Raw genomic sequence first — 288,358 nt, 5'->3', positions numbered from 1 at the left:
CTTGAAGGTGTGGAGGGACATGAATGGCTAAGGTGTCAGGCCATTCGTGTTCGTGGCGGGGGTGGAGGTCCTCGAAGTCGGTGGAAATGGTAAATCGTGGTTCAATGGGGTGGGGATCTTGAGAGGTCCTGGACACCCCATGAGAGAATTTAACAAGGCGCGGTACGGTTATTCCGCGTGAGGTGGATTTATGGACCCCTGGCATGGGGGTGGGTTCGGTGGACCAGGATTGGTTGTTATCTATCCCTGAGCTGGTGCTTTACGGCTGGGGGTAAGACTCATCCTGGGCTGAACATTGTGGAGTTTTTGGGATACTGAGTTTTTTATAACTTTGGGGCTTCGAGGACCGCCCCTCCTATTCTGGGTTGTCATAAAAGTTCTGTTATCTTTTATTTAATAAAATGGCTGCTGTGGCCAATTAAATCCAACATATGTCTCCGTCTGCTGTTTTGAGTACGTTAGAAGTTTATTCTTTAGATTGTTAAGAGATCTGTTTAAGGGGGTTGGGGTAATTTTTTCCAGGTCACGGAACTCACGTATACCCTATGTCATTATTATAGCAGTGTTAGGTGCCACAGGAGGGATTGTCTACTTTACATACAGCCCAGGTAAATACGCTGGACGTCCCCCGACGTCATAGGAGGAGCTTATAAAGTATCAGTACTTTGATGCTAATCTGAGCAGACGACAGAGCGGATTGGACAACTACTCACATAAAGCTATAGTCAGAGAATCCTGCGCTACAGGTTTCTGCTCCAGATATCTCCATACTCAGAATATCTTTAATGTTTGCCCCTGGGCGGTCACAAGCCACTATAATATGCTGCATACAAGAGGTATCCTACCGTCACAGTTACATTAATGTTCCTATGTGGCGGGTGTAGTTTATGGTACTATAAGGCGGTATTATAAAAATCTGCAGTGAAATCAGGCCCCATTGTCTGTAATACGGGTCCCTCGCAGACCCAACGAAAGATTCGCAGAGAAGACCAGACTATTTTACAGCTTGGGACAGATATTAAAGGTCTGGTTTAGAATTACTAGGCATCTTTGTGATGTAGTAAGTGTAGGTTACACATTTCAGTGACTATATTACGGCCTCAGACCCTATGGTGAGTTAAGTTCAGCAAAGCTTTTGGGTTTTATGCGCCGAGGCACAAAGCAGATTAAAAGGTAACCACAAAGAGGTTTACAATTCGAAAAATATGGCTGCTTTCACTCTAAAACAGCGCCACCCCCATCTACAGGCTGTGTGTGGTATTGCAGATCGGCACCAACAAAGCATCGGCTGTCCATTATCGGGTGTCTACTTACTGCAATTCCGTGATAATGCACTAAATAAATGGGAACTGATTAAAAAACTTTTTTTTTTAAAGTATATTAAAAAAAAGGGCCTAAAAGTTTGAATTGCTCCCGTTTTACCCATCTAAAAATAAAGACAAAAAAATACTATATTCATTATTTCCGCCTCTGTATAAGTACAATCTAACAATATATAAAAAATTAATTAACCCCTATGGTCAACACTCCAGAATTGCTATATTTTGACCCCCAAAATACAATATAAAAGGGATAATAACATCAAATGTAGCCCAAAAACGGTAGCAATAAAACCGTAAACTCAACATGCAAAAAAAAAAACAAGCCCTCACACAGTTCCATCAGCAGAAACATTGGAAAAAAAGTTAGAGGCCTCAAAATAGTGATTTTACAAGTTTAGTGTCGCCGACATCAAACGGACCTGGAGAATGATTTCGCCAAGTGACTTTTACCGTACAATGAATGCCGTTAAAACAAAATCGAAAAAGAAAACAATGGCGAATTTGAGGTTTTTTTTCACCATTTTACCCCACTTCAATTATTTTTTGCCATTTTTTGGCACATTCTATAGTAAAATGAACGGAGTCATTCAAAACGACAACTTGTTGGCTATGGGGGAAGGAAAATAAAGGCTCTTGGAAGACTGAAGGAAAAAACAAAAACCCAAAAGTGGAAATTGGCAGTGCCGTAAAGGGGTGAATGGTCACACTATGGTGATCAAATCGTTTACATGCGCATGTCCCACGCTCTAATACCCATGCACAGGCTGGGTGACGATTCGCAGCTCTCGTCGCTTACCGAGCCACATTCATCAGAACTGACTGACAGTAAAGCCGTCTGCACTGCGCAAAGCAACGAATCTGAGCACAGCTTTTATTTACCAGAGAAACCAATCAGACAGAGCTCAGCCCTCATTTTACCCAAGTGTCCAATCAGAGCTCTGCTTTCATTTTACCACATCTTCCTTTTACCCAATCACAGCTCAGCTTTCCTTTTACCTCAGCTATGTTCGAAATGACCGAGTCAGTCGTCGTTTTCCTGTCAGCTTGGCGGAGGGCACGCGGTCGTGTTCGAGTTCAATATGGTGTATTGTGATAGTGGAGGCTGAAGTACACACAGGATTAATCACAGAAACACATGACTGTTAGGCCATGTTCAAACGCTCAGTATTTTACCTCAGTATTTGGGCGTACCTACCCACTCCTGATGAAAAGATAGCGGGACAAATCAGGCGGCGCTGCGCATGCAGTGCATGGCGGAAAATGTTTTGCCACACCCATTTACTATTTCTTTCTTCCGTGGCAGGAGGAGGTGGCAGTGAGAGACATTCAGCAGACGCCCGAGACTGCAGGGCGTAGACCCAAATCCGGGACTGTATCTAGGACAGTTGGGACAAGAGATGAGACTGAGGATCGATTCACGGGACTCCGATCCAGCGTCCAGATCAGTGGTACCTGGCAGCTGGACGGGAGGCCTGTGAATCTAACCTTCCGATGTCCCCGGCGCGGCTTTTGATCAGCCAGGGTTGGTGCGACATCATCTGTGCGTCCTGCTCATCTCTAGTTGGGACCTGTGGATTTATTTTTTGCTCATTCATTCACAGTCGAAGGCGCCAGAACTTTCTCATCTTTATGGAGCTTCACTATATGACAATCGGGCTTTTTGGTCTTTGTAAGGCCGTGTTCACACGCTGTATAAAATACTCTATTTTAGATTTTCTGCAGGATACGCTCCAAACTACACAATAACGATATTCTGTTTATTGCATTTTTATTTAAGCCTTTTCTCCCTTATTTGATGCGTTTTTTGGTGCAGATTTGAAGCCCGTATTTTATTTTTTGTATTTTTATACGATTAGAAAAAAAAAATTTGATTCTGCACCAACACCGCACAGTTCAGCCGCATCAGGGGGGCCAGCTTTCATTAAAATCACATCTACCTTTCTTGGACAATTAAACACAGTAGATTTCAGTGCAAAAAAAAAAAATCTGCAGGAAAACGCAGCATTTACCGTACATGTGATCATAGACTTAATGTCCAAGGAGAGTGGATGTGATTTCATTCAACTGCACCACCTGTAGTCTAAGGCTATGTGCACACGTTGCGGATTAGTGTGCGGATTTTTCCATACCGTTTTTGATAAATCTGCAGGTAAAACGCACTGCGTTTTTCCTGCGGATTTACCGCAAAATTCCAAAGTTTTTTTTGTGCAGATTTCACCTGCGGATTCCGATTATGGAGCAGGTGTAAAATACTGCGGAATCCGCACAAAGAATCGACATGCTGTGGAAAACACAATGCTGCGTTTCCACACGGTATTTTCTACAGCATGTGCACTGCGGATTTTGTTTGTTTCCATAGGTTCACATGGTACTGTAAACTCACGGAAAACAGCTGTGAATCCGCAGCGTTCAATCCGCTGCCAAATCTGCTACGTGTGCACATACCCTAAAGACACGGCTGAACTGTGCGGTTTTGGTGCTTTTTGTTCTTCTCCACAAGCTACTATGTGGAGACAAAAATACAACAGCATTTTTTTTTTTTTTATTTTTTTTTTTTATGCAAGTGAAGAATCAAAGCTTTTCTGTAGTATTTAAAAAGAAAGTAAAACATTATAAATGCAGATTCACATCTGCATCAAAAACGCATCAGATAAGGAGTAAAAGGCATAAAAGAATTGTAGCAAACACTCAGAAGTAGTGTTGAGCATTCCGATACTTGCGGTATCGGAATTCCGATACTGAGATCCGATACTTTTGTGGTATCAGGTATCGGATCAATAGGGATGTGTAAAATAAAGAATTAAAATAAAAAATATTGATATGCTCACCTCTCCAGCGGCCCCTGGACATCACGCTGGTAACCGGCCGGCTTATTTGTTTAAAATGAGCGCCTTTAGGACCTGAGAATGACGTCGCGGCTTCTGATTGGTCGCGTGGCGGTCACATGGGCGGCACGTGACCAATCAGAAGCCGCGACGTCATTCGCAGGTCCTAAAGGCGCTCATTTTAAACAAAGAAGCCGGCCGGTTACCAGCGTGATGTCCAGGGGCCGCCGGAGAGGTGAGCATATCAATATTTTTTATTTTAATTCTTTATTTTACACCTCACTATGGATCCCAGGGCCTGAAGGAGAGTTTCCTCTCCTTCAGACCCTGGGAACCATCAGGATACATTCCGATACTTGATGTCCCATTGACTTGTATTGATATCGGATATCGGTATCGGCGATATTCGATATTTTTCGGGTATCGGCCGATACCGATACTTTCAAGTATTGGACGGTATCGCTCAACACTACTCAGAAGATGTTATGGTGTTCTGTGGTGCAGACGCGAGCAGATAAAAAGAAAAAAAAAAAACCCACAAAACTAGTGTTGAGCGACTTTTACTTTTTCAAAAGTCGGGTCGAGTGAAATCGGCCGATCCTATAAAAAAGTCGGGGTCGGCCGAAACTCGAAACCCAATGCAGTGCATTGGGTTCCCAGGGTCTGAAGGAGAGGAAACTCTCCTTCAGGCCCTGCGATCCATATTTAAGTGTAAAATAAAGAATTAAAATAAAAAATATTGCTATACTTGCCCTCGGACGCGCCCTGGTACTAACCGGGAACCTTCCTTCCTTCGAATCAGCGCTTGCAGGACCTTGCGGTGACGTCACGGCTTCTGATTGGTCACGCGACCAATCAGAAGCCGTGATGTCACCGCAAGGTCCTGCAAGCGCTGATTCTTAGGAAGGAAGGCTGCCGGAAAATGATAATTACTTACGGGTAATTTGATTTTCCGGAACCATGACAGCGCCGCACGTGAGAGATGGCATCCGCCCCCAGGAACAGGAAACCTGTACCAGAGATATAAGAATGGGGCGGCCCCTCTCTCCTCAGTTTGTTTGCAGAGTATGGAAGATGACCGCTTTGTTAGTACACAGTTATGTATCATATTTACATTTGTATAGCCATTTCGTTAGCTCTTGTGTACACACATGCTTTGCATATATACATTTATCCATATACAATAAGTTTTTTTTTTTTTTTTTTTTGTGAATCACACAACCATCACCAAGATAGGGCGGGAATTAATGCGGCGCTGTCATGGTTCCGGAAAATCAAATTACCCGTAAGTAATTATCATTTTTCCCTTCACCATGACAGCGCCGCACGTGAGAGGAAAAAATAGAAGATTCCTAGGGTGGGACGACAGCAGACAACACCTTTCTCCCAAAAGACAAGTCTGATTGACCTAAGTCTAACCTATAATGTCGGAAGAAGGTAGAGGGTGATGACCATACTGCCGCTTTACAAATCTGTTCTATCGAGGCGTTAGCCCTTTCCGCCCAAGAAGTGGCTATAGCACGCGTGGAGTGAGCCGTAACACCCTGTGGGGGAACTTGACCAGAAAAAGAATACGAAAGTGAAATAGCCGTACGCAACCACCGTGCAATAGTTGCCTTTGAGGTCTTTTTTCCCCTGTTTGTCCCCTGATAGGTGACAAAAAGGGCCGATGACTGACGCCAGGAATTTGTGGCCTCTAAGTATTGAAGGAGGCAGCGTCTGACATCGAGACAATGGAAGGTCTTCTCTCCCTGGGATTTTGGTTGGGAACAAAAAGAGGGCAGAATAATTTCCTGGTCTCTATGAAATTTAGAATTGACCTTCGGAAGAAAGGCAGGGTCGGTTTTAATAACTACTTTGTCATCATGGAAAGTAGTGTAAGGAGGGTTCACCGACATAGCTTGTAACTCACAAGTACGGCGGGCAGACGTTAAGGCAACTAGGAGAACCGTTTTTAGAGTCAAGGATTTTATTGATATAGAATCCAGAGGTTCAAAGGGGGAAACGGTAAGAGCCTTTAAAACTAAATTCAAATCCCAGGGAGCTATCTTAGGTATTAATTTTGAGGATCTGGAAGTAAAGGAGGCTCGAATGAACCTATAGATCCAAGGGTGGTCAGCAAGTTTTTGATCGAACAGTGCACCAAGGGCAGAGACCTGCACCTTTAAGGTGTTAGTAGACAGACCTTTTTCCAACCCTTTTTGGAGAAATTCAAGAATTTCTTTTACTGGGACCTGTTGACCAGAGTCAGACAACTGTCGTCCCGAAAAATCTAGGAATTTTTGCCAGATTTTTTGGTATTTGTCTGAGGTGACCTTTTTCCTGCTAGCAAGCAATGTGGTCACCAAAGGGCTTCAGAATCCTTTTGCTAACAGAAGTCCCCTTTCAAGTTCCAGGCGGTGAGATGCAATCTGTGAACTTGGGGATGTTGAACTGGCCCTTGGTATAGGAGATCCGGAGCATCCGGAAAGATCCACGGGTCCGAGATAGACATGCGCCTGAGCCACGTGAACCACGCTCTCTTCGGCCAAAAGGGAGCTATGAGGATCACTCGTGCTTTGTCCTCCCGAATTTTCCTGAGGACTGCTGGGATTAATGGTATTGGGGGGAATGCGTATGCTAGATGGAAGTTCCACCGATACAGGAACGCGTCTACCCCCTCCGGGTGCTCTCTTGGGTTCAGAGAATAGAACCTCTTCACCTTCCGATTTTGTTTTGTGGCGAACAGGTCTACGTCTGGAACGCCCCAGCTGGCACATATTTTCCCAAATACTTGCTGGTTCAGGGACCACTCCCCCTGATGTAACGTGTGACGGCTTAAGTAGTCGGCTACTTGATTCTCTGATCCTTTCAAGTATGTTCCGGTTAGCGAAAGAAGGTTGTTTTCGGCCCATATAAAAAGTTCTTTGGCCTCTGCCATAAGGGATGTTGATCTTGTGCCCCCTTGGCGGTTTATATAAGCTATTGTTGTGTTGTTGTCGGATAACACTACCACATGTCTTCCCAGAATCCTTTCCCCTATATGAAGAAGTGCTAGTCTCACCGCAGACAATTCTTTTAGATTGGAGGACGCTGTTGTCATTGGGCTTCCCCATTGACCCTGTAGGACCTGATCTCCCAAATGTGCCCCCCAACCCCACGGACTCGCATCGGTAGTAATGACTACTGGATCTCGTACTGACCATGGCACTGCGTTGGTTAGATTTTCTGTTTTCAGCCACCACTCTAGTGAGTTTTGAACTTCTGGTGACAGAAGAATCTTCCGATTCAGATTGTATGGATTTTTTTCTTGTTCGGCTAGTATCTGCCATTGTAACTCCCGTGTGTGGCTTTGTGCCCATCGCGTTGCTGGAATCGTTGCCGTTAGGACCCCTAGGAGTGACATTGCGTTTCTCAGAGAGATAGTCTGTTGTAATTGGAATGACTCTACCCTCTGTTGGATAGATTGAACTTTCCTCTGTGGGAGGACACACTCCTGCTTGACTGAATCTAACACCATTCCGAGGAATTCTTGGGTTTGAGTTGGGACAAGCCTTGATTTTTTCAGGTTTATCATCCATCCTAAATTGGTCAGTACCTCCAGCACCCTTGCGGCCGCACTTTTGAAACTTTCTTTGTTTTTTGCTATTATCAAAAAATCGTCCAAATAGGGTACCAACATTATGTCTTCTTTCCTGACGAAAGATGCTACTTCGGAAATAATTTTTGTGAATATACGGGGCGCAATGGCTACCCCAAAAGGAAGACATTGATATTGTAGATGGACGGGGGTTTTTCCCAGATTTACCACCAATCTTAGGTATTGTTGGTGTTGGACGGCGATTGGCACATGGTAGTAAGCGTCTGTAAGATCGATCACCACCATGTAACAGTTTGGGTCGAGTACTTTTACTGCGGTCTTTAAAGTCTCCATCTTGAACTTGTCTATTTGAATGTAATGGTTTAGGGCTTTTAGGTTGAATATTACCCTCAGCGAGCCGTCTGGTTTTGGTGTTAGAAATAAAGTGCTGTAGAACCCTTTCCCTATCTCTTGATGGGGTACTTCTACTAACACTTCTTTTTGCATGAGGAGATAAATTTCTCTTTCTAATATGGCCTGATTTTTTCCCCCCACCTGGGTCATTTTTACACAATTTGGTGGGAGGTTGGAGAATTTGAACTTTAGACCTTCTGACAACAAATTTGTTATCCAATGAGAAGCCGGCAGTGCTGCCCAGTGATGGACAAACCGCCGGCGTCTTCCCCCCACCGGAATGCTGGCGTCACTGATTTTTGGGATCAGGCTTGGGGGGAGGTTTGTTGAAAAGGAATCCCCTTTCCTTTCGCTCTCTCCAGGGTCTGCCTCGACTAGACCTGTCATCTGATCGGCCGCGGGTCCCTCTATATCCACCACGAAAGGACGAACGAGAGGTATCCCATCGGCGCCTGGGAAAGGAAGGGGGTGGAAACCGCTTCTTTTTGTCCGACGCTTTCTCAAGGATCTCGTCTAGAGATTTGCCAAAAAGGTATTGCCCTTCACAGGGTACTCCGCAGAGTTTGACCTTTGATTGGAAGTCAGCTGTCCAATTTTTCAGCCATAATGTTCTCCTTCCTGAATTCGATAAGGCACACACGCGTGCGGCACTTCTAACTGAATCTATCGAGGCGTCTGCTAGGAATCTTGCGGCGCCTTGCAGAGAGGGCAATGCTTCCAGAAGCCTCTCTCTTGGGCATTTGTTTTTGATTTGGTCACTTAACTCCTCTAACCACTTGACCATAGCACGTGCCGTGCAAGTGGCAGCAACCCCGGGTTTAAATGACCATGTCGCTGCTTCCCAAGCCGACTTTAGAAAAGCATCTGCTTTTTTGTCGAGGGGGTCCCTTAGGGCTCCCATGTCTTCAAATGGTAACGCAACCCCCTTAGAAGTGCTGGCGATGGCTGCATCTAACTTAGGCGCCTTATCCCACTTCTCACAGACCTCCTCATCAAAGGGGTATTTGCGTTTTAATGCCTGAGGGACAGACATCTTTTTATTAGGCTTTTTCCACTCACGTTTTATTAATTTAATTATGTTATCATGGAAGGGGAAAAACTTTCGCTTCTTCTCCTCCAAGTTGCTAAACATGGTGTCTTGGATTGTCCGTGGTTCTCTAGGGGTCTCTACTCCCATAGTCGTTCTGACAAGTTTGAGCAGCTTTCCAATGTCCTCCGACTGAAAGCATGGGCGGCCATACTCCTCATCTGAGGAGTCTAAATCTGAGGCATCAGAGGGGGTTAAGGCTCCCGGCTCATCCCCTGAATCTACATCCGACCCTTGTTCACTTGTTGGGGGAGGGGGGGTCTCCTTTGTGTGATGTCTCAACTGTTCTTTAACTGTAGATTTAACTTCCTCCCGTATGATTGTTTTAATGTTTTGTAATAGGGAAGAAGATTCCTCCGCAACTGTTCTGTCAATACAGGGCTGGCAGATCTTTTTGTTGTATAGCCTAGGGAGTTTTTCTTTACATAGTGGACAGACCCTATTCTTTTGCTTGGAGGTGGCTTTCCCTTCCTACAAAACACAGTGTACAGGTATCAGTGTGTGCGTAGCTTGCCTTACAAAGGCACTCACCCCTCCAGGACCCTGGGTACCCCTGCAGCTTGAGTGTCTTCCGACATTTTAGGCGCAGGCATCAGCAGCTCCGGATCTACCGCTGGTTCGGTCATCTCCGTCTGAAGAGCAGGACCAGCGACTCCTCTTTGCTGCCGTATTTTATAGAGGAGCGGTGTGCGCGCCACTGGATCAGCTTCCGCCCGGAAGTGTCCAGCACACCGGCTCCCTCGGCGTGTGACGTCACTTCCTGCGACCGGAAGGCGTCATCCCTCACTTCGGCGCCAGCGTCAGTGAGGGACACGCCCCCGCAACCCCGGACCGGCCTCTTGCACAGAGCGGTCGCCGGGAGTCCAGCGAGGAAAGGGATGGCGCGGACCCAGCAGCCCGACACCGGACAGCACCGCACGCGATGCCGCCGACTACGGCTGGCTTCCCCGCGGACCTCGGCCTCCGGACCGGACTCATCAGAGGGGGTATCCCTCCGGAGGTAGGAGCTCTGCGACAGGCGTCCACCTGCAGGAACAGGAAACCAAACTGAGGAGAGAGGGGCCGCCCCATTCTTATATCTCTGCTACAGGTTTCCTGTTCCTGGGGGCGGATGCCATCTCTCACGTGCGGCGCTGTCATGGTGAAGGGAAAAGAAGCAGGGCGCGTCTGAGGGTGAGTATATTCCTATTAGGTATATACTCATCCTCGGACGCGCCCTGCTTCTTTCCGGCAGCCTTCCTTCCTAAGAATCAGCGCTTGCAGGACCTTGCGGTGACATCATGGCTTCTGATTGGTCGCGCGAGCGGTCACATGGGCGGTCGCGCGACCAATCACAAGCCGCGACGTCACCGCAAGGTCCTGGAAGCGCTGATTCGAAGGAAGGAAGGTTCCCGGTTAGTACCAGGGCGCGTCCGAGGGTGAGTATAGCGATATTTTTTATTTTTATTCTTTATTTTACACTTAAATATGAATTCCGATACCAATTCCTGATATCTTAAACATATCGGGAAATCGGTATCGGAATTCCGATTCCAGATTCAGAAGATCGCCGACTTCATGGCCGACCCCACACAGGGGTCGGGTTTCATGAAACCCAACTTTGCCAAAAGTCGGCGACTTCTGAAAATTGCCGACCCGTTTCGCTCAACCCTACACAAAACCATTGAAGAAAGAAAAAAAAAAAAAAAATACATGTGGAAATATTCTGAGACAAGTTTGATTTTGATCCATGCATCGGATCAAAGTCAAAGAAAGTCTATGGGTCTGGGGAAAAACCGTTCACAAACTGACAGAATGGAGAAGGTGGTGGAACCTTTTCATTTCTGCCCATATCTGAAAAAAAAGCAAAAAAAGGTCTGTCCGATCTGAAAAAAAAAACAACAATTTTGATTATTCGGATGTGGAGACATCGGTCATGTGAACCTATCCTTACATGACCTATCCTGGATTTGATACAGTTGAAAGAGGACGCATCAGCTAATGCTTCCTCCTCCATCATTCTTCCTCTGTGCCTGACGTCTTAGCACAGCGCTGAGATGTACAGTGCTTCAGAATTTTCTTTGCCAAAATCGGAGCATTGAGGGGAAATAGTAGGAGGGGCGAGTATTTTTTGTTTTTTTTCTCATGCTTACATTGTGGTGGCCATAATACTATAAGGACTATGGAGAGCGCATTATACTGCACGGAGGACTACGGAAAGCACATTAGTCTATATGGGGGACTATGGGGAGCGCATTACACTTCATGTGGTCTATGGGGATGGCATTATTCTATATGGAGGACTATGGCAAGCGCAATAGTCTACATGGAGGGCTATCGGCAGCGCATTACACTACATGGGGAGCGCATTAAACTATATGGAGGACTATGGGGTGCAATATACAATATGGAGGACTATTGGGCCCATTATACTATATGAAGGCTAATAATATTTGGAGTGCTATGTGTGGGGGGGGGGGGCATTCTAATGTTTAGAGAGCTATGTGGAAGCCTTTACACTTTATGGAGAGTAATGTGGGGGCCATTATTCTGTGTGCAAGTAATTATACAGTGTGAAGGTTTGTATGGGGGTTCATCAATTTCCGAGGCCCCTGACAGTCCAAAAAAAAAAAACCTAGTGATAAAATGGAGGTTTCTTCACCCATGGCGGCAGTTAATAAGGGGCGGCTTCAGTAAAGTGGGCACGATCATAAACGAAACTTGATGCAAATTGTTCCGCGTCCTGGATCCTTGTCTTTGAAAGGTGAACAGCGGTTATTCTAATGAGACAACCCCATTTGATAAAGACTTTTTCACCCCCCACAAAATATATAGCAAAACGTATTTTTACTTGGGATTCTCTAAAAATTAAACGTCTTGGTACAAGTGGTCAGGGATATTAAAAAGGTACAAGGCGAAGGTATGGGCACAGATTAGGGGAGGATTATATAGGCATATACAGTTCCAAGACTCCACAATTCTGTAGCCATCCGCCACATCAACCATTTGTGCTCATTAAAAAGGTAAAAATTACATGAAGCCAATAGTCAATTTTTGGATAATATTTAATTCTGTGATTCTCACAAAGCAATAAGTGTGCAGACAGAAGTAAGAGGACCTAATACTTTTTACATTTGTTCAAGATAAAGAACAATAAAAATAAGAGGAAAAAAAAAAAAAAAAAAAAGTATCATTTGTTACATTTTAATTCACAATTAAAAGAAGAAAAAAAAAACAACAAAAAACTAAAAAGTAAATGGAATGTTGAAAGTTACCGGCTACAATTTCAGTTAAAAAAAAAAAAAAAAAAGCTCAGGTGATAACGGGTCAGGAATATTCTGGTAGGATCCATGCGGAACTTTGGTAAACTGGTCACAGGCTGAGATACATTATAGATATATACAAGAGGACAATACTTATTCAAGCACAACCACTACAGAACTCTATAGCAGGCAGCGTTATTTCAGATGACTTCCTCTTCCTCCCCCCCCCCAAAAAAAAAAAACAAAAAAACAAGTCCAGCGGCCAACATATCATTAGTCAGAGAGAATACTTTGGATTTCGTGAAGAGGTGCTTTCACGTCCCGTCTTCCATATTGGCCATATGCTCTTTGGTCATTAGTTTCTTTAAAATTTTCCAACAGGAGAAGAAATCGTGGAATTTAACATTCAATTCGAACCCAGTAGAACATGGTACCAAGCAGCACAAAGAACTAAAGAAATTGGAAGAATTAAAATATTAATATAATGTATATCCACAAATAAAAAAAGTCATAGAATGAGAATAGGAAAAATAGGAAATAAAAGGACTAGTGAGAGAAGCACTGTGGCACTTGCTCAGGGGCGTTAACTACAAAGGTACCACCCCTGAGGAGCTGATAGATCAGAAAGTGCATATAAGACATCAACGTTTAAGATTACTACAAAAAAAAAAAAAAAAATATGGGTTCAACCAAGATGGTCAATATACTTACTGTCCAGCACAGAATGGCGAATCCGAACCATGCTACACCCCAAGCGTGACGCCACAGTGGTCCAGCAATTTGATCATAACAGCCCTGTATTTAAGAAAATCAAACATGTACATTAGATAAAGGTTCTTGCTTGACAACTCATTAACACAGACTACGCTAGAGATGCACTAGGGCTAGATCCAGGTTTATGCAGATGCTTTGGCGAGAGCCCAAGCCCATTTTTACCATCTGCTTTACAAGAAGAGTGCATATTTAACCATATTGTAACAGAGCCACCACAAGTCCAAGTTTGCATGGTCAGGCAGTCCAGCCTAGGACTGGCATTAACCAAAATCTGGGCCAATGCTATACGACAGGGCTTGGGGCTCATATGGGCATCTGGGCAAATATACTTTCTCACATCAAGGATATAGTAGTAATGTGACCGAGCAGGACCCGGCTAGCTTCACATGCACAATGATGTTTCAATGAAGGCCTCGCCAAGAGAAGTTGCTTACGTTTGTATACAAATATCCATTGACTCCAAGTCTGCAGAGCTGAAGATTAGTTGGTTGTCCATTAAAGTCCATGACGCAGCACTGCCGAGGCCAAGGATAGGCGGCATCACTGTTGAAAGTGTGGAATGCCGAAGTGTAATCCTGCCAGTCTTGAGGACCGTTGACACCACAACATTTTTTCTACAAAAAATAAAAAAAAAAAATTTACTACTACTACTACATTAGTGTATTTTGAACGTTGTACCGACGGTGACTACATAACCATATACTGCTCACGAGGAGGAGTGAGGACATGATACGGTTCTAAAGATGTCAAATTCCACGATAGAGATCTAACAAAAGGATTGAGCATGTTGACATTCTACATGTTTGACCCATCAAGGAAAGAATCAGAACACCCCCCATACAGACCAGGTGGTCTTCACATAATGTGTATGTATCACCCAATGCTGTTCTACGGTGGGGCCATAAAAGTACAATAAACACAAAGTACCAATAACATCAGCTGGTTCCAGGTGTTCGTCACTCCGTTAGCTTTGATCTGTTCATCGTTGTTGTTACTGGGATTTTGGTTCTGGTAATATTCCAACATTTGCTTCAGGAATAAATTAGGAGTGAACTAAAAAGATAAAAACAAAAAAGTATTACAAAGGCAGAACATATCGTTTCTTCAATGCCCTTCGTTTGTTTTGCTATTTTTTTGGACTTGTTTAGTATGTGGATTTCAATGAGATTTGTGTAATACTTTTTTACCCCTGTGGGGGCGCTGCAGGTGGAGTAAACAGTTGCTTACAGGCTTTTCAGCAGGACTCGCTGTGACCATCTTCATGTCAGGGGACACTTAATGGGGACAACCAGGTGTAAAAGTGGACAACCCTTTTAAATGGTATTTTGATCAATGTGCAACATATGAATTAGGACAATCATTTGTAACAATGGCATCGTTTATGGAAATATCGATGTTACCGGTAAAGCTCCTGGATGAGGAGTGTTACTACATTGGCAGCTCCCTAATGAAGCACTGGGGGCGGCTTTACTGATCAAAAGGATCAGAATAGGGGGTTCAGTTTTGTTTTTTTTCTTTGGAGAGAGTATAGGCACCACGTTGATTGTTTCGCCCAACCATACGACCGTTGCGGTGATACCCGTCAGTCACCTGTAAATACTTACAAAATCTCTTTGCGTTGCTGCAACGATGGCAGATGCAACTTCAAAGCAGTAAACGATGAACATCAGGATTAAATACTGAAAAACAAAAAAATTTATAACTGAACCACGCCATGCACTAAGAGTGGAACAAAGGGCATCTTCTTCAGTGATCCCACCACCCATCCTCTCTGCCCACAGTGTCTCATATCCAAGTCAGTGACCTTTTAACTATGTAGATAAGAACTAGGAGGAAGTTTTGTGTTTTTTTTTTTCCAAAAATTAGCTTGAGGCGTTGAAAATACTGAGTCTTGTTGCATTCACCGATTTGAGAAATATTGACATAGCTCGTTTCTGACATCACCAAGGTGGAACTTGACCCATGTTGCTGTTAAGGGCGTTGGCTCCGAGCGCTCGATGGTTCTCAAAAGTCTCCATATCTCCTGCCTACACAGCGACCCCTCCAGTTATTCTTGGCAGGTCAAGTGAACAGAAGGGAAGATGCCACCAACCTTAATGGGACTTCTTGTAGAAGACAACCCGAAACCATCCCAGTCAAGCATAGTCAGTATGCAAAATAGACCAATACTGACCCTTTCATAATACCCATCTATTTAATAAGACAATGACTACTAAAGGTCAGCAGCGGCATCGAACGTTCTTGAGAATCATGAAGGACAAAGTGGCCAGAATCCAAAACGATCAAACCTTTTGAGAATTATTTTTGGACATCAGCCTGTGCGTTCTTCTGTGCGTAAGAGAACGTCATTAAATTAATTTGCATCATTAAAGGACCAGGGACAACTCACCGCCATTAACATCCTCCGATTTGATTTCATGATGCCAACTATACCCAAGATGGAGAGCAAGAAAAAGCAGAAACCAGTGAATATGCCAATCCATGCCGCTGCAAAGATGTCATCATTGTTGGTGGCTTCTAGAAGGGGGTAGAGGCGACTCTGGTCTGACACAAAGAAGATGCACTCCGCCGTCAGGGCAAGACCAGCCAGCTGGGAGGGAAACAGAAAAAGCCACAAGTTCTAATGGTCGCCTGGAAAAGTACTGGGTAATAGGTCACAGCCATCAAACAGCATCCATGACATTTTTTCTGAAGGTGCCCGGCCCAGCTGGAGAAGATTTAGAAGTTCTTGATTATGGTAAACTAAAATATCACATGGAATGCCAGTCAGCTGCTGCTAAAGCCAACAGGAGCTTGTCTTGCAATATAAGATATGACAGAGTAAAGGTTAGGGCACTAGGTGTTAAAAAAGTCATCTAGTGATACTCAGGTCTTCAATTTAAGGCCAAATTGTCCCTCGGCCGATCACCAACCTTTAGTTTTAAATTTTAAAGTTTTCGTAAAAATAATTGGGATGGAGAAACCCCTAAAGGCTCATTGAGATGTCTGTGCAAATCGTTCAAAGATCGGATCAATGGTCACGGGCGTCTGAATGAGCCCTTAAGAAAAAGGACCAATATCTACTGTATAGGATCACTTCTATCGCTATCTTTCTTGGTCTTCCTCTAGTCCAGCTGGGATAAGCGTTCCTCAGTCCACGGGAAGGAAAGTGTCAGAAACATTTCTACTTACACCAATGACCACATTGCCGAGTATCAGAATCACTTGGAAACAACGAACTCCGGAATCTCCCTTCATTTTGTCAAGAGTGGACAATCTATAAAAGAGGAAACAATCAAGCGTTAAATTTTCAGAGTAAACTATTAGATACATTGTTCACAGTGTATAAAAGGCGATATCAGCTCAATAGACCTGTAGGAGGACGGCGTGGAGGCCGACCATCGAGCATCATGACTTGTCCAAAAGCTCATTGGCGACTACAGATTATTATTATTTATATGGCCCCATTAATTCCACAGTGCTGTACATTAGACAGGGTTACATCAGAATACAGATATCACAGCAAACAAACTAACAATGACAGACTGGTACAGAGGGAAGAGGACCCTGCCCTTGCGGGCTTACGTTCTACAGGACGGTGGGGAAGGAGACAGGAGCTCCGATGGTGTTGAGGTGGCCGTGTGGTCATTAGGGGTTGTAAGCTTTCTTGAAAAGGTGGGTTTTCTGGTTTCTTTAGAAGGATCCCCAGAATTCCAGAGGATGGGGGATATTCGGGAGAAGTCTTGGAGGCGGTCGGGTGAGGAGCGAATAAGTGTGAAGGAGAGGAGGAGGTCTTGGGAGGACCGGGGATAACGTGAGGGAAGATATCGGGAGATTAGTTTGGAAATATACGGAGGAGAAAGGTTGTGGATGGCTTTGTAGGTCAGTATTAGTAATTTAAACTTGGGAAATTGGGAGCCATTGAAGGGATTTGCAAAGAGGGGAAGCAGAGGAGTGTAGCGAGGAGAGAGATTAATTAGTCGGGCAGCAGAATGAAGGACAGACTGGAGGGGTGCGAGAGTGTTAGAAGGTAGGCCACAGAGGAGGGTGTTGCAGTAGTCGAGGCGGGAGATGATGAGAGCGTGCACAAGCATTTTAGTAGACTGAGGGTTGAGGAAAGGACAGATTTTGGAAAGGTTTTTGAGCTGGAGGCGACAGGAGGTGGAAAGAGCTTGGATGTGCGGTTTGAAGGACAGGGCAGAGTCAAGGGTTACTCCGAGGCACCGGATTTCCAGTACGGGGGAAAGTGTGAATTCATTTATTGTGAATTAATTTATTGTGATAGGTCAGGTAGGGAAGATCTGCGAGATGGAGGAAAGATGATGAGTTCAGATTTGTCCACATTGAGTTTGAGGAAGCGAGAGGAGAAGGAGGAGGATATGGCTGATACACTCCGGGATTCTGGACAGCAGAGAGGTGACATCTGGGTCAGAGAGGTAGATCTGAGTGTCATGATGATCTAGGTCATGTCTTCATTATGGACAACAGTCCGAAGATCCATAGAATGAAAGGATGGCGTCTCCCCAAGTGGCTATGCCCAAGACAGTCAGCCATCCTTCCACGCGGAAGATACACTATTAGCACCCGAGTATGCTCAGATAACACCTCATCCCAGCACTACTAATTTCCATTCAGCTAATTGTGTTGGGACTATAACCAGATGGTCCTAAAGTCATTACGGCTTCCAACAATAACCAGTCCTTACATTTACAAACGCCACCTGCAAATTTACTTTTTTTTTTTTCCTTCTTACCCTTCTCTTTATTTTTCTTGCTGACATATTGGGGGTAATATACTTTATTACCCAAAGTCAGGGTCTCTAATCAGTTACTAGAATTTTAAAGACTATGTAAGTTTTTTTTTCTTCGTTTAGGAGAGTAATCAAGAGGAGAAGTTTGGAAACATTTCATCACCTCCTCTTTTTTTATACGAATAGGTTTTGTCAAGGTTGGGGCACATTTAACACTGGATAGAATTTTTAGAAAAAGACATTTCCTGACCGGTCTCTTCTTTCGTGGACTCCAGGTCAGTACAAAAGCAAAACGATCAATAAAAAAAATAAAATACATTTATATTATATTAGGCTTCTGAGTCTTGTTTCCGAGAATACAACTAAAAAAAAAAAAAAAAGTCTCTTTATGCAAGAAAAACAAAAACAAGTTTTCCTTCTCCCGTGACCCTACATTAGTGGCTGTCCCGGCCTCACCGCATTCCTACACGTCACCCGTCACATGCTCCTCACTAGGGTCCCGTATACTTACCGTGACCCCACATAACCGGCACATTCAGAAAGTCACCCATCTATAGTCAGGTATTCAGGTGGGACCGCTGCCCTTTCAGCCAAATACCACATTCCTACACAAAAATGTACAATTCCTCAAATTCAGCCCTTACCCCACCTACAGGGAGAACACGAGGACTGAGAACCAGTATGGAAGCGTAGAGAAGACTGGGGCAAAAATGTGGCTTATAATGCACTGAAGCTCTGACTAGCGCCTCCCTTGCCCACAGGTTGTGTCTGGTATTGCAGATTAGCCAAAGCGGCGCTTTTTTTTTTTTTTTTTTTTGCATTAAAGCGAATGGAAAAATATCAATAAAACATTATCCGATCTGGGCTTAGCATTGATAACCCTTGTATCCCATCATCTAGGTGTACGCTCCTAGTGGGCACCACATCCGGCTTCTCCCAGATCCGGACTGTCCAAATTAATCCATGTACAGCCATATTACGAGGCCGGTAATGGGAAGCGATTCCTGCATCCATCTATCCCATAAAAAAAAAAAAATAATAAATAAAAAAAATCCTTATTCGCTTTATTTGTCTTGTATTAGTGGCTGATTTTTTGGTGCCAACTTCTTCAAAACACCGAACGCGGTTCATGAAGCTGGCACAATGTCCTCAACACTTTTTGCGACATTTTAATGAAAATAAAAAAAGTGTTTTTTGCAAAATAATGCAAATATTGAGCCAAAATATACCAGGTGAACAGGGGGGGGAGGGGGGGGGGGGGGGAGGACAAACTTTTTTGTTGTTGTTTTTGTTTTTTTTAAAGTCTCAATTGAATCAATCAGGAAAAACATCTGGAGTAAACAAAGTGGGGAAAAAAAAAACAAAAAAAAAAAGCAGCGAGAACATAAAATTGACTTAAAGAAGGATGCACATAGATTAATGAACTGTGTAAAAAAAAAAAAAAATATTCAAACAAGACGGGCACAAAAGCCATGGTAAACCTGTTCCACTGAAAAAAAAAAGGGCCAAAATGTGGGAAAAAGGTCAGCAAATTAAGAAAAAGATGCAGAGACGACTGTCACTTTGCGGTTTAGTTTATTCAGATTTTTTTTTTTAATTATTTTATATTTATGCAGATGCCTCATTTCTTCCCCCCCCCCCCATTGTATAAATGTTCTGCAACTTTCCAGTAGTAAAAAAAATAATAATAATAATAATAATAATAATAATAATAATAATAATAATAATAATAATATAGGAGCCACATATATCGATGCAAAACATTGTTCCTGTTCACTGAAAGCAAGCAGAGTCTGAACACGTGTCCTGACGTTATATTTCTCACAGAGGAGGGTTTGTCACATTTGCATCCCGTTTAGACAATCTTCTGTGAGGTTATTACACCAGCAGCGCCAATCACTCTCCTCTCATGAGGGTTTGTTACAATGTATCAGGGCAGGAGGTTCACATTCATTACATGGAAGCATGGACCAAGGAAATGGTGAGAAACTAACAAAATAGAATACAACAAAAGTAACCTTTCAATAAAACTGTGCGGATATTTTGGGGGTCTTCCAGAGATATTTTAGTAAGTGCTTTGTTAAGGAACCTGTGTAACCATAGCCACCCAGGATCCAATCAAAAAGCTACATTCATAGAAAGCAATCGTTAAAATGGGGTAAGTAAAATATCAAAACAAACAAACACAGAAAGTTATAATAAATAATGGGCTGATCACTGCTGCCTCTCCCCGCTGCAGGACGTACAATATGGGGCGGGGGAGATTTCTATATTTTCCTAAGACGTAGAAGGGGCCGCACCTAGATGCCCTATAGCAAGAACAGAAATAACCGCAGCGACGGCCGCCGATCATCCTTCACATTCTTACCGCCGTCGTACGGGCAACTGAACAACACGCCATAGAGAAAAGGCCGATCTACCCTTAAAGGAGACCACAACCCAATAGTCACACTTAGGCCCTGGCACTTAAGGGGGTCACCAAACCCTCATCTGCCACATACGAGAGCACCAGTATATAAAATAATAACACGTGGCATTGGGGCCTGTTACAGATTGTGCATCTGGACCCAGGATCTTCACATTCTGGCTCTGGGGCCAATGTGACCCATTTTCTATGTAAAGAGCGCACAGAACCAAATACTGTCAGGTAGCCCTTATTTAAAGGGCCAGTACACCTAAAAAGGGACAAGATTAGGGTAAGCAGGGAGTCATCATGAGAGCGAGCAGCGAGTATCAGTCACAGACAATAAACCTTCAACTCGTTTCCATTTACTGTGTATTTCAACGCGCTCTATTGTTCCCTGGTATCAACAACTTCAGGTACGTTTTCACAGTGCCGGGAACATTGTACACATTTTCAGCAGACAAAAGCCCGCTTTCTTGGCTGTAAAAATATATATATATATATATTTTTTTTTTTTTTTGTTGGATGCGAATTACGTGTGTGATGCGTCCACAGCAAATGTGTAACAGTTTTAGTTACCAAAAATGCTGCAAGAACCCAGCAAAGTTTTTTTTCCTGTGTTTTTTGTATCATTGCTTCCTATGGGTGAAAAAGTCAGAAAAAGAGAAAACACACAAGTCTGCGGGAAATTTTGGAAACCTCATAGCTTTTGCTGCTTCTGTAAAATGCAAGTTCTTTTTTTGCAGAAAAACAAAAAAAACAAACACTGTGTGAACATAGCCTTATATCCACACGTCACGGCATCAGGGGCTCCCCTTACAATGCTGCGACCCCCTGACTGCAGGGTTGGGAGCCCCTTTAATTAAAAGATAAAAGAAAAACTGCAAAAATCTACAACAGCAATATGTAGCAGAGCTGAATTTGTCACTTTACAGAGACGCTTTGTGGTTTAGTTTGATACAATGTGGAGGTTGGATAAATTTACTTACAGATAAAAGCACAAAAAAAAATGTCACCGCGTTTTCGATACAAAGTTGCAAACTCAGCTCATCCATGCACAAGGCAGAAAAACTAGGATATGTATATATATATATATCTGACATGTGAATTTAAGAGATATCAGAGGCGATCATGCAGAATAATAACGAGCTGTCGATTAACACAAATGTAGCAGAGCTGGATAGGAATTATTACAGGTCCCAGAGGTGGAATAATCCGATATTGCGCCACTTGTGAGATCCACCGAGAGCGCAATGTGCTGAATAACCTCATCACTACTAACTATGCCCAGATGTAGCTGAGCTGAGTTTGTGATTTCACTCCATAAAGGATCTCAGAGCCAAGATATAGATCTATACACAATACTATGAGGTGCACTGAACAAACTCCGCTCTGCTACATGCATGCTGATGTAGCAGAGCTGAATTTATCAAAGATTTTTTTTTTTCACATTATTAAACTTAATCCTGCAACTCTAGAAAACAAAAATGAAAATGACAAACTCAGCTCTGCTCCATCAATAGATACAATGAGATGAGGCTTTAGACTCACCAGCGCCTGTGCAGCTCCTCACACCTGTCCTGCAGCTCCTCACCAATGGCTCACACACCTGTTCTCCTCCTTCTCTCTTTAAGCCCTCTCTCTTGGAGCGCTGGGATTGGTGGCAGGGTGTCATGTGACCCCCCAGTACCTGGCTGAGCAGGTTGCAGCAGAGGCATGTCAGCTATTCCACTATTATGCAGGAATGTCACATTAAACCTCACACATTGCTGGAGAGGCGAGCGATGATTCATGGGGGGGAACCCAAAAATGTGTGATTCAGCCGTGTCCTGATCTGTGGCTACAAATTGCATATCACTCATCATTATATATCATCGCCATAAGATACGCATTATATACTGAGTGCTGGGACTTGTGGTTCCCCAACAGAAGGAAACATAATACAATTTGTGATGGATTCCACCAATCTGCAAAACTAGCGTACGGCAATAGTGTAACATGCAGCTGGTCAGCCCCAGCGTAAAATCTCTACCAGGGCCCATAACTGGGTGCGACTGCGACCCCCGCGTCCACTACAGCATCGCTGCCGGTCCTGGAACCCAATGCAAGTCCCCAACATGGCCGCTCTGCCAGTAATGGGGCTCCGACTCCCCAACAGGTGCCCATGCCTCTTTATTCTACTGTTAGTGGTCCTTGGTGTAAGACCCCCACTGATCACACAATCCCCTCCAAAAAAAAGTCTACATGCCCAGACCTCCTGCTACCGAACGCAGAACAGTGATGTTCACAGCGAGACTTTATGTCCCATAATTAATCAATTGTGAACTTGCAAAAAATTAAAAAAACAGTTAAAAACTTTATCTCACAATTCTTTTCATTTCTATTCAGTCTGACGCATCCATAAGGCCACAGGAATGCCGACATTTTCAGTGCGTTCAACAGTTCACACAAAATACATGTTATATTATAATGATAACTAGATGGTGGCCGGATTCTAACGCATCGGGTATTCTAGAATATGTATGTATGTATGTATATAGCAGCCACATAGTATATAGCAGAGGCCATGTAGTATATAGCAGACAAATACTACGTGGCCTGTGCTATATACTATGTGGCTGCTATATACAAACATATTGTAGAATACCCGATGCGTTAATACAGGCCACGCAATATACAACAGTGACCACGCAGTATATAACACAGCCACGTACTATATAACACAGCCCACGCAGTATATAGCAGCCACGCAGTATATAACACAGGCGACGTAGTATATAACACAGGCCATGCAGTATATAGCACAGGCCACGTAGTATATAACACAGGCCACGCATTATATAACACAGGCGACTTAGTATATAACAGAGGCCACGCAGTATATAACACAGGCGACGTAGTATATAACACAGCCTACATACTATATAACACAGGCCACGCAGTATATAGCAGCCACACAGTATATAACACAGTCGACGTAATATATAACAAAGGCCACGCAGTATATAACACAGGGCACGTAATATATAGCACAGCCCACGCAGTATATAGCAGCACGTAGTATATAACACTGCCCACGCAGTATATAGCAGCCACGTAGTATATAACAAAGCCCACGCAGTATATAGCAGCCACGAAGTATATAACACTGCCCACGCTGTGTATAACAGTGGCCACGTAATGTCTAGCACAGCCCACGGAGTATATCACACAGCCCACATAGTATATAACACTGCCTATGTAGTATATAGCAGCCACACTGTATATAACACAGCCCATAGTTATATACTCACCCGCCGGGATCCAGCGAAGCTCCGGCGATACGCGCGCAGCTGCCGCCATCTTACGTTCCCAGGATGCATTGCGAAATTACCCAAATGACTTAGCGGTCTCGTGAGACCGCTAAGTCTTCTGGGTAATTTCGCAATGCATCGCCGGGAACGGAAGATGGCGGCAGGTGCGAGCGGCTCGGCGGACTACGGAGGGTGAGTATAGCAGGTTTTTTGTTTTTTTTTATTATTTTTAACATTACATTTTTTTACTATTGAGGCCGCATAGGCAGCATCAATAGTAAAAAGTTGGGGACACACAGGGTTAATAGCAGCGGTTACGGAGTGCGTTACCCGCGGTATAACACGTTCCGTTACCGCCGGCATTAACCCTGTGTGAGCGGTGACCGAAGGGGAGTATGCGGGCGCCGGGCAGTGACTGCGGGGAGTAAGGAGCGGCCATTTTCTTCCGGACTGTGCTCGTCGCTGATTGGTCGTGGCTGTTTTGCCGCGACCAATCAGCGACTTGGATTTCCCTGACAGACAGAGGCCGCGACCAATGAATATCTGCGACAGAAAGACAGACAGAAAGACGGAAGTGACCCTTAGACAATTATATAGTAGATAATAATTTTATTTCTATAGCGCCAACATATTCCGCAGCACTTTACATTAGAGGGGACTTGTACATACAATACACATTACAGAATAACAATAAACACAAACAACAGATACCGAGGGGGAGTGAGGGTCCGGCTGCTCACAAGCTTTAATCTATGAGGAAATAGAGGAGACACGAGAGGTGGATGGTAACAATTCCTTGTATTACTCGGTCCGGCCATCAATGTAATAAATAGGGTGTTCACATAACTCTGCATGAACCGGTCACAGGCCAGTGTATATACGGCACAGAGGGCTATTACGTGCAAGGGGGACATGTGAACAGATGATACGAGGGTCCTGGTTTTGAAGAAAAAATTTTATGTGGAAAACAAGGTACGAGTAGTGTGGTAGAGAGAGACAAGGTCGGAGATGTAGGGTGGAGCTGAGCCATGGAACGCTTTGTGTGTGAAACTGATGAGTTTATATTGAACTCTATATTGGATGGGTAACAAGCGCAATGACTGGCACAAGGTGGAGGCACTGGTGTAATGGTTGGTGAGGAATATGATCCTGGCAGCTGCATTCAGGACAGATTGGAGCGGGGAGAGTTTGGTAAGAGGGAGGCCGATTAGTAGAGAGTTACAATAGTCCAGACGAGAATGAATAAGCACGACAGTAAAATGTTCTACAGTCAAAGGTAAGAAAAGGTCAAATTCTAGAAATGTTTTTGAGGTCTAAGTAACATGAGTAGGCGAGATATCAGATGGGGGGGGGTGAAAGAAAGATCTAAATCAAGTATGACCCCAAGGCAACTTCGGAGTAATGGAGGAACCACACACGGAAATGACAATGTCTGGTATAGGTCAGTTAGTGGAGACAGGAAACACAAGGAGGTCAGTTTTTGACAAGTTCAGTTTCAGATAGAAGAAGGACATGATGCTAGAGACAGCGGACAATCCCTGGTGTTTTGTAATAATGCAGGCGTGATATCAGGAGAAAAGGTGTATAATTGGTGTCATTGGTATAAAGATGGTACTGGAAACCGAATCTACTGATTGTTCAATAAGGGCGGTATACAAAGAGAAGAGGAGGAGGCCTAGATTGATCCTTGAGGGACCTCTATGTACAAGAATATAACTGCTATAACACTGCCCCTATGTACAAGAATATAACTACTATAATACTGCTCCTAAGTACAAGAATATAACTACTATAATACTGCCCCTATGTACAAGAATATAACTACTATAATACTGCCCCTATGTACAAGAATATAACTACTATAATACTGCTCCTATGTACAAGAATATAACTACTATAATACTGCTCCTATGTACAAGAATATAACTACTATAATACTGCCCCTATGTACAAGAATATAACTACTATAATACTGCCCCCTATGTACAAGAATATAACTACTATAATACTGCCCCTATGTACAAGAATATAACTACTATAATACTGCCCCTATGTACAAGAATATAACTACTATAATACTGCTCCTATGTACAAGAATATAACTACTATAATACTGCTCCTATGTACAAGAATATAACTACTATAATACTGCCCCCTATGTACAAGAATATAACTGCTATAACACTGCCCCTATGTACAAGAATATAACTACTATAATACTGCCCCTATGTACAAGAATATAACTACTATAATACTGCCCCCTATGTACAAGAATATAACTGCTATAACACTGCCTCTATGTACAAGAATATAACTACTATAATACTGCCCCCTATGTACAAGAATATAACTACTATAATACTGCTCCTATGTACAAGATTATAACTACTATAATACTGCTCCTATGTACAAGAATATAACTACTATAATACTGCCCCCTATGTACAAGAATATAACTGCTATAACACTGCCCCTATGTACAAGAATATAACTACTATAATACTGCTCCTATGTACAAGAATATAACTACTATAATACTGCTCCTAAGTACAAGAATATAACTACTATAATACTGCCCCTATGTACAAGAATATAACTACTATAATACTGCCCCTATGTACAAGAATATAACTACTATAATACTGCTCCTATGTACAAGAATATAACTACTATAATACTGCCCCTATGCACAAGAATATAACTACTATAATACTGCCCCTATGTACAAGAATATAACTACTATAATACTGCTCCTATGTACAAGAATATAACTACTATAATACTGCTCCTTTGTACAGGAATATAACTACTATAATACTGCCCCTATTTTACAAGAATATAACTGCTATAATACTGCCCCTATGTACAAGAATATAAGTATTATAATACTGCCCCCTATGTACAAGAATATAACTACTATAATACTGCTCCTATGTACAAGAATATAACTACTATAATACTGCCCCTATGTATAAGAATATAACTACTATAATACTGCCCCCTATGTACAAGAATATAACTACTATAATACTGCCCCTATGTACAAGAATATAACTACTATAATACTGCCCCCTATGTACAAGAATATAACTACTATAATACTGCCCCTATGTACAAGAATATAACTACTATAATACTGCCCCCTATGTACAAGAATATAACTACTATAATACTGCCCCTATGTACAAGAATATAACTACTATAATACTGCCCCCTATGTACAAGAATATAACTACTATAATACTGCTCCTTTGTACAGGAATATAACTACTATAATACTGCCCCTATTTTACAAGAATATAACTGCTATAATACTGCCCCTATGTACAAGAATATAAGTATTATAATACTGCCCCCTATGCACAAGAATATAACTACTATAATACTGCTCCCTATGTACAAGAATATAACTACTATAATACTGCCCCTATGTATAAGAATATAACTACTATAATACTGCCCCCTATGTACAAGAATATAACTACTATAATACTGCCCCTATGTACAAGAATATAACTACTATAATACTGCCCCCTATGTACAAGAATATAACTACTATAATACTGCCCCTATGTATAAGAATATAACTACTATAATACTGCCCCCTATGTACAAGAATATAACTACTATAATACTGCCCCTATGTACAAGAATATAACTACTATAATACTGCTCCTATGTACAAGAATATAACTACTATAATACTGCCCCTATGCACAAGAATATAACTACTATAATACTGCCCCTATGTACAAGAATATAACTACTATAATACTGCTCCTATGTACAAGAATATAACTACTATAATACTGCTCCTTTGTACAGGAATATAACTACTATAATACTGCCCCTATTTTACAAGAATATAACTGCTATAATACTGCCCCTATGTACAAGAATATAAGTATTATAATACTGCCCCCTATGTACAAGAATATAACTACTATAATACTGCCCCCTATGCACAAGAATATAACTACTATAATACTGCCCCCTATGTACAAGAATATAACTACTATAATACTGCCCCTATGTATAAGAATATAACTACTATAATACTGCCCCCTATGTACAAGAATATAACTACTATAATACTGCCCCTATGTACAAGAATATAACTACTATAATACTGCCCCTATGTACAAGAATATAACTACTATAAGACTGCCCCCTATGTACAAGAATATATCTACTATAATACTGCCCCTATGTAAAAAAAAAATACTGTAACTACTATAATACTAGTCCGTACTCATATAGACATTTATCTTTTGATCAGGAGAATTTATGGGCTTTATATAAAATAGATGTATTTTTGAAAAACAAATGTCAAGGTAGTCAAAAAGTTACAAAGCTCTACTATTACAACAAGTAGTGGAGTTTAGTTACGAGATGGCAGCATTACTCATGTGTCCTGGATGTGAGCCAGAACAATAAAATAATCTCAATCCAATTACTTTGCTCTAATTCCTGACAGTACAGAATAATATGTTCATAGAGATTATAGAGCAGCGCTGATTACCGGGAATTCATTAGCCGTTATATAAAGAGCTGTAAAATCTTTATGGGGCGATGACAGCCACATCTGTCTGGCTGACAGCAGAGCTGACAATCTATATTCCCCTTTAAATGGTTTAAATGGGAATTATGGGAAAAGCCAACATATTGGCCATCTTGGAGCTTCTGATTGGCTGAGAAGTGTAATTGAGGGTCGGAACTTGACAAACATGTTCCTTATTTTAACCATCCTGGTTGGAATCACATGGATTCTTTAGCATAGCTTCCTAAGGTCAGGGTCAAATGAGCCACCATTATGAAGTTGGGTATTGTCTTCCAGATCAATAGGGTTTGGTTTTTGTTTCTTGCTTCCGACCATTTCCATACTCCTTGGTTGAGAGGAGTCCTGCCTGGAGCATGTGAGTAGCCACTTCTGGCCTCACCCATATGGGACCCAATACTGGTGCTCGGTTTGCCTCTATGGTGCCTGCCTTGTTCATGTGGGTTCTTGGGTCAAACACCATATTGGTTCCAAAGTTATGGTCACAAGTGACAAAGTGTCGATGCACAAAAGATTAGTTCCGAGTGGACACTTGGTAGAAGCCCGAGAAGTAAAAGGGTGATGAGCTGGGAGTGGTTGTGGGGGTTTCTGTAAAACCGGCTTGGTGTGTTCTCCGGAGAATGTGTCCCTGATAATGTGAGGAATGAAGACTTTCCGCATTTCAGGTTGGAGAACTTTGTGGACAAAGAAATGTATTTATCACTGAAAACGAGGACGATAAAAAAGAACAAGGAGCCTCTCGAATATTCATCATCTGAGGTGACCTGATGGATCCTCAGCACAAGTCTCCTCCTGCATCTATAGAGGGGTGGTCTCTTATTAAAGTGCCGGGCAATAGAAGCCGTGTCCATTTACCATGGGGGTCTTGTTACTGCGGAATATGGAGGCACGTTTATGTAAGACAGTGGCATTTTGCTTTTGACCTAGAAGGAACGCATTTTTTTTTTTGCCCACAATGAATAGATTTTAATTCCTTTCTCCTAATTTAAGAAATGTTTGAAAATTGGAGACTGATTTGATGATTGGGCCTGAGTATGTGAGTCCAGTATATATTGAGCAGATGAAAGTTACAGAAGTCACCAGGTTGATTCCACAGCCGGGTTGGCACTGATTACTCGAGGACGAATGGTCCCTAAATGGTTCACGATGACCATCAGCGTTGGGCCTCAGCCAGACATTCATTGTTCTTGAGCGAGTGTTGTCCATGGTTTTCATGGATGACAGTATATAGGACCATTCACACGAGTGGTCAGCACAAAACTGCCGATAGATGTCTGATTTTGATCCAAGTGTTGGGTCAAAATCGACAATCCAACTCTATGGCTCCGTGAAAAATTTGGACCACACTCGGATGGCATCACGGACTGTCAGAAAGGAGAAGATGAAGAAACTTTTTTGGGGGGGCAAGAAGGTTCCTGGACTAGAAGTCAATCTCATTTCTTAATCTTGAAACCTCCAGTGATCAGCAATGATAGCTACAGGAATGCGACAGCAAGTATATCATTTTTCTGCAGTGCCTCCGCAGGATAGAAGAGGAATTACACCCATCAATGTACTGTTCGTGTAATTCTTGGACATGTCGGATCCTCCAAAGCGAGAAACACTCTTAGCTTTCAAACAATATTTTTGTTGGTGCGAGCGTCCCGTCCTCATTACAGTCCATTCCACATCAGCATCTGGGGATAAGTAATCTGCAGGATAAATAATGCTGTTATCACTCTGGTCATGTTTTATTAGTCCACAGTTATGTATTTCATGCCAGACTGATGATGAGGAGCCGGAATCCTTCCAAGAAATGAGTCATGAGAGGTTTCCGTGTGTACTTGGCACTCAGCTCCGATGTATTACAAGCCTGCGCCAGGGGGCGATGCTCCATCTCCTAGTAAAAAGATAAGTATCGCCCTATTTTCAGACACTTGTTCCTCCCAACGTTTTATTGGGATGACCCAGCTTTTCAGTATGTCTTTTTCGTGGTATAAACTATTTTATCTGTTGCTTCATCATCATCAACAGTTGTCCGATAACGGCTTCCCAACGTGACCATTTGTGACCATGGCCAGGTCTTCTCTTCTCCTTATTGGGTTGCCAACCAATAGTCCTTAATTAGTAATTTAATGTAGTAATAGAGGAAACCCAAGAAGAAGATACAGACACTTTGCAGTTGCTGACCTTGGTGGGATTTGAACCCAAGACCACAGTACTAAAAGGCAAAAGTGCTAACCACTGAGCCAACGTGCTGCATATTGTGTTTTATCGCATCCTAGAGCTGGATTCACAGCTATACATCTCAATAATGCTGTATATATTATTCCATGCTGCTGCTTTTTACTAAGTGTTTTATATCATGCAGAAGCAGTATTCACAGCTACACTGCTCAGTTCTTCTTTATAATATCAACCATATTGCTATTTTTAGTAAGTATTTTATCTCACCCAAGAGCTGGATTCAAATCTACATTGCTCAATACTGTTGTATAATGTTCTCCGTTCTGCTACTTTCTAGCATGTCTTGTATTTCATCCCAGAGCTGTATTCACAGCCACAATGTTTAATACCGTTGTATACTGTCCTCTGTGCTGCTGCATTCTAGTAAGTGTTTTATATCACCCCAAAGCTGGAATTACAGCTATTCTGCTCAGTACTGCAGTATACGGTCTTCCATATTGCTGTTGCTTCTGAACATGGGCTGTATAGAGACAGGAGAGCAGGAGTCCCTCATGGATGCTGCATTGAGAGTGGACATTTTGGGCCTGCGTTACGACAGTATCACAGGTCATAACTGTCAATCAAGAAGAATTTATCACACAACATCCTTTAAGGAGCGCACCGATCTCCAGCTTCTCAATTTCTTGCTTGCCGCCGCGAACAAACCTTTGAATATGAAAAACTGGGTAAAGTGAGGAGTTAAAGAATTTGGGAATATTAAAACAAAAAACAACTAAAATGCAGTAACCAGAGTCAATCAGCTGCTGTTAAAGTTGGTTGCTGCAATTCTTAAAGTACAAATTATGTTACCATACTTTGTTTCTATGTTCTATGTAAATAAATGTAATTCTTACTTTGTTTTTTTGGCTTTAGCTATTACAGTATTCATTGTATGGTTTCTTTTTTTTCTCCCTGTGTTGATGTTTTTATTGATAACATCTTGGGGTACATATCACATTTTGATTGCTATTTATTGCATTTTCAGGGCGGTAGAATGTCTAACACAAGTATCCATTACAAAATGTACACAGATCATACAGCACACCGAGGTAGGAATCCCATCTTTCTGCCCTCCGTTCATCCCCACCAAATAAGAGGTATAACGCTCGTAACTTAAGTGCAGATGAAGTAATCCATAACTTGTCAGATGGCACAACACTTTATTAACATAGTCATGTAGCACGTCTTTTAACAAGTTGTGGATTAATACATCTGTACAAAATCGGAAACAAAAACAGTTCATGAATACAGAACCAATATCAGTAAAGGAATATAGCTACAGAACCAATACCAGTACAGGAATATAGCACCAGAACCAATATCAGTACAGGAATATAGCACCAGAACCAATATCAGTACAGGAATATAGCACCATAACCAATATCAGTATTTGAATACAGCACCAGAACCATCATCAGTACATGAGTACATGACCAGAACCACCATCAATACATGAATCCAAAAAAGAAAATTTGCCGCAAAATCCAGTGTTGCAGACCCAGTTGAAGTTTGTGCTGGCGTCAGCGGGCCCTTCACCCATACGGGCATAGCCACGACCTTTGCTACCATGGTCATTACACACCTGTGTCTGTCTATTTATACAGTAAAAATGGAGGCAGCACCACTTTGTAAAGGTGCAAAAAGTTCTATTTAATAGCGACGTTTCCGTTCTATCTGAGAACCTCTCTTGAGAAAGAATTATTGTGTCCATTAATAAAGACTTTCTTTAAATTTTTATTTATCTTCCTCAAACGAATCTATCATCTCTTTATCCATCATATATGTCCCAAATGTATCTATCTGTCGCATGTAAAGCCCTGAATCCTGTTTATGTGCAATCTGCATAATTCTGATCATTAGATTAAATCTTGCGGGTATTCGGCTTATTATTATCTGCAGCAGGAGCGGATCCCAGCAGATAACACAGGTAAAGAGGGGGGGCTGTATGGGGCGCAGCTAAAATGAAGCCCCCACATGACTGCGTTGCCATGGGGAGCAGTGCAGTATTTTTTGAAAAATTAAACAAGGGGGTCCCGGGATTGGTAGGATAGGAATGGGGCGGGGGTTTTGTGGGAAGGGGAGGCGGGGGCTTTGAAAAAGTGCGGGAAGGGGGATCAGTTGGTCAGAGACAGGCGAAGTGAGTGGACCTGCTACCACAGCGTTACTCACCATGGCCACGATCCAGGAGGGCCGGATGGCTTGAGGAGCAGCTCACCGGGCTGCTAGGGGACCGCGGGAGCTAGGGCAGCAGGACCAGGAGGATGAGGCCGCCCGGGAGGCTGTCCCCCGACGTGACACCGCGTGGCAGGCGCAGGCCACGGAGCCCCTCCGGGGACTGTGCGGGGGGTGTGGGACGTGGCGCAGCCTCCTTGCCCACCCCCCCTCCGGCAGGAATCCACCAGGCAGCCCTGCCGGCGCGAGGCGACGAGGTGCTGGGAGAGCGGTGCACAGGAAGTCTGGAGCCGGACACCAGCGCTGCACAGGAAGTCAGGGCCGCACTTCCGGTGCAGCCTAGCAGTGGGCCCGGGGGCTCTGCAGCGCCGGTTCTCCAGCTTATACCCGCCGGGGAGCAGCTCCAGCGGCGGCGGCATCAGCGACGGGGCGAGAGGGGAGCCCAGCGGCGGCGGCATCATCCAGGAGCCAGACAGGACAGCGGCGGGTGCACCGGTATCACAGACGCCCGGTGCACCTGGCTTGGGGAAAGGTCGGCAGAGCAGGATGTCGGGCAGGCCGGTGGCAGCGTTGCGGCAGGGAGCGGGTCGCAGCGGCTGCAGCACACAGAGGACCCACAGAGGCTGCCAGATCCAGATCCAGCAGGAGGTCGAGGGACCGGTCGCCTTCGCCAGTTTCGGTCCCCCCTGGTGACGTGGAGGCCAGGGGCGCGGTCCTGGGGCAGATGAGTGTCAGCGACGACTCTGGGAGCGAGCATCGTGATGAAAGGGAGTGGCAGGATTCAGGAAGCATGGCTGGTGGGGACACAGCACCTGCGCAGCCCCGTGAGTATATGTCCAGTCTTTCTCCGATGCCGGGTGTTTCGGGGTTAGTTGAGCGGGGTGGGGGTGGTGGTGAGGTTCCGGGCGTTAGAGAGCTTTTGGCGGGTATGTCGCAGATTCTGAGGAGATTGGATGGTGGGGTTGTGGATAGTGTGGGAGCGTCGCCCACAGGGGCTTGGGTGCCAGTTGCTGGTTGTGGAGTAGGGGGTCCGAGCAAGATTGCGAGTTCTGGTAGCGGGCCGCCGTCTTCAGTGGCGGGGGTGTCGGTGTCGGTGCAAACGGAAACAGGGAAGGGCGATACGGCGAAGTTAGACGATAGGGCAAAAGGCGAGGTCTATGTGTGTTTTGAGGGCCCGCTGGGGGCCCATTTGAAGAAAGAGGTGAAGGAGAAGATTTGGAAGGACGAATACGTAGAGATTTTCTCTCTCCTTCCTTTAGAAAAATTTAATTTGGATAAAGGAAAGAAGGACGATAGCAAAAAGGAGGAGGAAGAAAAGAGGCGTTGGCGCCTTATTCCTCAGACGTTCGTTAACTGGCAGCAGGCCTTTGCCATTCTGGCGAGTGTTATAGGGGAGAAAGCCCCAGAGAATTGCTCGGGCCTGTTCTGTTATTTTGATGCCATTGGGGAAGCACATCGTACCTATGGGGGCCAGGCCTGGCTGCGATACGATGAACAGTTCAGGCAGCGGAAAGCGGTGAGGCCCGAGATAAAATGGGATCAAAAGGACATTGGATTGTGGTTGAAGGTGATGGCTCCAGTGCGATATGGGCAGTCCTTTCAAGGGGGTGAGGGGGGGGTAGCAGTCAGCAGTCAGGACAAGGTGGAGGAGGACAGGGGTCACAGGGGGCAAAGGAAAGAACGGGGACATGCTGGCAGTTTAATGACGGCCAGTGTAAGTATGGCGCCACCTGTAAGTTTAAACATGTGTGCTCCCATTGCAACGGGGCTTCACACGGGGCTGCTAAGTGTTTCAAAATATCACGGTGTAAGCCATCAGTGGGTGGCGGTCAAGTGGGTGACTCCAAAGATGGCCCCCTATCTAAATAGATACCAGGATTATCAAAAGGCGGAGGTTATTAGGGATGGTTTTCTTGGGGGGTTTAAGATCCCTCACCCGACGCATATTGTCCCCTTTTCTACAAAAAACTTGAGATCGGCTAGTTTGCATTCGGAGGTTGTTTCGGCTAAGTTGGCAAAAGAGGTCAAATTGGGAAGAATGGTGGGGCCGTTTAGTTCGTTGCCCATGGCTGGTGTAATTGTTTCTCCGCTTGGGGTGGTGCCCAAGAAGGAGCCGAACAAGTTCCGGCTAATTCAGCACCTGTCATATCCCAAGGGATCCTCGGTTAATGATGGGATTGCGGAGGAGTTGTGCTCCGTTGTTTGCATGTCGTTCGATGCAGCTGTCCAGTGGGTGCGAAGGTACGGGCCTGGGGCCTTGTTGGCAAAGACAGACATCGAGTCGGCTTTTAGGCTTTTGCTGGTGCACCCGCAGAGCATTCCTTTGTTAGGTTGTTGGTGGGAGGGTGGTTTTTACTTGGATAGGTGTTTGCCTATGGGATGTTCGATTTCTTGTTCATTGTTTGAGACTTTCAGTACCTTTTTGGAATTGGTAGTTAGAGATGTTTCGGCAGTTCCTTCGGTCATTCATTACTTGGATGACTTTTTGTTTGTTGGTCCACCGGATTCTGCGGTGTGTGGCCATCTACTTGCTACCATGGAATGGGTGGCCGGACAGTTTGGTGTTCCTTTGGCACAGGATAAAACGGAGGGCTCCTGCAAGGTTTTGAGTTTTCTAGGGATTCTCATTGATTCCGAAAAAATGGAGTGTAGGTTGCCGGACGATAAGTTGCTGTTGCTTAAGCAGGAGGTGGGCAGGATCGGAAAATTGCGGAAGACAATTTCGAAGCAGTTGCAGTCGTTGCTGGACCGCCTGAATTTTGCTTGCCAGATTATGCCGATGGGCAGGATTTTTTGCCGCAGATTGTCCAGGGCGACGGCGGGAGTCCGGTCAGCCCATCATTTTATCCGTTTGGGTAGAGAGCATAAGGACGACCTTCTTGTTTGGCAAGGTTTTTTGGAAAACTATAACGGCAGGTCGCTTATTCAGCGGGAGGATCTGAATGCCTTTGACTGCGAGATCTACACGGACGCAGCGGGTGGAGTTGGTTATGGGACCTATTGTGGAGGAAAATGGAGTGTGGGGGTGTGGCCTGAAGATTGGCAAAAGAACGGGCTTACCAAGAATTTGGCGTTGTTAGAACTGTTCCCAATTGTGGTGTCGGTGTTTATTTGGGGTGAATTTTAGGGATCGGCGAGTACGTTTTCATTGTGATAACTCGAGCGTGGTGTCCGTGATTAACAGCCTATCTTCTTCCTCCCCCCCAGTAATCAGGCTGGTCAGGGAATTGGTGTTGAGATGTTTAGATTTGAATGCATGGATTTTGGCGGTGCACGTGCCAGGAGTTCAAAACACTATAGCTGACGCTTTGTCTCGTTTGCAGTGGGACCGATTCCGGGAATTGGCTCCAGATTCGGAGGCGACAGGAGCAGCATGTCCTTTGCATCTGTGGCAGGTTGTTACGGAAGGGGAGGCCGATTGATCCAAGCTTCAGTGTCAAACAGGACATGGTCAGATTAAACGGCGGCATGGGCCATGTGGGAAGGTTGGTTGGCCCAATGTGGCTCAGCTGAGTCCGATAGCGACAGGACGATGGCATTATTGGCCCTGATAGGTAAGGTGGTGGAGTGGGGTTGGTCTGTGTCTAGGTTAAACAAGTTTATAGCAGGTTTGGCTTTCGGTTTTCAGCTGCAAGGGTTAAGGGATGTTACAAAGGACTTTGTGATACGGCAGGCGTTGAAGGGTTTTCGCAAAGGTAATGTGACTTTTGATAAGCGGAGGCCCATTTCTTTTGGGATGTTGCAGCGGTTAGGTGAGGCCTTAGGTTTCATTTGTTCTTCTCAGTTCGAGGCGGTACTGTTTCGGTTGGCCTTTTCTTTAGCATTTTTTGGTGCTCTTCGTTTGGGAGAGTTGGTTTCCCTGAGCAAGAACAAGGCGGGTGGTCTTTTAGCGGAAGATGTGGTTTTTTGGGATGGTGGTATCGCGTTTTGGATCAGGCGTTCAAAGACGGATCAGCTGGGCAGGGAAAAGAAGGTAGTGTTGGGAAGGGTGGCTGGTAGCGGGATGTGCCCGCAACACTGTTTGGAAGCATATTGGAGTTTGTGCCTGCTTAGGTCAGGCCCTTTGTTACAACACCAAGAAGGGGATTTTCTGTCACGTTTCCAATTTGTAGCTATTTTGAAGAAAGGCTTGGGATTCCTGGGTGTTAACCCGGATAATTTCAGTTCACACTCTTTTATGATTAGGGCCGCGTCCGAGGCCGATGGTTTGGGCCTGGATCTGGATGTGATTAAGAAAATAGGCAGATGGAGTTCAAATCTTTATCTGTCTTATGTTCGACATTGAGTCGACGATGCTGGGGGTGTGTTTTTGCATATTGTTAATTGTGGTTATGTTTTCCAGGTCGGACCCCCTTCTTGGCTTGGATTGTTGGACACTCTTTCGTTTACTGTGGTGCCCTCCGGGCTGATGCTAGGTAGGCAATTGGGTTTTGGTCGGGAGGCAGTGGTCATTCGTTGGATGGGTTTTCGTGGTATGTTGTGGCGTAGTTTGTTGCCGGAATTCTCCCACGCCGCACGTTTGGATCGCCCCCCCGGACATCTTGGTGGTTCACCTTGGAGGTAACGATTTGAGGGCAAAACCAGTGAGGGAACTGATTCGGGATATCCGTTTTGACTTGTTGAGACTGTGGGTATCTTTTCCTGGTATACTGACGGTGTGGTCGGACATTGTGCCACGGTGGACGTGGCGGGAGGCCCGTTCCCATAAAGGGATTAACAGGGCCAGGGTGAAACTGAATAGGACGGTGGCGAGCTTTGTGTCTCGGAACGGGGGTATTGCCGTGAGACATTTTGAACTAGAGGCCGGGATCGGTAATTTCTGGAGGGATGATGGAGTGCATCTCAACGAGATAGGTATGGATTTATGGGCGCTCAGTCTACAGGAAGGAGTAGAAAGAGCTTTGGCGATGGTGGGGCACTCACGAGCCTGAGGTGTTCCGGGCTGTTCGTGTGTGGCGGGGGGTGGGGTTCTTGGAGTTGGTGATGATGCTTATAGGGTTGATCTGGCTTTTGTTACGGGCTCTGGACGGGGTGTTTACCTCGGGAGCTTTGTGGTTGGTTTGCCCAAAATGGGTTACATGGTGCCCTCGAGCTGGTGGTTACGGCTGAGGGTAAATACGTGTTTTTGGTTAAATTTTGTATAGGCTTTCTGCCTATTATGAGCCAGATTTTTTAGCTCCAAGAACCCTCCCCTCGAGGTTTTGTACATTTACAATGTTTACATGTTGTTATTCATGTATTTGTTTGTTAATAAAATGGCCACTGTGGCCAAATTATCCAAAAGAAATTAACGTGTTGGTGTGTTTTTCTTAGGTAGTTAAACGGAATGGTTTAAAGGGAACAGGGTAGTTGGGGTGGAGGATGTCTTACGGAAAGGATCCTTTATTGGCGATACGCGGTCATGTTACAGTGGATGGTCCACATCAGGACACGTGAGAAATCTCAGGGTGTTGTAGAAACTGACTGCCAAGAATATTCCATAAAATGCAAATAGCTGCGAGCAGAAGTATAAACTGTAAAACTAATTGTGGTGATTATACTTTATATCAGATGATGACTTTTCATTGTTGCTTAGTAATAACTGGATTAACAAACTACAGATGCTGGAATCGCTCATAAAATCTATCTATCTATAGATATAAAATACCAGTCTGGGAATGTAGAAGAGCGGGTGCAAATCTCAGGATCCACTGCTCCATATACAAAAAGCCCAAAATATGGGGAGATCTCTAGGGTGGTTCATCTATCTATTATCTATAGATCTATTATCAATCTATCTCTCTATTATCTATCTATTATCTGTCTCTATTATCTATATACTGTATCTATCTCTCTAATATCTATCAATCTATTTATTTACATATATATATTTATCTAGTATCAATTTCACATTTAATATTCTTGCTGTTTATCTATCTGCAGTACTGTACAAAAGTACTAGGCAGGTGTTGAAAAAAATGCTGCCAAGAAAGAACATTCCAAAAATAGGAGTGTTAATAGTAGTGATGAGCAAATATACTCGTTACTCGAGATTTCCCGAGCACGCTCGGGTGACCTCCGAGTATTTTTTAGTGCTCAGAGATTTAGTTTTCATCGCCTCAGCTGCATGATTTACAGCTACTAGCCAGGCTGAGTACATGTGGGGGTTGCCTGGTTGTTAAGGAATCCCCACATGTTCTTATGCTGGCTAACAGATGGAAATCATTCAGCTGTGGTGAGAAAAACTAAATCTTCAAGTACTAAAAAATACTCGGAGGTCACCCGAGCGTGCTCGAGAAATCTCGAGTAACGAGTATATTCGCTCATCACTAGTTGATAGTTTAATTTTATCAATTAATAAAATGTAAAGTGAATGAACAAAAGAGAAATCTAAATACTATCATTATTTTGGGCCCGCCTGTCACCAACACACAGTTTTTAAGGAACATGGCATTAGGTTTTTCGAAACATCTTGGAAAACTGACCCCAGATCTTCTATGGATGTTAATTGTTTAAATCTTTCTGTCTCTTCATGTGATCCCAGACAGACTGGATGATGTGAAATAAGAGGCTTCTGGGGCCGGATCATCATTTCCAAGACCCCTGTTCTTCTTTAAAGTCTGAGCACAAAAAAAAAGACACGAGGTAGTTATACTGCATCAGCAAGGTCTCTTTCAGGCAAAGATTTCTCAGAGACTGGGGTTTTATGATGTGCTGTTTAAGTTCTTTTGAAAAGGCATTTAAGAAATAGGAGAACATCGAGAATCGCCAAAATACAGGTTGGTCAAGGAAAGTTAGTGCACCAGATAAGAGACACATAATGTTACTTCCCTTCACAACTGGAAGGTGTCCAGCAGTGTCATCAACTCAAAAGTGGCAGAAAGTGGAACCCAGCAACACCCGTCCACTTTTTGGAGAAGTGTCTCCAGAAGTGTTCTTCATGGAAGAATTGTGGCAAAAAATCAGACTTTCTACATGGAAACAAGGCCAAGTGACCCAACTATGCATGAAAACATAGGAACTGGGGTGAAGAACAATGTCAGCAGGTCTCTGGACGGAGGAGACACAATGTGAAATATCTGGACAGTGGCACAATAATGAGGGTCTGCAGGAGTAGTTACGAATGGTGGAGGGTCCTGCAGGTTTGTGGCTGCATTTCACTAAATGGGGATTTGATCATTTGGTCAGGTTTAATGATGTCCTCAATACTGAGAAATAAAGAAAGATACTTATTCATCATGTGATATCACAAGGGAGGCGTCTGATTGGCTTCAAATTCATTCTGCAGTTGGACAACAACCCCAAACATCCAGCTAATGTCATTAGGAGCAAAGAGTCCCGGGGGGTGATCTGGCCCCACAGAGTCCTGATCTCACATCATCCAGTCTGTCTGGGATCACATGAAGAGGCAGGAGGATCCACACAAGAATCATACACAGAAGATCTGGGGTCAGGTCTCCATGATGTTTGGCACAACCTCCTGCCAAGATTCTTCATAATCTGTGTACGTGATGAGAAGTGACGGAGGTGATGGGCGGTCACCAGGCATTGATGACGGAGGCGATGTTCGGTCACAAGATAATGATGATGGAGGTGACTGGTGGTCACCTGACACTGATGATGGGGGTGACGGGCGCTCACCAGATACAGAAGATGGAGGTGACGGGCGGTCACCAGATACTGATGATGGAGGTGACGGGCGGTCACCAGATACAGAAGATGGAGGTGACGGGCGGTCACCGAATACTGATGAGTGAAGCGATGGGTGGTCACCAGATACTGATGATGGAGGTGAAGGCTGGTCACCAGATACTGATGATGGAGGTGACGGGCGGTCACCAGATACTGATGATGGAGGTGACGGGCGGTCACCAGATACTGATGATGGAGGCGACGGGCGGTCACCAGATACTGATGATGGAGGTGACGGGCGGTCACCAGATACTGATGATGGAGGTGAAGGCTGGTCACCAGATACTGATGATGGAGGTGAAGGCTGGTCACCAGATACTGATGATGGAGGTGAAGGCTGGTCACCAAATACTGATGATGGAGGTGAAGGCTGGTCACCGGATACTGATAAACGCGATGGACAGTCACTAGATACTGATGATGGAGGCAATGTGCGGTCACCAGATTCTGATGAGTGAGGTGACAGGCGGTCACCAGATTCTGATGAGTGAGGTGATGGGCGGTCACCAGATTCTGATGATGGAGGTGAAGGCTGGTCACCGGATACTGATGATGGGAGTTAATAGATGCTCACCAGAGCGAAATGCGTTGACCCGTGTCCCTCTTAATTCCTTCAAACCCCCCCCCCTCACGTCCCTCCCTGTCCCCCCTCTTATTTTTATCCCAATGGATCTGTTCTATTTTAGTCTGCATCGTTTGAAGCCATTTATTACCTCTACTTATCAGTAGTACTAATCGGATGCTGGAACCCCTCATCTTTTTCCTTTGGATGCTCACCAGAGACTTATGGTGAAGGCGAGGGGCGGTCATCAAATACTGATGATAGAGTCAATGGACAGTTACTGATCGAATTTAGATTTTTCTTTCATCATTCGCTTTGCATTTTGTCAATGAATACAAATAAACTACAGTGACTTGCAAACGTATTCACCCCCTTGGGATTTATCGCATTTTGATACTTCATAACCTGGAGGGGTTTTTTTTTTAGGGTTTCCATCACTTCGTGTAAAGAACATGCCAACAGCTGTGAACATTTGTTCTTTTTTTTATTGTGAAGCAAACAACAAATAGGATAAAATAACTGAAAACTTCAGCGTGCATAACTATTCACCCCCCTAAAGTCGGTACTTTGTAGAGCCTCCTTTTGTGGCAATTACAGCTGCAAGTCGCCTTGGATAAGTCTCTGAGCTTTCCACATCTTCTCACTGGGATTCCTGCTCATTCCGCAAGGCAAAACTGCCCCAGCTCCTTCACGTTAGATGTTTCCTCTGGTGAACAGCGATCTTCACGTCTGACCACAGATTCACCATTGGATTAAGGTCTGGGCTGTGACTTGGCCACTCAAGAACATTTACACGTTTTCCCTTATAGGGAACCTGTCTCCCCCCCAGGGCGTTTTTCAGTAAAAAAGCCACCTTCACTAAGGCTGCATTCTGTGAAGGTGGCTCTTATGTTTCTCATCCCTAAGAACGCAGAAATAAAGACTTTTATAAATTGCCCGCCATACCTCTATTGTGTCCCGGAGGTGTGTTTTCTCCCCCGGTGTCACCCGCCTCATAGCCGTCAATCATCTCCCTCTTGCGTCTGTCCTTCTGTGTTCCTGTCACATGACCTGATGTAAGTTCCCGGGCAGCGCGCACGGCGCATGCCTGAGAAATGTTGGCACAGCGCAGGCGCCGGGCATGTAACGGGAACACAGGAGGCGGTGCACAGACGCAAGAGGGGGATGATGGACTGCTGCGAGGCGGTTGACCTTCACAGAATGCAGCCTTAGTGCTGCTGAAGGTGGCTCTTTTACTTAAAAACGACCTGGGGGAAAGACAGGTTCTCTTTAAACCACTTGAGTGTTGCTTTAGCAGTATGATTTGGGTCACTGTCTTGTTGGACGGTGCACCTCCGGCCTGGTCACAAATCTATGACAGACAAACAGGTTTTGCTTAAGAATATCCCTGTATTTCGCACCTTTCATCTTTCCCGCAACTCGGACCATTTTCCCTGTCCCTGTGGCCAAAAAATATCCCTATAGCATGATGCTGCTACCACCATGTTTCACTGTGGGGATGGTGATAGCTATCCATTATCTATCTATATATATTATCTATTATCTCTCTATTATCTATTATATGTTATCTATCTATTATCTATCCATTACCTATCTATATCTATCTATCCATTAATCTATCTATTTATTATCTATTATTTCCATCGATCTATAAAATGTAACATTTGGTCTCTTGACAGCTGTTAGTCACCATAGTCATGTGACTCATTATGGTCATGGGGCCATGGGAGCGGACGTCTTACGGAGTCCTGTGGGGCAGAATTTACAGACACGTATAACACAACGTTTATTAATTTTCTATTTGGAGGAACTTTAGGTGCTCCTCAGATTTTTCACTACTCTGGATCCAGGCACCTAGTGAGTGCCCACGTATGGACCTCATTCTCCAGAAAAGGGGTCGGTTACAGGTGGATCAGACGACCCAATAGTCCATTATCTCTTAACACATGAACTCTCCTAGAAGAATATTATGTAAGCCATACAGAGATTTTCTCTTCTGGGTGGAGTCACCCTTTGTAAATGATCATTAAGTTGAATTTTTCCCTCTCTTCCATTGTTTAAACCTGTAATCTACACAGAGCCGTAAATCCACAGGTAATGCCATAAATCCGTCAACACTGAGGAGCTATGAAGAAATGTGGTGAGACATAAGACCTAGTTACATTCATTATCTGGCAGCTTTGACAAATTTCCTTAAAAGTAAAAGAGCTTTCCATATTCCCTGATAGATTCTGTTCAAAAGGTTGGGGGATGTCCCCAGGCCAGGTGCCCCGTAAGGATTTTATCCAAGATTACGCATTGGCAATGGCGAAAAGGAGCGTTCCAGACTCAACAAAACCATGAATAGATGCTCAAAAATGGGCCACCAAAATGTCACTCATGGTTGAAGACCAACTGGACCCACCATCGTTATCTAAGAGGGACATCGATGGTCATCTCAAGCTGGGATGGTCCTGAAATAATATTGGACAATAGTATATTGAGGAATGTAAGTCCTTGGACAACAAACGTCTCCAAATATATGTTGTAAAGCAAATCCAGGCTTCCTAAGTAGTCATGGTAGTGGTAGGGTTTTGCTTCTTGAGGAAACCAGGACTAGATGTCCATGCTCAGTAGTGGAAGAGCCAAAAATGGAGTAACTGGGATGAGATTAAATAGATCCTCCACAGATATGATCCAGGATGGGATCATGTTACATGGACGAAACGTCATGTTCAAAGAACATCCCAAACACATGGCGTAAAGCAAATCCAGACTTCCATAACGATCACTTATGGTGGTTTTGAAAGGAAGAGGGTCTTGGCTCGTTAATGGAACCATGAAGTCAGCACAAGACCAGGACACTGATCCCAGGAATATTCGCCCAAAACGGATCATTCACATTTTAAATTGTCATGAGAAGATCACAATGGGAAGTCTACGTTCTTGTACCTCCAATCAGCGCTGCAGCCAATCAGTGGCTCTGAGCTGCAACTCGGGTAGGGACACTGAGCTCCCGGATTGACAGCAGCGCTGTTGATGCGCCATCACTGCTCAGTTGGGACCAATGATTAACCATGGTAGGATCCATGCCGGTTATTTAGTGCTCCAATCACTAATGTGGCATAATTATGTGCCCTGGTCCCTGGTGACTTGTGGTTAGTGTGTCAGTCATTTATGGACAGTTATTAAAGTACCAGTCCCTGGTGTCCAGTGGTTTTGTGCCCTGGTCCTTGATGACTTGTGGTTAGTGTGTCAGTCATTTATGGATAGTTATTAAAGTACCAGTCCCTGGTGTCCAGTGGTTTTGCGCCCTGGTCCCTGATGACTTGTGGTTAGTGTGTCAGTTATTTATGGACAGTTACTAAAGTACCAGTCCCTGGTGTCCAGTGGTTTTGTGCCCTGGTCCCTGATGACTTGTGGTTAGTGTGTCAGTCATTTATGGACAGTTATTAAAGTACCAGTCTCTGGTGTCCAGTGGTTTTGCGCCCTGGTCCCTGATGACTTGTGGTTAGTGTGTCAGTTATTTATGGACAGTTATTAAAGTACCAGTCCCTGGTTTCCAGTGGTTTTGTGCCCTGGTCCCGGATGACTTGTGGTTAGTGTGTCAGTCATACTAAAGTACCAGTCCCTGGTGTCCAGTGGTTTTGTGGTGCCCTTATCCCTGGTTAATAGTGGTCTATGTGTCAACAGTTTATGTGCAGCTTCTATGTCCTGGCACCGGTCCCTAGTATTCAGTGCTTCAGTTTCTGAGTCTTTAATTCCCTGTGGTTTATTGCCCTAGTCCCTGGTGACTAGTCTTTCGTGTCTCAATAATTTATGTAGAAACCAGTCCCTGGTGTAAAGTGTTTTGTACCGTAGTCCCTGATTAATAGTGTGTCAGTGACATTTGGCCAGTTCATTAGTGCTCTCTCAGCCTTTAATGCCCGGTGGTTTATGGCCCTTGTCCCTGGTGTTTAGGGTCTCAGTAATTGATGAACAGTTATTAAAGTACAAGTCCATGATATCCAGGAGTTCTGTGCCCAAATCCTTGTTCATAGTGGATAGTGTGTCCAGTTATTTACTGTCCCAGTCCCTGGTGTCCAGGGGTTTGGCTCTCAGCCTTTATTGCCCATTGGATTCTAGTGGTCAGAGTCTCGGTCATTCTTGCTTTCCAATGGTTCAGCTCTTCAGTGGTCAGTGACTTAGCGCTGTACTCGGAGGTGTCCAGTGGTTTAGTACTTTGGTCTGTACTGCCCAGTGGGTCAGTGGCCAGTCTCTGCTGTTTTGTCCAGATGTATAGCTACCCAGTTACTGGCTTCAGATATTTATGTTTAGTTAGTAATTTTTATAGGCCCTGGTGACAAGTGGTTAATGTCTCAGTCATTTACATCTTTGTCACTTAATCTCAGACCTTGGTCAAAAGTAGTTAATGCCTAAGTCCCTGGAAATTAGTGATTAGTGCCACAGTCTCTGGAAATTATTGATCAGTGTCTCAGTTTACGCTGTAAAGTCGTTTAGTGCCATAATCCCTGGTGAATAGTTTTAATTACATCCAGGTTTTCAGTCTCCCAGTCCAAAGTGTAAGATGTTTAGTGCTCAAGTCCCTTGCACCTAGTGGTTAGTGTCTCAGTCACTTACGTTATTTAGTGTTCCAATCTCTGACTTAAAAGTGGTTTAGTGTCTCTGGTCCTGGTGATGAGTGGTTAGCGTCTCTCTTATAGATGAGACATTGGCCACTAGACTCTGATGACTATTGGTTAATATCACAGTCCCCTATGTAAAGTGACGTAATATTCCAGTCCCTGATGACTAGCGGTTAGTGTAACAGTCCCTGGTGACTAGCGGTTAGTGTAACAATCCTTGGTGACTAGCGGTCAGTGCAACAGTCCCTGGTGACTAGCGGTTAGTGTAACAGTCCTTGGTGACGAGCGGTCAGTGTAACAGTCCCTGGTGAATAGCGGTTAGTGCAACAGTCCCTGGTGAATAGCGGTTAGTGCAACAGTCCCTGGTGACTAGCGGTTAGTGTAACAGTCCTTGGTGACGAGCGGTCAGTGTAACAGTCCCTGGTGAATAGCGGTTAGTGCAACAGTCCCTGGTGAATAGCGGTTAGTGCAACAGTCCCTGGTGACTAGCGGTTAGTGCAACAGTCCCTGGTGACTAGCGGATAGTGCAACAGTCCCTGGTGAGTAGTGGGTGGTGTAACAGTCACTAGTGACTAGCGGTTAGTGTAACAGTCTCTGGTGACTAGCAGATAGTTTAACAGTCCCTGGTGAGTAGATAGTGTTTCAGCCCATGATAGCTAGTGGTTAGTGTAACAGTCCCTGGTGATGAGTGGTTAGTGTAAAGGTACCGTCACATTTAGCGACGCTCCAGCGATATAGACAACGATCTGACCTAAACTAGATCGCTGGAGCGTCGCTGTGGAGATGTCAAACACAGCAACTCCAGAACGATGCAGGAGCGATCCAGTGAGGTACTTATCGTTCTCGCTGGTTGTTAGCTCCATGAAAAAACATTGCTGGCATCGTTGCTTTTGCTGTCAAACATGACGATACACGCCGACCTGACGACCAAATAAAGTTCTGGACTTTCAGCTACGACCAGCGATGTCACAGCGGGATCCTGATCGCTGCTGCGTGTCAAACACAACGAGATCGCTATCCAGGATGCTGCAACGTCACAGATCGTTGTTGTTCTCGATGTAAAGTTGCTGAGTGTGAAGGTACCTTTACAGTCCCTGGTGATTAGTGGTTAGTGTAACAGTACCTTGTGACGAGTGGTCAGTGTAATAGTCCCTGGCAGGGTGGATTTGATTTAAATCTAACTGATTTAAATCACGATTTAAATCACTAGTCAGTAAGGCTTGATTTAAATCAGTGATTTAACTCAAAGTTTCTACCTAACTGAATTTGACTCCGCAGAGGTCCCAGCCTCTTCTTCACGGCAAAAATGTTACAACATGAACAGAGTTGAGAAAAAGACCTTAATCCTATTGTTCTACAAACCTATGAATACAGAATCAACCCCTTCAGTGCCAAGTCCAAGAAGTTAGACAATATGTTTCTGATTGTTTGGAGTGGAATAGATCTGCACAACACAAGAAGAATGTGAATCTAAGTGTGAGGAGGAGGAAGGGCAAGCAGGCAAGAAAATGAAAGTGAAACTTTGAGCACAATACTGCAGCATAGCCACAGACAGACAAGTCTGGATCTGTTTGTGTGTACGATCTGAGGTTTATTACATTCTTTCCTTATAATGGCAGCAGGCCGTAAAAGAGACCCAGTTTGGGAATATTTTAATGAAGCTCCTTCGCCTATCGGTAAGGCAGACATGCGTGCAAAATGCAAACGATGCAACAAAGAGATGCAAGGCCTGGTGGCGCGAATGAGGCAACATCATGAGAAGTGCGGTGATGAAGATGTTGACTCATTAAGGTCTTTTTCTCAACTCTGTTCATGTTGTAACATTTTTGCCGTGAAGAAGAGGCTGGGACCTCTGCGGAGTCAAATTCAGTTTTGAGAACTGCGTAAGTAAAGCGAGCGTCTGTGATAATATAGGAGAGAAACTGCCCACTAATCCTACAGAAACCTCTGGAAGAGCATGGCATTGTGAATGTTACACATATACAGCCTTTATTCTACTGAGTTAAACAACTCAGCTTTATCTCATGATGGAAGAACCTTTGGATGGTAAAATATTTTCCTCAAAAAGCAGTTTATTGAAAAAAATCCGATTTAAATAAAAAAAAACCGATTTAATTAAAAAAAATCCGATTTTTTTGATTTAAAAAAAAACAAACATTGATTTTTATCCACCCTGGTCCCTGGTGAGAAGTGATCAGTGTAACAGTCCCTGGTGATTAGTGGTTAGTGTAACAGTCCCTGGTGAGTAGTGGTTAGTGTAACAGTCCCTGGTGATTAGTGGTTAGTGTACCAGTCCCTCGTGATTAGTGGTTAGTGTACCAGTCCCTGATGATTAGTGGTTAGTGTACCAGTCCCTGATGATTAGTGGTTAGTGTACCAGTCCCTGGTGAGTAGTGGTCAGTGTAACAGTCCCTGGTGATTAGTGGTTAGTGTACCAGTCCCTGGTGATTAGTGGTTAGTGTACCAGTCCCTGGTGATTAGTGGTTAGTGTACCAGTCCCTCGTGATTAGTGGTTAGTGTACCAGTCCCTGATGATTAGTGGTTAGTGTACCAGTCCCTGATGATTAGTGGTTAGTGTAACAGTCCCTGGTGACTAGCGGTTAGTGTAACAATCCTTGGTGACTAGCGGTCAGTGCAACAGTCCCTGGTGACTAGCGGTTAGTGTAACAGTCCTTGGTGACGAGCGGTCAGTGTAACAGTCCCTGGTGAATAGCGGTTAGTGCAACAGTCCCTGGTGAATAGCGGTTAGTGCAACAGTCCCTGGTGACTAGCGGATAGTGCAACAGTCCCTGGTGAGTAGTGGGTGGTGTAACAGTCACTAGTGACTAGCGGTTAGTGTAACAGTCTCTGGTGACTAGCAGATAGTTTAACAGTCCCTGGTGAGTAGATAGTGTTTCAGCCCATGATAGCTAGTGGTTAGTGTAACAGTCCCTGGTGAGTCCCTGGTGAGTAGTGGTTAGTGTAACAGTCCCTGGTGATGAGTGGTTAGTGTAAAGGTACCGTCACATTTAGCGACGCTCCAGCGATATAGACAACGATCTGACCTAAACTAGATCGCTGGAGCGTCGCTGTGGAGATGTCAAACACAGCAACTCCAGAACGATGCAGGAGCGATCCAGTGAGGTACTTATCGTTCTCGCTGGTTGTTAGCTCCATGAAAAAACATTGCTGGCATCGTTGCTTTTGCTGTCAAACATGACGATATACGCCGACCTGACGACCAAATAAAGTTCTGGACTTTCAGCTACGACCAGCGATGTCACAGCGGGATCCTGATCGCTGCTGCGTGTCAAACACAACGAGATCGCTATCCAGGATGCTGCAACGTCACGGATCGTTGTTGTTCTCGATGTAAAGTTGCTGAGTGTGAAGGTACCTTTACAGTCCCTGGTGATTAGTGGTTAGTGTAACAGTACCTTGTGACGAGTGGTCAGTGTAATAGTCCCTGGCAGGGTGGATTTGATTTAAATCTAACTGATTTAAATCACGATTTAAATCACTAGTCAGTAAGGCTTGATTTAAATCAGTGATTTAACTCAAAGTTTCTACCTAACTGAATTTGACTCCGCAGAGGTCCCAGCCTCTTCTTCACGGCAAAAATGTTACAACATGAACAGAGTTGAGAAAAAGACCTTAATCTTATTGTTCTACAAACCTATGAATACAGAATCAACCCCTTCAGTGCCAAGTCCAAGAAGTTAGACAATATGTTTCTGATTGTTTGGAGTGGAATAGATCTGCACAACACAAGAAGAATGTGAATCTAAGTGTGAGGAGGAGGAAGGGCAAGCAGGCAAGAAAATGAAAGTGAAACTTTGAGCACAATACTGCAGCATAGCCACAGACAGACAAGTCTGGATCTGTTTGTGTGTACGATCTGAGGTTTATTACATTCTTTCCTTATAATGGCAGCAGGCCGTAAAAGAGACCCAGTTTGGGAATATTTTAATGAAGCTCCTTCGCCTATCGGTAAGGCAGGCATGCGTGCAAAATGCAAACGATGCAACAAAGAGATGCAAGGCCTGGTGGCGCGAATGAGGCAACATCATGAGAAGTGCGGTGATGAAGATGACTCATTAAGGTCTTTTTCTCAACTCTGTTCATGTTGTAACATTTTTGCCGTGAAGAAGAGGCTGGGACCTCTGCGGAGTCAAATTCAGTTTTGAGAACTGCGTAAGTAAAGCGAGCGTCTGTGATAATATAGGAGAGAAACTGCCCACTAATCCTACAGAAACCTCTGGAAGAGCATGGCATTGTGAATGTTACACATATACAGCCTTTATTTTACTGAGTTAAACAACTCAGCTTTATCTCATGATGGAAGAACCTTTGGATGGTAAAATATTTTCCTCAAAAAGCAGTTTATTGAAAAAAATCCGATTTAAATAAAAAAAATCCGATTTAATTAAAAAAAATCCGATTTTTTTGATTTAAAAAAAAAACAAACATTGATTTTTATCCACCCTGGTCCCTGGTGAGTAGTGATCAGTGTAACAGTCCCTGGTGATTAGTGGTTAGTGTAACAGTCCCTGGTGAGTAGTGGTTAGTGTAACAGTCCCTGGTGATTAGTGGTTAGTGTACCAGTCCCTGGTGATTAGTGGTTAGTGTACCAGTCCCTGGTGATTAGTGGTTAGTGTACCAGTCCCTGGTGATTAGTGGTTAGTGTACCAGTCCCTGATGATTAGTGGTTAGTGTACCAGTCCCTGATGATTAGTGGTTAGTGTAACAGTCCCTGGTGACTAGTGGTTAGTGTAACAGTCCCTGGTGATTAGTGGTTAGTGTAACAGTCCCTGGTGGTTAGTGTAACAGTCCCTGGTGATTAGTGGTTAGTGTAACAGTCCCTGGTGATTAGTGGTTAGTGTAACAGTCCTTGGTGATTAGTGGTTAGTGTAACAGTCCCTGGTGGCTAGTGGTTAGTGTAACAGTCCCTGGTGAGTAGTGGTTAGTGTAACAGTCCCTGGTGACGAGTGGTCAGTGTAACAGTCCCTGGTGACGAGTGGTCAGTGTAACAGTCCCTGGTGACGAGTGGTCAGTGTAACAGCCCCGGTGACTAGTGGTTAGTGTAACAGTCCCTGGTGATTAGTGGTTAGTGTAACAGTCCCTAGTGACAAGTGGTCAGTGTAACAGTACCTGGTGACAAGTGGTCAGTGTAACAGTCCCTGGTGACTAGTGGTCAGTGTAACAGTCCCTGGTGACAAGTGGTCAGTGTAACAGTCCCTGGTGAGTAGTGGTCAGTGTAACAGTCCCTGGTGACAAGTGGTCAGTGTAACAGTCCCTGGTGAGTAGTGGTCAGTGTAACAGTACCTGGTGACTAGTGGTCAGTGTAACAGTACCTGGTGACGAGTGGTCAGTGTAACAGTCCCTGGTGAGTAGTGGTCAGTGTAACAGTCCCTGGTGAGTAGTGGTCAGTGCAACAGTCCCTGGTGACAAGTGGTCAGTGTAACAGTCCCTGGTGAGTAGTGGTCAGTGTAACAGTCCCTGGTGAGTAGTGGTCAGTGTAACAGTACCTGGTGACTAGTGGTCAGTGTAACAGTACCTGGTGACGAGTGGTCAGTGTAACAGTCCCTGGTGAGTAGTGGTCAGTGTAACAGTCCCTGGTGAGTAGTGGTCAGTGCAACAGTCCCTGGTGACAAGTGGTCAGTGTAACAGTCCCTGGTGAGTAGCGGTCAGTGTAACAGTACCTGGTGACTAGCGGTCAGTGTAACAGTCCCTGGTGACGAGTGGTCAGTGTAACAGTCCCTGGTGAGTAGTGGTCAGTGTAACAGTCCCTGGTGACTAGTGGTCAGTGTAACAGTACCTGGTGACGAGTGGTCAGTGTAATAGTCCCTGGTGACTAGTGGTCAGTGTAACAGTCCCTGGTGACGAGTGGTCAGTGTAACAGTCCCTGGTGATTAGTGGTTAGTGTAACAGTCCCTGGTGAGTAGTGGTTAGTGTAACAGTCCCTGGTGATTAGTGGTTAGTGTACCAGTCCCTGGTGATTAGTGGTTAGTGTACCAGTCCCTGGTGATTAGTGGTTAGTGTACCAGTCCCTGGTGATTAGTGGTTAGTGTACCAGTCCCTGATGATTAGTGGTTAGTGTACCAGTCCCTGATGATTAGTGGTTAGTGTAACAGTCCCTGGTGACTAGTGGTTAGTGTAACAGTCCCTGGTGATTAGTGGTTAGTGTAACAGTCCCTGGTGGTTAGTGTAACAGTCCCTGGTGATTAGTGGTTAGTGTAACAGTCCCTGGTGATTAGTGGTTAGTGTAACAGTCCTTGGTGATTAATGGTTAGTGTAACAGTCCCTGGTGGCTAGTGGTTAGTGTAACAGTCCCTGGTGAGTAGTGGTTAGTGTAACAGTACCTGGTGAAGAGTGGTCAGTGTAACAGTCCCTGGTGATGAGTGGTCAGTGTAACAGTCCCTGGTGACGAGTGGTCAGTGTAACAGTCCCCGGTGACTAGTGGTTAGTGTAACAGTCCCTGGTGATTAGTGGTTAGTGTAACAGTCCCTAGTGACAAGTGGTCAGTGTAACAGTACCTGGTGACAAGTGGTCAGTGTAACAGTCCCTGGTGACTAGTGGTCAGTGTAACAGTCCCTGGTGAGTAGTGGTCAGTGTAACAGTCCCTGGTGAGTAGTGGTCAGTGTAACAGTACCTGGTGACTAGTGGTCAGTGTAACAGTACCTGGTGACGAGTGGTCAGTGTAACAGTCCCTGGTGAGTAGTGGTCAGTGTAACAGTCCCTGGTGAGTAGTGGTCAGTGCAACAGTCCCTGGTGACAAGTGGTCAGTGTAACAGTCCCTGGTGAGTAGTGGTCAGTGTAACAGTACCTGGTGACTAGCGGTCAGTGTAACAGTCCCTGGTGACGAGTGGTCAGTGTAACAGTCCCTGGTGAGTAGTGGTCAGTGTAACAGTCCCTGGTGAGTAGTGGTCAGTGCAACAGTCCCTGGTGACAAGTGGTCAGTATAACAGTCCCTGGTGACTAGTGGTCAGTGTAACAGTACCTGGTGACTAGCGGTCAGTGTAACAGTCCCTGGTGAGTAGTGGTCAGTGTAACAGTCCCTGGTGAGTAGTGGTCAGTGTAACAGTCCCTGGTGACGAGTGGTCAGTGTAACAGTACCTGGTGACGAGTGGTCAGTGTAACAGTACCTGGTGACTAGTGGTCAGTGTAACAGTACCTGGTGACGAGTGGTCAGTGTAGCAGTCCCTGGTGAGTAGTGGTCAGTGTAACAGTCCCTGGTGAGTAGTGGTCAGTGTAACAGTACCTGGTGACGAGTGGTCAGTGTAACAGTCCCTGGTGAGTAGTGGTCAGTGTAACAGTCCCTGGTGACGAGTGGTCACTGTAACAGTCCCTGGTGAGTAGTGGTTAGTGTAACAGTCCCTGGTGACTAGTGGTCAGTGTAACAGTCCCTGGTGAGTAGTGGTCAGTGTAACAGTACCTGGTGACTAGTGGTCAGTGTAACAGTACCTGGTGACGAGTGGTCAGTGTAATAGTCCCTGGTGAGTAGTGGTCAGTGTAACAGTCCCTGGTGACGAGTGGTCACTGTAACAGTCCCTGGTGAGTAGTGGTTAGTGTAACAGTCCCTGGTGACTAGTGGTCAGTGTAACAGTCCCTGGTGAGTAGTGGTTAGTGTAACAGTCCCTGGTGACTAGTGGTCAGTGTAACAGTACCTGGTGACTAGTGGTCAGTGTAACAGCCCCTGGTGATTAGTGGTTAGTGTAACAGTCCTTGGTGATTAGTGGTTAGTGTAACAGTCCCTGGTGGCTAGTGGTTAGTGTAACAGTCCCTGGTGAGTAGTGGTTAGTGTAACAGTACCTGGTGACGAGTGGTCAGTGTAGCAGTCCCTGGTGAGTAGTGGTCAGTGTAACAGTACCTGGTGACGAGTGATCAGTGTAACAGTACCTGGTGACTAGTGGTCAGTGTAACAGTCCCTGGTGACGAGTGGTCAGTGTAACAGTCCCTGGTGAGTAGTGGTCAGTGTAACAGTACCTGGTGACGAGTGGTCAGTGTAACAGTCCCTGGTGACTAGTGGTCAGTGTAACAGTCCCTGGTGATTAATGGTTAGTGTAACAGTCCCTGGTGACGAGTGGTCAGTGTAACAGTCCCTGGTGACTAGTGGTCAGTGTAACAGTCCCTGGTGGTGAGTAGTCAGTGTAACAGTCCCTGGTGACGAGTAGTCAGTGTAACAGACCCTGGTGACTAGTGGTCAGTGTAACAGTCCCTGGTGGTGAGTGGTCAGTGTAACAGTTCCTCGTGACTAGTGGTCAGTGTAACAGTCCCTGGTGATTAATGGTTAGTGTAACAGTCCCTGGTGACGAGTGGTCAGTGTAACAGTCCCTGGTGAGTAGTAGTCAGTGTAACAGTATCTGGTGACGAGTGGTCAGTGTAACAGTACCTGGTGACTAGTGGTCAGTGTAATAGTCCCTGGTGACGAGTGGTCAGTGTAACAGTACCTGGTGACGAGTGGTCAGTGTAACAGTACCTGGTGACGAGTGGTCAGTGTAACAGTACCTGGTGACTAGTGGTCAGTGTAACAGTACCTGGTGACGAGTGGTCAGTGTAACAGTCCCTGGTGAGTAGTGGTCAGTGTAACAGTCCCTGGTGACTAGTGGTCAGTGTAACAGTCCCTGGTGATTAATGGTCAGTGTAACAGCCCCTGGTGACTAGTGGTCAGTGTAACAGTACCTGGTGACTAGTGGTCAGTGTAACAGTACCTGGTGACGAGTGGTCAGTGTAACAGTCCCTGGTGAGTAGTGGTCAGTGTAACAGTCCCTGGTGACTAGTGGTCAGTGTAACAGTCCCTGGTGACTAGTGGTCAGTGTAACAGCCCCTGGTGACTAGTGGTCAGTGTAACAGTACCTGGTGACGAGTGGTCAGTGTAACAGTCCCTGGTGAGTAGTGGTCAGTGTAACAGTCCCTGGTGACGAGTGGTCAGTGTAACAGTCCCTGGTGACTAGTGGTCAGTGTAACAGTCCCTGGTGGTGAGTGGTCAGTGTAACAGTTCCTGGTGACTAGTGGTCAGTGTAACAGTCCCTGGTGACTAGTGCTTAGTGTAACAGTCCCTGGTGACTAGTGGTCAGTGTAACAGTCCCTGGTGGTGAGTGGTCAGTGTAACAGTTCCTGGTGACTAGAGGTCAGTGTACCAGTCCCTGGTGATTAATGGTCAGTGTAACAGTCCCTGGTGAGTAGTGGTCAGTGTAACAGTCCCTGGTGACGAGTGGTCAGTGTAACAGACCCTGGTGACGAGTGGTCAGTGTAACAGTCTCTGGTGATTAGTGGTCAGTGTAACAGTTCCTGGTGACTAGTGGTCAGTGTAACAGACCCTGGTGACGAGTGGTCAGTGTAACAGCCCCTGGTGACTAGTGGTCAGTGTAACAGTCCCTGGTGATTAGTGGTCAGTGTAACAGTTCCTGGTGACTAGTGGTCAGTGTAACAGTCCCTGTGGATTAATGGTCAGTGTAACAGTCCCTGGTGACGAGTGGTCAGTGTAACAGTCCCTGGTGGTGAGTGGTCAGTGTAACAGTTCCTGGTGACTAGAGGTCAGTGTACCAGTCCCTGGTGGTGAGTGGTCAGTGTAACAGTTCCTGGTGAGTAGTGGTCAGTGTAACAGTCCCTGGTGGTGAGTGGTCAGTGTAACAGTTCCTGGTGACTAGTGGTCAGTGTAACAGTCCCTGGGGATTAATGGTCAGTGTAACAGTCCCTGGTGACTAGTGGTCAGTGTAACAGTCCCTGGTGGTGAGTGGTCAGTGTAACAGTTCCTGGTGACTAGAGGTCAGTGTACCAGTCCCTGGTGATTAATGGTCAGTGTAACAGTCCCTGGGGATTAATGGTCAGTGTAACAGTCCCTGGTGACGAGTGGTCAGTGTAACAGTCCCTGGTGACTAGCGGTTAGTGTCCCAGTCACATATGTCCAGGTATTTAGTGCCCTTGCCCCCGGTTGGCAGTGTCTTTGAGGTTTGCTGCCCAATTTCTTATGTCCATTGGTCCCATCTACTGAACTGCACACTGAATAGGGGTCCTGGTCCGCTGTGGACGGACCTCGGTGGTTGTAGCAGTGTCCGGTACTGAGGGGGCAGTGCGCAGATAAATAAGCTGTGGTGATGGCGGGGACCAACAGCCGCGTCGCCCATTGTGCTGGTACCAGCCACATCATCCGTAGCTGCCGCCTCCATTCATTCCCTGCTGTCTGGGGTGGAGGGTCCTGGATAATACGCCAGGACCCCCTTTTAGGGATTGTCCCATTAAGGACGTGTATGGCCACTCCACTCCTGGCAGCGTCTGCACCTGAGACATTGACCCCAAAATCCCGACGCTCATCACACGTCACAGCTATAAACTATTTATGGCGATTACTCACAGCGTAATAAAGTCTCGGAGATCTAATTACTGCTGCAGATCTGCGAATCCCCGGAACCATAAACGTTCTGTGATTCCACGAGCCGCCGAAAGTTCTGAGTCCTGACGGCTCCTCACACAGGTGCATCAGGGTCCACACAAAGCAGGCATGTCAGAGATAATGGAGCGCGGGGGCGGCTGCGCTCTCGGGGGGATTATTAAGGTATTTGGGTTCCATGAGCATCAAATCATTTCATTATTGTAATAATTCTACATATTAAGGGAACAATCTGGTGGATCACACGGTCTGATCTGTGGCCGCCTGGGAAAGAGAAGAAGACAAAGCAGAATGATCTACAGGATTACTGCAAAAGAGTGAGCATAACTTGTATTATATTCACTGAAGTCCCCGATGCTTGTATACAAAGGAGTCCAGTGGGCGGTCCTACTAGTGATGGACAGCAACCTCTGCATCTACAGCGAGACAGGGAAGTCATTGAGTAGGACCCGATCCTGAGTTACCTCCTGTATTATACTCCAGAGCTGCACTCACTATTCTGCTGGTGCAGTCACTGTGTACATACATTACATTACTGACCCTGAGTTACATCCTGTATTATACCCCAGAGCTGCACTCACTATTCTGCTGGTGCAGTCACTGTGTACATACGTTACATTACTGATCCTGAGTTACATCCTGTATTATACTCCAGAGCTGCACTCACTATTCTGCTGGTGCAGTCACTGTGTACATACATTACTGATCCTGAGTTACACCCTGTATTATACTCCAGAGCTGCACTCACTATTCTGCTGGTGCAGTCACTGTGTAAGGCTACGTTCACATTGGCGTTCCGCCAATGTGCGTCGCTGTTGCGCCGGCGACGCAGCGGCGACGCAGCGGCGACGCGCCCCTATGTTTAACATAGGGGACGCGTGCGTTTTTAGGGTGGCGTTTTTCGACACTTGCGTCGTTTCCGACGCTAGCGTCGGACGCAAGAAAATGCAACAAGTTGCATTTTCTGTGCGTCCGATTGTGGTCAAAAAACGACGCACGCGTTTTTTCGTGCGCCGCGCGTTGCGTCGCCGACGCAGGGTAGCGCAACGCTAGTGTGAACGTAGCCTAACATAGTAACATAGTAACATAGTTAGTAAGGCCGAAAAAAGACATTTGTCCATCCAGTTCAGCCTATATTCCATCATAATATATCCCCAGATCTACGTCCTTCTACAGAACCTAATAATTGTATGATACAATATTGTTCTGCTCCAGGAAGACATCCAGGCCTCTCTTGAACCCCTCGACTGAGTTCGCCATCACCACCTCCTCAGGCAAGCAATTCCAGATTCTCACTGCCCTAACAGTAAAGAATCCTCTTCTATGTTGGTGGAAAAACCTTCTCTCCTCCAGACGCAAAGAATGCCCCCTTGTGCCCGTCACCTTCCTTGGTATAAACAGATCCTCAGCGAGATATTTGTATTGTCCCCTTATATACTTATACATGGTTATTAGATCGCCCCTCAGTCGTCTTTTTTCTAGACTAAATAATCCTAATTTCGCTAATCTATCTGGGTATTGTAGTTCTCCCATCCCCTTTATTAATTTTGTTGCCCTCCTTTGTACTCTCTCTAGTTCCATTATATCCTTCATGAGCACCGGTGCCCAAAACTGGACACAGTACTCCATGTGCGGTCTAACTAGGGATTTGTACAGAGGCAGTATAATGCTCTCATCATGTGTATCCAGACCTCTTTTAATGCACCCCATGATCCTGTTTGCCTTGGCAGCTGCTGCCTGGCACTGGCTGCTCCAGGTAAGTTTATCATTAACTAGGATCCCCAAGTCCTTCTCCCTGTCAGTTTTACCCAGTGGTTTCCCGTTCAGTGTGTAATGGTGATATTGATTCCCTCTTCCCATGTGTATAACCTTACATTTATCATTGTTAAACCTCATCTGCCACCTTTCAGCCCAAGTTTCCAACTTATCCAGATCCATCTGTAGCAGAATACTATCTTCTCTTGTATTAACTGCTTTACATAGTTTTGTATCATCTGCAAATATCGATATTTTACTGTGTAAACCTTCTACCAGATCATTAATGAATATGTTGAAGAGAACAGGTCCCAATACCGACCCCTGCGGTACCCCACTGGTCACAGCGACCCAGTTAGAGACTATACCATTTATAACCACCCTGTGCTTTCTATCACTAAGCCAGTTACTAACCCATTTACACACATTTTCCCCCAGACCAAGCATTCTCATTTTGTGTACCAACCTCTTGTGTGGCACGGTATCAAACGCTTTGGAAAAATCGAGATATACCACGTCCAATGACTCACCGTGGTCCAGCCTATAGCTTACCTCTTCATAAAAACTGATTAGATTGGTTTGACAGGAGCGATTTCTCATAAACCCATGCTGATATGGAGTTAAACAGTTATTCTCATTGAGATAATCCAGAATAACATCCCTCAGAAACCCTTCAAATATTTTACCAACAATAGAGGTTAGACTTACTGGCCTATAATTTCCAGGTTCACTTTTAGAGCCCTTTTTGAATATTGGCACCACATTTGCTATGCGCCAATCCTGCGGAACAGACCCTGTCGCTATAGAGTCCCTAAAAATAAGAAATAATGGTTTATCTATTACATTACTTAGTTCTCTTAGTACTCGTGGGTGTATGCCATCCGGACCCGGAGATTTATCTATTTTGATCTTATTTAGCCGGTTTCGCACCTCTTCTTGGGTTAGATTGGTGACCCTTAATATAGGGTTTTCATTGTTTCTTGGGATTTCACCTAGCATTTCATTTTCCACCGTGAATACCGTGGAGAAGAAGGTGTTTAATATGTTAGCTTTTTCCTCGTCATCTACAACCATTCTTTCCTCACTATTTTTTAAGGGGCCTACATTTTCAGTTTTTATTCTTTTACTATTGATATAGTTGAAGAACAGTTTGGGATTAGTTTTACTCTCCTTAGCAATGTGCTTCTCTGTTTCCTTTTTGGCAGCTTTAATTAGTTTTTTAGATAAAGTATTTTTCTCCCTATAGTTTTTTAGAGCTTCAATGGTGCCATCCTGCTTTAGTAGTGCAAATGCTTTCTTTTTACTGTTAATTGCCTGTCTTACTTCTTTGTTTAGCCACATTGGGTTTTTCCTATTTCTAGTCCTTTTATTCCCACAAGGTATAAACCACTTACACTGCCTATTTAGGATGTTCTTAAACATTTCCCATTTATTATCTGTATTCTTATTTCTGAGGATATTGTCCCAGTCTACCAGATTAAGGGCATCTCTAAGCTGGTCAAACTTTGCCTTCCTAAAGTTCAGTGTTTTTGTGACTCCCTGACAAGTCCCCCTAGTGAAAGACAGGTGAAACTGTACAATATTGTGGTCGCTATTTCCTAGATGCCCGACCACCTGGAGATTTGTTATTCTGTCAGGTCTATTAGATAGTATTAGGTCTAAAAGTGCTGCTCCTCTGGTTGGATTCTGCACCAATTGTGAAAGATAATTTTTCTTGGTTATTAGCAGAAACCTGTTGCCTTTATGGGTTTCACAGGTTTCTGTTTCCCAGTTAATATCCGGGTAGTTAAAGTCCCCCATAACCAGGACCTCATTATGGGTTGCAGCTTCATCTATCTGCTTTAGAAGTAGACTTTCCATGGTTTCTGTTATATTTGGGGGTTTGTAACAGACCCCAATGAGAATTTTGTTACCATTTTTCCCTCCATGAATTTCGACCCATATGGACTCGACATCCTCATTTCCTTCGCTAATATCCTCCCTTAAAGTGGACTTTAGACAAGACTTTACATAGAGACAAACCCCTCCTCCTCTCCGATTTTTACGATCCTTTCTAAACAGACTGTAACCCTGTAAGTTAACTGCCCAGTCATAGCTTTCATCTAACCATGTCTCGGTTATTCCCACTATGTCAAAGTTACCTGTAGATATTTCTGCTTCTAGTTCTTCCATCTTGTTTGTCAGGCTTCTGGCGTTTGCGAGCATGCAGTTTAGAGGATTTTGTTTTGTTCCAATCTCCTCGCTGTGGATTGTTTTAGAAATGTTCTTACCTCCCATCTGAGTATGTTTTCCTGGATCTTCTTTGTTCAAGTCTAATGTTTTTCTTCCCGTCCCCTCTTCTTCTAGTTTAACGCCCTCCTGATGAGTGTAGCGAGTCTTCTGGCGAATGTGTGTTTCCCAGGTTTGTTGAGGTGTAGTCCATCTCTGGCGAGGAGTCCATTGTACCAGTAATTCACACCGTGGTCCAGGAATCCGAATCCTTGTTGTCTGCACCATCGTCTTAGCCAGTTGTTTGCATCAAGGATCCTGTTCCATCTCCTGGTGCCATGCCCGTCTACTGGAAGGATAGAAGAAAAAACTACCTGTGCATCCAGTTCCTTTACTTTCTTCCCCAACTCTTCAAAGTCTTTGCAGATTGTCGGTAGGTCTTTCCTTGCCGTGTCATTGGTGCCAACATGTATCAGAAGAAATGGGTGGACGTCCTTGGAGCTGAAGAGCTTTGGTATCCTATCGGTCACATCCTTGATCATCGCACCTGGAAGGCAGCATACTTCTCTTGCAGTTATGTCCGGTCTGCAGATGGCTGCTTCTGTGCCTCTCAGTAGTGAGTCTCCCACCACCACCACTCTTCGTTGCTTCTTGGCTGTACTTTTTGCTGTCACTTGTTGCTGTGTGCCCTTTTCTTTTTTGCTTGCTGGTATTGCTTCATCCTTAGGTGTGCCATCTTCATCCTCTACAAAGATTTGATATCGGTTCTTCAGTTGTGTGGTTGGTGATTTCTCCATGTTCTTCTTGCTTCTTTTGGTCACATGCTTCCACTCATCTGCTTTTGGAGGTTCTCTGACACTTTTTTCACCTTCTGTGACCAGTAGAGATGCTTCTGTTCTGTCTAGAAAGTCTTCATTCTCTTTGATGAGTTTCAAAGTTGTTATTCTTTCTTCCAGACCCCGCACCTTTTCTTCTAAAAGGGCCACTAGTCTACACTTCTGACAGGTGAAATTTAATTCTTCTTCTGGTCGATCTGTGAACATGTAGCACATGCTGCAGCTCACCATGTAGGTTGTCACATCTGCCATGTTGCTCCTAGATCCTGCTGACTTGCTGTGTGTTTTCCTTCTTGTGTAATCTACTCAGCCAAGCTCTCTTGCAATAATATCCTACAGGCAAAAATTCGCGCGCCTTACGGCGCGCGGTTTTGTGATGCTTTCCAAGCAGCTGGTCCCGGCTGTACCCAACGATCTTCTAGCTTAGGGAGACTTCGCTTTTCCCAGAAGGCACCTGGAATATGCAAATTAGCCTCCTCAAACTTGAATCCCTGGTTTCATACATTACATTACTGATCCTGAGTTACATCCTGTATTATACTCCAGAGCTGCACTCACTATTCTGCTGGTGCAGTCACTGTGTACATACATTATATTACTGATCCTGAGTTACATCCTGTATTATACTCCAGAGCTGCACTCACTATTCTGCTGGTGCAGTCACTGAGTACATACATTACATTACTGATCCTGAGTTACCTCCTGTATTATACTCCCGAGCTGCACTCACTATTCTGCTGGTGCAGTCACTGTGTACATACATTACTGATCCTGAGTTACACCCTGCATTATACTCCAGAGCTGCACTCACTATTCTGCTGGTGCAGTCACTGTGTACATACATTACATTACTGATCCTGAGTTACATCCTGTATTATACTCCAGAGCTGCACTCAGTATTCTGCTGGTGCAGTCACTGTGTACATACATTACATTACTGATCCTGAGTTACATCCTGTATTATACTCCAGAGCTGCACTCACTATTCTGCTAGTGCAGTCACTGTGTACATACATTACATTACTGATCCTGAGTTACATCCTGTATTATACTCCAGAGCTGCACTCACTATTCTGCTGGTGCAGTCACTGTGTACATACATTACATTACTGATCCTGAGTTACATCCTGTATTATACTCCAGAGCTGCACTCACTATTCTGCTGGTGCAGTCACTGTGTACATACATTACATTACTGATCCTGAGTTACATCCAGTATTATACCCCAGAGCTGCACTCACTATTCTGCTGGTGCAGTCACTGTGTACGTACATTACATTACTGATCCTGAGTTACATCCTGTATTATACTCCAGAGCTGCACTCACTATTCTGCTGGTGCAGTCACTGTGTACATACATTACATTACTGATCCTGAGTTACATCCTGTATTATACTCCAGAGCTGCACTCACTATTCTGCTGGTGCAGTCACTGTGTACATACATTACATTACTGATCCTGAGTTACATCCTGTATTATACTCCAGAGCTGCACTCACTATTCTGCTGGTGCAGTCACTGTGTACATACATTACATTACTGATCCTGAGTTACATCCTGTATTATACTCCAGAGCTGCACTCACTATTCTGCTGGTGCAGTCACTGTGTACACACATTACACTACTGATCCTGAGTTACATCCAGTATTATACCCCAGAGCTGCACTCACTATTCTGCTGGTGCAGTCACTGTGTACATACATTACATTACTGATCCTGAGTTACATCCTGTATTATACTCCAGAGCTGCACTCACTATTCTGCTGGTGCAGTCACTGTGTACGTACATTACATTACTGATCCTGAGTTACATCCTGTATTATACTCCAGAGCTGCACTCACTATTCTGCTGGTGCAGTCACTGTGTACATATAGGTGCTTCTCACAAAATTAGAATATCATCAAAAAGTTAATTTATTTCAGTTCTTCAATGCAAAAAGTGAATCTCATATGTTCTATAGAGTCATTACACACAGAGTGATCTATTTCACGTGTTTATTTCTGTTGATGTTGATGATTATGGCTTACAGCCAATGAAAACACAAAAGTCATTATTATCTCAGTAAATTAGAATATTTTATAACACCAGCTTGAGAAATGATTTTAATTTCTGAAATGTTGTCCTACTGAAATGTATGTTCAGTAAATTGTTGTGAATTCTGTTGTCGGGCTCCCTCCTGTGGTCATGAATGGTACTTCGGCTGGTTCTGTCCATGGACTTCCTCTGGTGGGTGTTTCTGAGTTTCCTTCGTCAGGTGACGAGGTTAATTCGTTAGCTGGCTGCTCTATTTAACTCCTCTTAGATCTTTGCTCCATGCCACCTGTCAATGTTCCAGTATTGGTCTAGTTCACTCCTGGATCGTTCTTGTGACCTGTCTTCCCAACAGAAGCTAAGTCCTGTTTGTTTTTCTTTGGTTTGCTATTTTTCTGTCCAGCTTGCTATTTTTATTGCTGTCTTGCTTGCTGGAAGCTCTGGGACGCAGAGGGAGCGCCTCCGCACCGTAAGTCGGTGCGGAGGGACTTTTTGCGCCCTCTGCGTGGTCTTTTTGTAGGTTTTTGTGCTGACCGCACAGCAACCTTTCCTATCTTCGGTCTGTTCAGTTAGTCGGGCCTCACTTTGCTAAATCTATTTCATCTCTGTGTTTGTATTTTCATCTTTACTCACAGTCATTATATGTGGGGGGCTGCCTATTCCTTTGGGGAATTTCTCTGAGGCAAGGTAGGCTTTATTTTTCTATCTTTAGGGCTAGCTAGTTCCTTAGGCTGTGCCGAGTTGCATAGGGAGCGTTAGGCGCAATCCACAGCTATTTCTAGTGTGTGTGATAGGATTAGGGATTGCGGTCAGCAGAGTTCCCACGTCCCAGAGCTCTTCCTTATTATCAGTAACTATCAGGTCATTCCGTGTGCTCTTAACCTCCAGGTCCATTATTGTCCTGACCACCAGGTCATAACAGTACAGGTGGCCCAAAGTACTAATGCATCTCAATAGAGGGATAAGAGAAGTTCTGAGACCATTTTTTTTTCTTTGCACTGTGTTTCGTCTCTCTTTTCCCCTTTACCTCTGGGTGGTTCAGGACACAGGTGTAAACATGGACATTCAAGGTCTGTCCTCTTGGATGGATAATCTCACTACAAGGGTACAAAACATTCAAGATTTTGTGGTTCAGAATCCGATGTTAGAGCCTAGGATTCCTATTCCTGATTTGTTTTTTGGTGATAGATCTAAGTTCTTGAATTTCAAAAATAATTGTAAATTGTTTCTTGCCTTGAAACCTTGCTCCTCAGGTGACCCTGTTCAAAAAGTAAGGATCATTATTTCTATGTTACGTGGTGACCCTCAAGACTGGGCATTTTCCCTTGCGCCAGGAGATCCGGCATTGCGTGATGTTGATGCGTTTTTCCTGGCGCTTGGATTGCTTTATGACTAACCTAATTCAGTGGATCAGGCAGAGAAAATCTTGCTGGCTCTGTGTCAGGGTCAGGATGAAGCGGAGATATATTGTCAGAAGTTTAGAAAGTGGTCTGTGCTCACTCAGTGGAATGAATGTGCCCTGGCAGCAATCTTCAGAAAGGGTCTCTCTGAAGCCCTTAAGGATGTCATGGTGGGGTTTCCCATGCCTGCTGGTCTGAATGAGTCTATGTCCTTGGCCATTCAGATCGATCGACGCTTGCGTGAGCGTAAAGCTGTGCACCATTTGGCGGTACTATCTGAGCATGGGCCTGAGCCTATGCAATGTGATAGGACTTTGACCAGAGCTGAACGGCAAGAACACAGACGTCGGAATGGGCTGTGTTTTTACTGTGGTGATTCCACTCATGCTATCTCCGATTGTCCTAAGCGCACTAAGCGGTTCGCTAGGTCTGCCACCATTGGTACGGTACAGTCTAAATTTCTATTGTCCGTTACTCTGATTTGCTCTTTGTCATCCTATTCTGTTATGGCATTTGTGGATTCAGGCGCTGCCCTGAATTTGATGGACTTGGAGTATGCCAGGCGCTGTGGTTTTTTCTTGGAGCCCTTGCAGTATCCTATTCCATTGAGAGGAATTGATGCTACGCCTTTGGCCAAGAATAAGCCTCAGTACTGGACCCAATTGACCATGTGCATGGCTCCTGCACATCAGGAGGATATCCGTTTTCTGGTGTTGCATAATCTGCATGATGTGGTCGTTTTGGGGTTGCCATGGCTACAGGTTCATAATCCAGTATTGGACTGGAAATCTATGTCTGTGTCCAGCTGGGGTTGTCAGGGGGTACATGGTGATGTTCCATTTCTGTCTATTTCGTCTTCCACTCCTTCTGAAGTTCCAGAGTTTTTGTTGGATTATCGGGATGTATTTGATGAGCCCAAAGCCAGTGCCCTACCTCCTCATGGGATTGCGATTGTGCAATTAATTTGATTCCTGGTAGTAAGTTTCCTAAGGGTCGATTGTTCAATTTATCTGTGCCAGAACACGCCGCTATGCGGAGTTATATAAAGGAATCCTTGGAGAAAGGCCATATTCGCCCCTCGTCATCACCGTTAGGAGCAGGGTTCTTTTTTGTGGCCAAGAAGGATGGTTCTTTGAGACCTTGTATTGATTACCGCCTTCTTAATAAAATTACAGTCAAATTTCAGTATCCTTTGCCGTTGCTGTCTGATTTGTTTGCTCGTATTAAAGGGGCTAGTTGGTTCACCAAGATAGATCTTCGAGGGGCGTATAATCTTGTGCGTATTAAACAAGGCGATGAATGGAAAACAGCATTTAATACGCCCGAGGGCCATTTTGAGTACCTGGTTATGCCATTCGGGCTTTCCAATGCTCCATCAGTATTTCAGTCCTTTATGCATGACATCTTCCGAGAGTACCTGGATAAATTCCTGATTGTGTATTTGGATGATATTTTGGTCTTTTCGGATGATTGGGAGTCTCATGTGAAGCAGGTCAGAATGGTGTTCCAGGTCCTTCGTACGAATTCCTTGTTTGTGAAGGGGTCAAAGTGTCTCTTTGGAGTTCAGAAGGTTTCATTTTTGGGGTTCATTTTTTCCCCTTCTACTATCGAGATGGACCCTGTTAAAGTCCAGGCCATTTACAATTGGACTCAGCCGACATCTGTGAAGAGCCTGCAAAAGTTCCTGGGCTTTACTAATTTTTATCGGCGCTTCAGCGCTAATTTTTCTAGTGTTGCTAAACCGTTGACTGATTTGACCAAGAAGGGTGCTGATGTGGTCAATTGGTCTTCTGCAGCTGTGGAGGCTTTTCAGGAGTTGAAGCGTCGTTTTTCTTCTGCCACTGTGTTGTGCCAGCCAGATGTTTCGCTCCCGTTTCAGGTTGAGGTTGATGCTTCTGAGATTGGAGCAGGGGCTGTTTTGTCGCAAAGAAGTTCTGATGGCTCGGTTATGAAGCCATGTGCTTTCTTTTCTAGAAAGTTTTCGCCTGCTGAGCGTAATTATGATGTTGGTAATCGTGAGTTGTTGGCCATGAAGTGGGCATTCGAGGAGTGGCGTCATTGGCTTGAAGGAGCCAAGCATCGCGTGGTGGTCTTGACAGTTCACAGGAATTTGACTTATCTTGAGTCTGCCAAACGGTTGAATCCGAGACAGGCTCGATGGTCGTTATTTTTCTCCCGTTTTGATTTTGTGGTTTCGTACCTTCCGGGCTCTAAGAATGTGAAGGCTGATGCCCTGTCAAGGAGTTTTGTGCCTGACTCTCCGGGTGTTCCTGAGCCGGCGGGTATTCTCAAAGAGGGGTTAATTTTGTCTGCCATCTTCCCTGATTTGCGGCGGGTGCTTCAAAAATTTCAGGCTGATAGACCTGACCGTTGCCCAGTGGAGAAACTGTTTGTCCCTGATAGATGGACTAGTAGAGTTATCTCTGAGATTCATTGTTCAGTGTTGGCTGGACATCCTGGAATCTTTGGTACCAGAGATTTGGTGGCTAGATCCTTTTGGTGGCCGTCTTTGTCACGGGATGTGCGTTCTTTTGTGCAGTCCTGTGGGACTTGTGCTCGGGCTAAGCCCTGCTGTTCTCGTGCCAGTGGGTTGCTTTTGCCCTTGCCGGTCCCGAAGAGGCCCTGGACGCATATTTCTATAGATTTTATTTCGGATCTCCCGTCTCTCAAAAGATGTCGGTCATTTGGGTGGTTTGTGATCGCTTTTCTAAAATGGTCCATTTGGTACCTTTGTCTAAATTGCCTTCCTCCTCTGATTTGGTGCCATTATTTTTCCAGCATGTGGTTCGTTTACATGGTATCCCGGAGAACATCGTTTCTGACAGAGGTTCCCAGTTTGTTTCGAGGTTTTGGCGATCCTTTTGTGCTAGGATGGGTATTTATTTGTCTTTTTCCTCGGCTTTCCATCCTCAGACAAATGGCCAAACTGAACGAACTAATCAGACTTTGGAACCATATCTGAGATGCTTTGTTTCTGATCAGGATGATTGGGTGTCCTTTTTGCCGTTGGCTGAGTTCGCCCTTAATAATCGGGCCAGCTCGGCTACTTTGGTTTCGCCGTTTTTCTGCAATTCTGGTTTCCATCCTCGTTTCTCTTCAGGGCAGGTTGAGTCTTCGGACTGTCCTGGTGTAGATACTGTGGTGGATAGGTTGCAGCAGATTTGGACTCATGTGGTGGACAATTTGACATTGTCCCAGGAGAAGGCTCAACGTTTCGCTAACCGCCGGCGCTGTGTGGGTCCCCGACTTCGCGTTGGGGATTTGGTTTGGCTGTCGTCTCGTTATGTTCCTATGAAGGTTTCCTCTCCTAAGTTTAAGCCTCGTTTCATTGGTCCGTATAAGATTTCTGAGGTTATCAATCCTGTGTAATTTCGTTTGGCCCTTCCTGCTTCTTTTGCCATCCATAATGTGTTCCATAGGTCGTTATTGCGGAGATACGTGGCGCCTGTGGTTCCATCCGTTGATCCTCCTGCCCCGGTATTGGTTGAGGGGGAGTTGGAGTATGTGGTGAAGAAGATTTTGGATTCTCGTATTTCGAGACGGAAACTTTAGTACCTGGTCAACTGGAAGGGTTATGGTCAGGAAGATAATTCCTGGGTTTTTGCCTCTGATGTTCATGCTGCCGATCTGGTTCGTGCCTTTCATTTGGCTCATCCTGGTCAGCCTGGGGGCTCTGGTGAGGGTTCGATACTGTTGTGAATTCTGTTGTCGGGCTCCCTCCTGTGGTCATGAATGGTACTTCGGCTGGTTCTGTCCATGGACTTCCTCTGGTGGGTGTTTCTGAGTTTCCTTCGTCAGGTGACGAGGTTAATTCGTTAGCTGGCTGCTCTATTTAACTCCTCTTAGATCTTTGCTCCATGCCACCTGTCAATGTTCCAGTATTGGTCTAGTTCACTCCTGGATCGTTCTTGTGACCTGTCTTCCCAACAGAAGCTAAGTCCTGTTTGTTTTTCTTTGGTTTGCTATTTTTCTGTCCAGCTTGCTATTTTTATTGCTGTCTTGCTTGCTGGAAGCTCTGGGACGCAGAGGGAGCGCCTCCGCACCGTGAGTCGGTGCGGAGGGTCTTTTTGCGCCCTCTGCGTGGTCTTTTTGTAGGTTTTTGTGCTGACCGCACAGCAACCTTTCCTATCTTCGGTCTGTTCAGTTAGTCGTGCCTCACTTTGCTAAATCTATTTCATCTCTGTGTTTGTATTTTCATCTTTACTCACAGTCATTATATGTGGGGGGCTGCCTATTCCTTTGGGGAATTTCTCTGAGGCAAGGTAGGCTTTATTTTTCTATCTTTAGGGCTAGCTAGTTCCTTACGCTGTGCCGAGTTGCATAGGGAGCGTTAGGCGCAATCCACAGCTATTTCTAGTGTGTGTGATAGGATTAGGGATTGCGGTCAGCAGAGTTCCCACGTCCCAGAGCTCGTCCTTATTATCAGTAACTATCAGGTCATTCCGTGTGCTCTTAACCTCCAGGTCCATTATTGTCCTGACCACCAGGTCATAACAGTAAATGCACTCAATACTTGGTCGCGGCTCCTGTTATGATCCGGTGACCTAGGAGCTGCATGAGAACTTTCACTGGAGAAGGTGATCACTATACTGACCGCAATCCTGAACTTAACACCGCAACTAGAAGTAGCCGTGGAGTGTACCTAACACACCTAGACACCTCGTCACAGCCGGAGAACTAAATACCCCTAAAGATGGAAATAGGAATACTATCTTGCCTCAGAGAAAATCCCCAAAGGATAGACAGCCCCCCACAAATATTGGCGGTGAGTCGGAGAGGAAAAAACATACACAGGCAGAAAAACAGGATTAGCACAGGAGGCCACTCTAGCTAGATAGGACGGGATAGGACAGAGTTCTGTGCGGTCAGTATAAAAAACCCTTCAAAACATCTACAGCAGAATATACAAAAACTTCCTACATCTTTACTAAAAGATGTAGGAGCGTAAATCTGCAACTCCAGTGAATCCTACAATCAGAGCAGGAATAAAACTGAAACAAGCACACCGGCAGTGTGCCACAGAAACAAAAACCAAACACTTATCTTTGCTGAAATAGGCAGCGAGCAGTTCAACACTTCACAAGGAACATTGACTACTGGCAAGGGCTAAAGGATCCTGCCCACTTAAATATCCCAGTCAGAATTGTAATCATCCGATACACCTGGCCAGGTCTGTGACTCAGAGACAACTGCATTCCCACCTACAACCACTGGAGGGAACCCAAGAGCAGAATTCACAACAGTACCCCCCCTTGAGGAGGGGTCACCGAACCCTCACCAGGGCCCCCAGGACGATCAGGACGAGCCAGATGAAAGGCACGGACCAAATCAGCAGCATGGACATCAGAGGCAAAAACCCAAGAATTATCCTCCTGGCCATAACCCTTCCATTTGACCAGATACTGGAGCTTCCGCCTCGAAAAACGGGAATCCAAAATCTTCTCAACAACATATTCCAACTCCCCATCAACCAACACAGGGGCCGGAGGATCAACAATGGGAACAACGGGCTCCACATATTTCCGCAACAAAGATCTATGGAGGACATTATGGATAGCAAAAGAGGCCATAAGCGCCAGTCAAAAAGACACCGGATTAATAATCTCAGAAATCCTATAAGGACCAATAAACCGAGGCTTAAACTTAGGAGAAGAAACCTTCATAGGAACATGACGGGAAGACAACCAGACCAGATCCCCAACCCGAAGCCGGGAACCAACACACCGACGACGATTAGCAAAACGCTGAGCCTCCTCCTGAGACAACACCAACTTGTCCACCACATGAGCCCAAATCTGCTGCAACCTGTCCACCACAGAATCCACACCAGGACAGTCAGAAGGCTTAACCTGCCCAGAAGAAAAACGAGGATGAAAACCAAGATTACAAAAGAAAGGCGAAACCAAGGTAGCAGAACTAGCCCGATTATTAAGGGCAAACTCGGCCAATGGCAAGAAGGCCACCCAATCATCCTGATCAGCAGACACAAAGCATCTCAAATAAGTCTCCAAGGTCTGATTAGTTCGCTCGGTCTGGCCATTTGTCTGAGGATGAAACGCAGAAGAAAAAGACAAATCAATGCCCAGCCTAGCACAAAAGGCCCGCCAAAACCTAGAAACAAACTGGGAACCTCTGTCGGACACAATATTCTCCGGAATACCATGCAAACGAACGACATGCTGAAAGAACAACGGAACCAAATCTGAAGAGGAAGGCAATTTAGGTAAGGGCACCAAATGAACCATCTTAGAGAACCGGTCACAAACAACCCAGATAACAGACATCTTCTGGGAGACCGGAAGATCAGAAATAAAATCCATCGAAATATGCGTCCAGGGCCTCTCAGGGACTGGCAATGGCAAAAGCAACCCACTAGCACGGGAACAACAAGGCTTGGCCCGCGCACAAGTCCCACAGGACCGCACAAAAGAACGCACATCACGTGACAATGAAGGCCACCAAAAGGACCTACCAACCAAATCTCTGGTACCAAAAATGCCAGGATGACCGGCCAACACGGAACAGTGAACCTCAGAAATCACTCTACTAGTCCATCTGTCAGGAACAAACAATTTCCCCACAGGACAGCGGTCAGGTTTGTCAGCCTGAAATTCCTGAAGAATCCGTCGTAAATCAGGGGAAATGGCAGAAAGGACCACCCCCTCTTTCAGAATACCGACCTGGCTCTAAGACCTCAGGAGAATCAAGCAAAAAACTCCTAGAGAGGGCATCAGCCTTAATATTTTTAGAACCCGGAAGGTACGAGACCATGAAATCAAAACGGGAAAAAAACAAGGACCATCGAGCCTGTCTAGGATTCAGCCGTTTAGCAGACTCGAGGTAAATCAAATTCTTATGATCGGTCAAGACCACAATACGGTGCTTAGCTCCCTCAAGCCAATGTCGCCACTCCTCAAACGCCCACTTCATAGCCAACAACTCCCGATTGCCGACATCATAATTGCGTTCAGCAGGCGAAAACTTACGGGAAAAGAAGGCACACGGTTTCATTAAGGACCAACAGGATCCCTCTGAGACAAAATGGCCCCTGCCCCAATCTCAGAAGCTGAAATGGAAGAGAAACATCCGGTTGGCGCAACACCGGAGCAGAAGTAAATCGACGTTTAAGCTCCTGAAAGGCCTCAACAGCCTCAGAGGACCAATTCATCACATCAGCGCCTTTCTTCGTCAAGGGTTTAACCACGCTGGAAAAATTAGCAATGAAACGGCGATAAAAATTTGCAAAACCCAAAAATTTCTGAAGGCTCTTCACGGATGTGGGCTGAATCCAATCATGAATGGCCTGATCCTTAACCGGATCCATCTCTATAGACGAAGGAGAAAAAATGAAGCCCAAAAAAGAGACCTTCTGCACCCCAAAGAGACACTTAGACCCTTTCACAAATAGGGCATTGTCACGAAGGATCTGAAATACCATCCTGACCTGCTGCACATGAGACTCCCAATCATCGGAAAAAATCAAAATATCGTCCAAATATACAATCAAGAATTTATCAAGATAAGTCCGGAAGATATCATGCATGAAGGACTGAAAAACAGATGGAGCATTAGAGAGTCCGAATGGCATCACAAGGTATTCAAAATGGCCTTTGGGCGTATTAAACGCAGTTTTCCATTCATCACCCTGCTTAATACGAACAAGATTATATGCCCCCCGAAGGTCAATCTTAGTAAACCAACTAGCTCCCTTAACCCCTTCACCCCAAAGCCTGTTTTCACCTAAGTGACAGGGCCAATTTTTACAATTCTGACCACTGTCACTTTATGGGGTCATAACTCTGAAACGCTTCAACGGATCCTGGTGATTCTGACATTGTTTTCTCGTGACATATTGTACTTCATGATAGTGGTAAAACTGCTTCGATATGACTTGCATTTATTTGTGAAAAAAACAAAAATTTGTCGGAAATTATGAAAATTTAGCAATTTTCAAACTCTTAGTTTTCATGCCTTTAAATTAGAGAGTTATATCACATAATATAGTTAATAAACAACATTTCCCACATGTCTGCTTTACATCAGCACAATTTTGGAAACATAATTTTTTTTTGTTAGGGAGTTATAAGAGTTAAAAGTTGACCAGCGATTTCTCATTTTTGCAACAAAATTTGCAAAACCATTTTCTTTACGGACCACCTCACACTTGAAGTGACTTTGAGGGGTCTATATGACAGAAAATGCCCAAAAGTGACACCATTCTAAAAACTGCACCCCTCAAGGTACTCAAAACCACATTCAAAAAGTTTATTAACCCTTCAGGTGCTTCACAGGAATTTTTTGAATGTTTAAAAAAATTGAACATTTAACTTTTTTTTCACAAAATTTTTACTTCAGGTCCAATTTGTTTCATTTTACCAAGGGTAACAGGATAAATTGGACCACAAAAGTCATAGTAACATAGTAACATAGTTAGTAAGGCCGAAAAAAGACATTTGTCCATCCAGTTCAGCCTATATTCCATCATAATAAATACCCAGATCTACGTCCTTCTACAGAACCTAATAATTGTATGATACAATATTGTTCTGCTCCAGGAAGACATCCAGGCCTCTCTTGAACCCCTCGACTGAGTTCGCCATCACCACCTCCTCAGGCAAGCAATTCCAGATTCTCACTGCCCTAACAGTAAAGAATCCTCTTCTATGTTGGTGGAAAAACCTTCTCTCCTCCAGACGCAAAGAATGCCCCCTTGTGCCCGTCACCTTCCTTGGTATAAACAGATCCTCAGCGAGATATTTGTATTGTCCCCTTATATACTTATACATGGTTATTAGATCGCCCCTCAGTCGTCTTTTTTCTAGACTAAATAATCCTAATTTCGCTAATCTATCTGGGTATTGTAGTTCTCCCATCCCCTTTATTAATTTTGTTGCCCTCCTTTGTACTCTCTCTAGTTCCATTATATCCTTCCTGAGCACCGGTGCCCAAAACTGGACACAGTACTCCATGTGCGGTCTAACTAGGGATTTGTACAGAGGCAGTATAATGCTCTCATCATGTGTATCCAGACCTCTTTTAATGCACCCCATGATCCTGTTTGCCTTGGCAGCTGCTGCCTGGCACTGGCTGCTCCAGGTAAGTTTATCATTAACTAGGATCCCCAAGTCCTTCTCCCTGTCAGATTTACCCAGTGGTTTCCCGTTCAGTGTGTAATGGTGATATTGATTCCCTCTTCCCATGTGTATAACCTTACATTTATCATTGTTAAACCTCATCTGCCACCTTTCAGCCCAAGTTTCCAACTTATCCAGATCCATCTGTAGCAGAATACTATCTTCTCTTGTATTAACCGCTTTACATAGTTTTGTATCATCTGCAAATATCGATATTTTACTGTGTAAACCTTCTACCAGATCATTAATGAATATGTTGAAGAGAACAGGTCCCAATACTGACCCCTGCGGTACCCCACTGGTCACAGCGACCCAGTTAGAGACTATACCATTTATAACCACCCTCTGCTTTCTATCACTAAGCCAGTTACTAACCCATTTACACACATTTTCCCCCAGACCAAGCATTCTCATTTTGTGTACCAACCTCTTGTGCGGCACGGTATCAAACGCTTTGGAAAAATCGAGATATACCACGTCCAATGACTCACCGTGGTCCAGCCTATAGCTTACCTCTTCATAAAAACTGATTAGATTGGTTTGACAGGAGCGATTTCTCATAAACCCATGCTGATATGGAGTTAAACAGTTATTCTCATTGAGATAATCCCGAATAACATCCCTCAGAAACCCTTCAAATATTTTACCAACAATAGAGGTTAGACTTACTGGCCTATAATTTCCAGGTTCACTTTTAGAGCCCTTTTTGAATATTGGCACCACATTTGCTATGCGCCAGTCCTGCGGAACAGACCCTGTCGCTATAGAGTCACTAAAAATAAGAAATAATGGTTTATCTATTACATTACTTAGTTCTCTTAGTACTCGTGGGTGTATGCCATCCGGACCCGGAGATTTATCTATTTTAATCTTATTTAGCCGGTTTCGCACCTCTTCTTGGGTTAGATTGGTGACCCTTAATATAGGGTTTTCATTGTTTCTTGGGATTTCACCTAGCATTTCATTTTCCACCGTGAATACCGTGGAGAAGAAGGTGTTTAATATGTTAGCTTAGTCGTTGTACAATTTGTCCTGAGTACGCCGATACCCCATATGTGGGGGTAAACCACTGTTTGGGCACATGGCAGAGCTCGGAAGGGAAGGAGCGCCATTTGACTTTTCAATGCAAGATTTGCTGGAATTGAGATCGGAGCCCATGTCACGATTGGAGAGCCCCTGACGTGCCTAAACAGTGGAAAACCCCACAAGTGACACCATTTTGGAAAGTAGACCCTCTAAGGAACTAATCTAGATGTGTGGTGAGCACTTTGAACCTCCAAGTGCTTCACAGAAGTTTATAATGTAGAGCCGTAAAAAAAATTTCATATTAATTTTCACAAAAGATGATTTTTTTGCCCCAAATTTTTTATTTTCCCAAGGGTAACAGGATCAATTGGACCCCAAAAGTTGTTGTGCAATTTGTCCTGAGTACGCTGATACTTCATATATGGGGATAAACCACTGTTTGAGCGCATGGCAGAGCTCGGAAGGGAAGGAGCGCCATTTGACTTTTCAATGCAAAATTGGCTGGAATTGAGATCGGACGCCATGTCGCATTTGGAGAGCCCCTGATGTGCCTTAACAGTGGAAACCCCCCACAAGTGACCCCATTTTGGAAAGAAGACCCCCTAAGGAACTTATCTAGATGTGTGGTGAGCACTTTTAACCCACAATTGTTTCACTAAAGTTTAGAATGTAGCATTGTGAAAATTAAAAAATCATTTTTTCTTTCCACAAAATGATGTTTTGGCCCGCAATTTTTTTTCCCCAAGGGTAACAGGAGAAATTGGACCACAAATGTTATTGTCCAATTTGTCCTGAGTACGCTGATACCCCAAATGTGGGGGGGGAACCACCGTTTGAGTGCATGGCAGAGCTCGGAAGGGAAGGAGCAAGTGACCCCATATTGGAAACTAGACCCCCCAAGGAACTTATCTAGATGTGTTGTGAGAGCTTTGAACCAACAAGTGTTTCACTACAGTTTATAACGCAGAGCCGTGAAAATAAAAAATAATTTTTCCACGAAAATGATATTTTAGCCCCCACGTTTTTATTTTCCCAAGGGTAACAGGACAAATTAGACCCCAAAAGTTGTTGTCCAACTTGTCCTGAGAACACTGATACCCCATATGTTGGGGGGAACCACTGTTTGGGTGCACGGCAGAGCTCGGAAGGGAAGGAGCGCCATTTGAAATGCAGACTTAGATGGATTGGTCTGCAGGCGTCATGTTGCATTTGCAGAGCCCCTGATGTACCTAAACAGTAGAAACCCCCCCCACAAGTGACCCCATATTGGAAACTAGACCCCCCAAGGAACTTATCTAGATGTATTGTGAGAACTTTGAACCAACAAGTGTTTCACTACAGTTTATAACGCAGAGCCGTGAAAATAAAAAAAAATTTTTTTTCCACGAAAATGATATTTTATCCCCTATGGTTTTATTTTCCCAAGGGTAACAGGACAAATTGGACCCCAAAAGTTGTTGTCCAACTTGTCCTGAGAACGCTGATACCCCATATGTTGGGGTGAACCACTGTTTGGGCGCACAGGAGAACTCGGAAGGGAAGGAGCACTGTTTTACTTTTTCAAAGCAGAATTGGCTGGAATTGAGATCGGACGCCATGTCGCGTTTTGAGAGCCCCTGATGTGCCTAAACAGTGGAAACCCCCAATTCTAACTGAAACCCTAACCCCAACCCTAACCCTAGCCCTAACCCTAGCCCTAACCCTAGCCCTAACCCTAACCCTAATGGGAAAATGGAAATAAATACATTTTTTTTTACATTTTATTATTTTTCCCTAACTAAGGGGGTGATGAAGGGGGGTTTGATTTACTTTTATAGCGTTTTTTTGGCGGATTTTTAGGGTTGGCAGCCGTCACACACTAAAAGACGCTTTTTATTGCAAAAAATAGTTTTTGCATCACCACATTTTGAGAGCTATAATTTATCCATATTTTGGCCCACAGAGTCATGTGAGATCTTGTTTTTGCGGGACGAGTTGACGTTTTTATTGGTAACATTTTCAGGCAGATGACATTTTTTGATCGCTTTTATTCCGATTTTTGTGAGGCGGAATGAACAAAAACCAGCAATTCCTGAAATTCTTTTAGGGGGGGCGTTTATACCGTTCCAAGTGTGGTAAAATGGATAAAGCAGCTTTATTCTTCAGGTCAGTACGATTACAGCGATACCTCATTTATGTAATTTTTTTTATGTTTTGGCGCTTTTACACAATAAAAACTATTTTATATAAAAAAATAATTGTTTTTGCATCGCTTTATTCTGAGAGCTATAACTTTTTAATTTTTCTGCTGATGATGCTGTATGGCAGTTTATTTTTTGCGGGACAAGATGACGTTTTCAGCGGTATCATGGTTATTTATATCCGTCGTTTTGATCGCGTGTTATTCCACTTTTTGTTCGCCTGTATGATAATAAAGCAATGTTTTTTTTTTGTTTTTTTTTGCGGTGTTCACTGAAGGGGTTAACTAGTGGGATAGTTTTATAGAGCGGGTCGTTACGGACGCGGCGATACCAAATATGTGTACTTTTATTGTTTTTTTTAATTTACATAAATAAATGGATTTACTGGGAAATGTTTGTTTTTTTATTTGGGGATTTCTTTATTTTTTTTTTTATACATTCTTTTTTTTTTTTTTTAACTTTCTACCATTGTCCCAGGGTGGGACATCACTGTATTAGATCAGATCGTTGATCTGACACTGTGCATAGCACAGCGCATAGAACCTAATTATTAGGTTCTGTAGAAGGACGTAGATCTGGGTATTTATTATGATGGAATATAGGCTGAACTGGATGGACAAATGTCTTTTTTCGGCCTTACTAACTATGTTACTATGTTACTATGTTACTATGTTACTCTGTTAGATCAACGATCTGACAGGCAGTTTAGCTGGCTTTCTGGCGCCTGCTCTCAGCAACTCTCAGCAGGCGCCGGCTAGCCAGGTCATTTCATGACCCGGAAGGAGTCCGGCGGCCATCTTGGATCCGGGGACTCCTTCCGGGTCACCGGAGCAACGCGATCTCATTGCGTTGCTCCGGTGGGAGAGCGCATGGAGCCCCCGTCCCTGCGCGATCCCCCTCTATGCCGCTGTCACTACTGACAGCGGCATCAGAGGGGTTAAATGCCCGCGATCGGCGATAGCGCCGATCGTGGGCATTGCTGCGGGGTGTCAGCTGTCATATACAGCTGACACCCGCACCCGATCACCGCGGCGCTCAGCGCGAGATCGCGGTGATCGGTGCGCCGTACTAGTACTGCTGCTGGCACAAATGCAGTGCCGGCAGCGCAGTACTAGTACGGCGCATGTCACGAAGGGGTTAATCCTAGCAAACAAATCGGAAAGCAAATATAAAGGATATTGAAACTTGACCGTGATCTTATTCAAGAGGCGATAATCAATACAGGGTCTTAAGGAACCATCTTTTTTAGCAACAAAAAAAAACCCCACTCCCAACGGTGAAGAAAATGGCCGAATATGCCCTTTCTCCAAAGACTCCTTAATATAGCTCCGCATGGCGGTATGTTCAGGTACAGACAGGTTGAAAAGTCGGCCCTTAGGAAACTTACAGCCTGGAATCAAGTCAATAGCACAATCACAGTCCCTGTGCGGTGGAAGGAAACTGGACTTGGGCTCATCGAATACATCCTGAAAATCAGACAAAAACTCTGGAATTTCAGAAGGTGAAGAAGAGGAGATTGACATCAAAGGAACATCATTATGAACCCCCTGACAACCCCAACTAGTCACAGACATGGACTTCCAGTCCAACACAGGATTATGTACCTGCAACCATGGAAAACCCAGCACGACAACATCATGCAAGTTATGCAACACCAGAAATCGACAATCTTCCTGATGGGCTGGCGCCATGCGCATGGTCACCTGTGTCCAAAACTGGGGCTTATTTTTAGCCAAGGGTGTAGCATCAATGCCTCTTAAAGGAATAGGGTTCTGCAAAGGCTGCAAGGGAAAACCACAACGCCTGGCAAACTCAAAGTCCATTAAATTCAAGGCGGCGCCTGAATCCACAAACGCCATGACAGAAAATGATGACGATGAGCAGATCAAGGACACAGATAACAGAAATTTAGGTTGTACAGTACTGATGGTAATTGAACTGGCGATCCTCTTTGTCCGCTTAGGGCAGACAGAAATTACATGAGAAGCGTCGCCACAATAATAACACAACCTATTTTGACGTCTGAAACCTTGTCGTTCCGTTCTAGACAGAATTCTATCACATTGCATAGGCTCAGAAATTTGCTCTGAGGATAACGCCACAGCCCGCACAGTTCTGCGCTCCCGCAGGCGTCGGTCAATCAAAAACAAAAATCAAACACTTATCTTTGCTGAAATAGGCAGCGAGCAGGAGAAGCCAGAAAGTGATCCAACACTTCACAAGGAACATTGACTACTGGCAAGGGCTAAAGGATCCTGCCCACTTAAATATCCCAGTCAGAATTGTAATCATCCGATACACCTGGCCAGGTCTGTGACTCAGAGACAACTGCATTCCCACCTACAACCACTGGAGGGAACCCAAGAGCAGAATTTACAACAGGCTCCTTTTGCATCAATTACTGCATCAATGCGGCGTGGCATGGAGGTGATCAGCCTGTGCACTGCTGAAGGGTTATGGAAGCCCAGGTTGCTTTGATAGCAGCCTTCAGCTCGTCTGCATTGTTGGGTCTGGTGTCTCATCTTCTTCTTGACAACACTCCATAGATTCTCTATTGGGTTAAGGTCAGGCGAGTTTGCTGCCAATCAAGCCCAGTGATACTGTTGTTTTTACACCAGGTATTGGTACTTTTGGCCGTGTGGACAGGGGCCAAGTCCTGCTGGAGAATGACATTTCCATCTCCAAAAAGCTTGTCAGCAGAGGGAAGCATGAAGGGCTCTAAAATGTCCTGGTAGACGGCTGCGCTGACTTTGGTCTTGATAAAACACAGTGGACCTACACCAGCAGATGACATGGCTCCCAAACCATCACTGATTGTGGAGACTTCACACTAGACCTCCAGCAGCTTGGATTGTGGCCTCCACTCCTCCTCCAGACTCTGGGACCTGGATTTCCAAATGAAATGCAAAATTTACTCTCACCTGAACACAACACCTCGGACCACTGACAACAGTCCGGTTCTTTTCTCCTTGGCCCAGGTAAGAGGCTTCTGGCGTTGTCTATCGGTCATGAGTGGCAGGACACGAGGAATGTGACACTTGTAGTCCATGTCCTGGAGACGTCTGTGTGTGGTGAAGCAATGACCCCAGCAGCAGTCCACTCCTTGTGAATCTCCACCACATTATTGAATGGCCTTTTCTTAACAATCCTTTCCAAGCTGCGGTTATCCCGGTTGCTTGTGCACCTTTCTCTACCACACTTTTTCCTTCCGCTCCACTTTCCATTAATATTCTTGGATACAGCACTGTGTGAACAGCCGGCTTCTTTACCAATGGCCTTTTGTGGCTTCCCCTCCTTGTGGAGTGTGTCAGTGACGCCTTCTGGACATCTGTCAGGTCCGCAGTCTTCCCCATGATTGTGGAGCTACTGAAACAGACCGAGGGCCTTAATAAACACTTAGGCGCCTTTACAGGTGGATTTGTTAATTATTCTAATTTAAAAAAATTTAATTCCAACATTCCAACATTATTTTTGGAGTTTTGCTTTGACTAAAATTCATTCTCTGGTAAATATCAGCTGGTGACGTGACTCCGCCGGACAGTACGGTCCTGGAGATACCAGACTTCTATCTCTTTCTGAACTGCCTAAAAGAAAATGTCGCCTTTTTTTTGCCATTTTCCTAAATTTAGTTACATTTTATTTTATAATTTTTTAACTATTTTTCATGCGTTTTATGTGAATCTGTGATTATTTGAAACATATATCCTGAAAAAAACCCTTTACTATTGTATAAGGTTAAATTAACAATCCAAATAGCAGCCCCCAGATGTTGGGGACAGGATCCTCCGTGGTAACCCATTGGCACGTCACTATTGCACTGCGGACTATTTGCGCCTACGACCTATTGTACGGCTTCAATGCTGCTGCCAGGGCTCCGGTCGCTGCTGTCAGGGGCAGGCGCTGGCTGCATAGCACAGCTGGCACCAGCCCCACACCCAAAGAATGGCATATCAGGAAAGGGTTAATATGGAATGGGGCAAGGTGTTTTTTTTTTTATATTGGTTACATTTATATTAATATTTGTTTATAAGGTTTCATCCAATTTGAAATAGTCTTATTTTTAAAAGTAACTACAACTCTCAACATGTCCAGACTGCGTAGGACTGGCCTTACATGACGCGCCCTTCTTCAGGCTTCAGAGGTCTCAAGCAGCGATTGCTCGTTAGCCACAACTCGTTAGGGCCACACAGCGCTATGTGTCTTTACCGAAATTATTATATTGCCTCCCGGATGAAGCGTCCAATATTAGGAAACCAGCGTGTATTTCTGCTGCCACCTCCTGGCCATAAGGAAAATAGCAGCACCGTTCTAAAAAATATATATATATCGCCATTGTGCAAAGTTCTGTATAAAAGACAAAATTACTCAGCAAAATCTATTGTGAGGACAATGCAAAAGAAAAGAGACGCAGCAGCTCCCGACAGGTCCTAAGGTACTTTTATTTATTTGATATGATTAGTGCACATTTTGCTCTAATTTTATGATGAACCTACTGCCACACACCTACTGCCACACCAACACAACCTCATATGACTAACTTCCGCTACACCTATTAGGCCGGGATCACACATGTGAGAAATACGGCCAAGTCTCAAATGTTAATATCCGGCAGCTGCCTGTATTCCTATGCGGCTGCACGCTACGCTCCTGAGTGCCGGCGGCAGTGTCGGGTATTAACATGCAAGACTCGGCCGTGTTTCTCGCATGTGTGATCCCGGCCTTAGGCTATGTTCACTCCATTTTTATGCTGTGGGTTTTTTTTGCCAAATTTCATCTGAGTTTAAGCTGCTTGCAAAAAGCAGGTTTTGCTTAGTTTATGCTGCGTTTTTTGCTAAGTTTTCCTTGCTTTTTTTACTTCGTTTTTGCTGCATTTTTTGCTTACTTTTTAATGCATTTTTTTTTCTTGTTTTGTGCTTAGTTTTTGTTGCATTTTACTTGTTTTTTGCATAATTTTTGTTGTGTTTTTTCTTACATAGTTTTTGTTGCATTTTTTGCTTGTTTTGTGCTTACTTTTGTTGCTTTTTTTACTTGTTTTGTGCTTAGTTTTTGTTGCGTTTTTTCTTAGTTTTTGCTGCGTTTTTTGCTTAGTTTTTGTTGCGGTTTTTACTTGTATTTTACATAATTTTTGTTGCATTTTTTGCTTAGTTTTTGTTACGTTTTTTACTTGTTTTTTGCAGTTTTTGTTGCATTTTTTGCTGTTTTTTGCTTAGCTTTTGTTGCGTTTTTTACTTGTTTTTTGCATAGTTTTTGTTGCATTTTTTGCTTAGTTTTTGCTGCGTTTTCTGCCTATTTTTTGTTGCTTTTTACTTGTTTTTTGCAGTTTTTGCTGCTTTTTTACTTAGTTTTTGCTGCGTTTTTGTTGCGTTATTTTACTTAGTTTTTGCTGCATTTTTGTTGCGTTTTTTAGGCCATGTGCGTTTTTTTTTCCGCGGTTTTTCGCTATAAAAACGTGATAAAAACGCAAAAAAAAACGCTTACATATGCCTCCCATTATTTTCAGTGTATTCCGTATATCTTGTGCAAATGTTGCATTTTTTCCGCGAAAAAATCGCATCGCGGAAAAAAAAGCAACATGTTCATTAAATTTGCAGAATCGCGGGGATTTCGCACACCAAGGAATGCATTGATCTGCTGTGTACGCCATGTGGGAAGTAAGCAGATCATGTGCGGTTGGTACCCAGGGTGGAGGGGAGGAGACTCTCCTCCACGGACTGGGTACCATATAATTGGTAAAAAAAAAAAAGAATTAAAATAAAAAATCATGATATACTCACCTTCGATGGCCCCCGGAGTCCTCCCGCCTCTCAGCGGTGCACACTGCCGCTTCTGTTCCTATAGATAGTGTGTGTGAAGGACCTGCGATGACGTCGCAGTCACATGACCGCGATGACATCGCGGTCACGTGACCGTGACATCATCGAAGGTCCTGCACACACACTATCTATAGGAACGGAAGCCGCTGAGGAGATCGGGACCTCAGAAGGTGAGTATAACCATTTTTAAAATTTTTTTATTATTTTTTATCATTCTATCTTTTACTATTGATGCGGCATAGGCAGCATCAATTGTAAGGCTGGTTTCACACGTCAGTGGCTCCGGTACGTGAGGTGACAGTTTCCTCACGTACCGGAGACACTGACTCACGTAGACACATTGAAATCAATGTGTCTCTGCACATGTCAGCGTGTTTTCATGGACCGTGTGTCCGTGTGAGACATGTCAGTGTTCTTGGGGGCGCACGGATTACACGGACCCATTAAAGTCAATGCGTCCGTGTAAAACACGTGCCGCACATGGACGCTGTCCGTGTGCAGTCCGTGTGCCGTGCAGGAGGCAGCGCCACTGTAAGCGCTGCCCCCCCCACGTGGTGCTGAAGCCGCCATTCATATCTTCTCTCCAGCAGCGTTCGCTGTAGAGAAGATATGAAAACCCCCCCCTTTTTTTTTCCTTGTTTAAAATAAAGATCCCTGTCCCCACCCCCCTCCCACCCCCTGTGCGCCCCCCCCCCCCCCCGCTGTTAATAAAATACTCACCCGGCTCCCTCGCAGCGTCCTGTCCTCGCCGCAGCTTCTCCTGTATGAGCGGTCACGCGGGGCCGCCGATTACAGTCATGAATATGCGGCTCCACCTCCCATAGGTATTTTATTAACAGCGGGGGGGGGGGGGGGGGGGGGAAGGGGGAGGCGCACAGGGAGTGGGAGGGGGGGTGTTGACAGGGATCTTTATTTTAAAGAAGGAAAAAAAATGGGGGTTTTCATATCTTCTCTCCAGCGAACGCTGCTGGAAAGAAGATATGCATGCCGGCTTCAGCACCAGATGCAGGGGACAGCGCTTACTTGTAGCGCTGTCTCCTGCACGGTCCGTGTGGTACCCAGTTGGCACACGGGCGGCACACGGCTACCGCACGTGTGCCACACTGATATTCACGGCTATGTTTAACAAGTGTGACCAACCTGTCAATCAGTTTTCCAAGCGATGCTACAGATCCCCATAGAATATAATGTAGCCCCATAAAAGAGTATGATGCAATCCTCCCCCATAGAATGTAATACAGCCCCCCATAGAATGTAATACAGCCCCCCCTAGAATGTAATACAGCCCCCCAATAGAATGTAATACAGCCCCCCATAGAATGTAATACAGCCCCCCTAGAATGTAATACAGCCCCCCAATAGAATGTAATACAGCCCCCCATAGAATGTAATACTGCTCCCCATAAAATATAATACAGCCCCCCCATAAAATGTAATACAGCCCCCCATAGAATATAATACAACCCCCATAGAATGTAATACAGCCCCCATAGAATATAATACAACCCCCCATAGAATGTAATACAGCCCCCCATAGAATGTAATACTGCTCCCCATAGAATATAATACAGTCCCCCCCATAAAATGTAATACAGCCCCCCATAGAATATAATACAACCCCCCATAGAATGTAATACAGCCCCCCATAGAATGTAATACAGCCCCCCATAGAATGTAATACAGCCCCCAATAGAATGTAATACAGCCCCCCATAAAATGTAATACAGCTCCCCCATAGAATATAATACAGCCCCCCATAGAATGTAATACTGCTCCCCATAGAATATAATACAGCCCCCCCATAAACTGTAATACAGCCCCCCATAGAATATAATACAACCCCCATAGAATGTAATACAGCCCCCATAGAATATAATACAACCCCCATAGAATGTAATACAGCCACCCAATAGAATGTAATACAGCCCCCCATAAAATGTAATACAGCCCCCCCATAGAATATAATACAACCCCCATAGAATGTAATACTGCTCCCCATAGAATGTAATACAGCCCCCATAGAATATAATACAACCCCCCATAGAATGTAATACAGCCCCCCAATAGAATGTAATACAGCCCCCCATAAAATGTAATACAGCCCCCATAGAATATAATACAACCCCCATAGAATGTAATACAGCCCCCATAGAATATAATACAACCCCCCATAGAATGTAATACAGCCCCCCTAGAATGTAAAACAGCCCCCCCTAGAATGTAATACAGCCCCCCAATAGAATGTAATACAGCCCCCCATAGAATGTAATACTGCTCCCCATAGAATATAATACAGCCCCCCCCATAAAATGTAATACAGCCCCCCATAAAATGTAATACAGCCCCCCATAGAATGTAATACAGCCCCCCATAGAATGTAATGTAGCGCCCCCCCAATAGCCCCACAATCCAGTTATCACTCATTGATATATTAAAAAAAACCCACAAACAATCCTCACCTCTCCTCGTGCCCCGCGCTGCTCCTGGCTCCGGTTTCAGAGGCCGCAGTCTGCCCAGCAGGTACGCAGTGATATGATGTCATCACGCACCTGCAGTGTCAGAGCCAGAGCGGGGAATGATGGGAGAGAAACAGTCAGCAGGCGCTCTCCCCTCCATCATTGCATTGAACTGTTGAATGCGGCGGTGCTGGCGGAGGGGTGAGTCGGCACTGGCGCCGCTGACAGCGGCACAGCATGCACAGATCGAGTGGCCCACTACTGGCACCGGCCCTTCTGGCATTTGCCAGAAGTGTCCGATGGCCAGTCCGGCCCTGGCTGTATGGTTTTAATGCTGATTCTGCTTTCTAGTAAGGGCCTATCCTACCAAAAAGCTGGATTCACAGCTAGACTCCCCAGTGCTGCTTTATAATGCTATCCATGATGCTGATAATGTTAGTGTTTTCTCTCACCTCAGAGATGGATTCACACCTACAATGCTCAGTTCTAATGTATTGCTGTCCATGCTGCTTTCTAATAAGTGTTTTATCTAATTCCAGAGCTGAATTAATTGCTACATAGCTTGTTGCTGCTGCATAATATCCTCCATGTGTTTTATTTCATCTGTACTGCTGTATATTGTCCTTAATGCTGATCCTCTTTTTTAGTAAGGGTTTATCTTGCCCAAAATCTGGATTTACCGCTACACTTTTCAGTGCTGTTCATGATTGTAGTGTTCTCTGTCACCTCAAAGAAGGATTCACAGTTACACTGCTCAGTTCTAATGTATAATGATCCCTATGCTGCTGTTTTCCAGTAAATGTTCTAATTCCAGAGCTGATTTCCTTGCTACACAGCTCGTTACGGCTGTGTAATATCATCCATGTGCTTCATTTCATCCCATTGTTTTATTCAATCTCACAGCTACACTGCTCAGTACTGCTGCATAATGTTTTCCATGCTGATACTTCTAAACTTTGTGACACGAGTTCAGGAATCCCTGAAACAAGACATAAAATTGCCAGGAATAGTGTTATTCCTGGTATATAGACATCTATATGAGGTGGTATAGCCACTGACGTGGGTTCACAGAATACAATCACATTGTGCGCGAAGAACCTCATTAAATAAATAGCAAATATGGTAATATCATAGCTGTTATCATTTAGCTCCTTCTCCTTCCACAATATTCTTTCCTTTCTCAGCTAAACAGAAATTACAGGAGATCAGAGATGGAGGGAAAATCAGCTGAGAATGAGATAGAGGACGGGAGTCTTCTGGTTATTCGCTTCTTCATTAGACGTGTTACTGTGTGCGGAGAGGAGTCGATGGCGGCAGCGCCCCCCGGGGACGTTATTATGCGCGGTAACAAGTGACGCTGAGCACGCGCACATCTACTACATCCTCATCATCTCACCGACTCCACCAGCGGTAATACCCAGTCCTGACCAGGAGATGGCGCCTGCTCTATCAGATCTATACCCATTATTCACATAGGAGGTAAGGCAGGAGTGTATCACACAGCAGAAACTTAGATACACTGGAGATTATCACACGATACAAAATTGCATACACCATAAATTATAGGCTTAGATACAGCAGCTTAACAGACCATATGACACCTAATAGGATTAAATGCAGGGCTAAGAAAGCAGTATCACACAGGTGAGGATTAGATACACGGCTCAGCAGACAGTATCACACAGGTGAGGATTAGATACACGGCTCAGCAGACAGTATCACACAGGATCGGATTAGATACACGGCTCAGCAGACAGTATCACACAGGTGAGGATTAGATACACGGCTCAGCAGACAGTATCACACAGGATCGGATTAGATACACAGCTCAACAGACAGTATCACACAGGTGAGGATTAGATACACGGCTCAGCAGACAGTATCACACAGTAGAGGATTAGATACACGGCTCAGCAGACAGTATCACACAGGATAGGATTAGATACACGGCTCAGCAGACAGTATCACACAGGAGACGATTAGATACACGGCTCAGCAGACAGTATCACACAGGAGAGGATTAGATACACAGCTCAGCAGACAGTATCACACAGGAGAGGATTAGATACACGGCTCAGCAGACAGTATCACACAGGTGAGGATTAGATACACGGCTCAGCAGACAGTATCACACAGGATAGGATTAGATACACGGCTCAGCAGAGAGTATCACACAGGTGAGAATTAGATACACAGCTCAGCAGACAGTATCACACAGGATAGGATTAGATACACGGCTCAGCAGACAGTATCACACAGGATAGGATTAGATACACGGCTCAGCACACAGTATCACGCAGCATAGGAATAGATACACAGCTCAGCAGTCAGTATCACACAGGAGAGGATTAGATACACGGCTCAGCAGACAGTATCACACAGGAGAGGATTAGATACACGGCTCAGCAGTCAGTATCACACAGGATAGGATTAGATACACAGCTCAGCAGACAGTATCACAGAGGATAGGATTAGATACATGGCTCAGCAGACAGTATCACACAGTAGAGGATTAGATACACGGCTCAGCAGACAGTATCACACAGGAGACGATTAGATACACGGCTCAGCAGACAGTATCACACAGGATAGGATTAGATACACGACTCAGCAGTCAGTATCACACAGGATAGGATTAGATACACGACTCAGCAGTCAGTATCACACAGGATAGGATTAGATACACGGCTCAGCAGACAGTATCACACAGTAGAGGATTAGATACACGGCTCAGCAGACAGTATCACACAGGAGACGATTAGATACACGGCTCAGCAGACAGTATCACACAGGATAGGATTAGATACACGACTCAGCAGACAGTATCACACAGTAGAGGATTAGATACACGGCTCAGCAGACAGTATCACACAGGAGACGATTAGATACACGGCTCAGCAGACAGTATCACACAGGAGACGATTAGATACACGGCTCAGCAGACAGTATCACACAGGAGAGGATTAGATACACGGCTCAGCAGACAGTATCACACAGGAGACGATTAGATACACGGCTCAGCAGACAGTATCACACAGGAGAGGATTAGATACACAGATCAGCAGACAGTATCACACAGGAGAGGATTAGATACACGGCTCAGCAGACAGTATCACACAGGATAGGATTAGATACACAGCTCAGCAGACAGTATCACACAGGATAGGATTAGATACACGGCTCAGCAGAGAGTATCACACAGGTGAGAATTAGATACACAGCTCAGCAGACAGTATCACACAGGATAGGATTAGATACACGGCTCAGCAGACAGTATCACACAGGATAGGATTAGATACACGGCTCAGCACACAGTATCACGCAGCATAGGAATAGATACACAGCTCAGCAGTCAGTATCACACAGGAGAGGATTAGATACACGGCTCAGCAGTCAGTATCACACAGGATAGGAATAGATGCACAGCTCAGCAGTCAGTATCACACAGGATAGGATTAGATACACAGCTCAGCAGTCAGTATCACACAGTAGAGGATTAGATACACAGCTCAGCAGACAGTATCACACAGGATAGGATTAGATACACGGCTCAGCAGACAGTATCATACAGGATAGGATTAGATACACAGCTCAGCAGTCAGTATCACACAGGAGAGGATTAGATACACGGCTCAGCAGACAGTATCATACAGGATAGGATTAGATACACAGCTCAGCAGACAGTATCACACAGGATGGGATTAGATACACGGCTCAGCAGTCAGTATCACACAGGATAGGATTAGATACACGGCTCAGAAGACAGTATCACACAGGATAGGATAAGATACACGGCTCAGCAGACAGTATCACACATGATAGGATTAGATACACGGCTCAGCAGTCAGTATCACACAGGATAGGATAAGATACACGGCTCAGCAGACAGTATCACACAGGATAGGATTAGATACACGGCTCAGCAGACAGTATCACACAGGATAGGATAAGATACACGGCTCAGCAGTCAGTATCACACAGGATAGGATTAGATACACAGCTCAGCAGTCAGTATCACACAGGATAGGATTAGATACACGGCTCAGCAGACAGTATCACACAGGATAGGATTAGATACACGGCTCAGCAGTCAGTATCACACAGGATAGGATTAGATACACGGCTCAGCAGACAGTATCACACAAGATAGGATTAGAGACACGGCTCAGCAGACAGTATCACACAGGATAGGATTAGATACACGGCTCAGCAGTCAGTATCACACAGGATAGGATTAGATACACGGCTCAGCAGACAGTATCACACAGGATAGGATTAGATACACGGCTCAGCAGTCAGTATCACACAGGATAGGATTAGATACACGGCTCAGCAGTCAGTACCACACAGGATAGGATTAGATACACAGCTCAGCAGTCAGTATCACACATGATAGGATTAGATACACAGCAGACAGTATCAAACATGATAGGATTAGATACACGGCTCAGCAGACAGTATCACACAGGATAGGATTAGATACACGACTCGGCAGACAGTATCACAAAAGATAGGATTAGATACACGGCTCAGCAGACAGTATCACACAGGATAGGATTAGATACACGGCTCAGCAGACAGTATCACACAGGATAGGATTAGATACACGGCTCAGCACACAGTATCACACATGATAGGATTAGATACACAGCTCAGCAGTCAGTATCACACATGATAGGATTAGATACACAGCAGACAGTATCAAACATGATAGGATTAGATACACGGATCAGCAGACAGTATCACACAGGATAGGATTAGATACACGGCTCAGCAGACAGTATCACACAGGATAGGATTAGATACACGGCTCAGCAGTCAGTATCACACAGGATAGGATTAGATACACGGCTCAGCAGTCAGTACCACACAGGATAGGATTAGATACACAGCTCAGCAGTCGTCAGTATCACACATGATAGGATTAGATACACAGCAGACAGTATCAAACATGATAGGATTAGATACACGGCTCAGCAGACAGTATCACACAGGATAGGATTAGATACACGGCTCAGCAGACAGTATCACAAAAGATAGGATTAGATACACGGCTCAGCAGACAGTATCACACAGGATAGGATTAGATACACGGCTCAGCAGACAGTATCACACAGGATAGGATTAGATACACGGCTCAGCACACAGTATCACACATGATAGGATTAGATACACAGCTCAGCAGTCAGTATCACACATGATAGGATTAGATACACAGCAGACAGTATCAAACATGATAGGATTAGATACACGGCTCAGCAGACAGTATCACACAGGATAGGATTAGATACACGGCTCAGCAGACAGTATCACAAAGGATAGGATTAGATACACGACTCAGCAGACAGTATCACACAGGATAGGATTAGATACACGGCTCAGCAGACAGTATCACAAAGGATAGGATTAGATACACGGCTCAGCAGACAGTATCACACAGGATCGGATTAGATACAAGGCTCAGCAGACAGTATCACACAGCATAGGAATAGATACACGGCTCAGCAGTCAGTATCACACAGGATAGGATTAGATACATAGCTCAGCAGACAGTATCACACAGGATAGGATTAGATACATGGCTCAGCACACAGTATCACACATGATAGGATTAGATACACGGCTCAGCAGACAGTATCACACAGGATAGGATTAGATACACAGCTCAGAAATCAGTATCACACAGGACAGGATTAGATACACGGCTCAGCAGACAGTATCACACAGGATAGGATTAGATACACAGCTCAGAAATCAGTATCACACAGGACAGGATTAGATACACAGCTCAGCAGACAGTATCACACATGATGGGATTAGATACACAGCAGACAGTATCAAACATGATAGGATTAGATACACGGCTCAGCTGACAGTATCACACAGGATAGGATTAGATACACAGCTCAGCAGTCAGTATCACACATGATAGGATTAGATACACAGTTCAGCAGACAGTATCACACAGGATAGGATTAGATACATGGCTCAGCAGACAGTATCAAACATGATAGGATTAGATACACAGATCAGCAGACAGTATCACACATGATGGGATTAGATACACAACAGACAGTATCAAACATGATAGGATTAGATACACGGCTCAGCAGACAGTATCACACAGGATAGGATTAGCTACACGGCTCAGCAGTCAGTATCACACAGGATAGGATTAAATACATAGCTCAGCAGACAGTATCACACAGGATAGGATTAGCTACACGGCTCAGCAGTCAGTATCACACAGGATAGGATTAGATACACAGCTCAGCAGACAGTATCACAGGATAGGATTAGACACACAGCTCAGCAGTCAGTATCACACATGATAGGATTAGATACACGGCTCAGCAGACAGTATCACACAGGATAGGATTAGATACACGGCTCAGCAGTCAGTATCACACAGGATGGGATAAGATACACAGCTCAGCGGACAGTATCACACAGGATGGGATTAGATACACAGCTCAGCGGACAGTATCACACAGGATGGGATTAGATACACAGCTCAGCAGACAGTATCACACAGGACAGGATTAGATACACAGCTCAGCAGACAAAATCACACAGGATGGGATAAGATACATAGCTCAGCAGACAGTATCACACAGGATATGATTAGATACACGGCTCAGCAGTCAGTATCACACATGATAGGATTAGATACACGGCTCAGCAGTCAGTATCACAGGATAGGATTAGATATACGGCTCAGCAGACAGTATCACACAGGAGAGGATTAGATACACGGCTCAGCAGACAGTATCACACAGGATAGGATTAGATACACGGCTCAGCAGACAGTATCACACAGGATAGGATTAGATACACGGCTCAGCAGACAGTATCACACAGGAGACGATTAGATACACGGCTCAGCAGACAGTATCACACAGGAGAGGATTAGATACACAGCTCAGCAGACAGTATCACACAGGAGAGGATTAGATACACGGCTCAGCAGACAGTATCACACAGGTGAGGATTAGATACACGGCTCAGCAGACAGTATCACACAGGATAGGATTAGATACACGGCTCAGCAGAGAGTATCACACAGGTGAGAATTAGATACACAGCTCAGCAGACAGTATCACACAGGATAGGATTAGATACACGGCTCAGCAGACAGTATCACACAGGATAGGATTAGATACACGGCTCAGCACACAGTATCACGCAGCATAGGAATAGATACACAGCTCAGCAGTCAGTATCACACAGGAGAGGATTAGATACACGGCTCAGCAGACAGTATCACACAGGAGAGGATTAGATACACGGCTCAGCAGTCAGTATCACACAGGATAGGATTAGATACACAGCTCAGCAGACAGTATCACAGAGGATAGGATTAGATACATGGCTCAGCAGAGAGTATCACACAGTAGAGGATTAGATACACGGCTCAGCAGACAGTATCACACAGGAGACGATTAGATACACTGCTCAGCAGACAGTATCACACAGGAGACGATTAGATACACGGCTCAGCAGACAGTATCACACAGGATAGGATTAGATACACGACTCAGCAGTCAGTATCACACAGGATAGGATTAGATACACGGCTCAGCAGACAGTATCACACAGTAGAGGATTAGATACACGGCTCAGCAGACAGTATCACACAGGAGACGATTAGATACACGGCTCAGCAGACAGTATCACACAGGATAGGATTAGATACACGACTCAGCAGACAGTATCACACAGTAGAGGATTAGATACACGGCTCAGCAGACAGTATCACACAGGAGACGATTAGATACACGGCTCAGCAGACAGTATCACACAGGAGACGATTAGATACACGGCTCAGCAGACAGTATCACACAGGAGAGGATTAGATACACGGCTCAGCAGACAGTATCACACAGGAGACGATTAGATACACGGCTCAGCAGACAGTATCACACAGGAGAGGATTAGATACACAGATCAGCAGACAGTATCACACAGGAGAGGATTAGATACACGGCTCAGCAGACAGTATCACACAGGATAGGATTAGATACACAGCTCAGCAGACAGTATCACACAGGATAGGATTAGATACACGGCTCAGCAGAGAGTATCACACAGGTGAGAATTAGATACACAGCTCAGCAGACAGTATCACACAGGATAGGATTAGATACACGGCTCAGCAGACAGTATCACACAGGATAGGATTAGATACACGGCTCAGAACACAGTATCACGCAGCATAGGAATAGATACACAGCTCAGCAGTCAGTATCACACAGGAGAGGATTAGATACACGGCTCAGCAGTCAGTATCACACAGGATAGGAATAGATGCACAGCTCAGCAGTCAGTATCACACAGGATAGGATTAGATACACAGCTCAGCAGTCAGTATCACACAGGAGAGGATTAGATACACGGCTCAGCAGACAGTATCACACAGGATAGGATTAGATACACGGCTCAGCAGACAGTATCATACAGGATAGGATTAGATACACAGCTCAGCAGTCAGTATCACACAGGAGAGGATTAGATACACGGCTCAGCAGACAGTATCACACAGGATAGGATTAGATACACAGCTCAGCAGACAGTATCACACAGGATGGGATTAGATACACGGCTCAGCAGTCAGTATCACACAGGATAGGATTAGATACACGGCTCAGCAGACAGTATCACACAGGATAGGATTAGATACACAGCTCAGCAGACAGTATCACACAGGATGGGATTAGATACACGGCTCAGCAGTCAGTATCACACAGGATAGGATTAGATACACGGCTCAGAAGACAGTATCACACAGGATAGGATAAGATACACGGCTCAGCAGACAGTATCACACAGGATAGGATTAGATACACGGCTCAGCAGACAGTATCACACAGGATAGGATAAGATACACGGCTCAGCAGTCAGTATCACACAGGATAGGATTAGATACACAGCTCAGCAGTCAGTATCACACAGGATAGGATTAGATACACGGCTCAGCAGACAGTATCACACAGGATAGGATTAGATACACGGCTCAGCAGTCAGTATCACACAGGATAGGATTAGATACACGGCTCAGCAGACAGTATCACACAAGATAGGATTAGAGACACGGCTCAGCAGACAGTATCACACAGGATAGGATTAGATACACGGCTCAGCAGTCAGTATCACACAGGATAGGATTAGATACACGGCTCAGCAGACAGTATCACACAGGATAGGATTAGATACACGGCTCAGCAGTCAGTATCACACAGGATAGGATTAGATACACGGCTCAGCAGTCAGTACCACACAGGATAGGATTAGATACACAGCTCAGCAGTCAGTATCACACATGATAGGATTAGATACACAGCAGACAGTATCAAACATGATAGGATTAGATACACGGCTCAGCAGACAGTATCACACAGGATAGGATTAGATACACGACTCGGCAGACAGTATCACAAAAGATAGGATTAGATACACGGCTCAGCAGACAGTATCACACAGGATAGGATTAGATACACGGCTCAGCACACAGTATCACACATGATAGGATTAGATACACAGCTCAGCAGTCAGTATCACACATGATAGGATTAGATACACAGCAGACAGTATCAAACATGATAGGATTAGATACACGGATCAGCAGACAGTATCACACAGGATAGGATTAGATACACGGCTCAGCAGACAGTATCACACAGGATAGGATTAGATACACGGCTCAGCAGTCAGTATCACACAGGATAGGATTAGATACACGGCTCAGCAGTCAGTACCACACAGGATAGGATTAGATACACAGCTCAGCAGTCAGTATCACACATGATAGGATTAGATACACAGCAGACAGTATCAAACATGATAGGATTAGATACACGGCTCAGCAGACAGTATCACACAGGATAGGATTAGATACACGGCTCAGCAGACAGTATCACAAAAGATAGGATTAGATACACGGCTCAGCAGACAGTATCACACAGGATAGGATTAGATACACGGCTCAGCAGACAGTATCACACAGGATAGGATTAGATACACGGCTCAGCACACAGTATCACACATGATAGGATTAGATACACAGCTCAGCAGTCAGTATCACACATGATAGGATTAGATACACAGCAGACAGTATCAAACATGATAGGATTAGATACACGGCTCAGCAGACAGTATCACACAGGATAGGATTAGATACACGGCTCAGCAGACAGTATCACAAAGGATAGGATTAGATACACGACTCAGCAGACAGTATCACACAGGATAGGATTAGATACACGGCTCAGCAGACAGTATCACAAAGGATAGGATTAGATACACGGCTCAGCAGACAGTATCACACAGGATCGGATTAGATACAAGGCTCAGCACACAGTATCACACAGCATAGGAATATATACACGGCTCAGCAGTCAGTATCACACAGGATAGGATTAGATACATAGCTCAGCAGACAGTATCACACAGGATAGGATTAGATACACGGCTCAGCACACAGTATCACACATGATAGGATTAGATACACGGCTCAGCAGACAGTATCACACAGGATAGGATTAGATACACAGCTCAGAAATCAGTATCACACAGGACAGGATTAGATACACGGCTCAGCAGACAGTATCACACAGGATAGGATTAGATACACAGCTCAGAAATCAGTATCACACAGGACAGGATTAGATACACAGCTCAGCAGACAGTATCACACATGATGGGATTAGATACACAGCAGACAGTATCAAACATGATAGGATTAGATACACGGCTCAGCTGACAGTATCACACAGGATAGGATTAGATACACAGCTCAGCAGTCAGTATCACACATGATAGGATTAGATACACAGTTCAGCAGACAGTATCACACAGGATAGGATTAGATACATGGCTCAGCAGACAGTATCAAACATGATAGGATTAGATACACAGATCAGCAGACAGTATCACACATGATGGGATTAGATACACAACAGACAGTATCAAACATGATAGGATTAGATACACGGCTCAGCAGACAGTATCACACAGGATAGGATTAGCTACACGGCTCAGCAGTCAGTATCACACAGGATAGGATTAGATACATTAGATACACAGCTCAGCAGACAGTATCACAGGATAGGATTAGACACACAGCTCAGCAGTCAGTATCACACATGATAGGATTAGATACACGGCTCAGCAGACAGTATCACACAGGATAGGATTAGATACACGGCTCAGCAGTCAGTATCACACAGGATGGGATAAGATACATAGCTCAGCAGATAGTATCACACAGGATGGGATTAGATACACAGCTCAGCGGACAGTATCACACAGGATGGGATTAGATACACAGCTCAGCAGACAGTATCACACAGGACAGGATTGGATACACAGTCCAGCAGACATTATCACACAGGATAGGATTAGATACACAGCTCAGCAGACAGTATCACACAGGATAGGATTAGATACACAGCTCAGCAGTCAGTATCACACAGGATAGGATTAGATACACAGCTCAGCAGACAGTATCACACAGGATAGGATTGGATACACGGCTCAGCACACAGTATCACACAGGATAGGATTAGATACACGGCTCAGCAGACAGTATCACAGGATGGGATTAGGTGCACGGCTCAGCAGACAGTATCACACAGGATAGGATTAGATACACAGCTCAGCAGACAAAATCACACAGGATGGGATAAGATACATAGCTCAGCAGACAGTATCACACAGGATATGATTAGATACACGGCTCAGCAGTCAGTATCACACATGATAGGATTAGATACACGGCTCAGCAGTCAGTATCACAGGATAGGATTAGATATACGGCTCAGCAGACAGTAACACACAGGATAGGATTAGATACACGGCTCAGCAGTCAGTATCACACAGGATAGGATTAGATACACGGCTCAGCAGTCAGTATCACACAGGTTAGGATTAGATATACGGCTCAGCAGACAGTATCACACAGGATAGGATTAGATACACGGCTCAGCAGTCAGTATCAAACATGATAGGATTAGATACACAGATCAGCAGACAGTATCACACAGGAGGGGATTAGATACACAGCTCAGCAGACAGTATCACACAGGAGAGGATTAGATACACAGCTCAGCAGACAGTATCACACAGGAGAGGATTAGATACACAGCAGACAGTATCAAACATGATAGGATTAGATACACGGCTCAGCAGACAGTATCACACAGGATAGGATTAGATACACGGCTCAGCAGACAGTATCACAAAGGATAGGATTAGATACACGACTCAGCAGACAGTATCACACAGGATAGGATTAGATACACGGCTCAGCAGACAGTATCACAAAGGATAGGATTAGATACACGGCTCAGCAGCCGGTATCACACAGGATCGGATTAGATACACGGCTCAGCACACAGTATCACACAGCATAGGAATAGATACACGGCTCAGCAGTCAGTATCACACAGGATAGGATTAGATACATAGCTCAGCAGACAGTATCACACAGGATCGGATTAGATACATGGCTCAGCACACAGTATCACACATGATAGGATTAGATACACGGCTCAGCAGACAGTATCACACAGGATAGGATTAGATACACAGCTCAGAAATCAGTATCACACAGGACAGGATTAGATACACAGCTCAGCAGACAGTATCACACATGATGGGATTAGATACACAGCAGACAGTATCAAACATGATAGGATTAGATACACGGCTCAGATGACAGTATCACACAGGATAGGATTAGATACACAGCTCAGCAGTCAGCATCACATATGATAGGATTAGATACACAGTTCAGCAGACAGTATCACACAGGATAGGATTAGATACATGGCTCAGCAGACAGTATCAAACATGATAGGATTAGATACACAGATCAGCAGACAGTATCACACATGATGGGATTAGATACACAGCAGACAGTATCAAACATGATAGGATTAGCTACACGGCTCAGCAGTCAGCATCACACAGGATAGGATTAGATACATAGCTCAGCAGACAGTATCACACAGGATAGGATTAGCTAAACGGCTCAGCAGTCAGTATCACACAGGATAGGATTAGATACACAGCTCAGCACACAGTATCACAGGATAGGATTAGACACACAGCTCAGCAGTCAGTATCACACAGGATAGGATTAGATACACGGCTCAGCAGACAGTATCACAGGATAGGATTAGATACACGGCTCAGCAGTCAGTATCACACAGGATAGGATTAGATACACGGCTCAGCAGTCAGTATCACACAGGATGGGATTAGATACACAGCTCAGCAGACAGTATCACACAGGATGGGATTAGATACACGGCTCAGCAGTCAGTATCACACAGGATGGGATAAGATACATAGCTCAGCAGACCGTATCACACAGGATGGGATTAGATACACAGCTCAGCGGACAGTATCACACAGGATGGGATTAGATACACAGCTCAGCAGACAGTATCACACAGGACAGGATTGGATATACAGCTCAGCAGACAGTATCACACAGGACAGGATTGGATACACGGTTCAGCAGTCAGTATCACACAGGATAGGATTAGATACACGGCTCAGCAGTCAGTATCACACAGGATAGGATTAGATACACAGCTCAGCAGACAGTATCACACAGGACAGGATTGGATACACGGCTCAGCAGACAGTATCACACAGGATAGGATTAGACACACGGCTCAGCAGTCAGTATCACACAGGATAGGATTAGATACACAGCTCAGCAGACAGTATCACACAGGATAGGATTGGATACACGGCTCAACACACAGTATCACACAGGATAGGATTAGATACACGGCTCAGCAGACAGTATCACAGGATGGGATTAGGTGCACGGCTCAGCAGACAGTATCACACAGGATAGGATTAGATACACAGCTCAGCAGACAAAATCACACAGGATGGGATAAGATACATAGCTCAGCAGACAGTATCACACAGGATAGGATTAGATACACAGCTCAGCACACAGTATCACACAGGATAGGATTAGATACATAGCTCAGCAGACAGTATCACACAGGATATGATTAGATACACGGCTCAGCAGTCAGTATCACAGGATAGGATTAGATATACGGCTCAGCAGACAGTATCACACAGGATAGGATTAGATACACGGCTCAGCAGTCAGTATCAAACATGATAGGATTAGATACATAGCTCAGCAGACAGTATCACACAGCATAGGATTAGAATTACAGCTCAGCAGTCAGTATCACACAGGATAGGATTGGATACACAGCTCAGCAGTCAGTATCACAGGATAGGATTAGATATACGGCTCAGCAGACAGTATCACACAGGATAGGATTAGATACACGGCTCAGCAGTCAGTATCAAACATGATAGGATTAGATACACAGATCAGCAGACAGTATCACACAGGAGGGGATTAGATACACAGCTCAGCAGACAGTATCACACAGGAGAGGATTAGATACACAGCTCAGCAGACAGTATCACACAGGAGAGGATTAGATACACGGCTCAGCAGACAATATCACACAGGAGAGGATTAGATACACAGATGAGCAGACAGTATCACACAGGATGGGATTAGATACACGGCTCAGCAGTTAGTATTACACAGGATGGGATTAGATACACGGCTCAGCAGACAGTATCACACAGGATAGGATTAGATACACGGCTCAGCAGACAGTATCACACAGGATAGGATTAGATACACAGCTCAGCAGACAGTATCACACAGGATAGGATTAGATACACAGCTCAGCAGACAGTATCACACAGGAGAGGATTAGATACACAGCTCAGCAGACAGTATCACACAGGATAGGATTAGATACACAGCTCAGCAGACAGTATCACACAGGATAGGATTAGATACACGGCTCAGCAGACAGTATCACACAGGAGAGGATTAGATACACAGCTCAGCAGACAGTATCACACAGGATAGGATTAGATACACAGCTCAGCAGACAGTATCACACAGGAGAGGATTAGATACACAGCTCAGCAGACAGTATCACACAGGATAAGATTAGATACACGGCTCAGCGGACAGTATCACACAGGATAGGATTAGATACACAGCTCAGCAGACAGTATCACACAGGAGAGGATTAGATACATGGCTCAGCAGTCAGTATCACACATGATAGGATTAGATACACAGCTCAGCAGAGAGTATCACACAGGTGAGAATTAGATACACGGCTCAGCAGACAGTATCACACAGAATAGGATTAGATACACGGCTCAGCATACAGTATCACGCAGCATAGGATTAGATACACGGCTCAGCAGTCAGTATCACACATGATAGGATTAGATACACAGCTCAGCAGACGGTATCACACAGGATAGGATTAGATACACAGCTCAGCAGTCAGTATCACACAGGATATGATTAGATACACGGCTCAGCACACAGTATGACGCAGCATAGGAATAGATACACAGCTCAGCAGTCAGTATCACACAGGATAGGATTAGATACACGGCTCAGCAGACAGTATCACACAGGATAGGATTAGATACACGGCTCAGCACACAGTATCACACAGGATAGGATTAGATACACGGCTCAGCAGTCAGTATCACACAGGATAGGATTAGATACACAGCTCAGAAGACAGTATCACACAGGAGAGGATTAGATACACGGCTCAGCAGTCAGTATCACACATGATAGGATTAGATACACAGCTCAGCAGACGGTATCACACAGGAAAGGATTAGATACACAGCTCAGCAGTCAGTATCACACAGGATAGGATTAGATACACGGCTCAGCAGTCAGTATCACACAGGATAGGATTAGATACACAGTTCAGCAGTCAGTATCACACAGGATAGGATTAGATACACGGCTCAGCAGACAGTATCACAGAGGATAGGATTAGATACACGGCTCAGCAGTCAGTATCACACAGGATAGGATTAGATACACAGCTCTGCAGACAGTATCACACAGGATAGGATTAGATACACAGCTCAGCAGACAGTATCACACAGGATAGGATTAGATACACAGCTCAGCAGACGGTATCACACAGGATAGGATTAGATACACAGCTCAGCAGTCAGTATCACACAGGATAGGATTAGATACACGGCTCAGCACACAGTATCACACAGGATAGGATTAGATACACAGCTCAGCAGTCAGTATCACACAGGATAGGATTAGATACACGGCTCAGCAGACAGTATCACACAGGATAGGATTAGATACACGGCTCAGCAGACAGTATCACACAGGATAGGATTAGATACACGGCTCAGCACACAGTATCACACAGGATAGGATTAGATACACGGCTCAGCACACAGTATCACACAGGATAGGATTAGATACACGGCTCAGCAGACAGTATCACACAGGATAGGATTAGATACACAGCTCAGCAGTCAGAATCACACATGATAGGATTAGATACACAGTTCAGCACACAGTATCACACATGATAGGATTAGATACACAGCTCAGCAGATAGTATCACACAGGATACGATTAGCTACACGGCTCAGCAGACAGTATCACACAGGATAGGATTAGATACACGGCTCAGCAGTCAGTATCACACAGGATAGGATTAGATACACAGCTCAGCAGTCAGTATCACACATGATAGGATTAGATACACAGTTCAGCAGACAGTATCACACAGGAGAGGATTAGATACACGGCTCAGCAGTCAGTATCACACAGGATAGGATTAGATACACGGCTCAGCAGACAGTATCACACAGGATAGGATTAGATACACGGCTCAGCAGTCAGTATCACACAGGATAGGATTAGATACACAGCTCAGCAGTCAGTATCACACATGATAGGATTAGATACACAGTTCAGCAGACAGTATCACACAGGAGAGGATTAGATACACGGCTCAGCAGTCAGTATCACACAGGATAGGATTAGATACACGGCTCAGCAGACAGTATCACACATGTTAGGATTAGATACACAGCAGACAGTATCAAACATGATAGGATTAGATACACGGCTCAGCAGACAGTATCACACATGATAGGATTAGATACACAGCAGACAGTATCACACAGGATAGGATTAGATACACGGCTCAGCAGACAGTATCACACAGGATAGGATTAGATACACGGCTCAGCAGTCAGTATCCCACAGGATAGGATTAGATACACAGCTCAGCAGACAGTATCACACAGGATAGGATTAGATACACAGCTCAGCAGTCAGTATCAAACATGATAGGATTAGACACACAGCTCAGCAGTCAGTATCACACATGATAGGATTAGATACACAGCTCAGCAGACGGTATCACACAGGATAGGATTAGATACACAGCTCAGCAGTCAGTATCACACAGGATAGGATTAGATACACGGCTCAGCAGTCAGTATCACACAGGATAGGATTAGATACACAGCTCAGCAGTCAGTATCACACAGGATAGGATTAGATACACGGCTCAGCACACAGTATGACGCAGCATAGGAATAGATACACAGCTCAGCAGTCAGTATCACACAGGATAGGATTAGATACACGGCTCAGCAGACAGTATCACACTGGATAGGATTAGATACACGGCTCAGCAGTCAGTATCACACAGGATAGGATTAGATACACAGCTCTGCAGACAGTATCACACAGGATAGGATTAGATACACAGCTCAGCAGACAGTATCACACAGGATAGGATTAGATACACAGCTCAGCAGACGGTATCACACAGGATAGGATTAGATACACAGCTCAGCAGTCAGTATCACACAGGATAGGATTAGATACACGGCTCAGCACACAGTATCACACAGGATAGGATTAGATACACGGCTCAGCACACAGTATCACACAGGATAGGATTAGATACACAGCTCAGCAGTCAGTATCACACAGGATAGGATTAGATACACGGCTCAGCACACAGTATCACACAGGATAGGATTAGATACACGGCTCAGCACACAGTATCACACAGGATAGGATTAGATACACAGCTCAGCAGACAGTATCACACAGGATAGGATTAGATACACGGCACAGCACACAGTATCACACAGGATAGGATTAGATACACGGCTCAGCACACAGTATCACACAGGATAGGATTAGATACACGGCTCAGCAGACAGTATCACACAGGATAGGATTAGATACACAGCTCAGCAGTCAGAATCACACATGATAGGATTAGATACACAGTTCAGCACACAGTATCACACATGATAGGATTAGATACACAGCTCAGCAGATAGTATCACACAGGATACGATTAGCTACACGGCTCAGCAGACAGTATCACACAGGATAGGATTAGATACATGGCTCAGCAGACAGTATCACACAGGATAGGATTAGATACACGGCTCAGCAGTCAGTATCACACAGGAGGGGATTAGATACACGGCTCAGCAGACAGTATCACACAGGAGAGGATTAGATACACAGCTCAGCAGACGGTATCACACAGGAGGGGATTAGATACACAGCTCAGCAGACAGTATCACACAGGATAGGATTAGATACACGGCTCAGCAGTCAGTATCACACAGGAGGGGATTAGATACACGGCTCAGCAGACAGTATCACACAGGAGAGGATTAGATACACAGCTCAGCAGACGGTATCACACAGGAGGGGATTAGATACACAGCTCAGCAGACAGTATCACACAGGATAGGATTAGATACACGGCTCAGCAGTCAGTATCACATACAGTGGGGCAAAAAAGTATTTAGTCAGTCAGCAATAGTGTAAGTTCCACCACTTATAGGGAACCTGTCACCCCGTTTTTTGAGATTGAGCTATAAATACTGTTAAATAGGGCCTGCGCTGTGTGTTACTATAGTGTATGTAGTGTACCCTGATTCCCCATGTATGTTGAGAAATACATTACCAAAGTCGCCGTTTTCGCCTGTCAATCAGGCTGGTCAGGTCGGGTGGGCGTGTTCACAGCGCTCTTTTCTTCTCCAGCTTTCCGTTGGTGGCGTAGTGGTGTGCGCATGTCCAAGGTCCGAATTCCCTGCGCCCACGTGAAGACACAGCACGCGATCTGCGCTGTCATCCCTTTCATCGGTGGAGGCGGCCATCTTCCTGGGGCCGCGCGTGCGCAGATGGAGTGCTCTGCTGCACGGGGCTTCAGGAAAATGGCCGCGGGATGCCGCGCGTGCGCACAAGAGATCGCGGTGGCCATTTTCCCAAAGCCGAGTTTGCATCTCAGCTTTGGGAAAATGGCCGCCGCGATCTCTAATGCGCACGCACGGCATCCCACGGCCATTTTCCTGAAGCCCCGTGCAGCAGAGCACTCCATCTGCGCACGCGCGGCCCCAGGAAGATGGCCGCCCCCACCGATGAAAGGGATGACAGCGCAGATCGCGCGCTGTGTCTTCACGTGGGCGCAGGGAATTCGGACCTTGGACATGCGCACACCACTACACCACCAACGGAAAGCTGGAGAAGAAAAGAGCGCTGTGAACACGCCCACCTGACCAGACCAGCCTGATTGACAGGCGAAAACGGCAACTTTGGTAATGTATTTCTCAACATACATGGGGAATCAGGGTACACTACATACACTATAGTAACGCACAGCGCAGGCCCTATTTAACAGTATTTATAGCTCAATCTGAAAAAACGGGGTGACAGGTTCCCTTTAAAAAGATGAGAGGCGTCTGTAGTTTACATCATAGGTAGACCTCAACTATGGGAGACAAGCTGAGAAAAAAAAAATCCAGAAAATCACATTGTCTGTTTTTTTAACATTTTATTTGCATATTATGGTGGAAAATAAGTATTTGGTCAGAAACAAAATTTCATCTCAATACTTTGTAATATATCCTTTGTTGGCAATGACAGAGGTCAAACGTTTTCTGAAGGTCTTCACAAGGTTGCCACACACTGTTGTTGGTATGTTGGCCCATTCCTCCATGCAGATCTCCTCTAGAGCAGTGATGTTTTTAGCTTTTCACCTGGCAACACGGACTTTCAACTCCCTCCAAAGGTTTTCTATAGGGTTGAGATCTGGAGACTGGCTAGGCCACTCCAGGACCTTGAAATGCTTCTTACGAAGCCACTCCTTCGTTGCCCTGGCGGTGTGCTTTGGATCATTGTCATGTTGAAAGACCCAGCCACGTTTCATCTTCAATGCCCTTGCTGATGGAAGGAGGTTTGCACTCAAAATCTCACGATACATGGCCCCATTCATTCTTTCATGTACCCGGATCAGTCGTCCTGGTCCCTTTGCAGAGAAACAGCCCCAAAGCATGATGTTTCCACCACCATGCTTTACAGTAGGTATGGTGTTTGATGGATGCAACTCAGTATTCTTTTTCCTCCAAACACGACAAGTTGTGTTTCTACCAAACAGTTCCAGTTTGGTTTCATCAGACCATAGGACATTCTCCCAAAACTCCTCTGGATCATCCAAATGCTCTCTAGCAAACTTCAGACGGGCCCGGACATGTACTGGCTTAAGCAGTGGGACACGTCTGGCACTGCAGGATCTGAGTCCATGGTGGCGTAGTGTGTTACTTATGGTAGGCCTTGTTACATTGGTCCCAGCTCTCTGCAGTTCATTCACTAGGTCTCCCCGCGTGGTTCTGGGATTTTTGCTCACCGTTCTTGTGATCATTCTGACCCCACGGGGTGGGATTTTGCGTGGAGCCCCAGATCGAGGGAGATTATCAGTGGTCTTGTATGTCTTCCATTTTCTAATTATTGCTCCCACTGTTGATTTCTTCACTCCAAGCTGGTTGGCTATTGCAGATTCAGTCTTCCCAGCCTGGTGCAGGGCTACAATTTTGTTTCTGGTGTCCTTTGACAGCTCTTTGGTCTTCACCATAGTGGAGTTTGGAGTCAGACTGTTTGAGGGTGTGCACAGGTGTCTTTTTATACTGATAACAAGTTTAAACAGGAGCCATTACTACAGGTAATGAGTGGAGGACAGAGGAGCCTCTTAAAGAAGAAGTTACAGGTCTGTGAGAGCCAGAAATCTTGATTGTTTGTTTCTGACCAAATACTTATTTTCCACCATAATATGCAAAAAAAATGTTAAAAAAACAGACAATGTGATTTTCTGGATTTTTTTTCTCAGTTTGTCTCCCATAGTTGAGGTCTACCTATGATGTAAATTACAGACGCCTCTCATCTTTTTAAGTGGTGGAACTTGCACTATTGCTGACTGACTAAATACTTTTTTGCCCCACTGTATGATGGGATAAGATACACAGCTCAGCGGACAGTATAACACAGGATAGGATTAGATAGATAGTTATTAAGGTTGAAGGAAGACTATAAGTCCATCTAGTTCACCCCATAGCCTAACCTAACATGCCCTAACATGTTGATCCAGAGGAAGGCAAAAAAAAACCCATGTGGCAAAGAGTAAGCTCCACATTGGGGAAAAAAATTCCTTCCCGACTCCACATACGGCAATCAGACTAGTTCCCTGGATCAACGCCCTATCAAGGAATCTAGTGTATATACCCTGTAACATTATACTTTTCCAGAAATGTATCCAGTCCCCTCTTAAATTTAAGTAATGAATAACTCATTACACATCATACGGCAGAGAGTTCCATAGTCTCACTGCTCTTACAGTAAAGAATCCGCGTCTGTTATTATGCTTAAACCTTTTTTCCTCCAGACGTAGAGGATGCCCCCTAGTCCCTGTCTCAGGTCTATGATTAAAAAGATCATCAGAAAGGTCTTTGTACTGTCCCCTCATATATTTATACATTAACATAAGATCACCCCTTAGTCTTCGATTAGATACACGGCTCAGCGGACAGTATCACACAGGATGGGATTAGATACACAGCTCAGCAGTCAGTATCACACAAGATAGGATTAGATACACGGCTCAGCAGACAGTATCACACAGGATAGGATTAGATACACGGCTCAGCAGACAGTATCACACAGGAGAGGATTAGATACACGGCTCAGCACACAGTATCACACAGGAGAGGATTAGATACACCGCTCAGCAGTCAGTATCACACAGGATGGGATTAGATACACAGCTCAGCAGTCAGTATCACACAAGATAGGATTAGATACACGGCTCAGCAGTCAGTATCACACAGGATAGGATTAGATACACAGCTCAGCAGTCAGTATCACACAAGATAGGATTAGATACACGGCTCAGCAGACAGTATCACACAGGATAGGATTAGATACACGGCTCAGCAGACAGTATCACACAGGAGAGGATTAGATACACGGCTCAGCACACAGTATCACACAGGAGAGGATTAGATACACCGCTCAGCAGACAGTATCACACAGGATAGGATTAGATACACAGCTCAGCAGTCAGTATCACACAAGATAGGATTAGATACACGGCTCAGCAGACAGTATCACACAGGATAGGATTAGATACACGGCTCAGCAGACAGTATCACACAGGAGAGGATTAGATACACGGCTCAGCACACAGTATCACACAGGAGAGGATTAGATACACCGCTCAGCAGTCAGTATCACACAGGATGGGATTAGATACACAGCTCAGCAGTCAGTATCACACAAGATAGGATTAGATACACGGCTCAGCAGTCAGTATCACACAGGATAGGATTAGATACACAGCTCAGCAGTCAGTATCACACAAGATAGGATTAGATACACGGCTCAGCAGACAGTATCACACAGGATAGGATTAGATACACGGCTCAGCAGACAGTATCACACAGGAGAGGATTAGATACACGGCTCAGCACACAGTATCACACAGGAGAGGATTAGATACACCGCTCAGCAGTCAGTGTAACACAGGATAGGATTAGATACACGGCTCAGCAGACAGTATCACACAGGATAGGATTAGATACATGGCTCAGCACACAGTATCACACAGGATGGGATTAGATACACAGCTCAGCAGTCAGTATCACACAAGATAGGATTAGATACACGGCTCAGCAGTCAGTATCACACAGGATAGGATTAGATACACGGCTCAGCAGACAGTATCACACAGGAGAGGATTAGATACACGGCTCAGCACACAGTATCACACAGGAGAGGATTAGATACACCGCTCAGCAGTCAGTGTAACACAGGATAGGATTAGATACACGGCTCAGCAGACAGTATCACACAGGATAGGATTAGATACACGGCTCAGCACACAGTATCACACAGGATGGGATTAGATACACAGCTCAGCAGTCAGTATCACACAAGATAGGATTAGATACACGGCTCAGCAGACAGTATCACACAGGATAGGATTAGATACACGGCTCAGCAGACAGTATCACACAGGAGAGGATTAGATACACGGCTCAGCACACAGTATCACACAGGAGAGGATTAGATACACGGCTCAGCACACAGTATCACACAGGATAGGATTAGATACACAGCTCAGCAGTCAGTATCACACAAGATAGGATTAGATACACGGCTCAGCAGACAGTATCACACAGGATAGGATTAGATACACGGCTCAGCAGACAGTATCACACAGGAGAGGATTAGATACACGGCTCAGCACACAGTATCACACAGGAGAGGATTAGATACACCGCTCAGCAGTCAGTGTAACACAGGATAGGATTAGATACACAGCTCAGCAGTCAGTATCACACAGGAGAGGATTAGATACACCGCTCAGCACACAGTATCACACAGGATAGGATTAGATACACCGCTCAGCAGTCAGTGTAACACAGGATAGGATTAGATACACGGCTCAGTAGTAGCAGTGTTCTTCAGTGGATAGACTGACAGAAAATCATTGTCTGATCCCACTTGTGGAGTCCTGAAGAGCTGCTTGTTGTCAGTGAATGGAGATTATTGCATTCACATCTTCAGCCTGGAATCCTGCACATAATAACACATCAGATGATACATCTCACAGCTGAAGCTTTGTCACAGTTGTATCCAATCTAGACAATCGTGTCTGCACTGAACACATCACTGCAAAACGCTCTCTCTCCTGTGCTGTTGGTTTGTTACAGTGTATCAGTGCAGGCAGCTGAACAGTCAAGGACTCTAACCTAATACATGTTGCCTGCACTGATACATCGCTCGGGCTCTTGTGCCATCCCTGAAGGGTCAGTACCAGTTACAGAGTTTATACCAGTCCTAAAGGATTAGTACCAGTCCCAAATGGCTAATTCGGGCCCTGGAGAATCTGTACTAGTCTTGCAGGGACTTGTACCCGTCCTGGAGGAACTGTACCTGTCTTGGAGGATTATTACCAGTTCTGGAAGGTTATACAACACAGTAAAGTCAGATCACCAAGCATGGATATCCTCAAGGATTAATACAGTCCCAAATGATAAGATAAAAGATGAAGGATTTCCCCCCAAAAATGTTTATTCCACGTTGCAGTAAAATTAGTCAAAATAGAAGTGGAGCCACTAGTCACACGAATATATTTTGGTAATTACACCTTAGTCGTGGCTGAGTTCAGCCCTAGAGGATGAATTCCAGCGCAGGGAGTTAGTACCACTCCAGGGGGTCCAATACCATCAGTGATTAGAATAGTCTCTCCTAAAAGTTACTCGCTCATTTATAGAGGATGTCATTGATGTAAATTGTTGAGGAGTTTGAATTTCTTCTCAGCAGGTTCCTCGGGGAGGGGTCATTACTGTTCCTTCTTGGTGGAGATCATAGACTGGACCTAAAAAGCAAGAGACACAACTTTATGCTTCTTTCCCCCAATGTAATATCCATTATAGTTACTTATTAGTTAGTCTAATTTGTAACAGAAAATTCCCTGTGTCATACTCCGCCCCGCAGACCCTAAACTAAACAAAGAACACCAAACAAAAAGTCCCTGTATCATGCGCCACCCACCGCAGACCCTACAGTAAATAAAAAACATTAAAATGAAGATCCATGTCAAACTCTGCCCCCACAGACCCTACACTAAACTAAGAACAAGGAAGAGATGATCCTTGTGTCATGCTCCGCCCCTGCAGATCCTACACTAAACAAAGAACATAGAAGAGATGATTCTTGTGTCATGCTCCGACATCGCAGATCCTACACTAAAAGAACATGGAAGAGATGATTCTTGTGTCATGCTCCGCCCCTGCTGATCCTACACTAAACAAAGAACATGGAAGAGATGATCCTTGTGTCATGCTCCGCCCCTGCAGATCCTACACTAAACAAAGAACATGGAAGAGATGATTCTTGTGTCATGCTCCGCCCCTGCTGATCCTACACTAAACAAAGAACATGGAAGAGATGATCCTTGTGTCATGCTCCGCCCCTGCAGATCCTACACTAAACAAAGAACATGGAAGAGATGATTCTTGTGTCATGCTCCGCCCCTGCAGATCCTACACTAAACAAAGAACATGGAAGAGATGATTCTTGTGTCATGCTCCGCCCCTGCAGATCCTACACTAAACAAAGAACATGGAAGAGATGATTCTTGTGTCATGCTCCGACATCGCAGATCCTGCACTAAACAAAGAACATGGAAGAGATGATTCTTGTGTCATGCTCCGCCCCTGCAGATCCTACACTAAAAGAACATGGAAGAGATGATTCTTGTGTCATGCTCCGACATCACAGACCCTACACTAAACAAAGAACATGGAAGAGATGATTCTTGTGTCATGCTCCGCCCCTGCAGATCCTACACTAAACAAATAACATGGAAGAGATGATTCTTGTGTCATGCTCCGACAACGCAGATCCTACACTAAACAAAGAACATGGAAGAGATGATTCTTGTGTCATGCTCCGACATCGCAGATCCCACACTAAACAAAGAACATGGAAGAGATGATTCTTGTGTCATGCTCCGACATCGCAGATCCTACACTAAACAAAGAACATGGAAGAGATGATTCTTGTGTCATGCTCCGCCCCTGCGGACCCTACACTAAACAAAGAACATGGAAGAGATAATTCTTGTGTCATGCTCCGACATCGCAGATCCTACACTAAACAAAGAACATGGAAGAGATGATTCTTGTGTCATGCTCCGCCCCTGCAGATCCTACACTAAACAAAGAACATGGAAGAGATAATTCTTGTGTCATGCTCCGACATCGCAGATCCTACACTAAACAAAGAACATGGAAGAGATGATTCTTGTGTCATGCTCCGCCCCTGCAGATCCTACACTAAACAAAGAACATGGAAGAGATGATTCTTGTGTCATGCTCCGACCCTGCAGATCCTACACTAAACAAAGAACTTGGAAGAGATAATTCTTGTGTCATGCTCCGCCCCTGCAGATCCTACACTAAACAAAGAACATGGAAGAGATGATTCTTGTGTCATGCTCCGCCCCTGCAGATGCTACACTAAAAGAACATGGAAGAGATGATTCTTGTGTCATGCTCCGCCCCTGCAGATCCTACACTAAACAAAGAACATGGAAGAGATGATTCTTGTGTCATGCTCCGACATCGCAGATCCTACACTAAACAAAGAACATGGAAGAGATGATTCTTGTGTCATGCTCCGACATCGCAGATCCTACACTAAACAAAGAACATGGAAGAGATGATTCTTGTGTCATGCTCCGCCCCTGCAGATCCTACACTAAACAAAGAACATGGAAGAGATGATTCTTGTGTCATGCTCCGACCCTGCAGATCCTACACTAAACAAAGAAATTGGAAGAGATAATTCTTGTGTCATGCTCCGACCCTGCAGATCCTACACTAAACAAAGAACATGGAAGAGATAATTCTTGTGTCATGCTCCGACCCCACAGACCCTACACTAAACAAAGAACATGGAAGAGATGATTCTTGTGTCATGCTCCGACCCCGCAGATCCTACACTAAACAAAGAACATGAAAGAGATGATTCTTGTGTCATGCTCCGCCCCTGCAGATCCTACACTAAACAAAGAACATGGAAGAGATGATTCTTGTGTCATGCTCCGCCCCTGCAGATGCTACACTAAAAGAACATGGAAGAGATGATTCTTGTGTCATGCTCCGACATCGCAGATCCCACACTAAACAAAGAACATGGAAGAGATAATTCTTGTGTCATGCTCCGCCCCTGCAGATCCTACGCTAAACAAAGAACATGGAAGAGATGATTCTTGTGTCATGCTCCGACAACGCAGATCCTACACTAAACAAAGAACATGGAAGAGATGATTCTTGTGTCATGCTCCGACATCGCAGATCCTACACTAAACAAAGAACATGGAAGAGATGATTCTTGTGTCATGCTCCGCACCTGCAGACCCTACACTACACAAAGAACATGGAAGAGATGATTCTTGTGTCATGCTCCGACCCCGCAGATCCTACACTAAACAAAGAACATGGAAGAGATGATTCTTGTGTCATGCTCCGACCCTGCAGACCCTACACTAAACAAAGAACATGGAAGAGATGATTCTTGTGTCATGCTCCGACAACGCAGATCCTACACTAAACAAAGAACATGGAAGAGATGATTCTTGTGTCATGCTCCGACATCGCAGATCCTACACTAAACAAAGAACATGGAAGAGATGATTCTTGTGTCATGCTCCGCACCTGCAGACCCTACACTACACAAAGAACATGGAAGAGATGATTCTTGTGTCATGCTCCGACCCCGCAGATCCTACACTAAACAAAGAACATGGAAGAGATGATTCTTGTGTCATGCTCCGACCCTGCAGATCCTACACTAAACAAAGAACATGGAAGAGATGATTCTTGTGTCATGCTCCGACATCGCAGATCCTACACTAAACAAAGAACATGGAAGAGATGATTCTTGTGTCATGCTCCGCACCTGCAGACCCTACACTACACAAAGAACATGAAAGAGATGATTCTTGTGTCATGCTCCGACATCGCAGATCCTACACTAAACAAATAACATGGAAGAGATGATTCTTGTGTCATGCTCCGCACCTGCAGATCCTACACTAAACAAAGAACATGGAAGAGATGATTCTTGTGTCATGCTCCGACCCGTCAGATCCTACACTAAACAAAGAACATGGAAGAGATGATTCTTGTGTCATGCTCCGACATCGCAGATCCTACACTAAACAAAGAACATGGAAGAGATGATTCTTGTGTCATGCTCCGCACCTGCAGACCCTACACTACACAAAGAACATCGAAGAGATGATTCTTGTGTCATGCTCCGACCCCGCAGATCCTACACTAAACAAAGAACATGGAAGAGATGATTCTTGTGTCATGCTCCGACCCTGCAGATCCTACACTAAACAAAGAACATGGAAGAGATGATTCTTGTGTCATGCTCCGACATCGCAGATCCTACACTAAACAAAGAACATGGAAGAGATGATTCTTGTGTCATGCTCCGACCCCGCAGATCCTACACTAAACAAAGAAAAAGGAAGAGATGATTCTTGTGTCATGCTCCGACATCGCAGATCCTACACTAAACAAAGAACATGGAAGAGATGATTCTTGTGTCATGCTCCGACCCGTCAGATCCTACACTAAACAAAGAACATGGAAGAGATGATTCTTGTGTCATGCTCCGACATCGCAGATCCTACACTAAACAAAGAACAAGGAAGAGATAATTCTTGTGTCATGCTCCGACCCCGCAGATCCTACATTAAACAAAGAAAAAGGAAGAGATAATTCTTGTGTCATGCTCCGACATCGCAGATCCTACACTGAACAAAGAACATGGAAGAGATGATTCTTGTGTCATGCTCCGACGCCGCAGATCCCACACTAAACAAAGAACATGGAAGAGATGATTCTTGTGTCATGCTGCGACATCGCAGATCCTACACTAAACAAAGAACATGGAAGAGATGATTCTTGTGTCATGCTCCGACATCACAGACCCTACACTAAACAAAGAACATGGAAGAGATGATTCTTGTGTCATGCTCCGACATTGCAGATCCTACACTAAACAAAGAACATGGAAGAGATGATTCTTGTGTCATGCTCCGCCCCTGCAGATCCTACACTAAACAAAGAACATGGAAGAGATGATTCTTGTGTCATGCTCCGCCCCTGCAGACCCTACACTAAACTAAATACATGAAAGAGATGATTCTTGTGTCATGCTCCGACCCTGCAGACCCTACACTAAACAAAGAACATGGAAGAGATAATTCTTGTGTCATGCTCCGCCCCTGCAGACCCTACACTAACCAAAATACATGAAAGAGATGATTCTTGTGTCATGCTCCGCCCCTGGAGATCCTACACTAAACAAAGAACATGGTAGAGCTGATTCTTGTGTCATGCTCCGCCCCTGCAGATCCTACACTAAACAAAGAACATGGTAGAGATGATTCTTGTGTCATGCTCCGCCCCTGCAGACCCTACACTAAACAAAGAACATGGAAGAGATAATTCTTGTGTCATGCTCCGCCCCTGCAGACCCTACACTAAACAAAAAGCCTGAAAGAAATTATTCTTGTGTCATGCTCCGACCACGCAGATCCTACACTAAACAAAGAACATGAAAGAGATAATTCTTGTGTCATGCTCTGCCCCTGCAGACCCTACACTAAACTAAATACATGAAAGAGATGATTCTTGTGTCATGCTCCGACCCCACAGACCCTACACTAAACTAAATACATGAAAGAGATGATTCTAGTGTCATGCTCCGCCCCTGCAGACCCTACACTAAACTAAATACATGAAAGAGATGATTTCTGTGTCATGCTCCGCCCCTGCAGACCCTACACTAAACAAAGAACATGAAAGAGATCATTCTTGTGTCATGCTCTGCCCCTGCAGACCCTACACTAAACTAAATACATGAAAGAGATGATTTCTGTGTCATGCTCCGCCCCTGCAGACCCTACACTAAACTAAATACATGAAAGAGATGATTCTTGTGTCATGCTCCGCCCCTGCAGACCCTACACTAAACTAAATACATGAAAGAGATGATTTCTGTGTCATGCTCCGCCCCTGCAGATCCTACACTAAACAAAGAACATGGAAGAGATAATTCTTGTGTCATGCTCCACCCCTGCAGACCCTACACTAAACAAAAAGCCTGAAAGAAATTATTCTTGTGTCATGCTCCGACCACGCAGATCCTACACTAAACAAAGAACATGAAAGAGATAATTCTTGTGTCATGCTCCACCCCTGCAGACCCTACACTAAACAAAGAACATGGAAGAGATAATTCTTGTGTCATGCTCCGCCCCTGCAGACCCTACACTAACCTAAATACATGAAAGAGATGATTCTTGTGTCATGCTCCGCCCCTGCAGACCCTACACTAAACAAAGTACATGGAAGAGATAATTCTTGTGTCATGCTCCGCCCCTGCAGACCCTACACTAAACAAAGAACATGGAAGAGATAATTCTTGTGTCATGCTCCGCCCCTGCAGATCCTACACTAAACAAAGAACATGGAAGAGATGATTCTTGTGTCATGCTCCGACCCTGCAGATCCTACACTAAACAAAGAACTTGGAAGAGATAATTCTTGTGTCATGCTCCGACCCTGCAGATCCTACACTAAACAAAGAACATGGAAGAGATAATTCTTGTGTCATGCTCCGACCCCACAGACCCTACACTAAACAAAGAACATGGAAGAGATGATTCTTGTGTCATGCTCCGACCCCGCAGATCCTACACTAAACAAAGAACATGGAAGAGATGATTCTTGTGTCATGCTCCGCCCCTGCAGATCCTACACTAAACAAAGAACATGGAAGAGATGATTCTTGTGTCATGCTCCGCCCCTGCAGATGCTACACTAAAAGAACATGGAAGAGATGATTCTTGTGTCATGCTCCGACATCGCAGATCCTACACTAAAAGAACATGGAAGAGATGATTCTTGTGTCATGCTCCGACATCGCAGATCCTACACTAAACAAAGAACATGGAAGAGATAATTCTTGTGTCATGCTCCGCCCCTGCAGATCCTACGCTAAACAAAGAACATGGAAGAGATGATTCTTGTGTCATGCTCCGCCCCTGCAGATCCTACACTAAACAAAGAACATGGAAGAGATGATTCTTGTGTCATGCTCCGACCCTGCAGATCCTACACTAAACAAAGAACATGGAAGAGATGATTCTTGTGTCATGCTCCGACATCGCAGATCCTACACTAAACAAAGAACATGGAAGAGATGATTCTTGTGTCATGCTCCGACCCCGCAGATCCTACACTAAACAAAGAAAAAGGAAGAGATGATTCTTGTGTCATGCTCCGACCCCGCAGATCCTACACTAAACAAAGAACAAGGAAGAGATGATTCTTGTGTCATGCTCCGACCCGTCAGATCCTACACTAAACAAAGAACATGAAAGAGATGATTCTTGTGTCATGCTCCGACATCGCAGATCCTACACTAAACAAAGAACATGGAAGAGATGATTCTTGTGTCATGCTCCGCCCCTGCAGACCCTACACTAAACAAATAACATGGAAGAGATGATTCTTGTGTCATGCTCCGACATCGCAGATCCTACACTAAACAAAGAACATGGAAGAGATGATTCTTGTGTCATGCTCCGCCCCTGCAGATCCTACACTAAACAAAGAACATGGAAGAGATGATTCTTGTGTCATGCTCCGACATCGCAGATCCTACACTAAACAAAGAACATGGAAGAGATGATTCTTGTGTCATGCTCCGACATCGCAGATCCTACACTAAACAAAGAACATGGAAGAGATGATTCTTGTGTCATGCTCCGACCCCGCAGATCCTACACTACACAAAGAACATGGAAGAGATGATTCTTGTGTCATGCTCCGACCCCGCAGATCCTACACTAAACAAAGAACATGGAAGAGATGATTCTTGTGTCATGCTCCGACCCTGCAGATCCTACACTAAACAAAGAACATGGAAGAGATGATTCATGTGTCATGCTCCGACATCGCAGATCCTACACTAAACAAAGAACATGGAAGAGATGATTCTTGTGTCATGCTCCGACCCCGCAGATCCTACACTAAACAAAGAAAAAGGAAGAGATGATTCTTGTGTCATGCTCCGACCCCGCAGATCCTACACTAAACAAAGAACAAGGAAGAGATGATTCTTGTGTCATGCTCCGACCCGTCAGATCCTACACTAAACAAAGAACATGGAAGAGATGATTCTTGTGTCATGCTCCGACATCGCAGATCCTACACTAAACAAAGAACAAGGAAGAGATAATTCTTGTGTCATGCTCCGACATCGCAGATCCTACACTGAACAAAGAACATGGAAGAGTTGATTCTTGTGTCATGCTCCGACGCCGCAGATCCCACACTAAACAAAGAACATGGAAGAGATGATTCTTGTGTCATGCTCCGACATCGCAGATCCTACACTAAACAAAGAACATGGAAGAGATGATTCTTGTGTCATGCTCCGACATCGCAGATCCTACACTAAACAAAGAACATGGAAGAGATGATTCTTGTGTCATGCTCCGCCCCTGCAGATCCTACACTAAACAAAGAACATGGAAGAGATGATTCTTGTGTCATGCTCCGCCCCTGCAGACCCTACACTAAACAAAGAACATGGAAGAGATGATTCTTGTGTCATGCTCCGACATCGCAGATCCTACACTAAACAAAGAACATGGAAGAGATGATTCTTGTGTCATGCTCCGCCCCTGCAGACCCTACACTAAACAAAGAACATGGAAAAGATGATTCTTGTGTCATGCTCCGACATCGCAGATCCTACACTAAACAAAGAACATGGAAGAGATGATTCTTGTGTCATGCTCCGCCCCTGCAGATCCTACACTAAACAAAGAACATGGAAGAGATGATTCTTGTGTCATGCTCCGCCCCTGCAGATCCTACACTAAACAAAGAACATGAAAGAGATGATTCTTGTGTCATGCTCCGCCCCTGCAGACCCTACACTAAACTAAATACATGAAAGAGATGATTCTTGTGTCATGCTCCGACCCTGCAGACCCTACACTAAACAAAGAACATGGAAGAGATAATTCTTGTGTCATGCTCCGCCCCTGCAGACCCTACACTAAACAAGGAACATGGAAGAGATAATTCTTGTGTCATGCTCCGCCCCTGCAGACCCTACACTAACCAAAATACATGAAAGAGATGATTCTTGTGTCATGCTCCGCCCCTGCAGACCCTACACTAACCTAAATACATGAAAGAGATGATTCTTGTGTCATGCTCCGCCCCTGGAGATCCTACACTAAGCAAAGAACATGGTAGAGATGATTCTTGTGTCATGCTCCGCCCCTGCAGATCCTACACTAAACAAAGAACATGGTAGAGATGATTCTTGTGTCATGCTCCGCCCCTGCAGACCCCAAACTAAACAAAGAACATGAAAGAGATAATTCTTGTCATGCTCTGCCCCTGCAGACCCTATACTAAACTAAATACATGAAAGAGATGTTTCTTGTGTCATGCTCCGCCCCTGCAGACCCTACACTAAACAAAGAACATGGAAGAGATGATTCTTGTGTCATGCTCTGCCCCTGCAGACCCTACACTAAGCAAAGAACATGGAAGAGATGATTCTTGTGTCATGCTCCGCCCCTGCAGACCCTACACTAAACTAAATACATGAAAGAGATGATTCTTGTGTCATGCTCCGCCCCTGCAGACCCTACACTAAACAAAGAACATGGAAGAGATAATTCTTGTGTCATGCTCCGCCCCTGCAGACCCTACACTAAACAAAAAGCCTGAAAGAAATTATTCTTGTGTCATGCTCCGACCACGCAGATCCTACACTAAACAAAGAACATGAAAGAGATAATTCTTGTGTCATGCTCTGCCCCTGCAGACCCTACACTAAACTAAATACATGAAAGAGATGATTCTTGTGTCATGCTCCGACCCCACAGACCCTACACTAAACTAAATACATGAAAGAGATGATTCTTGTGTCATGCTCCGCCCCTGCAGACCCTACACTAAACTAAATACATAAAAGAGATGATTTCTGTGTCATGCTCCGCCCCTGCAGACCCTACACTAAACAAAGAACATGAAAGAGATAATTCTTGTGTCATGCTCTGCCCCTGCAGACCCTACACTAAACTAAATACATGAAAGAGATGATTTCTGTGTCATGCTCCGCCCCTGCAGACCCTACACTAAACTAAATACATGAAAGAGATGATTCTTGTGTCATGCTCCGCCCCTGCAGACCCTACACTAAACAAAGAACATGGAAGAGATAATTCTTGTGTCATGCTCCGCCCCTGCAGACCCTACACTAACCTAAATACATGAAAGAGATGATTCTTGTGTCATGCTCCGCCCCTGCAGACCCTACACTAAACAAAGTACATGGAAGAGATAATTCTTGTGTCATGCTCCGCCCCTGCAGACCCTACACTAAACAAAGAACATGGAAGAGATAATTCTTGTGTCATGCTCCGCCCCTGCAGACCCTACACTAAACAAAGAACATGGAAGAGATAATTCTTGTGTCATGCTCTGCCCCTGCAGATCCTACACTAAACAAAGAACATGGAAGAGATGATTCTTGTGTCATGCTCCGCCCCTGCAGACCCTACACTAAACAAAGAACATGGAAGAGATGATTCTTGTGTCATGCTCCGCCCCTGCAGATCCTACACTAAACAAAGAACATGAAAGAGATGATTCTTGTGTCATGCTCCGCCCCTGCAGACCCTACACTAAACTAAATACATGAAAGAGATGATTCTTGTGTCATGCTCCGACCCTGCAGACCCTACACTAAACAAAGAACATGGAAGAGATAATTCTTGTGTCATGCTCCGCCCCTGCAGACCCTACACTAAACAAGGAACATGGAAGAGATAATTCTTGTGTCATGCTCCGCACCTGCAGACCCTACACTAACCTAAATACATGAAAGAGATGATTCTTGTGTCATGCTCCGCCCCTGCAGACCCTACACTAACCTAAATACATGAAAGAGATGATTCTTGTGTCATGCTCCGCCCCTGGAGAGCCTACACTAAACAAAGAACATGGTAGAGATGATTCTTGTGTCATGCTCCGCCCCTGCAGATCCTACACTAAACAAAGAACATGGTAGAGATGATTCTTGTGTCATGCTCCGCCCCTGCAGACCCTAAACTAAACAAAGAACATGAAAGAGATAATTCTTGTCATGCTCTGCCCCTGCAGACCCTATACTAAACTAAATACATGAAAGAGATGATTCTTGTGTCATGCTCCGCCCCTGCAGACCCTACACTAAACAAAGAACATGGAAGAGATGATTCTTGTGTTATGATCTGCCCCTGCAGACCCTACACTAAGCAAAGAACATGGAAGAGATGATTCTTATGTCATGCTCCGCCCCTGCAGACCCTACACTAAACTAAATACATGAAAGAGATGATTCTTGTGTCATGCTCCGCCCCTGCAGACCCTACACTAAACAAAGAACATGGAAGAGATAATTCTTGTGTCATGCTCCGCCCCTGCAGACCCTACACTAAACAAAAAGCCTGAAAGAAATTATTCTTGTGTCATGCTCCGACCACGCAGATCCTACACTAAACAAAGAACATGAAAGAGATAATTCTTGTGTCATGCTCTGCCCCTGCAGACCCTACACTAAACTAAATACATGAAAGAGATGATTCTTGTGTCATGCTCCGACCCCACAGACCCTACACTAAACTAAATACATGAAAGAGATGATTCTTGTGTCATGCTCCGCCCCTGCAGACCCTACACTAAACTAAATACATTAAAGAGATGATTTCTGTGTCATGCTCCGCCCCTGCAGACCCTACACTAAACAAAGAACATGAAAGAGATAATTCTTGTGTCATGCTCTGCCCCTGCAGACCCTACACTAAACTAAATACATGAAAGAGATGATTTCTGTGTCATGCTCCGCCCCTGCAGACCCTACACTAAACTAAATACATGAAAGAGATGATTCTTGTGTTATGCTCCGCCCCTGCAGACCCTACACTAACCTAAATACATGAAAGAGATGATTCTTGTGTCATGCTCCGCCCCTGCAGACCCTACACTAAACAAAGTACATGGAAGAGATAATTCTTGTGTCATGCTCCGCCCCTGCAGACCCTACACTAAACAAAGAACATGGAAGAGATAATTCTTGTGTCATGCTCCGCCCCTGCAGACCCTACACTAAACAAAGAACATGGAAGAGATAATTCTTGTGTCATGCTCCGCCCCTGCAGATCCTAAACTAAACAAAGAACATGGAAGAGATGATTCTTGTGTCATGCTCCGAACCCGCAGATCCTACACTAAACAAAGAACATGGAAGAGATAATTCTTGTGTCATGCTCCGACCCTGCAGATCCTACACTAAACAAAGAACATGGAAGAGATAATTCTTGTGTCATGCTCTGACCCCGCAGACCCTACACTAAACAAAGAACATGGATGAGATGATTCTTGTGTCATGCTCCGACCCCGCAGATCCTACACTAAACAAAGAACATGGATGAGATGATTCTTGTGTCATGTCCGACCCCACAGATCCTACACTAAAAGAACATGGAAGAGATAATTCTTGTGTCATGTTCCGCCCCTGCAGACCCTACACTAAACTAAATACATGAAAGAGATGATTCTTGTGTCATGCTCCGCCCCTGCAGACCCTACACTAAACAAAGAACATGGAAGAGATAATTCTTGTGTCATGCTCTGCCCCTACAGATCCTACACTAAAATAACATGGAAGAGATGATTCTTGTGTCATGCTCTGCCCCTGCAGATCCTACACTAAACAAAGAACATGGAAGAGATGATTCTTGTGTCATGCTCCGCCCCTGCAGATCCTACACTAAACAAAGAACATGGAAGAGATGATTCTTGTGTCATGCTCCGCCCCTGCAGATCCTACACTAAACAAAGAACATAGAAGAGATGATTCTTGTGTCATGCTCCGCCCCTGCAGATCCTACACGAAACAAAGAACATGGAAGAGATAATTCTTGTGTCATGCTCCGCCCCTGCAGATCCTACACTAAACAAAGAACATGGTAGAGATGATTCTTGTGTCATGCTCCGCCCCTGCAGATCCTACACTAAATAAAGAACATGGAAGAGATAATTATTGTGTCAAGCTCCGCCCCTGCAGATCCTACACTAAACAAAGAACATGGAAGAGATGATTCTTGTGTCATGCTCCGCCCCTGCAGATCCTACACTAAACAAAGAACATGGAAGAGATGATTCTTGTGTCATGCTCCGCCCCTGCAGATCCTACACTAAATAAAGAACATGGAAGAGATAATTATTGTGTCAAGCTCCGCCCCTGCAGATCCTACACTAAACAAAGAACATGGAAGAGATGATTCTTGTGTCATGCTCCGACCCTGCAGACCCTACACTAAACAAAGAACATGGAAGAGATGATTCTTGTGTCATACTCCGCCCCTGCAGATCCTACACTAAACAAAGAACATGGAAGAGATGATTCTTGTGTCATGCTCCGCCCCTGCAGACCCTACACTAAACAAAGGACATGGAAGAGATGATTCTTGTGTCATGCTCCGCCCCTGCAGATCCTACACTAAACAAAGAACATGGAAGAGATGATTCTTGTGTCATGCTCCGCCCCTGCAGATCCTACACTAAATAAAGAACATGGAAGAGATAATTCTTGTGTCAAGCTCCGCCCCTGCAGATCCTACACTAAACAAAGAACATGGTAGAGATGATTCTTGTGTCATGCTCCGCCCCTGCAGATCCTACACTAAACAAAGAACATGGAAGAGATGATTCTTGTGTCATGCTCCACCCCTGCAGATCCTACACTAAACAAAGAACATGGTAGAGATGATTATTGTGTCATGCTCTGCCCCTGCAGATCCTACACTAAACAAAGAACATGGAAGAGATGATTCTTGTGTCATGCTCCGCCCCTGCAGATCCTACACTAAACAAAGAACATGGTAGAGATGATTATTGTGTCATGCTCTGCCCCTGCAGATCCTACACTAAACAAAGAACATGGAAGAGATAATTCTTGTGTCATGCTCCGCCCCTGCAGATCCTACACTAAACAAAGAACATGGAAGAGATAATTCTTGTGTCATGCTCCGCCCCTGCAGATCCTACACTAAATGAAGAATATGAAAGAAGATTCCCATGTCATTATTACAGCTAAGTACAGATTGCATTTCCACCATCTATATATCTGTACTCTGACTGCTCGTCACATTCTCTTTTGCCACTCAGGACGAGGCAGCATAATGAGAATTCTATACAAAAAGAAAATATCCATATCCAAAAAACAACCTAATGTTATCTCACAAGTATGGGAATAAATTCTCCATATGGATGGAGCACAAATATAATTAAAATGACAGTGCAATCAGAATTACTGCAAACCCAAAACTATTTATACTACAGCAACTGTATACAGTGGAATGTAAAAGTTTGGGCACCCCTGGTCTAAATTACTGTTATTGTGAACAGTTAAGCAAGTTAAAGATTAAATGATCTCTAAAAGGCCTAAAGTTAAAGATGAAACATTTCCTTTGTATTTTAGGCAAAATATACAGTATACACTGCGTGCAGAATTATTAGGCAGGTTGTATTTTGATCACATGATACTTTTTATACATGTTGTCCTACTCCAAGCTGTTCAGGTTTGAGAGACAACTACCAATTCAGTAAATCCGGTGATGAGCATCTCTGTAATGAGGAGGGGTGTTGTCTAATGACATCAGAACGCTATATAAGGTGTGCTTAATTATTAGGCAACTTTCTTTCCTTTGGCAAAATGGGTCAGAGGAGAGATTTGACGGGCTCTGAAAAGTCCAACATTGTGCGATGTCTTGCAGAGGGATGCAGCAGTCTGGAAATTGCCAAACTTGAATCATGATCACCGAACAATCAAGCGTTTCATGGCAAATAGCCAACAGGGTCGCAAGAAGCGTGTTGGGCAAAAAAGGCGCAAAATAACTGCCCATTAATTGAGGAAAATCAAGCGTGAAGCTGCCAAGATTCCATTTGCCACCAGTTTTGCCATATTTCAGAGCTGCAACGTTACTGGAGTAACAGAAAGCACAAGGTGTGCGATACTCAGGGACATGGCCAAGGTAAGGAAGGCTCAAAAACGAGCACCTGTGAACAAGAAACATAAGATAAAACGTCAAGACTGGGCCAAGAAATATCTTAAGACTGACTTCTCACAGGTTTTATGGACTGATGAAATGAGAGTGACTCTTGATGGACCGGATGGATGGGCAGAGGCTGGATCAGTAAAGGGCAGAGAGCTCCACTCCGACTCAGACACCAGCAAGGTGGAGGTGGGGTACTGGTCTGGGCTGGGATAATCAAAGATGGACTTGTGGGACCTTTTCGGGTTGAGGATGGAGTGAAGCTCAACTCCCAGATCTACTGCCAGTTTCTGGAAGACTTCTTCAAGCAGTGGTACAGGAAGAAGTCGGTATCGTTCAAGAAAAACATGATTTTCATGCAGGACAATGCTCCATCAGATGCCTCCAACTACTCCACAGCGTCGCTGGCCAGTAAAGGTCTCAAAGAAGAAAAAATAATGACATGGCCCCTTGTTCACCTGATCTGAACCCCATAGAGAACCTGTGGTCCCTCATAAAATGTGAGATCTACAGGGAGGGAAAACCGTCCACCTCTCGGCACAGTGTCTGGAGGCTGTGGTGGCCGCTGCACGCAATGTTCATCGTAAACAGATCAAGCAACTGACAGAATCTATGGATGGAGGCTGCTGAGTGTCATCATATAGAAAGGGGCTATATTGGGCACTCATTTTTGGGGTTGTGTTTTTGCATGTCAGAAATGTTTGTTTCTAAATTTTGTGCAGTTATATTGGTTTACCTGGTGAAAATAAACAAGTGAGATGGGAATAGATTTGGTTTTTATTAAGTTGCCTAATAATTCTGCACAGTAATAGTTACCTGCACAAACAGATATCCTCCTAGGATAGCCAAATCTAAAAAAAAAAACCACTCCAACTTCCAAAAATATTAAGCTTTGATATTTATGAGTCTTTTGGGTTGATTGAGAACATAGTTGTTGATCAATAATAAAAAGAATCCTCTAAAATACAACTTGCCTAATAATTCTGCACACAGTGTGCGGGGGGGCGCACAGGGGGTGGGGGGGCGCACAGGGGGTGGGAGGGCGGGGGGCACATAGATCTTTATTTTAAACACTATTATTCATATCTTCTCTGCAGCAAACGCTGCTGCAGGTAAGATTTCCTGAGCGAAACGTGCGTCGGGTGTCGTGGGTCCCTGGCTGGTGGTTTATACTGGGTAAATATGTTCCCTTTACTTGCTTTTTTCTAAAGCTGTTATTATTTCCTCTGATGCTTCGGCTTACAATGATCCTGAACCATTAACCCCTTCATGACCCAGCCTATTTTGACCTTAATGACCTGGCCGTTTTTTGCAATTCTGACCAGTGTCCCTTTATGAGGTAATAACTCAGGAACGCTTCAACGGATCCTAGCGGTTCTGAGATTGTTTTTTCGTGACATATTGGGCTTCATGTTAGTGGTAAATTTAGGTCAATAAATTCTGCGTTTATTTGTGATAAAAACGGAAATTTGGCGAAAATTTTGAAAATTTCGCAATTTTCACATTTTGAATTTTTATTCTGTTAAACCAGAGAGTTATGTGACACAAAATAGTTAATAAATAACATTTCCCACATGTCTACTTTACACCAGCACAATTTTGGAAACAAAATTTTTTTTTGCTAGGAAGTTATAAGAGTTAAAATTTGACCAGCGATTTCTCATTTTTACAACGAAATTTACAAAACCATTTTTTTTAGGGACCACCTCACATTTGAAGTCAGTTTGAGGGGTCTATATGGCTGAAAATACCCAAAAGTGACACCATTCTAAAAAATGCACCCCTCAAGGTGCTCAAAACCACATTCAAGAAGTTTTTTAACCCTTCAGGTGCTTCACAGCAGCAGAAGCAACATGGAAGGAAAAAATGAACATTTAACTTTTTAGTCACAAAAATTATCTTTTAGCAACATTTTTTTTATTTTCCCAATGGTACAAGGAGAAACTGAACCACGAAAGTTGTTGTCCAATTTGTCCTGAGTACGCTGATCCCTCATATGTTGGGGGTAAACCACTGTTGGGCGCACGGCAGGGCTTGGAAGGGAAGGAGCGCCATTTGACTTTTTGAATGAAAAATTGGCTCCACTCTTTAGCGGACACCATGTCACGTTTGGAGAGCCCCCGTGTGCCTAAAAATTGGAGCTCCCCCACACGTGACCCCATTTTGGAAACTAGACGCCCCAAGGAACTTATCTAGATGCATAGTGAGAACTTTGAATCCCCGGGGGCTTCACAAATTGATCTGTAAAAATGAAAAAGTACTTTTTTTTTCACAAAAAAATTCTTTTCGCCTCAGTTTTTCATTTTCACATGGGCAATAGGATAAAATGAATCCTAAAATTTGTTGGGCAATTTCTCCCGAGTACGCCGATACCTCATATGTGGGGGTAAACCACTGTTTGGGCACACGGCAGGGCTCGGAAGGGAAGGCGCGCCATTTGACTTTTTGAATGGAAAATTAGCTCCAATTGTTAGCGGACACCATGTCGCGTTTAGAGAGCCCCTGTGTGCCTATGCATTGGAGCTCCCCAACAAATGACCCCATTTTGGAAACTAGACCCCCCAAGGAACTTATCTAGATGCATATTGAGCACTTTAAACCCCCAGGTGCTTCACAGAAGTTTATAATGCAGAGCCATGAAAATAAAAAATAATTTTTCTTTCCTCAAAAATGATTTTTAGCCTGGAATTTCCTATTTTGCCAAGGGTAATAGGAGAAATTGGACCGCAAATGTTGTTGTCCAGTTTGTCCTGAGTACGCTGATACCCCATATGTGGGGGTAAACCACTGTTTGGGCGCACGGCAGGGCTCGGAAGGGAAGGCACGCCAATTGGCTTTTTAAATGGAAAATTAGCTCCAATCATTAGCGGACACCATGTCACGTTTGGAGAGCCCCTGTGTGCCTAAACATTGGAGATCCCCCACATATGACCCCATTTTGGAAACTAGACCCCCAAAGGAACTAATCTAGATGTGTGGTGAGGACTTTGAACTTCCAAGTGCTTCACAGAAGTTTATAACGCAGAGCCATGAAAATAAAATAAAAATTTTATTTTCTCTAAAATGATTTTTTAGCCTGCAATTTATTATTTTCCCAAGGGTAACAGGAGAAATTTGACCCCAAAAGTTGTTGTACAGTTTCTCCTGAGTACGCTGATACCCCATATGTGGGGGTAAACCACAGTTTGGGCACATGTCGGGGCTCGGAAGTCAAGTAGTGACATTTTGAAATGCAGACTTTGATGGAATGCTCTGCGGGCGTTACGTTGCGTTTGCAGAGCCCCTGATGTGGCTAAACAGTAGAAACCCCCCACAAGTGACCCCATTTTAGAAACTAGACCCCGAAAGGAACTTATCTAGATGTGAGGTGAGCACTTTGAACCCCCAAGTGCTTCACAGAAGTTTATAACACAGAGCAGTGAAAATAATAAATACGTTTTCTTTCCTCAAAAATAATTTTTTAGCCCAGAATTTTTTATTTTCCCAAGGGTTACAGGAGAAATTGGACCCCAAAAGTTGTTGTCCAGTTTCTCCTGAGTACGCTGATACCCCATATGTGGGGGTAAACCACTGTTTGGGCACACGTCGGGGCTCAGAAGGGAAGTAGTGACTTTTGAAATGCAGACTTTGATGGAATGGTCTGCGGGCGTCACGTTGCGTTTGCAGAGCCCCTGGTGTGCCTAAACAGTAGAAACCCCCCACAAGTGACCCCATTTTGGAAACTAGACCCCCCAAGGAACTTATCTAGATATGTGGTGAGCACTTTAAACCCCCAAGTGCTTCACAGACGTTTACAACACAGAGCCGTGAAAATAAAAAATCATTTTTCTTTCCTCAAAAATGATGTTTTAGCAAGCAATTTTTTATTTTCTCAAGGGTAACAGGAGAAATTGGACCCCAGTAATTGTTGCCCAGTTTGTCCTGAGTACGCTGATACCCCATATGTGGGGGTAAACCACTGTTTGGGCACATGTCGGGGCTCGGAAGTCAAGTAGTGACGTTTTGAAATGCAGACTTTGATGGAATGGTCTGCGGGCGTCACGTTGCGTTTGCAGAGCCCCTGGTGTGCCTAAACAGTAGAAACCCCCCACAAGTGACCCCATTTTGGAAACTAGACCCCCCAAGGAACTTATCTAGATATGTGGTGAGCACTTTGAACCCCCAAGTGCTTCACAGACGTTTACAACGCAGAGCCGTGAAAATAAAAAATCATTTTTCTTTCCTCAAAAATGATGTTTTAGCAAGCAATTTTTTATTTTCTCAAGGGTAACAGGAGAAATTGGACCCCAGTAATTGTTGCCCAGTTTGTCCTGAGTACGCTGATACCCCATATGTGGGGGTAAACCACTGTTTGGGCACATGTCGGGGCTCGGAAGTCAAGTAGTGACGTTTTGAAATGCAGACTTTGATGGAATGGTCTGCGGGCGTCACGTTGCGTTTGCAGAGCCCCTGGTGTGCCTAAACAGTAGAAACCCCCCACAAGTGACCCCATTTTGGAAACTAGACCCCCCAAGGAACTTATCTAGATATGTGGTGAGCACTTTGAACCCCCAAGTGCTTCACAGACGTTTACAACGCAGAGCCGTGAAAATAAAAAATCATTTTTCTTTCCTCAAAAATGATGTTTTAGCAAGCAATTTTTTATTTTCTCAAGGGTAACAGGAGAAATTGGACCCCAGTAATTGTTGCCCAGTTTGTCCTGAGTACACTGATACCCCATATGTGGGGGTAAACCACTGTTTGGGCACACGTCGGGGCTCGGAAGGGAAGGAGCACCATTTGACTTTTTGAATAAAAGATTGGCTGGAATCAATGGTGGCGCCATGTTGCGTTTGGAGACCCCCTGATGTGCCTAAACAGTGGAAACCCCTCAATTCTAACGCCAACACACCCCTAACCCTTATCCCAACTGTAGCCGTAACCCTAACCACAACCCTAACCGCAACACACCCCTAACCACAACCCTAACCCCAACACACCCCTAACCCTAACCACAACCCTAATTCCAACCCAACCCTAACCCTAAGGCTATGTACCCACGTTGCGGATTCGTGTGAGATTTTTCCGCACCATTTTTGAAAAATCCGCGGGTAAAAGGCACTGCGTTTTACCTGCGGATTTACTGCGGATTTCACCTGCGGATTCCTATTGAGGAATAGGTGTAAAACGCTGCGGAATCCGCACAAAGAATTGACATGCTGCGGAAAATACAACGCAGCGTTTCCGTGCGGTATTTTCCGCACCATGGGCACAGCGGATTTGGTTTTCCATAGGTTTACATGGTACTGTAAACCTGATGGAACACTGCTGCGGATCCGCAGCGGCCAATCCGCTGCGGATCCGCAGCCAAATCCGCACCGTGTGCACATAGCCTAATTCTAAAGGTATGTGCACACGCTTCGGAAAACGCTGCGGATCCGCAGCAGTTTCCCATGAGTTTACATTTCAATGTAAACCTATGGGAAACAAAAATCGCTGTACACATGCTGCGGAAAAACTGCACGGAAACGCAGCGGTTTACATTCCGCAGCATGTCACTTCTTTCTGCGGATTCCACAGCGGTTTTACAACTGCTCCAATAGAAAATCGCAGTTGTAAAACCGCAGTGAAATGCGCAGAAAAACCGCGGTAAATCTGCCATAAATCCGCAGCGGTTTAGCACTGCGGATTTATCAAATCCGCTGCGGAAAAATCCGCAGAGGACCAGAATACGTGTGCACATACCGAAACCCTAACCCTAACCCTAACCCTACCCCTAACCCTACCCCTAACCCTACCCCTAACCCTACCCCTACCCCTACCCCTAACCGTACCCCTAACCCTAGTTCTAACTCCAACCTTAGTGAAAAAAAAAAAAATTCTTTATTTTATTATTGTCCCTATCTATGGGGGACAAATGGGGGGGGGTCATTTACTGTTTTTTTATTTTGACCACTGTGATAGATTATATCACAGTGATCAAAATTCACATTGGAACGAATCTGCCGGCCGGCAGATTCGGCGGGCGCACTGCGCATGCGCCCGCCATTTTGGAACATGGCGGCGCTCGGGGAAGAAGACGGACGGACCCCGCCAGGATCGGTAAGTATAAAGGGAGAGATCAGGGCACAGGGGGGGAGATCAGGGCACGGGGGGGCGTCGGAGCACGGGGGGGGAGGGATCGGAGCATGGGGGAGAGTGATCGGTGTGCGGGCGGGTGGATCGGTGTGCAGGGGGGGTGGATCGGTGTGCAGGGGGGGTGGATCGGAGCACGGGGGGGATCGGAGTGCGGGGGGGTTTGATTGGAGCACGGGGGGTGTGATTGGAGCACGGGGGGAGCGGACAGGAGGACGGGGGAGCGGAGCACAGGACGGAGGGGAGCGGGCCACAGATCGGGGGGCTGGGGGGGCGATCGGTGGGTTGGGGTGGGGGCACATTAGTATTTCCAGCCATGGCCGATGATATTGCAGCATCGGCCATGGCTGGATTGTAATATTTCACCATTTTTTTAGGTGAAATATTACAAATCGCTCTGATTGGCAGTTTCACTTTCAACAGCCAATCAGAGCGATCGTAGCCACGAGGGGGTGAAGCCACCCCCTCTGGGCTAAACTACCACTCCCCCTGTCCCTGCAGATCGGGTGAAATGGGAGTTAACCCTTTCACCCGATCTGCAGGGACGCGATCTTTCTGTGACACAGCATATGCGTCACAGGTCGGATTGGCACCGACTTTCATGACGCATACGCTGTGTCACAGGTCGGGAAGGGGTTAAAAACGTTACTATTTGTTGATACTTATATTCATTTCTAGCTGGTACTTTGCACCTTATCTTTATATAAACTATTATTTTATCATATATATGCACTGGCTTTGGGTTCATTGTCATTGATGGCTGTGGTATCAGGTGTATTATTAATGTTTTATATATAAGTCCTTTGAACATGTGATTACTTTGCTGTCATTATGATGATGCTGATATTGTGAAGGTTACTCCATATTGTCTGTTACCACTTTTTCCAGCCATACCTTGTGGTTTTTCTGTATTTTTTGGTTCCCCTTGGTTATGTATGGTATTTACTTGATTGATTTTATTGGTGTTATAATAAAATTTATATATTTTATTACTTTTTCGCTTAGTGCTTTTTCTTTGGTGTATTTATGCAGGGAAGATATGAATCACGGCTTTAGCACCAGTGGGGGGGACAGCGCTTACTGTAGCGCTGTCTCCTGCACGGCACACGGACTGCACACGGACAACGTCTGTGTGCGGTACGTGTTTTACACGGACCCATTGACTTTAATAGGTCCGTGTAATACGTGCGCTCCCACGAATACTGACATGTCTCCGTGTTTGGCACACGGAGACACGGTCCGCAAAAAATCAATGACATCTGCACAGATGCATTGATTTTTATGTGTCTACGTGTGTCAGTGTCTCCGGTACGTGAGGAAACTGTCACCTCACGTACCGGAGACACTGACGTGTGAAACAGGCCTAAGAAGGAGGGAGCGCTGCCATGGGAGGACAGAAGCATGCAGGGACATCAGCACTACAGCTAGTTAACAGGAACAGTGGAGATCAAGATAAGGTCTGGAAGATAAAGCAATATTTCAGTTAGAGCTACTCATAGGATTGTTAGGGAGGTAAATCAGAGCCCCTGCTTGACTGCAAAAGACCTATAAAAAGATTTAGCAGCATCTGTGTTAGGAGTCGAGTTCCCGTCGCTGCACAGGGGGAATCTTGAACCATCTCCGCTGCAGTCTCTGATTCTGCATCAGCCGCAGTGGAGCCTGCTCAGTAGAGACGTTGGTCCCAGCGTCTAGCTCAGCCTGATACTGTGCAAAGGGTTACTGCTGCCTTTTCAGGCTCTGCCATTGTAGACTGTACTGATCAGCGGGAGCAGACGTCTCTGGGACTAAGTCCTGCTTTTCCCCTTCTGAGCATGCCCAAAGGAAGACTTCTCAGTGGAGGTCTGGGGTCACATGCTCAGGTACTGCAGTAGCTCCTATTGGTCCTCTAGGAAGGTCCTGAAGTTGCTCAGTTACTGTAGCAGTTCTCATTGGTCCGCTAGGAAGGTCCTGAACTTGCTGAGTTATAAAAGGTTCGCATGGCCATACGCTAGAATACTCTTGTTTATGTGTGTGTTGTGAGTGAAATTCGCTCTTTAATCATCCCCTCCCTTGTGTTTGAATGCTCGCGTAAGGAGGTAGATTGCAATCTAGCGCCCGACTTGTTACCAACACTGGTACACAAACAGCGTCTATTACTGTGACTGCCAGTGGAGCGCCGTGCGCTATCACCGCGCTTTCCAAACCCAAGTCTGGGTGGTTAGTGGCGTCCGCCAGGGCGGCACCGCATGCACTCTCGTGCTACTTTATTTTTATTTCTGTTATGTGCGGTACTGTGGCCCTGTGACGCTTTTATTTTTATTTCTGTTACGTGCGGTACCGCTGCCCTGTGACGCAACAGGGTTCGCTTCTTTCACACAGGGCGAAGCTAACCTGTGTTTGTATCCTCATTGTACCCCATATAGTCCGTCATTGCTTAGCAGCAGGTTCCATCTCTGCACGGTGGACCCCGGACTGCGAACGCACCTTATACATTTTCTCTAATTATTTGGTGCGCTCCGCTAGCCCTAACAATCTGGAGTTGTGGTACATTGTTCTTCTGTTCAAAGACCCATGCACAAATATGGTCTTCATGGAAGAGTCATCAGAAGAAAACCTCTCTTGCATCCTCACCATAAAATTCAGTATCGGAAGTGTCACGGGGTTACCGCGACAGTGTGGAGCCAGAAGACCGCAGCGTCTGATTGTTCCTACTCCGGCACTGAGAAGAAGCACTTCTCCTTCATTTTAAATGAGTTTATTTCTTTCTGGCAGAACAGGGGTTAATCGGCCATGTTTGGAATCCCTGTGTTCACAGCTGAGCTCAATTAGCCACTCCCTTCCCCTTTATAATCTGGGCTCTGTTACTAATCCTTGTCAGAGCTAGTATTTGCTGCATGGCTAATGGTGGGAGAGGAGCACATATGAGATGGAGAGTTGAATGAGTTATTAGTGACTGTTGCTTGTTTTGTATGTGTGGTAATTCCTTATCCTTCTCTGTTTTTGCTTATTGCCCATCCTCCACTCCCCGATGCATTCCTCTGTTAAATGTGAGTGAATATTTTGTATGCCTGGAGTTTTATGTTAACCCTTGTTTGTCGGGTTTGTGTACTACGGTTCACAGTAGCGTCCCCTCTTCCCTCGGTGGGGGAAGAGAACAGACGGAGGGCTAACTCAGGAGATAAGGCAAGGGTGGAGGCCCCGGCATCTTCACCTTCAGAAGTATCCATGGTAGTAGGGCAAGCTAGGGCGCTCCCTAGTGTTAGGGACAGGGAAAATACGGAGTCATAAAAAATGATATTTACCTGCAGTCACAGTGGTAATCTGCAGGTTTGTGTACAAGGAGAAAATGAACCTATTCTCTCTGCAGCCAATTTCTTCCAGTCATCAGACACACAGTGAGCATGCGGTAACCAAGCTCATGGACACACTGCACATACTGCACACACTATACACACACAATGCACAAAGTAAATTACATACTGCCAAAGCATGATCCAGTTAAATGTGAAAATCTCTACTTATATAAGTTGCGTCATTCACTATCAAAGGTGAATTGAAACCAAAAGCCAATTAAGGGCTACTGAAATCAAAAGTATAAAAAACAGTCACGAGTAGATGCTGCTTTTATAGGGCTCTGGCAGCGCTCCAATGATTCTCTTTTTTTGGGTTATTCTCCATTGTATCTCTTGTTCATTTAATTTAGAACTAAGCTGACGACACTGATTTTATCATTTCTTCTGCGTCCTAAGTAGACAAATTGATAGCACTGACAATGTACTTGAGTTATACTGCGATCAGCAAGTGTATTGTAATCCAAGATAAATCCACACGTAGAAAAAAGGTTGAAAGAGCTGAATATTTGCAGTTTGAAGACCAAATCTACACGATTATGACTACTATGAGTCCACCTGGGTGTGATTTCTTCTCAGCATAACTACAGCTGTTCTGTGAAGGTCTGCGTGAGAATATTAGGAATCAAACATTGTCATGAAAACCAAGGAGCCCACCAGACAGGAGAAGGATAAAGTTTTGGAGAAGAGTAAAGTGGGGTTAGGTTATAAAAACAATAGCTCAAGCTCTGAGCATCTCTCGGAGCACTGTTCAATCTATCATCCAAAAATGGATGGAGTATGTCACAACTGCAAACTACCAAGACATAGCTGTCCATCTAAACCGACATCCCAAGCAAGGAGAGCACTAATTAGAGAAGCAGCCAAGAGGCCCATGGGTCACACTGGAGGAGCTGCAGAGATCCACAGCTCAGGTGGGATATTCTGTTCCCAGGACAACTATTAGTAGCATAAGCCACAAATCTGGCTTTTATCGAAGAGTGGAAGGAAGAATGCCATTGTTAAAAGCAAATCATAAGAAGTCCCGTTTGCAAAAGCCATGTAGGGGACACAGTGAGCATGTTGACGAGGGGGCTCTGGTTAGATGACACCAAAGAAGAACATTATGGGTTAAATGCAAAATGCTATATGGGGTAGAAAACTAACACTGAACACCATCCCCACCGTCACACATGGTGGTGGCAGCATCATGCTGTGGGGAGGCTTTTCTTCAGCAGGGGCAGGGAAACTGGTCAGAGTTGATGGGGAGATGGATGAAGCTTATACAGGGCAATCCTGGAGGAAAACATGTTAGTGGTTGCAGAAGATTTGAGAATAGGGACAGCAGGACAACGACCATCAACATCCTGTCAGAGCAACAATGGATGGTTTAGATCAGAGCGTATTCCTATATATGAACGGCCCAGTCACAATCCAGATCTAAGTACCAGTGAGAATCTGTGACAAGATGTGAAAATTGCTGATCACAGACATTGCCATCCAACCTCACTGAGTGAGAGCGAGTGTGCAAACAAGAAGGGGCAAAATGTCACCTCTAGATGTGCAAAGCTGGTAGAGACAGACCCCAATAGACTGCAGCGAGAGTTGGTCCTAAAAAGTTTTGACTCGCGGATTAATCATAATTTTCAGATTTATACTTTGCAAATATTTATTGAACCCTGTATCATTTCCTTTACACTTCACAAATAATCGATACTTTGTGTTTGTATCACATAAAATCCCAATTAATAAATGTAAGTTTGCAGATGTAATGCGAAAAAATATGGAAAAGTTCACAGGGTGTGAATAGTTTTCCAAGGTTCTGTGCAGGAATATAAATAGTACTAGCTATTGAACCCGTTCTACGGCCGGGTGGCGAGCATTTATATTGGTATATGGTCTCCATCCTGTCATGTGCTGCTCCATCCTGCGTCCCATCCTGTCATGTGCTGCTCCATCCTGCGCCCCCATCCTGTCATGTGCTGCTCCATCCTGCGCCCCCATCCTGTCATGTGCTGCTCCATCCTGCGTCCCCATCCTGTCATGTGCTGCTCCATCCTGCGTCCCCATCCTGTCATGTGCTGCTCCATCCTGCGTCCCCATCCTGTCATGTGCTGCTCCATCCTGCCTCCCCATCCTGTCATGAGCTGCTCCATCCTGCGCCCCCATCCTGTCATGTGCTGCTCCATCCTGCGTCCCCATCCTGTCATGTGCTGCTCCATCCTGCGCCCCCATCCTGTCATGTGCTGCTCCATCCTGCGCCCCCATCCTGTCATGTGCTGCTCCATCCTGCGCCCCATCCTGTCATGTGCTGCTCCATCCTGCGCCCCCATCCTGTCATGTGCTGCTCCATCCTGCGTCCCCATCCTGTCATGTGCTGCTCCATCCTGCGTCCCCATCCTGCCATGTGCTGCTCCATCCTGCGTCCCTATCCTGTCATGTGCTGCTCCCATCCTGCGCCCCCGTTCTGTCATGTGCTGCTCCATCCTGCGTCCCCATCCTGTCATGTACTGCTCCCATCCTGCGCCCCCGTTCTGTCATGTGCTGCCCTATTCTGTCATGTGCTGCCCTATTCTGTCATGTGCTGCCCTATTCTGTCATGTGCTGCTCCCATCCTGCTCCCCCGTTCTGTCATGTGCTGCTCCCATCCTGCGCCCCCGTTCTGTCATGTGCTGCTCCCATCCTGCGCCACCATTCTGTAATTTGCTGCTCCCATCCATATGCCCCGTACACTGCTCCATAAAGGTTTATGGCCCCCATAAGATGCTCCATAGTATATGCCCCATACACTGCTCCATAAAGGTTTATGGCCCCCATAACATGCTCCATGGTATATGCCCCCGAACACTGCTCCATTATGGTTTATGGCCCCCATAAGATGCTCCATAATATATGCCCCGTACACTGCTCCATAAAGGTTTATGGCCCCCATAAGATGCTCCATGGTATATGCCCCGTACACTGCTCCATAAAGGTTTATGGCCCCCATAAGATGCTCCATGGTATATGCCCCCGAACACTGCTCCATTATGGTTTATGGCCCCCATAAGATGCTCCATAGTATATGCCCCGTACACTGCTCCATAAAGGTTTATGGCCCCCATAAGATGCTCCATAGTGTATGCCCAGTACGCTGTTCCATAAAGGTTTATGGCCCCCATAACATGCTCCATAGTATTATATGCCCCCGTACACTGCTCCATTATGGTTTATGGCCCCCTTAAGATGCTCCATAGTATATGCCCCCGTACACTGCTCCATTATGGTTGATGGCCCCATAAGATGCTCCATAGTGTATGCCCCGTATGCTGCTGCGATATATGAAAAAAAAAATACCATACTCACCTATCGTCGCTGGGCGCCGAGTGCTGGGGGGCCTGAGCAGGCGGGGACACCGGCGCGCTGTGGGGGTCAGGTGCCGGAGTCGCCGCTCGCTCAGGCCCCCGACACTTGCTATAGTCATCTGGCCCTGATCCAGCGCTGCGTCCGCTCCGTCTTCCGGCTCCTCTGGCTGTGACTGTTCAGTCAGAGGGCGGCGCGCATTAAGCGCGTCATCGCGCCCTCTGAACTGTGAACGTCACAGGCAGAGGACCCGGGAGACTGAGCCGCACGCAGCGCTGGAACGGGGGACAGGTGAATATAGCTGATACCCTCCTGGCACGACCCTGCTAATCCGTTGGAGATCGCGGTGTGCGTTCAGTGTTTACGCATACCGCGATCTCCTGGGAGCGTCACTCTGTGCTGTCCAGACTGCGCCGGCGCTTGCGCAGTCTATAAAGGCTTCGGACAGAGTGACGCTCCCAGCGTTATATTATAGATAATACTTCCCCTATGTGACCGGGTTTCTTCTTATTATTATATTTGACATTTCTTCTAAGGTTCTTGTTTTCTCGTTCACTGGTAACTTGTATGTTTCAGCGTTCGCGCTCTCTGCTCCTCATTATTACGCTCCGGGGTGAGATGTTTGTGCCTCTGTAATATTAGTCCTGAATTACACTGCACGCTTTATAATGTCTGTTCTGCAGATTACAGTAATGTCCTTGTGACTATATATTGGGGTTGTTTAGCGGTGGAAGCAATAGATAGCGCAGCCTTATTTATTCTGCTGCTTGCTCTATTGATATTTGCATTAGAGGTGCACGGTGATGGCGGAACAGCGGCTGTAACCAGACTCTCATTAGTGCCGGAAAAGAAGCCCAGAGATTAACGGAGCAATCAATATCATTTATCGCTACAGAATCTACTGAGCGAGAGCGGCCGCACTAAGTGTTTATTTCTGGATGTTAATATTTCCTCACTGCTGCTCACTAATATTGACTTTTGTGTTCTACTAAGTCTTCTGAGTAGAAATAAACTACGGGGAGAACCTTGATTACATAAAGGAAATGCAGAGATTATAGAGGAACTGTGCAAGAATTACATTACAGAACTGTTCAAGAGCACATTATAGTTATATTCTGATACATAGTGGCAGTATTATAGAAGTTACAGTATATTCTTGTACATAGGGGAAGTATTATAGTAGTCATATTCTTGTACATAGGAGCAGTATTATAGTAGTTATATTCTTGTACATAGGAGCAGTATTATAGTAGTTATATTCTTGTACATAGGAGCAGTATTATAGTAGTTATATTCTTGTACATAGGAGCAGTATTATAGTAGTTATATTCTTGTACAAAGGAGCAGTATTATAGTAGTTATATTCTTGTACATAGGAGCAGTATTATAGTAATTATAATCTTGTGCATAGGGGGCAATATTATACTAGTTATAGTCTTGTACATAGGAGCAGTATTATAGTAGTTATATTCTTGTATATAGGGGCAGTATTATACTAGTTATAATCTTGTACATAGGAGCAGTATTATAGTAGTTATATTCTTGCACATAGGGGAAGTATTATAGTAGTTATATTCTTGTATATAGGGGCAGTATTATAGTACTTATAGTCTTGCACATAGGAGCAGTATTATAGTAGTTATATTCTTGTACATAGGGGCAGTATTATAGTAGTTATATTCTGGTACATAGGAGCAGTATTATGGTAGTTATATTATTGAACATAGGAGCAGTATTATAGTAGTTATAATCTTGTATATAGGAGCAGTATTATAGTAGTTATATTCCTGTACATAGAGGCAGTATTATAGTAATCTTCTTGTATATAGGAGCAGTATTATAGTAGTTATATTCTTGTATATAGGAGCAGTATTATTGTAGTTATATTCTTGTACATAGGGGCAGTATTATAGTAGTTATATTCTTGTACATAGGAGCAGTATTATAGTAGTTATATTCTTGTACATAGGGGCAGTATTATAGTAGTTATATTCTTGTACATAGGGGGCAGTATTAGAGTAGTTATATTCTTGTACATAGGGGCAGTATTATATTAGTTATATTCTTGTACATAGGGGGCAGTACTATAGTAGTTACAGTATATTCCTGTACAAAGGGGCACTATTATAGTAGTTATATTCTTGCATATTGGGGGGTGTCACACTTCACGGGGAGGATACCTTTATCATCCCCACCGCACACACCAACTTGTGAGGAACCAGGGTTGTTTGATTGCCCAGTTCTTTTCTGATGGGGATTTATCTATATCCCACTTACCAGTTCCGGATTGGAACTTGCAGCTCTCTGGCGCCCCCTCTTACCTTCAGGTCTGACCGGGTACTGCACCTAGGATAATTAGTCATCAGAAAGGCTGCTTTATTTTGTACTGGCTAATGGGCACACTGCAGAGAGGGTGATATAACTAATCCCACTCAGGCAGGAACAATAATTATCAACGCCGTCCATCGCTATAAAGCCTCCCAAATGCACAGGACAAATCTGCTGCCACCAGCTCCGATTTCTTAATTAATAACAGGTCCGGAGCCAACCCATAGTAGCGTAATTCACTTCAGAGGACATGACAGTTCGTTATAGAGCAAGGAGAAACAAAACTAGTAATTTTATATATTTTACTCCCAAAAAAGGTAGGCAGTGTTTATAGAAGTATAAAAAGGTATTATAAAAGTAGACAAGTATCGTATATACAGTACAATTACAAATAAAATGGGATTATAGTTGAAAAATACTTATAGTTCGTTCATATCATTTAATCTCATGGCTGACTATGTTCTGTGGGGGATGGGCACATACCTAGATGTAGCACACATCTGTCTCGCAGCTATACCCGGGACAAAAGACTAATGAAGACTGATGCCTCACTCACTTATCTCCGTGCCCAAAACCAAGGCACTCCCCCTGTGGTGACCTCACTCAGAGGCTGAATACTCCTATTTCTTAGAGTTATGACAAACCATTTCTATACATAACTCGCTGTATGAACCTCATAGAACAAGGATCATGAGGCTCACCACGTCAGGGGTGTTCGTGTAAGTATAAACATGGCGTAGCTATATGACCCGCTTACGGAGAAATCCCGCCACGGCGGGAGCCAGAGTACCTCCGTCCGGAGACACTCTGCCTGCATCTGACAGCGGTGAGTTCCTTGATGTCGGTGAGCACTCTACAATACAAAATGTAGGGGAAAGCGAGCTAGCATCCGCTATAAAGGCCTAGGTCAAAACCCCCGTGCCGATCAGTAGTGGCCTCCTGCGAGGTGTAAAATCAATAATGCAAACGAGCTACACAGGAGTCGGAGTTCCTCCTTCATTGGATGTCACTCCTCCTGTAAGGTGTAAACTCAAGGATGATCCTCCTGCGAGGTGTAAAATCAATAATGAATACAAACGAGCTACACAGGAGTTGGAGTTCCTCCTTCATTGGATGTCACTCCTCCTGCAAGGTGTAAATGTCACTCCTCTTGCGATACACAATGATGTGCGGTGCAAAATCGACAATGAATTAATGGCGCAGTTACTGGAATCAACGCTGAAGTAAGTAGTTACTAAGAACTAGCGACACAGGAGTCGGAGTACCTCCATCATCGGATGTCACTCCTCTTGTGACTCACAATTGTGTGGGGTGTGAAATCGATAATGAATCAATGCTGAGCGAGGCTGTTATTACAACAATGATGATACACTGGGGCTGTAGTTCCTCCATCAACATGGAGTCACTCTCCCAAAAAAAACAACTAATGGTGAGTGTTTTCATTCTGGCGTATTCAATGGTCCTGGTTCATCAGGCAGCGAAACAAGGGCCCTGAGGGGACTTAGGGGATGGCGAAATATGGGTTCCCAAATCGGACAGTGAATATAGGTCCCTGGGGAAGAGCTCAGAGGACGAGAAAATGAGATTATTAATGGGCTTGACATATTTTTAACCAGAGTATAGCAATAGTCAATTAATCAAGCAATTCAACGATTCACTACCTTCGATGATTTTTTGGTCGTCGGTCCCGGGGACTCCAAACTCTGCTCCTTTCTTCTCCAAAGTTTAAGTTTTTAGCTTGGAAATTCGGAGTACCACTCTCACCGGATAAAACAGTCAGCCCTTGTAACGTTCTGCCTTTTCTCGGTATTAAAATATACACCAATGCAATGGTGTTTCGATTACCAGCTGATCATCTGCAAAGTTTTTTGCAGTTTGTTAAAAGTTGCCACGAAGCAAAAAAAAAAAATCACCCTACAGCAGATGCAGTCCCTACTAGGATTGCTCAACTTTGCCTGTCGTGTAATGTCGGCGGGCAGAGCTTTTTCACGCCGGCTATCACTAGCAACCAAGGGCATAGCCCAGCCGAGCCACAGAATTAGACTAAACTGCTCCCTGAAGGCAGACTTGCTGGTCTGGAGGACATTCCTAGAGTCCTACAATGGGCATACATGCGTTATGGCTCAGGAGACGCCAAGCAAAGGTTTAGGCCTAGTGGTTGGTGGAAATATTACAGATGGTTTCGCGGCAATCTACAAGGACCACTGGTGCAAAGGCCAATGGCCTGAACTATGGACCACAGCCGCATGGGGCCGTGACCCAGCACTGGTAGAAATTTTGGCAATAGTAACATCAGTCGAGCTATGGGATGCCCAATCGGAAAATACGAACATCAGATTTATAACCAAACAGCTGAGAACAGCTAAAGCCCTAAACAGCATGTCCTCTCCTTCTCAGCCAGCACTCGCGCTGTTGCGCCGCCTAGCACTATTATGCCTGAAACACAACATCTGGTCCCGGGCCAGATTTACGGCGACTGTGGATGATAATTGTTAACTCTTTGTTTTCTTCCGATTGGCAGGCATTCAAACTCTTCCTCCCCAGGGCGTGAACGTCGGGCCTACGATGTCCTACTTCCCTCTTGGACATGGTGGCCAATCATTGATGCCCTTGATCCGCGCTTCAGTGACACCGGCGACTTGGCAGGTTTATGGTAAGGCGTGGGAGGAGGGGTGCTCGCTAACGCAAGGAAGAACAGTCGATAGGTGCGACCGGGCGAGATGTGACGTCTTAGTAAAACTCTTAGAAAAGCTCAGGCGGAGAGGTGCGACAGGGACATTAGCTCAAGGTCATCTGTCGGGAATAGCCTTTTTCTTTCAGCTGCTGGGGTGGGTAGACGTAACCAAATATTTTTTCATCAAACAAGCCGTTAAAGGCTGGAGAAGGCTGCAACCTAGCCAGGAATGCCGTCGCCCAGTTTCCTTAAGGCTATTGGCCGACATAATTGCAATATCGTCATCAGTGTGCAAGTCACAATACGAGGCAACGCTGATATCTGCAGCGTTCGCAATCGCCTTCTTCGGGGCACTTCGCATCAGCGAATTAGTGCCGCAGTCAAAAAAATAGCATCAGTAGGTGGGTAAATCAATGAAGACCTCGTCGTATGCAGAGAAGCTCTGCGCATTAGAGTACAGAGATCCAAATGCGACCCCACCGGGAGGGGGACATGGGTATTGGTCAAGGCGTCAGGCGGCCCTATATGCCCCCTAGAAATAGTCAAACACTATGCGGTAGTAAGACATTCGGGTAGATTTTTTCTTTCAAACACCGACGGGTCCCCTCTTACAAAATATCATTTTCAAGTGATGTTTAGACAGTGCCTAGAGGCAGTCGGCGTGGCTCCAAAAGAGTATGGGACACATTCCTTCTGAATAGGGGCGGCTACCGAAGCAGCTAGAGCGGGGGTATCGGAAGTCGAGGTGCAGAGAATGGGCGGCTGGAAATCCGCATGCTTTGCAAGATACATAAGACCAGGCCTGCTCTAACACTTTTTGTCTCTTACAGGCAGCTGTAGGCCCGCAGTTTGGGTAGTGGGGCATTCTTTTGTCTTTGTCTACTGGGCGTGCAAAAGGGCCAAACTGAGGCCGGGTGGAACCAACTTTGGCTTCCCGAATCTGGAAGTCAACTGGAGAGGCATCAGAGGGCTCCGGTGGCGTCAGATCTTCCCGGAGATGATCGACATCGCCAAGAGGGCCAAGGGGCCGGTGGTTCTGGTGCTTCATGCCGGAGGCAATGATTTGGGCAAGCGGAAAGGGGCCGAGCTGTACACAGTAATGTCAAGACATCGAACGGTTTGTCTGTTTATTACCGGATATGGTGGTGGTGTGGTCTGAGATAATACCTCGAGCAGTTTGGCACGGAGCCAAGGACATAAAAGCCATCGAAAACTCAAGAAAAAGGATTAACACAAAGATGTCGAAGTTTGCGAGAGAAAATTACAGCATTGTGGTTCGACACCAAGAGTTAGAAGGGAACAATTTAGCTTTACTAAGACCGGACGGCATCCACCTCACGGACGTTGGGCTCGACATATTCTTGACGGGTTTGCAGGATGGTGTTGAACAGGCTCTAATGATGTTGTGTGGGGGTCGGAGTCCTGTGTAGGTCATACACATGATCCTCTGTGGCGGTAGGTAGAGGGGGGCAAAGGTTCGTAATCTCTCATCGGTTTGCTGGCCCAGCGGTCGTCGGCTGGGGCCTTCAGCAATGAGTCCGTCGCGAAGTGTAATTGCCCTTCTCTACTTTGCAAATAATAAACTGTGACCGACCTGTTCAACCCATCCAGGTTTGTTGGTATCTTTTATTACGGAGTTGTGGGACGGGGGAAGGCACTGGTTACGACACATGGGTCTCTGCAGTCTGGTAGGCACGGCACTGTATAAGGAACGTGCCTCTGACTGCAGAGCCCCTAAGGGATAGCTAGAGGGGAAATCTGTGCAGTGCCCAATTCCCCCCTCCCACTACTTCCCCAGATGAGGTCATGATTGGGACGCTCAGCGGACCAACCGGGGAGAGGAGGGGAGTCAGGCCACACCCTCAGGGGTTAAATTCTAGTGACGGGACCAAGTTCTCCCTCTTTCTCCCCGGCTGACCCTTGGAAGCTGTTGTCCCACCCTCCCTCCCTTATAAACTGGGGATTGTACTGTGCTATTATTGTTAAAATGTTTTAAATTATTTAAAAAAAAAAAAAATAAAATTTTGACGTTCTTTTATATACGTCACAGCGGTAGGTAGAGGGGGGCAAAGGTTCGTAACCTCTCATCGGCTTGCTGGCCCAGCGGTCGTCGGCTGGGGCCTTCAGCAATGAGTCCATCGCGAAGTGTAATTGCCCTTCTCTACTTTGCAAATAATAAACTGTGACCGACCTGTTCAACCCATCCAGGTTTGTTGGTATCTTTTATTACGGAGTTGTGGGACGGGGGAAGGCACTGGTTACGACACACGGGTCTCTGCAGTCCTCGCTGTATGAACCTCATAGAACAAGGATCATGAGGCTCACCACGTCAGGGGTGTTCGTGTAAGTATAAACACGGCGTAGCTATATGACCCGCTTACGGAGAAATCCATTCCTTGCATTTCATTGACTTAGATCCTAGCGATTTCAGTGCGTTATAGATTCCTCAGTGGACATTCGGAATAAGTAACTCTTATCTCACTATCCCTGATCTGTGCCAGTATACATAACTTTTCAAGAACAAAAGAGTCCCACGCAGTTTGGGAAATGGCTGTACCAGTTTTAGCTAGTATCAGGCAGGAGGGGGAATGAGGGGTTTTGGAGAGGACTGGCTTTCGCAGCACAGAGCCATAAAAATTCCTCCATGGAGCTGGCACAGTGGTCTCACATTACAACTATATAGCAGAGGGGAGGTAGAAAGATTGGCTTAGAATTTCAGCCTGTGCTGGCAGGCAGAGGAAACTGCAGCTCAGAGCTGTGTATATGTGTAATTGAAGTAATCAGAACTTCTTCCTATTTCCTGACTCCCTTTTTGGACTGCGCTACAGAGGCAGAACCTCTCGGCACTCCTCCATGCACACCTCGGCAGGTTCGCCCCGGCGGGACAACCTGTCTGCATTGCCATGCTCTGGCATCATGGAGCCCCCACCTACCTGGTGCCCCAGGTAGTGGACCTCTCTTATGCCCATCTGGCACTTTCCCGGCTTGATGGTCAGACCGGCTTGGTGAATTCGCCTAAGCACCTCCTGTAGATGCTGCAGGTGTTCATCCCAGGAGGAACTGAAGATCGCAATGTCATCCAAGTACGCCGCCGCATACTTCTCCAGTCCCTGTAGTAGGTGGTTGACCATCCGCTGGAAAGCCAAAGGGCATGACCGTGGACTGGTACAGTCTGAAGGGTGTGATAGAGGCAGACTTCTAGTGCGCCTCGGGGCTCAGGGGAATCTGCCAGTATCCCCGACTCAGATCCACTATGGTCAGATATTTTGCGCCAGCTAACCGCTCAAGCAGCTCCTTGATGCACGGCATTGGGTGCGCGTCAAGAGGCTGTGATGGCGTTGAGCCCCCGGTAGTCCACGCAGAACCGGGTTGTCCGATCCTTTTCTGGCACGAGAACTACAGGTGAGGCCCACGCGCTCTTTGACCGTTGAATCACCCCCAGCTGTAACATCTCATCGATCTCCTGGCGCATAATCTGCTGCACCTCGTTGGAGATCTGATAGGCTGTTTGCCATAGTGGGGCATGATTCCAGGTGTCCACCTCGTGGACCGCTAACTCAGTCCTTCCAGGTCAGTTGGAGAACATGGCCCGGAAGGGTTCCAGCCTGGTCCGCAACTGCAACGGCTGGGGTTCGGTTAACAAGGTGCTTGCCTCCAAGTCCTCGACAGAGCCACCGGCTTTGGCTTGGGCCAGCATGTCTAGGAGGGGGTCTTTCTCCCCGTCTTCCGGCAGGCTGCAGACCGGTAGGACTTAGGCTTCACGTTCGTGATGAGCCTTCATCATATTGTCGTGAAAGGCCTTACGCCTACTCCGAGCATGGTCAAGTATGACCACGTAGGTGACTGGGTTGAGCGGTTGGTGGACGACGTACGGGCCTTCCCAGGCTGCCTGTAGTTTATCCTTTGGTATGGGGACCAGCACCCACACCTTTTGACCTACCTAATAGGTCCGCTCCGTGAGTTCTGGTCATACCAGTGCTTCTGATCAGCCTGAGACTGCGTCATGTTGTCATGCACCAACTGCGTCAAGGTCTTCATTTTGTCATGGAAGCGCATGACATACTCCACTATGGACACTTCAGAAGAGTTCGGCTCCTCTTCTCAGGATTCCCTTATCAACCCAAGGGGTCGCTGGACTCGCCTGCCGTACAGGAGCTTAAAGGGGGAGAACCTGTCGAGGCCTGCGGAACCTCTCGGTAAGCGAATAGCAGGTGTGGAAGGTAGCTCTCCCAGTTGCATCCTTGGGTCTCAACTAGCATGTGTAGCATCTGTTTGAGGGTACCGTTGAAGCGCTCACACAAGTCATTGGTCTGTGGGTGATATGCATTCGATACCAGACGCTTCATCTGCATTTTCTTACAGAGAGCATACCTCCCAACTTTCGAGGAAGGGAAAGAGGGACAAAGTTAGCGGTGAGCGCAGCGCACCGCGGCAAATTTTAGGCCACACCTCTGACCACACCCATTTCACAACTAGTCACGCCCCAACCACACCCATTTAGCACTTCTGATCACAATGTTTCGTAAACAATAATTATTAACAAAAAAATATGGCCACACAGTGCTCCATACTGTATAATGGCCACACATGATGCTCCATACTGTATAATGGCCCCACATGATGCTCCATACTGTATAATGACCACACATGATGCTGGGTACTGTATAATGGCCCCAAATGATGCTGCGTACAGTGTACTGGCCCCACGTGATGCTCCATACAGTATAATGGGCCCACATGATGCTGCATACTGTATAATGGTCACACATGATGCTCCACACTGTATAATGGCTCCACATGATGCTCCATACTGTATATTGGCCACACAGTGCTCCATACTGTATAATGGCCACACATGATGCTCTATACTGTATAATGGCCACACACAACTGTATAATGGCCACATTATGCTCCAGACTCTATAATAGCCCCACTTGATGCTTCGTACTGTATAATGGCCAAACATGATGCTCCATACTGTATAATGGCCACACATGTATAATGGCCACATACTGTATAATGGCCTTACTGTATAATGGCTCCACATGATGCTCCATACTGTATAATGGCCACACAGTGCCCCATACTGTATAATGGCCACACATAATGCTCCATACTGTATAATGGCCACATTATTCTCCATACTGTATAATGGCCACACATGATGCAGTGTACAGTATACTTGCCCCACATAATGGTCCATACAGTATAATGGCCCCACATGATGCTTTGTACAGTATAATGGCCCCACACGATGCTGGGTACAGTATAATGGCCACACATAATGCTGGGTACAGTATAATGGCCCCACACGATGCTCCATACAGTAAAATGGCCCCACACAATGCTAGGTACAGTATAATGGCCACACATAATGCTGGGTACAGCATAATGGCCTCACACGATGCTCCATACAGTATAATGGCCCCACACAATGCTGGGTACAGTATAATGGCCACACATAATGCTGGGTACAGTATAATGGCCCCACACGATGCTCCATACAGTATAATGGCCCCACACAATGCTGGGTACAGTATAATGGCCACACATGGTTACCCCACCCCCATCATTGCCTTCTCCATCACTACACACACACACCTTTCACCGCGCTCCCTCGCAGAAGCCGGCAGCTTCCACTCCCACGACGCTGAATGGTGTCATCCAGCTGCGCCGCTGACAGCTCACGTCGCTGCAGCTGTGATACGACACTGATAAAGACCTCTCCGTGTCTCCTGTGCCAGTCAGTGACAGAGCGAGGAGCAATATCTGCTCCGTCCCGACACAGCCAGCGTCCGCTCCGTACACCTCGTACACATGCGACTCCGCTTCATACACCTCGTACACACACGACTCCGCTCCATACACCTTGCACATGCGGCTCCGCTCCGTACACCTCATACACACACGGCTCCGCTCCATACACCTCATACACACACGGCTCCGCTCCATACACATTGCACATGCTGCTCCGCTCCGTATACCATGCACACACACGGCTCAGCTCCGTACACCTCATACACACACGGCTCCCCTCCATACATCTCGTACACACACGGCTCCACTCCGTATACCTCGTACACACCCGGCTATGCTCCATACACATTGCACACTCTGCTCAGTTCCGTATACTTTGCACACACACGGCTCCGCTCCGTACACCTCATACATACGTGGCTCCTCTCCATGCATCTCGTACACACACACCACTCTGTACACCTCGTACACACACGGCTCCGCTCCATACACATTGCACACGTTACTCCGCTCCGTACACCTCGTACAGACACGGCTCTGCTCCGTACACCTCATACACACATGGCTCCTCTCCATGCATCTCGTACACACACGGCACCACTCTGTACACCTCGTACACACACGGCTCCGCTCCATACACATTGCACACGCTGCTCCGCTCCGTATACCTTGTCACACACGGCTCCACTCCGTACACCTCGTACACACATGGCTCCGCTCCATAGACATTGCACACGCTGCTTCGCTCCGTACACCTCGTACACACACGGCTCCATTCCGTACACCTCATACACACACGGCTCCACTCCGTACACCTCATACACACACAGCTCTGTTCCATACACATTGCACATGCTGCTCCGCTTCGTATACCTTGTCACACACAGCTCCACTCCGTACACCTCGTACACACACGGCTCTGCTCCATACACATTGCACACGCTGCTCCGCTCTGTATACCTTGTCACACACGGCTCCGCTCCATACACCTCATACATACATGGCTCCTCTCCATGCATCTCGTACACACACGGCACCACTCCGTACACCTCGTACACACACGGCTCCGCTCCATACACATTGCACACGCTGCTCTGCTCCGTACACCTCGTAAAGACATGGCTCCACTCCGTACACCTCATACACACTTGGCTCCTCTCCATGCATCTCGTACACACACGGCACCACTCCGTACACCTCGTACATACACGGCTCCGCTCCATACACATTGCACACGCTGCTTCGCTCTGTATACCTTGTCACACACGGCTCCACTCCGTACACCTCGTACACACACAGCTCCGCTCCATACACATTGCACACGCTGCTCCGCTCCGTATACCTTGTACACATATGGCTTTGCTCCGCACACCTCGTACACACGTGGCTCTGCTCTGTACACCTCATACATATGTGGCTCCGCTCCATACACCTCATACACACACACGACTCTGCTCCATACACCTTTCACACTCTGCTCCGATCCGCACACCTCATACACACGGCTCCGTACACGTCTTACACACACAACTCTGCTCCATACAGCTGTCACACGCTGCTCTGCTCCGTACACCTCGTACACACGGCTCTGTACACCTCGTACACACGGCTCTGTACACCTCTTACACACACGACTCCGCTCCATACACCTTTCACACGCTGCTCCGATCCATACACCTCGTACACACACGGCTCTGCTATATCCACACTGTAAACACCTCCTGACCTCACACATACGCTTACCCTCGTCCGGCGCCATGACAACCAGCAGAGTCCTGTACACGGAGGTCCTCCCGATCATGTGACCCCCTGACTCCTCCCATCCTGTGACTTCATCACAGGTCCTGTGCGCATAGAGCAGCCAACATGTGGTGTGCTGCTCTGCGGGTGCAGGGACTCAGGGAGGTGACGGGTGATATTACACACCTCCCAACCAGTGCTGGACAACTAATGTCCCGCCCGGGATCGTGGGGCTGACTGTCAAAATCGGGACAGTCCCGCTGGATCCGGGACGGTTGGGAGGTATGCAGAGAGCCTCCATTAGGCAAGAAATGAATTGGGTCCCTTGATCGGTAAGCATCTCCCTGGGAAATCGTACCCGTGAAAAGATGGCCAAAAGTGCATCCGCCACCTTATCTGCCCTGGTTGAGAACAGAGTCACTGCCTCTGGGTACCGGGTAGCGTAGTCTACCACAGTAAGGATGTAGTGCTTTGCAGAGCTGCTGGAGATGGCCAGCGGGCCCACAATGTCCACCACGATTCTCTGGAAAGGCTCCTCTATCACTGGCAAAGGGATCAGGGGAGCCTTAAGGGCAGGCCCCGCCTTCCCCAATCTTTGACAGGTGATACAGAACCGGCAGTTTTTTGACACATCTGTCCCCATCTTAGGCCAATAGAAGTGTTGAGACAGCCGGGCCTTAGTTTTGCTGATCCCCAAGTGTCCAGCGAGTGGGATCTCATGGGCAATCCGCAACAACTCACCCCTGAATTGGTACGGGATGACCAGCTGTCTTTCCCACAACCACTCCTTTTGGGATTTTCTGGGTGGGTACTGTCTCCCGGTACAACCTCCCTTGTTCCCAGAACACCATCTCCTTATCAGTCAAGGAGGTGGGCATCTCGGCGAGGTGTCTCAAATTCTCCAAGCTCGCATCTGAGTGCAGAGCAGCCTGGAACTCCTACCTAGGGGCAGCCAAAAGTGACGTCAGGGTCCCTTCCTCACGGGAACCCTCTTGGACCTGCTCTGGGTCCTTCTCTGGTTCAGTCATGCCTGTGACTGAGGAGGCTCCAGAAAGCAGAACGTTATCTGCGTTCCGGGCACACTGACTGCGGGTGACAGCAGCTACGTAGGCTGTCTCCCCGGGGATTTCCACAGACCCATCAGCCAGCGCTGCTATGGGTACTACCTCCCCATCCACCCTCAACACCTCAGGAGCAGTGCTACTTATGGGCCAGTTACCTTCTTCTGCGGCACTAGTCAGTTGCACGGCATCACCTTCCTCACGGTTCCCATGCATCTCCCCATTTCCCTGAGCACCATCGCTTGCTCCTGTTAGGGGTTCCTAAGCCATCCCACCCAGCAGAGCGACGTGGCTGAGCGCTCCTGCACCTGTGAACACATCATTCCTAGGAAACAAATGGTTATCAGGTAAAACATGCACATTTTCATCATCCGCATCATCAGTATTACTCTCGGCATTTTCAGAAAAATCATTATCAGGAACATCATTAATCAGTAATGTATTGCCAGGTAACACATGCAATTTCCCATCGCTATCATCAGCATTCGTTTGGGGAGGGGAGTCAGGGACATAATATGCAACCATCCTTCCCAAATCAGTCCCCAATAAAACATCAATGGGCAAGTTATCGGACAGCCCCGCTTCCTTCATCCCGCTCCCGGCACCCCAATCTATATACACCGAGGCCATTGGCAGGGGACAGCGGATGTCCCCAATCCTGGTGACAGTCAAGGTTTTCCACAGAATAATCTCTTCAAGGGCCGCCAGTCAGGGTCGGAAGAGGGTTCATTCAGCCCCGATGTCCTTGAGGCCTGTAGCGACATGGCCCCCCACGGTGACGTGCTGCACGTTGTCACAGACCCTCTCAACTGCCCCACCCACCAAAAGAACTGCTGCATTAGGTCCTGGGGGTTCTTCTGCTTCTCTGGACAGTGGGCGCTGATATGACCAGTCTGTTTGCAGAAAAAACACTGGTGAAGGTTGGTGGTAGGTCTGGTGCTGTTGGCAACAGGGACAGGGCCTCTGGTGAGCTGGCTGGCAGGGGCACTGGGGTTGGTTGCAGGCTTACCCTCTCTCCAGCTGGAGGTGACTGGCTTCTGCACTTCCGATTTATGGTTGGCTTCATAGGTATCGGCAATCTGCGCTGCTTTAGTCACGGCTTTGGCCTCTCTGTCCATCATGAACTGTCGCACCTCAGCTGGGCAAAGATGTAAGAACTGGTCTTTGATCATCAGGTCTCCCAGCTGCTCAAAGGTGGTCACTGACAGTCCTTGGATCTACTGGTTAAAGTGGATCCTGAGTCCATGCGCCACATCGCTATAGCTGTCGTGTGGGCCACGTTGGAGGTTCCGGAACCTTCTACGGTAAACCTCAGGTGTAAGCTGGTACTTTGTTATCAGGGCCTGCTTGATGGCCTCATAATCTTCATCTTGGTCTGGCGGGAGAGAAGCAAACGCCTCCAGAGCTTTGCCTTTTAGTCCTGGGGTCAGGTATCTGGCCCATTGGTTCCCAGACAGTTGGTACTGTCTGCACGCTTTCTCAAATGCCTGCAGAAAAGTGTCCAAGTCCCCCTCCTTTTCCATCACAGGAAAGTGCTCTGGCCGGGGTTTAGGGACCTGAGCGCTGCTGGGCTCGCCGCTGGACTGTTACGAACTCGGCCCCTGGAGTCGGGCTAACTCCAGGGGGTGCTCCTGCTCTGCTTGCCGCTCTGCTCTCTCCGCTTACCGCTGGGCCCACTCCGCCTCCCGCTTTTCCGCATTCTCTTGGTATTGCTGGATCAGCTGCAGAGGTCCATCACGGTCGTCGGCGGGGAGTTGTTCCAAGGCCGCCAGCAGGTGGGGTCCAATCCGCCCTGGTTGCTAGTAGGGCCGGCATTCAGTGGTTGGACCTCTGCTGCAGCCCCATTTTTGCTTGGGCTGGCTTCTGCATCCTCTGGGCTCTGAGCGATTTCCCGTTGCACCAGAGCCGCGACCAGTTGGCTTTGGTTTTTGCCCGTCGCGTCAATCTGCATCACCCGCAAAGGGCAATAAGAGTGCGGCGCCTCAGGCGCCTGGTCGTTGCAGTGGTATTGCTTTTCTCTCAGAGAGAGTGATGCTACGTTTGGAGGCAATGAAGGAGAATTTTTTGTCAGGTAACACAATGCATGCAACATCTTAACACTCCAGACCAGAAGGGGGAGCTTTAAGCCTGTTTAAGGTGAACTCCCCTATAAGAACATCCTGATCTGGAGGGAAAGGGTTCAGTTCCTGTCAGAAAGACAGAGGGAAAGGAAGCAGAGGAGCCATGTAGCCTGAAGTGCTACACCTCCTGGGAAGAGACACACAGAAGGCAGAACTGTATTGCAGCGAGCATGAAGGAAGTCGTAGCAAAGGAGAGGATACCAGAAGGGGACCAGCTCTACACAGGCTGCCTCCTTCTGAGGCACAGAATCCCAGTAGCCGGAACACTGAGGGAGTAAGGACCTTTATGCTTTGCTCCAGAGACCGGCAGGACAGCTAATTGCAAGTTACCTGTCCGCCCTACACCCAGGAGGCACGGTGGCATCTCTCAGAGGCCGGGGCGTGCTAGAGTCCCTACAAACAGCCTCAAGCCACCAGTCATACGAGTTTGTCCTATCCGACCACGGGGGACAGAGAGAGAGACATTACATCTGTGAGACCCTTATTTGAAGCCATAGGCAGTAAGGGACTACACCACTACAGTGCAAAGGAAGGCTACTGATTTCCACCTGGACAAGGGGACTCTGGATTTGCCTCCAAACCGGCCGGACTCAGCCTGCCCTGTGATCTGGTGCCCTGGACTGTGGATGCTGAAGTCTTCAGTAAAGGTAAAGAGACTGCAACCTTGTGTCCTCATTCTTCTCTGCGCCTCTCACCATCCACCATCAACACACCAGGAAGCCCTGGGGACATACTTCACCTGTGGGAAGGTATGCCATCTAGCTGCCATAACATCACCCCAGCGGACCCCTTAAAGCAGAGTCGGTCACCCTGACCGAATACCACTGGTGGCGTCACGAACAATCCCGTTAAAGACCTTTCCCTTTTACACGGACGTCCCAGGGCCACGGACCGGGTCAGCTACCGTGACATCCCCCTGTGAACCGCAGGACCCGGTACCGAGTACCCCACGGCCCCATGGGGGCGATCCAAGAGTGTCCTTGTTATGCTGCTTATACCAGCCCACTCCTTTTCCAGCAATCATTGCCAAATAAAAGATAGGATAGAAAAACAAAGAGAAAGGGAGGGGTAATCGAAAGTACACACGGTATCGTCTCAGGACTAGTAAACACTGAGTTCGTTCTCCAAAACGTTTTTGCGCAAAGTCCTCGCAAGAACAGTGCAAGTTTTTAGTGAGAGGAATGGTTGCTCGAACCCGATCACTAATGCTCTAATATCCCACCCCGCTGCCACCAATATGTCACGGTTCACAGGGAGGATACCTTTATCATCTCCACCGCTCACACCAATTTGTCAGGAACCGGGGTTGTTTGGTTGCCCAGTTCTTTTCTGAATGGGATTTATCTATATACCACTTACCAGTTCCGGTTTGGAACTTGCAGCTCTCTGGCGTCCCCCCTTACCCTCAAGTCAGTCAGGGTACTGCACCTAGGATAATTAGTTGTCAGAAAGGCTGCTTTACTTTGTACTGGCTAATGGGCACAATGCAGCGAGGGCGATATAACTACTCCCACTCAGGCGGGAACAATAATTATCAACAACGTCCGTCACTATAAAGCCTCCCAAATGTACAGGACAAATCTGCTACCACCAGCTCCGATTTCTTAATTAATAACGGGTCAGGAGCCAACCCAGATTAGTAGTGTAATTCACTTCAGAGGACGTGATAGTTCGTTATAGAGCAAGGAAAAACAAAACTAGTAATTTTATATATTTTACTCCAAAAAGGGTAGGTAGTGTTTACCGCAGTATAAAAAGGTATTATAAAAGTAGACAAGTATCGTATGTACAGTACAATTACAAATAAAATGGGATTGCAGTTGAAAAACACGTACAGTTCTTTCATATCATTTCATCTCATGGCTGACCATGTGCTGTGGAGGAGGGGCACACATCTAGATGCATCACACATCTGTCTCGCAGCTAGACCCGGGACAAAAGACTAGTGAAGACTGATGCCTCACTCACTTATCTCAGTGCCTAAAGCCAAGGCACTCCCCCTGTGACCTCTCTCAGAGGTTGAATGCTCCCCTTTCTTAGAGTTATGACAAACCATTTCTATACATAACTCGATGTAAGGAACCTCATAGAAGAATGACACAAGGATCATGAGGCTCACCACGTCAGGGGTGTTCGCTTAAGTATAAACAAGGCGTAGGTATTTGACCCGCTTACGGAGAAATCCGTTCCTTGCATTTCGTTGGCTTAGATCCTAGCGATTTCAGTGAGTTATAGATTCCTCGGTGGACATTCGTAATATGTAACCCTTATCTCGCTATCCCTGCCATTATATATAACTTTTCAAAAACAAAAGAGTCCCATGCAGTCAGGGAAATGGCTGTACCAGTTTTAGCTAGTATCAGGCGGGAGGGGGGGATAAGGGGTTTGGGAGAGGACTGGCTTTCCCAGCACAGAGCCATAAAAATTCCTCCATGGAGCTGGCACTCTGGTCTCACAATACAACTATATAGCAGGAGGGAGGGAGAAGGAGTGGCTTAGAATTCCAGCCTGTGCTGGCAGGCAGAGGAAACTGCAGCTGAGTGCCCGGTATGTCTAATTTAAGTAATCAGAACTTCTTCCTATTTCCTGGCAGGGGGCAGTATTATAGTAGTAATATTCTTGCACATAGGAGCAGTATTATAGTAGTTATATTCTTGTACATAGGGGGCAGTATTATAGTAGTTATATTCTTGAACATAGTGGCAGTATTATAGTAGTTATATTCTTGTTCATAGGGGGCAGTATTATAGTAGTTATATTCTTGTACATAGGGGCAGCATTATAGTAGTTATATTCTTGTACATAGGGGAAATGTTATAGTAGTTATATTCTTGTACATAGTGGCAGTATTATAGTAGTTATATTTTTGTACATAGGGGCAGCATTATAGTAGTTATATTCTTGTACATAGGAGCAGTATTATAGTAGTTATATTCTTGTACATAGGGAGCAGTATTATAGTAGTTATATTCTTGTACATAGGAGCAGTATTATAGTAGTTATATTCTTGTACATAGGAGCAGTATTATAGTAGTTATATTCTTGTACATAGGGAGCAGTATTATAGTAGTTATATTCTTGTACATAGGAGCAGTATTATAGTAGTTATATTCTTGTACATAGGAGCAGTATTATAGTAGTTATATTCTTGTACCTAGGAGCAGTAATATAGCAGTTATATTCTTGTACATAGGGGCAGTATTATAGTAGTTATATTCTTGTACATAGGGGCAGTATTATAGTAGTTATATTCTTGTACATAGGAGCAGTATGATAGTAGTTATATTCTTGTACATAGGAGCAGTATGATAGTAGTTATATTCTTGTACATAGGGGGCAGTATTATAGTAGTTATATTCTTGTACATAGGGGCAGTATTATAGTAGTTATATTCTAGTACATAGGGGGCAATATTATAGTAGTTATATTCTTGTACCTAGGAGCAGTAATATAGTAGTTATATTCTTGTACATAGGGGCAGTATTATAGTAGTTATATTCTTGTACATAGGGGCAGTATTATAGTAGTTATATTCTTGTACATAGGAGCAGTATGATAGTAGTTATATTCTTGTACATAGGAACAGTATGATAGTAGTTATATTCTTGTACATAGGAGCAGTATTATAGTAGTTATATTCTTGTACATAGGAGCAGTATTATAGTAGTTATATTCTAGTACATAGAGGGCAATATTATAGTAGCTATATTCTTGCACCTAGGAGCAGTAATATAGTAGTTATATTCTTGTACATAGGAGCAGTATTATAGTAGTTATATTCTAGTACATAGAGGGCAATATTATAGTAGCTATATTCTTGCACCTAGGAGCAGTAATATAGCAGTTATATTCTTGTACATAGGGGCAGTATTATAGTAGTTATATTCTTGTACATAGGGGCAGTATGATAGTAGTTATATTCTTGTACATAGGAGCAGTATGATAGTAGTTATATTCTTGTACATAGGAGCAGTATTATAGTAGTTATATTCTTGGACATAGGGAGCAGTATTATAGTAGTTATATTCTTGTACATAGGGGCAGTATGATAGTAGTTATATTCTTGTACATAGGAGCAGTATGATAGTAGTTATATTCTTGTACATAGGAGCAGTATTATAGTAGTTATATTCTTGCACATAGGAGCAGTATTATAGTAGTTATATTCTTGTACATAGGGGGCAGTATTATAGTAGTTATATTCTTGAACATAGTGGCAGTATTATAGTAGTTATATTCTTGTTCATAGGGGGCAGTATTATAGTAGTTATATTCTTGTACATAGGGGCAGCATTATAGTAGTTATATTCTTGTACATAGGGGCAGTATTATAGTAGTTATATTCTTGTACATAGGGGAAGTGTTATAGTAGTTATATTCTTGTACATAGTGGCAGTATTATAGTAGTTATATTCTTGTACATAGCGGCAGCATTATAGTAGTTATATTCTTGTACATAGGAGCAGTATTATAGTAGTTATATTCTTGTACATAGGGAGCAGTATTATAGTAGTTATATTCTTGTACATAGGAGCAGTATTATAGTAGTTATATTCTTGTACATAGGAGCAGTATTATAGTAGTTATATTCTTGTACATAGGAGCAGTAATATAGCAGTTATATTCTTGTACATAGGGGCAGTATTATAGTAGTTATATTCTTGTACATAGGGGCAGTATTACAGTAGTTATATTCTTGTACATAGGAGCAGTATGATAGTAGTTATATTCTTGTACATAGGAGCAGTATGATAGTAGTTATATTCTTGTACATAGGGGCAGTATTATAGTAGTTATATTCTAGTACATGGGGGCAATATTATAGTAGTTATATTCTTGTACCTAGGAGCAGTAATATAGTAGTTATATTCTTGTACATAGGGGCAGTATTATAGTAGTTATATTCTTGTACATAGGAGCACTATGATAGTAGTTATACTCTTGTACATAGGAGCAGTATGATAGTAGTTATATTCTTGTACATAGGAGCAGTATTATAGTAGTTATATTCTTGGACATAGGGAGCAGTATTATAGTAGTTATATTCTTGTACATAGGGGCAGTATGATAGTAGTTATATTCTTGTACATAGGAGCAGTATGATAGTAGTTATATTCTTGTACATAGGAGCAGTATTATAGTAGTTATATTCTTGCACATAGGAGCAGTATTATAGTAGTTATATTCTTGTACATAGGGCGCAGTATTATAGTAGTTATATTCTTGAACATAGTGGCAGTATTATAGTAGTTATATTCTTGTTCATAGGGGGCAGTATTATAGTAGTTATATTCTTGTACATAGGGGCAGCATTATAGTAGTTATATTCTTGTACATAGGGGCAGTATTATAGTAGTTATATTCTTGTACATAGGGGAAGTGTTATAGTAGTTATATTCTTGTACATAGTGGCAGTATTATAGTAGTTATATTCTTGTACATAGCGGCAGCATTATAGTAGTTATATTCTTGTACATAGGAGCAGTATTATAGTAGTTATATTCTTGTACATAGGGAGCAGTATTATAGTAGTTATATTCTTGTACATAGGAGCAGTATTATAGTAGTTATATTCTTGTACATAGGAGCAGTATTATAGTAGTTATATTCTTGTACATAGGAGCAGTAATATAGCAGTTATATTCTTGTACATAGGGGCAGTATTATAGTAGTTATATTCTTGTACGTAGGGGCAGTATTATAGTAGTTATATTCTTGTACATAGGAGCAGTATGATAGTAGTTATATTCTTGTACATAGGAGCAGTATGATAGTAGTTATATTCTTGTACATAGGGGCAGTATGATAGTAGTTATATTCTTGTACATAGGGGCAGTATTATAGTAGTTATATTCTAGTACATAGGGGGCAATATTATAGTAGTTATATTCTTGTACCTAGGAGCAGTAATATAGCAGTTATATTCTTGTACATAGGGGCAGTATTATAGTAGTTATATTCTTGTACATAGGGGCAGTATTATAGTAGTTATATTCTTGTACATAGGGGCAGTATGATAGTAGTTATATTCTTGTACATAGGAGCAGTATGATAGTAGTTATATTCTTGTACATAGGGGCAGTATTATAGTAGTTATATTCTAGTACATAGGGGGCAATATTATAGTAGTTATATTCTTGTACCTAGGAGCAGTAATATAGTAGTTATATTCTTGTACATAGGGGCAGTATTATAGTAGTTATATTCTAGTACATAGGGGGCAATATTATAGTAGTTATATTCTTGTACCTAGGAGCAGTAATATAGTAGTTATATTCTTGTACATAGGGGCAGTATTATAGTAGTTATATTCTTGTTATTAGGAGCAGTATGATAGTAGTTATATTCTTGTACATGGGAGCAGTATGATTGTAGTTATATTCTTGTACACAGGGGCAGTATTATAGTAGTTATATTCTAGTACATAGGGGGCAATATTATAGTAGTTATATTCTTGTACCTAGGAGCAGTAATATAGTAGTTATATTCTTGTACATAGGGGCTGTATTATAGTAGTTATATTCTTGTACATAGGAGCAGTATGATAGTAGTTATATTCTTGTACATAGGGAGCAGTATTATAGTAGTTGTATTCTTGTACATAGGGGCAGTATTATAGTAGTTATATTCTTGTACATAGGAGCAGTATTATAGAGTTATATTCTAGTACATAGGGGCAGTATTATAGCAGTTATATTCTTGTACATAGGAGCAGTATTATAGTAGTTATATTCTTGTACATAGGGGCAGTATTATAGTAGTTATATTCTTGTACATAGGGGCAGTATTATAGTAGTTATATTCTTGTACATAAGAGCAGTATGATAGTAGTTATATTCTTGTACATAGGAGCAGTATGATAGTAGTTATATTCTTGTACATAGGGGCAGTATTATAGTAGTTATATTCTTGTACATAGGAGCACTATTATAGTAGTTATATTCTTGTACATAGGGGCAGTATTATAGTAGTTATATTCTTGTACATAGGAGCAGTATGATAGTAGTTATATTCTTGTACATAGGAGCAGTATTATAGTAGTTATATTCTTGTACATAGGGGCAGTATTATAGTAGTTACAGTGGGTACGGAAAGTTTTCAGACCCCTTTAAAATTTTTGCTCTTTGTTTCATCGCAGCCCTTTTGTAAATCCTAAAAGGTTCATTTTTCTCTCATTAATGTGCACTCTGCACCCCATCTTGGCTGAAAAAAACAGAAATGTAGAAATGTTTGCAAACGTAATAAAAAAGAAAAACTGAAATAGCCCATGGTCATAAGTCTTCAGCCTCTTTGCTCAGTATTGAGTAGAAGCACGCTTTTGAGCTAGTACAGCCATGAGTCTTCTTGGGAATGATGCAACAAGTATTTCACCCCTGGATTTGGGAATCCTCGGCCATTCTTCCTTGCAGATCCTCTCCAGTTCCGTCAGGTTGGATGGTGAACGTTGGTGGACGCCATTTTCAGGTCTCTCCAGAGATGCTCCATTGGGTTTAGGTCAGGGCTCTGGCTGGGCCGGTCAAGAATGGTCACAGAGTTGTTCTGAAGCCACTCCTTTGTTATTTTAGCTGTGTGCTCAGGGTCATTGTCTTGTTGGAAGGTGAACCTTCGCCCAAGTCGATGACAACCAGTCGTCCTGTCCCTGCAGCTGAAAAACACCCCCATAGCTTGATGCTGCCACCACCATGTTTCACTGTTGGGATTGTATTGGGCAGGTGATGAGCAGTGCCTGGTTTTCTCCACACATACCGCTTAGAATTATCACCAAAAAGGTCTATCTTCATCTCATCAGACCAGAGAATCTTATTTCTCATAGTCTGGGAGTCCTTCATGTGTTTTTTTTTAGCAAACTCTATGCGGCTTACATATGTCTTGCACTGAGGAGAGGCTTCCGTCGGCCACTCTGCCATAAAGGCCTGACTGGTGGAGGCTGCAGTGATAGTTGACTTTGAGGAACTTTCTCCCATCACCCTACTGCATCTCTGGAGATCAGCCACAGTGATCTTGGGGTTCTTCTTCACCTCTCACCAATGCTCTTCTCCCACGATTGCTCAGTTTGGCTGGACGGCCAGGTCTAGGCAGACTTCTGCTGGTCCCAAACTTCTTCCATTTAAGGATTATGGAGGCCACTGTGCTCTTAGGAACCTTGAGTACTGCAGAAATTCTGCTGTAACCTTGGCCAGATCTGTGCCTTGCCACAATTCTGTCTCTGAGCTCCTTGTCCAGTTCCTTTGACCTCATGATCCTCATTTTGTCTGACATGCACTGTGAGCTGTGAGGTCTTATATAGACAGGTGTGCGCCGCTCCAAATCAAGTCCTATCAGTTTAATTAAACACAGCTGGCCTCCAATGAAGGAGTAGAACCATCTCAAGGAGGATCACAAGGAGATGAACAGCATGGGACTTCTATATGAGTGTCTGAGCAAAGGGGCTGAAGACTTATGACAATGTGATATTTCAGTTTTTCCTTTTTAATACATTTGCAAAAATGTGTACATTTCTGCTTTTTTTCAGTCAAAATCGGGTGCAGAGTGTACATTAATGAGAAAAAAAAAAGAACTTTTTTGAATTTATGAAATGGATGCAAAGAAAGAAAGAGTGAAAAATGTAAAGGGGTCTGAATGCTTTCAGTACCCATTGTATATTCTTTTATATAGGAGCAGTATTATAGTAGTTATATTCTTGTACATAGGAGCAGTATTATAGTAGTTATATTCTTGTACATAGCAGTATTATAGTAGTTATATTTTTGTATATAGGAGCAGTATTATAGTAGTTATATTCTTGTACATAGGGGCAGTATTATAGTAGTTATATTCTTGTACATAGGGGCAGTATTATAGTAGTTATATTCTTGTACATAGGGGCAGTATTATAGTAGTTATATTCTTGTACATGGGGGCAGTATTATAGTAGTTATATTCTTGTACATAGGAGCAGTATTATAGTAGTTATATTCTTGTACATAGGGGCAGTATTATAGTAGTTATATTCTTGTACATAGGGGACAGTATTATAGTAGTTATATTCTTGTACATAGGGGACAGTATTATAGTAGTTATATTCTTGTACATAGGGGACAGTATTATAGTAGTTATATTCTTGTACATAGGGGCAGTATTATAGTAGTTACATTCTTGTACATAGGGGACAGTATTATAGTAGTTATATTCTTGTACATAGGGGCAGTATTATAGTAGTTACATTCTTGTACATAGGGGACAGTATTATAGTAGTTATATTCTTGTACATAGGGACAGTATTATAGTAGTTATATTCTTGTACATAGGGGCAGTATTATAGTAGTTACATTCTTGTACATAGGGGGCAGTATTATAGTAGTTATATCATTGTATGCAGAGGGCAATATTATACAGTATTATACTATATAACACTTATAATACTGACTATAATAGAGATAGACATAGGGATTTCATATTAACACACACTGAGATATGTATCGAGCTCAACACTCCACAATCCTGGCATCATTTGTACCAAAAATAACTCTGTTCCATGATTTCCACCATATTATGTGTTATAGACAATCCCTGTACCTCACCCAACAAGGTTTATGGTAAAAGTAATCCAAAATTATTCTTGGTGTATAGTACGAGTGGAGGGAGAACTCATAATTTACCTTTCCAAGCATAAAATCCAGTGGATCCTCTGGCTTTTCGAAAACCAGATCTTCTGTGATCTCCTAATAAAACATTAAAGAGAAGACAATGATAAACCTGCAATAACAGAGCCACAGATCTACCATCACTTTCTGAACAGCACTGACCACTAGGGGTGCATGAAAATTTGGGGGGAGATTCTATGCTTCAGCTGTAAAACGAGCCCAAATTATGACCCCTAAAGCATCGTGCTGAACAACTGGTATGAGTCGTGTTATGGGCTCATGTGGTGAGGTGCATTCTCTCATAAGTCAGAACGAGCAACATAGAAGGAAGGTGACGGCACAACAGGCAGGACACGAAGGACAGCATGTGGATCAGCAAGTGCCATGACAGTAGTAGACAGCAAGCAGACAAGCAGAGAGGGAAATACTATAGGACATCGAGCAAATAGAGTTTATATACACAGGAACACTAATTGCATTGTCAGCCCAGTACTTGCAGCAATAAAATAGTTAATGGCAGAGTTGTATGCAATCAGGACATGAATGGTTAACTGCAGGCACAATGAATACTACAGTGGATATAAAAAGAATTACACACCTCTAATGAAATGCCAAGTTTTTGTCATGTAGAAAAATCCTACCAAGAAAAATAATTTCAGAACTTTTTCCACCTTTAAGATCTCCCATAATCTGTACAATTTGTTTTTAGGTGAAAAAATGAAAATAAATAGTTAAAATAATGTGGTTGCATAAATATGCACGCTCAAACTAATACCTTGGTGAAGTGCCCTGTGCATTTTATTTCTGACACCATTCATTCTTTTTGGGTCGGAGTCTATCAGCATGGCACATAGAGAATTAACCATTTTTTCCCACTCTTCCTTGCAATGGCTCCTCTTCATGTCTCCAACAGATTTTCACTTGGATTCAGGTCTATCTTTGACTGGGCCGTTCCAAAGCCCTGATGGTTTTCTGATGAAGCCACTCTTCTTTTGCCGATTTGGAGGTCGCTTAGGGTCGCTGTCGTGATGAAAGGTGAAATACCTCTGCACCTTTAGCTTTATAGCAGAATCCTGAAGAGTTTGTTGCAAAATTGACTGATATTTAGAACTGCTCACAATTCCCTCCACCTTAACTAAAGCTCCAATTCCAGCAACCCAAAAACTGCCCCAAAGCATAGAGTTGTCTCCACCATGCTTCACTGTGGGTGCTTCACTCTTTTGGTGGTGCAAACTATTGGTTTTGCGACAAACATACATTTTGGAATTACAGACGCAGAGCTCTACGTTGATCTCATCAAACCATAAAACGTTTCTCAAATGTGTCTCCACCATGCTTCACTGTGGGTGCTTCACTCTTTTGGTGGTGCAAACTATTGGTTTTGCGACAAACATACATTTTGGAATTACAGACGCAGAGCTCTACGTTGATCTCATCAAACCATAAAACGTTTCTCAAGTGTGTCTCCACCATGCTTCACTGTGGGTGCTTCACTCTTTTGGTGGTGCAAACTATTGGTTTTGCGACAAACATACATTTTGGAATTACAGACGCAGAGCTCTACGTTGATCTCATCAAATCATAAAACGTTTCTCAAATGTGTCTCCACCATGCTTCACTGTGGGTGCTTCACTCTTTTGGTGGTGCAAACTATAGGTTTTGCGACAAACATACATTTTGGAATTACAGACGCAGAGCTCTACGTTGATCTCATCAAACCATAAAACGTTTCTCAAATGTTTTTAGCAGACTGGATAAAACATAACCGGGCTTTAAGTGAACAAAAGGCTTGCATCTTATCACCCTACCCCACAGGCCTGGCATGAAGTATACGGGAGATTATTGTCTCATAGTGTCATGAATGTGCTGCATTCTGCTGGGACCTGTGGTACATCTCAAAGTAGAAGACTGCGGCGTATAGCTGAGCACAGGCTGTGCTTTCCGGCCTCTGTGCTTACACAGGGCAGAGAAGCAGAGCGCCGAGGGACAGACAGCGGAAGGTAAGTATGTATTTTTTTTTTTACTTTTACGCTGGTAACCAGGGTAAACATCGGGTTACTAAGTGCGACCCTGCGCTTAGTAACCCAATGTTTACCCTGGATACCAGCGAAGACATCGCTGAATCGGCGTCACACACGCCGATTCAGCGATGTCTGCAGGGAGTCCAGCGACTAAATAAAGTGCTGGACTTTCTGCAGCGACCAACGATGTCACAGCAGGATTCTGATCGCTGCTGTGTGTCAAACTGAACGATCGCTATCCAGGACGCTGCAACGTCACGGATCGCTAGCGATATCGTTCAGTGTGACGGTACCTTTAGGCTGATCTCTCACCTTCCTCATGATCACGGATACCCCACGAGGTGAGATTTTGCATGACGCCCCAGATCGATGTCGATTGACAGTCATTTTGTATTTCTTCCATTTTCTTACTATTGCACCAACAGTTGTCTCCTTCTCTCCCGTCGTCTTACTTATGGTTTTGTAGCCCATTCCAGCTGTGTGCAGCTCTATGATCTTGTCCCTGACATCCTCATAAAGCTCTTTGGTCTTGCCCATGTTGTGGAGGTCAGAGTCTGATTGATTGAGTCTGTGGACAGGAGATTAGGAGCGTCTAACTGGTCTGTAGGAGCCAGAACTCCAGTGATTTTCTGGATTTTATTTTTGATATTCTATTTCTCAATGTTAAAATTAACCTACCTTTAAAATTATAGATTGTTCATGTCTTTGTCAGTGGGCAAACTTACAAAATCAACAAGGGATCAAATACTTATTTCCCCCACTGTATATTCACTGTGCCCATCTAATTATATTGTATGTATTGGCCACATTTCGCCCCCCAAACACGCAGGGTGGGCACAATCAGGAGGCTAAAACCTAAATACAATTCAGTGAGCGTCAGGGCAGGAAGGCGAGGTGTAATGTATAAATGTCTGGCATCCGGACCACCACTGCCGTGCGGCTCCTAAGTAATGTGTTTGTTAGCACACATGTATTAGTGTGTTAGCCTCCTGATCGGCCTCCTTTGGGGGGTGAAATATAAATATAATTAGATGGGCACAGGAAATGCCCATGACTCTCAGGCTCCATATCTCACCATCCTCTTCTGTTTTGATCGTGAGACCACCATCATTTTATAGACCATCATCTTGGCTATCTCCTACATAAATGTGACTTGCAGCTATTTAGCATATGATCAGTTATGCAGATTCTCGTCATGTCGCTGCATTGTTTCTGTTTTGCTCATAAAGATCTAAATTTAATTTGTATTATTTTGTTAGTATTTTATAATCCACCTTTGGTTTTCACCACGGCCTGAATCCTTCTGGGCAGCTCTCCATCAAAGTCAAGCATGTCTGGTCCTAAATCTGATCCCAGGTCTCTTCTCCACGTTCCCCATGTTGGTGTATACTGGTGGCCTCACTTGTGTCTGTCTACGGCTTGTTCTTCACCTCTAACCACAAGTGTTGGATTGGGGAGAGGTCCGAGGACTGTGGGGACAATCCAGCACCGCTACTTCATTGATCCATTTCTTCACCAATCTCGCCGCATGCTTCGCGTCGTTGTCCTGCTGTCGTCTTTTTCATACCCATAGTACTAGAGTGTAAAAAGTAACTCATCATGTAGGACACTCACATATAGCTCAGCATTGAGACCACCATCGATCCTGGTCAAATATCCAACACCTCTGCCTGTAAAACATCCTCATATCATCAGCCTGCCTCCACCGAACGTCACAGTTCCTTCAATTTCTCGATCCATTAGCCCCTTTTTCCCTGGTTTCTTCCAGACCCATTTGCCCCCATCGGAGCCGTCCATAGACTTTCGTCTCAACGCTCCAAATCACCCGTTTCCAATCTTCTACTTCTTTTCGTACTTTTTTGCAAACTCGAGCCGGCTCTTCTTATGATGATATTGAGGTTGAAGCTTCTTCACTTTTTCGGGCCACCACTCCAGACTTGTGTAATGTGCTTCACACGGTGCTTCCATGGACGTCTGTGATCTCACTATTATGGAGCTTACGAGCCTCCTCCACTGAAGTGTTTGTCTCCACAACTGATAGACCTTGGGATGAGCCGACTTGGTGACTGACATTTCTCCTGGACGTCCACCTCTTGGCTTCCGAATGGGGATGGACTTCAGTTTGTATCCTTCCAACTGGCGCTCACATGATGCAGTTTGGCATTTTTCTTGGCCAACATACCGCTATCAATGATGCGGTTTTTCTTTTCTTGGGAAATCGTCTTCATGGCTGCTCCTCGATTCGATCCAGTGACTATTCACTGGGGAATCAACATAATAAGGCACTGAGCTAATAGGGAATGTGAGAACTGACTGTAATTTGTAAGATTCAAGAAGCAAAAAGATGATTCCATCATCAGGAACAAAACAGTGACAATGCAGCGACATGACGAGAATCTGCATAACTAATATGCTAAATAGGTGGAAGTCAAAGTCATGTATGAGATAGTTAATAGATAGATAATAGATGATAATAAATAGATAATAGATAGAAAATAGACATTGGAGTGCAGTAATAACTGTGGACACACAGGGGCAGTATTGCCCCACAAGCCTCCTCTACGGACATATATCGCTCCTCCAGCTCCAATATCCCGATCTGTAGTGGAGCAGCACTTGTTCCTGTACTGGTTAGTCCAGTTTACAGCTGGATATTTGGGATGTTTTACCTGAAATATCTGCAGGATGTTGTGTCTCTCCATGTACTTCAGAGATCGTTCAAAGGGGTCCTCATAGACCGGAGGGGTCTGCGGTGCGACGCTCGCCAGGTGACTTAACTCTGTGATCAGGACCTTCCTGCCATCCATCTAGAAAGTGAAGAATAATAGGTCACTAAACTCTGACAGAAAGAACCTTCTAGATTAAGAGACTATAGCGGATATTTCAAACGTTGTTGTTTACATTTTAAAAATTACAAAAAAAGAAAATGGACTGATGTAAAAATTTGGGCATCCTTGGAGATTTCTGTGCTCAGATTTCTTTGACCAAGGTTTCAGACATGAATTATCCTGTTAGGGTTATGGCTTGTTTATTATCATCGTTAGGAAAGGTCAGGAGATGCAAATTTTCAGCTTTATAAAAACCCAGCCTCCTCTAACCTTGTGCCAAAAAATCGCAGCCATGGGTTCTTCTAAGCAACTGCCGAGCACTCTGAAAATGGTGGAGACACACAAAGCAGGAGAAGGCTATAAAAAGACGGCAAAGAGTTTTCAAGTTGCCCTTTCAGCAGTTCGAAATGTAATTAAGAAATTGCAATTACCAGAAACAGTGGAGGTCAAAATAAGGTCTGGAAGACCAAGCAAAAATTTTGTGAGAGCTGCTCCTAGTATTGCTAGAGAGGCAAATCAGAACCCCTCCGCTTGACTGCAAAAGACCTTCAGAAAGATTTAGCAGACTCTGGAGTTGTAGTACATTGTTCTACTGTTCAGAGAGACCTGCGCAAATATGGTCTTCATGGAAGAGTCATCAGAAAAAAACCTCTCCTGCATCCTCACCATAAAATTAAGCGTCAGAAGTATGCAATACAACATCTGAACAAGCCTGATGCATTTTGGCTACAAGTCCTGTGGAGCGATGAGGTTAAAATAGAATTCTTTGTCTACAATGATCAAAGGTATGTGTGGAGAAAAAATGGCACAGAACTTCAGGAAAAGAATATCTCGCCAACCATTAAGCAAGTTGAAAAGAGGATGGCTTCTACAAATGGATAATGATCCTAAACACTTGTCAAAATCCGCAATAGACGACCTCAAAAGGCGAAAGCTGAAGGTTTTACAATGGCCCTCACAGTCCCCTGATCTGCGGAGGCTGCAGCAAGGGTCACATATATAGACTCCAAGCTTCTTTGCCCTTTTCTGCTCTGACTTGAGAGATTAGAGACAGGATGGTTGCCGGGAACTGGTTGATTGACAACGACCATATATGTTGCTAGGCAAGGTCTCCCTAGCAACCCAGACTGTCATCAGTGATTCCAAACATTATTTTGGTCAGGCAACTCCGAACCAACTAGAAGGCCGAAACCTTGAAGACCTAAGAGATATGATACAAGATGGTTAAAAGGGACTGGGTTATTGACAAAATGACAAATACATATATGTTGTTAGGCAGTGTCTCCCTAACAACCAGACTATTACTAAACCTATTTAGAGTGGGCAATCCCAAATCAGCTAAAAAGCTGATCTACGAGATGGAAGACAGGATGGTTGCTAAGGCCAAGGCACCTGACAACCCCATATGTGTTGTTAGCCAGTATCTCCCTGACAACGCAGACTGAACAGTGATTACTAAACTTCTTAAGTCAGTCAACTGTTATGATGCGGTGGTCTAGGAGCAACATGGAACGAGCCTAAGAGCTAACTACCCCTGAAGACAGTAGCAGGAAAACTATCTTGCCTCAGAGAAAATCCCCAAAGGATAGATTAGCCCCCCACAAATAATGACTGTGAGTGGAGAGGAAAAAGACATACACAGAATGAAACCAGGATGAGCACAGGAGGCCAGTCTAGCTTGATAGATAGGACAGGATGGAATACTGTGTGGTCAGTATAAAACACTACAAAAATCCACGCAGAGTAAACAAAAAATCTCCACACCTGACTAAAGGTGTGGAGGGTCACTCTGCTTCCCAGAGCTTCCAGCAAGACAGAAAATAATTCAAACTGATAATGCTGGACAAACAAAGAAAGCACAGAATGGATAAGACCACAAACTATGGACAGAAAAAGTAAGCAAAAACTTAGCTTTGCAGAACTGGTCAGGATAACAGGGAACTCCAAAGAGATGTGAATCCAACCAGGAACCATTTACAAGTGGCACTAGCTGAAGGAACAGCCAGGCTTAAATAGGCGAGAGAGGAGATGATAAGTGGAGGCAGCTGACCACAGCTAACGCCAAGGAGCAGCCATACCACTTGAAACCACAAGAGGGAGCCCAAGAGCAGAACTCACAAAAGTGCCACTTACAACCACCGGAGGGAGCCCAGGAGCAGAATTCACAACAGTCAACCCTGAACCAACTAGAAAGACCCATCAGATGAGAGAGAGGATGGTTACTATGGATCGGGTACACCACCATGACTGTTGTTAGGCAATGTCTCCCTAGCAACACAGACAACCAGTCTGTGACAACCAGTGATTCCTAACTTATTTAGATAACACTTCCTCATACCTGATAGATGTTGGCGGATATGCAACAGATACAGATTTATTTGTGTGCAGGAGAAGTTTACACTTTTCTGACAGTAGATGGCGATGTTGCTATTGTTATATGCTTACTTGAATGTAATGCCTATACTTGATGTACTTTGGTTTCACTTTCTGTTTGGTAAAAGATCCTTCAGACTTCCTGTTATGCTGTATTAAGAAGCTGATGCATGTATCTCATGTTCTGTGTAGATAAACGTTGAACTATCCCTTCTATCTCATCCCTTGGCATCGCAGACTTGGCCCTATCCTGGATCTCATCATACCTAAGAGACCGGACATTCAGCGTCTCCCACTCACACACCACCTCCTCACCTCGCCTTCTATCTGTCGGAGTCCCACAAGGTTCAGTCCTTGGGCCCTTGCTCTTCTCCATTTACACCTTTGGCCTGGGACAGCTCATAGAATCTCATGGCTTTCAGTATCACCTCTATGCTGACGACACACAGATCTACATCTCTGGACCAGATATCACCTCCCTACTAACCAGAATCCCTCAATGTCTGTCCACTATTTCATTCTTCTTCTCCGCTAGATTTCTGAAACTTAACATGGACAAAACAGAATTCATCATCTTTCCCCCATCTCACGTGACTTCCCCCAACGAACCTATCCATTACACTAAATGGCTGCCCACTCTCCCCAGTCCCACACGCTCGCTGCCTCGGGGTAATCCTTGACGCTGATCTCTCCTTCAAACCACATATCCAAGCCCTTTCCACTTCCTGCCGACTTCAACTCAAAAATATTTCACGAATCCGTTCATTCCTCAACCATGAATCTGCAAAAACCCTAGTCCATGCCCTCATCATCTCTCGCCTTGACTACTGCAACCTCCTGCTCTGTGGCCTCCCCTCTAACACTCTCGCACCCCTCCAATCTATTCTAAACTCTGCTGCCCGACTAATCCACCTGTCCCCCCGCTATTCCCCGGCATCTCCCCTCTGTCAATCCCTTCACTGGCTCCCCATTGCCCAGAGACTCCACTACAAAACCCTAACCATGACGTACAAAGCCATCCACAACCTGTCTCCTCCATACATCTGTGACCTCGTCTCCTGGTACTTACCTACCCGCAACCTCCGATCCTCACAAGATCTCCTACTCTACTCCCCTCTTATCTCCTCTTCCCACAATCGTATACAAGATTTCTCTCGCGTATCACCCCTACTCTGGAACCCTCTACCACAACACATCAGACTCTCGCCTACCATCGAAACCTTCAAAAAGAACCTGAAGACCCACCTCTTCAGACAAGCCTGCAACCTGCAGCTACCACCGATCGACCAAACTGCTGCATGACCATCTCTACCCTCGCCTACTGTATCCTCACCCATCCCTTGTAGATTGTGAGCCTTCGCGGGCAGGGTCCTCATTCCTCCTGTACCAGTTATGACTTGTATTGTTTAAGATTATTGTACTTGTTTTCATTATGTATACCCCTCCTCACATGTAAAGCGCCATGGAATAAATGGCGCTATAACAATAAATAATAATAATAATAATAACTACCCCATATGATCTACTCTCACACGTTTCTTATCTGACCAAACTATGCAACACTAGAAAGCCCACCCATTCATGACCTGAGACAGGATGGCTGCTAGGAATGTTTTTAGACCACCATTTTGTCTCTAATGTCTCATCGTAGCAACCAGACTGTCAAATATGGACGAATTACGCTTACACACATACTTAGGCCCGATAACTCCAAACCAGCTATGAAGATGATATGATGAAGACCTGAGAAATCTAAGACAGAACGGTCACTAGACTCTTGGAGTCTGACAGACCCATATGTGTTGTTAGGCATTGTCTCCCTAGCAACCAGAATGTCTGACATGGGGGATAACATCTCTCCCTAACTACCCAGGTCTCTGGTTTCCACTGTCCATGCCCCTGAATGGCAAGCCGGCCGCCATCAGGTCCATGCCCCTGTGAGGTGACTTTAGGAATCAGTTACAACACATCATACTTTGTACTAATCAGATTTTTCTCATCTTCTGCTCCACTCGCATCCAGAGCTGCTGTCTGGACTTTCTTGCCTCTACCGTGGAGGTACTAAGGTGTAGTACATTCTCCACCTCCTGCCATGCACCGCAACCGAGCACGCTCACTAATCCCGCAGGCAGCAGCAGGAAGACGTGCGGTCCCGAGCCCGGCGGGTGCAGAAAGCGTGAGGTCGGCACTGTTCTGCTGCAGCTTTGGATGTGACATGAGTATGAGACTCGATAGTGACACAACTCTGAAAAGTGACTCCGCAGACTGGGCCCCTCCTGTCCAGTTTCGCCACATCTGCGCAGGTGGAGCAGAATCTAAACACCTCCGTGCCGCACTAAAGAGATTATCCCCATCCCGTGGAGTAATTTGGCTGCGGCTTCGTTCTCGGGGTCAGAGAGTGTCTGGAGAATGAGGAGGAATACAATTACTTACACACCTCTGATGTGATTACCGCGCCGCCGTCTCCGCGTCCTCCTGCAACTTTCACTAATATGATCAAATTGGATTTACTTTTCTGTGTAATTCTCCATTCTCATAGTCAGGGAGTTATTCTGGATTATTTCTAAACCTAATAGATAAGTTCAATCCATTCCCTAGTTATATCGGTTCCCATTGTAGGGACTGTGACTCACCCTAATACATAGCAAAATCCCAAATAAGATCCCCAACTAATACAGACCAGAACAGACCCCTAAACTAAAGTAGATGGCAGACCCTTAAAATTAAATTGGTCAGACCAATTAAAGGAATTTCTCACCTGCCATATATATATTTTTTTTCCACTTGATGTAAATACCGCTGTTCTCTCGAATCCAGCGCTGTTCTCCTTTTGTTCCTGCTACTCTCCATTCCTGAGATATGGCCCTTTCTTCCCTGTATTTAAATCAAGGTTTGTTAGCGAACTGGGTGTGGCTCTCAAGAAGACAGAACACACCCACTTAGCTAATAATAAGACTAGATTTATATATAGGAAAGAAGAGGCCATATCTCAGGAATGGAGAGGAGCAGGAACAAAAGAAGAACTATGCCGCATTCAGCAGAACAGCGACATTTACCCCAGGTTCAAAATTTACACATTTATGGTGAGTGACAGGTATTTATCTCCTTTGGGACAGTATCATTTTTTGTCTCCCCTTTTTGAAAAGCTATAATTTTTTTATTTTTCCATCAACATAGCTGTTAGTAGGCATGACTTTGCCACTAGGCACCTGAGGGCGGGTGCCTTAAGCGGCAGGTTGCGGGGGAAAGGGAGGAGCCACCATGAAGGAAGGTTTTAAAAAAAACTTTGGCCGTCACTTTATGAGGTTATAGCTCTGGAACGCTTCAACGAATTCCACTGATTCTGAGAATGTTTTTTCGTTACATATTGAACTTCATGTTAGTGGTAAAATTTCTTCGATATGACTTGTGCTTAAAAAAATGTAAAATTTGGTGAAAATTTTGCAAATTTTCAAACTTTTAATTTTTGTGCCCTTAAATCAGAGAGTGATGTCACACAAAATAGTTAATAAATAACATTTCCCACATGTCTAATTTACATTATCACAATTTTGGAAACATATATATATTTTTTGTTAGGACGTTATCTACTATATAAAGCTGAATGTCTGTGTGTGTGTGTGTGTGTGTATGTGTGTGTGTATATCCGGGATTGGCATCTGCACCGTCGCAGATACAGCCACAAAATTTTGCACAGTCACACGTCTGGACCCTGAGAGCGTAATAGGCTGTATTGTGAGGCGAAATTTTAACCCCGCGCTTTCCAATTCACCAAACAATTTTGCCCCTATCTACATAATGGGGAAAAAAGTGAAAGGAAAAGTGTTGGAGGCAAATTGACAGCTGCCAGATGTGAACAAGGGGGACTTAAAGAGTGAGAGCGATGGCGCCAAAGAGTATATACCGTACAGTTGCTAAGGTGGGACCCCGACATGGGATACTCGCCACACACGGGGATATGAACACACACACAAAATGCGCCACACACTACCACGTGCTTGAACACATATACCACCCTCAGCACACATTTCACCACACATACACCAACCTCGCCACATAAATGTCGAAACACAAAAGTCGCCGCTCAAAACTCACCACACGCAAAACTCGCCACATGCAAAAAATAGGCTCACGCAAAACTCGCCACAAGTGCAAAACTCACCTCATGGAAAACTCGCCACATGCAAAACTTGCACATGCGGAAAAATTGCCACATGCACAAAATTTGCAACACATGCAAAAGTTGCCTCACACAAAACTTGCACATACTCAAAAGGCACCAGACATAAAACTCACCACGCGCAAAACTCGCCATGCGCAAAACTTGCTGCACACAACTTGCTACACTAACCTGTCACATGCAACTCGACACAAAAAAAGTTGCTACACGCATGTTGCCACACAAAACTCATCTCACAAAAGTCGCTACATGCATGTCGCCACACACAACTCAACACACACAACTTGACAAACGAAACTCGCCCTAAAACACACACAAGTCTGGTATTAGCCTTCAAAAATAAAAATCTGATTAATAAGCAGACAAACTACAAGAGCAACAAATGTACCATATAGGAAATACGGCAGCTGTCAGTCACATGACCTGTCTATTATGTGTATGTGTGAGCTAATATATACTGCCAGGGGGAGGGCTTCCTGTTGGCTGGGGATTTATCAGGCTGTCAATTTAGCTTACAAATACTGAGGTAAAAATACTGAGCAAATAACGTGTTAACGAGGTCTAATACAGGAGATCACACAGGTATATACTATATACAGGGGAGATGACACACAGATATATACTATATACAGGAGAGATGACACACAGGTATATGCTATATATAGAAGATGACATACAGGTATATACTATATACAGGAGGAGATGACACACAGATATATACTATATACAGGGGAGATGACACACAGGTATATACTATATACAGGAGGAGATGACATACAGGTATATACTATATATAGATGACATACAGGTATATACTATATACAGGAGGAGATGACACACAGATATATACTATATACAGGGGAGATGACACACAGGTATATACTATATACAGGAGGAGATGACATACAGGTATATACTATATATAGAAGGAGATGACATACAGGTATATACTATATATAGGAGGAGATGACATACAGGTATATACTATATATAGGAGATGACATACAGGTATATACTATATATAGGAGGAGATGACATACAGGTATATACTATATACAGGGGAGATGACACACAGCAGGTATATACTATATACAGGGGAGATGACATACAGGTATATACTATATACAGGAGATGACATACAGGTGTATACTATATATAAGGGAGATGACAAAAACGTATATACTGAGGTGAAAATGAGAGGTGTGAGGTGAAAATGAAAAGGTGTGAGTGCAAAATGAGAGGAGTGAGGGAAAATAGTGTAGTGATCGGAAAATGACAGATGTGAGGTCGAAATGACAAGTGTTAGGGGGGGAATGAGAGGAGTGAGGGAGAAAATGAGAGGTGTGAGGGAGAAAATGAGAGATGTGAGGGGGAAAATTAAAGATGTGATTGGGAAAATGAGAGGCGTGATGGGAAAATAAGAGAAGTGACGTGCTATAACTAACCACAGATATTTACTATGCCCAGGCAACGCCGGGCTCTTCAGCTAGTAAGGGTTAAAAGTTGACCAGCGATTTCTCATTTTTCCAACAAAATTGGCAAAATGTGTTGTGCGATTTATCTTGAGTACGCCGATACCCAGTATGTGGGGGAAAGCTACTGTTTGGGCGCATGGCAGGGCTCAGAAGGAAAGGAGCACCCTTTGACTTTTTGAACGCAAAATTGGCTGGAATCGATGTCGCGTTTGGAGACCCCCTGATGTGCGGCGCTGAGGAATAAGTACCCTTAACTGCAGCCAATAAAAGGCGTATTGGCGGTTGTTAAGGGGTTAAACTTCCCTCTTCTTCTTTCTTCCACTGGACTGGGGAGGAAATCTGCCATCTTTACTGGGGGTGCATCACAAAGAAAAAAAAAGTTGGATTTTTAATTCATTTCTCTTCTCTTGGATGATCTAGCACTTCAGAGGAGAGAGGAATGGGGTCCCCGAGCTCCCCCTGGTACCTCTGCCATCCTCAGACCCTCCTGCTCCGTCCCCCGGCCCTCCGCCTCATTTTTCTGGAAGATCTGCCCCCCGAGATCTGTCGGCCGGTACTCGACAACAATAGGAGATTTTTGCCATTGGTTCATTTTGATTACTGTGATAGGGTCTATCACAGTGATCAAAATAAAAAAATAAATTGTACATCATCCTCTGAAGTTTTCTGGATGAAACATGATTTCTCATGCACTCATCTGTAAGCGCCCGTAGACTGTCAGCAGTACCCGGTGATACCAGCGAATTTGGCCGACATTAGTCTGAAGTGTATGGGGGACTAATAATTAACTTAATCGCACAGAAAACTTATGGAGGGAGTTGAAGCTCCAAGTTGCCAAGCAACAGACTCAAAATCTTAATGATTTAGAGATGATCTGCAAAGAGGAGTGGAGCAAAATTCCTCCTGACATGTGCGCAAATCTCATCACCAACTACAAAAACCGTCTGACTGCTGTGCTGTGCTTGCCAACAAGGGTTTTACCACCAAGTATTAAGTCTTGGTTGCCAGAGGGAACAAATACTTATTTCTCACTGCAAAATGCAAATAAATTTATATAATTTATACAGTGTGAGTTTCTGGATTTTATTTTTGGTATTCTATCTCTCAACGTTAAAAATTAACCTACCTTTAAAATTAGAGACTGTTCATGTCTTTGTCAGTGGGCAAACTTACCAAATCAGCAAGGGATCAAATACTTATTTCCCCCACTGTATGCACCTGACTACCTTTCACTAAGAACCAGGGCCTGTGCTCGCTAGGTGTGTCAGTCTGCTGGATGTTGAGCAGAGTCGTGTGTGCTGCAGGTGAGTGACCAGCCAAAATGTGAGCTGTAGCTGGAAGAGAGACAAGCCATGGATGGTCTCTCTATAAATGGAGACTGCATGGGTCAGCTAGGAAAGCTGAGCAGTCTGTGTGTTGGAGCTGCAGCCTGTTCAGTGTGAACTGTGCATGGATTTGAACATGTCTGTTTGGCGCTGGAAGCTGCTGAAGCTCAGGCTGAAGGGGATACCAGGAGTGGTAAAACTGTACCTTATAGCTGAGTAAGGTTTGCTGCAGAAGAAAGTACTGTAATCTGTTGGTGTGAACCCACACTGACATGTATGTGCTGCTGAATGAACTGTTCATTCGCTGTGTGCTTGTTTTTGGTTTTGAGTCCTTTGAAGTCTTATCAAAGCAATAAAACTGCACTTTAGACCAAACCGCATTGCCAGTGTGAACACTGCCTAATCCCTGAGAGCTTAAATCCCAACAATACATATATTACATATGTCGCTGCTGTTACAGGCACACACCGGCTATGTATTAGGGTAAGATCAAACAGGGCGTTTTTGCTGCATTTTTTTTTGCTGCGTTTTTTTTTATGGCAATTTTCAGCTGCTTTTTACAGCACCAGCAAAGCCTATAAGATTTCAGAAATCTCATACACACATTGGTTTTTTGTGTGATCAGTATTTTGTGCTTTTTTACTGCGTTTTTAGGACATAGAGCATGTCACTTCTTTCAGGGTTTTTGCAGCTTTTTTCAGTGTTTTTCACCCATTGACTTGAATGGGTGTTGAAAAAACGCAGCAAAAAAGCAGGTATCATTATTTGCTGCGTTTTTGCTGCTGAAAATTCAAGGACATTAGCATGGACAAAAAAAAAAATACACCAAAAAACGCACCAAATACGCACCTAAACCTACGTTTTTGATGCAGCTTCTTTCCTGCCAAGAAGATCAGGTTTTGCTGCAGAAAAAAAGCAACAAAAATGCCCTGTGTGAACTTACCCATACAGCTGGTATCTGGCCTGAATAGAGCGGGAACAGTTCCTGAGCTTGCTTTATACACGTGTACCATGACTGCACATGTATGGCCGGGTACGTGAAGGGGATGAATACTGATCCAAGACCCGAGCCCCCCTAAACTAGTACAGACCACAGACCAAACCCCTGGGCAGACATGCTGACACCCATTGCCCACAGGATGTGGAGAGTAACGGCTGCAGGATTGGGGCGAGGTGAGAGTACTTTTGTGAGGGGCACCTGGGGGCTTTCACTAGTATGTCTGTAGTAGGATCTGGAGCTCACGTTTGGGGTACACGGAGCGGCTCCCTCCCGCAGCGCTGGGTGTAAGAGATGATATTGTTTTCTCGGTGTAATGTGTTACATTCATAGTGTCATTGAACGGTGACATCTAGAAATGTCCATGGAAAACACAGACACTTCTCCTGATACGTTAGTGACTCCTCCGACAGCATTAGCCAGAACAATAGGCGGAGGTAATGTTCCGTACGGCAGGACACCGGCGGCCGTAAACTACACGATACAGCAATAGCATTGTTATTAGAAATACTATAAAGGCACTTGTGCTGCATACACAACGATAACTGCGCTAGAGCCAGCGGGGGACGGGGAGGCGACGTCAACCCTTCATAACACCCTCAAGCTTTAAATATGCCTCAATCACACCTATCCTCAAAAAGCCCAAGCCCTCTCTTGACCATCCTCTGTATCTATCTATCTATCGCACTATATCACTTCTCCCCTATGCCTCAAAACTACTGGAGCAACACGTCCATCTTGAACTGTCCTCCCATCTCTATTCCTGCTCCCCCTTCTACCGCTTACAATCTGGCTTCCGGTCACACCACTCCACTGAACCTGCCCTTACTAAGGTCACCAATGACCTCTTAACCGCCAAGAGCAAGTGACACTACTCTGTCCTCCTCCTCCTCGACCTGTCCTCTGCCTTTGACACAGTGGACCATTCCCTATTACTACAGACCCTCTCATCCCTTGGCATCACAGACTTGGCCCTATCCTGGATCTCGAACGGGCTGCTGACGCAAGTGCCGACGTTCTCCATCGCGCTAGCAGTGACGGACCCGGAAACGCTGCAGCCCGCGTCTCAGGGTCCGTCACTCAATTGTGGGCGTGCGCTAGCGATGCATCCGACATAGGAATTAATGGCGGCCTTAACGAACTACGTTACACCGCGTTTATGTCCGTCTAACGGACTGCCAGAACGCAGTGTGAACCCAGCCTTACTGACCGAACATTCAGCGTCTCCCACTCACACACCACCTCCTCTCCTCGCCCTCTATCTGTCGGAGTCCCACAAGGTTCAGTCCGTGGGCCCCTGCTCTTCTCCATTTACACCTTTGGCCTGGGACAGCTCATAGAATCTCATGGCTTTCAGTATCATCTCTATGCTGACGACACACAGATCTACATCTCTGGACCAGATATCACCTCCCTTCTAACCAGAATCCCTCAATGTCTGTCCACTATTTCATCCTTCTTCTCCGCTAGATTTCTGAAACTTAACATGGACAAAACAGAATTCATCATCTTTCCCCCATCTCACGTGATTCCCCCCCCCCCCCCCCCAGAGGCGTATCTAGAGTTTCTGGCACCCGGGGCAAGAATTCATTTTGTTGCCCCCCCCCCCCATCCCCGGACATATGCGATTTGCACACTTAAAGTACCGTCACATTTAGCGACGCTGCAGCGATACCGACAACGATGTCGATCGCTGCAGCGTCGCTGTGTGGTCGCTGGAGAGCTGTCACACAGACAGCTCTCCAGCGACCAACGATCCCGAAGTCCCCGGGTAACCAGGGTAAACATCGGGTTACTAAGCGCAAGGCCGCGCTTAGTAACCCGATGTTTACCCTGGTTACCATTGTAAATGTAAAAAAAAAAAAAACACTACATACTTACATTCCGGTGTCTGTCCCCCGGCGTTCTGCTTCCCTGCACTGTGTAAGTGCTGGCTGTAAAAGCAGAGCGGTGACGTCACCGCTGTAATCTGCTTTGCGGCCGGCCGGCGCTGACACAGGATGCAGGAGGAGTGCGTAATAAAAAATTGCCCCTCACTATATTGTCTGCACAAAATATCACCCCCAAACTGTCCCTCTTATGGTACATGCTCTTCACACTGACCTCTCCTTTCCATACCGGCCCCCTCTTCACACTGTCCTCTCACACTGTGTCCCCCCCTATAGGGCCCAGTATTTATACTGTACTCTCATCAGACAACCCCCTCCTTGGTATACCGTCCCATCCTGGCTGTGCCCTTACACTGTCCCTCCATGCTACTCCCCCACTACTCAGTTTCTATTCTGTGCCCACTCACTTTTCTCCCCCATACTGTCTCCTCACACTATTCCCCTCCCTCCTCATACTGTCTCCTCTCACACCCCCTTGTTCACCATACTGTCTCCTCATATATTTACCCCTCATTTTCTATACTGCCTGCTCACCTGACTCCCTATGCACACACATCCCATCACCTTCACTCCCCGTACTCTGTCATTTTTCACATCGCTACTCATACTGTGTCCGCATACATTCCCCCCGTTCTCTCCTCATACTGTCTGCACCCATCCCCCATACTGTTTCCTCAGATATGTCCCCATTCTCCTGTACTGTTTCCTCATACATGCCCCCAATTCCCCAGTACTGTTTCCTCATACATGCCCCCCATTCTCCTGTACTGTTTCTTCATATATGCCCATTATTTTCCTCTACCCCACCCCATCATTGCTCTCTTCACCACCTCCATCTTTGTCTTCTCCACCACCACTATCATTGCTTTCTCCCCCGTCACCCCATAATTTCCCATTCCACCATCTCCATCATTTCGTCCTTTGCCTTTTCCACCATATCCATCATTTTCTCTTCCCCCACCATCCCCATCTTTGCCCTTTCCACCACCATCTTCATTGTCCTTTTTCGCCGCCATCACCATACTTGCCCATTCCACCACCTCCATCATTTTCTCCCCTCCAATATCATCAGTGTGCTTTCCACCACCACCATCCTTGTCCATTCTACCACCTCCATCATTTCTTCCCCCCCTCATTATTGCCCTTTTCACCAGCTCCATGATTTCCTCCTCCCCACCATCATTGCATTCTCCCCCCACCACCATTATTGTCCATTCCAATTTCCACCTACATCATTGCCCATTCCACCACATCCATCATTTCCTCCTCCCCGTCCATCCCAATTATTGCCCTCTCCCCATCATTGCCCTCGCCTCTCCTCCCCGTACACACACACAAAACCATTTACGTCTCTGCACATTCACCCACAGCCCTACGCATGCACGCACAAACACACACACACATATATTGCGTACAGTATAATGGCCACACCTAGTTACTCCTACACACGCGGCTGAGCTCTGTACACCTTGCACACACAGCTCCGCTCCGTACATCTCGTACACACGTGGCTCCAATCCGTACAGCTTGTACACATGCGGCTCGGCTCCGTACACCTCGTACAAATGTGGCTCTGCTCCATACACCTCGTATACACACGGCTCTGCTCCGTACACCTCGTACACACACGGCTCCGCTCCGTAAACACCCAGCTCCGCTCCATACACCTTGCACACACTCAGTACCGCTCTGTACACCTTGTACACACACGGCTCCGCTCCATACACCTTGCACACACCCAGTTCCGCTCTGTACACCTTGTACACACATGGCTCCGCTCTGTACACACCCAGCTCCGCTCCATACACCTTGCACACACCCAGTTCCGCTCTGTACACCTCGTATACACACGGCTCCGCTCCATACACCTTGCACACACCCAGTTCCGCTCTGTATACCTCGTACACACATGGCTCCGCTCCGTACACACTCAGCTCTGCTCCGTACACCTTGCACACACCCAGTTCAGTTCCATACACCTTGCACACACTCAGTTCCGCTCTGTACACCTCGTACACACACGACTCCGCTCCATACACCTTGCACACACCCAGTTCCGCTCCATACACCTCATACACACATGGCTCAGCTCCATATACCTTGCACACACCCAGTTCCGCTCTGTACACCTCGTACACACACGGCTCTGCTCCATACACCTTGCACACACCCAGTTCTGCTCCGTACACCTCGTACACACACGGCTCCGCTCTGTACACCTTGTACACACACGGCTCCGCTCCGTACACACCCAGCTCCGCTCCATACAACTTGCACACACCCAGTTCAGCTCCATACACCTTGCACACACCACCCAGCTCTGCTCCGTACACCTCGTACGGCTCCGCTCCGTACACACCAAGCTCCGCTCCATACACCTTGCACACACCCAGTTCAGCTCCATACACCTTGCACACACCCAGCTCTGCTCCGTACACCCCGTACACACACGGCTCCGCTCCATACACCTTGCACACACCCAGTTCCGCTCTGTACACCTCGTACACACACGGCTCTGCTCCATACACCTTGCACACACCCAGTTCTGCTCCGTACACCTCGTACACACACGGCTCGGCTCTGTACACCTCGTACACACACGGCCCCGCTCCGTACACACCCAGCTCCGCTCCATACAACTTGCACACACCCAGTTCAGCTCCATACACCTTGCACACACCCAGCTCTGCTCCGTACACCTCGTACGGCTCAGCTCCGTACACACCAAGCTCCGCTCCATAGACCTTGCACACACCCAGTTCAGCTCCATACACCTTGCACACACCCAGCTATGCTCCGTACACCCCGTACACACACGGCTCCGCTCTGTACACCTCATACACACACGGCTCCGCTCCATATACCTTGCACACACCCAGTTCCGCTCTGTACACCTCGTACACACACGGCTCCGTTCCATACACACCCAGCTCTGCTCCATACACCTTGCACACACGGCTTCCGCTCTGTATACTTCGTACACACACGGCTCTGCTACATCCACACAAACCACTCCTGACCCCACACAAAAGCTTACCCTCGTCCAGCACCATGACAACCAGCAGAGTCCTGCACTGCACGGAGGCCCTTGATCATGTGACTCCTGACTCCTCCCCTCCGGTGACCTCATCACAGGTCCTGTGCGCACAGAGTTGCGGCAGTAATAGCTGTGGTGTGCGGCTCCCTGCGGTGGAGGGGCTCTGCTGCGGGACAAGTGCAGTTCCACCCGAGCCTCCTTGGACCGTCGCATCATCAGGCGGCCCGCTGGCGCCCCCTGTCGGCTGCGCCCGGGGCGCATGCCCCGGCTGCCCCCCCTGGACACGCCACTGCCCCCAACGAACCTATCCATTACAGTAAACGGCTGCCCACTCTCCCCAGTCCCCCAAGCTCGCTGCCTCGGGGTAATCCTTGACACTGAGCTCTCCTTCAAACCACATATCTAAGCCCTTTCCACTTCCTGCCGCCTTCAACTCAAAAATATTTCACGGATCCGTTCATTCCTCAACCAAGAATCTGCAAAAACCCTAGTCCATGCCCTCATCATTTCTCGCCTTGACTACTGCAACCTCCTGCTCTGTGGCCTCCCCTCTTACACTCTCGCACCCCTCCAATCTATTGTAAGCTCTGCTGCCCGACTAATCCACCTGTCCCCCGCTATTCCCCGGCTTCTCCCCTCTGTCAATCCCTTCACTGGCTCCCCATTACCCAGATACTCCAGTACAAAACCCTTACCATGACGTACAAAGCCATCCACAACCTGTCTCCTCCATACATCTGTGACCTCGTCTCCCGGTACCTACCTACACGCAACCTCCGATCCTGACAAGATCTCCTTCTCTACTCCCCTCTTATCTCCTCTTCCCACAATCGTATACAAGATTTCTCTCGCGCATCACCCCTACTCTGGAACCCTCTACCACAACACATCAGACTCTCACCTACCATCCAAACCTTCAAAAAGAACCTGAAGACCCACCTCTTCCGACAAGCCTACAACCTGCAGTAACCACCGATCGACCAAACCGCTGCACGACCAGCTCTACCCTCACCTACTGTATTCTCACCCATCCCTTGTAGATTGTGAGCCTTCACGGGCAGGGTCCTCTCTCCTCCTGTACCAGTTGTGACTTGTATTGTTCAAGATTATTGTACTTGTTTTTATTATGTATACCCCTCCTTACATGTTAAGCGCCTTGGAATAAATGGCGCTATAACAATAAATAATAATAATAATACACTGCAGTCACATGTCCCCATATACACTGCAGTCACATGCCCCCATATACACTGCAGTCACATGTCCCCATATAAAGTGCAGTCACATGCCCTCATACACACTGCAGTCACCTGCCCCCATATAAAGTGCAGTCACATGCCCCCATATAAGGTGCAGTCACATGCCCCCCCAGTCACAGTACAGTCATATGCCCCTAATTCAGAGTGCATGCACCATATCTACATGCCCGTTCCAACATCCGGCAGGGCGTGGGAGCGCCGTTGTTCCTATCCGAGGGGTCACCACAAGCCTCACGCTGACAAGACGGCCACTTAGATAGATGTCCATCCCTATGTCAGAAGGTACCTACCACAAACATGGATGTCCATCCCTGTACCAGAAGACCCTATACTGAAAAACGGCTATGTATCCTAGAGACCAGTTTCATGCTATAAGTGACTGGAAATCACCCCTCTATTTTGCCTTTCTTACATACTCACCTGGAACCAAGTAACCCTATGATTAAGACCCGGGAGGGTCGAAACGTTGGGTGTTTGGTCATTCTAATCTCATTGAGGGGCATGCCGTTATCTCCATTTGCCCTCCACTAATCTAAAGTCTTGTGAATAGCTCACATGGGGAAAAAACGTAAAACACCCCTCCACAAATGCCACCCGCAGTTTCAAAATTGGCCCCAAACCTCCCAGCAGCGTCATTGCCCGTGAACTGAAGCCGTCAACATTCCAATCTGAGATCTTGCATTAAACGGAGATTCTGCTCATATTACAACATATTTGTGGGGGAGATGAGACAATTACAATATAAAGAGGTTGTGCTTAATTTAAGTATGGGCTGGCTAACCTTTTTATTATAGAAATAGCGCTACTCTTGTGGTTGTATTTGGTACTGCAGCTCAGTCTCATTTATTTGTATCTAATCCTGGACAACTCTGCTCTCAGCTGAGTAGTGGATGCCATAGGATCCAATGTAATTGGATACACTGCATTCACTTCTCAGCTAAAGAGCCACAAGTTGTGGACCACTAATCCTTACATTATTAATAGTAATATTACGTCTACTTACCCCCCGGGCAGGGGGCTGCAATGGTCCTGCAGTGACCATCTCCTGGTCAGAGACTGCTGTTGTGATATCATCTTTGATTCTTTCAGCAGTCATTACGCTCTCCATCGCCTTAGCAGGTAGTACATCTTCTCCTCCAGTGGTTTGGACGTTGCCAATAGTTTCATGGGCTCGTACTAGTTCTTTATCGAGAACTTTGGTAGAGCCGTCTTCATGGTGGTTGCTCATAGTTTCAACAGGGTTGAAAGCTTCACTGCCGACATTTCTGTTTATGGTCACCTCTTCTTTAAAAGTATCCGCTGACTGTATTGAGTGGGAGTTGGGGTGACTGTTATTTGTGCCGATCGTTTCGTGATTTTGGATTTTGTGGTCTTGGAAACCTTCGTCAGTAGATGGTGGACCTGTTTTATTAACAGGATCAATAGCTTCTAGGTTCAGTTTAGAAACTGGTAAAAATATGACTTCAAGCTTTGATAAATCAGGTTTTCCTTGCAAGGAATCTTCCATAGGTTCAGTCTTACCATCTCCATGACTAGATATATTGATGTTGTCTTCTTGCAAGCCCGATAGACTTGAGATGTCTTCCACCTGTTCTTCCTTTGTGGATGTTTTCTTGGTCAGCGAAAGTGATCTTTCTTCTTGAGGTGTCTCCTCATTCAAAGTCACCGGAGATTCTTGTTTCTGTACGTCCTCTATGGATATGTCTTTGGACAGCAGTGGTAATCTAGTTTCCTCTTGAGAAGTTTCCTCATTCAATAATTTCAGAGAATGTTCCACCTGTTCTTCCTCCTTGGATGTGTTTTCAGTCAGCGGTGGTGATCCTCTTTCTTCTTGGGATATCTTCATAGGAGAATCTTCTCCAACCTTCCTGGAGGACAGGTCATCGTGTTCCTCAGAGGCAACTACAAGGTTCTCCTGTTTGGTTGTCTCTTCTTCAAAACCATCGTCTTTGGGTTGACCATCCTGAGGATGTGATGGTGTCAATGTTTCAGAGGTTGTGCCATCTTCGGTAATTACAGCTTCCTGATGTGAACAGAAAGAAATCAGATAGAAGAGCTAACTGAACTCTATGCACTTACAATATCACATCAATTATGCCTGCTTAGATGGTTTGGAAGTAGAGTAGCTGTTAATTAAGCCTATCAGCAATGTGTAGAGGAAACAACAAGAAGATACCCTTATAGCCCTTGATTGGGTCCCTTCCTGTCTAAGAGAGCAATTACCATGTGAGGTAATCATAAAAACTATTCTCCTAATGAATACTTGGTTGAACCCTTACCAATATGCCATTTTTACTTCCATATTTTAGTACCCTTATGCTCCAGTTCTTTGGCTAAACTGCTTAGTCACAGTGCCCAATGCTTTTGTACACCAATCCACCCCTGGTATTGAGTGCCACAGATGGATCTCATGATTTTTCTCCTAAGTCTATTTTTGTGATTCTTTGACAGCCATTGCCATCTCCATCACTGGGGGCAACCACTTCTTGTGTCACAAAGGGTAGAGCAATGCATAGGAAAAAGTCCAAATGTGGACAGGTCAATGAATCTTCTCTGACAGTTGACTTGTAATACATACGTAGGTGGTGGTGACCCACTTAACGATCAGGGACCCTGTGCAAAGTCTGCACGTAAGTTTCTACAGTATAGCACAGCTCTGGTCCAGAGCAAACATAGGTTTGTCCAGTCTATCCTTGTCCTCTTTAGTTGCTATGCAATTGTCCTAGGCAGAGCGCACAATCCTTAGGGCAGGGCTCCCCAACCTGTAGCTCGGGAGCCACATGTGGCTCGCGGCCCCATGAATTTTGGCTCGCGACTGTCTGCCAGCTTGATGCATTAGGTCCAGGTCTATCAAACAGGTATGAAGACCACATCTCAAAATGGTGAATTCTGTGAGTAGCCCTGCACAGAATTGCAGATCTGGATGCACATTTACTGGTCTTGGGGGTTTAGGGATGTTTTAGGTATGGTACGCTAGAGGATGGTACTACCTGTTAGAGGAGGTGCTCAAAGCTGGATGTGACAGTGTGTTGGGAGAATACTGAATGGTGGTATTGTGGGAACCCCTGGATCTCAGTGTACTGCTCTGGAGTGATTTCTGTGGAAAAGCGTTGGTTATCATTATACCTGTAATGGGGGCTTTGGTTGACACTACTTTTGAAGGGGGTGGGAGATGGGTGTGGCTCGCAACCCTCTCTCAGTGCTGAATGTGGCTCGCGACCCTCTCTCTAAGCTGAATGTGGCTCTCAAGGTCAGAAAGGTTGGGGACCACTGCCTTAGGGTGACTATACACATAAGACGAATGTTGAACGAACCCACCAATGTCATGAGGACTGGCCGAGCACCTAATGTGTATGGAAGTGTCCAACTTTCCCCTAATGACAGATGTCGGGGAAAAAGTGGTCAGGCAATATGGCAGATCCTTCATTTTCAAGGGAAAGAAGCCACCGCCGGATGCATCTACCAGTGGCTTACATCCCTCTTCCCAGTGAGAACATGCATACTCGGACAACCTGAGCATTATGTATGTTTAGAGGTTGGGGGAAAAATCTGTTGGCCAAATGGGCTACTTTAGTCTGCAATCAGTGCAATATGGTATAAACAAAGCACCTGTCATGTGACAGCGGCTCCGCACTCTATAATGAGTCTATTGAGACCATATCGGTCAGATGTAGACCAGGTGGAGGGTCATCCTAGTTGGCGATGACCCCTCTACACTCAGGGCCCCTGTAGCAGCACATTCAGGGATCTATGTGGGAATTAAGTGTGTGTGAATGGTGGTGGTGGGTCCGCTTACCCGCTCTATTACTACAATTGACGACTGATCTGTCTGTAGGATAATCATTATCATTATCGCATACGGAAAAGAGATGGTAAAAATCAAAGTGGACCACCATTATGGTTTTGGGTTACACCATATGAGATAGCAAAAAAATGCCCTTTGGTTAATCATTCAGTAGTAAAATCAATGGGAACAACCAGTTCTTCGACAAATAGAAGCCCCTAGTCTGTAAATCAACCATGCTTTCAGATTTTTTCTCCTGTCTTCTGGATAAACTTGTTCTATAGTCAAGCCAAGGGTGGTGGGTAGACAGGAGGCCTCTTTGGACTCTGATGCCCCCCTACACCATGTCTCAACCCCTCATTTTTACACAGATAGGATTTCCTCTCTATTCCTCAACCTCCAAATGAGCTCAAAGGGAGATGGCACAAGAGTGGTTACGTGGTTGGACGCCGCCAAAGCACTTTACAGTGTAGAATGGAATTACCTGTGGGCAGTTTTGAAAAAGATGGGATTTGTGCCTTACTACATTGTTTAACTCGGCTCTCCCCAGTTGCTAAAATTCGAGTGAATGACCAGCTCTCTGAGACTTTTAAAATTACCGAGGGGCACTAGATAGGGATGTCCATTGTCGCCCTTTCTCTGCGCCCCGTCCACTGAACCCTTGGCATGTCGCCTAAGAGAGTCCAGAGATCATACTGGGTTTAAATGTGGAGAAATAATGGAGCGAGTGAGTCTCTATGCAGATGATGTCCTCAATAAGTCCAAGAATGTCAATCATAGCAGACTTCGGAAGGTTTATCAATTAATAGGAATAAATCTGTCCCGATGTCAGTAGATCCTCTGCTCCATTCTCCAATAGTGGAACAATCTCAGTTACAAATTGTAGACAAGTTTGGGAATAAGTGTCAGCACCAAGCCTAAAGAATATGGAACACGAAAAGTAAACCCTTTGTTCCTTCCCCCATAGTTTGTAAAGTACAAACGTAATATGGCGTAAAGAGCATGCTCACATAAAACTAAATAAATATATGTATTTTGGGATTACTTGAGGATGGAGTGGATCCAGACATGTCCCTATTCATAGGTATCTCTCGAATCTTATTTCAGGCACTTCATTGGTTAAGGAGCACAACCTCATCTATGGAGGCCCAAAAATCTAACTAGAGATAGAATATTTATCATGTGATCCCTTCATTTTTTGTCCTCTTTTTCCCCTCTTCTACGAATGTTATACTCCCGTTATTCTACAACTGCTCTGAAAATGAAAATGCTCCTCTCTGGGATGTCGGGATTTGGGTTTAGGGAATCGAAGTCGAGATATTTTGTTTATGTTTTATACTATGGAATTATTATGTCATTTATGTTATTTGAAAGATGGAAAATGTGTATTTGGAGATTTTCAATAAAAATGATTTGAATTTAAAAAAAAAAAGGTAAGATTTCCTCCTGGGAGAAGTTTTTGTCCCGTTTCCAGGCTGCTCCGACGCCGCGCTCTCGGTTGGAGTCACTTTAACAACTTGCCAATAATCAGCCGGGGACGGCCCGGGATCTGCTGCTATGCAGCGCATTCCTAAATAGCTTGTGTCTATTTAAGGAAAATGCAGCAAAATCGCCCTTGTCGCAGCTATTTTAATCAAGGAGACGACACTGCCAAACGTCTCCAGATACATCATCGCTCCACGCTAGAGAAAGCGGGCATCATAATCAATGCACGCCATTAACTGATATCAATTAGCATCACAGTTCAAAGGATCATGCAGGTTGTGGAGTTAAAGGGAACCTGGACCCAGGATACGTCATCATCGCATTAATTTTATACCTTATAAGACTGAACCAACGAGCATGAATGTGGCCGATAAATAAACACCTGAAAGTTGGCAAGCGTGTGAGACCACCTCTACTATACACAGTGAATGGGGCGGTAGTGAGCGTGTGCGACCACCTCTACTATACACAGTGAATGGGGCGGTAGTGAGCGTGTGCGACCACCTCTACTATTCACAGTGAATGGGGTGGTAGTGAGCGCGTGCACCACCTCTACTATACACAGTGAATGGGGCGGTAGTGAGCGTGTGAGACCACCTCTACTATACACAGTGAATGGGGCGGTAGTGAGCGTGTGTGACCACCTCTACTATACACAGTGAATGGGGCGGTAGTGAGCGTGTGCGACCACCTCTACTATAGACAGTGAATGGGGCAGTAGTGAGCGTGTGTGACCACCTCTACTATAGACAGCGAATGGGGCAGTAGTGAGCGTGTGTGACCACCTCTACTATAGACAGTGAATGGGGCAGTAGTGAGCGTGTGTGACCACCTCTACTATAGACAGTGAATGGGGCAGTAGTGAGCGTGTGTGACCACCTCTACTATAGACAGTGAATGGGGCAGTAGTGAGCGTGTGTGACCACCTCTACTATAGACAGTGAATGGGGCAGTAGTGAGCGTGTGTGACCACCTCTACTATAGACAGTGAATGGGGCGGTAGTGAGCGTGTGCGACCACCTCTACTATACACAGTGAATGGGGCGGTAGTGAGCGTGTGCGACCACCTCTACTATACACAGTGAATGGGGCGGTAGTGAGCGTGTGTGACCACCTCTACTATAGACAGTGAATGGGGCAGTAGTGAGCGTGTGTGACCACCTCTACTATAGACAGCGAATGGGGCAGTAGTGAGCGTGTGTGACCACCTCTACTATAGACAGCGAATGGGGCAGTAGTGAGCGTGTGTGACCACCTCTACTATAGACAGTGAATGGGGCAGTAGTGAGCGTGTGTGACCACCTCTACTATAGACAGTGAATGGGGCAGTAGTGAGCGTGTGTGACCACCTCTACTATAGACAGTGAATGGGGCAGTAGTGAGCGTGTGTGACCACCTCTACTATAGACAGTGAATGGGGCAGTAGTGAGCGTGTGTGACCACCTCTACTATAGACAGTGAATGGGGCGGTAGTGAGCGTGTGCGACCACCTCTACTATACACAGTGAATGGGGCGGTAGTGAGCGTGTGCGACCACCTCTACTATTCACAGTGAATGGGGTGGTAGTGAGCGCGTGCACCACCTCTACTATACACAGTGAATGGGGCGGTAGTGAGCGTGTGAGACCACCTCTACTATACACAGTGAATGGGGCGGTAGTGAGCGTGTGTGACCACCTCTACTATACACAGTGAATGGGGCGGTAGTGAGCGTGTGTGACCACCTCTACTATAGACAGTGAATGGGGCAGTAGTGAGCGTGTGTGACCACCTCTACTATAGACAGCGAATGGGGCAGTAGTGAGCGTGTGTGACCACCTCTACTATAGACAGTGAATGGGGCAGTAGTGAGCGTGTGTGACCACCTCTACTATAGACAGTGAATGGGGCAGTAGTGAGCGTGTGTGACCACCTCTACTATAGACAGTGAATGGGGCAGTAGTGAGCGTGTGTGACCACCTCTACTATAGACAGTGAATGGGGCAGTAGTGAGCGTGTGTGACCACCTCTACTATAGACAGTGAATGGGGCAGTAGTGAGCGTGTGTGACCACCTCTACTATAGACAGTGAATGGGGCGGTAGTGAGCGTGTGCGACCACCTCTACTATACACAGTGAATGGGGCAGTAGTGAGTGTGTGCGACCACCTCTACTATACACAGTGAATGGGGCGGTAGTGAGCGTGTGCGACCACCTCTACTATACACAGTGAATGGGGCGGTAGTGAGCGTGTGAGACCACCTCTACTATACACAGTGAATGGGGCGGTAGTGAGCGTGTGCGACCACCTCTACTATACACAGTGAATGGGGCGGTAGTGAGCGTGTGCGACCACCTCTACTATACACAGTGAATGGGGCGGTAGTGAGTGTGTGCGACCACCTCTACTATACACAGTGAATGGGGCGGTAGTGAGCGTGTGCGACCACCTCTACTATACACAGTGAATGGGGTGGTAGTGAGCGTGTGCGACCACTTCTACTATACACAGTGAATGGGGCGGTAGTGAGCGTGTGCGACCACCTCTACTATACACAGTGAATGGGGCGGTAGTGAGCGTGTGCGACAACCTCTACTATACACAGTGAATGGGGCCGTAGTGAACGTGTGCGACAACCTCTACTATACACAGTGAATGGGGCCGTAGTGAACGTGTGCGACCACCTCTACTATACACAGTGAATGGGGCGGTAGTGAGCGTGTGCGACCACCTCTACTATACACAGTGAATGGGGCAGTAGTGAGTGTGTGCGACCACCTCTACTATACACAGTGAATGGGGCGGTAGTGAGCGTGTGCGACCACCTCTACTATACACAGTGAATGGGGCGGTAGTGAGCGTGTGCGACCACCTCTACTATACACAGTGAATGGGGCGGTAGTGAGCGTGTGCGACCACCTCTACTATACACAGTGAATGGGGCGGTAGTGAGCGTGTGCGACCACCTCTACTATACATAGTGAATGGGGCGGTAGTGAGCGTGTGCGACCACCTCTACTATACACAGTGAATGGGGCGGTAGTGAGCGCGTGCACCACCTCTACTATACACAGTGAATGGGGCGGTAGTGAGCGTGTGCGACCACCTCTACTATACATAGTGAATGGGGCGGTAGTGAGCGTGTGCGACCACCTCTACTATACACAGTGAATGGGGCGGTAGTGAGCATGTGCGACCACCTCTACTATAGACAGTGAATGGGGCAGTAGTGAGCGTGTGCGACCACCTCTACTATACACAGTGAATGGGGTGGTAGTGAGCGTGTGAAAGCACCTATACTATAGACAGTGAATGGGGCAGTAGTGAGCATGTGCGACCACCTCTACTATACACAGTGAATGGGGTGGTAGTGAGCGTGTGCGACCACCTCTACTATAGACAGTGAATGGGGCGGTAGTGAGCGTGTGTGACCACCTCTACTATAGACAGCGAATGGGGCGGTAGTGAGCGTGTGCGACCACCTCTACTATAGACAGTGAATGGGGCCGTAGTGAACGTGTGCGACCACCTCTACTATACACAGTGAATGGAGCGGTAGTGAGCGTGTGCGACCACCTCTACTATAGACAGTGAATGGGGCGGTAGTGAGCGTGTGCGACCACCTCTACTATACACAGTGAATGGGGCGGTAGTGAGCGTGTGCGACCACCTCTACTATAGACAGTGAATGGGGCGGTAGTGAGCGTGTGCGACCACTTCTACTATAGACAGTGAATGGGGCGGTAGTGAGCGTGTGCGACCACCTCTACTATAGACAGTGAATGGGGCAGTAGTGAGCGTGTGTGACCACCTCTACTATACACAGTGAATGGGGCGGTAGTGAGCGTGTGCGACCACCTCTACTATACACAGTGAATGGGGCGGTAGTGAGCATGTGCGACAGTGAATGGGGCAGTAGTGAGCGTGTGTGACCACCTCTACTATACACAGTGAATGGGGCAGTAGTGAGTGTGTGTGACCACCTCTACTATACACAGTGAATGGGGCGGTAGTGAGCGTGTGCGACCACCTCTACTATACACAGTGAATGGGGCAGTAGTGAGCGTGTGCGACCACCTCTACTATAGACAGTGAATGGGGCGGTAGTGAGCATGTGCGACCACCTCTACTATAGACAGTGAATGGGGCGGTAGTGAGCGTGTGCGACCACCTCTACTATAGACAGTGAATGGGGCGGTAGTGAGCGTGTGCGACCACCTCTACTATACACAGTGAATGGGGCGGTAGTGAGCATGTGCGACCACCTCTACTATAGACAGTGAATGGGGCAGTAGTGAGCGTGTGTGACCACCTCTACTATACACAGTGAATGGGGCGGTAGTGAGCGTGTGCGACCACCTCTACTATACACAGTGAATGGGGCAGTAGTGAGTGTGTGCGACCACCTCTACTATACACAGTGAATGGGGCGGTAGTGAGCGTGTGCGACCACCTCTACTATACACAGTGAATGGGGCAGTAGTGAGCGTGTGCGACCACCTCTACTATACACAGTGAATGGGGCGGTAGTGAGCGTGTGCGACCACCTCTACTATACACAGTGAATGGGGCAGTAGTGAGTGTGTGCGACCACCTCTACTATACACAGTGAATGGGGCGGTAGTGAGCGTGTGCGACCACCTCTACTATACACAGTGAATGGGGTGGTAGTGAGCGTGTGCGACCACTTCTACTATACACAGTGAATGGGGCGGTAGTGAGCGTGTGCGACCACCTCTACTATACACAGTGAATGGGGCGGTAGTGAGCGTGTGCGACAACCTCTACTATACACAGTGAATGGGGCCGTAGTGAACGTGTGCGACAACCTCTACTATACACAGTGAATGGGGCCGTAGTGAACGTGTGCGACCACCTCTACTATACACAGTGAATGGGGCGGTAGTGAGCGTGTGCGACCACCTCTACTATACACAGTGAATGGGGCAGTAGTGAGTGTGTGCGACCACCTCTACTATACACAGTGAATGGGGCGGTAGGGAGCGTGTGCGACCACCTCTACTATACACAGTGAATGGGGCGGTAGTGAGCGTGTGCGACCACCTCTACTATACACAGTGAATGGGGCGGTAGTGAGCGTGTGCGACCACCTCTACTATACACAGTGAATGGGGCGGTAGTGAGTGTGTGCGACCACCTCTACTATACATAGTGAATGGGGCGGTAGTGAGCGTGTGCGACCATCTCTACTATACACAATAATGGGGCAGTAGTGAGTGTGTGCGACCACCTCTACTATAGAGAGTGAATGGGGCGGAAGTGAGCGTGTGCGACCACCTCTACTATAGACAGTGAATGGGGCGGTAGTGAGCGTGTGCGACCACCTCTACTATACACAGTGAATGGGGTGGTAGTGAGCGCGTGCACCACCTCTACTATACACAGTGAATGGGGCGGTAGTGAGCGTGTGCGACCACCTCTACTATACATAGTGAATGGGGCGGTAGTGAGCGTGTGCGACCACCTCTACTATACACAGTGAATGGGGCGGTAGTGAGCGTGTGCGACCACCTCTACTATACACAGTGAATGGGGTGGTAGTGAGCGCGTGCACCACCTCTACTATACACAGTGAATGGGGCGGTAGTGAGCGTGTGTGACCACCTCTACTATACACAGTGAATGGGGCGGTAGTGAGCGTGTGTGACCACCTCTACTATAGACAGTGAATGGGGCAGTAGTGAGCGTGTGTGACCACCTCTACTATACACAGTGAATGGGGCAGTAGTGAGCGTGTGTGACCACCTCTACTATACACAGTGAATGGGGCGGTAGTGAGCGTGTGCGACCACCTCTACTATAGACAATGAATGGGGCGGTAGTGAACGTGTGCGACCACCTCTACTATAGACAGTGAATGGGGCGGTAGTGAGCGTGTGCGACTACCTCTACTATACATAGTGAATGGGGCGGTAGTGAGCGTGTGTGACCACCTCTACTATACACAGTGAATCGGGTGGTAGTGAGCGTGTGCGACCACCTCTACTATAGACAGTGAATGGGGCGGTAGTGAGCGTGTGCGACCACCTCTACTATACATAGTGAATGGGGCGGTAGTGAGCGTGTGCGACCACCTCTACTATACACAGTGAATGGGGCGGTAGTGAGCGTGTGCGACCACCTCTACTATACACAGTGAATGGGGCGGTAGTGAGCGTGTGCGACCACCTCTACTATACATAGTGAATGGGGCGGTAGTGAGCGTGTGCGACCACCTCTACTATACACAGTGAATGGGGCGGTAGTGAGCGTGTGCGACCACCTCTACTATACACAGTGAATGGGGCGGTAGTGAGCGTGTGCGACCACCTCTACTATACACAGTGAATGGGGCGGTAGTGAGCGTGTGCGACCACCTCTACTATACATAGTGAATGGGGCGGTAGTGAGCGTGTGCGACCACCTCTACTATACACAGTGAATGGGGCGGTAGTGAGCGCGTGCACCACCTCTACTATACACAGTGAATGGGGCGGTAGTGAGCGTGTGCGACCACCTCTACTATACATAGTGAATGGGGCGGTAGTGAGCGTGTGCGACCACCTCTACTATACACAGTGAATGGGGCGGTAGTGAGCATGTGCGACCACCTCTACTATACACAGTGAATGGGGCGGTAGTGAGCGTGTGCGACCACCTCTACTATACACAGTGAATGGGGCGGTAGTGAGCGCGTGCACCACCTCTACTATACACAGTGAATGGGGCGGTAGTGAGCGTGTGCGACCACCTCTACTATACATAGTGAATGGGGCGGTAGTGAGCGTGTGCGACCACCTCTACTATACACAGTGAATGGGGCGGTAGTGAGCATGTGCGACCACCTCTACTATACACAGTGAATGGGGCGGTAGTGAGCGTGTGCGACCACCTCTACTATACACAGTGAATGGGGTGGTAGTGAGCGTGTGAAAGCACCTATACTATAGACAGTGAATGGGGCAGTAGTGAGCACGTGCGACCACCTCTACTATACACAGTGAATGGGGTGGTAGTGAGCGTGTGCGACCACCTCTACTATAGACAGTGAATGGGGCGGTAGTGAGCGTGTGTGACCACCTCTACTATAGACAGCGAATGGGGCGGTAGTGAGCGTGTGCGACCACCTCTACTATAGACAGTGAATGGGGCCGTAGTGAACGTGTGCGACCACCTCTACTATACACAGTGAATGGAGCGGTAGTGAGCGTGTGCGACCACCTCTACTATAGACAGTGAATGGGGCGGTAGTGAGCGTGTGCGACCACCTCTACTATACACAGTGAATGGGGCGGTAGTGAGCGTGTGCGACCACCTCTACTATAGACAGTGAATGGGGCGGTAGTGAGCGTGTGCGACCACTTCTACTATAGACAGTGAATGGGGCGGTAGTGAGCGTGTGCGACCACCTCTACTATAGACAGTGAATGGGGCAGTAGTGAGCGTGTGTGACCACCTCTACTATACACAGTGAATGGGGCGGTAGTGAGCGTGTGCGACCACCTCTACTATACACAGTGAATGGGGCGGTAGTGAGCATGTGCGACAGTGAATGGGGCAGTAGTGAGCGTGTGTGACCACCTCTACTATACACAGTGAATGGGGCAGTAGTGAGTGTGTGTGACCACCTCTACTATACACAGTGAATGGGGCGGTAGTGAGCGTGTGCGACCACCTCTACTATACACAGTGAATGGGGCAGTAGTGAGCGTGTGCGACCACCTCTACTATACACAGTGAATGGGGCGGTAGTGAGCGTGTGCGACCACCTCTACTATACACAGTGAATGGGGCGGTAGTGAGCATGTGCGACCACCTCTACTATAGACAGTGAATGGGGCGGTAGTGAGCGTGTGCGACCACCTCTACTATAGACAGTGAATGGGGCGGTAGTGAGCGTGTGCGACCACCTCTACTATACACAGTGAATGGGGCGGTAGTGAGCATGTGCGACCACCTCTACTATAGACAGTGAATGGGGCAGTAGTGAGCGTGTGTGACCACCTCTACTATAGACAGTGAATGGGGCGGTAGTGAGCGTGTGTGACCACCTCTACTATAGACAGTGAATGGGGCGGTAGTGAGCATGTGCGACCACCTCTACTATAGACAGTGAATGGGGCGGTAGTGAGCGTGTGCGACCACTTCTACTATAGACAGTGAATGGGGCCGTAGTGAACGTGTGCGACCACCTCTACTATACACAGTGAATGGGGCGGTAGTGAACGTGTGCGACCACCTCTACTATAGAGAGTGAATGGGGCGGTAGTGAGCGTGTGCGACCACCTCTACTATACACAGTGAATGGGACGGTAGTGAGCATGTGCGACCACCTCTACTATAGACAGTGAATGGGGCAGTAGTGAGCGTGTGTGACCACCTCTACTATACACAGTGAATGGGGTGGTAGTGAGCGTGTGCGACCACCACTACTATAGAGAGTGAATGGGGCGGTAGTGAGCATGTGCGACCACCTCTACTATAGACAGTGAATGGGGCAGTAGTGAGCATGTGCGACCACCTCTACTATAGAGAGTGAATGGGGCGGTAGTGAGCATGTGCGACCACCTCTACTATAGAGAGTGAATGGGGCGGTAGTGAGCGTGTGCGACCACCTCTACTATACACAGTGAATGGGGCGGTAGTGAGCGTGTGCGACCACCTCTACTATACACAGTGAATGGGGCGGTAGTGAGCATGTGCGACCACCTCTACTATAGACAGTGAATGGGGCAGTAGTGAGCGTGTGCGACCACCTCTACTATACACGGTGAATGGGGCAGTAGTGAGCGTGTGCGACCACCTCTACTATACACAGTGAATGGGGCAGTACTGAGCGTGTGTGACCACCTCTACTATACACAGTGAATGGGGCGGTAGTGAGCATGTGCGACCACCTCTACTATAGACAGTGAATGGGGCGGTAGTGAGCGTGTGCGACCACCTCTACTATAGGCAGTGAATGGGGCGGTAGTGAGCGTGTGCGACCACTTCTACTATAGACAGTGAATGGGGCGGTAGTGAGCGTGTGCGACCACCTCTACTATAGGCAGTGAATGGGGCGGTAGTGAGCGTGTGCGACCACCTCTACTATACACAGTGAATGGGGCAGTACTGAGCGTGTGCGACCACTTCTACTATACACAGTGAATGGGGCAGTAGTGAGCGTGTGCGACCACCTCTACTATACACAGTGAATGGGGCGGTAGTGAGTGTGTGCGACCACCTCTACTATAGACAGTGAATGGGGCGGTAGTGAGCGTGTGCGACCACCTCTACTATACACAGTGAATGGGGCGGTAGTGAGCATGTGCGACCACCTCTACTATAGAGAGTGAATGGGGCAGTAGTGAGCGTGTGCGACCACCTCTACTATACACAGTGAATGGGGCAGTACTGAGCGTGTGCGACCACCTCTACTATACACAGTGAATGGGGCTGTAGTGAGCGTGTGCGACCACCTCTACTATACACAGTGAATGGGGCGGTAGTGAGCGTGTGCGACCACCTCTACTATAGAGAGTGAATGGGGCAGTAGTGAGCTTGTGCGACCACCTCTACTATACACAGTGAATGGGGCAGTACTGAGCGTGTGCGACCACCTCTACTATACACAGTGAATGGGGCTGTAGTGAGCGTGTGCGACCACCTCTACTATACACAGTGAATGGGGCGGTAGTGAGCGTGTGCGACCACCTCTACTATAGAGAGTGAATGGGGCAGTAGTAAGCGTGTGCGACCACCTCTACTATACACAGTGAATGGGGCAGTACTGAGCGTGTGCGACCACCTCTACTATACACAGTGAATGGGGCTGTAGTGAACGTGTGCGACCACCTCTACTATACACAGTGAATGGGGCAGTAGTGAGCGTGTGCGACCACCTCTACTATAGGCAGTGAATGGGGCGGTAGTGAGCGTGTGCGACCACCTCTACTATACACAGTGAATGGGGCGGTAGTGAGCGTGTGCGACCACCTCTACTATACACAGTGAATGGGGCGGTAGTGAGCGTGTGCGACCACCTCTACTATAGAGAGTGAATGGGGCGGTAGTGAGCGTGTGCGACCACCTCTACTATACACAGTGAATGGGGCAATAGTGAGTGTGTGCGACCACCTCTACTATACACAGTGAATGGGGCGGTAGTGAGCGTGTGCGACCACCTCTACTATACATAGTGAATGGGGCGGTAGTGAGCGTGTGCGACCACCTCTACTATACACAGTGAATGGGCGGTAGTGAGCGTGTGCGACCACCTCTACTATAGACAGTGAATGGGGCGGTAGTGAGCGTGTGCGACCACCTCTACTATACACAGTGAATGGGCGGTAGTGAGCGTGTGCGACCACTTCTACTATAGACAGTGAATGGGGCCGTAGTGAACGTGTGCGACCACCTCTACTATACACAGTGAATGGGGCCGTAGTGAGCGTGTACGACCACCTGTACTATAGACAGTGAATGGGGCGGTAGTGAGCGTGTGCGACCACCTCTACTATACACAGTGAATGGGGCGGTAATGAGCATGTGCGACCACCTCTACTATAGACAGTGAATGGGGTGGTAGTGAGCGTGTGCGTCCACCTCTACTATACACAGTGAATGGGGTGGTAGTGCGACCACCTCTACTATAGACAGTGAATGGGGCGGTAGTGAACGTGTGCCCCCACCTCTACTATACACAGTGAATGGGGCGGTAGTGAGTGTGTGCGACCACCTCTACTATAGACAGTGAATGGGGCGGTAGTGAGCGTGTGCGACCACCTCTACTATACACAGTGAATGGGGCGGTAGTGAGTGTGTGCGACCACCTCTACTATACACAGTGAATGGGGTGGTAGTGCGACCACCTCTACTATAGACAGTGAATGGGGCGGTAGTGAACGTGTGCGACCACCTCTACTATACACAGTGAATGGGGCGGTAGTGAACGTGTGCCCCCACCTCTACTATACACAGTGAATGGGGCGGTAGTGAGCGTGTGCGACCACCTCTACTATAGACAGTGAATGGGGCGGTAGTGAGCGTGTGTGACCACCTCTACTATAGACAGTGAATGGGGCGGTAGTGAGCGTGTGTGACCACCTCTACTATAGACAGTGAATGGGGCGGTAGTGAGCGTGTGCGTCCACCTCTACTATACACAGTGAATGGGGTGGTAGTGCGACCACCTCTACTATACACAATAATGGGGCGGTAGTGAGCGTGTGCGACCACCTCTACTATACACAGTGAATGGGGCGGTAGTGAACGTGTGCCCCCACCTCTACTATACACAGTGAATGGGGCCGTAGTGAGCGTGTGCGACCACCTCTACTATACACAGTGAATGGGGCGGTAGTGAGTGTGTGCGACCACCTCTACTATAGACAGTGAATGGGGCGGTAGTGAGCGTGTGTGACCACCTCTACTATAGACAGTGAATGGGGCGGTAGTGAGCGTGTGCGACCACCTCTACTATACACAGTGAATGGGCGGTAGTGAGCGTGTGCGACTACTTCTACTATAGACAGTGAATGGGGCCGTAGTGAACGTGTGCGACCACCTCTACTATACACAGTGAATGGGGCGGTAGTGAGCGTGTGCGTCCACCTCTACTATACACAGTGAATGGGGTGGTAGTGCGACCACCTCTACTATACACAGTGAATGGGCGGTAGTGAGCGTGTGCGACCACTTCTACTATAGACAGTGAATGGGGCGGTAGTGAGCGTGTGCGACCACCTCTACTATACACAGTGAATGGGGCTGTAGTGAGCGTGTGCGACCACCTCTACTATACACAGTGAATGGGGTGGTAGTGCGACCACCTCTACTATACACAGTGAATGGGCGGTAGTGAGCGTGTGCGACCACCTCTACTATAGACAGTGAATGGGGCGGTAGTGAGCGTGTGCGTCCACCTCTACTATACACAGTGAATGGGGCGGTAGTGAGCGTGTGCGACCACCTCTACTATAGACAGTGAATGGGGCGGTAGTGAGCGTGTGCGACCACCTCTACTATACACAGTGAATGGGGCTGTAGTGAGCGTGTGCGACTACTTCTACTATAGACAGTGAATGGGGCCGTAGTGAGCGTGTGCGACCACCTCTACTATACACAGTGAATGGGGCGGTAGTGAGCGTGTGCGACTACTTCTACTATAGACAGTGAATGGGGCCGTAGTGAGCGTGTGCGACCACCTCTACTATAGACAGTGAATGGGGCGGTAGTGAGCGTGTGCGTCCACCTCTACTATAGACAGTGAATGGGGCGGTAGTGAGTGTGTGCGACCACCTCTACTATACACAGTGAATGGGGCGGTAGTGAACGTGTGCGACCACCTCTACTATAGACAGTGAATGGGGCGGTAGTGAGCGTGTGCGACCACCTCTACTATAGACAGTGAATGGGGCCGTAGTGAGCGTGTGCGACCACCTCTACTATAGACAGTGAATGGGGCGGTAGTGAGTGTGTGCGACCACCTCTACTATACACAGTGAATGGGGCGGTAGTGAACGTGTGCGACCACCTCTACTATAGACAGTGAATGGGGCGGTAGTGAGCGTGTGCGACCACCTCTACTATAGACAGTGAATGGGGCGGTAGTGAGCGTGTGCGACCACCTCTACTATACACAGTGAATGGGGTGGTAGTGCGACCACCTCTACTATAGACAGTGAATGGGGCGGTAGTGAACGTGTGCGACCACCTCTACTATACACAGTGAATGGGGCGGTAGTGAACGTGTGCCCCCACCTCTACTATACACAGTGAATGGGGCGGTAGTGAGCGTGTGCGACCACCTCTACTATAGACAGTGAATGGGGCGGTAGTGAGCGTGTGTGACCACCTCTACTATAGACAGTGAATGGGGCGGTAGTGAGCGTGTGTGACCACCTCTACTATAGACAGTGAATGGGGCGGTAGTGAGCGTGTGCGTCCACCTCTACTATAAACAGTGAATGGGGTGGTAGTGCGACCACCTCTACTATACACAGTGAATGGGGCAGTAGTGAGCGTGTGCGACCACCTCTACTATACACAATAATGGGGCGGTAGTGAGCGTGTGCGACCACCTCTACTATACACAGTGAATGGGGCGGTAGTGAACGTGTGCCCCCACCTCTACTATACACAGTGAATGGGGCCGTAGTGAGCGTGTGCGACCACCTCTACTATACACAGTGAATGGGGCGGTAGTGAGTGTGTGCGACCACCTCTACTATAGACAGTGAATGGGGCGGTAGTGAGCGTGTGTGACCACCTCTACTATAGACAGTGAATGGGGCGGTAGTGAGCGTGTGCGACCACCTCTACTATACACAGTGAATGGGCGGTAGTGAGCGTGTGCGACTACTTCTACTATAGACAGTGAATGGGGCCGTAGTGAACGTGTGCGACCACCTCTACTATACACAGTGAATGGGGCGGTAGTGAGCGTGTGCGTCCACCTCTACTATACACAGTGAATGGGGTGGTAGTGCGACCACCTCTACTATACACAGTGAATGGGCGGTAGTGAGCGTGTGCGACCACTTCTACTATAGACAGTGAATGGGGCGGTAGTGAACGTGTGCGACCACCTCTACTATACACAGTGAATGGGGCTGTAGTGAGCGTGTGCGACCACCTCTACTATACACAGTGAATGGGGCGGTAGTGAGCGTGTGTGACCACCTCTACTATAGACAGTGAATGGGGCGGTAGTGAGCGTGTGCGACCACCTCTACTATACACAGTGAATGGGCGGTAGTGAGCGTGTGCGACTACTTCTACTATAGACAGTGAATGGGGCCGTAGTGAACGTGTGCGACCACCTCTACTATACACAGTGAATGGGGCGGTAGTGAGCGTGTGCGTCCACCTCTACTATACACAGTGAATGGGGTGGTAGTGCGACCACCTCTACTATACACAGTGAATGGGCGGTAGTGAGCGTGTGCGACCACCTCTACTATAGACAGTGAATGGGGCGGTAGTGAGCGTGTGCGTCCACCTCTACTATACACAGTGAATGGGGCGGTAGTGAGCGTGTGCGACCACCTCTACTATACACAGTGAATGGGGCTGTAGTGAGCGTGTGCGACTACTTCTACTATAGACAGTGAATGGGGCCGTAGTGAGCGTGTGCGACCACCTCTACTATACACAGTGAATGGGGCGGTAGTGAGCGTGTGCGACTACTTCTACTATAGACAGTGAATGGGGCCGTAGTGAGCGTGTGCGACCACCTCTACTATAGACAGTGAATGGGGCGGTAGTGAGCGTGTGCGTCCACCTCTACTATACACAGTGAATGGGGCGGTAGTGAACGTGTGCGACCACCTCTACTATAGACAGTGAATGGGGCGGTAGTGAACGTGTGCGACCACCTCTACTATACACAGTGAATGGGGCGGTAGTGAGCGTGTGCGACCACCTCTACTATACACAGTGAATGGGGCGGTAGTGAACGTGTGCGACCACCTCTACTATAGACAGTGAATGGGGCGGTAGTGAACGTGTGCGACCACCTCTACTATAGACAGTGAATGGGGCGGTAGTGAACGTGTGCGACCACCTCTACTATACACAGTGAATGGGGCGGTAGTGAGCGTGTGCGACCACCTTTACTATAGACAGTGAATGGGGCGGTAGTGAGCGTGTGCGACCACCTCTACTATAGACAGTGAATGGGGCGGTAGTGAACGTGTGCGACCACCTCTACTATACACAGTGAATGGGGCCGTAGTGAACGTGTGCGACCACCTCTACTATACACAGTGAACGGGGCGGTAGTGAGCATGTGCGACCACCTCTACTATAGACAGTGAATGGGGCGGTAGTGAGCGTGTGCGACCACCTCTACTATAGACAGTGAATGGGGCGGTAGTGAACGTGTGCGACCACCTCTACTATACACAGTGAATGGGGCCGAAGTGAACGTGTGCGACCACCTCTACTATAGAGAGTGAATGGGGCGGTAGTGAGCGTGTGCGACCACCTCTACTATACACAGTGAATGGGGCGGTAGTGAGCATGTGCGACCACCTCTACTATAGACAGTGAATGGGGCCGTAGTGAGCGTGTGCGACCACCTCTACTATACACAGTGAATGGGGCAGTAGTGAGCATGTGCGACCACCTCTACTATAGACAGTGAATGGGGCAGTAGTGAGCATGTGCGACCACCTCTACTATACACAGTGAATGGGGTGGTAGTGAGCGTGTGCGACCACCTCTACTATACACAGTGAATGGGGCCGTAGTGAGCGTGTGCGACCACCTCTACTATACACAGTGAATGGGGCGGTAGTGAACGTGTGCGATCACCTCTACTATACACAGGGAATGGGGCTGTAGTGAGCGTCTGCGACCACTTCTACTATAGACAGTGAATGGAGTGGTAGTGAGCGTGTGCGACCACCTCTACTATACACAGTGAATGGGCGGTAGTGAGCGTGTGCGACCACTTCTACTATAGACAGTGAATGGGGCCGTAGTGAGCGTGTGCGACCACCTCTACTATACACAGTGAATGGGGCGGTAGTGAGCGTGTGCGACCACCTCTACTATACACAGTGAATGGGGCGGTAGTGAACGTGTGCGACCACCTCTACTATAGACAGTGAATGGGGCGGTAGTGAACGTGTGCGACCACCTCTACTATAGACAGTGAATGGGGCGGTAGTGAACGTGTGCGACCACCTCTACTATACACAGTGAATGGGGCGGTAGTGAGCGTGTGCGACCACCTTTACTATAGACAGTGAATGGGGCGGTAGTGAGCGTGTGCGACCACCTCTACTATAGACAGTGAATGGGGCGGTAGTGAACGTGTGCGACCACCTCTACTATACACAGTGAATGGGGCCGTAGTGAACGTGTGCGACCACCTCTACTATACACAGTGAACGGGGCGGTAGTGAGCATGTGCGACCACCTCTACTATAGACAGTGAATGGGGCGGTAGTGAGCGTGTGCGACCACCTCTACTATAGACAGTGAATGGGGCGGTAGTGAACGTGTGCGACCACCTCTACTATACACAGTGAATGGGGCCGAAGTGAACGTGTGCGACCACCTCTACTATAGAGAGTGAATGGGGCGGTAGTGAGCGTGTGCGACCACCTCTACTATACACAGTGAATGGGGCGGTAGTGAGCATGTGCGACCACCTCTACTATAGACAGTGAATGGGGCCGTAGTGAGCGTGTGCGACCACCTCTACTATACACAGTGAATGGGGCAGTAGTGAGCATGTGCGACCACCTCTACTATAGACAGTGAATGGGGCAGTAGTGAGCATGTGCGACCACCTCTACTATACACAGTGAATGGGGTGGTAGTGAGCGTGTGCGACCACCTCTACTATACACAGTGAATGGGGCCGTAGTGAGCGTGTGCGACCACCTCTACTATACACAGTGAATGGGGCGGTAGTGAACGTGTGCGATCACCTCTACTATACACAGGGAATGGGGCTGTAGTGAGCGTCTGCGACCACTTCTACTATAGACAGTGAATGGAGTGGTAGTGAGCGTGTGCGACCACCTCTACTATACACAGTGAATGGGCGGTAGTGAGCGTGTGCGACCACTTCTACTATAGACAGTGAATGGGGCCGTAGTGAACGTGTGCGACCACCTCTACTATACACAGTGAATGGGGTGGTAGTGAGCGTCTGAGACTACCTCTACTATACACAGTGAATGGGGCCGTAGTGAACGTGTGCGACCACCTCTACTATACACAGTGAATGGGGCGGTAGTGAGCGTGTGCGACCACCTCTACTATAGACAGTGAATGGGGCGGTAGTGAGCGTGTGCGACCACCTCTACTATACACAGTGAATGGGCGGTAGTGAGTGTGTGCGACCACCTCTACTATAGACAGTGAATGGGGCGGTAGTGAACGTGTGCGACCACCTCTACTATACACAGTGAATGGGGCGGTAGTGAGCGTGTGCGACCACTTCTACTATAGACAGTGAATGGGGCAGTAGTGAGTGTGTGCGACCACCTCTACTATACACAGTGAATGGGGCGGTAGTGAGCGTGTGCGACCACCTCTACTATACACAGTGAATGGGGCGGTAGTGAGCGTGTGCGACCACCTTTACTATAGACAGTGAATGGGGCGGTAGTGAGCGTGTGCGACCACCTCTACTATAGACAGTGAATGGGGCGGTAGTGAACGTGTGCGACCACCTCTACTATACACAGTGAATGGGGCCGTAGTGAACGTGTGCGACCACCTCTACTATACACAGTGAACGGGGCGGTAGTGAGCATGTGCGACCACCTCTACTATAGACAGTGAATGGGGCGGTAGTGAGCGTGTGCGACCACCTCTACTATAGACAGTGAATGGGGCGGTAGTGAACGTGTGCGACCACCTCTACTATACACAGTGAATGGGGCCGAAGTGAACGTGTGCGACCACCTCTACTATACACAGTGAATGGGGCCGTAGTGAACGTGTGCGACCACCTCTACTATACACAGTGAATGGGGCCGTAGTGAACGTGTGCGACCACCTCTACTATACACAGTGAACGGGGCGGTAGTGAGCATGTGCGACCACCTCTACTATAGACAGTGAATGGGGCGGTAGTGAGCGTGTGCGACCACCTCTACTATAGACAGTGAATGGGGCGGTAGTGAGCGTGTGCGACCACCTCTACTATAGAGAGTGAATGGGGCGGTAGTGAGCGTGTGCGACCACCTCTACTATACACAGTGAATGGGGCGGTAGTGAGCATGTGGACCACCTCTACTATAGACAGTGAATGGGGCCGTAGTGAGCATGTGCGACCACCTCTACTATAGACAGTGAATGGGGCAGTAGTGAGCATGTGCGACCACCTCTACTATAGACAGTGAATGGGGCAGTAGTGAGCATGTGCGACCACCTCTACTATACACAGTGAATGGGGTGGTAGTGAGCGTGTGCGACCACCTCTACTATACACAGTGAATGGGGCCGTAGTGAGCGTGTGCGACCACCTCTACTATACACAGTGAATGGAGCGGTAGTGAACGTGTGCGATCACCTCTACTATACACAGGGAATGGGGCTGTAGTGAGCGTCTGCGACCACTTCTACTATAGACAGTGAATGGAGTGGTAGTGAGCGTGTGCGACCACCTCTACTATACACAGTGAATGGGCGGTAGTGAGCGTGTGCGACCACTTCTACTATAGACAGTGAATGGGGCCGTAGTGAACGTGTGCCCCCACCTCTACTATACACAGTGAATGGGGCCGTAGTGAACGTGTGCGACCACCTCTACTATAGACAGTGAATGGGGCGGTAGTGAGCGTGTGCGACCACCTCTACTATAGACAGTGAATGGGGCGGTAGTGAGCGTGTGCGACCACCTCTACTATACACAGTGAATGGGCGGTAGTGAGTGTGTGCGACCACCTCTACTATAGACAGTGAATGGGGCGGTAGTGAGCGTGTGCGACCACCTCTACTATACACAGTGAATGGGGCGGTAGTGAACGTGTGCCCCCACCTCTACTATACACAGTGAATGGGGCCATAGTGAGCGTGTGCGACCACCTTTACTATACACAGTGAATGGGGCGGTAGTGAGTGTGTGCGACCACCTCTACTATAGACAGTGAATGGGGCGGTAGTGAGCGTGTGCGACCACCTCTACTATAGACAGTGAATGGGGCGGTAGTGAGCGTGTGCGACCACCTCTACTATAGACAGTGAATGGGGCGGTAGTGAGCGTGTGTGACCACCTCTACTATACACAGTGAATGGGGCAGTAGTGAGCGTGTGCGACTACTTCTACTATAGACAGTGAATGGGGCCGTAGTGAACGTGTGCGACCACCTCTACTATACACAGTGAATGGGGCGGTAGTGAGCGTGTGCGACCACCTCTACTATAGACAGTGAATGGGGCGGTAGTGAGCGTGTGCGACCACCTCTACTATACACAGTGAATGGGGTGGTAGTGCGACCACCTCTACTATACACAGTGAATGGGCGGTAGTGAGCGTGTGCGACCACCTCTACTATACACAGTGAATGGGCGGTAGTGAGTGTGTGCGACCACCTCTACTATAGACAGTGAATGGGGCGGTAGTGAGCGTGTGCGACCACCTCCACTATAGACAGTGAATGGGGCGGTAGTGAGCGTGTGCGACCACCTCTACTATACACAGTGAATGGGCGGTAGTGAGCGTGTGCGTCCACCTCTACTATACACAGTGAATGGGGTGGTAGTGCGACCACCTCTACTATACACAGTGAATGGGCGGTAGTGAGCGTGTGCGACCACTTCTACTATAGACAGTGAATGGGGCAGTAGTGAGTGTGTGCGACCACCTCTACTATAGACAGTGAATGGGGCGGTAGTGAGCGTGTGCGACCACCTCTACTATACACAGTGAATGGGGCGGTAGTGAGCGTGTGCGACCACCTTTACTATAGACAGTGAATGGGGCGGTAGTGAGCGTGTGCGACCACCTCTACTATAGACAGTGAATGGGGCGGTAGTGAACGTGTGCGACCACCTCTACTATACACAGTGAATGGGGCCGTAGTGAACGTGTGCGACCACCTCTACTATACACAGTGAACGGGGCGGTAGTGAGCATGTGCGACCACCTCTACTATAGACAGTGAATGGGGCGGTAGTGAGCGTGTGCGACCACCTCTACTATACACAGTGAATGGGGCGGTAGTGAACGTGTGCGACCACCTCTACTATACACAGTGAATGGGGCCGAAGTGAACGTGTGCGACCACCTCTACTATAGATAGTGAATGGGGCGGTAGTGAGCGTGTGCGACCACCTCTACTATAGACAGTGAATGGGGCGGTAGTGAACGTGTGCGACCACCTCTACTATACACAGTGAATGGGGCCGAAGTGAACGTGTGCGACCACCTCTACTATAGATAGTGAATGGGGCGGTAGTGAGCATGTGCGACCACCTCTACTATAGACAGTGAATGGGGCCGTAGTGAGCATGTGCGACCACCTCTACTATAGACAGTGAATGGGGCAGTAGTGAGCATGTGCGACCACCTCTACTATAGACAGTGAATGGGGCAGTAGTGAGCATGTGCGACCACCTCTACTATACACAGTGAATGGGGCGGTAGTGAGCGTGTGCGACCACCTCTACTATACACAGTGAATGGGGCCGTAGTGAGCGTGTGCGACCACCTCTACTATACACAGTGAATGGGGCGGTAGTGAACGTGTGCGATCACCTCTACTATACACAGGGAATGGGGCTGTAGTGAGCGTGTGCGACCACCTCTACTATACACAGTGAATGGGCGGTAGTGAGCGTGTGCGACCACTTCTATAGACAGTGAATGGGGCCGTAGTGAACGTGTGCGACCACCTCTACTATACACAGTGAATGGGGTGGTAGTGAGCGTGTGCGACCACCTCTACTATACACAGTGAATGGGGCGGTAGTGAGCGTCTGAGACTACCTCTACTATACACAGTGAATGGGGCCGTAGTGAACGTGTGCGACCACCTCTACTATAGACAGTGAATGGGGCGGTAGTGAGCGTGTGCGACCACCTCTACTATACACAGTGAATGGGCGGTAGTGAGTGTGTGCGACCACCTCTACTATAGACAGTGAATGGGGCGGTAGTGAGCGTGTGCGACCACCTCTACTATACACAGTGAATGGGGCGGTAGTGAGCGTGTGCGACCACCTCTACTATAGACAGTGAATGGGGCGGTAGTGAGCGTGTGCGACCACCTCTACTATAGACAGTGAATGGGGCGGTAGTGAACGTGTGCGACCACCTCTACTATACACAGTGAATGGGGCCGTAGTGAACGTGTGCGACCACCTCTACTATACACAGTGAATGGGGCGGTAGTGAGCATGTGCGACCACCTCTACTATAGACAGTGAATGGGGCGGTAGTGAGCGTGTGCGACCACCTCTACTATAGACAGTGAATGGGGCGGTAGTGAACGTGTGCGACCACCTCTACTATACACAGTGAATGGGGCCGTAGTGAACGTGTGCGACCACCTCTACTATACACAGTGAATGGGGCGGTAGTGAGCATGTGCGACCACCTCTACTATAGACAGTGAATGGGGCGGTAGTGAACGTGTGCGACCACCTCTACTATAGACAGTGAATGGGGCGGTAGTGAGCGTGTGCGACCACCTCTACTATACACAGTGAATGGGGTGGTAGTGAGCGTGAGCGACCACCTCTACTATACACAGTGAATGGGGCGGTAGTGAACGTGTGCGATCACCTCTACTATACACAGGGAATGGGGCTGTAGTGAGCATGTGCGACCACTTCTACTATAGACAGTGAATGGGGCAGTAGTGAGCATGTGCGACCACCTCTACTATACACAGTGAATGGGGTGGTAGTGAGCGTGTGCGACCACCTCTACTATACACAGGGAATGGGGCGGTAGTGAGCGTGTGCGACCACTTCTACTATAGAGAGTGAATGGGGCGGTAGTGAGCGTGTGCGACCACTTCTACTATAGAGAGTGAATGGGGCGGTAGTGAGCGTGTGCGACCACCTCTACTATAGACAGTGAATGGTTCAGTAGTGAGTGTGTGCGACCACCTCTACTATACACAGTGAATGGGGCGGTAGTGAGCATGTGCGACCACCTCCACTATAGACAGTGAATGGTTCAGTAGTGAGTGTGTGCGACCACCTCTACTATAGACAGTGAATGGTTCAGTAGTGAGTGTGTGCGACCACCTCTACTATACACAGAGAATGGGGCTGTAGTGATCGTGTGCGACCACCTCTACTATACACAGTGAATGGGGCGGTAGTGAGCGTGTGCGACCACCTCCACTATAGACAGTGAATGGTTCAGTAGTGAGTGTGTGCGACCACCTCTACTATACACAGTGAATGGGGCGGTAGTGAGCGTGTGCGACCACCTCTACTATACACAGTGAATGGGGCGGTAGTGAGTGTGTGCGACCACCTCTACTATACACAGTGAATGGGGCGGTAGTGAGCATGTGCGACCACCTCTACTATACACAGTGAATGGGGCGGTAGTGAGCGTGTGCGACCACCTCCACTATAGACAGTGAATGGTTCAGTAGTGAGTGTGTGCGACCACCTCTACTATACACAGTGAATGGGGCGGTAGTGAGCGTGTGCGACCACCTCTACTATACACAGTGAATGGTTCAGTAGTGAGTGTGTGCGACCACCTCTACTATACACAGTGAATGGGGCGGTAGTGAGCATGTGCGACCACCTCTACTATACACAGTGAATGGGGCGGTAGTGAGCATGTGCGACCACCTCTACTATACACAGTGAATGGGGCGGTAGTGAACGTGTGCGATCACCTCTACTATACACAGTGAATGGGGCGGTAGTGAGCGTGTGCGACCACCTCTACTATACACAGTGAATGGGGCGGTAGTGAGCGTGTGCGACCACCTCTACTATACACAGTGAATGGGGCGGTAGTGAGCGTGTGCGACCACCTCTACTATACACAGTGAATGGGGCGGTAGTGAGCGTGTGCGACCACCTCTACTATACACAGTGAATGGTTCAGTAGTGAGTGTGTGCGACCACCTCTACTATACACAGTGAATGGGGCGGTAGTGAGCGTGTGCGACCACCTCTACTATACACAGTGAATGGTTCAGTAGTGAGTGTGTGCGACCACCTCTACTATACACAGTGAATGGGGCAGTACTGAGCGTGTGCGACCACCTCTACTATACACAGTGAATGGGGCTGTAGTGAGCGTGTGCGACCACCTCTACTATACACAGTGAATGGGGCGGTAGTGAGCGTGTGCGACCACCTCTACTATAGAGAGTGAATGGGGCAGTAGTGAGCTTGTGCGACCACCTCTACTATACACAGAGAATGGGGCAGTACTGAGCGTGTGCGACCACCTCTACTATACACAGTGAATGGGGCTGTAGTGAGCGTGTGCGACCACCTCTACTATACACAGTGAATGGGGCGGTAGTGAGCGTGTGCGACCACCTCTACTATAGAGAGTGAATGGGGCAGTAGTAAGCGTGTGCGACCACCTCTACTATACACAGTGAATGGGGCAGTACTGAGCGTGTGCGACCACCTCTACTATACACAGTGAATGGGGCTGTAGTGAACGTGTGCGACCACCTCTACTATACACAGTGAATGGGGCTGTAGTGAACGTGTGCGACCACCTCTACTATACACAGTGAATGGGGCGGTAGTGAGCGTGTGCGACCACCTCTACTATACACAGTGAATGGGGCGGTAGTGAGCGTGTGCGACCACCTCTACTATACACAGTGAATGGGGCGGTAGTGAGCGTGTGCGACCACCTCTACTATAGAGAGTGAATGGGGCGGTAGTGAGCGTGTGCGACCACCTCTACTATACACAGTGAATGGGGCAATAGTGAGTGTGTGCGACCACCAGTACTATAGACAGTGAATGGGGCAGTAGTGAGTGTGTGCGACCACCTCTACTATAGACAGTGAATGGGGCGGTAGTGAGCGTGTGCGACCACCTCTACTATACACAGTGAATGGGGCAATAGTGAGTGTGTGCGACCACCTCTACTATACACAGTGAATGGGGCGGTAGTGAGCGTGTGCGACCACCTCTACTATACATAGTGAATGGGGCGGTAGTGAGCGTGTGCGACCACCTCTACTATACACAGTGAATGGGCGGTAGTGAGCGTGTGCGACCACCTCTACTATAGACAGTGAATGGGGCGGTAGTGAGCGTGTGCGACCACCTCTACTATACACAGTGAATGGGGCGGTAATGAGCATGTGCGACCACCTCTACTATAGACAGTGAATGGGGTGGTAGTGAGCGTGTGCGTCCACCTCTACTATACACAGTGAATGGGGTGGTAGTGCGACCACCTCTACTATAGACAGTGAATGGGGCGGTAGTGAACGTGTGCCCCCACCTCTACTATACACAGTGAATGGGGCGGTAGTGAGTGTGTGCGACCACCTCTACTATAGACAGTGAATGGGGCGGTAGTGAGCGTGTGCGACCACCTCTACTATACACAGTGAATGGGGCGGTAGTGTGTGTGTGCGACCACCTCTACTATAGACAGTGAATGGGGCGGTAGTGAGCGTGTGCGACCACCTCTACTATACACAGTGAATGGGGTGGTAGTGCGACCACCTCTACTATAGACAGTGAATGGGGCGGTAGTGAACGTGTGCGACCACCTCTACTATACACAGTGAATGGGGCGGTAGTGAACGTGTGCCCCCACCTCTACTATACACAGTGAATGGGGCGGTAGTGAGCGTGTGCGACCACCTCTACTATAGACAGTGAATGGGGCGGTAGTGAGCGTGTGTGACCACCTCTACTATAGACAGTGAATGGGGCGGTAGTGAGCGTGTGCGACCACCTCTACTATAGACAGTGAATGGGGCGGTAGTGAGCGTGTGTGACCACCTCTACTATAGACAGTGAATGGGGCGGTAGTGAGCGTGTGTGACCACCTCTACTATAGACAGTGAATGGGGCGGTAGTGAGCGTGTGCGTCCACCTCTACTATACACAGTGAATGGGGTGGTAGTGCGACCACCTCTACTATAGACAGTGAATGGGGCGGTAGTGAACGTGTGCGACCACCTCTACTATACACAGTGAATGGGGCGGTAGTGAACGTGTGCCCCCACCTCTACTATACACAGTGAATGGGGCCGTAGTGAGCGTGTGCGACCACCTCTACTATACACAGTGAATGGGGCGGTAGTGAGTGTGTGCGACCACCTCTACTATACACAGTGAATGGGGCGGTAGTGAACGTGTGCCCCCACCTCTACTATACACAGTGAATGGGGCGGTAGTGAGCGTGTGTGACCACCTCTACTATAGACAGTGAATGGGGCGGTAGTGAGCGTGTGTGACCACCTCTACTATAGACAGTGAATGGGGCGGTAGTGAGCGTGTGCGACCACCTCTACTATAGACAGTGAATGGGGCGGTAGTGAGCGTGTGTGACCACCTCTACTATAGACAGTGAATGGGGCGGTAGTGAGCGTGTGTGACCACCTCTACTATAGACAGTGAATGGGGCGGTAGTGAGCGTGTGCGTCCACCTCTACTATACACAGTGAATGGGGTGGTAGTGCGACCACCTCTACTATAGACAGTGAATGGGGCGGTAGTGAACGTGTGCGACCACCTCTACTATACACAGTGAATGGGGCGGTAGTGAACGTGTGCCCCCACCTCTACTATACACAGTGAATGGGGCCGTAGTGAGCGTGTGCGACCACCTCTACTATACACAGTGAATGGGGCTGTAGTGAGCGTGTGCGACCACCTCTACTATAGACAGTGAATGGGGCGGTAGTGAGCGTGTGTGACCACCTCTACTATAGACAGTGAATGGGGCGGTAGCGAGCGTGTGCGACCACCTCTACTATAGACAGTGAATGGGGCGGTAGTGAGCGTGTGCGACCACCTCTACTATACACAGTGAATGGGCGGTAGTGAGCGTGTGCGACCACCTCTACTATACACAGTGAATGGGGCTGTAGTGAGCGTGTGCGACCACCTCTACTATACACAGTGAATGGGGCGGTAGTGAGCGTGTGCGACTACTTCTACTATAGACAGTGAATGGGGCCGTAGTGAACGTGTGCGACCACCTCTACTATACACAGTGAATGGGGCGGTAGTGAGCGTGTGCGTCCACCTCTACTATACACAGTGAATGGGGCGGTAGTGAGCGTGTGCGACCACCTCTACTATACACAGTGAATGGGGCGGTAGTGAGCGTGTGCGACCACCTCTACTATAGACAGTGAATGGGGCAGTACTGAGCGTGTGCGACCACCTCTACTATACACAGTGAATGGGCGGTAGTGAGCGTGTGCGACCACCTCTACTATAGACAGTGAATGGGGCGGTAGTGAGCGTGTGCGACCACCTCTACTATACACAGTGAATGGGGCTGTAGTGAGCGTGTGTGACCACCTCTACTATACACAGTGAATGGGGCTGTAGTGAGCGTGTGCGACCACCTCTACTATACACAGTGAATGGGGCTGTAGTGAGCGTGTGCGACCACCTCTACTATACACAGTGAATGGGGTGGAAGTGCGACCACCTCTACTATACACAGTGAATGGGGCGGTAGTGAACGTGTGCGACCACCTCTACTATACACAGTGAATGGGGCGGTAGTGAGCGTGTGCGACCACCTCTACTATACACAGTGAATGGGGCGGTAGTGAGCGTGTGCGACCACCTCTACTATAGACAGTGAATGGGGCAGTACTGAGCGTGTGCGACCACCTCTACTATACACAGTGAATGGGCGGTAGTGAGCGTGTGCGACCACCTCTACTATAGACAGTGAATGGGGCGGTAGTGAACGTGTGCGACCACCTCTACTATACACAGTGAATGGGGCGGTAGTGAGCGTGTGCGACCACCTCTACTATACACAGTGAATGGGGCGGTAGTGAGCGTGAGCGACCACCTCTACTATACACAGGGAATGGGGCTGTAGTGAGCGTGTGCAACCACACCTACTATACACAGTGAATGGGGCGGTAGTGAGCGTGTGCGACCACTTCTACTATAGACAGTGAATGGGGCGGTAGTGAGCGTGTGCGACCACCTCTACTATACACAGTGAATGGGGCTGTAGTGAGCGTGTGCGACCACCTCTACTATACACAGTGAATGGGGCGGTAGTGAGCGTGTGCGACCACCAGTACTATACACAGTGAATGGGGCTGTAGTGAGCGTGTGCGACCACCTCTACTATAGAGAGTGAATGGGGCGGTAGTGAGCGTGTGCGACCACCTCTACTATACACAGTGAATGGGGCGGTAGTGAGCGTGTGCGACCACCTCTACTATACACAGTGAATGGGGCGGTAGTGAGCGTGTGTGACCACCTCTACTATACACAGTGAATGGGGCTGTAGTGAGCATGTGCGACCACCTCTACTATACACAGTGAATGGGGCGGTAGTGAGCGTGTGCGACCACCTCTACTATACACAGTGAATGGGACGGTAGTGAGCGTGTGCGACCACCTCTACTATACACAGTGAATGGGGCTGTAGTGAGCGTGTGCGACCACCTGTACTATACACAGTGAATGGGGCGGTAGTGAGCGTGTGCGACCACCTCTACTATACACAGTGAATGGGGCTGTAGTGAGCGTGTGCGACCACCTCTACTATACACAGTGAATGGGGCTGTAGTGAGCGTGTGCGACCACCTCTACTATACACAGTGAATGGGGCGGTAGTGAGCGTGTGCGACCACCTCTACTATACACAGTGAATGGGGCTGTAGTGAGCGTGTGCGACCACCTGTACTATACACAGTGAATGGGGCGGTAGTGAGCGTGTGCGACCACCTCTACTATACACAGTGAATGGGGCGGTAGTGAGCGTGTGCGACCACCTCTACTATACACAGTGAATGGGGCTGTAGTGATCGTGTGCGACCACGTCTACTATACACAGTGAATGGGGCTGTAGTGAGCGTGTGCGTCCACCTCTACTATACACAGTGAATGGTTCAGTAGTGAGCGTGTGCGACCACCTCTACTATACACAGTGAATGGGGCGGTAGTGAGCGTGTGCGACCACCTCTACTATACACAGTGAATGGGGCTGTAGTGAGCGTGTGCGACCACCTCTACTATACACAGTGAATGGGGCGGTAGTGAGCGTGTGCGACCACCTCTACTATACACAGTGAATGGGGCGGTAGTGAGCGTGTGCGACCACCTCTACTATACACAGTGAATGGGGTGGTAGTGAGCGTGTGCGACCACCTCTACTATACACAGTGAATGGGGCGGTAGTGAGCGTGTGCGACCACCTCTACTATACACAGTGAATGGGGCTGTAGTGAGCGTGTGCGACCACCTCTACTATACACAGTGAATGGGGCAGTAGTGAGCGTGTGCGTCCACCTCTACTATAGGCAGTGAATGGGGCGGTAGTGAACGTGTGCGACCACCTCTACTATACACAGTGAATGGGGCTGTAGTGAGCGTGTGCGACCACCTCTACTATACACAGTGAATGGGGCTGTAGTGAGCGTGTGCGACCACCTCTACTATAGACAGTGAATGGGGCGGTAGTGAGCGTGTGCGACCACCTCTACTATACACAGTGAATGGGGCGGTAGTGAGCGTGTGCGACCACCTCTACTATACACAGTGAATGGGGCAGTAGTGAGCGTGTATGACCACCTCTACTATAGACAGTGAATGGGGCGGTAGTGAGCGTGTGCGACCACCTCTACTATAGGCAGTGAATGGGGCGGTAGTGAACGTGTGCGACCACCTCTACTATACACAGTGAATGGGGCTGTAGTGAGCGTGTGCGACCACCTCTACTATACACAGTGAATGGGGCCGTAGTGAGCGTGTGCGACCACCTCTACTATAGACAGTGAATGGGGCCGTAGTGAGCGTGTGCGACCACCTCTACTATACACAGTGAATGGGGCTGTAGTGAGCGTGTGCGACCACCTCTACTATAGACAGTGAATGGGGCGGTAGTGAGCGTGTGCGACCACCTCTACTATAGGCAGTGAATGGGGCGGTAGTGAACGTGTGCGACCACCTCTACTATACACAGAGAATGGGGCAGTAGTGAGCATGTGCGACCACCTCTACTATACACAGTGAATGGGGCTGTAGTGAGCGTGTGCGACCACCTCTACTATACACAGTGAATGGGGCGGTAGTGAACGTGTGCGACCACCTCTACTATACACAGTGAATGGGGCTGTAGTGAGCGTGTGCGACCACCTCTACTATACACAGTGAATGGGGCGGTAGTGAGCGTGTGTGACCACCTCTACTATAGAAAGTGAATGGGGCGGTAGTGAGCGTGTGCGACCACCTCTACTATACACAGTGAATGGGGCGGTAGTGAGCGTGTGCGACCACCTCTACTGTACACAGTGAATGGGGCAGTAGTGAGCGTGTGTGACCAACTCTACTATAGACAGTGAATGGGGCAGTAGTGAGCGTGTGCGACCACCTCTACTATACACAGTGAATGGGGCAGTAGTGAGCGTGTGAAACCACCTCTACTATAGGCAGTGAATGGGGCGGTAGTGAGCGTGTGCGACCACCTCTACTATACACAGTGAATGGTTCAGTAGTGAGCGTGTGCGACCACCTCTACTATACACAGTGAATGGGGCAGTAGTGAACGTGTGCGACCACCTCTACTATAGACAGTGAATGGGGCGGTAGTGAGCGTGTGCGACCACCTCTACTATAGAGAGTGAATGGGGCGGTAGTGAGCGTGTGCGATCACCTCTACTATACACAGTGAATGGGGCGGTAGTGAGCGTGTGCGTCCACCTCTACTATACACAGTGAATGGTTCAGTAGTGAGCGTGTGCGACCACCTCTACTATACACAGTGAATGGGGCAGTAGTGAACGTGTGCGACCACCTCTACTATAGACAGTGAATGGGGCGGTAGTGAGCGTGTGCGACCACCTCTACTATAGAGAGTGAATGGGGCGGTAGTGAGCGTGTGCGATCACCTCTACTATACACAGTGAATGGGGCGGTAGTGAGCGTGTGCGACCACCTCTACTATAGAGAGTGAATGGGGCAGTAGTGAGCATGTGCGACCACCTCTACTATACACAGTGAATGGGGCAGCAGTGAGCATGTGCGACCACCTCTACTATAGGCAGTGAATGGGGCGGTAGTGAGCGTGTGCGACCACCTCTACTATACACAGTGAATGGGGCGGTAGTGAGCATGTGCGATCACCTCTACTATACACAGTGAATGGGGCCGTAGTGAGCGTGTACGACCACCTCTACTATACACAGTGAATGGGGCGGTAGTGAGCGTGTGCGACCACCTCTACTATAGACAGTGAATGGGGCGGTAGTGAGCGTGTGCGACCACCTCTACTATACACAGTGAATGGGGCGGTAGTGAGCGTGTGCGACCACCTCTAGTATAGACAGTGAATGGGGCGGTAGTGAGCGTGTGCGACCACCTCTACTATACACAGTGAATGGGGCGGTAGTGAGCGTGTGCAACCACACCTACTATACACAGTGAATGGGGCGGTAGTGAGCGTGTGCGACCACCTCTACTATACACAGTGAATGGGGCAATAGTGAGCGTGTGCGAACACCAGTACTATAGACAGTGAATGGGGCAGTAGTGAGCATGTGCGACCACCTCTACTATACACAGTGAATGGGGCAATAGTGATTGTGTGCGACCACCAGTACTATAGACAGTGAATGGGGCAGTAGTGAGTGTGTGCGACCACCTCTACTATACACAGTGAATGGGGCGGTAGTGAACGTGTGCGACCACCTCTACTATACACAGTGAATGGGGCTGTAGTGAGCGTGTGCGACCACCTCTACTATACACAGTGAATGGTTCAGTAGTGAGCGTGTGCGACCACCTCTACTATACACAGTGAATGGGGCAGTAGTGAGCATGTGCGACCACCTCTACTATACACAGTGAATGGGGCGGTAGTGAGCGTGTGCGACCACCTCTACTATAGAGAGTGAATGGGGCGGTAGTGAGCGTGTGCGACCACCTCTACTATACACAGTGAATGGGGCGGTAGTAAGCGTGTGCAACCACACCTACTATACACAGTGAATGGGGCGGTAGTGAGCGTGTGCGACCACCTCTACTATAGACAGTGAATGGGGCAGTAGTGAGCGTGTGCGACCACCTCTACTATACACAGTGAATGGGGCGGTAGTGAGCGTGTGCGACCACCTCTACTATAGAGAGTGAATGGGGCGGTAGTGAGCGTGTGCGACCACCTCTACTATAGACAGTGAATGGGGCGGTAGGGAGCGTGTGTGACCACCTCTACTATACACAGTGAATGGGGTGGTACTGAGCGTGTGCGACCACTTCTACTATACACAGTGAATGGGGCAATAGTGATTGTGTGCGACCACCAGTACTATAGACAGTGAATGGGGCAGTAGTGAGTGTGTGCGACCACCTCTACTATAGAGAGTGAATGGGGCGGTAGTGAGCGTGTGCGACCACCTCTACTATACACAGTGAATGGGGCTGTAGTGAGCGTGTGCGACCACCTCTACTATACACAGTGAATGGGGCGGTAGTGAGCGTGTGCGACCACCAGTACTATACACAGTGAATGGGGCTGTAGTGAGCGTGTGCGACCACCTCTACTATAGAGAGTGAATGGGGCGGTAGTGAGCGTGTGCGACCACCTCTACTATACACAGTGAATGGGGCGGTAGTGAGCGTGTGCGACCATCTCTACTATAGAGAGTGAATGGGGCGGTAGTGAGCGTGTGCGACCACCTCTACTATACACAGTGAATGGGGCGGTAGTGAGCGTGTGTGACCACCTCTACTATACACAGTGAATGGGGCTGTAGTGAGCATGTGCGACCACCTCTACTATACACAGTGAATGGGGCGGTAGTGAGCGTGTGCGACCACCTCTACTATACACAGTGAATGGGACGGTAGTGAGCGTGTGCGACCACCTCTACTATACACAGTGAATGGGGCTGTAGTGAGCGTGTGCGACCACCTGTACTATACACAGTGAATGGGGCGGTAGTGAGCGTGTGCGACCACCTCTACTATACACAGTGAATGGGGCGGTAGTGAGCGTGTGCGACCACCTCTACTATACACAGTGAATGGGGCGGTAGTGAGCGTGTGCGACCACCTCTACTATACACAGTGAATGGGGCGGTAGTGAGCGTGTGCGACCACCTCTACTATACACAGTGAATGGGGCTGTAGTGAGCGTGTGCGACCACCTGTACTATACACTGTGAATGGGGCGGTAGTGAGCGTGTGCGACCACCTCTACTATACACAGTGAATGGGGCGGTAGTGAGCGTGTGCGACCACCTCTACTATACACAGTGAATGGGGCTGTAGTGATCGTGTGCGACCACCTCTACTATACACAGTGAATGGGGCGGTAGTGAGCGTGTGCGACCACCTCTACTATACACAGTGAATGGGGCTGTAGTGAGCGTGTGCGTCCACCTCTACTATACACAGTGAATGGTTCAGTAGTGAGCGTGTGCGACCACCTCTACTATACACAGTGAATGGGGCGGTAGTGAGCGTGTGCGACCACCTCTACTATACACAGTGAATGGGGCTGTAGTGAGCGTGTGCGTCCACCTCTACTATACACAGTGAATGGTTCAGTAGTGAGCGTGTGCGACCACCTCTACTATACACAGTGAATGGGGCCGTAGTGAACGTGTGCGACCACCTCTACTATACACAGTGAATGGGGCGGTAGTGAGCGTGTGCGACCACCTCTACTATACACAGTGAATGGGGCGGTAGTGAGCGTGTGCGACCACCTCTACTATACACAGTGAATGGGGTGGTAGTGAGCGTATGCGACCACCTCTACTATACACAGTGAATGGGGCTGTAGTGAGCGTGTGCGACCACCTCTACTATAGAGAGTGAATGGGGCGGTAGTGAGCGTGTGCGACCACCTCTACTATACACAGTGAATGGGGCTGTAGTGAGCGTGTGCGACCACCTCTACTATACACAGTGAATGGGGCAGTAGTGAGCGTGTGCGTCCACCTCTACTATAGGCAGTGAATGGGGCGGTAGTGAGCGTGTGAAACCACCTCTACTATAGACAGTGAATGGGGCGGTAGTGAGCGTGTGCGACCACCTCTACTATACACAGTGAATGGGGCGGTAGTGAGCGTGTGCGACCACCTCTACTATACACAGTGAATGGGGTGGTAGTGAGCGTATGCGACCACCTCTACTATACACAGTGAATGGGGCTGTAGTGAGCGTGTGCGACCACCTCTACTATAGAGAGTGAATGGGGCGGTAGTGAGCGTGTGCGACCACCTCTACTATACACAGTGAATGGGGCTGTAGTGAGCGTGTGCGACCACCTCTACTATACACAGTGAATGGGGCTGTAGTGAGCGTGTGCGACCACCTCTACTATACACAGTGAATGGGGCTGTAGTGAGCGTGTGCGACCACCTCTACTATACACAGTGAATGGGGCAGTAGTGAGCGTGTGCGTCCACCTCTACTATAGGCAGTGAATGGGGCGGTAGTGAGCGTGTGAAACCACCTCTACTATACACAGTGAATGGGGCGGTAGTGAGCGTGTGCGACCACCTCTACTATAGAGAGTGAATGGGGCGGTAGTGAGCGTGTGCGACCACCTCTACTATACACAGTGAATGGGGCTGTAGTGAGCGTGTGCGACCACCTCTACTATACACAGTGAATGGGGCAGTAGTGAGCGTGTGCGTCCACCTCTACTATAGGCAGTGAATGGGGCGGTAGTGAGCGTGTGAAACCACCTCTACTATAGACAGTGAATGGGGCGGTAGTGAGCGTGTGCGACCACCTCTACTATACACAGTGAATGGGGCGGTAGTGAGCGTGTGCGACCACCTCTACTATACACAGTGAATGGGGTGGTAGTGAGCGTATGCGACCACCTCTACTATACACAGTGAATGGGGCTGTAGTGAGCGTGTGCGACCACCTCTACTATAGAGAGTGAATGGGGCGGTAGTGAGCGTGTGCGACCACCTCTACTATACACAGTGAATGGGGCTGTAGTGAGCGTGTGCGACCACCTCTACTATACACAGTGAATGGGGCAGTAGTGAGCGTGTGCGTCCACCTCTACTATAGGCAGTGAATGGGGCGGTAGTGAGCGTGTGAAACCACCTCTACTATAGACAGTGAATGGGGCGGTAGTGAGCGTGTACGACCACCTCTACTATACACAGTGAATGGGGCGGTAGTGAGCGTGTGCGACCACCTCTACTATAGAGAGTGAATGGGGCGGTAGTGAGCGTGTGCGACCACCTCTACTATACACAGTGAATGGGGCGGTAGTGAGCGTGTGCGACCACCTCTACTATACACAGTGAATGGGGCTGTAGTGAGCGTGTGCGACCACCTCTACTATACACAGTGAATGGGGCAGTAGTGAGCGTGTGCGACCACCTCTACTATACACAGTGAATGGGGCGGTAGTGAGCGTGTGCGACCACCTCTACTATAGAGAGTGAATGGGGCGGTAGTGAGCGTGTGCGACCACCTCTACTATAGGCAGTGAATGGGGCGGTAGTGAGCGTGTGAAACCACCTCTACTATACACAGTGAATGGGGCGGTAGTGAGCGTGTGCGACCACCTCTACTATAGAGAGTGAATGGGGCGGTAGTGAGCGTGTGCGACCACCTCTACTATACACAGTGAATGGGGCGGTAGTAAGCGTGTGCAACCACCTCTACTATACACAGTGAATGGGGCGGTAGTGAGCATGTGCGACCACCTCTACTATAGACAGTGAATGGGGCAGTAGTGAGCGTGTGCGACCACCTCTACTATACACAGTGAATGGGGCGGTAGTGAGCGTGTGCGACCACCTCTACTATAGAGAGTGAATGGGGCGGTAGTGAGCGTGTGCGACCACCTCTACTATACACAGTGAATGGGGTGGTACTGAGCGTGTGCGACCACTTCTACTATACACAGTGAATGGGGCAATAGTGATTGTGTGCGACCACCAGTACTATAGACAGTGAATGGGGCAGTAGTGAGTGTGTGCGACCACCTCTACTATAGAGAGTGAATGGGGCGGTAGTGAGCGTGTGCGACCACCTCTACTATACACAGTGAATGGGGCTGTAGTGAGCGTGTGCGACCACCTCTACTATACACAGTGAATGGGGCGGTAGTGAGCGTGTGCGACCACCAGTACTATACACAGTGAATGGGGCTGTAGTGAGCGTGTGCGACCACCTCTACTATAGAGAGTGAATGGGGCGGTAGTGAGCGTGTGCGACCACCTCTACTATACACAGTGAATGGGGCGGTAGTGAGCGTGTGCGACCACCTCTACTATAGAGAGTGAATGGGGCGGTAGTGAGCGTGTGCGACCACCTCTACTATACACAGTGAATGGGGTGGTACTGAGCGTGTGCGACCACTTCTACTATACACAGTGAATGGGGCAATAGTGATTGTGTGCGACCACCAGTACTATAGACAGTGAATGGGGCAGTAGTGAGTGTGTGCGACCACCTCTACTATAGAGAGTGAATGGGGCGGTAGTGAGCGTGTGCGACCACCTCTACTATACACAGTGAATGGGGCTGTAGTGAGCGTGTGCGACCACCTCTACTATACACAGTGAATGGGGCGGTAGTGAGCGTGTGCGACCACCAGTACTATACACAGTGAATGGGGCTGTAGTGAGCGTGTGCGACCACCTCTACTATAGAGAGTGAATGGGGCGGTAGTGAGCGTGTGCGACCACCTCTACTATACACAGTGAATGGGGCGGTAGTGAGCGTGTGCGACCACCTCTACTATAGAGAGTGAATGGGGCGGTAGTGAGCGTGTGCGACCACCTCTACTATACACAGTGAATGGGGTGGTACTGAGCGTGTGCGACCACTTCTACTATATACAGTGAATGGGGCAATAGTGATTGTGTGCGACCACCAGTACTATAGACAGTGAATGGGGCAGTAGTGAGTGTGTGCGACCACCTCTACTATAGAGAGTGAATGGGGCGGTAGTGAGCGTGTGCGACCACCTCTACTATACACAGTGAATGGGGCTGTAGTGAGCGTGTGCGACCACCTCTACTATACACAGTGAATGGGGCGGTAGTGAGCGTGTGCGACCACCAGTACTATACACAGTGAATGGGGCTGTAGTGAGCGTGTGCGACCACCTCTACTATAGAGAGTGAATGGGGCGGTAGTGAGCGTGTGCGACCACCTCTACTATACACAGTGAATGGGGCGGTAGTGAGCGTGTGCGACCATCTCTACTATAGAGAGTGAATGGGGCGGTAGTGAGCGTGTGCGACCACCTCTACTATACACAGTGAATGGGGCGGTAGTGAGCGTGTGCGACCACCTCTACTATACACAGTGAATGGGACGGTAGTGAGCGTGTGCGACCACCTCTACTATACACAGTGAATGGGGCTGTAGTGAGCGTGTGCGACCACCTGTACAATACACAGTGAATGGGGCGGTAGTGAGCGTGTGCGACCACCTCTACTATACACAGTGAATGGGGCGGTAGTGAGCGTGTGCGACCACCTCTACTATACACAGTGAATGGGGCGGTAGTGAGCGTGTGCGACCACCTCTACTATACACAGTGAATGGGGCTGTAGTGAGCGTGTGCGACCACCTGTACTATACACAGTGAATGGGGCGGTAGTGAGCGTGTGCGACCACCTCTACTATACACAGTGAATGGGGCGGTAGTGAGCGTGTGCGACCACCTCTACAATACACAGTGAATGGGGCTGTAGTGATCGTGTGCGACCACCTCTACTATACACAGTGAATGGGGCGGTAGTGAGCGTGTGCGACCACCTCTACTATACACAGTGAATGGGGCTGTAGTGAGCGTGTGCGTCCACCTCTACTATACACAGTGAATGGTTCAGTAGTGAGCGTGTGCGACCACCTCTACTATACACAGTGAATGGGGCGGTAGTGAGCGTGTGCGACCACCTCTACTATACACAGTGAATGGGGCTGTAGTGAGCGTGTGCGACCACCTCTACTATACACAGTGAATGGTTCAGTAGTGAGCGTGTGCGACCACCTCTACTATACACAGTGAATGGGGCGGTAGTGAGCGTGTGCGACCACCTCTACTATACACAGTGAATGGGGCTGTAGTGAGCGTGTGCGTCCACCTCTACTATACACAGTGAATGGTTCAGTAGTGAGCGTGTGCGACCACCTCTACTATACACAGTGAATGGGGCGGTAGTGAGCGTGTGCGACCACCTCTACTATACACAGTGAATGGGGCTGTAGTGAGCGTGTGCGACCACCTCTACTATAGACAGTGAATGGGGCGGTAGTGAGCGTGTGCGACCACCTCTACTATACACAGTGAATGGGGTGGTAGTGAGCGTATGCGACCACCTCTACTATACACAGTGAATGGGGCGGTAGTGAGCGTGTGCGACCACCTCTACTATAGAGAGTGAATGGGTTGGTAGTGAGCCTGTGCGACCACCTCTACTATACACAGTGAATGGGGCGGTAGTGAGCGTGTGCGACCACCTCTACTATACACAGTGAATGGGGCTGTAGTGAGCGTGTGCGACCACCTCTACTATACACAGTGAATGGGGCAGTAGTGAGCGTGTGCGTCCACCTCTACTATAGGCAGTGAATGGGGCGGTAGTGAGCGTGTGAAACCACCTCTACTATAGACAGTGAATGGGGCGGTAGTGAGCGTGTGCGACCACCTCTACTATAGAGAGTGAATGGGGCGGTAGTGAGCGTGTGCGATCACCTCTACTATACACAGTGAATGGGGCGGTAGTGAGCGTGTGCGACCACCTCTACTATAGAGAGTGAATGGGGCAGTAGTGAGCATGTGCGACCACCTCTACTATACACAGTGAATGGGGCAGTAGTGAGCATGTGCGACCACCTCTACTATAGAGAGTGAATGGGGCGGTAGTGAGCGTGTGCGATCACCTCTACTATACACAGTGAATGGGGCGGTAGTGAGCGTGTGCGACCACCTCTACTATAGAGAGTGAATGGGGCAGTAGTGAGCATGTGCGACCACCTCTACTATACACAGTGAATGGGGCGGTAGTGAGCGTGTGCGACCACCTCTACTATAGAGAGTGAATGGGGCGGTAGTGAGCGTGTGCGATCACCTCTACTATACACAGTGAATGGGGCGGTAGTGAGCGTGTGCGACCACCTCTACTATAGAGAGTGAATGGGGCAGTAGTGAGCATGTGCGACCACCTCTACTATACACAGTGAATGGGGCGGTAGTGAGCATGTGCGACCACCTCTACTATACACAGTGAATGGGGCCGTAGTGAGCGTGTACGACCACCTCTACTATAGACAGTGAATGGGGCGGTAGTGAGCGTGTGCGACCACCTCTACTATAGACAGTGAATGGGGCGGTAGTGAACGTGTGCGACCACCTCTACTATACACAGTGAATGGGGCGGTAGTGAGCGTGTGCGACCACCTCTACTATACACAGTGAATGGGGCGGTAGTGAGCGTGTGCGACCACCTCTACTATAGACAGTGAATGCGGCGGTAGTGAGCGTGTGCGACCACCTCTACTATACACAGTGAATGGGGCGGTAGTGAGCGTGTGCGACCACCTCTAGTATAGACAGTGAATGGGGCGGTAGTGAGCGTGTGCGACCACCTCTACTATACACAGTGAATGGGGCGGTAGTGAGCGTGTGCAACCACACCTACTATACACAGTGAATGGGGCGGTAGTGAGCGTGTGCGACCACCTCTACTATACACAGTGAATGGGGCAATAGTGAGCGTGTGCGAACACCAGTACTATAGACAGTGAATGGGGCAGTAGTGAGCATGTGCGACCACCTCTACTATACACAGTGAATGGGGCAATAGTGATTGTGTGCGACCACCAGTACTATAGACAGTGAATGGGGCAGTAGTGAGTGTGTGCGACCACCTCTACTATAGAGAGTGAATGGGGCGGTAGTGAGCGTGTACGACCACCTCTACTATACACAGTGAATGGGGCGGTAGTGAGCGTGTGCGACCACCTCTACTATAGAGAGTGAATGGGGCGGTAGTGAGCGTGTGCGACCACCTCTACTATACACAGTGAATGGGGCGGTAGTGAGCGTGTGCGACCACCTCTACTATAGACAGTGAATGGGGCAGTAGTGAGCGTGTGCGACCACCTCTACTATACACAGTGAATGGGGCGGTAGTGAGCGTGTGCGACCACCTCTACTATAGACAGTGAATGGGGCAGTAGTGAGCGTGTGCGACCACCTCTACTATACACAGTGAATGGGGCGGTAGTGAGCGTGTGCGACCACCTCTACTATAGACAGTGAATGGGGCAGTAGTGAGCGTGTGCGACCACCTCTACTATACACAGTGAATGGGGCGGTAGTGAGCGTGTGCGACCACCTCTACTATAGAGAGTGAATGGGGCGGTAGTGAGCGTGTGCGACCACCTCTACTATACACAGTGAATGGGGTGGTACTGAGCGTGTGCGACCACTTCTACTATACACAGTGAATGGGGCAATAGTGATTGTGTGCGACCACCAGTACTATAGACAGTGAATGGGGCAGTAGTGAGTGTGTGCGACCACCTCTACTATAGAGAGTGAATGGGGCGGTAGTGAGCGTGTGCGACCACCTCTACTATACACAGTGAATGGGGCGGTAGTGAGCGTGTGCGACCACCTCTACTATAGAGAGTGAATGGGGCGGTAGTGAGCGTGTGCGACCACCTCTACTATACACAGTGAATGGGGCAATAGTGAGCGTGTGCGAACACCAGTACTATAGACAGTGAATGGGGCAGTAGTGAGCGTGTGCGACCACCTCTACTATTGACAGTGAATGGGGCGGTAGTGATCGTGTACGACCACCTCTACTATACACAGTGAATGGGGCAGTAGTGAGTGTGTGCGACCACCTCTACTATTGACAGTGAATGGGGCGGTAGTGAGCGTGTGCGACCACCTCTACTATACACAGTGAATGGGGCGGTAGTGAGCGTGTGCGACCACCTCTACTATAGAGAGTGAATGGGGCGGTAGTGAGCGTGTGCGATCACCTCTACTATACACAGTGAATGGGGCGGTAGTGAGCGTGTGCGACCACCTCTACTATAGAGAGTGAATGGGGCAGTAGTGAGCGTGTGCGACCACCTCTACTATACACAGTGAATGGGGCGGTAGTAAGCGTGTGCAACCACACCTACTATACACAGTGAATGGGGCGGTAGTGAGCGTGTGCGACCACCTCTACTATACACAGTGAATGGGGCGGTAGTAAGCGTGTGCGACCACCTCTACTATACACAGTGAATGGGGCGGTAGTGAGCGTGTGCGACCACCTCTACTATAGAGAGTGAATGGGGCAGTAGTGAGCGTGTGCGACCACCTCTACTATACACAGTGAATGGGGCGGTAGTGAGCGTGTGCGACCACCTCTACTATAGAGAGTGAATGGGGCGGTAGTGAGCGTGTGCGACCACCTCTACTATACACAGTGAATGGGGTGGTACTGAGCGTGTGCGACCACTTCTACTATACACAGTGAATGGGGCAATAGTGATTGTGTGCGACCACCAGTACTATAGACAGTGAATGGGGCAGTAGTGAGTGTGTGCGACCACCTCTACTATAGAGAGTGAATGGGGCGGTAGTGAGCGTGTGCGACCACCTCTACTATACACAGTGAATGGGGCGGTAGTGAGCGTGTGCGACCACCTCTACTATAGAGAGTGAATGGGGCGGTAGTGAGCGTGTGCGACCACCTCTACTATACACAGTGAATGGGGCAATAGTGAGCGTGTGCGAACACCAGTACTATAGACAGTGAATGGGGCAGTAGTGAGCGTGTGCGACCACCTCTACTATACACAGTGAATGGGGCAGTAGTGAGTGTGTGCGACCACCTCTACTATAGAGAGTGAATGGGGCGGTAGTGAGCGTGTGCGACCACCTCTACTATTGACAGTGAATGGGGCGGTAGTGAGCGTGTACGACCACCTCTACTATACACAGTGAATGGGGCGGTAGTGAGCGTGTGCGACCACCTCTACTATAGAGAGTGAATGGGGCGGTAGTGAGCGTGTGCGATCACCTCTACTATACACAGTGAATGGGGCGGTAGTGAGCGTGTGCGACCACCTCTACTATAGAGAGTGAATGGGGCGGTAGTAAGCGTGTGCGACCACCTCTACTATACACAGTGAATGGGGCGGTAGTTAGCGTGTGCGACCACCTCTACTATACACAGTGAATGGGGCGGTAGTAAGCGTGTGCAACCACACCTACTATACACAGTGAATGGGGCGGTAGTGAGCGTGTGCGACCACCTCTACTATACACAGTGAATGGGGCGGTAGTAAGCGTGTGCGACCACCTCTACTATACACAGTGAATGGGGCGGTAGTGAGCGTGTGCGACCACCTCTACTATAGAGAGTGAATGGGGCAGTAGTGAGCGTGTGCGACCACCTCTACTATACACAGTGAATGGGGCGGTAGTGAGCGTGTGCGACCACCTCTACTATAGAGAGTGAATGGGGCGGTAGTGAGCGTGTGCGACCACCTCTACTATACACAGTGAATGGGGCGGTAGTAAGCGTGTGCGACCACCTCTACTATACACAGTGAATGGGGCGGTAGTGAGCGTGTGCGACCACCTCTACTATAGAGAGTGAATGGGGCAGTAGTGAGCGTGTGCGACCACCTCTACTATACACAGTGAATGGGGCAGTAGTGAGCGTGTGCGACCACCTCTACTATAGACAGTGAATGGGGCGGTAGTGAGCGTGTGCGACCACCAGTACTATAGACAGTGAATGGGGCAGTAGTGAGTGTGTGCGACCACCTCTACTATAGAGAGTGAATGGGGCGGTAGTGAGCGTGTGCGACCACCTCTACTATACACAGTGAATGGGGCGGTAGTGAGCGTGTGCGACCACCTCTACTATAGAGAGTGAATGGGGCGGTAGTGAGCGTGTGCGACCACCTCAACTATACACAGTGAATGGGGCAATAGTGAGCGTGTGCGACCACCAGTACTATAGACAGTGAATGGGGCAGTAGTGAGCGTGTGCGACCACCTCTACTATACACAGTGAATGGGGCGGTAGTGAGCGTGTGCGACCACCTCTACTATACACAGTGAATGGGGCCGTAGTGAGCGTGTACGACCACCTGTACTATAGACAGTGAATGGGGCGGTAGTGAGTATGTGCGACCACCTCTACTATACACAGTGAATGGGGCGGTAGTGAGCGTGTACAACCACCTGTACTATAGACAGTGAATGGGGCGGTAGTGAGCGTGTATGACCACCTCTACTATAGACAGTGAATGGGGCCGTAGTGAGTGTGTGCGACCACCTCTACTATACACAGTGAATGGGGCGGTAGTGAGCGCTTGCGACCACCTGTACTATAGACAGTGAATGGGGCGGTAGTGAGTGTGTGCGACCACCTCTACTATACACAGTGAATGGGGCGGTAGTGAGTGTGTGCGACCACCTCTACTATACACAGTGAATGGGGCAGTAGTGAGCATGTGCGACCACCTCTACTATAGACAGTGAATGGGGCAGTAGTGAGCGTGTGCGACCACCTCTACTATAGAGAGTGAATGGGGCGGTAGTGAGCGTGTGCGACCACCAGTACTATAGACAGTGAATGGGGCAGTAGTGAGCGTGTGCGACCACCTCTACTATACACAGTGAATGGGGCAATAGTGAGCGTGTGCGACCACCAGTACTATAGACAGTGAATGGGGCAGTAGTGAGCGTGTGCGACCACCTCTACTATACACAGTGAATGGGGCGGTAGTGAGCGTGTGCAACCACACCTACTATACACAGTGAATGGGGCGGTAGTGAGCGTGTGCGACCACCTCTACTATACACAGTGAATGGGGCGGTAGTGAGCGTGTACGACCACCTGTACTATAGACAGTGAATGGGGCGGTAGTGAGCGTGTGCGACCACCTCTACTATACACAGTGAATGGGGCGGTAGTGAACGTGTGCGACCACCTCTACTATAGACCGTGAATGGGGCGGTAGTGAGCGTGTGCGACCACCTCTACTATACACAGTGAATGGGGCGGTAGTGAGCGTGTGCGACCACCTCTACTATACACAGTGAATGGGGCTGTAGTAAGCGTGTACGACCACCTCTACTATAGACAGTGAATGGGGCGGTAGTGAGTGTGTGCGACCACCTCTACTATACACAGTGAATGGGGCGGTAGTGAGCGTTTGCGACCACCTGTACTATAGACAGTGAATGGGGCGGTAGTGAGCGTGTGCGACCACCTCTACTATACACAGTGAATGGGGCTGTAGTAAGCGTGTACGACCACCTCTACTATAGACAGTGAATGGGGCGGTAGTGAGTGTGTGCGACCACCTCTACTATACACAGTGAATGGGGCGGTAGTGAGCGTTTGCGACCACCTGTACTATAGACAGTGAATGGGGCGGTAGTGAGTGTGTGCGACCACCTCTACTATACACAGTGAATGGGGCGGTAGTGAACGTGTGCGACCACCTCTACTATACACAGTGAATGGGGCGGTAGTGAGCGTGTGCGACCACCTCTACTATACACAGTGAATGGGGCGGTAGTGAGTGTGTGCTACCACCTCTACTATACACAGGGAATGGGGCCGTAGTGAGCGTGTACGACCACCTGTACTATAGACAGTGAATGGGGCCGTAGTGAGCGTGTACGACCACCTGTACTATAAACAGTGAATGGGGCGGTAGTGAGTGTGTGCGACCACCTCTACTATACACAGTGAATGGGGCGGTAGTGAGCGTGTGTGACCACCTCTACTATACACAGTGAATGGGGCTGTAGTGAGCGTGTGCAACCGCCTCTACTATACACAGTGAATGGGGCGGTAGTGAGCGTGTGTGTCACGATTCCCCCCGACCGCTGTCACCACTGGGTCAGGATTCACACCGTGACCGTCACCCCTACGTCACGGATCAGGGTGACTTTAGGCCAACAGACGGCTATCACATGTGCAGGGGGGCTTATCTTAGTTATCCCTCCACTGCTAACAATGTGATGAAAAACCACACACAAGGCTATTGACCTCTTAGTTTACAGCAGGGGCTTATTCTAGGTATCCCACTGCTTTTCTATATACCACGAACTGCAGGGATTTATGTATATCCCGCTTACAGTTCCACTTAACACTTGCAGCTCTCTGGCGCCCCCCTTACTCTCAGGTCAGATTAGGTACTGCACCCTGGGTAATTAGTCGCCAGAAAGGCTGCCTGCTATGTACTGGCTATTGGGCACGCTGCAGCGACGCGATAACTACTCCCACTCAGGCAGGAACAATAATTATTAAAGCCGCAGCCGCTACAGCAGCACCCCAAAAGTCTGCACACTATCGGTATCACTGCCACCAGCTTCGATTAAACGGGTCCGAAGCTAACCCAACACAACAGTAACAGTAGCGTATTTCCCTTCAGAGACTTAGGGTACGGTTTAGAACAGGAGAACGAACGAATATATAATAGTATATCCCATTCAAAATAACTAGGCAGTGCGTTATTAAAAATAGTTTATAAAGATGTTATACATGAGACAATTGCAAATATGTACAAGGGTAATTATAACATAAAGGGAATAAATGAGAAAAGATAACACTCACATATTAAAAGCATTGCAGGCATCCAGGCTAGTGCAGTTTCCATACATCCCAGTCCATGGGATGTACCAGCTCTTCCAGGACAATAGGACAAAGCAGTCCAGAGGGAGAAATCAGCAAAAAGTGACTCCTCAGAGCCTGCCAGACACTTAAAACATTAAGGCTGTGACATCACAGAAAGGCTGGCTTATCCAGACCCTCCTCTCTCTACATTCTGCCTAAACTTTAAACTATTCTCTCTAATTTCTATAACTTCACTACAAAACATGACAGAGTCATACCAAACCCATAATTCATCTCGGATTAACGTGAGCATTCTAATGAGATCAAATATGTCCTATCTGGGATACATATTTACAGAGAAAACCCTACTTCTTTACCAGATGGAGTTAGAAACCCGAGTGTCATGAGATGTGTAGCTACACCGAGTGGGACTACGAATATATATTTTCGTATTTCTAGCTTAAATCGTTTGCCTAATATCTAACAAAAACTAAACAAAGAATCTTTCATGGATTTTTGGAGCCATTTTTCCTGTTCTAGCTGGACAAGAGCTTACACAGGAAATGCCAGTCGTAAATTCCGTTCGGCCATAAAACTTCTAACCCCCACACTCTCTGAGAAGGAAAGCCAGGAATTTGCAGCTACAACTGTTACTCCAAGAAGGGGGGCTTAGCCCACACAGGCTAGAGAACTACTTATGATATTTCATACCATATCGTGACACCTCCCCCTTTTGGTGTGCGCTAGGGAGGCAGTACCCCACGGTATGCCTCCATGGGCACCTCAGTAGGTTCACCCTGGCGGGAGAGTCCATCTGCATTCCCATGCTCTTTGCCCGTTTTATGTTCAATGGTGAAGTCAAACTGCTGAAGGGCAAGGCTCCAGCGTAGCAACCTGCCGTTGGTTCCACACATGGCGTTTAGCCAGCGCAGAGGGTTGTGGTCGGTCACCACAGTGAAGGTGTGACCGTACAAGTAGGGCTGCAAGCGCTGCAGGGCCCAGACTATGGCCAGGCACTCCTTCTCGATGGTGGAGTAGGCCACTTCCCTCGGCAAAAGTTTCCGACTCAGGTATAACACGGGGTGCTCTTGGTCCTCCGAGTCAACCTGGCTGAGTACAGCACCAAGGCCAAACTCGCTGGCGTCGGTCTGCACCAAGAACGGTCGACTGCTGTCGACTGCTTTCAACACAGGGGCGTTGCACAGTGCGGTTTTCAACGCCTTGAAAGCCCCCTCACAGCCATCTGTCCAGTTGACGATGTGGGGTAGCTTCTTCCGGGTGAGGTCCGTCAAAGGTTTTGCCAGGCTACTATAGTGCTGTACGAAGCGCCTATAGTACCCTGCAGTGCCCAAGAAGGACATCACCTGTTTCTTGGTCACGGGAGTGGGCCAGTTCACGATCGCGCCCACTTTCTCCGGCTCTGGCTTCAGGGTGCCTCCGCCTACCCGGTGTCCTAGGTAGTGAACCTCCCTCTTGCCCATCTGACACTTCCCCGGCTTGATAGTCAGTCCTGCTTGGTGAATCCGCCTGAGCACCTCCTCGAGATGCTGCAGGTGTTCCTTCCAGGAGGGACTGAAGATGGCAATGTCATCCAAGTACGCCACGGCGTACGTCTCCAGTCCCTGAAGCAGGCGGTTGACCATCCGCTGGAAAGTGGCAGGGGCATTCTTCATGCCGAAGGGCATGACCGTGGACTCGTACAGTCCAAAGGGTGTGATAAAGGCGGACTTCTCCTGCGCCTCGGGGCTCAGGGGAATCTGCCAGTATCCTCTACTCAAATCCATTATTGTCAGGTATTTTGCGCCAGCTAACTTCTCAAGCAGCTCCTCGATGCGCGGCATTGGGTGCGCATCCGAGGCTGTGATGGCGTTGAGCCCCCTGTAGTCCACGCAGAACCGTGTGGTCCAGTCCTTCTTTGGCACGAGAACTACAGGCGATGCCCACGCGCTCTTTGACCGTCGAATCACCCCCAGCTGTAACATCTCATCGATCTCTTGGCGCATAGTCTGCTGCACCTGGTCAGAGATTCGATAGGGTGTTCGCCGTAGTGGGGCGTGATTCCCGGTGTCCACCTCGTGGACGGCTAACTCAGTCCTCCCAGGTCGGTTGGAGAACACGACCCGGAAAGGTTCCAGGGTGGTTTGCAACTGCACCCGCTGGGGTTCAGTTAACGAGGCGCTTACCTCCACATCCTCGATGGACCCATTGGCCTTGGCTTGGGCCAGCAAGTCCAGGAGGGTGTCTTCCTCACCGTCTTCGGGCAAGCTGCAGACCGGTAGGACGAAAGGTTCACGTTCGTGATGAGCCTTCATCATGTTGACGTGAAAGGCCTTTCGCCTACCCAGAGCGTGGTCAAGCGTGACCACGTACGTGACCGGGTTGAGCTGTTGGTGGACGACGTACGGGCCCTCCCAGGCTGCCTGAAGCTTATCCGTTGGTACGGGGACCAGCACCCACACCTTTTGACCCACGTGGTAGGTCCGCTCCCGGGCGTTCTGGTCGTACCAGTGCTTCTGATCAGCCTGAGCCTGCGTCATGTTGTCATGCACCAACTGCGTCAAGGTCTGCATCTTGTCACGGAAGCGCATGACATACTCCACTATGGACACTTCAGAAGGGTTCGGCTCCTCTTCCCAGGATTCTCTTACCAACCCAAGGGGTCCCCGGACTCGCCTGCCGTACAGGAGCTCGAAGGGGGAGAACCCCGTCGAGGCCTGTGGAACCTCTCGGTAAGCGAACAGCAGGTGTGGGAGGTACCGCTCCCAGTCGCGCCCTTGAGTCTCAACCAGCATGCGTAGCATCTGTTTGAGGGTACCATTGAAGCGTTCACACAAGCCATTGGTCTGTGGGTGATACGCACTCGATACCAGGTGCTTCACCTGCATTCTCTTACAGAGAGCCTCCATTAGGCGAGACATAAATTGGGTCCCTTGATCAGTAAGCATTTCCCTGGGAAATCCTACACGTGAAAAGATGGCCAACAGGGCATCTGCCACCTTATCTGCCCTAGTTGAGGACAGAGCTACTGCCTCTGGGTACCGGGTAGCGTAGTCTACCACAGTAAGGATGTATTGCTTTCCAGAGCTGCTGGGGACGGCCAGCGGGCCCACAATGTCCACCGCGATCCTCTGGAAAGGCTCCTCTATCACTGGCAAAGGGATCAGGGGAGCCTTAAGAGCAGGCCCCGCCTTCCCCACTCTTTGACAGGTGACACAGGAGCGGCAGTAGTTTGACACATCTGTCCCCATCTTAGGCCAATAGAAGTGTTGAGACAGCCGGGCCTTAGTTTTGCTGATCCCCAAGTGTCCAGCTAGCGGGATCTCATGGGCAATCCGCAACAACTCACCCCGGAATTGCTGCGGGACGACCAGCTGTCTTTCCCTCAACCACTCCTTTTGTGATTCTCCGGGTACTGTCTCCCGGTACAACCTTCCTCGTTCCCAGAACACCTTCTCCTTATCAGTCTCGGAGAAGCGCGTCCCGGCGAGTTGTCTCAAACTCTCTAGGCTCGCATCTGTGTGCAGAGCGGCCTGAAACTCCTGGCTAGGGGAAGCCAGAAGCGACGTCAGGGTCCCTTCCCCACGGGAACCCTCTTGGACCTGCTCTGGGTCCACCTCTGGTTCAGTCACAGTGGGGACTGAGGAGGGTCCGGAAGGCAGACAGTTATCTGCGTTCCGGGCACTCTGACTGCGGGTGACAGCAGCTACATAGGCTGTCTCCCCGGGGGTTTCTACAGGCCCATCAGCCGGCGCTGCTATGGGCTCTACCTCCCCATCCACCCCCAACACTCCAGGGGCAGTGCTACTTATGGGCCAGTTACCTTCCTCGGTGGCACTGGTCACTTTCATGGCGTCACCTTCCTCACGGTTCCCATGCATCTCCCCATTTCCTGTAGCACCGACACTTGCCCCTGTTAGGGGTTCCTCAGCCGTCTCACTCCGCAGAGCGACGTGGCTGGGCACGCCTGTACCTATGGACACATTAACCTTCACAGAAAAATCATTATCAGGTTCCGCTGGCACAGGTACAACATTTTCACCCTCAATCCTAGGGAAAAAATGGTTATTAGATGCATCATTACAAGATAAAGCATGGTCAGGTAACACATGCGATTTCCCATCATCATCATCATCATCAGGGTTAACGTCACCCTTATTAGTAGATTGGGGAGGGGTGTCAGGGACGTAGTATGCAAACATCCTCCCCAAATCAGTTCCCAACAAAACATCAGTGGGCAAATTATCCGACAGCCCCACTTCCTTCACCCCGCTCCCAGCACCCCAATCAATAAAAACCCGGGCCATTGGTAAGGGACAGCTGATGCCCCCAATCCCAGTGACAGTTAGGGTTTTCCCCGGAATGATTTCTTCAGGGGCCGCCAGTTCGGGTCGGATGAGGGTTCGTTCAGCCCCGGTGTCCTTGAGGCCTGTAGCAACATGGCCTCCCACAGTGACGGGCTGTACGTTGTCACACACCCTCCCAACCACACCACCCACCAAAAGAACTGCTGCATTAGGCCCTGGGGCCTTGGCTGGGGGGTTCTTCGGCCTGTCTGGACAGAAGGTACTGATATGCCCAGGCCGCTTGCAGGTGTAACACGCGCGAGGTTCGGTGGTAGGTCTGGTGCTGTTGGCCACAGGGACAGGACCTCTGGTGTGTTGGCTGGCAGGGGTACTGGCGTTGGTTGCAGGCTTACCCCCTCTCCAGCTGGTGGTGACTGGCTTCCGCGCTTCCGATCTACGGTTGGCCTCATAGGCATCGGCAATCTGCGCTGCTTTCGTCACGTCTTTGGGTTCTCTGTCCATCACGAACTGTCGCACCTCAGCTGGGCAAAGATGAAAAAACTGGTCTTTGATCATCAGGTCTCGCAGCTGTGCAAAGGTGGTCACTGACAGTCCTTGGGTCCACTGGTCAAAGTGGGTCCCCAGTCCATGCACCACATCACTGTAACTGTCGTGTGGGCCACGTTGGAGGGTCCGGAACTTTCTACGGTACACCTCGGGTGTAAGCTGGTACTTGGCTATCAGAGCCTGCTTGATGGCCTCATAGTCTCCATCTTGTTCTTGAGGGAGGGCAGCAAACGCATCCAGAGCTTTACCTTTCAGCCCTGGTGTCAGGTATCGGGCCCATTCATCTGTAGGCAGCTGGTACTGCCTGCAGGCTTTCTCAAAGGCCCGCAGAAAAGTGTCCAAATCTCCGTCCTTCTCCATAACAGGAAAGTGATCAGGCCGGGGCTTCGGTGTCTGAGCGCTGCTGTGCTCACGGCTGGACTGGGACGACCCCTGCATTTGCAGTTGGGCTAACTGCAGCTGGTACTCCCGCTCCGCTTGCCGCTCGGCTCGCTGGGCCTCTCTCTCAGCTCGGGCCTCTCTCTCAGCTCGGGCCTCTCTCTCGGCTGCCTGGGCCTCCTGCCGGTATTGCTGAATCAGCTGCCGACGTCCCTCATGGTCGTCAATGGGGAATTCTTTCAAGGCCGCCTGCAGGTGGGGGTCCAATTCGCCCGGATTACTAACAGGGCCAGCATTCAGTGGTTGGACCTCTGCTGCAGCACCATGTTCGCTGGTGCTGGCTTCTGCGGCCTCTGAGCTCTGAGATTGGTCTCGAGCGGCTTCCCATTGCACGAGATCTGCGACCAGTTGGGCTTTGTTTTTGCTTGCAAAGTCAATGTGCTGTGTCTTGCATAAGGCAACAAGGGTGTCTCTGGTCTGCTGCTCATAAAAGGTTTCTCCCAGCCCAACCATGGTTGCCAAATAAAAGATAGGATAGAAAAACGAAGAGAAAGGGAGGGGATAATTACCAGTACACAATTGTCTCACAACTAAAAAGCACTGAGTTCGTTCTCCAAACTTATTTGCGCAGAGTCCTCGCAAGAACTTTCTGCAAGTTTTTAGTGAGAGGAATGATTACTCAAACCAAATCACTAATGCTCTAAGATATCCCACCGCCTTGCCACCAATTGTCACGATTCCCCCCGACCGCTGTCACCACTGGGTCAGGATTCACACCGTGACCGTCACCCCTACGTCACGGATCAGGGTGACTTTAGGCCAACAGACGGCTATCACATGTGCAGGGGGGCTTATCTTAGTTATCCCTCCACTGCTAACAATGTGATGAAAAACCACACACAAGGCTATTGACCTCTTAGTTTACAGCAGGGGCTTATTCTAGGTATCCCACTGCTTTTCTATATACCACGAACTGCAGGGATTTATGTATATCCCGCTTACAGTTCCACTTAACACTTGCAGCTCTCTGGCGCCCCCCTTACTCTCAGGTCAGATTAGGTACTGCACCCTGGGTAATTAGTCGCCAGAAAGGCTGCCTGCTATGTACTGGCTATTGGGCACGCTGCAGCGACGCGATAACTACTCCCACTCAGGCAGGAACAATAATTATTAAAGCCGCAGCCGCTACAGCAGCACCCCAAAAGTCTGCACACTATCGGTATCACTGCCACCAGCTTCGATTAAACGGGTCCGAAGCTAACCCAACACAACAGTAACAGTAGCGTATTTCCCTTCAGAGACTTAGGGTACGGTTTAGAACAGGAGAACGAACTAATATATAATAGTATATCCCATTCAAAATAACTAGGCAGTGCGTTATTAAAAATAGTTTATAAAGATGTTATACATGAGACAATTGCAAATATGTACAAGGGTAATTATAACATAAAGGGAATAAATGAGAAAAGATAACACTCACATATTAAAAGCATTGCAGGCATCCAGGCTAGTGCAGTTTCCATACATCCCAGTCCATGGGATGTACCAGCTCTTCCAGGACAATAGGACAAAGCAGTCCAGAGGGAGAAATCAGCAAAAAGTGACTCCTCAGAGCCTGCCAGACACTTAAAACATTAAGGCTGTGACATCACAGAAAGGCTGGCTTATCCAGACCCTCCTCTCTCTACATTCTGCCTAAACTTTAAACTATTTTCTCTAATTTCTATAACTTCACTACAAAACATGACAGAGTCATACCAAACCCATAATTCATCTCGGATTAACGTGAGCATTCTAATGAGATCAAATATGTCCTATCTGGGATACATATTTACAGAGAAAACCCTACTTCTTTACCAGATGGAGTTAGAAACCCGAGTGTCATGAGATGTGTAGCTACACCGAGTGGGACTACGAATATATATTTTCGTATTTCTAGCTTAAATCGTTTGCCTAATATCTAACAAAAACTAAACAAAGAATCTTTCATGGATTTTTGGAGCCATTTTTCCTGTTCTAGCTGGACAAGAGCTTACACAGGAAATGCCAGTCGTAAATTCCGTTCGGCCATAAAACTTCTAACCCCCACACTCTCTGAGAAGGAAAGCCAGGAATTTGCAGCTACAACTGTTACTCCAAGAAGGGGGGCTTAGCCCACACAGGCTAGAGAACTACTTATGATATTTCATACCATATCGTGACAGTGTGCGACCACCAGTACTATAGACAGTGAATGGGGCAGTAGTGAGTGTGTGTGACCACCCCTACTATACACAGTGAATGGGGCCGTAGTGAGCGTGTGCGACCACCTCTACTATAGACAGTGAATGGGGCGGTAGTGAGCGTGTGCGACCACCTCTACTATACACAGTGAATGGGGCGGTAGTGAGCGTGTGCGACCACCAGTACTATAGACAGTGAATGGGGCAGTAGTGAGTGTGTGTGACCACCTCTACTATACACAGTGAATGGGGCCGTAGTGAGCGTGTACGACCACCTCTACTATAGACAGTGAATGGGGCGGTAGTGAGCGTGTGCGACCACCTCTACTATACACAGTGAATGGGGCGGTAGTGAGCGTGTGCGACCACCAGTACTATAGACAGTGAATGGGGCAGTAGTGAGTGTGTGTGACCACCTCTACTATACACAGTGAATGGGGCCGTAGTGAGCGTGTACGACCACCTCTACTATAGACAGTGAATGGGGCGGTAGTGAGCGTGTGCGACCACCTCTACTATACACAGTGAATGAGGCGGTAGTGAGCGTGTGCGACCACCAGTACTATAGACAGTGAATGGGGCAGTAGTGAGTGTGTGTGACCACCTCTACTATACACAGTGAATGGGGCCGTAGTGAGCGTGTGCGACCACCTCTACTATAGAAAGTGAATGGGGCGGTAGTGAGCGTGTGCGACCACCTCTACTATAGAAAGTGAATGGGGCGGTAGTGAGCGTGTGCGACCACCTCTACTATACACAGTGAATGGGGCAGTAGTGAGCGTGTGCGACCACCTCTACTGTAGAAAGTGAATGGGGCGGTAGTGAGCGTGTGCGACCACCTCTACTATACACAGTGAATGGGGCCGTAGTGAGCGTGTGCGACCACCTCTACTATAGAAAGTGAATGGGGCGGTAGTGAGCGTGTGCGACCACCTCTACTATAGAAAGTGAATGGGGCGGTAGTGAGCGTGTGCGACCACCTCTACTATAGACAGTGAATGGGGCAGTAGTGAGTGTGTGCGACCACCTCTACTATACACAGTGAATGGGGCGGTAGTGAGCGTGTGTGACCACCTCTACTATAGACAGTGAATGGGGCGGTAGTGAGCGTGTGTGACCACCTCTACTATAGACAGTGAATGGGGCGGTAGTGAGCGTGTACGACCACCTCTACTATACACAGTGAATGGGGCAGTAGTGAGCATGTGCGACCACCTCTACTATACACAGTGAATGGGGCAGTAGTGAGCGTGTGTGACCACCTCTACTATAGACAGTGAATGGGGCAGTAGTGAGCGTGTGCGACCACCTCTACTGTAGAAAGTGAATGGGGCGGTAGTGAGCGTGTGCGACCACCTCTACTATACACAGTGAATGGGGCGGTAGTGAGCGTGTACGACCACCTCTACTATACACAGTGAATGGGGCAGTAGTGAGCATGTGCGACCACCTCTACTATACACAGTGAATGGGGCAGTAGTGAGCGTGTGCGACCACCTCTACTATACACAGTGAATGGGGCCGTAGTGAGCGTGTACGACCACCTCTACTATACACAGTGAATGGGGCCGTAGTGAGTGTGTGCGTCCACCTCTACTATACACAGTGAAAGGGGCCGTAGTGAGCGTGTGTGACCACCTCTACTATAGACAGTGAATGGGGCAGTAGTGAGCGTGTGCGACCACCTCTACTGTAGAAAGTGAATGGGGCGGTAGTGAGCGTGTGCGACCACCTCTACTATACACAGTGAATGGGGCGGTAGTGAGCGTGTACGACCACCTCTACTATACACAGTGAATGGGGCAGTAGTGAGCATGTGCGACCACCTCTACTATACACAGTGAATGGGGCAGTAGTGAGCGTGTGCGACCACCTCTACTATACACAGTGAATGGGGCGTGTTATGGCTGGCAATCAGGCAACACAGCGTGCAGTAATCAGCGCACATACAGAGATCTGGCAATAACCAAAAACAATAGGACGAGCTCTGAGACGTGGAATCTCTGTAGACTGCAGTACCTGATCTATCCTCACACAACTATAAGCAGCAGTGGATTGCGCCTAACAACTACCTATGCAACTCGGCACTGCCTGAGGAGCTGACTAGCCTGAAGATAGAAATACAAGCCTGACTTACCTCAGAGAAATACCCCAAAGGAATAGGCAGCCCCCCACATATAATGACTGTTAGCAAGATGAAAAGACAAACGTAGGAATGAAATAGATTCAGCAAAGTGAGGCCCGATATTCTAGACAGAGCGAGGATAGCAAAGAGAACTATGCAGTCTACAAAAAACCCTAAAACGAAAACCACGCAAAGGGGCAAAAAGACCCACCGTGCCGAACTAACAGCACGGCGGTGCACCCCTCTGCTTCTCAGAGCTTCCAGCAAAAGACAATAGCAAGCTGGACAGAAAAAAAACAGAAAACAAACTAGAAGCACTTATCTAGCAGAGCAGCAGGCCCAAGGAAAGATGCAGTAGCTCAGATCCAACACTGGAACATTGACAAGGAGCAAGGAAGACAGACTCAGGTGGAGCTAAATAGCAAGGCAGCCAACGAGCTCACCAAAACACCTGAGGGAGGAAGCCCAGAGACTGCAATACCACTTGTGACCACAGAAGTGAACTCAGCCACAGAATTCACAACAGTACCCCCCCCTTGAGGAGGGGTCACCGAACCCTCACCAGAACCCCCAGGCCGACCAGGATGAGCCACATGAAAGGCACGAACAAGATCTGGGGCATGGACATCAGAGGCAAAAACCCAGGAATTATCTTCCTGAGCATAACCCTTCCATTTGACCAGATACTGGAGTTTCCGTCTAGAGACACGAGAATCCAAAATCTTCTCCACAATATACTCCAATTCCCCCTCCACCAAAACAGGGGCAGGAGGCTCCACAGATGGAACCATAGGTGCCACGTATCTCCTCAACAACGACCTATGGAATACATTATGTATGGAAAAGGAGTCTGGGAGGGTCAGACGAAAAGACACCGGATTGAGAATCTCAGAAATCCTATACGGACCAATAAAACGAGGTTTAAATTTAGGAGAGGAAACCTTCATAGGAATATGACGAGAAGATAACCAAACCAGATCCCCAACACGAAGTCGGGGTCCCACACGGCGTCTGCGATTAGCGAAAAGCTGAGCCTTCTCCTGGGACAAGGTCAAATTGTCCACTACCTGAGTCCAGATCTGCTGCAACCTGTCCACCACAGAATCCACACCAGGACAGTCCGAAGACTCAACCTGTCCTGAAGAGAAACGAGGATGGAACCCAGAATTGCAGAAAAATGGAGAGACCAAGGTAGCCGAGCTGGCCCGATTATTAAGGGCGAACTCAGCCAACGTCAAAAATGACACCCAATCATCCTGGTCAGCGGAAACAAAACATCTCAGATATGTTTCCAAGGTCTGATTGGTTCGTTCGGTCTGGCCATTAGTCTGAGGATGGAAGGCCGAGGAGAAAGATAGGTCAATGCCCATCCTACCACAAAAGGCTCGCCAGAACCTCGAGACAAACTGGGAACCTCTGTCAGAAACAATATTCTCAGGAATGCCATGTAAACGAACCACATGCTGGAAGAACAAAGGCACCAAATCAGAGGAGGAAGGCAATTTAACCAAGGGCACCAGATGGACCATTTTAGAAAAGCGATCACAGACCACCCAAATGACCGACATTTTTTGAGAAACGGGAAGGTCAGAAATTAAATCCATCGAAATATGTGTCCAAGGCCTCTTCGGGACCGGCAAGGGCAAAAGCAACCCACTGGCACGTGAACAGCAGGGCTTAGCCCTAGCACAAATTCCACAGGACTGCACAAAAGCACACACATCCCGTGACAGAGATGGCCACCAGAAGGATCTAGCAACCAACTCCCTGGTACCAAAGATTCCTGGATGACCGGCCAGCACCGAACAATGAAGTTCAGAGATAACTTTACTAGTCCACCTATCAGGGACGAACAGTTTCTCGGCCGGACAACGATCAGGTTTATTAGCCTGAAATTTCTGCAACACTCTCCGCAAATCAGGGGAGATGGCAGACACAATGACTCCTTCCTTGAGGATACTCGCCGGCTCAGATAACCCCGGAGAGTCGGGCACAAAACTCCTAGACAGAGCATCCGCCTTCACATTTTTAGAGCCCGGAAGGTATGAAATCACAAAATCAAAACAAGCAAAAAATAACGACCAACGGGCCTGTCTAGGATTCAAGCACTTGGCAGACTCGAGATAAGTCAAGTTCTTATGATCAGTCAATACCACCACGCGATGCTTAGCACCCTCAAGCCAATGACGCCACTCCTCGAATGCCCACTTCATGGCCAGCAACTCTCGGTTGCCCACATCATAATTACGCTCAGCAGCAGAAAATTTCCTGGAAAAGAAAGCACATGGTTTGAACACTGAGCAACCAGAACCTCTCTGTGACAAAACCGCCCCTGCACCAATCTCAGAAGCATCAACCTCGACCTGGAACGGAAGAGAAACATCAGGTTGACACAACACAGGGGCACAGCAAAAACGACGCTTCAACTCCTGAAAAGCTTCCACGGCAGCAGAAGACCAATTAACCAAATCAGCACCCTTCTTGGTCAAATCGGTCAATGGTCTGGCAATGCTAGAAAAATTACAGATGAAGCGACGATAAAAATTAGCAAAGCCCAGGAATTTCTGCAGACTTTTTAGAGATGTCGGCTGAGTCCAATCCTGGATGGCCTGAACCTTAACCGGATCCATCTCGATAGTAGAAGGGGAAAAGATGAACCCCAAAAATGAAACTTTCTGCACACCGAAGAGACACTTTGATCCCTTCACGAACAAGGAATTAACACGCAGTACCTGGAAAACCATTCTGACTTGCTTCACATGAGACTCCCAATCATCTGAGAAGATCAAAATGTCATCCAAGTAAACAATCAAGAATTTATCCAGATACTCACGGAAAATGTCATGCATAAAAGACTGAAAAACAGATGGAGCATTGGCAAGTCCGAACGGCATCACCAGATACTCAAAATGACCCTCGGGCGTATTAAATGCCGTTTTCCATTCATCTCCCTGCCTGATTCTCACCAGATTATACGCACCACGAAGATCAATCTTAGTAAACCAACTAGCCCCCTTAATCCGAGCAAACAAGTCAGAAATCAATGGCAAGGGATACTGAAACTTAACAGTGATCTTATTAAGAAGGCGGTAATCAATACACGGTCTTAGCGAACCATCCTTCTTGGCTACAAAAAAGAACCCTGCTCCCAATGGTGACGACGATGGGCGAATATGTCCCTTCTCCAGGGACTCCTTCACATAACTGCGCATAGCGGTGTGTTCAGGTACGGACAAATTAAATAAACGACCCTTAGGGAATTTACTACCAGGAATCAAATCGATAGCACAATCACAATTCCTATGCGGAGGTAGGGCATCAGACTTGGACTCTTCAAATACATCCTGAAAGTCCGACAAGAACTCTGGGATGTCAGAAGGAATGGATGACGAAATAGACAAAAATGGAACATCACCATGTACTCCCTGACAACCCCAGCTGGTTACCGACATAGAGTTCCAATCCAATACTGGATTATGGGTTTGTAGCCATGGCAACCCCAACACGACCACATCATGCAAATTATGCAGTACCAGAAAGCGAATAACTTCCTGATGTGCAGGAGCCATGCACATGGTCAGCTGGGCCCAGTACTGAGGCTTATTCTTGGCCAAAGGTGTAGCATCAATTCCTCTCAACGGAATAGGACACCGCAAAGGCTCCAAGAAAAATCCACAACGTTTAGCATAATCCAAATCCATCAGATTCAGGGCAGCGCCTGAATCCACAAACGCCATGACAGAATACGATGACAAAGAGCACATTAAGGTAATGGACAAAAGGAATTTGGACTGTACAGTACCAATAACGGCAGAGCTATCGAACCGCCTAGTGCGTTTAGGACAATTAGAAATAGCATGAGTAGAATCACCACAATAGAAACACAGTCTGTTCAGACGTCTGTGTTCTTGCCGTTCTACTTTAGTCATAGTCCTGTCGCACTGCATAGGCTCAGGTTTACTCTCAGGCAGTACCGCCAGATGGTGCACAGATTTACGCTCGCGCAAGCGACGACCGATCTGAATGGCCAAGGACATAGACTCATTCAAACCAGCAGGCATAGGAAATCCCACCATTACATCCTTAAGAGCTTCAGAGAGACCCTTTCTGAACAAAGCCGCTAGTGCAGATTCATTCCACAGAGTGAGTACTGACCATTTCCTAAATTTCTGACAATATACTTCTACATCATCCTGACCCTGGCATAAAGCCAGCAGATTTTTCTCAGCCTGATCCACTGAATTAGGCTCATCGTAAAGCAATCCGAGCGCCAGGAAAAATGCATCAACATTACTCAATGCAGAATCTCCTGGTGCAAGAGAAAACGCCCAGTCCTGTGGGTCGCCGCACAAAAAAGAAATAATAATCAAAACCTGTTGAATAGGATTACCAGAAGAATGAGGTTTCAAGGCCAAAAATAGCTTACAATTATTTCTGAAGCTCAGGAACTTAGTTCTGTCACCAAAAAACAAATCAGGAATCGGAATTCTTGGTTCTAGCATCGATTTCTGATCAATAGTATCTTGAATCTTTTGTACATTTACAACGAGATTATCCATTGAGGAGCACAGAGCCTGAATATCCATGTCCACAGCTGTGTCCTGAAGCACTCTAATGTCTAGGGGAAAAAAAAGACTGAAGACAGAGCTAAGAAAAAAAAATGATGTCAGGATTTCTTTTTTCCCTCTATTGGGAATCATTGGTGTGGCTCCTTGTACTGTTATGGCTGGCAATCAGGCAACACAGCGTGCAGTAATCAGCGCACATACAGAGATCTGGCAATAACCAAAAACAATAGGACGAGCTCTGAGACGTGGAATCTCTGTAGACTGCAGTACCTGATCTATCCTCACACAACTATAAGCAGCAGTGGATTGCGCCTATCACTACCTATGCAACTCGGCACTGCCTGAGGAGCTGACTAGCCTGAAGATAGAAATACAAGCCTGACTTACCTCAGAGAAATACCCCAAAGGAATAGGCAGCCCCCCACATATAATGACTGTTAGCAAGATGAAAAGACAAACGTAGGAATGAAATAGATTCAGCAAAGTGAGGCCCGATATTCTAGACAGAGCGAGGATAGCAAAGAGAACTATGCAGTCTACAAAAAACCCTAAAACGAAAACCACGCAAAGGGGCAAAAAGACCCACCGTGCCGAACTAACAGCACGGCGGTGCACCCCTCTGCTTCTCAGAGCTTCCAGCAAAAGACAATAGCAAGCTGGACAGAAAAAAAACAGAAAACAAACTAGAAGCACTTATCTAGCAGAGCAGCAGGCCCAAGGAAAGATGCAGTAGCTCAGATCCAACACTGGAACATTGACAAGGAGCAAGGAAGACAGACTCAGGTGGAGCTAAATAGCAAGGCAGCCAACGAGCTCACCAAAACACCTGAGGGAGGAAGCCCAGAGACTGCAATACCACTTGTGACCACAGAAGTGAACTCAGCCACAGAATTCACAACAGGGGCGGTAGTGAGCGTGTGCGACCACCTCTACTATACACAGTGAATGGGGCCGTAGTGAGCGTGTACGACCACCTCTACTATAGACAGTGAATGGGGCGGTAGTGAGCGTGTGCGACCACTTCTACTATACACAGTGAATGGGGTGGTAGTGAGCATGTGCGACCACCTCTACTATAGACAGTGAATGGGGCCGTAGTGAGCGTGTGCGACCACCTCTACTATACACAGTGAATGGGGCCGTAGTGAGCGTGTACGACCACCTCTACTATAGACAGTGAATGGGGCGGTAGTGAGCGTGTGCGACCACTTCTACTATACACAGTGAATGGGGTGGTAGTGAGCATGTGCGACCACCTCTACTATAGACAGTGAATGGGGCCGTAGTGAGCATGTGCGACCACCTCTACTATAGACAGTGAATGGGGCCGTAGTGAGCATGTGCGACCACCTCTACTATACACAGTGAATGGGGCGGTAGTGAGCGTGTGCGACCACCTCTACTATAGAAAGTAAATGGGGCGGTAGTGAGCATGTGCGACCACCTCTACTATAGACAGTGAATGGGGCAGTAGTGAGCGTGTGCGACCACCTCTACTATACACAGTGAATGGGGCGGTAGTGAGCGTGTGCGACCACCTCTACTATAGAAAGTGAATGGGGCCGTAGTGAGCGTGTACGACCACCTCTACTATACACAGTGAATGGGGCGGTAGTGAGCGTGTGCGACCACCTCTACTATACACAGTGAATGGGGCCGTAGTGAGCGCGTGCACCACCTCTACTATAGACAGTGAATGGGGCAGTAGTGAGCGTGTGCGACCACCTCTACTATACACAGTGAATGGGGCCGTAGTGAGCGTGTACGACCACCTCTACTATACACAGTGAATGGGGCCGTAGTGAGCGTGTGCGACCACTTCTACTATACACAGTGAATGGGGCGGTAGTGAGCGTGTGCGACCACCTCTACTATACACAGTGAATGGGGCCGTAGTGAGCGCGTGCACCACCTCTACTATACACAGTGAATGGGGCAGTAGTGATCGTGTGCGACCACCTCTACTATACACAGTGAATGGGGCCGTAGTGAGCATGTGCGACCACCTCTACTATAGAAAGTGAATGGGGCGGTAGTGAGCGTGTGCGACCACCTCTACTATACACAGTGAATGGGGCGGTAGTGAGCGTGTACGACCACCTGTACTATAGACAGTGAATGGGGCCGTAGTGAGCGTGTACGACCACCTGTACTATAGACAGTGAATGGGGCCGTAGTGAGCGTGTACGACCACCTGTACTATAGACAGTGAATGGGGTGGTGCGACCATCACTAATAATTAAGGAAGCAGCTGATTTATTCGCTCAGGAGACCCCTATTCTTGTGAGTGGTGAGGGTCCGCACTGTCATACCTTCACCAGACACCCCTTTTAATCTGCCATCTTCCAATCTGTCTACATTCTACCAGTTCCCACAGCATGTGGCCTACGACTCGTTACTTCGGGGGCAGATTTGCCCCCACTAGACAAAGGCTGACATTGTGCTGGTAATTGCTGTGTTCTAGATATTTGCTATTATCGCCCCTTTTATCCCCTTGGAGACCCCGCTAACGGGCCTTTTTTTCGCTTTCGTTTTCCCCCACAATCCACCACTTTTTGATTTCCATAGTGTTTACAGCGGTCCGGGGCCGTGACGAGTAGTTGTTTAGACGGACGCCATTGATTTTACAGTATAATGTACTGAAAAACGGGAAAAAAAATATAAACAGGATGGAACCGAGAAAAGAAACAGAATAATTCCGCCATCGTTTTTGGGGGTTTTGTTTTGATGTCGTTCACTTTGCGATAGAAAATACTAGAACTAGGGGTCAGTGCGATTACGGTTCACACCAAACTTTTGTTTTTATGCTTTAAGTATAATAAATATATAAGATGGAGAACAGTAGTTTTGTGTCTCCGCGTTCTCGGGGCGATAACCTTTTGATTTACTGGTTGATCGCGTTGTATCGTGCTTTTTTGTCGTTTTATCGCTACCGTTTTGGGAACCGTCTGACTTTCTGATCTATTTTTTTTCCCCAGTTTTGGGGGGGTGAGAAGTGATAATAAAAAACAAACGATAGAGACTTTGCTATTTCTGTTTTTTTTTGTTGTTGCGTTTATTGTATATTAAGAAATATTCTGATTATCAGTTCGGACAGGATCGCTGTGGCTGTGCAAAAAAAAAAATATATATATATATTTTCCTTTTGATGAACTTTATTTGAAGGATTTTTTTAATTTTTATTTTGTTTTTAATACTTGTACCTGATTTCCACATTCTGATGAGTCTCCTCAGGGACGTGGACCTGCGATCGCCTGGAATTCCGCACAGAAGTCTTCTGTATAATTACCGCTGTCCTAAGACCCCCGACTCCCCTTAATAATGGGGGCGCCCTCCGTGCCGTTGTCTCCAGCCTCCGGTACGATATACAGAGTGTGTATACCAGGGATGCCGCCGCGGACGGGGTTAATCCTTGTGCGGGGCCGCGCACATCCATAACTTAGCGGACGCGGCTTGTAATCCTAACGCTTTCTGGCTTCTGCCGTACGGATTTATGATCCGCTCCGGTCGCTTCTATTATCTGCGCGGCGGCTCGGAAAGTGCTGGGGCTGCAGGTTTAGGTTAACCGTGTGATCCCGGGACGGCCGCTCGAGCTCGGGCAGTTGCCGTCTGCTGACCAGTATGGCCGCCATTACAGCAGCGTTCTTCTTTCCCTGTGTCTGTACCTTACTGCTCAGAAGCCTAGAAAAGCTGGGTGATAACCAGATCCTCCGAGCCAGAAGACCCCACAAGACTCATGGACAGGTGCCCCTCTTGCCAAAAGCTTCTCTTGCACCTCCCCTCCCCCAGCTCATAAGCTTGGCATATACTCCAGTCACATACGAAGCTGCATCCACAGATCTGCTGCACGGCACCGGCACAGCTCTACTTTTCCAAGCCTTCAATGGCTGATAACAGGGAACAGTAGAAAGTGACAATCAGCATATAGTCCTCTTATCCTAACAGTGTGAGGAGCCGAGGAGCGGCGGAGGAAAGACTCACCTGCTCCGGGGAAAAGTATTCAGGAAGGGGCCCCTCCGGCACATCCATATCTAGGGGGCAAGAAAGAAAGAAGCATGAAACCGATAATAGGGAGGAGAGGCGATATCAAGTATAAGGCACTGCAGGCAACAGATGGACATTTATAGGGAGCCCTGGGGGGGATTACTGTTATGGGGAACTCTGGGGGTGTTACTGTTATGGGGGAACTCTGTGGGTGTTACTGTTATGGGGAACTCTGGGGTGTTACTGGATATGGGGGAACTCTGGGGGTGTTACTGGATATGGGGGAACTCTGGGGGTGTTACTGGATATGGGGGAACTCTGGGGGTGCTACTGGATATGGGGGAACTCTGGGGGTGCTACTGGATATGGTGGAACTCTGGGGGTGTTACTGGATATGGTGGAACTCTGGGGGTGTTACTGGATATGGGGGAACTCTGGGGATGTTACTGGATATGGGGGAACTCTGGGGGTGTTACTGGATATGGGGGCACTCTGGGGGTGTTACTGGATATGGGGGAACTCTGGGGGTGTTACTGGATATGGGGGAACTCTGGGGGTGTTACTGGATATGGTGGAACTCTGGGGGTGTTACTGGATATGGTGGAACTCTGGGGGTGTTACTGGATATGGGGGAACTCTGGGGGTGTTACTGGATATGGGGGAACTCTGGGGGTGTTACTGGATATGGGGGAACTCTGGGGGTTGTACTGGATATGGGGGAACTCTGGGGGTGTTACTGGATATGGGGGAACTCTGGGGGTGTTACTGGATATGGGGGAACTCTGGGGGTGTTACTGGATATGGGGGAACTCTGGGGGTGTTACTGGATATGGGGGAACTCTGGGGGTGTTACTGGATATGGGGGAACTCTGGGGGTGTTACTGGATATGGGGGAACTCTGGGGGTGTTACTGGATATGGGGGAACTCTGGGGGTGTTACTGGATATGGGGGAACTCTGGGGGTGTTACTGGATATGGGGGAACTCTGGGGGTGTTACTGGATATGGGGGAACTCTGGGGTGTTACTGGATATGGTGGAACTCTGAGGGTGTTACTGGATATGGTGGAACTCTGGGGGTGTTACTGGATATGGGGGAACTCTGGGGGTGTTACTGGATATGGGGGAACTCTGGGGGTGCTACTGGATATGGGGGAACTCTGGGGGTGCTACTGGATATGGTGGAACTCTGGGGGTGTTACTGGATATGGTGGAACTCTGGGGGTGTTACTGGATATGGGGGAACTCTGGGGGTGTTACTGGATATGGTGGAACTCTGGGGGTGTTACTGGATATGGGGGAACTCTGGGGGTGTTACTGGATATGGGGGAACTCTGGGGGTGTTACTGGATATGGGGGAACTCTGGGGGTGTTACTGGATATGGGGGAACTCTGGGGGTGTTACTGGATATGGGGGAACTCTGGGGGTGTTACTGGATATGGGGGAACTCTGGGGGTGTTACTGGATATGGGGGAACTCTGGGGGTGTTACTGGATATGGGGGAACTCTGGGGGTGTTACTGGATATGGGGGAACTCTGGGGGTGTTACTGGATATGGGGGAACTCTGGGGGTGTTACTGGATATGGGGGAACTCTGGGGGTGTTACTGGATATGGGGGAACTCTGGGGGTGTTACTGGATATGGGGGAACTCTGGGGGTGTTACTGGATATGGGGGAACTCTGGGGGTGTTACTGGATATGGAGGAACTCTGGTGGTGTTACTGGATATGGGGGAACTCTGGGGGTGTTACTGGATATGGGGGAACTCTGGGGGTGTTACTGGATATGGGAGAACTCTGGGGGTGTTACTGGATATGGGGGAACTCTGAGGGTGTTACTGGATATGGGGGAACTCTGGGGGTGTTACTGGATATGGGGGAACTCTGGGGGTGTTACTGGTTATGGGGGAACTCTGAGGGTGTTACTGGATATGGGGGAACTCTGGGGGTGTTACTGGTTATGGGGGAACTCTGAGGGTGTTACTGGATATGGGGGAACTCTGGGGGTGTTACTGGATATGGTGGAACTCTGGGGTGTTACTGGATATGGGGGAACTCTGGGGGTGTTACTGGATATGGGGGAACTCTGGGGGTGTTACTGGATATGGGGGAACTCTGGGGGTGTTACTGGATATGGGGGAACTCTGGGGGTGTTACTGGATATGGGGGAACTCTGGGGGTGTTACTGGATATGGGGGAACTCTGGGGGTGTTACTGGTTATGGGGGAACTCTGAGGGTGTCACTGGTTATGGGGGAACTCTGGGGTGTTACTGGTTATGGGGAAACTCTGGGGCATTACTGTTATGGGGGAACTCTGGGGATGTTACTGGTTATGGGGGAACTCTGGGGTGTTACTAGTTATGGGGGAACTCTGGGGCATTACTGTTATGGGGGGACTTTGTGGGTGTTACTGGATATGGGGGAACTCTGGGGATGTTACTGGTTATGGGGGAACTCTGGGGGATTACCGTTATGGGGGAACTCTGGGGTGTTTCTGGTTATGGGGGAACTCTGAGGGTGTCACTGGTTATGGGGGAACTCTGGGGGTGTTACTGGTTATAGGGGAACTCTGAGGGTGTCACTGGTTATGGGGGAACTCTGAGGGTGTTACTGGATATGGGGGCACCCTGTAGGCATTACTGGATATGGGGGCACCCTGTGGAAGTTGCTGGATATAGGGGTGCCTGTTGTGGATTCTGTTTTTGGGCTCCCTCTGGTGGTTACAGATGGTACTGGGTGACTTGTGTTCTCTGCGGTCTCTGGTGTCCACCTGTTCTATCAGGATATGGGAGTTTCCTATTTAACCTGGCTTTCTTGTCATTTCCTCGCCGGCGATCAATGTAATCAGTGTGTCTTGTTACCTCTGCTTTCCGCTTCTGTAATCATCAGGACAAGCTAAGTTTTTGATTTTCCTGTTCCACGTTTTGCTTTATTTTTGTTTTAGTCCAGCTTGCAGTTATGTGATTCCTTGTTGCTGGTTGCTCTAGTGGGCTGATATTACTCCTCATGTTCCATGAGTTGGCACATGAGTTCAAGTAATTTCAGGATGGTTTTTTGTAGGGTTTTTCGCTGACCGCGCAGTTCACTTTTGTATCCTCTGCTATCTAGTTTTAGCAGGCCTCATTTTGCTGAATCTGTTTTCATTACTACGTATGTGCTTTCCTCTCATTTCACCGTCATTACATGTGGGGGGCTGCTATTTCTGTGGGGTGTTTCTCTGGAGGCAAGAGAGGTCTTTGTTTCTTCTAATAGGGGAAGCTAGTCCTTCGGCTGGCGCGAGACGTCTAGAATCATCGTATGCACGTTCCCCGGCTATTGCTAGTGTTGTGAATTAGGTTCAGGATCACGGTCAGCTCAGTTTCCATCACCCTAGAGCTTGTTCTGTTTTTTTGTGCTTGTCCTTTTGTGATCCCCTGCCATTGGGATCATGACAGTATCGCCGGCCCGAAAAGTGGTAATCGTATTGGCTGAAGTAGGAGGAAAAGTAGTCTGAGGAAGTTTTTTTTTTTTTTTTTTCCTTCCCTCAGAGTTTGCTGCCTAGCCTTAATTGCAGCCTGGCTGCGTCTTACCTCCTCTTAATCCTTGAATGGCTCTGACCTCAGCTGTTTATTATGGACGTCCAGAGTTTGGCTTCCAGCCTGAATAATCTTGCTGCTAAGGTTCAAAATATACAAGATTTTGTTGTACATGCTCCTATGTCTGAACCTAGAATTCCTATCCCAGAGTTTTTTTCTGGAGATAGATCTAGTTTTCTGAATTTTAGGAACAATTGCAAGTTGTTTCTTTCTTTGAAATCTCGCTCCTCTGGAGACCCTGCTCAGCAAGTCAAGATTGTAATATCTTTCCTGCGGGGTGACCCTCAGAATTGGGCATTTGCATTGGCACCAGGGGATCCTGCGTTGCTCAATGTGGATGCGTTTTTTCTGGCATTGGGTTTGCTCTATGAGGAACCTAACCTAGAGATTCAGGCTGAAAAAGCTTTATTGGCTCTCTCTCAAGGGCAAGATGAAGCAGAAATATATTGTCAGAAATTTCGGAAATGGTCGGTGCTTACTCAGTGGAATGAGTGCGCTCTGGCTGCAAGATTCAGAGATGGCCTTTCTGAGGCCATTAAAGATGTTATGGTGGGGTTCCCTGCGCCTACAGGTCTGAATTATTATTATTATTATTATTTATTATTATAGCGCCATTTATTCCATGGCGCTTTACATGTGAGGAGGGGTATACATAATAAAACAAGTACAATAATCTTGAAAAATACAAGTCACAACTGGTACAGGAGGAGAGAGGACCCTGCCCGCGAGGGCTCACAATCTACAAGGAATCTGAATGAGTCTATGACTATGGCTATTCAGATTGATCGGCGTTTACGGGAGCGCAAACCTGTGCACCATTTGGCGGTGTCTTCTGAACAGGCACCTGAGATAATGCAATGTGATAGAGTTCAGTCTAGAAGTGAACGGCAAAACTATAGGCAGAAAAATGGGTTGTGTTTTTATTGTGGTGATTCAGCTCATGTTATATCAGCATGCTCTAAACGCACAAAAAAGGTTGATAAGTCTGTTGCCATTAGTACTTTACAGTCTAAGTTCATTCTGTCTGTGACTCTGATTTGTTCATTATCAGCCATTTCCGTCGATGCCTATGTGGATTCAGGCGCTGCCCTGAGTCTTATGGATTGGTCATTTGCCAACCGCTGTGGGTTTAGTCTGGAGCCTCTGGAAGTCCCTATTCCTTTGAAAGGAATTGACTCTACACCTTTGGCTATGAATAAACCTCAGTACTGGACACACGTGACCATGCGTATGACTCCCGTTCATCAGGAGGTGATTCGTTTCCTGGTACTGTATAATTTACATGATGTCTTAGTGCTTGGTCTGCCATGGTTACAAACTCATAACCCAGTCTTGGACTGGAAAACGATGTCTGTGTTAAGCTGGGGATGTCAGGGGGTTCATGATGATGCACCTCCGATTTCTATCGCTTCATCTACTCCTTCTGAGGTTCCTGTATTTTTGTCTGATTATCGGGATGTTTTTGAGGAGCCTAAGCTCAATTCGCTTCCTCCTCACAGGGATTGCGATTGTGCTATAGATTTGATTCCTGGCAGTAAATTTCCTAAAGGTCGTTTGTTCAATCTGTCAGTGCCAGAGCATACTGCTATGCGGGATTATGTTAAGGAGTCCTTGGAAAAGGGACATATCCGTCCATCTTCGTCTCCTTTGGGAGCAGGTTTTTTTTTTGTGGCCAAAAAAGATGGTTCCTTGAGGCCTTGTATAGATTACCGTCTTTTGAATAAGATTACGGTCAAATATCAGTATCCTTTGCCTTTGTTGACTGATTTGTTCGCTCGCATTAAGGGGGCTAAATGGTTCACTAAGATTGATCTTCGGGGTGCGTATAATCTTGTGCGGATTAAGCAGGGTGATGAGTGGAAAACCGCATTTAATACGCCTGAGGGCCATTTTGAGTATTTGGTGATGCCTTTTGGACTTTCTAATGCTCCTTCTGTCTTCCAGTCCTTTATGCACGATATTTTCCGTGAATATCTGGATAAATTTATGATTGTGTATTTGGATGATGTTTTGGTTTTTTCTGATGACTGGGAGTCCCATGTTCAGCAGGTCAGGAAGGTGTTTCAGGTCCTGCGGGCCAATTCTTTGTTTGTGAAAGGTTCAAAGTGTCTCTTTGGAGTCCAGAAGATTTCTTTTTTGGGGTATATTTTTTCCCCTTCTACTATTGAGATGGATCCCGTCAAGGTTCAAGCTATTTGTGACTGGACGCAGCCTGCATCTCTTAAGAGTCTGCAGAAGTTCTTGGGCTTTGCTAATTTTTATCGTCGTTTCATAACTAATTTTTCTAGTGTTGTTAAGCCTTTGACGGATCTGACTAAGAAGGGTGCTGATGTTGCTAATTGGTCTCCTGCGGCTGTGGAGGCCTTTCAGGAACTTAAGCGCCGGTTTTCTTCTGCTCCTGTGTTGCGTCAGCCAGATGTTTCGCTTCCTTTTCAGGTTGAGGTTGATGCTTCTGAGATTGGAGCGGGGGGCGGTTTTGTCACAGAGAAGCTCCGATTGAACCGTGATGAAGCCATGTGCGTTCTTTTCTAGAAAGTTTTCGCCCACTGAGCGGAATTATGATATTGGTAATCGGGAGCTTTTGGCCATGAAATGGGCATTTGAGGAGTGGCGTCATTGGCTTGAGGGTGCTAGACATCGTGTGGTGGTCTTGACTGATCACAAAAATCTGATTTACCTCGAGTCTGCCAGGCGTCTGAATCCTAGACAGGCTCGTTGGTCACTGTTTTTCTCCCGTTTCGATTTTGTGGTTTCATACCTGCCAGGTTCAAAGAATGTGAAGGCGGATGCTCTTTCTAGGAGTTTTGTGCCTGATTCCCCTGGAAATTCTGAGCCCACTGGTATCCTTAGGGATGGGGTGATTTTGTCGGCTGTCTTCCCAGACTTGCGACGTGCTTTGCAGGAGTTTCAGACGGATAAACCTGATCGTTGTCCGCCTGAAAGACTGTTTGTTCCGGATAATTGGACCAGTAGAGTCATCTCCGAGGTCCATTCTTCTGCATTGGCAGGTCATCCTGGAATATTTGGTACTAGAGACTTGGTGGCCAGGTCTTTTTGGTGGCCTTCCTTGTCGAGGGATGTGCGTTCTTTTGTGCAGTCTTGTGAAGTTTGCGCTCGGGCTAAGCCTTGCTGTTCTCGGGCCAGTGGATTGTTGTCACCTTTGCCTATCCCGAAGAGGCCTTGGACGCACATTTCCATGAACTTTATTTCGGATCTCCCTGTCTCTCAAAAAATGTCCGTCATCTGGGTTGTGTGTGACCGCTTTTCTAAGATGGTTCATCTGGTACCCTTGCCTAAGTTACCTTCCTCCTCTGAGTTGGTCCCTCTGTTTTTTCAGAACGTGGTTCGTTTGCATGGGATTCCGGAGAACATTGTTTCTGACAGGGGATCCCAGTTTGTGTCTAGATTTTGGCGGACGTTCTGTGCTAAGATGGGCATTGATTTGTCCTTTTCGTCTGCATTCCATCCTCAGACGAATGGCCAGACGGAACAAACTAATCAGACCTTGGAAACTTATTTAAGGTGTTTTGTTTCTGCTGATCAAGATGACTGGGTTACCTTTTTGCCGCTTGCCGAATTTGCCCTTAATAATCGGGCTAGTTCTGCTACCTTGGTTTCTCCTTTCTTTTGTAATTCGGGGTTTCATCCTCGTTTTTCCTCTGGTCAGGTGGAACCTTCTGATTGTCCTGGAGTGGACATGGTGGTGGATAGGTTGCATCAGATTTGGAGTCATGTGGTTGACAATTTGAAGTTGTCCCAGGAGAGGGCTCAGCAGTTTGCTAATCGCCGTCGCCGCGTGGGTCCTCGACTTCGTGTTGGGGACTTGGTGTGGTTGTCTTCTCGTTTTGTTCCTATGAAGGTCTCTTCTCCTAAGTTCAAGCCTCGGTTCATCGGTCCCTATAGGATCTTGGAAATTCTTAACCCTGTGTCGTTTCGTTTGGATCTCCCGGCATCGTTTGCTATTCATAATGTGTTCCATCGGTCGTTGTTGCGGAGGTATGAGGTACCTATTGTTCCTTCGCTTGAGCCTCCTGCTCCGGTGCTGGTGGAGGGAGAATTGGAGTATGTTGTGGAGAAGATCTTGGATTCTCGTGTTATGGTCAGGAGAATAATTCTTGGGTGGTTGCCTCTGATGTTCATGCTGCTGATTTGGTCCGTGCATTTCATAGGGCTCATCCTGGTCGCCCTGGTGGTTCTCGTGAGGGTTCGGTGACCCCTCCTCAAGGGGGGGGTACTGTTGTGGATTCTGTTTTTGGGCTCCCTCTGGTGGTTACAGATGGTACTGGGTGACTTGTGTTCTCTGCGGTCTCTGGTGTCCACCTGTTCTATCAGGATATGGGAGTTTCCTATTTAACCTGGCTTTCTTGTCATTTCCTCGCCGGCGATCAATGTAATCAGTGTGTCTTGTTACCTCTGCTTTCCGCTTCTGTAATCATCAGGACAAGCTAAGTTTTTGATTTTCCTGTTCCACGTTTTGCTTTATTTTTGTTTTAGTCCAGCTTGCAGTTATATGATTCCTTGTTGCTGGTTGCTCTAGTGGGCTGATATTACTCCTCATGTTCCATGAGTTGGCACATGAGTTCAAGTAATTTCAGGATGTTTTTTTGTAGGGTTTTTCGCTGACCGCGCAGTTCACTTTTGTATCCTCTGCTATCTAGTTTTAGCGGGCCTCATTTTGCTGAATCTGTTTTCATTACTACGTATGTGCTTTCCTCTCATTTCACCGTCATTACATGTGGGGGGCTGCTATTTCTGTGGGGTGTTTCTCTGGAGGCAAGAGAGGTCTTTGTTTCTTCTAATAGGGGAAGCTAGTCCTTCGGCTGGCGCGAGACGTCTAGAATCATCGTAGGCACGTTCCCCGGCTATTGCTAGTGTTGTGAATTAGGTTCAGGATCGCGGTCAGCTCAGTTTCCATCACCCTAGAGCTTGTTCTGTTTTTTTGTGCTTGTCCTTTTGTGATCCCCTGCCATTGGGATCATGACAGGTGCCCTGTGGGTGTTACCAGTTATGGGGAGTCTCTGGGTGTTTATGAGGGAACTCTGTGGCTGTTACTAATTATGGGGGAACCGTGAGTGGGTTATTTGTTATGGGGGAATATTGTGTATGTTACTAACTGTGAAGGACGCCTGTGTCAGTCACTGGTCATAGGGCGACCATGTGGGTGTTACTGTTTTCGCTTGAAAGTCCAGATACAAAAACCACAGCTATTCTGGCGCATGTGGACGTTCTGACGCCATCGCCGAAAACTCACGAGCCTACGTAGCAAACACAAGCCACCGAAAAAGCCAAGACAGCTGTCAATCAGCACTCGAGCCACAGACCACCCCACGGGAATAGAGACCCTATAACAAGGCAGGTGAGTGTACAGGGGTCACACTGCAGCCTCGGACAGTGGGAACAGAGCCAGGGGGGTTTATATCGCCCTCACGGCTCTGTACATATTTGGGGGTCTGTGCATATTTAGAGGTCTGGGGTTTTACTGATTTATGCTATGTGCACATGTAGGAAATGTGGTGCAGAATTTTCTGTACAAAATCCGCATCTCCTGGCAGAATCCGCAGCTGCGGATTTGCCGCGGATTTTGTGCAGATTTGCCGCAGAATTGATGCGGATTTTCTGCAGTTTTTGACACTGCGGATTTCTATAATGGAAGGGTGCAGAAACGCTGGAGATCCGCACAAAAGAAGTGACATGCACTTCTTTTAAATCCGCAGCAATTCCGCACTGATTTTTCCACACCATGTGCACAGCATTTATTTTTTTTTGCATTGATTTACATTGTACTGTAAATCACAGTGCGGATCCGCAGCAAATCCGCATCATGTGCACATAGCCTTAGGTGACTGATTTGGGGTCTGTGTTTATTTAGGTGTCAGTTTATTTAGGGCTCTGCAGTTAGAGCTCTGTATTTTGAGGTCTGTATTTTGGGGTCTGTAGTTAGAGCTCTGCAGTTAGTGGTGTGCAGTTAGGGGTCTGCAGTTAGAGGTGTGCAGTTAGGGGTCTGCAGTTAGAGGTGTGCAGTTAGGGGTCTGTAGTTTGAGGTCTGCAGTTTGAGGTCTACAGTTAGAGGTGTGCAGTTAGGGGTCTGTAGTTTGAGGTGTGTAGTTAGGGGTCTGCAGTTAGAGGTGTGCAGTTAGAGGTGTGCAGTTAGAGGTGTGCAGTTAGGGGTCTGCAGTTAGAGGTGTGCAGTTAGGGGTCTGTAGTTTGAGGTCTGCAGTTTGAGGTCTACAGTTTGAGGTCTACAGTTAGAGGTGTGCAGTTAGGGGTCTGTAGTTTGAGGTGTGCAGTTAGGGGTCTGCAGTTAGGGGTCTGCAGTTAGAGGTGTGCAGTTAGGGGTCTGCAGTTAGAGGTGTGCAGTTAGGGGTCTGTAGTTTGAGGTCTACAGTTAGAGGTCTGCAGTTAGGGCTCTGCAGTTAGGGCTCTGCAGTTAGGGGTCTGAAGTTAGGGCTCTGCAGTTAGAGGTTTGCAGTTAGGGCTCTGCAGTTAGGGCTCTGCAGTTAGGTGTGCAGTTAGAGGTCTGCAGTTAGGGGTCTGCAGTTAGGGGTCTGCAGTTAGAGCTCTGCAGTTAGGTGTGCAGTTAGAGGTCTGCAGTTAGGGGTCTGCAGTAAGAGGTCTGCAGTTAGGGCTCTGCAGTTAGGTGTGCAGTTAGGGGTCTGCAGTTAGGGGTCTGCAATTAGGGCTCCGCAGTTAGGTGTGCAGTTAGGGCTCTGCAGTTAGAGGTCTGCAGTTAGGGCTCTGCAGTTAGGTCTGCAGTTAGAGGTCTGCAGTTAGGGCTCTGCAGTTAGGGCTCTGCAGTTAGGTGTGCAGCTAGGGGTCTGCAGTTAGGGGTCTGCAGTTAGGGCTCCGCAGTTAGGTGTGCAGTTAGGGGTGTGCAGTTAGGGCTCTCCAGTTAGAGGTCTGCAGTTAGGTGTGCAGTTAGGTGTGCAGTTAGGGGTGTGCAGTTAGGGCTCTCCAGTTAGAGGTCTGCAGTTAGGTGTGCAGTTAGGTGTGCAGTTAGGGGTGTGCAGTTAGGGCTCTCCAGTTAGAGGTCTGCAGTTAGGGATCTGCAGTTAGGGGTCTGCAGTTAGGGATCTGCAGTTAGGGATCTGCAGTTAGGGCTCTGCAGTTAGGGCTCTGCAGTTAGGGGTGTGTAGTTAGAGGTCTGCAGTTAGGTGTGCAGTTAGGGGTCTGCAGTTAGGGGTCTGCAGTTAGGGGTCTGAAGTTAGGGCTCTGCAGTTAGGGCTCTGCAGTTAGGGCTCTGCAGTTAGGGCTCTGCAGTTAGGGCTCTGCAGTTAGAGGTCTGCAGTTAGGGCTCTGCAGTTAGGTGTCTGCTGTTAGAGGTCTGCTGTTAGAGGTCTGCTGTTAGAGGTCTGCAGTTAGGGCTCTGCAGTTAGGGCTCTGCAGTTAGAGGTCTGCAGTTAGAGGTCTGCAGTTAGAGGTCTGCAGTTAGGGGTCTGCTGTTAGAGGTCTGATGTTAGAGGTCTGCTGTTAGAGGTCTGCAGTTAGGGCTCTGCAGTTAGGTGTCTTCTGTTAGAGGTCTGCAGTTAGAGGTCTGCAGTTAGAGGTCTGCAGTTAGAGGTCTGCAGTTAGAGGTCTGCAGTTAGAGGTCTGCAGTTAGGGGTCTGCAGTTAGGGGTCTGCTGTTAGAGGTCTGATGTTAGAGGTCTGCAGTTAGGGCTCTGCAGTTAGGGGTCTGCAGTTAGAGGTCTGCACTTAGGGCTCTGCAGTTAGAGGTCTGCAGTTAGGGGTCTGCAGTTAGAGGTCTGCACTTAGGGCTCTGCAGTTAGGGCTCTGTAGTTAGAGGTCTGCAGGTAGAGGTCTGCAGTTAGGTGTGCAGTTAGGTGTGCAGTTAGGGGTGTGCAGTTAGGGCTCTCCAGTTAGAGGTCTGCAGTTAGGGATCTGCAGTTAGGGATCTGCAGTTAGGGCTCTGCAGTTAGGGCTCTGCAGTTAGGGCTCTGCAGTTAGGGGTGTGTAGTTAGAGGTCTGCAGTTAGGGGTCTGCAGTTAGGGGTCTGCAGTTAGGGGTCTGAAGTTAGGGCTCTGCAGTTAGAGGTTTGCAGTTAGGGCTCTGCAGTTAGGTGTCTGCTGTTAGAGGTCTGCTGTTAGAGGTCTGCAGTTAGGGCTCTGCAGTTAGGGCTCTGCAGTTAGAGGTCTGCAGTTAGAGGTCTGCAGTTAGAGGTCTGCAGTTAGAGGTCTGCAGTTAGGGGTCTGCTGTTAGAGGTCTGCTGTTAGAGGTCTGCAGTTAGGGCTCTGCAGTTAGGTGTCTTCTGTTAGAGGTCTGCAGTTAGAGGTCTGCAGTTAGAGGTCTGCAGTTAGAGGTCTGCAGTTAGGGGTCTGCAGTTAGGGGTCTGCTGTTAGAGGTCTGATGTTAGAGGTCTGCAGTTAGGGCTCTGCAGTTAGGGGTCTGCAGTTAGAGGTCTGCACTTAGGGCTCTGCAGTTAGAGGTCTGCAGTTAGGGGTCTGCAGTTAGAGGTCTGCACTTAGGGCTCTGCAGTTAGGGCTCTGTAGTTAGAGGTCTGCAGGTAGAGGTCTGCAGTTAGGGGTCTGCAGTTAGAGGTCTCCAGTTAGGGCTCTGCAGTTAGAGGTCTGCAGTTACAGGTGTGCAGTTAGAGGTCTGCAGTGAGGGGTTTGCATTGTTTTTTGTGGCTGCAGATACAGCACTGATTACACAGAGATTCAGTCCTCCATGTTCCGGTCCGTCTCCTGCTGACACCACGTCCAGTACAAAGTGACCCGAGCTGCCGCAGGAGAACAAGTCTCATCATTGTCTGCCGTCACCACCACAGCGGAGAAGCACGTACCTGCACCCGGACCTCCGGCTGGATCTGTAACCGTCCTGTGAGGTGTCAGACTGCAGCGCGTGCCGTCTAGAATTGGCCCTTAGCTGCTACCGTAGTGTGGACGCTCAGCCCGTCACCATGACGACCGTTCACTAGATGATGACGTCCAGCGGTTATCACGTGATGACGCACAGAGATCATAGCAACAAGCTAAAAAGCCTCCGCTGAGCAGCTGCTTTGTGCTGAAATGTCCCTTTGCGGCTTCCGTAGAAAGAAGTTTGAGTTTTCCGATATAATTCTCAGTTGTCATGGCAACAAAAGAAACGTTGGAATTAAACTTTTTTTTTTAAGTTACATGTTAACAAATCACTTCCTATTTTCTCTTTTTGGGGGAGGCTAGAGAGTGTATATATATACATTATTTTATGTATATATATATAGCCCTAGCGGTTGCCATGAGTAACGCTGTCCACCCCTAGCCCTGATCGCTGCTGTCACAGGCAGATGCCGGCTGTATTCCACACGCGCTGCCGTGTTGTTATTTCCGTATGTGCCAAAGGGTTAAACAATTTCCCCATTTTGCAAATCCGAACACGTCCTGTACAGGGACACTATTATTTTCTCTGTGTCCTATTGTTTCCTATCTGTCGCCGGGGATTTCTGGTCCGTGCGCCGGCGTCACATCAGCTCGTTTCATCGGAGCCGGAGCTCGAGATGACGCGTCTGTTCCATTAATTTCGTGCCCCGTCCCGCTAATGTCCATAATTGTAATTACGATTTCTTGGCACGGCCGGCGCTGATCGCTTTAATGAAGGTGCATTAGGCAAAGGCAGAGAACATCCTGCTCAGATTACGACGACGCTAATCCCCCGCCGCCTGCTCCGCTCCGGGGTCTCGGTCATTAATGGTCGCTCCTGTAACCACCTGAGCGGCCAACGTCTCCGGATCGGGGCGCAGATCTCCAGCCCATGCGGATTGGCGGGTCATCGTAACAGAACTGCGAGATAAATCACCGGTCCCGGACATCGGGAAAATGACCGTTATGATGACACCGCTGCCGGCGCCATTCATGGGGTCACCCTGATCGCTTGTGTTTTTTTTTACTTTAGTGAATGGAGTTTATCCCGTTCCCGTCACCATCATTTTACATTTTTCCATTTTCATTCCAAGAGCCATAACTTTTTTATTTTTCCTTCACCATAGCTTGTATTTTTGCGGGACGAGTTGTAGCTGTGATTCACACCACTCACTTTACCATATAATGTGCTAAAAAATGAAAAAAAAATCTAAATGGGATGATATTGCAGAACAAAAAGGGAAAAAAAGTGTTTTTTTTTGGGTGGGGGAACGGGGGTTATGGCTTTCATTGTGCTGTAAAAATGACCTGGAAACTTCATTCTTCAGCTCAGTCCAAATACGACGACGTCAAGCTTGTCTGTCTTTTATTACTATATTTTACTGGTTAAACAAATGTGATGAGTGATGCGATTTTCTGAGGTTCTTAATCTTTTTATTTTTCCATCGATGGAGCAGCGTGAGGACTTGTTTCCTGCAAACTGAGCTATCGCTTCTATAAAGACCTTTTTGGGGTGACGTGTTTTGATTGCTTGTTGTTGCATCTTTTGGGAGAAATGTTTTGACTGAAAAAGGCAATTCAGGAGTTTCAATATATTTTCGTTGGTCAGACCTTTTAGGGAAATAATGATACCATAAAAGTTTATATATATTCTTAATTGAAAAACAGTATGTGACCCCTTCTCAAGTACAGCACCATGGAATGAAAAAAAAAAATTATATTTTTTTTAAATTCATTTTTACTTTATGTCTTAGTGCCTTGGAGGGACTTAAACCAGTTCATTTACTATATACTGCAAGATTAGAGTATTGCAGTATATAGTAACACTAGATGGTGGCCTGATTCTAACTCATCAGGTATTCTAGAATATGTATGTAGTTTATTTATGAAGATTTCAGAATAACGCAATGAATATACAGGATTCGGCCGGCCGGGCGCAACCAATTAGCAAAGTGTGGTTCAAATCCCGCGCCAATTCGCGTCCAGACTGCGTCTGTCACTGATTGATAGCGGCTGGCCGGGCGCAACCAATCAGTGAAGCCAGGGCCAGCTCCAGGTTTTTGAGGGCCCCGGGCGAAAGAGTCTCACAGCCCACGTAGCATATAACACAGCCCACGTAGTATATAGCACACACACAGCCAACGCAGTATATAACACAGCCCATGTAGTATATAACACAGCCCACGTAGTATATAGCACAGCCCACGTAGTATATAGCACAGCCCACGGAGTATATAGCACAGCCCACGCAGTATATAAAACAGCCCACGTAGTATATAACACAGCCACATAGTATATAACACAGCCAACAGCCACATAGTATATAACACAGCCACGTAGTATATTGCACAGCCACGTAGTATATAACACAGCCCACGCAGTATATAACACAGCCCACGCAGTATATAACACAGCCCATGTAGTAAATAACACAGCCCACGTAGTATATAGCAATGTGGGCACCATATCCCTGTTAAAAAAAAAGAATTAAAATAAAAAATAGTTATATACTCACTTTCTGGCAGCCCCCAGATCCAGCCCAGGCCTTTAGCGATGCTCCTCGGGACGCTCCGTTCCCAGTAATGCCTTGCGGCAATAACCCGTGATAATGTAGCGGTCTTGCGAGACCACTACGTCATCTGGGGTCATTGCCGCAATGCATTCTTGGGACCAGAGCGTCGCGAGGAGTGGGAAAGGCTGCCACGGACCCCGGAAGGTGAGAATATAATTATTTTTTGTATTATTTTTACATTATATGTTTTTACTATTGATGCTGCATAGGCAGCATCAATAGTAAAAAGTTGGTCACACTTACAGGGTTATTGGCAGCGTTAACGGACTGCTAAAACGCTATGTGGCTGACTGGAGGGGAGTATGGAGGGGGCACTGACTGGAGGGGAGTAGGGAGGGGCCAATTCGCGGCCGGACTGTGCTTGTTGCTGATTGGTCGCGCCCAGCCAGCTGCGAACAATCAGCGACGTGGGATTTCAGTGACAGACAGACAAACAGACGGGAGTGGACCTCAGACAATTATATATATAGATTTCTGATCTCCTATGAAGCCCAGTCACAGGGTACTTCAGTATGCCCCCTTCTCGAGCCGGTAGTCATCGAAATAAAGTCCATACTCAGAGCCATCTTAAAACCCATCACGGTTGCCATCGTCCATGTAACTCGAGTGTCCTCCCTTCTTCTTCGTTCTTCTCCTCGATCCTGCCGACTATGCCAAGTGTAGCCAGGGGCGTGGTACTCGTGCTTCATGCCCTGACACGCTACATTACCATGGGGGACCTGTCTGTCTGTGCGGACTTTAGCTATGGTGGCGATACACATGGTGTCATTGGATTCGGCCGGTCAGTACCAGATGTTACAAAGTTCAGTGAGGTAGGCCATAGTTCATAAATAATCGTATGTTCACTGAAGAATAACTTTTGAGGAACTTTGTACAGCAGATGGTAGGCATTCATCTTCTTGGACGTCGCTGTTTTGACACGGAGATCATCACACACATTCCCTTCTCTTTCCAGGAGTCTCTCTCGCTTTCTATCGCTTAGCCTCAACACAACCCAGTACATGACCCCAGGAGCCTCATCGTCTCCGATAACGGCACTACAGTCCAGCAAGCAAAATATACTTCCCCCATGGTTCTGCGTCCATCTCACCTTAGGGGAGTTTTCTATGCCAATATGGCCGCTATTTAGAGTGCTGCTTTATTGACGCCTCTGGACTTCGTCTCGCTTATCCTTCCTCTTCCATCACATTACCCAACTGACAGACAACTCTGTACTGTCCCGTTAGGCTTCCTGCCCCAGGCCCCGATACTTCTTCCTTTTCTTTTTTTTTCTCTGGACGAACGATCCGGTACAAAGAGCCGGCTCCCTGCTGTGGACGATGGGAGCCAGCACCCCAGTGAGAGCTATTGAATTCTCTGAATGGCTCTCCCTAAAATTCCAGGGTTCAGGTGACGTAATTTGGTGAGCGGAGCCGAGAGAGCTGGATCACCAAATAGAGCTGGACTGCCCATTACTAGTCCCTATCTAATGTTCTCACAGGAAGCTCTCCATTGTCTTCCCATTTAGCCACTCCCACTCTGGGCTAGTCCTGACTATTAACTCTGACTATCCTTGTCAACTACCTGTGGAAGTCTGGAAGAGGAGGGTGCAGAGGAGTCTGGAAGAGTAGGGGACAGTGGGGTCTGGAAGAGGAGGAGACAAAGGAGTCTAGAAGAGGAGAGTACAGAGGAGTGGAGGATGATAAAGGAGTCTAGAGGAAAACAGTGGAGTCTGGAGGAGAACACAGGATGACAGTAGCATGGAAGAGGAGAGGACATAGAGATGTGGAGGAGGACAGAGGAGTTTGGATCAGGACATAGAAGTCTGGAGGAGGACTGAGGAGAATGTAGGAGATGGGCACAGAGGAGTCTGGAGGGCAGAGTCTCACAGCAGGTCTTTCATAAAGAATACAGGAGTGCAATATATCTCACAAAAGACCAGACATCCATAATCTTTCACATATCTCCCAACTTTTGAATAAGAAAGACAAATCATGCGTAGCATATGCATACCTCCCAACTTTTGAGGAAGGGAAAGAGGGATAAAGTTAGCGGCGCGTGCAGCTGCAAATTTTAGGCCACGCCTCTGACCACACCCATTTCTCAACTAGTCATGCTCCAAACACACCAATTTAGCACTGCTGATCCCAATATTTCATAAACAATAATTATAAACAAAAAAATATGGCCACACACTGCTCCATATGTATAATGGCCAAACATGATGCTCCATACTGTATAATGGCCACACATGATGCTCCATACTGTATAATGGCCACACATGATGCTCCATACTGTATAATGGCCACACATGATGCTCCATACTGTATAATGGCCACACATGATGCTCCATACTGTATAATGGCCACACATGATGCTCCATACTGTATAATGGCCACACATGATGCTTCATACTGTATAATGGCCAGACATGATGCTCCATACTGTATAATGGCCAGACATGATGCTCCATACTGTATAATGGCCACACATGATGCTCCATACTGTATAATGGCCACACATGATGCTCCATACTGTATAATGGCCAGACATGATGCTCCATACTGTATAATGGCCACACATGATGCTCCATACTGTATAATGGCCACACATGATGCTCCATACTGTATAATGGCCACACATGATGCTGCGTACAGTATACTGGCCCCACGTGATGGTCCATACAGTATAATGGCCCCACATGATGCTGCATACAGTATACTGGCCCCATGTGATTGTCCATACAGTATAATGGCCCCACATGATGCTGCATACAGTATACTGGCCCCATGTGATTGTCCATACACTATAATGGCCCCACACGATGCTGGGTACAGTATAATGGCCCCACACGATGCTCCATACAGTATAATGGCCCCACACGATGCTGGGTACAGTATAATGGCCCCCACATGGTTACCCCACCCCCATCATTGCCTTCTCCATCACTACACACACACACCTTTCACCGTGCTCCCTCGCAGCAGCCGGAAGCTTCCTCTCCTCTCCCGCGGCGCTGAATGATGTCATCCAGCTGCGCCGCTGACTGCTCACGTCGCTGCAGCTGTAATATCACTATATTATATCTGGCTTTTTTTCTCTATGCAAGTCTGTATTCACACGGTGCATAAATACTGTGTTTTTTTGTTTTCTGCAGATGTCTGCACCAAACTACGTAATGACAGTCTTCTCTGTTTATTACATTTTTTTCCTGCCCTTTCCCCATTATTTGATGTGGATTTGGTGCAGATGTGAAGTCGCATTTTTAATTTGTTTTTTATTGTACAGAAAGCTTTGATTCTGCACTTTAAAAAAGTAACTGCAGTTTTTTACCTGCTTTTTTTAGGCTCCGCATAGAAGACAAGAGAAAGAAAAAAAGAACAAAATCGCACAGTTCAGCAGCGTCTTTAGACCACCGGCGGCGCAGTTTTCATGGAATCACATCCACTTTGCTTGGACAGTTAAACTGCAGGATTTCTGTGCAAAAAATAAACAGCAGAAAAAAAATGCAGCATCAACTAAAATCTGAGTCTGCGTTTAATATCATTGTCGGTCCTGGAAGACACAGTTCACTGTGGTTCTGTAACAATTCACTAAACGGAGAGTTTTCCTCTACTACTGTCCGTGACACAAGTTTAGTACTCTTCTTTTGATATTTCTTTTTGTTCTATGTACTGTAATTGTATATGCTGCATTGCTTTGTCCATTTTGTAACATCTTTGTATATTTTTTATAAATGCTTCCTACTTTTTGAATTAAATATATGAAATGTAATAGTTCTGTTCCTCTTGCTCTGTAAACCGCACCCCTGAAGCCATACGTTACCTGTAATGGGTGTCCAATCGGCCTGTATAAACGATTGGTGGTGGCAGCTAGTGGTTATTTTTTGTTGTTGTGGAGCTGGCAGTGAACGTTCTGGGGTGTATATATATATTTTCCATGCGTTGGAATCAGATGTGTATAAACCATACATTCACTGTCAGTTCCCATTAACTGGCCTAGTGGTGAAAACAGCTCCGGTCTCGTCCATCACTCATCAGTTAATTGCACAATTGTCCTGACAATTGGAGGCGGCGGAGTGTTGGTTCTTGACCATTGCTACCAGCCCGGAGATCTGCCGTGATTCCAGGGTAGAAGGAGATTCTGAGTCAAGAAAAGTTAATGTGAACACTAATAAATATGATTGTTTTTATAGTTACATGTTTTATAAGATTTTTGGATTTTATCTTCATGTCTGGTTTGTGTCTTGGTTTTTCTGGAGTTTCTACCTCAAGGCCGATCCCGGGGATTGGGGAAGTCTGTCCATAAGGGAACCATTACAAGGCATAGGGATAAAGTTGCAGGAATTTGCGTAAGGTTAAGATATAGTTAACATGTGGGATTAGCCCACATATGGGAAGGGGTTAGATCAGATAGAAGGGGCATGACTTCTCCTAGTCAAGTTCAGAGAGAGTTCAGTAAGTGGGAGTCTCGGACAGTGTGAGGGTTCAAGTTCAAGTACAAGCTGCAATGGGTCCTAAAAGTACCAAGCTTCAATCCAGCAAGAGGGTGCACCAAGAGGCTAACAAATATGTCGGGTCTGGGGCCTATGGCCCAGAAGAGGTATTGAAGTGCATGTCTCGTTCTCTCCTAAGAGGAAGGAACAGGTTGGGGAAGAGCCAGGAGAAATGGTGGCGAGCTTCAGGAAAGCTTGGTCGCCAAACAGGGTGTCCCTGGTACCAACAGGAGCTGTTGAGGCAGGGGCAGGTTGGGCAGAACGGAGGCAAAAACTATTAGTATACCGGGCAAAGGGGAACAACAAAGTGGAACCTGTCCCAGACGGTATGCCACAGCCAAATGTATCTGAACTTTGGCGTAAAACTGAACCTGTTGAACCGGACCCAAGGTCTCCTGTTATGTGTGCAGCTGTATGGACGTGGAGGTAACAAGGACGCCGAATGATAAATGAGTACAGGACGAATCCTACAGCATCCAGCCCTGGTCCTCCTTCACAGGCAAGCTATATCTGGCAGCTTCTATGGGGAAGCTGGGAGCTTTTGTACAGTGCAGTGCAGTCCAACTGGCCAAGGTAGGGAGCTGATTATTCCAGCTGACAGCAGACATTCTTATTCTACAAGATTGGATGGCACTATAAGTCCCAACAACCCTAATCAGTAGCTGAACAGAGCTTATGTTGCCCAGAGCTTCTGATCCTGACGTCTCCCCCATCACCTGTGCTGCCTGAAGAATGACTACGGCAGCACCTTTGGACAGGTGCAAACGTTGCAGGAGCAGGTCCCAGAGGAGACGTGACCATATGGCGGTATATATGTAGGCATTTTATGTGTTATAGATATGTCAACACTGTAATGTATGAAACGTACAGCACAAGTTTTAGGCAGCTTTGGAAAAATGCTGTAAAGTAAGAATGCTTTAAAAAAAATAGTTTACCTTTTATTGATTAACAAAAAGAGAAATCTAAATTCCATCAATATTTGGTGACCACCCGTGGCCTTGATTAATTCTTCTAGTTACACTTGCAGTCAGGGATTTTGTAGAATTATAGTCCGGTGTATGAGTAACCAACTATACCAAACAGCTGTTAATGATCATCACTTTAATATGTGGATTGAAACCCAGTCATTAACCGTAACAGAAATGGCTGTGTGGGAGGTTTAAAACTGGGTGAGGGACAGACAAACTCTGCTACAAAGGTGCGGTTATTGAAGACAGTTTCATGTCACAGATCATACACCCTGGAAAGACAGAGCATAGAAACAAGGTAGTTATACTGCATCAGCAAGGTCTCTCCCAGGCAAACATTTCATAGCAGAGGTTTCTGGATGTGCTGTTCAAGCTCTTTTGAAGGAGCACAAAGAAATGGGCGATGTTTAAGTTTGTAGACGCAGGAACTTAGTGGAGCAGATGACAGACACGCCATGATACTTCCTTTCAAAACTGGAAGATGTCAAGCAGTGGCATCAGCTCAGAACTGGAAGCAACTAGTGGGATCAGCTACACCATCTACGTTTTGGAGAAGTCTGGCCAGAAATGGTTTTCATGGAAGAATTTGAGGCCAAAAAGGATACTTTGTACATGGAAATAAGGCCAATGACTCAACTCTGCGAGAAAACATAGGGGAGCAGAAAAATGTCAGCCGGTCTCTGGACTACGGGGTCATAATATGGGATATTCGGCCATAACAGAAGCAGATTTTTACTGAAGGGCTGGAGAGCGGCACAATAATGAAGGTCTGCCGGAGCAGTGACGCATGGTGGAGGGTCTGCAAATTTGTGGCTGAATTTTTGCAAACAGAGTTGTGGATTTGGTCAGGATTATTGGTGTCTTCAATGCTGACTAATCCAGGCAGATACTTATCCATCATGCAATACCCTCAGGAGGCATCTGAAATTTATTCCATAACTGAACAACGGCCCCCAACATCCAGCCAATGTCATAAAAACCGAGGAGTCCTGGAAGAGATGATCCGGCCCCCACAGAGCCCTGATCTCACATCATCCAGTCTGGCTGGCATCACATGAGGAGACAGAAGGATTTGCTCACGTTTAGTGGTAACAGAAAACTTCTGCACTAGATTTCCCATGACTGGAACATTAGATCTCTATAAAAATGGTATTTTAATGGGGGGACACGAGCCTTTAAAGCCACAGCACTGCTGCTCTATGTACAAATATCCTGACAGGTTCCCTTTAATAGTATCTTTTAATTGACCTGTAAAGTCTTCTTTTATCAGATTTCCATTTATCTGTCCTAACGCTGAGATTCGCTGAGTTATCTATCAGTCCCCAAGTGACCGCACATGTAATGACTCCGTCAGTACACCGTCATTAATCCAGAGGACACGGCTACTAATAACTCAGCATGGACTCTGTCAATAAGTAAGGCTCAGTGCCCCTCGTCTCCGCAGCGTTAATCCTGGCTAATAATGGCGGTCTAATAGGCGCCTGTATAAATCACTCACCTTCTTATTCCACCATGGAAATGCTATTCACCATATCTATGTTTCAGGGAAAGTCGGGCGAGCGGTGCTGAGGTCTCTATATGATTATTTCTGGGGGATTCCATATTTATGATCATATCATAACTTAAGGGAATAGATATAACTCTTCAAATACAGAAATGCGAGCATTAAACATCAGAGAGTAATGAGTTACTATCTATTTATCTATCTATTGATCCTACTGATGGATTCCCTTTCACAGGATTAGGGTCTAGTCTGGGGTCTGTAAACATAGGAATCAAGACTAAGCTTGGTATATTTTGGGGGCTCTGATCTAAAGTTTGTGTTTTATAGGGTCTGGTCAGAGGCTTAACAAGGAGTTGAGTACCGCGTTCACTGTTATCCTGTACTCCAAAGGTTAAGGCTATGTGCACATGTTCAGGATTTCTTGCAGAAAATTCCTGAGAAAAACCTGAAATTTTCTGCAAGAAATCTGCATGCATTTTTGCGCATTTTTGGTGCGTTATTGGTGCGTTTTTGTTTTTCCGGACATTTCCCAGTGCATTTTATAGTGGAAAATCCACAGAAAAACCGCAAAATTAATGAACATGCCTCGTTTTTTACCGCGATGCGTTTTTTTCGCCGGAAAAGAACGCATCATGTGCACAAAAATTGCAGAATTCATTCTAAATGATGGGATGCATATTGTATGATTTTTTTTTGTAGTTTTATGGCATTTTTATCGCAAAAAAAAACGCAAAAAATCAGCAAGGTGTGCACACAGCCTTATTCCGATCCATGGCCTATAAGACGGGGAGAAGTAGAAGAGCAGGAAGCCCATGACTATGTGACTTACCTGAATTGGCATTACAGTTGAGAGTGCGGATCCTCCTAGGAGTAGGACCAGGCAACACCCTCCTACACCCACTGACAATGTCTGGTCTATGTTTTCAGGGGAAAATAACTTATCTGAACATCACCTATTTCTGCAGAGAAGCCACTAACCTAAACCAGATTTTTGGTTATAGTTAAGGCTGTAGTTGCTTGCTTATTTAAGAAGTATCCGTGCCTGAATGCGGAAGTGACTTGTTTATTCTGGAAGTATCTGTGCCTGAAGACCAGAGTGGCTTGTTTATTCTGGAAGTATCTGTGCCTGAAGACCCGAGTGGCTTGTTTATTCTGGAAGTATCTGTGCCTGAAGACCCGAGTGGCTTGTTTATTCTGGAAGTATCTGTGCCTGAAGGCCGGAGTGGCTTGTTTATTCTGGAAGTATCTGTGCCTGAAGGCCGGAGTGGCTTGTTTATTCTGGAAGTATCTGTGCCTGAAGACCCGAGTGGCTTACTTATTCGGGAAGTATCTGTGCCTGAAGACCAGAGTAACTTGTTTATTCTGGAAGTATCTGTGCCTGAGGGCCGGAGTGGCTTGTTTATTCTGGAGGTATCTGTGCCTGAAGACCCGAGTGGCTTGCTTATTCGGGAAGTATCTGTGCCTAAAGACCAGAGTGACTTGTTTATTCTAGACGTATCTGTGCCTGAAGGCCGGAGTGGCTTGTTTATTCTGGAAGTATCTGTGCCTGAAGGCCGGAGTGGCTTGTTTACACGGCAAGTATCTGTGCCTGAAGGCCGGAGTGACTTGTTTATTCTAGACGTATCGGTACCTGAAGGCCGGAGTGACTTGTTTATTCTGGAAGTATCTGTGCCTGAAGGCCAGAGTGACTTGTTTATTCTAGAATTATCTGTGCCTGAAGACCGGAGTGACTTGTTTATTCTGGAAGTATCTGTGCCTGAAGACCGAAGTGGCTTGCTTATTCTGGAAGTATTTGTGCCTGAAGGCCGGAGTGGCTTGTTTATTCTAGAATTATCTGTGCCTGAAGTCCGGAGTGACTTGTTTATTCTGGAAGTATCTGTGCCTGAAGGCTGGAGTGACTTGTTTATTCTAGAAGTATCTGTGCCTGGAGACCGGAGAGACTTGTTTATTTTGGAAGTATCTGTACCTGAAGACCGGAGTGGCTTGCTTATTCTGGAAGTATCCATGCCTGAAGAACTAAGTGGCTTGTTAATTCTGGAAATATCTTTGTATTTGTGCCTGAAAGCCGGATTTGCTTGTTTATTCTGGAAGTATCTGTGCCTGATGGCCAGAGTGGCTTGTTTATTCTGGAAGTATCTGTGCCTGATGGCCAGAGTGGCTTGTTTATTAAGAAAATATATGTGCCTGAAGGCCGAAGTGGCTTTTTTATTCTGGAAGTATCTGTGCCTAAAAGCCGGAGTGGTTTGTTTTTTCTTGAAGTATCTGTGCCTAGAGACCGTAATGACTTATTTGTTCAGGACGTATCAGTGCCCGAAGGCTGGAGTGGCTTTTATATTTGGAAAATTATTGTGCCGAAAGGCCATATTGTCCGGTATATTCGGGCAGTATCGGTGCCTGAACACCGCAGGGGCTTGTTTATTCAGGACGTATCCATGCTAGAAGACCCGAATCACTTATCTTTTGCCAGTGAGATAGGGGCCCAGAGGATCAGGACTATGACCATCTGAGAGAACCTGGTGTGGCCTTGGGTAATTCTTTAGGCAAGACTTGTCATCTTTTTTTCATCCGTGAAAGACTTGTAGAGGTTAATGGAGAGAAAACTGGGAGCAGGTTGAGAGTCATTGCTGCTTGGGACAGGCATCCTAGAACAATCAGGCCATAGAATAGCATTGGAGGATGCCAGGTTTGGGGAGTCTGCTGGGACTGGGAGAGATGTCAGCCCAGGAGGCAGCCATGGCTACTCAGATGGTACTGGGCTCATATCTGGATGTGGCCCCAACAGGAGAGAAGCGACTAGAGCCTAAGGTCGGCCACCCTTTGACATGTGATATGGCCTGATTGGTTAAGTCAAAAGGGTCGGTTGAAGATTGGCTGGAGAATTCAAGTAACAATGCCCCCTAGAGAACATTGAACCACTACACATATTGTGACTTGTCAAAGAGATTGTAACCATCCAGCATTCCGGCATGTGGTGCCAATGTGAAGAAAGTGAATAACAGAAGAGTAAACTCTTTTAGTTTCAAACAATTCCATCTGTGAAACTTTCTTTTAAGGGGGATCATTTGACCACCCTTTCATATACAGGTGCTACTCATAAAATTAGAATATCAGCAAAAAGTTAATTTATTTCAGTTCTTCAAAACAAAAAGTGAAACTCATATTCTATAGAGTCATTACACACAGAGTGATCTATTTCACATGTTTATTTCTGCTAATGTTGATGATTATCGCTTATTGCCAATGAAAACCCAAAAGTTATTATCTCAGTAAATTAAATAATTAACAAAAAACACCTTTAAAGGCTCCTGAGTGTTTATAAAGGTCCCTCAGTCTGTTTCAGTAGCTCCACAATCATGGGGAAGACTGCTGACCTGACAGATGTCCAGAAGGCGTAATTGAAACACTCCACAAGGAGGGGAAGCCACAAAAGGTCATTGCTAAAGAAGCCGGCTGTTCACAGAGCGCTGTATCCAAGCATATCAATGGAAAATGGAGTGGAAGGAAAAAGTATGGTAGAAAAAGGTGCACAAGCAACCGGGATAACCGCAGCCTGGAAAAGATTATTAAGAAAAGGCCATTCAATAATGTGGTGGAGATTCGCAAGGAGTGGACTGCTGCTGGAGTCATTGCTCCACCACACACAGACGTCTCCAGGACATGGGCTACAAGTGTCACATTCCTTGTGTCCGGCCACTCATGACCAATAGACAACGCCAGAAGCATCTTACCTGGGCCAAGGAGGAGAAGAACCGGACTGTTGTCAGTGGTCCAAGGGGTTGTGTTCAGAGGAGAGTAAATGTTGCATTTCATTTGGAAATCCAGGTCCCAGAGTCTGGAGGAAGAGTGGAGAGGCCACAATCCAAGCTGCTGGAGGTCTAGTGTGAAGTCTCCACAATCAGTGATGGTTTGGGGAGCCATGTCATCTGCTGGTGTAGGTCCAGTGGGTTTTATCAAGACCAAAGTCAGCGCAGCCGTCTACCAGGACATTGTAGAGCACTTCATGCTTCCCTCTGCCGACAAGCTTTTTGGAGATGGAAATTTAATTCTCCAGCAGGACTGGGCTTGATTGGCAACAAACTCGCCTGACCTTAACCCCATAGAGAATCTATGGAGTACTGTCAAGAGGAAGATAAGAGACACCAGACCCAACAATGCAGATGAGCTGAAGGCTGCTATCAAAGCTACCTGGGCTTCCATAGCCCCTCAGCAGTGCACAGGCTGATCGCCTCCATGCCACGCTGCATTGAATCAGTAATTCATGCAAAAGGAGCCTCGACCAAGTATTGGGTGCATTTACTGAACATACATTTCAGTAGGACATTTTGGATTTTACAATCATTTCTCAAGCTGGTGTTATAAAGTATTCTAATTTACTGAGATAAAGACTTTTCGGTTTTCATTGGCTGTAAACCATAATCATCAACATTATCAGAAATAAACACATGAAATAGATCACTCTGTGTGTAATGACTCTATATGATATACGAGATTCACTTTTTGTATTGAAGAACTGAAATAAATTAACTTTTTGATGATATTCTAATTCTGTGAGAAGCACGTGAATGTATTTATTATGGGCCTTGTGTAGGAAGTGACAAGTGATTATCCAGAATGCGAGAGAAATAGATAGATGATTGATAGATAGATAATGTAGAAAATAAATAGTTCAGACCCTATAATAAGTGCTATAACAATGGTTACAATTATTGTTATTGTCCATGGCGCTATGCTAATAGTGACCAGTAGGGGCAGTGTGGTACAGGACGAGCGCACACAGCAGCAGGCTCAATTACTTCTGTATAGTCCAGCATTGCCACGCGGTCTCCTATTTTTAGCCTGTACACAACCCTCAGCGGGATTCTACTCTGTGCAATGTGTTTATCTCCGGGGCAGCTCCCAGAACACTTTTCAGCTGCATCAAGCCCAAGAAAATAAAAATGTGAACTAAGATCCCAGTAGTTGTGGCGGTTCTCACTCTACGGTAGAATATTGCCCTTCTAGGGCCAATGATTGAGATAGAATTTAAAGGGGAAAAAATAGATACCAAGAACAAAAATGGAGCAATGTATACCCATTGTTGTATTTGGCCCGTGGTGGGTGGAGGCCCCTGAGCTTCATAGAACTCTCAGCAAATTGTTGCTTTTTGGTGAATCGGACCGTGAATCTCTTAATGGTCATATGGATCCTCCTCTGTTTGGTCCAAGTGTCCAACCATGATCTTTGCAGGAATATTATTATTATTATTTATTTATATAGCACCATTAATTCCATGGTGCTGTACATGAGAAAGGGTTACATACAGGGTTATAGATATTGTTTACAGTAAACAGGTTTACAGTGACAGACTGGTACCGAGGGGAGAGGACCCTGTCCTTGCAGACTTACATTCTATGGGATAGTGGGGAAGAGGCAGAAGGTAGGGGCGAGGCGGCGGCGATGGCGATGGAGAGGCGGCGGCTCTGGTGATGGCGAGATGGCGGCTCTGGAGAGGCGGCAGAATGGTTATTGTAGGCTGTAGGCTTTCTTGAAGAGATGGGTTTTCAGGTTCTGTCTGAAGGATCCGAGGGTGGTGGATAGTCGGATGTGTTGAGGCATGGAATTCCAGAGGATGGGGGATATTCAGGAGAAATCTTGGAGGCGGTTGGGTGAGAAACGAATAAGTGTGGAGGAGAGTAGGAGGTCTTGTGAGGATCGGAGATTACGTGACAGAAGGTGTTGGGACATTAGTTCAGAGATATAGGGAGGGGACAGGTTGTGGATGTCTTTGTAGATCAGTATTAGTAGTTTGAACTGGATTCGTTGGGGAATTGGGAGCCAGTGGAGGGATTTGCAGAGGGGAGCAGTAGGGGAGAAGCGAGGAGAGAGATGAATTAGCCGGGCAGCAGAGTTGAGGACAGACTGGAGGGGTGCAAGAGAGTTAGCGGGAAGGCCACAGAGGAGGGTGTTGCAGTAGTCGAGGCGGGAGATGATGAGGGCATGCACAAGAGTTTTGGTAGATTGTGGATTCTGGCAATATTTTAGAGTTGGAGGCGACAGAAGGTGGCAAGAGTTTGGACGTGCGGTTTGAAGGACAGGGCAGAGTCGAGAGTTACCCCGAGGCAGCGGATTTCAGGTGCGGGAGAGAGCATGATGCCGTTTACCATAATAGATAGGTCAGGTAGGGGGGATACGTGAGATGGGGGAAAGATGATGAGTTCGGTTTTGTCTACATTGAGTTTTAGGAAGCGAGAGGTGAAGAAGGAGGATATGGCTGACAGACACTCCGGGATTCTGGACAGCAGAGAGGTGACATCTGGGCCAGAGAGGTAGATCTGAGTGTCGTCCGCATACAGGTGGTACTGGAAGCCATGGGACTTTATGAGTTGTCCTAGGCCAAGGGTATAGATGGAAAAAAGTAGGGGCCCTAGAACAGAGCCTTGAGGGACTCCAACAGAGAGAGGGCGGGATGAGGAGATAGTGTGGGAGTGGGAAATGCTAAATGTGCGGTCGGAAAGGTATGAGGCAATCCAGGACAGGGCAAGGTCTTTGATGCCAAAGGAGGAAAGAATCTGTAGCAGTAGGCAGTGATCGACTGTGTCGAAAGCAGAGGACAGGTCAAGAAGGAGGAGGATGGAGAACTGTCTGTTAGCTTTGGCTGTGAGTATGTCATTAGTAATTTTTGTCAGGGCAGTTTCGGTGGAGTGGTGCGGGCGAAAGCCAGATTGGAGGTTGTCAAGGAGAGAGTTAGATGAGAGGTGGGAGGAAAGTTGGGCATGGACATGCTGCTCAAGGAGTTTTGAAGCAAACGGGAGCAGTGATATGGGGCGGTAGCTGGGCATTGAGGATGGGTGTGATGGTGGCATGTTTGAAGGCAGAGGGGAAGGTACCAGAAGATAGCGACAGGTTGAAGAGATGGGTTAGGGCTGGAATGAGCATGTTAGTGAGGTTGGGGAGCAGGTGGGAGGGGATGGGGTCAAGTGCACAGGTGGTGAGGTTGGATTTGGAAAAGAGGCGAGTAAGTTCTCCTTCAGTGACGTTGGAGAGGGAGGTTATTAGGGAAGGGCAGAGGCCTGGTATATGGAGTGGTTGGGGTCGTGGAACAGTTAGGGTTTGCCTTGTTTGGTCGATCTTGTTTTTGAAGTAGGTGGCAAAGTCCTCGGAAGAGATGAGGGGAGTTGGAGGTGGCAATGGTGGGCGGAGGAGGGAGGTAAATGTGCTGAATAGTTGTTTTGGGTTGTAGGATAGTGAAGATACAAGGTTAGTGAAATAGGTCTGTTTAGCTTTGCACTACCTGCTGTTACACATGCGCACTACCTGCCTTTACACATGCGCACTATTATTACATTATTAATACAAAGCGCTCATCTATTTGTAGCATAGGTGATGACCGTCTGCTGGGACCCCCAACACTTCTGAGAAAGGGGTGATATTGGAATAGGGCTGATCCCACACATGCGGACCACCGCCCCATGGTCGAGTACAGCTCTCTGCTTTTTCTGGCATTCGCACAAAGCATGAATAGATCAGGGTCATCTGTGCGTGGCCACCTCTCCATTCCGATGCAATACAATCTTCGGGGGTCCCAGCTGTTGGACCCCCACCGATCCGGTAGATGACATGTTGGGAATGTCCTAATAACAAAGCACGTTGTCCGGTTGGGAGCAAACTTTAAAGTGAATATTCCTAAGGTTTAAAGGGATTGTCCACTAAATACATTTCAGAATAGGCAACAAACCACGAGACCCCCCAACGATCCGGAGAAAAGGGAGTCTCAAAGTCTTCAGCGTTAATGGATTAGTAGTGCGCCATTCAATTCTATTGATCGTGCATGCGCCTTACCCGCTGATTGAGCTATACAAGTGAATGGTGCTGTCATTGTGCATGCGCACTACCTGCTGTCACAGATGCGCACTACCTGCCGTTACACATGCGCATTACTTGCCGTTACACATGCGCACTACCTGCCGTCACACATGCGCACTACCTGCCGGTACACATGCATGCTACCTGCCTTTACACATGTGCATTATGTGCCGTTACACATGCGCATTACTTGCCGTTACACATGTGCACTACCTGCCATTACACATGCGCACTACCTGCCGTTACACATGTGTATTACTTGCCGCTACACATGTGCACTACCTGCCGTTAGACATGTGCACTACCTGCTGTTGCATATGCACACTACCTGCCATTAGACATGTGCACTACCTGCCGTTAGACATGTGCACTACCTGCCGTTAGACATGTGCACTACCTGCCGTTAGACATGTGCACTACCTGCCGTTAGACATGTGCACTACCTGCTGTTGCATATGCACACTACATGCCATTAGACATGTGCACTACCTGCCGTTAGACATGTGCACTACCTGCCGTTAGACATGTGCACTACCTGCCGTTAGACATGTGCACTACCTGCTGTTGCATATGCACACTACATGCCATTAGACATGTGCACTACCTGCCGTTAGACATGTGCACTACCTGCCGTTAGACATGTGCACTACCTGCCGTTAGACATGTGCACTACCTGCTGTTGCATATGCACACTACATGCCATTAGACATGTGCACTACCTGCCGTTAGACATGTGCACTACCTGCCGTTAGACATGTGTACTACCTGCCGTTAGACATGTGCACTACCTGCCGTTAGACATGTGCACTACCTGCTGTTGCATATGCACACTACCTGCCGTTAGACATGTGCACTACCTGCCGTTAGACATGTGCACTACCTGCCGTTAGACATGTGCACTACCTGCCGTTAGACATGTGTACTACCTGCCGTTAGACATGTGCACTACCTGCCGTTAGACATGTGTACTACCTGTCATTACACATGTGCACTACCTGTCATTACACATGTGCACTACCTGCTGTTACACATGCGCACCACCTGCCGTTACACATGCGCACTACCTGCAGTTAGACATGTGCACTACCTGCTGTTACACATGCGCACCACCTGCCGTTAGACATGTGCACTACCTGCCGTTAGACATGTGCACTACCTGCCGTTAGACATGTGTACTACCTGCCGTTAGACATGTGCACTACCTGCCGTTAGACATGTGTACTACCTGTCATTACACATGTGCACTACCTGTCATTACACATGTGCACTACCTGCTGTTACACATGCGCACCACCTGCCGTTACACATGCGCACTACCTGCAGTTAGACATGTGCACTACCTGCTGTTACACATGCGCACCACCTGCCGTTACACATGCGCACTACCTGCCATTAGACATGTGCACTACCTACCGTTACACATGCGCACTACCTGACTTTACACATGCGCACTATGTGCCGTTACACATGCGCATTACTTGCCGTTACACATGTGCACTACCTGCTGATACACATGCGCACTACCTGCTGATACACATGCGCACTACCTGCTGATACACATGCGCACTGTACTACTTGCCGTTAGACATGCGTATTACTTCTCTACTAACACAGAGAACGTTGGGATTCGCGTTACCCGGATCATTGGGGATCCCAGCGATCAGACTTTCAGCTTTCAGACGTTTATCCCCTATGCTGATCATAATGTATGTAAAATCAGTTTTTTCTCAGGTGTACGGTCACTTTATTCTGGAAGGTAACAGATGGACTTCCCCTTTAAGCTCAGTCGGACTGCAAGAAGGTGGAATATTACCTCTTTCCATACTATACCGTAACGAGACACAGGCGTCAATGACTTAAATCGAGGGAAAGTCAAGATGTGTTACTGAGCTCCTCATAAGAAATCTTTATACGCGACTCGTCCTCGCTGCCTCTTATTATCATTGCACCGCCATAAATAATGAGGCTTAAGTGGATGTGAGGAGATATCCTATATACGCGGCCAGATACATCCTCTTATTTCTGCATTTTACCTTTGCATTCATGAGACCAGAGAGCGGCTGAGATGTGCGGATTACTTAAAGTAACGCGACTGAAGTAATATATACAGGACATTCTGCTGTGGGAACAGAATAAAAAAGATTGATAGCCCTGAACACAACCCAAACGTATCCGATAAATCAGAACTCTATATCCACCAAGCTCCGGCGTGTCTCCGACATATCCCGAAAGCGGAAAAAATAGTACACAGGCAAAAGCCAAAATCACAGCTACAAAGACCCTCCTAACAATATAAGTATACAAGAGATCTCCTGGGGGCAGTATTATTATAGTTATACTCTTGTACATAGGGGCAGTATTATAGTAGTTATATTCTTGTACATAGGAGCAGTATTATAGTAGTTATATTCTTGTACACAAGGAGTAGTATTATAGTACTTATATTCTTGTACACAAGGAGCAGTATTATAGTAGTTATATTCTTGTACATAGGGGCAGTCTTATAGTAGTTATATTCTTGTACATGGGGCAGTCTTATAGTAGTTATATTCATGTACATAGGGGCAGTATTATAGTCGTTATATTCTTATACATAGGAGCAGTATTATAGTAGTTATATTCTTGTACATAGGGGCAGTATTATTGTAGTTATACTCTTGTACATAGGAGCAGTATTATTGTAGTTATATTCTTGTACGCAAGGAGTAGTATTATAGTAGTTATATTCTTGTACACAAGGAGCAGTATTATAGCAGTTATATTCTTGTACATAGGGAGCAGTATTATAGTAGCTATATTCTTGTACACAAGGAGTAGTATTATAGTAGTTATATTCTTGTACACAAGGAGCAGTATTATAGTAGTTATATTCTTGTACATAGGGGCAGTATTATTGTAGTTATACTCTTGTACATAGGAGCAGTATTATTGTAGTTATATTCTTGTACACAAGGAGTAGTATTATAGTTGTTATATTCTTGTACACAAGGAGCAGTATTATAGCAGTTATATTCTTGTACATAGGGAGCAGTATTATAGTAGTTATATTCTTGTACACAAGGAGTAGTATTATAGTAGTTATATTCTTGTACACAAGGAGCAGTATTATAGTAGTTATATTCTTGTACATAGGGGCAGTCTTATAGTAGTTATATTCATGTACATAGGGGCAGTATTATAGTCGTTATATTCTTATACATAGGAGCAGTATTATAGTAGTTATATTCTTGTACATAGGGGCAGTATTATAGTCATTATATTCTTATACATAGGAGCAGTATTATAGTAGTTATATTCTTGTACATAGCGGGCAGTGTTATAGTAGTTATATTCTTGTACATAGGGGCAGTATTATAGTAGTTATATTCTTGTACATAGGAGCAGTATTATATTAGTTATATTCTTGTGCATAGGAGCAGTATTATAGCAGTTATATTCTTGTACATAGGGGCAGTATTAGAGCGGTTATAATCTTCTACATAGGAGCAGTATTATAGTAGTTATATTCATGTACATAGGGGCAGTATTATAGTAGTTATATTCTTACACATAAAGGGTAGTATTATAGTCGTTATAATCTTGTACATAGGAGCAGTATTATAGTAGTTATATTCTTGTACATAGGGGCAGTATTATAGTAGTTATATTCTTGTACATAGGGAGCAGTATTATAGTAGTTATATTCTTGTACATAGGAGCAGTATTACAGTAGTTATATTCTTGTACATAGGGGACAGTATTGTAGTAGTTATATTCTTGTACATAGGTGTTATGATCTGGTGGCCTAGGAGCAGCATGAGACGTACTCTGGAGAAGGTGGTACCTGTACTGACCGCAGACCCTGAACTTAGCGCAGCAACTAGAAGTAGCCGTGGGTTGTACCTAACACTCCCTAGACATCTCGACACAGCCGGAGGACTAATTAACCCTAGAGATAGAAAAGGGAAAACCATCTTGCCTCAGAGAAAATCCCCAAAGAATAGTCAGCCCCCCACAAATATTGACTGTGAGAGGAGAGGAAAAAGACATATGCAGACTGAAATCAGGATTTAGCACAGGAGGCCATTCTAGCTAAAAAGAAAGAATAGGACAGAGTACTATGCGGTCAGTATTAAAACACTAGAAAATATCCACCACAGAAAATACAAATCTCCACATCTGACTAAAGACATGGAGGGTAAATCTGCATCTCCAGAGACACAGCTTGGCTGCAAAAATCCTTCACAGACAAAGCTGGACAAGACAAAACATGAAAATGCACTGAACTATAAGGTCCACAGCCTGTGGACAGCAAAAACAAAGCCAGAACTTATCTTTGTAGAAAAGAGCAGCAAACAGGAGAGACCAGGTATGGATGTGAATCCTCCAAAAACAATGGACAACTGTCACTGACTAAAGGATAAAGCAAGACTAAATAGCCCAGTCCAAATTGCAAAAAGTGGACACACCTGATAAATGCTGCGATCCAAAGACAGCAGCACTACCACTCATAACCACCGGAGGGAGCCCAAGAGCAGAATTCACAACAGTACCCCCCCTTGAGGAGGGGTCACCGAACCCTCACCAGAGCCCCCAGGCCGATCAGGACGAGCCAAATGAAAGGCACGAACCAAATCGTCAGCATGAACATCGGAGGCAACAACCCAAGAATTATCCTCCTGGCCATAACCCTTCCATTTGACCAGATACTGAAGCTTCCGCCTCGAAACACGAGAATCCAAAATCTTCTCAACCACATACTCCAACTCCCAATCAATCAACACCGGGGCCGGAGGATCAACAGAGGGAACAACGAGCACCACATACTTCCGCAACAAAGATCTATGGAAAACATTATGGATGGAAAAAGAGGCTGGAAGGGCCAAACGAAAAGACATTGGATTGATAATCTCAGAAATCCTATAAGGACCAATAAACCGAGGCTTGAACTTCATAGGAACATGACAGGAAGACAACCAGACCAAATCCCCAACCTGAAGCCGGGAACCAACACACCGACGACGGTTAGCAAAACGCTGAGCCTCCTCCTGAGACAACACCAAATTGTCCACCACATGAGCCCAAATTTGCTGCAGCCTGTCAACCACAGAATCCACACCAGGACAATCAGAAGGATCAACCTGCCCTGAAGAAAAACGAGGATGAAAACCAAAATTACAAAAAAAAGGCGAAACCAAGGTAGCAGAACTAGCCCGATTATTAAGGGCAAACTCGGCCAATGGCAAGAAAGCCACCCAATCATCCTGATCAGCAGACACAAAGCATCTCAAATAAGTTTCCAAGGTCTGATTAGTTCGCTCGGTTTGGCCATTTGTCTGAGGATGAAATGCGGAAGAAAAAGACAAATCAATGCCCAGCCTAGCACAAAAGGCCCGCCAAAACCTAGAGACAAACTGGGAACCTCTATCGGACACAATATTCTCTGGAATGCCATGCAAACGAACCACATGTTAAAAATACAACGGAACCAAATCAGAAGAGCAATTTAGGCAAAGGTACCAAATGAACCATCTTAGAAAACCGGTCACAAACCACCCAGATAACCAACATCCTCTGGGAAACCGGAAGATCTGAAATAAAAGCCATAGAAATATGCGTCCAAGGTCTCTCAGGGACCGGCAAAGGCAGAAGCAACCCACTAGCGCGGGAACAGCAAGGCTTAGCCCGCGCACAAATCCCACAGGACTGCACAAAAGAACGCACATCCCGCGACAAAGAAGGCCACCAAAAGGACCTACCAACCAAATCTCTGGTACCAAAAATCCCAGGATGGCCAGCCAACACAGAACAATGAACCTCAGAAATCACTTTACTAGTCCATCTATCAGGAACAAACAGTTTCCCCACTGGACAGCGGTCAGGTTTATTAGCCTGAAATTCCTGAAGAACCCGTCGTAAATCAGGGGAGATGGCAGAGAGAATCACCCCTTCCTTCAGAATGCCGACCGGCTCAAGAACCCCAGGGGAATAAAAAAAAAAACTCCTAGAGAGGGCATCAGCCTTAACATTCTTAGAACCCGGAAGATACGAGACCACAAAATCAAAACGGGAGAAAAACAGGGACCATCGAGCCTGTGTAGGATTCAGTCGTTTGGCAGACTCGAGGTAAATCAGATTCTTATGATCGGTCAGGACCACAATACGGTGCTTGGCCCCCTCAAGCCAATGTCGCCACTCCTCAAATGCCCACTTCATAGCCAACAACTCCCGATTGCCGACATCATAATTGCGTTCCGCAGGCAAAAACTTCCGAGAAAAGAAGGCACACGGTTTCATCAAGGAACCATCAGAATTCCTCTGAGACAAAACGGCCCCTGCCCCAATCTCAGACGTGTCAACCTCAACCTGAAATGGAAGAGAAACATCCGGCTGACGCAACACAGGAGCAGAAGTAAATCGGCGTTTAAGCTCCTGAAAGGCAGAAAGAGCCGCGGAGGACCAATTCGTCACATCAGCGCCTTTCTTCGTCAAATCGGTCAGAGGTTTAACCACACTGGAGAAGTTGGCAATGAAACAGCGATAAAAATTAGCAAAGCCCAAGAATTTCTGAAGGCTCTTCACAGATGTGGGCTGAATTAAATCATGAATGGCCTGAACCTTAACCGGATCCATTTCTATAGATGATGGAGAAAAAATGAAGCCCAAAAAAGAAACCTTCTGCACTCCAAAGAGGCACTTCGACCCCTTCACAAATAAAGCATTATTACGGAGGATCTGAAATACCATCCTGACCTGTTTCACATGAGACTCCCAATCATCGGAAAAATTCAAAATATCATCCAAATATACAACCATGAATTTATCAAGATAACTCCGAAAGATATCATGCATGAAGGACTGGAACACAGATGGGGCATTAGAGAGTCCCGATGGCATCACAAGGTATTCAAAATGGCCTTCGGGCATATTAAATGCAGTTTTCCATTCGTCACCCTGCTTAATACGAATAAGATTATATGCCCCTCGAAGGTCAATCTTAGTAAACCAACTAGCCCCCTTAATCCTAGCAAACAAATCAGTAAGCAAAGGCAAAGGGTATTGAAATTTGACCGTGATCTTATTCAAGAGGCGATAATCAATACAGGGTCTCAAGGAGCCATCCTTCTTGGCAACAAAAAAAAAACCTGCTCCCAATGGTGAAGAAGATGGCCGAATATGCCCTTTCTCCAAAGACTCCTTAATATAGCTCCGCATGGTGGTATGTTCTGGCACAGACAGGTTGAAAAGTCGGCCCTTAGGGAACTTACATCCTGGAATCAAGTCAATAGCACAATCACAGCCCCTATGCGGTAGAAGGGAACTGGATTTGGGCTCATCGAATACATCCTGGAAATCTGACAAAAACTCAGGAATTTCAGAAGAGGGGGAAGAGGAAATTGACATCAAAGGAACGTCACCATGAACCCCCTGACAACCCCAACTAGTCACAGACATAGATTTCCAATCTAACACCGGATTATGTACCTGTAACCATGGAAAACCCAGCACAATATCATCATGCAAATTATGCAACACCAGAAAACGACAATCTTCCTGATGGGCTGGCGCCATGCACATGGTCAGCTGTGTCCAAAACTGAGGTTTATTTTTAGCCAACGGTGTAGCATCAATCCTTCTTAAAGGAATAGGGTTCCGCAAAGACTGCAAGGGGAAACCACAACGTCTGGCAAATTCCAAGTCCATTAAGTTCAAAGCAGCGCCTGAATCCACAAACGCCATGACAGAAAATGACGATAATGAGCAGATCAAGGTCACAGATAACAGAAATTTAGGTTGTACAGTACTGATGGTAACAGAACTAGCGATTCTCTTTGTACGCTTAGGGCAATCAGAAATGACATGAGAAGCGTCGCCACAATAAAAACACAACCTATTGAGACGTCTGAAACCTTGTCGTTCCGTTTTAGACTGAATCCTATCACATTGCATTGGCTCAGGACCTTGTCCTGAAGATAATGCCATA

The 288,358-nt window shown here is 46.8% G+C and overlaps 2 protein-coding genes across 2 annotated transcripts; both read right to left on the bottom strand.

Moving 5' to 3' along the window:
- Positions 1-12,233: 12,233 nt before the first annotated feature.
- UPK1B (uroplakin 1B) lies at positions 12,234-22,027 on the bottom strand. Its single transcript, XM_069760571.1, has 8 exons — positions 21,908-22,027; positions 16,395-16,479; positions 15,613-15,813; positions 14,828-14,902; positions 14,151-14,276; positions 13,658-13,837; positions 13,161-13,244; positions 12,234-12,899 (listed from the first exon to the last, which is right to left on the bottom strand). Exons 2-8 carry the CDS (start codon positions 16,458-16,460, stop codon positions 12,849-12,851), a joined length of 783 nt encoding a protein of 260 aa, XP_069616672.1. The 5' UTR covers positions 16,461-16,479; positions 21,908-22,027; the 3' UTR covers positions 12,234-12,848.
- Positions 22,028-108,919: 86,892 nt separating this feature from the next.
- Positions 108,920-263,095, bottom strand: TEX55 (testis expressed 55). The gene is made up of 6 exons (XM_069760570.1): positions 262,981-263,095; positions 250,625-250,674; positions 184,039-185,058; positions 166,342-166,479; positions 161,667-161,729; positions 108,920-109,244 (listed from the first exon to the last, which is right to left on the bottom strand). Exons 2-6 carry the CDS (start codon positions 250,670-250,672, stop codon positions 109,209-109,211), a joined length of 1,305 nt encoding a protein of 434 aa, XP_069616671.1. The 5' UTR covers positions 250,673-250,674; positions 262,981-263,095; the 3' UTR covers positions 108,920-109,208.
- Between the last annotated feature and the right edge of the window lie 25,263 nt (positions 263,096-288,358).

Source organism: Ranitomeya imitator, chromosome 3, assembly GCF_032444005.1.
Source record: "Ranitomeya imitator isolate aRanImi1 chromosome 3, aRanImi1.pri, whole genome shotgun sequence".
NCBI classification, from domain to species: domain Eukaryota; kingdom Metazoa; phylum Chordata; class Amphibia; order Anura; family Dendrobatidae; genus Ranitomeya; species Ranitomeya imitator.
The sequence above is the reverse complement of the archived record's forward strand: the minus strand, read 5'-3'. Positions and strand labels throughout refer to the sequence as shown.

Coding starts and splice junctions, on each gene's coding strand:
- TEX55 (XM_069760570.1), bottom strand. CDS start 250,672: ATGGATGTGCCGGAGGGGCCCCTTCCTGAATACTTTTCCCCGGAGCAG. Junction 166,480..184,038: donor TGCAGCCCCCTGCCCGGGGG/GTAAGTAGACGT, acceptor TTCACTTTCTAG/ATGGATGGCAGGAAGGTCCT. Junction 109,245..161,666: donor TGGATTTTATGCTTGGAAAG/GTAAATTATGAG, acceptor CTTGCTTTTTAG/GTCCAGTCTATGATCTCCAC.
- UPK1B (XM_069760571.1), bottom strand. CDS start 16,460: ATGAAGGGAGATTCCGGAGTTCGTTGTTTCCAAGTGATTCTGATACTC. Junction 14,277..14,827: donor CAGCAACGCAAAGAGATTTT/GTAAGTATTTAC, acceptor TTATCTTTTTAG/TTCACTCCTAATTTATTCCT. Junction 12,900..13,160: donor TCGCCATTCTGTGCTGGACA/GTAAGTATATTG, acceptor CAATTTCTTTAG/TTCTTTGTGCTGCTTGGTAC.